General features: G+C 48.7%; 1 protein-coding gene across 1 annotated transcript; it reads right to left on the reverse strand.

Moving 5' to 3' along the window:
* Positions 1 to 15,192: 15,192 nt before the first annotated feature.
* On the reverse strand, positions 15,193 to 204,791 carry LOC115082045 (the record flags this gene model as incomplete). Its single annotated transcript, XM_029586310.1, has 7 exons — positions 202,373 to 204,791; positions 78,346 to 78,407; positions 46,910 to 46,924; positions 46,212 to 46,301; positions 35,433 to 35,468; positions 16,327 to 16,404; positions 15,193 to 15,285 (listed from the first exon to the last, which is right to left on the reverse strand). Coding segments are annotated over exons 1-7 (2,394 nt in total), but the record flags the coding sequence as incomplete, so codon positions are not given.
* Between the last annotated feature and the right edge of the window lie 34,295 nt (positions 204,792 to 239,086).

Genomic DNA, 239,086 nt, shown 5'->3' on the forward strand with positions numbered 1-239,086 from the left:
CTGTGGGCCTGCGACGATACACCGGGTGGGTGATATCATTCCTGTGACCTGTGGGATGCGAGATACCACCGGGCTGGGTGATATCAGTCCTGTAGACCTGTGGGAGTGCGGGATACCGGCTGGGTGATACATTCCTGCAGACCTGTGGGCCTGCGACGATACACCGGGCTAGGTGATATCATTCCTGTAGACATGTGGAAGTGCGAGGATACACCGGGCTGGGTGATATCATTCTGCAGACCTGTGGGACTGCAAGGATACACCGGGCTGGGTGATATCATTCCTGCAGACCTGTGGGAGTGCAAAGATACACGGGCTGGGTGATCTCTTCTGCAGACTTGTGGGAGTATAGGATACCGGGCTAGGTGATATCATTCCTGTAGACCTGTGGGGCGAGAGATACACCGGGCTGGGTGATATCATTCCTGCAGACCTGTGGGATTGCAAGATACACCGGGCTTGGGTGATATCATTCCTGCAGACCTGTGGGAGTGCAAGATAACGGGCTGGGTGATATCTCTTCTGCAGACTTGTGGGAGTATGAGGATACACCGGGCTGGTGATGTCATTCTGCAGACCTGTGATTGCAAGGATACACCGGGCTGGGTGATATCATTCCTGTAGACCTGTGGGAGTGCGAGGAATCACCGGGCTGGGTGATATCTTCTGCAGTCCTGTGAGTGCGAAGATACACGGGTTGGGGGATATCTCTTCTGCAGATTTGTGGGAGTGTGAGATACACCGGGCTGGGTGATATCATTCTTGCAGACATGTGAGTGCGAGGATACACCGGGTTGGGTGATTTCTCTCGCAGACCTGTGAGTGTTCAAGGATACACAGGTCTGGGAGATATTTCTGCAGACATGTGGGATGCGAGATAACACGGGCTGGGTGATATCATTCCTGCAGACGTGGGAGTGCAAGATACACCGGGCTGGGTGATATCTCTTCTGTAGACCTGTGGGAGTGCGAGGATACACCGGGTTGGGTGATTTCCTTCTGCAGACCTGTGATGCAAGGATACACAGGTCTGGGAGATTTCTGCAGACATGTGGGAATGTGAGGATACACAGGGCTGGGTGATATCATTTCTGTGACAGGTGGGAATGCGAGGATACACAGGGCTGGGTGATATTTTCTGTAGACAGGTGGGAATGCGAGGATACACAGGGGGTGATATTTCTGCAGATGTGGGAATGCAAGGATACACAGGGCTGGGTTGATATTTCTGCAGACATGGGAGTGTGAGGATACACAGGGGGGTGATATTTCTGCAGACATGTGGGAATGCGAGGATACACAGGGCTGGGTGATATCATTTCTGTAGACAGGTGGGAATGCGGAGGATACACAGGGCTGGGTGATATCATTTCTGTAGACAGGTTGGAATGCGAGGTACACAGGGCTGGGTGATATCATTTCTATAGACAGGTGGGAATGCGAGGATACACAGGGCTGGGTGATATCATTTCTGTAGACAGGTTGGAATGCGAGGACACAGGGCTGGGTGATATCATTTTATAGCAGGTGGGATGCGAGGATACACGGGCTGGGTGATATCATTTCTGAGACAGGTTGGAATGCGAGGTTACACAGGGCTGGGTGATATCATTTCTGTAGACAGGTGGGAATGCGAGGATACACCGGGCTGGGGTGATATCTTTCTAGACAGGTGGGAATGCGAGGATACACCGGGCTGGGTGATATTTCTGCAGACATGTGGGAGTGCGAGGATACACCGGGCTGGGTGATATTTCTGCAGACATGTGGGAGTGCGAGGATACACAGGGCTCGGTGATATTTCTGCAGACATGCGAGAGCATGAGGATACACCGGGGTTGGGTGATATCATTTCTGCAGACATGGCGGTTATGAGGGTACACCAGGGATGGCTGTTACCACGTTTGTAGGCACAGTGGGATGTGAAACTGTCCATGAGTTGAGTCATATCCCTTCTGCAGACAGAGGAGGATGAGGATCTTCAATGGCTGTGTGTCACCACTTCTGCATACATAAGGGGGTGAGGATATATCTGGCCTGGATGATATCAGTTCTGCAGACACAGAGGGTGAGAATACACCAGGTGTGGGTGATATCTCCTGGTCAGAGATGGAGTGGGGGGCTGGGGGGGGGGGGGGAAGAATGCACTAGATTTAAGTGATACACTTATGTAGACAGAGTGCGAGAATATACAGGAGCAGGTTGATATCTCTTCTGCAGGCATGGATGGGCAGGTAGGGTGATACCATTCCTATACATGCAGGAGGCTGAGGAGATGCCAGAAACTAGTGATATCAATCCTGTAGACAAAGCGGGAGGGTAGCAGATGATATACTGTGGCTAGGTGATATCTCTTCAGTAAACATAGAGGGGCGAGAATACATCACAACATTGGTGTGTAAGGGCACATTAGAGCTGAGCAATATCACTTCTGCAGACGAAAGAAGAATGATTATACTGGGGATAGAGGGAGAGGGCCAACTTCAGTTGTTCTGAGTGTTTGGCGGGAGAGGGGTCCCTCAGTCTGTGCTAGTGTCAGGCAGGGAGAGAGGGGCTCCCTCAGTCTGTGCTAGTATCAGGCAGGGAGAGAGGGGCTCCCTCAGTCTGTGAGTATCAGGCAGGAGAGAGGGGCTCCCTCAGTCTGTGCAGTATCAGGCATGGAGAGAGGGGCTCCCTCAGTCTGTGCTAGTGTCAGGCAGGAGAGAGGGCTCCCTCAGTCTGTGCTAGTATCAGGCAGGGAGAGAGGGGCTCCCTCAGTCTGTGCTAGTATCAGGCAGGGAGAGAGGGGCTCCCTCAGTCTGTGCTAGTATCAGGCAGGGAGAGAGGGGCTCCCTCAGTCTGTGCTAGTATCAGGCAGGGAGAGAGGGGCTCCCTCAGTCTGTGCTAGTATCAGGCAGGGAGAGGGGCTCCCTCAGTCTGTGCTAGTATCAGGCAGGAGAGAGGGGCTCCCTCAGTCTGTGCTAGTATCAGGCATGGAGAGAGGGCTCCCTCAGTCGTGCTAGTATCAGGCATGGAGAGAGGGGCTCCCTCAGTCTGTAGTGTCAGGCAGGGAGAGAGGGGCTCCCTCAGTCTGTGCTAGTATCAGGCATGGAGAGAGGGCTCCCTCAGTCTGTGCTAGTATCAGGCAGGAGAGAGGGGCTCCCTCAGTCTGTGCTAGTATCAGGCATGGAGAGAGGGGCTCCCTCAGTCTGTGCTAGTATCAGGCAGGGAGAGAGGGGCTCCCTCAGTCTGTGCTAGTATCAGGCAGGAGAGAGGGGCTCCCTCAGTCTGTGCTAGTATCAGGCAGGGAGAGAGGGGCTCCCTCAGTCTGTGCTAGTATCAGGATGGAGAGAGGGGCTCCTCAGTCTGTGCTAGTCAGGCATGGAGAGAGGGGCTCCTCAGTGTGCTAGTATCAGGCATGGAGAGAGGGGCTCCCTCAGTCTGTGCTAGTATCAGGCATGGAGAGAGGGCTCCCTCAGTCTGTGCTAGTATCAGGCAGGGAGGAGGGGCTCCCTCAGTCTGCTAGTATCAGGCATGGAGAGAGGGGCTCCCTCAGTCTGTGCTAGTATCAGGCATGGAGAGAGGGGCTCCCTCAGTCTGTGCTAGTATCAGGCATGGAGAGAGGGGCTCCCTCAGTCTGTGCTAGTATCAGGCATGGAGAGAGGGTCCCTCAGTCTGTGCTAGTATCAGGCATGGAGAGAGGGGCTCCCTCAGTCTGTGCTAGTATCAGGCATGGAGAGAGGGCTTCCTCAGTCTGTGCTAGTATCAGGCAGGGAGAGAGGGGCTCCCTCAGTCTGTGCTAGTATCAGACAGGAGGAGAGGGGCTCCCTCAGTCTGTGCTAGTATCAGGCATGGAGAGAGGAGCTCCCTCAGTCTGTGCTAGTGTCAGGCATGGAGAGAGGGGCTCCCTCAGTCTGTGCTAGTATCAGGCAGGGAGAGAGGGGCTCCCTCAGTCTGTGCTAGTGTCAGGCATGGAGAGAGGGGCTCCCTCAGTCTGTGCTAGTATCAGGCATGGAGAGAGGGGCTCCCTCAGTCTGTGCTAGTATCAGACATGAGAGAGGAGCTCCCTCAGCCTGTGCTAGTATCAGGCAGGAGAGAGGGGCTCCCTCAGTCTGTGCTAGTATCAGACATGGAGAGAGGGGCTCCCTCAGTCTGTGCTAGTGTCAGGCATGGAGAGAGGGGCTCCTCAGTCTGTGCTAGTATCAGGCATGGAGAGAGGGGCTCCCTCAGTCTGTGCTAGTATCAGGCAGGGAGAGAGGGGCTCCCTCAGTCTGTGCTAGTATCAGGCAGGGAGGAGGGGCTCCCTCAGTCTGTGCTAGTATCAGGCATGGAGAGAGGGGCTCCCTCAGTCTGTGCTAGTATCAGACATGGAGAGAGGGGCTCCCTCAGTCTGTGCTAGTATCAGGCATGGGAGAGGGGCTCCCTCAGTCTGTGCTAGTATCAGGCAGGGAGAGAGGGGCTCCCTCAGTCTGTGCTAGTATCAGACATGGAGAGAGGGGCTCCCTCAGTCTGTGCTAGTTATCAGACATGGAGAGAGGGGCTCCCTCAGTCTGTGCTAGTATCAGGCAGGAAGAGAGGGGCTCCCTCAGTCTGTGCTAGTATCAGACATGGAGAGAGGGGCTCCCTCAGTCTGTGCCAGTAATCAGGCATGGAGAGGGGCTTCCTCAGTCTGTGCTAGTGTCAGGCATGGAGAGAGGGGCTCCCTCAGTCTGTGCTAGTGTCAGGCATGGAGAGAGGGGCTCCCTCAGTCTGTGCTAGTATCAGGCATGGAGAGAGGGGCTCCCTCAGTCTGTGCCAGTATCAGGCAGGGAGAGAGGGGCTCCCTCAGTCTGTGCTAGTATCAGGCATGGAGAGAGGGGCTCCCTCAGTCTGTGCCAGTATCAGGCAGGGAGAGAGGGGCTCCCTCAGTCTGTGCTAGTATCAGGCAGGGAGAGAGGGGCTCCCTCAGTCTGTGCTAGTATCAGGCATGGAGAGAGGGGCTCCCTCAGTCTGTGCTAGTATCAGGCATGGAGAGAGAGGGGCTCCCTCAGTCTGTGCTAGTATCAGGCATGGAGAGAGGGGCTCCCTCAGTCTGTGCTAGTATCAGGCATGGAGAGAGGGGCTCCCTCAGTCTGTGCTAGTATCAGGCATGGAGAGAGGGGCTCCCTCAGTCTGTGCTAGTGTCAGGCATGGAGAGAGGGGCTCCCTCAGTCTGTGCTAGTATCAGGCAGGGAGAGAGGGGGCTCCCTCAGTCTGTGCTAGTATCAGGCATGGAGAGAGGGGCTCCTCAGTCTGTGCTAGTATCAGGCATGGAGAGAGGGGCTCCCTCAGTCTGTGCTAGTATCAGACATGGAGAGAGGGGCTCCCTCAGTCTGTGCTAGTATCAGGCATGGAGAGAGGGGCTCCCTCAGTCTGTGCTAGTATCAGGCATGGAGAGAGGGGCTCCCTCAGTCTGTGCTAGTATCAGGCATGGAGAGAGGGGCTCCCTCAGTCTGTGCTAGTATCAGGCATGGAGAGAGGGGCTCCCTCAGTCCTGTGCTAGTGTCAGGCATGGAGAGAGGGGCTCCCTCAGTCTGTGCTAGTATCAGGCAGGGAGAGAGGGGCTCCCTCAGTCTGTGCTAGTATCAGGCATGGAGAGAGGGGCTCCCTCAGTCTGTGCTAGTATCAGGCATGGAGAGAGGGGCTCCCTCAGTCTGTGCTAGTATCAGGCAGGGAGAGAGGGGCTCCCTCAGTCTGTGCTAGTATCAGACAGGGAGAGAGGGGCTCCCTCAGTCTGTGCTAGTATCAGGCATGGAGAGAGGGGGCTCCCTCAGTCTGTGCTAGTATCAGGCATGGAGAGAGGGGCTCCCTCAGTCTGTGCTAGTATCAGGCATGGAGAGAGGTGCTCCCTCAGTCTGTGCTAGTATCAGGCATGGAGAGAGGGGCTCCCTCAGCCTGTGCTAGTATCAGGCATGGAGAGAGGGGCTCCCTCAGTCTGTGCTAGTATCAGACATGGAGAGAGGGGGCTCCCTCAGTCTGTGCTAGTATCAGGCAGGGAGAGAGGGGCTCCCTCAGTCTGTGCTAGTATCAGACATGGAGAGAGGGGCTCCCTCAGTCTGTGCTAGTATCAGGCATGGAGAGAGGGGCTCCCTCAGTCTGTGCTAGTATCAGGCAGGGAGAGAGGGGCTCCCTCAGTCTGTGCTAGTATCAGACATGGAGAGAGGGGCTCCCTCAGTCTGTGCTAGTATCAGGCAGGGAGAGAGGGGCTCCCTCAGTCTGTGCTAGTATCAGGCATGGAGAGAGGGGCTCCCTCGGTCTGTGCTAGTATCAGGCAGGGAGAGGGGCTCCCTCAGTCTGTGCTAGTATCAGGCAGGGAGAGAGGGGCTCCCTCAGTCTGTGCTAGTATCAGGCATGGAGAGAGGGGCTCCCTCAGTCTGTGCTAGTATCAGACATGGAGAGAGGGGCTCCCTCAGTCTGTGCTAGTATCAGGCATGGAGAGAGGGGCTCCCTCAGTCTGTGCTAGTATCAGACATGGAGAGAGGGGCTCCCTCAGTCTGTGCTAGTATCAGACATGGAGAGAGGGGCTCCCTCAGTCTGTGCTAGTATCAGGCAGGGAGAGAGGGGCTCCCTCAGTCTGTGCTAGTATCAGACATGGAGAGAGGGGCTCGCTCAGTCTGTGCTAGTATCAGGCAGGGAGAGAGGGGCTCCCTCAGTCTGTGCTAGTATCAGGCAGGGAGAGAGGGGCTCCCTCAGTCTGTGCTAGTATCAGGCATGGAGAGAGGGGCTCCCTCAGTCTGTGCTAGTATCAGGCAGGGAGGAGAGGGGCTCCCTCAGTCTGTGCTAGTATCAGGCAGGGAGAGAGGGGCTCCTCAGTCTGTGCTAGTATCAGGCATGGAGAGAGGGGCTCCCTCAGTCTGTGCCAGTATCAGGCAGGGAGAGAGGGGCTCCTCAGTCTGTGCTAGTATCAGGCATGGAGAGAGGGGCTCCCTCAGTCTGTGCTAGTATCAGGCAGGGAGAGAGGGGCTCCCTCAGTCTGTGCTAGTATCAGGCAGGGAGAGAGGGGCTCCCTCAGTCTGTGCTAGTATCAGGCAGGGAGAGAGGGGCTCCCTCAGTCTGTGCTAGTATCAGGCAGGGAGAGAGGGGCTCCCTCAGTCTGTGCTAGTATCAGGCAGGGAGAGAGGGGATCCCTCAGTCTGTGCTAGTATCAGGCATGGAGAGAGGGGCTCCCTCAGTCTGTGCCAGTATCAGGCATGGAGAGAGGGGCTCCCTCAGTCTGTGCTAGTATCAGGCATGGAGAGAGGAGCTTCCTCAGTCTGTGCTAGTATCAGGCATGGAGAGAGGGGCTCCCTCAGTCTGTGCTAGTGTCAGGCATGGAGAGAGGGGCTCCCTCAGTCTGTGCTAGTATCAGGCATGGAGAGAGGGGCTCCCTCAGTCTGTGCCAGTATCAGGCAGGGAGAGAGGGGCTCCCTCAGTCTGTGCTAGTATCAGGCATGGAGAGAGGGGCTCCCTCAGTCTGTGCTAGTATCAGGCATGGAGAGAGGGGCTCCCTCAGTCTGTGCTAGTGTCAGGCAGGGAGAGAGGGGCTCCCTCAGTCTGTGCTAGTATCAGGCAGGGAGAGAGGGGCTCCCTCAGTCTGTGCTAGTATCAGACATGGAGAGAGGGGCTCCCTCAGTCTGTGCTAGTGTCAGGCATGGAGAGAGGGGCTCCCTCAGTCTGTGCTAGTATCAGGCATGGAGAGAGGGGCTCCCTCAGTCTGTGCTAGTATCAGGCATGGAGAGAGGGGCTCCCTCAGTCTGTGCTAGTATCAGGCAGGGAGAGAGGGGCTCCCTCAGTCTGTGCTAGTATCAGGCATGGAGAGAGGGGCTCCCTCAGTCTGTGCTAGTATCAGGCATGGAGAGAGGGCTCCCTCAGTCTGTGCTAGTATCAGGCAGGGAGAGAGGGGCTCCCTCAGTCTGTGCTAGTGTCAGGCATGGAGAGAGGGACGCCCTCAGTCTGTGCTAGTATCAGGCATGGAGAGAGGGACGCCCTCAGTCTGTGCTAGTATCAGGCATGGAGAGAGGAGCTTCCTCAGTCTGTGCTAGTATCAGGCAGGGAGAGAGGGGCTCCCTCAGTCTGTGCTAGTATCAGACATGGAGAGAGGGGCTCCCTCAGTCTGTGCTAGTATCAGACATGGAGAGAGGAGCTCCCTCAGTCTGTGCTAGTATCAGGCAGGGAGAGAGGGGCTCCCTCAGTCTGTGCTAGTATCAGGCAGGGAGAGAGGGGCTCCCTCAGTCTGTGCTAGTGTCAGGCATGGAGAGAGGGGCTCCCTCAGTCTGTGCTAGTATCAGGCAGGGAGAGAGGGGCTCCCTCAGTCTGTGCTAGTGTCAGGCATGGAGAGAGGGGCTCCCTCAGTCTGTGCTAGTATCAGGCATGGAGAGAGGGGCTCCCTCAGTCTGTGCTAGTATCAGACATGGAGAGAGGAGCTCCCTCAGCCTGTGCTAGTATCAGGCAGGGAGAGAGGGGCTCCCTCAGTCTGTGCTAGTATCAGACATGGAGAGAGGGGCTCCCTCAGTCTGTGCTAGTGTCAGGCATGGAGAGAGGGGCTCCCTCAGTCTGTGCTAGTATCAGGCATGGAGAGAGGGGCTCCCTCAGTCTGTGCTAGTATCAGGCAGGGAGAGAGGGGCTCCCTCAGTCTGTGCTAGTATCAGGCAGGGAGAGAGGGGCTCCCTCAGTCTGTGCTAGTATCAGGCATGGAGAGAGGGGCTCCCTCAGTCTGTGCTAGTATCAGACATGGAGAGAGGGGCTCCCTCAGTCTGTGCTAGTATCAGGCATGGAGAGGGGCTCCCTCAGTCTGTGCTAGTATCAGGCAGGGAGAGAGGGGCTCCCTCAGTCTGTGCTAGTATCAGACATGGAGAGAGGGGCTCCCTCAGTCTGTGCTAGTATCAGACATGGAGAGAGGGGCTCCCTCAGTCTGTGCTAGTATCAGGCAGGGAGAGAGGGGCTCCCTCAGTCTGTGCTAGTATCAGACATGGAGAGAGGGGCTCCCTCAGTCTGTGCCAGTATCAGGCATGGAGAGGGGCTTCCTCAGTCTGTGCTAGTGTCAGGCATGGAGAGAGGGGCTCCCTCAGTCTGTGCTAGTGTCAGGCATGGAGAGAGGGGCTCCCTCAGTCTGTGCTAGTATCAGGCATGGAGAGAGGGGCTCCCTCAGTCTGTGCCAGTATCAGGCAGGGAGAGAGGGGCTCCCTCAGTCTGTGCCAGTATCAGGCATGGAGAGAGGGGCTCCCTCAGTCTGTGCCAGTATCAGGCAGGGAGAGAGGGGCTCCCTCAGTCTGTGCTAGTATCAGGCAGGGAGAGAGGGGCTCCCTCAGTCTGTGCTAGTATCAGGCAGGGAGAGAGGGGCTCCCTCAGTCTGTGCTAGTATCAGGCATGGAGAGAGGGGCTCCCTCAGTCTGTGCTAGTATCAGGCATGGAGAGAGGGGCTCCCTCAGTCTGTGCTAGTATCAGGCATGGAGAGAGGGGCTCCCTCAGTCTGTGCTAGTATCAGGCATGGAGAGAGGGGCTCCCTCAGTCTGTGCTAGTGTCAGGCATGGAGAGAGGGGCTCCCTCAGTCTGTGCTAGTATCAGGCAGGGAGAGAGGAGCTCCCTCAGTCTGTGCTAGTATCAGGCATGGAGAGAGGGGCTCCCTCAGTCTGTGCTAGTATCAGGCATGGAGAGAGGGGCTCCCTCAGTCTGTGCTAGTATCAGGCAGGGAGAGAGGGGCTCCCTCAGTCTGTGCTAGTATCAGACAGGAGAGAGGGGCTCCCTCAGTCTGTGCTAGTATCAGGCATGGAGAGAGGGGCTCCCTCAGTCTGTGCTAGTATCAGGCATGGAGAGAGGGGCTCCCTCAGTCTGTGCTAGTATCAGGCATGGAGAGAGGGGCTCCCTCAGTCTGTGCTAGTATCAGGCATGGAGAGAGGGGCTCCCTCAGTCTGTGCTAGTATCAGGCAGGGAGAGAGGGGGCTCCCTCAGTCTGTGCTAGTATCAGGCATGGAGAGAGGGGCTCCCTCAGTCTGTGCTAGTATCAGACATGGAGAGAGGGGCTCCCTCAGTCTGTGCTAGTATCAGGCAGGGAGAGAGGGGCTCCCTCAGTCTGTGCTAGTATCAGACATGGAGAGAGGGGCTCCCTCAGTCTGTGCTAGTATCAGGCATGGAGAGAGGGGCTCCCTCAGTCTGTGCTAGTATCAGACATGGAGAGAGGGGCTCCCTCAGTCTGTGCTAGTATCAGGCATGGAGAGAGGGGCTCCCTCAGTCTGTGCTAGTATCAGGCAGGGAGAGAGGGGCTCCCTCAGCCTGTGCTAGTATCAGGCATGGAGAGAGGGGCTCCCTCAGTCTGTGCTAGTATCAGACATGGAGAGAGGGGCTCCCTCAGTCTGTGCTAGTATCAGGCATGGAGAGAGGGGCTCCCTCAGTCTGTGCTAGTATCAGGCAGGGAGAGAGGGGCTCCCTCAGTCTGTGCTAGTATCAGACATGGAGAGAGGGGCTCCCTCAGTCTGTGCTAGTATCAAGCAGGGAGAGAGGGGCTCCCTCAGTCTGTGCTAGTATCAGGCATGGAGAGAGGGGCTCCCTCAGTCTGTGCTAGTATCAGGCATGGAGAGAGGGGCTCCCTCAGTCTGTGCTAGTATCAGGCAGGGAGAGAGGGGCTCCCTCAGTCTGTGCTAGTATCAGACATGGAGAGAGGGGCTCCCTCAGTCTGTGCTAGTATCAGGCAGGGAGAGAGGGGCTCCCTCAGTCTGTGCTAGTATCAGGCATGGAGAGAGGGGCTCCCTCGGTCTGTGCTAGTATCAGGCAGGGAGAGGGGCTCCCTCAGTCTGTGCTAGTATCAGGCAGGGAGAGAGGGGCTCCCTCAGTCTGTGCTAGTATCAGGCATGGAGAGAGGGGCTCCCTCAGTCTGTGCTAGTATCAGACATGGAGAGAGGGGCTCCCTCAGTCTGTGCTAGTATCAGGCAGGGAGAGAGGGGCTCCCTCAGTCTGTGCTAGTATCAGACATGGAGAGAGGGGCTCGCTCAGTCTGTGCTAGTATCAGGCAGGGAGAGAGGGGCTCCCTCAGTCTGTGCTAGTATCAGGCAGGGAGAGAGGGGCTCCCTCAGTCTGTGCTAGTATCAGGCATGGAGAGAGGGGCTCCCTCAGTCTGTGCTAGTATCAGGCAGGGGAGAGAGGGGCTCCCTCAGTCTGTGCTAGTATCAGGCAGGGAGAGAGGGGCTCCCTCATTCTGTGCTAGTATCAGGCATGGAGAGAGGGGCTCCCTCAGTCTGTGCCAGTATCAGGCAGGGAGAGAGGGGCTCCCTCAGTCTGTGCTAGTATCAGGCATGGAGAGAGGGGCTCCCTCAGTCTGTGCTAGTATCAGGCAGGGAGAGAGGGGCTCCCTCAGTCTGTGCTAGTATCAGGCATGGAGAGAGGGGCTCCCTCAGTCTGTGCTAGTATCAGGCAGGGAGAGAGGGGCTCCCTCAGTCTGTGCTAGTATCAGACATGGAGAGAGGGGCTCCCTCAGTCTGTGCTAGTATCAGGCAGGGAGAGAGGGGCTCCCTCAGTCTGTGCTAGTATCAGACATGGAGAGCGGGGCTCCCTCAGTCTGTGCTAGTATCAGGCAGGGAGAGAGGGGCTCCCTCAGTCTGTGCTAGTATCAGACATGGAGAGAGGGGCTCGCTCAGTCTGTGCTAGTATCAGGCATGGAGAGAGGGGCTCCCTCAGTCTGTGCTAGTATCAGGCAGGGAGAGAGGGGCTCCCTCAGTCTGTGCTAGTATCAGGCAGGGAGAGAGGGGCTCCCTCAGTCTGTGCTAGTATCAGGCAGGGAGAGAGGGGCTCCCTCAGTCTGTGCCAGTATCAGGCAGGGAGAGAGGGGCTCCCTCAGTCTGTGCTAGTATCAGGCAGGGAGAGAGGGGCTCCCTCAGTCTGTGCTAGTATCAGGCAGGGAGAGAGGGGCTCCCTCAGTCTGTGCTAGTATCAGACATGGAGAGAGGGGCTCCCTCAGTCTGTGCTAGTATCAGACATGGAGAGAGGGGCTCCCTCAGTCTGTGCTAGTATCAGGCAGGGAGAGAGGGGCTCCCTCAGTCTGTGCTAGTATCAGGCAGGGAGAGAGGGGCTCCCTCAGTCTGTGCTAGTATCAGGCATGGAGAGAGGGGCTCCCTCAGTCTGTGCCAGTATCAGGCATGGAGAGAGGGGCTCCCTCAGTCTGTGCTAGTATCAGGCATGGAGAGAGGGGCTCCCTCAGTCTGTGCTAGTATCAGACATGGAGAGAGGGGCTCCCTCAGTCTGTGCTAGTATCAGACATGGAGAGAGGGGCTCCCTCAGTCTGTGCTAGTATCAGGCATGGAGAGAGGGGCTCCCTCAGTCTGTGCTAGTATCAGACATGGAGAGAGGGGCTCCCTCAGTCTGTGCTAGTATCAGGCAGGGAGAGAGGGGCTCCCTCAGTCTGTGCTAGTATCAGCCATGGAGAGAGGGTCTCCCTCAGTCTGTGCTAGTATCAGGCAGGGAGAGAGGGGCTCCCTCAGTCTGTGCTAGTATCAGGCATGGAGAGAGGGGCTCGCTCAGTCTGTGCTAGTATCAGGCATGGAGAGAGGGGCTCCCTCAGTCTGTGCTAGTATCAGGCAGGGAGAGAGGGGCTCCCTCAGTCTGTGCTAGTATCAGGCAGGGAGAGAGGGGCTCCCTCGGTCTGTGCTAGTATCAGGCAGGGAGAGAGGGGCTCCCTCAGTCTGTGCTAGTATCAGGCAGGGAGAGAGGGGCTCCCTCAGTCTGTGCTAGTATCAGGCATGGAGAGAGGGGCTCCCTCAGTCTGTGCTAGTATCAGGCAGGGAGAGAGGGGCTCCCTCAGTCTGTGCTAGTATCAGGCAGGGAGAGAGGGGCTCCCTCAGTTAATATCAAGCACAGGGAGAGAGGGGCTCCCTCAGTCTGTGCTAGTATCAGGCAGGGAGAGAGGGACGCCCTCAGTTAATATCAAGCACAGGGAGAGAGGGACCCTCAGTCTCGGTTCGTGGCAGATACTATATCAGGGATATTCTGGCCAGAAAATCGATAGTTCCTTGCACTTGTAGTGTAAGGGTTTTTCTACCACTGTGACATTCTGAGAGGCAGACGGGCAGGGCGAGATTACAGAGTGATTCTAGCTGATGAGCTGAGGGGGAGGGAGGGACGGAGGTGCGCTCATCCCTAAACCCTAATACTTTATGGCCTTGTTGATTTTACTGAAGCCTCTTTATTTGTCTTGGCTGTATGTCTTGGTTAGACTGTAGACTGGAGGAGCAGACCTTCGTTTTTTATCTGTATCTGTACAGTGCGAGCGTCTCGTGCAGCGCTGTAGAACTGGTCACTGGTATCAGCAGGGCAATCCTCTAAAGCTCCTACAGGCCTGGAAACTTCCCCCCTTGTAGCTCACTGTGTCCTCCTGTCCTTGCCTCCTGGTCCCTCTCCCTCTCCAGATTCTGTCCCAGAGGGCTGGTAATCTCCTGGCATCAGGGGTGCAGCAGTTGCCTACTTGTAGAGGCAATAAAGGAGCTGGCATCTTCTCCCAGCCCCCCGGGGCTTTACTTCTTCTGAAGGAAATTCTATAGAGCGTGTCGGGAAGGGAGAGGGAGCAGCCACCATGAAGAAATCAAAGGCAGAGAGAGCCGGTGAGTCATCCTTTGTGGGACCACACCCTTCCTTCCTTCCTCCGCCTCCTCTTCATGCCAGGAAGAGCTGCAAGGTTGAGTCTTCCATGGATCGCACCCAATTCCTGGGCCGGTGTGTTAAAACTGTGCGCTGAACTTCAGGGCACACTTCTTTAATGCAGCTTATACAGATTTTAGCTCCCAACAAAATAAGCTAATGCATCGGGAGTTATAATGTGCGGATACGGAGTTAAAATGTGTGCGCAGAGCAGGCTGAATGCACATTTTAACCCGGGAGGAGGGGAGAACCGCGCAAAGTGCTTGGTTTCTCCCCTAACCCAAAGCCAGCTGCGGGCTCCCATTGAGGGAAAACGCCCCAGCTAGAGACAGGCAGGGGCCCTCATCCCAGCCATCCCTCTGCGCAGCTCTGGAAGCGATTCCTGCCACCCCACGTTCTCGGCCTGCAGAACAATTTCATTAACATAGCTCCATGCTTGCAGAGGGAGATACTGTGTGTGTTTGGATGCAGCAGAAGACATTTAGCTAGGTTTCCTGCACAAGGCTTATTAGATCCTTTAGGGGAGAGCTGAGACACTGAGCAGCCGCCGCTGGGGTCATCAGAAGTATTGGGGTGAAGCGAGCAGAAGGAAAGGCTCTGCCACTGCTGGATTCCTACCTCAGAAGTCTAAATAAGGCTCCTTGAAGGGCACGTTTATTGCACTTCTGATCGGTGCTGGAAACTTAACTCCACCTCTGACCTGGAAGTTTCCAGCATTAAGAAACATGGGGTTAGGCCAAGTGCACCTCTCTGCATCGGAGAGTACTGCTTACTGCCCTCATTTGCATGGGATTTCCATGTGAGGGCGCTAAGCAGATCTCACATTTTTAAACGCACATTTTGTAGCATAAAACTCCTTCCTGCATTGGCAAGAAGGTTTACACTGCCTTCAAGTGCAGGTAAAAACGGAGTTCAGCTGAACGCACCTTACTGCAGCGGCCTGCTCATGAGTTCTAATCCCAGCTTCTGCAACTCTTGAGCAAGCCATTTCAGCTCCATGTGCCCAGGATGACCACGTGGGTCCAGGTCAAAAGAAACAGTTTTAACTCAGTGCATGCAGGGAAATCAGGACTACATCCCACTGCACAATGTGGTAAAACTACAGCCTGTCCCTCTTGACCTGCAATGATACGGTCTGCATACTAGAGATGTGAATCGGAACCAGAATCGGTTCGGATTTCAGTTCCGATTCACATCTCTATAGATGTGAATCGGAACCAGAATCGGTTCGGATTTCAGTTCCGATTCACATCTCTATAGATGTGAATCGGAACCAGAATCGGTTCGGATTTCAGTTCCGATTCACATCTCTACTGCGTACTGGTGCTTCAGTTCCAATCGCAGTTCTGTAGCTGATTCTCCGTGTGTGACCACTTTATCTCCCCTCTAGGAGCGCTGGATGTGACAGATCTCCCAGCAGGAGTCACTGTCGGGAACGCTGCTGGAGTCCTGGGGGTGGGGAGCTCATTCCTGTAGTTTTAGAAGTAGTAGTATTGGAGAGCTAAGCTCGCTGTTTCCCCCTCCCACCTCCAGTCAAGTTTGGGGCTTGTGACCGACGCTCTTGCTGTGGAGATGATTTGAAAGGCTGCAACTGACCTGGAAGTGAAGGATGATGGTCCATATCAAGCCTAGGGTGAGCTTGGGGTTCCCATCTGCAATGTCGTCATTCCTGATGTTCACCAGCTTCACCTACAAAAGACAAAGCATGATTTGTCCAGGATGCCCCGCCATCTGAGCAGGAGATGGCTGGGAGGAAGGAATAGTGTGGACTACCTTTGACTCCAATACACACAAATCACCCTCTCCTCTTACAGCTTCCAGATGAGGCCCCGGAACAAAGCCTTGGATTGAAGGAAGCATTTTTAAGGTGTTTTTTATCATGGTCTGTAACTTGAGGGGAACATTCTCAAATCTGCCCTCACCCCAGGAAGTCTGATGATACGTAATCTTGAGGTACAACAGGAAGTGATGTCACTGCACCAAACACCTGCTGTTTCAAAGTTGCCGCAAATGGCTGCCTCCTTCCCCTACAGAAAAAATGTGTGCTTTCAAAGCATGCAGCACACAAATGGATTCCTGGAGTTGTGAAATCAGGGTGCAGACCCAACTCTGCTTATTTCAAATTATAGTAAACCACCCTCCTACTCTCAGAAAAAGAAGAATAGCAGGCTTGATGGTTTCTCAGTGATAGAACAGCACCAGGCCGGATCCTGATCCTCCGTGATAGGGACAAGTCCCAGATCCGAGCTTGTTCCCCGGTGACAGGGACAATGTCAAGTACAGACGTGCCAGGGACAGCGCCAGACCCCATATGGTCTCTCAGTGACAAGGACAGTACCAGGCCCGATCGTATCCCTCACTGACGGAGACCTATAATTCTAGAGGATTTCTCACGGGTGGAGTTTATCAGATTCCAGGAAATGAGGGGGGAAAGGCAAAGTTTCTTGCAATCCTGTGGTGATCCGATAAATCCCACCCAGGACACATCCTCAGATATCGGTGTGTGTGTGTGGGAGGGGGGGGGGGGGCAGTTTTTGGCCCATCTCTAGCTGTAGTGTAATGAGCTTCTGCGGTCTCTGAAGGCACCGGATTCAGGACTGCACTGGGCAGACGCTGTGGAAGAGGCCTGTTTTCAATCCGCACATGACTGGGCAGCACAGGAGGCGGCGATGGCCGGTGAAGGGGCAACACTCAGCTCCCTCCGCATCCTCGGGAGAAGGGGGCTCTCACCTGTCGGTGCTTCAGGTAGTCGAGGGCGATCTGTACGTTCTGGAGTTTATGGAAGCGCATGCGGCCTTTCTCCCGGGGCTGGAAAAAGCACAAGAAATGGGAAAGTTATCAGGAGTGCGCTGTAACGTTTTTAATCACAGGGTAAAGCCGTCGGATGGCGCGGCACACGGGGAAAATTACCACACACTGGGCTGTAAACAGGAATGTTATCGCACGGCGCCGTACGTGGGGAAAGTTATCACATGCTACGATCGCATCTCATCCCCGAGAGAGGGGGGCGGCCATGAAACCTGCACCTCCGTTAATACAAATGGAAGCAGCTCTCCTCACCCCCACGCGCACATACAAAACCAGCACACAGAGCACATGCAGAGGATCCCTACTCTCCGCTCCTCTCCCGAGGCCACGGCCCTCCCTTTCTGCCGCAGCACACCCAGCGGTGGGTTCACTTTGTCGTGGCACGCCCCATCCCCCTTTCCTCCCCCAATTCACCTCCTGGCATCATCGCCTTCCCTCCCGTCCATCCTCCTCCCCCCCCCCACCCCCTGCAATCCCCACTTTTCTGCCCTCCTACCCCCTTCAGAATCATGTCCGTCGGACGAGCGGTAACTCCACGCCTACCGCTGCCACCTCCTCCTCCTCTGGCTTTCTGTTGAGATTGGGAGCACGATCTGGCGGCGGGGGCGGCAGCGAACGGCAGGAGGTGCTGTTCACCAATTCCCTCTTACCGGTAGGAAGCCATTGTGCCCAGGATGCGGGGAGCAGGGAGGACGACGTTTGCGTCTTCTCTCCTCGGTGGGGGGGGGGGCGACAAAACATCACTGCATGCCCCCCCCCTCCCCCCCCCCCCCCGCAGAACAGCGCCCGACAGCCTCTGGCCCAGAATGCAAGCACCAAGGGCTTCCCTATGCTTCAGCGCGCTGGGCCCAGCCCTGTCCTTTCTATCCCTGCTCCTCTCCCCCCTCTCTCCCTGGCAATGTGCCGGGCGCTCTGTCTTACGTACAACGAAGAGACCAAACCAAGATGGAGCAAGAACAAACTCAACGTGGTCTGCGTCTCAAAGGTCCCCCCTGCTTCCCTACTTCAGGGGACCTGGCTTATTCCAGGTCTTACGGACGCCACCATTCAGACTCCAGGGCGATCCGAAGTCGTGGTAGGAGAAGCAAACAGCACTGCACAGCCTTCCAAGAGCCCTTGTACTTGGGTAAATCGGTATGACTGGTGAAAACTGCTCTCCCGGTGTCCACGCAGAAATGGTGGCGATGCCCTCATAACTAGGGCTCCTCTTCTAAGGTGCTGCTGGTACATTGGAAGTGCAGGTGCCCCTTTTCCAGTTCTTTCACAACACAAAGATTCAGAGCTCATCGGCGTCTCTGACGGTGCAGATACTTTTACCGGCTCCTCGGCTGCACGATTTGTGCAGCCGAGGAGCCGTCCGGGCAGAAAAGGCACGAAAGCAGAGCGCAGGATCCCAGGCCAGCCAGGAGGCCCTGCTGTTTCCCGGTGCTTCTCCAATCAACGCTTTTGTATTTGGGGGCCTTTCGTTGACGTTTATTGCTTAAAATCTAAAATCGGAAGCCCCGATTAAAACGCTAAATTAGAAGCCATCTTTAGGTTCATTTACAAAGTACACCTTAATACAACATTTTTATTAATCCAAATGAATAACACTTTGTAAATTCATATTATTCACAGAGACATGACAAAGGCATCCCTACCAAAACAAACAGAGCTGGATATTCAAAGCACCTTTAGCGCTAGACAGCCAGATAAGGAGGACTTAACCAAACACTGATATCTGGTTAAGGTCGGCCACAGCTAAATAGCCAGGTAAGTCACTTGTCCGGCTATCTAAATAGCTGGATAAGCTGTGGATGGGCAGTGGACAAAATCGGGGCATTGCTACTTATCCAGTTAAGTTAACCTTAGAGCAGATCTAACTTATCCGGCTAAGTAGCGATAAATACGCGGATATTCAGCGGCATTTAACTTATCCAGGCAGCTTTACATATTGAAGCTATAATACACTAATTCAGAAAATAATTAACTTCAAAGGAAAAATATGCCTGTGGGGTCATCATGCTTGCTGGGTTTAATCATTAAAATCTCAGGGGATCTTTGTAGGAGCAGCAGGGATTGTAAAGCTGAGCAGACTATTTTAATTGTCCGGTTTTCTGCTTTGTTAATTGTTATTTTTGTTTTATGTGCCTTGTCTCTTTGCATATCTTGTTGTAATCTGCGCAGAACATGCAAGATATAAATAGGCAGAAAGCTGGAAAAGAGCATACGGCCTATCATCTTTCTTTTGCAAGGGAGACCGGCCTGTAGGCCTGAAGGTTAATGGGAGTGGGGAGGGACGGGGGGGGGGGGGGGAAGGCTGAAGGCTCACCTAGGACGCCTAACAGCTTGCATGGATCCTGAGAAGGCACAGAGAGCCAGCCCCACTGCTCCCACCCACCACTCACTGACGCTTCAGCAACTTCGCCAGGGGTAGGGGGTTCTCAAAACACATTTTCGGTGGCTTCAGGAGCGCAGCCACAGTTTTACCTAAAATCCTCAGCTGATGCTAGCTGAATCGTTCATCTGCAGCGGCCGCATTTGAGAAATGTTACTAGAAACAGCTACTTATCTGCCTCTACTGTGTACATCATTCCTTACATTTTGATATTTTTTGGGTTAAAATATTTGTGTTCTTTACCATATCCCCCGATCATTCAAAATATACTTTCCTCAGTCCATCCTTCAGTTGTGTATGTTGTCAAGGTTTACCTGTATCAGTGTGACACCTGCATAAAGCTCTAATGAAGATCTCTTCAGCTGTCTGTGCTGTATTCATGCTTTACCTGTATCAGTGTAACACCTGCATAGAGCTCTAATGAAGATCTCTTCAGCTGTCTGTGCTGTATTCATGATTTACCTGTTTCAGTGTAACACCTGCATAGAGCTCTAATGAAGATCTCTTCAGCTGTCTGTGCTGTATTCATGCTTTATGTGTATCAGTGTAACACCTGCATAGAGCTCTAATGAAGATCTGCTCTTCAGCTGTCTGTGCTGTATTCATGCTTTATGTGTATCAGTGTAACACCTGCATAGAGCTCTAATGAAGATCTGCTCTTCAGCTGTCTGTGCTGTATTCATGCTTTACCTGTATCAGTGTAACACCTGCATGGGGATCTGATGAAGAACTGCTCTTCCGCTCTCCATGCTGTATTCATGCTTGACATGTATCAGTGTGCTGCCTGCATGGGGCACTGATGAAGATCTGCTCTTCAGTTGTCTGTGCTGTATTCATGCTTTATGTGTATCCGTGTGATGCCTGCATGGGCTCTGATGAAGATCTGCTCTTCAGCTGTCTGTGCTGTATTCATGCTTTATGTGTATCCGTGTGATGCCTGCATGGGCTCTGATGAAGATCTGCTCTTCAGCTGTCCGTGCTGTATTCATGCTTTATGTGTATCCGTGTGATGCCTGCATGGGGCACTGATGAAGATCTGCTCTTCAGCTGTCTGTGCTGTATTCATGCTTTATGTGTATCAGTGTGCTGCCTGCATGGGGCACTGATGAAGATCTGCTCTTCAGTTTTCTGTGCTGCATTCATGCTTTTCATTTGTCATTTGTATCAGTCTGAAATCAGCATGGGACTCCAATGAAGATCCGCTCCTCTCACCATGCTGGGCATATGTCCCGATTACAAGGAACAGTGCCCCTAACACTCTGCTGTGGGGTTGGAGACGGAGCGGGACAGAACCTCCATAACACCATGCTGTGGTACTGGGAAATGGAAGAAGAGGACAGAACCCTTCTTATTTGTCCTCTGCTTCTCATTCATCAGTTCTGAAAGGTCTGCGAGATTTCCTTAGCGTTATTGCCTTGATGTACAATAAATGAGCTCTTGTTTCTGAAAGGAGCCGACGCATGTCCTGCAGGCTTGGAAAAAAACCATCAGCCCACCCCTACCCTCCACACACCAGAGCCTGCAAACAGGAAGCCAAGGCATCTAAGCCCAACGAGCCCTAATGGGTTCAGGATGTCTGCTGGAAATCCTCTCATTAGAAACGAGTGGTGGTCCCGGAGAAGGAGGGGGATGAAAGTGATGCCAAAAGTAAACCTCAGCCGGGGCAGCCCCCACGCTCTGCAGGCTCATGGGCTACACAGAGCCTTCTGCCTGCAAGGCTCAGCCCAGTGCACCATCTTCCAGGCTGAACACAAGGGCCAAGCATCATTGGGAACCTGACCACTCTACTGTTATTGGTTTGTAATGTACAGAGTAAGACTGAGGGGCTGTGACTGGCACAGGGGCATATATGGCTCCGCCCACAAGTTTTAGTCTGTCTCCATCTACTGGTGCGGAGTCACAACCCAGGTGTCCTGGACTGATCCTGGTACGTACAGGGAACTTTCATTTTAGACATTCTGTACATTATTTTGGCCATCGTGTAAAATAGTCGGACCGGTAAAGTTATCGGAATCATCCCTTGCCCCCTACTATAGCAGATTAAAGCCCAGGAAGACTTGTACAACCCCGCCCTGTGCCAGGAAGAGGAGAGGAAGCCCAATTATTTGTCACGTCACGGGGGGAGGGGCGGTGACCCAGGTCCCATGTCAGGGTGGGCGTGGGCAAGGGATCGCCTTAGAATAGAGATTTTCCTCTTATTTTGGGAAAAAAAACCCAAAGTTATCCCTTTTATAACTTTTAAAGCTGCCAGAGGGCAAGGCATTTCACTGGGCGATCAGGACATCCCCTGCTCCTCTCTCCAGAAGGCTGGCCCTAAATGATATCCATCCCTGCACCGTACACACAAGACACAAAGTCCTCAGCTGGCTTAGATGAGAGGGGGGCGATCAAGCAATGGCAGAGAGTTTGCTTTAACACCCAAGGAGGCTTTCAGTTGTTCACAGTGAAGGGGAAGAAACATAGAAACGACGGCAGAAGAAGACCGAACGGCCCATCCGGTCTGCCCAGCAAGCTACGCACTTTATGCATTTTTTTTTTATTTCCCTTTTTCTCTCTCCCACCTGTTACTATTGGCTTCCAGTACCCTCCAGCCCTAATTCCCCTCCACCCCACCACAATTCCCCTCCACCCCACCACCAATGCAGAGAGCAGCGCCGTATCTGCATCCAAGTGAACATCCAGCTCAATTGGGGGTGGCAACAGCTGCAGACAAGCAGGCCACACCCCCTTGCCCCATACTCTTACCCACCCCTGGTTTGTTTGTTTTCTTGTTTGATTTTTTGTTGTTGCTTTTTTGAGATGGCAGGTACCAAGAGATGGTACCAAGAGTGAGCCAGAGTCTTCACAGAAGCTAACACCCGCCCCCCCCCACAGCTAACAAACCCGAGCGCAGCGCTGGAGCCACCCACGCTGCTGCCTCCCCCTCTCCCCGGCCCATTCCTGGAATCCCAAGCTCCTTGTACCATTTTGGCGAGGCAACGGCAGCTGGCCGACACGGCTTCATTGCATACCATGAGTTTTACTGCTCTTCTAATGATGTTATGAAAACCAGCTGCTACTGCGGGGGCCTGAGAACAGGGGACGAGTCTGTGCACCCAGCTGCAGAGGAGCTCATGTACACCCTGGCACGCCAGGATGGAGATTTCCAGGCTGTGCCCCCCCTATCCCCCGGTGCACAAACATATCTGCAGGGGAGAAGAAACATATCGACAGGGGAGAAGAAAAAAGGGGAGAAGGGGGGGAGAAGGGGAGAAGAAAAAAGGGTTCGCACTCACAAAGCGGGGAGTAGCTGGCTTGTTACGGCGGTTACTACCCCAAACCAAATGTGTCTGATACTTCACTTTCGATGCATATCCAGCATAGCTCTCTGCTTCAACGGCAGGGGAGAAGAAAAACTGATACTTCACGCATTTCCAGCATAGCTCTCTGCTTCAACGGCAGGGGAGAAGAAAAACTGATACTTCACGCATTTCCAGCATAGCTCTCTGCTTCAACGGCAGGGGAGAAGAAAAACTGATACTTCACGCATATCCAGCATAGCTCTCTGCTTCAACGGCAGGGGAGAAGAAAAACTGATACTTCACGCATTTCCAGCATAGCTCTCTGCTTCAACGGCAGGGGAGAAGAAAAACTGATACTTCACGCATTTCCAGCATAGCTCTCTGCTTCAACGGCAGGGGAGAAGAAAAACTGATACTTCACGCATTTCCAGCATAGCTCTCTGCTTCAACGGCAGGGGAGAAGAAAAACTGATACTTCACGCATTTCCAGCATAGCTCTATGCTTCAACGGCAGGGGAGAAGAAAAACAACCAATAAGGACTGTATAACATAGTCTGGGTAAAACAAATAAGCATGGGTGCAGCTTGCTTATTGCAGTGGTTACTACCCATACTACCCCTAACTAATCAAGCTAGATATTTCACTTGGATGCAGCTCCATCACTGCTCTCTACATTAATGGTGGGGGTGGAAGGGAAATAGAACCAAGAGCTAAGAGAAACAGATAAGTATGAGAGAAAAAATGTGTGAAGCTTGCTGGGCAGACTGGATGGGCCATTTGGTCTTCTTCTGCCGTCATTTCTATGTTTCTATGCAGCAGCAGCAGACAAGAAGGAGGTGCAGCAGAGGCCGTGCACCTTTCTCCATGAGCCGAGCAATAAGAGATGAGCGTGGGGGGCTCCCTAAAGCCAGCCAAGCGCAGAGAAGTCCAACATGCAGGTGGCATCACAACCTGAAAGGCTAGACAGGGCCTTTCAAGGGGGCGGAGCTAGCATTTCTCAGAAACCTAGGAAAACAGCACCGGCTCAGACATGGCCACCGGTACAGCTACAAGATGCTCCCCCTTCAAAGAGATCAGAGACTCAGAGTGAGAGCTGCCACCCTAGCCAAAAGGAAAAGAGAGAGATCGAGAGAGAGATCCCTTCTCAGCAAAGAGAGGGCGAGTACGGATTTACTTATATAAAATCCGGAGTGTAAATAAACACAAAGATGAGCCGGTTGTTACAGTGTATTTGGATTTTCAGAAGGGCATCTGATAAAGTCCTCCATGACAGATTCCTCAGGAAATTACAAAGTGATGGAATGGGGGGGGGGGCGCAGAATCCTATTGTGGACTGATAAGTGGTTACGAGGCTGGAAACAGAGGGTAGGACTTAACTGGCCAGTTTCCCCAATTGGAGAAAGGTAAACGGTGGAGTGCCCCCAGGGACCTGTGCTGTTTAACATATTCATAAATAATCTGGAAAAGGGAAGGACAAACGAGGCGATCAGATTTGCAGATGACACAAAATTATTCAAAGTTGCTAAAAAAAAAAAAAAAAAAGCAGTGGATTGTGAAACTAGGAAAGCGAGTGAGCAAGCAACTGAATGGCAGATGAAATTTAATGTAGGAAAGTGCAAAGTGATGCACAAAGGGAAAAAATCCCAACTACAGATAACCAATGCTGGGTTCTGTATTGGGAGTCACCACCAAAGGCGAAAGACCTTGGAGTCTTTGTGGACAATACATTGAAGACTTTGGCTCAGTGTGTGCTGCGGCAATCAAAAAAAAAGCAAAGAGAAGGTTAGGAATGATCTGAAAAGGAATGGAGAATAAAATGGAAAATACCATAAAGCAGAGTTGCTTACCTGTAACAGGTGTTCTCCCAGGACAGCAGGATGTTAGAACTCACACATGGGTGACATCATCAGATGGAGCCCGGCACGGAAAACTTCTGTCAAAGTTTCTAGAACTTTGGCTGGCACACTGAGCATGCCCAGCAGGCCACCAATCCCGTGGCCACACGGGGTCCCCCTTTCAGTTTCGTTTCATAGCAGAAAAGTACAGCGAAAATTAAAACAACGAAATGTAGGTGAACCCACCCGCCACCGTGGGGTGGCGGGTGGGTTTCGTGAGGACTAACATCCTGCTGTCCTGGGAGAACACCTGTTACAGGTAAGCAACTCTGCTTTCTCCCAGTACAAGCAGGATGGTAGTCCTCACATGTGGGTGAATAGCAAGCTGCAGGCTGCTCCCAGAACACCCTGGGCCAACAGACACCCAATAACGTGCAAGAAGCACAACAACGGGGGGCAGCCTGAACCTCATACTGGGTCCTAGGTAGGAAGAGTTGGGTTCTTACACTGGGAACAGATTACGGAGGACAGACTGGCCAAAGACGCTGTCCTGTCGACCGTCCTTATCCAGACAGTAATGACTGCGAAGGTGTGGAGGGAGCTCCACGCCACGGCCTTGCAGATTTCGGCAATAGGGACTGGCCAGAAGTGTGCTACTGACATTGCCATGGCCCTTACTGAGTGCATTTTCACTCGGCATCCGAGTGGAAGGCCTGCTTGCTGATAACAGAAAGCAATACAGTCCGCCCTCCGATCAGACAGGGTCTGCTTGCCCACCGCAACTCCAAGTCTATTTTTGTCAAAGGAGACAAAAACAGGTGGACTGCCTGTGGGCTGCTGTGCGCGCTCAATAAAAGGCGAGAGCACGCTTGCAGTCCAAGGTATGCAGAGCCCACTCACCTGAATGAGAGTGTGGTCTTGGTAAAAATGTGGGCAACCCGATGGACTGATTCAGGTGGAAGTCAGTCACTACCTTACAGGCCGATTCAGTAAAAGTCCGTGGGAGAGCGGGCAAACGCCCGCTCTCCCGGCGTGCGATTCTGTATTTAAATGAGGCCCGGCGGTAAAAACGCCTCCTTTTGGCCCGGAGCGGCGGATGTCAGCGGGTTTGACAGCCGACGCTCAATTTTGCCGGCGTCAGTTCTCGAGCCCGCTGACAGCCACTGGCTCGGAAACCAGACGCCGGCAAAATTGAGCGTCCGGTTTTCGACCCCACAGCCACCGGCCAACTTCAAATTTGTTTTTTTACTTTTTTTTACCCTTCGGGACCTCCGACTTAATGTTGCCATGATATTAAGTCGGAGGGTGCACAGAAAAGCAGTTTTTACTGCTTTTCTGTGCACTTTCCCGGTGCCCGAAGAAATTAGCGCCTACCTTTGGGTAGGCGCTACTTTCTGAAAGCAAAATGTGCGGCTTGGCTGCACATTTTACTTACTGAATTGCGCGGGAATACCTAATAGGGTCATCAACGTGCATTTGCATGTTGAGGGCGCTATTAGGTGCCGCGGGTTGGATGCGTGTTTTCCGCCCCTTACTGAATAAGGGGTAAGGGAAAACGCGCGTCCAATGGAGGGTTAACAGTTGGAGCGCACTGTACTGTATCGGCCTGTCAGGCAGGAAATCAGGGTGAGTGCGCAGCACCTCTCTGTCGTGGAAGAACCTTGTGTAAGGCAGATAGGTCACTAGGGCCTACAGCTCACTGACTCTGCGAGCAGAAGTAATCGCTACAAGGAAGATGACCTTCCAGGTGAGGTGTTTGAACTCGCAGGGGTGCAGGGACTCAAATGGAGGCCGCATGAGCCATGCCAGCACTATGTTGAGATCCCAGGCCACAACAGGAGGGCGTAGTGGAGGCTTCAGTTGAAGTAAGCCTCTCATGAAGCGCCCTACTATGGGCTGCACCGAGACTGGGGTGTCGCCCACTCCGCGGTGGTAGGTGCTGATGGCACTCAGATGGATCCGGATTGAGGTACTCTGAAGACCAGACTGAGAGGCACCAGAGGTAGTCCAAAAGCCTAGGAGAGGGAAAAGATAAAGGGTCAAGACCCTCCTCCATTTTGCTTGGTATGACTTCCGTGTGGAAGGCTTACGCGAAGCTACCAGGACTTGCGAGACATTATCAGAAAGGTCAAGGGATTGTAGTATTAGTCTTTCAGCATCCAGGCCGTTAGGGATAGCGACCGGAGGTTCAGGTGGTGTAGCCTGCCCAGATCCTGCGTAATGAGATCGGGCAATGTGCCAAGGAGAATGGGTTCCTGGATAGACAGGTCGTGGAGAACGGGGAACCAGACCTGACACGGCCAATGCGGTGCTATGAGGATCATGGAGCCTCAGTCCTGCTGTAGCTTCACGAGAGTCTTGCCTATTAGTGGAATCAGAGGGTACACATACAGGAGACCCTCACTCCAGGAGTGGGCAAAGACATCCATGACTGGTCCCTTTCGTTCCCTGTGCAGGGAGCAGAATCGGTCCACCTTGTGGCTCTATTACAACGCAAAGAGACCCACGTCTGACTGACCCCATCGGCAGAAGACCCTATCTGCTACATAGGGGTTCAGGGACCACTTGTGGGGCTGGAATGTCCGGCTGAGGCAGTCCACTACCACATTCTCGGTCCCTGCCAGGTAGATGGCCTGCAGGAGCATGGAATGTGACAGGGCCCAGGCCCAAATCTGCACTGCCTCTTGGTAGAGGAAATAAGAGCCTGTGCCCCCCGTTTGTTCACGTACCACAAGGCCACTTGGTTGTCCGTCTGGATCAAGATGACCTTGTTGGACAGGCAGTCCTGGAATGCGTAGAGTGCATACCACATCGCCAGGAGTTCCAGGAAGTTTATCTGGCATCTCGCCTCGGCTTTCGACCACAGTCCTTACGTGTGGAGGCCGTTAACATAGGCCCCCCTCCTAGGTTGGAGGCATCTGTGGTCAAGATCACCTGAGCAGCTGGGGACTGAAAGGGAAGTCCCTTGCTTAAGTTGGATTCTCGCACCCACCAGGCAAGGGAGAGCTGGAGTGGTTTGGTTATCTGGATCAGTGCAGAGCGTTTGAGTGGCTTGGTGCCACTGAGACCACAGGGTTCATTGTGTGACCCTTATGGCTAGGCGGGCCATTGGGGTGATGTGCACAGATGATGCCATGTGACCCAGCAACTTCAGGAGCAGGTGGGCAGAGGCCATCCGCTGGCGATGGATAGATCTGGCCAGCCCAGCCAGGGTGGCTATGCGATCGCTGGAAAGGAATGTCTTGGCCATCATGGTTGTCCAGGTCTGCCCCAATGAAGTTCAGTCGCTGGAACGGAGTCAGCTGGGATTTTGGGTAGTTCACGAGGAAACCTAGTGACTGGAGGAGGCTCAACATCATGTTCGGGGACTGAAGAGCTCCCTCTTTCGAAGAACTCTTGATAAGCCAATCGTCCAGATATGGGAACACATGCATCCCATTCTGGCATATGTGCTCCCACCACTGCCAGGCACTTTGTGAAGACCCGGGGTGCAGAAGCTAGCCCAAAGGGGAGAACCCTGTATTGGAAGTGCCGGTGGCCTACTACGAAGTGCAGATATTTTTGATGAGGTGGGAAAATGGTCATGTGCGTGTAGGCGTCCTCTAGATCCAGAGAGCAGAGCCATTCCCCTTGATGCAGAAGCGGAAGTAGGGTACCCAAGGATACCATTCTGAACCGTTCTCTGTGGAAGAACCTGTTTAAGGCCCAGAGATCGAGGATGGGACGGAGGCCACCTGTTCTCTTTGGGATGAAAAAATACTGGGAGTAGAACCCCCTTACCTGCTGAGCCCAGGGAACCAATTCCATGGCTCTGGACCATAGCAGGAGCGAGAGTTCCAACTCGAGGGATGATGCATGTTCTACGAGGCTCCACACCGGGGAGGGTGGGGAGTCTGGAGGAACAGTGAGGAGATTCAGGCGGTAACCTTGTGCTACAATGGATAATACCCATTGATCGGTGGTAACTGGGAACCAGTTGCTGACGAACTGGCAGAGATGAGCCCCCCACAGGTGGGTTGGATGGTGCAGGCAAAGGGGATAGGCTTCTGCTCTCTGTATGCTAGTCAAAAGCCAGTTGCAGGGCTAGGCTGGGGGGCTGGCTGAGCCAGAGGTGCTTTCTGTTGGCGAGGGTGGCTTCTTTGAGAGGACTGAGCTGTAAGAGCAAGAGAGGATGGAGGGTAATATCTCTGTTGCTTGTAAAACTGCCTCCTAGTATCCCTACGTGGCCCTCTACGGGTCGAAGAGGGATCAGAGATGGTAGTTGATAACCGATGTAGTGTCTCATGGTGGTCCTTGAGTTAGGCCACTGTGTCCTGGATTTTGTCCCCAAACAGGTTTTCTCCTGTACAGGGGAGGTCGGCCAGTTTTTCTTGAACCTCTGGTCGAAAGTCGGAGGCTTTTAGCCAGGCCCAGCATCTGGCACTAATGCCTGCCGCTGAGACTCTTGATGCTGTCTCAAAAATGTCAAAGGCCGCTCTCACCTCGTGTTTCCCGGCTTCCAGTCCTTTCTGAAGGATGGATTCTAGGCCCTCCTGAAATTTTTGTGCTAGGGCCTCAGTGAACTCCTGGACCTGTTTCCGCTATGTAAGCAATAAGACTGGATCCCTGGAAAACCCTTCAACCCTGGGCATCTAAGCCTCTATGGTCCTTTCCTGGAGGGGTGGAGGAGTGAGGGCAGGTCCTTTTGGCCTTTTTCTGGGCTGATTCAACTACCACCGACTGGTGTGGCAACTGGTTCTCTGAAAGCCTAGGGCCTGTTGTACTAAATAGGTGGCATCAGTCTTAGTATTGACCAGAGCCACAGAACCTGAGTGTTCCCAGAGCCGATGAAGGAGGTCCAGAAGAACCTCATGCACTGGGACTGCCATCACCTCCCTTAGGAGCATCCACAAATTGGAGGACCTCCAACATCTTGTGGTGGGCATCCTCTTCGGTTAAAAGTTGGAAGGGAATGGTCTCCGCCATCACCCGGACAAAACTCGCGAAGGAGAGATCCTCCGGAGTTGAGCGCCGTCTCTCTTCTGGCGGGGAAGGCTCCGACAGAAGGTACTTGGAGGCTTCCGAGGAATGTTCAGAGGAGACGTCTTCCCATGGGTCATAAGGGGCTTTCTCCTCACCAGCAAACTGCCTGGGTCAAGGAGGGAGGCTTAAATCCAGAGTATGGGGGTGGCTTAAATCCAGAGTATGGGGCACTGGCACCGATGGTCAGTGAGGTGAAACTGACTGCGATTGTGCCGGCATCAAGGGCACTGGGACCTGCGATGGACGTAGGGGCACTGGGAGGCCCGTTAACCCGGGGACGGGATCCGGCATTGGCGGTACAGTCCGTGGAGATGGGCGAGGAACCGCATCTTCCTCCTCCAAGGATCCCAGAATCGGGATCGAGATGGGGGGAGGCACAGGCTGCATCGGTAAGGCACAGAGCAGCACGTCCAAATCTTTCCAGCAGAGGCACCAAAATGGAGGGCGCCGGTTCTGATGCCAATATGGGGGTCGGCGTCGGTGGCAGCTGGAGACCCTGAAGGGCATTTAGCACTGCCTGTTGAACCATGCGGTCCAACTCCTCTCTGAACGAGGGTGCAGACAAGACCGACCCTGGAGTAGGAGGCAGGCTGGGCATCACCGGAGTGTCCACAGGGGTCCGCGGAGCCTCAGTGCTCGGCACCAATATCGGTGGAGAACACCCTGGGCTCCTGGGTCCAGAGGAGGATGGGGCCTCCTCTCCCAGGGGCCTCTTCGCAGGAGGTTCGGCCAAGGCCGATGCTGCTCCGGTGTTGGTGCCGGCACTGGATGGTGACGATCGTTGCTGCTGATGTTGAAACTTCCCACGGTGCTCAGCCCGGGCCTTCTCTGGTGCCGAGGAAGATGATACAGAAGTCTTCGAGTGTCCTGATGCCGGTGAGGGGTGATCTCCTGCTCCTTGTTCCTCTAGGCTGGGCATTGAAGGCGAGGGTCCTGAGTCAGAATGATCCCCACGACTCGATGTACCCGGTACCGGAGTCGATGGAGCAGATTGCTTGGAACCAAATAAGTGCTCCATCTTGTCCAGGCGGGCACGCCAGCCTTTGGGGGTCATCTGAGCACAGCTGGGACACCGACAGACGTTGTGGGAAGGCCCAAGACACAGGACACAGATTTTGTGTGGGTCCGTTATGGACATAGTCCGCGGACACTCAGGGCACTTCCGAAAACTGGTCGCCATGACAAATAAGAGCGGTGTGCAGTGGATGGCCGATGGCCACCGGGAGGTAGAAGCTCGGGAACCAACTGCAAAAAACACGAAAACAGACTTACCGAACGCCAGAGGAATTGGTTTGCGATGGGGGACCCCTGAGCGGGGAAAAACCTGAAGAAAAACTTTGAATTGTTCCATGAGGAAATTGTGAGGAAAAAGTTCTCACAGAACTCCATTAACCGTGAGGCAACAGCTCCGCGGAAAAAAAGGAGACTGAAGGGAGACCCCGTGTGACCACGGGGTTGGTGGCATTCTGGGCATGCTCAGTGTGCCAGTCAAAGTTCTAGAAACCTTGACAAAAATGTTCCGTGACAGGGCTCCATCTGATGATGTCACCCGCCTGTGAGGACTACTATCCTGCTTGTCCTGGGAGAACACCTCTGCATCGAGCCGTGGTGCGACCGCACTTTGAAGATTGCATGACGTTCTGGTTGCCCCCATCTCAAGAAAGACAGAGCAGAACTAGAAAAGGTGCAGAGGAGGGTGACAAAAATGAACAAGGGACTGGAGCATCTCTCCTGTGATGAGAGGCTACGCAGGCTCAGGCTCTTCAGCTTGGATAAGAGACGGCACGATAGAAGTTTATAAAGTTATGAGTCGGGAGGAGCAGATAAATAAATGACAGTATTTACACTTTCAAATAATACTAAAACAAGGGGACACACCATGAAACTGATAACAGCTCTATCAAATCAGAGAAAGAACTTTTCACACACACACACAATCAAATTGTGGAATCTGTTGCAAGAGGATGTGGTCAAGGCAACTAGAATAGTGGGGTTTAAAGAGGTTTGAACAAGTTGCTAAAAGAAAAGTCCAAAACACATTATTAGAGAAAGCTACTGCTTTCCCTAGGAGTGAGTAACAAGAAATATAAACTCGTTTGGGATCTGCCGGGATGCCGGACTCCATGCACTCAGCATGGCATTTCTTATGTTAGACCTGATCTTCGTTAACGCTGCAATCAAGTCAGTTTCTACACCTAATTGCACAAAGGTCCCGTGGTCAGATCACTATCTCATAACTACTTCATTCTCTATAAAAGATACCAACCCGGCTTGCATTCCTTTGCCCTCCTTCAAATACAGGAAAACTTGCTCCCCTGAAGACCTTAATAATCACCTATCTCCACTACTCCACCAACTGGACCTACTGATCCGAACGCAGCACTTCGATCATGGAACACAATTACCGAAACGATAGCCAACAAGCTATGCCCGCTTATTACAAAAAAACCACACCAGAATTCCTCCAAAAGACAGCCATGGTTCTCAGCAGAATTAAGAAAGCTCAAACTCCAACTAAGACAAAATGAGGCTAAATGGCGCAAAAACCCAGGAACCATCACCCTTTCAATCTACAAATCATCCCTGCATCAATACAAATCAAGCACCCTAAGATCCAAGAGGGACTACTACGCCTCGAAGATACACGACCTTATTTTCGATGCCAAAGCCCTCTTCAGCTATGTAGCCAACCTCACACAAGTAAACCAACCTGAGATTACACATGACCAAGCTCAATCAAAAGCAGAAGAACTAGCTCTTTTCTTCAACAACAAAATCAACACTCTCCTATCGCAGCTCCCCAAGAACCCCACTGTTCCATTAACTACTCCTCAACCCTCAATCAACTACACTCGGTTAGAAGAACTTGACACAACTTCATCCGCTGAGATCCAAAGAATTCTTAGGAAAATGAAACCATCCTCTCATCCCTCGGATCACATCCCAACCAAACTACTACTAGCAATTCCAGAATCTATCTCCAAATCCCTGGCAGACATCATAAATTGCTCCCTCACACAAGGACTCTACCCGGACAACCTCAAACTTGCCTCACTCAAACCCCTTCTCAAAAAACCAAATCTAGACCCAAACGATCCTAACAATTTCAGACCGATAGCCAACCTCCCATTCATAGCCAAGATAATGGAAAAATTGGTAAACTCTCAACTTTCAAACCACATTGAAGACAACAACTTTCTATTTCCATCACAATACGGATTCCGTAAAACCTTAAGCACGGAAGCCCTCCTCATCTCTATGACTGACCACATCATCCTAGGATTAGACAAAGGACAAGCCTTCCTTCTGATACTACTCGACCTCTCGTCTGCATTTGATACGGTCAATCACTCCCTTCTCATCAACCAATTATCAGCCATAGGTATTTCAGGCACTGCCCTATCATGGTTCAAAACCTTCCTCAGCAACAGAGGTTATAAGGTCAAGATTCATAATAAAGAATCCTCTCTACACCCCGCAGCCGTAGGAGTCCCTCAGGGCTCATCCCTGTCTCCTACCCTGTTTAACATTTATCTGTTACCCTTATGTAAACTTCTCACTGACCTCAATCTCAAACATTTTCTCTACGCTGACGATATTCAGGTCCTGATCCCCATCGAAGAATCGCTCGCAAAAACAATGTCGCACTGGGAATCCTGCCTCCAAAACATCAAACAACTTCTTACAAGCCTCAACCTGATACTAAACTCATCAAAAACGGAACTTCTACTCATCACTCCAGAAAACAGCTCCATCACATACACTCATCCTACCGTACTAAGCACTACACAAGTGAGAGATCTAGGAGTTCAAATTGACAATCACCTAAATATGAAAGCTAACATCAACAAAACCACCAGAGACTGCTTTTACAAGCTCCAAGTGCTGAAAAGAATACGACCTCTCTTCCACACACATGACTTCAGAACGATCCTACAATCAATCATTTTCGCAAAGCTGGACTATTGCAATACCATCATGCTTGGTCTCCCTTCATCACACACCAAACCATTACAAATGGTACAAAATGCCTCCGCCCGTATACTCACCAACACCAGGAGAAGAGAACACATAACACCGATCTTGATGGACCTCCATTGGCTGCCCATCCACTTCAGAATAATCTACAAGGCCATTCTCACCATTTTCAAAAATATCCATCAATTAGCCCCAATCGATCTCCATATTCCCCTCCGATTACACCATTCCATAAGACCGACAAGAGATGCTTACAAAGGATCACTTCAAGTACCTCCAGCCAAGACTACCAGACACATCACGCTTAGAGATCGGGCATTCTCCACAGCCGGTCCAACATTATGGAACTCCATTCCCCCGGATCTTAGAATGGAACCCAACATCTCAACATTCAAGATAAGACTCAAAACGTGGCTGTTCACGCAGGCCTTTCCTAACTCCAACCCCATCTAATCTCCCTTCACGCAACAAGCTCCGCTAGTATTAGCGTTAATAGCCACCTTTCAAAATGTTATTTATACTTATATTTCAATATCTAATCTTCTTTTCCCTTCTCATTCCAAGTTATTGTTGTCCTTGTTATATGTAACTGCTTTTTGCACTTTTGTTAAATGGTAAAGTTTCACCCCTGTTTCTTGTGAACCAGCATGATGGGACCACTGTCTTGAATGTTGGTATATAAAAAAACTTAAATAAATAAATAAAAAATAAAAATATAAACTCGTTTGGGATCTGCCGGGATGCCGGACTCCATGCACTCAGCATGGCATTTCTTATGTTCTTATGAGTAAACCTCTTTACCAGAGACAGAAAGAAAGAGAGACCCCTCCTACAGCAAAGAGAGAGAGAGAGAGAGAGAGAGAGAGACACCCCCTCCCTCAGCAGACAGAGAGAGAAAGCAAGACATAGTAACATAGGAGAATGCAGATAAAGACCAAATGGTCCATCCAGTCTGCCCAGCAAGTTTCTTATGGTAATAACTGCCGCTCCATGCAGGTTACCCCCAAGCCTTAGTAATATTAAAAATCAAAACCAAGCAACTGTCAAACCCATAACAAAATTACTGCTGGCAACATTTTTCCAGGCTGAGCAGCCTTCCTGATAATTCAGACAGCGCTGCTGCTGCAGCTTGAACGTGCTTTGCTTTTGGACTCGGCAGTAGAAGCCGTCCTGCGCTTTTCCCCTAATGTCAGCATCTCAGTACCACGGACCCTAAAAGGCAGGGCCCAGCGTTGGTTGTCATCTGAATCCAATCCCCCCTCCCCAAAGCAGAGAGCGATGCTGCAGTTGCATCAAAATCCTGAAAGCTTATTGGTTAAGGGGACGTAATCCCCACGCTTTCTGTCAGAGGCAGCAGCTGCCGTTGCCCCATGCACCTCCAGCCTTTAGTGATCCACAGTGTTTCCCCCATGCCTTTTTGTATTTGTTTACTGTTTCCATCCTCACCACCTCCTCCGGAAGGGCATTCTCCAGGCATCCACCACCCTCGCCGTGAAGAAAGATTTCCCGATGTTGGGTCTGAGTCGTCCCCCCCTGAAGTTTCATTTCATGACTCCTAGTTCTACTGTTTGCTTTCCTCCAGAAAAGGTTCAAGGTTCATGCATCATTAAAAGCATTCAGGTATCTGAAAGTCTGTATCATCTCCCCTGCTTCTTCTCCTCCTCAGCATAGAGAAAGAGAGACCTCTCCTCAGCGGAGAAAGGAAGAAGCACTTTCCTCAGCAAAGAGAGAAAGCAAGGCCCTTTCACAAATGAGGGAGCATCGCCTCCTAAGTCCCTTCCTTGGTGCAGAGAGACAGAGAGAATCCCTACTTTATACATGGACCACTTTCTTCTTCTACATTGTTTCGAGTACACGAGCTTCCATACCCTCAGTTAAACATGGCCACTCCATTAGCAATCCGTACACTGATGAGGGAGGGAGGCCGTGGATCCTCCTGGGCAGGGGAAGAGGATGTAGTGTATGCTTACAGGATCAGTCATATAGGAGAACACTTCAAGGGTTTGATTTGACCCCTCTCTACCAGCTTCATTTCTACTCTGACCCCCATGACCTGTAAGATGGGATGTCCTGCCCCTTGCAGAAATACCACATGTGCCTTGTGTAATGGTCAAAGCTTAGGGACACCGTCGATTTCCAAAGTGAACCCACGCCAACGTGTGCCCTGGCAGGCATGAGCAGCCCTACGTCGGTTATCAGACGCCCACTCCCCTCCACTCCCTGGGAAGCCATCATGCACCATTCTTCCAATCCTCACGCACTCTTTCTTCAGACCATGGTTAGCAAAGGATTTAGCAAAGCTCTCTGATTGGCTGCCTTTAATGTGATGTCACTTCTACACATTACCTTCATATTGTTTCACCCCCGTTAACGAATCATGGAAATATTTAGCCGCTGGAATCCTTGGGCCCACTGATTTCCACTACATGCATATGGTCTCCAAGAGCGAAGTGACATCACGGCTTGGAGCCGCCAATAGCAGAACATGCCGATGGCAAGGACATGCTGGTCGCAAACATGAGCAGGCCCACTCACCAACCGTAAGTTCCTGATAACGTCTCGTTCCCTCGGCTACCCAGCAAGAGCAGTGCAAGAAGGGAAGCAAAGGCCAAAGGGCAGAGGTCAGGGCAGAGTTCAGCAAAGAGAAGAAATCAAAGAATACTAAAAGGGCAAGAGAATTAATCAAAGCCAAAGTAATGTTAATGTGTTAAAAACGTCACATAGCAAAAAGGCAACAGAACGAGTAATATCTGCTGAGAGGAGGGAGAGGGTTATGAGGGCTGGTGTGAGACCAAAGCAGTGTGGGTAAAAATCAAAAGCCTCCATCCAAACTCAGACAACTGGCATGTCTGATAGCTATTGCCCACCTGCCCTCTACCCAAAGTGCTAGGCACTGCCAACATAACCATTTTCATACCCAGAAAGAGCATCCCTCAACCCAGGACGTGTGCCAGTGCAGGCATATCGCTTCTTCAAGGTACAACGCTTTGGCGACTCCCTTTACCCTTAATATTGTGAAGGGGCATCTGGTGGACATGCTAGGTAGCTTGGCCACTGACACTGTAGCTCCATTCCAACTCTAGTTATTTCTAGAACCAAGGGGCCCATGGGGCAGATCCTGTAAGGTTTGCATTCTGCTGCTAGCTTTTCAAGACCCAGAGCTGAAGGTATGAAGGGCCTGGCGTCCCAGGAGAAGTCAGAAGGGGGGGCGGGGGAAGAGATGAACAAGTGAAGGAGATGCTTTGTACATGACATTGGTTGATGCTTGCTTGGCCATGGAAGCAGAATCAGAGTGTTACAAAAATTCTCCGTGGATCTATGCAATATCTTAGTTATTGCCATGAGTACTTTGTACTGCACGTCTGGACAAACACACTGGTAAGTAGCACAATGCATTTCAACCACCAGTCTTCTGAGGCTGCTAGAAGGCTCCTTGTGATAGAAAAAGCAATTTTGCTTACTGTAAACAGGATTTTCCATAGACAGCCAATGAATTAGCTATAATACATGGGTGACGTCATCTGATGGCACCAAATGGACCCTTTTCTCATAACTCATAGAGCTTTTGCTCTACTGAGCATGCACAGAAATTCTCACGAGGGCACTGCCTTGTGAGCCCCTCAGTTGATTGTAGAGTTTAGCTTTAGCATGGTAGTCGACTCTCGAGAAAAATAGGGTGGTATTAAGCATGGCTAATTTATCCTGCAGTTATGGAGAACTCCATTTATGGTAAGCAAACTTGCTTTCTCCAGTGATAAGCAGTGCTGAATTAGCCATGACACATGGGGAATCCTAAGCTGAGGGCAGCAGTGGAGCACTTGCTGAAAACCATTTGCTGAGGTCCTGTCACTAACCAATTGTCCAGGTATGAGAACACACAAATCCTCTGGTGATAAAGCTGAGCTGCTGCTACTACTAGATATTTGGTGAAAATCCTTAGAGTCACCAAGAGCTTGAAAGGGCGGACCTTGTATTGATAGTGAGAGGAATCCCCTACAAAACTAGGGAATTGCCAACGGGAGTGATATATGGGTATGTGAGTATAGATGTCTTTCAGATCCAGAGCACACATCCAGTTCCTTGGTTGAATGAAGGGTGGGATGGTTTGGGGGGGGGTTCATTTTGAACATCTACCATGAAGGCTCTTGTTCAGATTTTGAAAATCTAGGAGGGGGAGAAGGAAATAGCAGGAGTAGAACCCTCTGCCATGTTGAACTGGGGGGGCGGGGAGGAGAGAGAACTGCTGAGAAGCAACTGCACCTTGAGACAGAGTTGGGTTGAGTGAGACTGATCCAGATTGAAGGCTGTACAATGGTGTAGCACTGGAGGATAAGAGAAGTGCAAATGGTAGCCAGACTCCAGAATTTTGAGGACCCAATGGTCCTTGGTGATCTTTTGCTACTCTTACAGGTTAAAAGTGAATCCCCCCTAATGGAGGGGGTCGAGGCTTAGGGGTAGAGTCCAGTCAATAACTAGGCCCACGCTTAGGCTGGGCTTGCTGTGGCATTTTCGGTTGACATCTTTCTCGTTGATGTCCGTAAGCTGGAAGCTGAAGTTATGGAAGCTCAGGTGGTGCACAATAAGGGGTGCTCTGGAAGCAGAAGCAATTAAAAGTGAAATAAGGATAACTGGAAGAAGACATCTTCTCAGATCCCGTCTCAAGAGATTGGATGGTAACATGCTGCTCCTTTTGCTGATTGTTTCTCTGAGTTTGTATCCAAAGATTTTTCCCCAGAACAGGGTACATCTGCCAACTTATCAGGCATGCCCTCCCACAGACTGCTGGCTCTCAGCCAAGCCATTCAGCATGCTCCAATGGCCGAGTCCAAGGGTCTGACTGTGGTATCTAATGACCCCTATACGGAGCAGAGATGACACTCGCACGCCTACAATCAGAAGAGGGGACTCGAACAAGGTTTTAAATTTCTCATGCAATCATATTATTGCACCATGTAAAACTGGTGTGCTGCGATGCAGGCATTGAGTATTGAGCTCTGAAGGACCATTTCCCTGAAGCTATCCAACAACCTAGGGTCCTTGCCCAGTGGAATGTTGGAGAAAATATTAATCATCACCTGTTTCAGTATCACTAACTGGCCAAAATCTGCTGAACTCTCTATTAAAGATCCTGGCCAATGGAAGGCAGAATGATAAATTCTCCCACCCTTGTCTGCAAATCCCAGGACTGCCGTGGGCTTGGACAGGGTTTCCAAGATCCAGAGAAAACAGAAGACTTTTTTTTGTAAACTTTTTCTGGTTTTTTTTTTTGTTTTGCAGTGAGGCAACTCAAAGTTGAGTTTGAGAAGAAAAACTCGAAATACCAAACAGTTAGAAGAGAGAAAGGGTAGACGCCCGTGCAGGAACTCAGACGAAAAAAAGACTGAGGGACTCACAAGACAGGTTCTGCGCATGCTCAGTAGAGAAAAGTTCTAACAGCTATGAAAAAAGGGTAAATTGGGCACCACTGGATAACATCAGCCACTTGTCATGGCTACTTCAGGCCTGCTTGTCGACAGAAAAAGTTATTTTTCTGATGGATTGGAAGGAGAGAGTATTAAAGAATATTATAATGTGGTCTTTGCATTCTCTGCCTCAGCTCTTCCTGACCTCCTGAAGTGGAACTTTCCTGAATGGTTTTGAAATGTGATGACACTAACCCCCATGAGAGAAGATAATCCACAAGGAGTTACCCATGAAGAGAGTATAGCCTGAGATCTTATCCATCTCTTCATCCTGTTGCCCCACTTACCCAAAAGCACTGCAGTAGACAAGTTAGCGGCATCAATCATTTAACCTCTTGCCTGAGAAGCTGGGGGCAGGGAGGTTCCTGGTTGGAAGGAAGAACGGGCATACTTGACCCCCCCTTTACTTCTGGAGTCCAACGTGCCTCCCCCTCCAAGGTCACCCGGCATGCAGTGGACGTTTGAAGACCTTGCACAGGGAGCTGACCTACAGCAGACTGCATTGCCTCAGTGAGGCCCATTATGCTGAACCTCTAGTACCAATTAAAATCCATCATCTATTCTGCTTACATACCATCACAGTTTCACCACCATTGCTGCAAGTAATGAATGAAATGTTCAATTAAGTCTAGTTATTCAAAAAAGAGATACATCAGTTCCTGCAGGGAAAGCAGAGCTCAGGTGGTGCTCTCACACCATTAGACAGCAGGTTGGGGAGCGTTTAATGTCAGCTCAGAGATGAACACAGCCTTGGCTTCTTCCTCTATTTCCACAATGCAGTAACAGGAAAAAAAACAACTGGTTTCATCTTGTAAACTAAACAGATACAGCTATAAGACCAGATAGTAAAACATGGAAGGGAACCTAAAATACTCTCATCCCTAGGAAAAATCTTTATTTAAGATACATTGTTTTCTCCCATTGTTGAAACGTTACTCTAGGAGCAGAAAACCCTATCTACCCCTGCTCTTCCAGGCCACTTTTACTTCAGAGCTTGACGGTACCGTGTCTGCACCGGGATTGTTGCCCAAATGTGCTCCCAGACCTCACATTTCGGAAAGCCTCCTGTGAATATCACATGGCATCTCTGAAACAAGAGACTGATTTTCCCCAAACTGAAGAAGTGTTCTTGGAATTTCATGCCAATTTGCTTTAATAAATAATAATTTCAAATGAGAACTTAATGTAAAAAAATTGGCAATTATTTAAGAAGCCTTGTGGGAGGGACCGGGGATTTTTTTTCTGGGATGGGGTAGACTTGGAAGAGCTGCCACTGATTCATCCAGATTAGGGCATCCTGTGAGCTCAACGAGCAAAAGGAATAAGCAAGATTAGTGAAACCAGAAAGAGAGAGAGAGAAAAAAGAAGAAAGAGGAAAGCAAAGTTGCTTACTTGTAACGAGTGTTCTCCGATGGAGCCCAGCACAGAAGAACTGAGTCACGGTTTCTAGAACTGTGACTGAGCCTCACCGGGCATGACCAGGGCAAGCTATTTTATGCCACACGTCCCCTTCAGTCTTATATTTAGCAAAAGAAACGAAGAACGGAGATCCAACTCCATGGGCAAGTGGGTGGGTTTTGTGAGGACAGGCATCCTGATGATCTTGGAGAACACCTGTTACAGGTAAGCAACTCTGCTTTCTCCCAGGACAAGCAGGACGGCAGTCCTCGGCTGCCCCCAAGGAAAAAAGGGGTAAGGAACCAGTGCCAATGGGCACACAACAATGGTTTTTGTTGACAACAAAGCCTTTTTTTAAGCCCTAGGTGTCACAGATGTGAGCCGTTGGACTGGGGCATGATTGACCTAATAGGCCCACGCCAACGACTGGTGGACTCACTCTTGCTAGGACTGGAGCCGGGGCTTCACCTATACCAGCCCCGTTGCCTGCAGGTTGAGCCTTTGGGTACCAGGTGCTGGCAAGACCTGGGTAAGAGTCCTCCAAGTAGCCATCAAACAGAGACGAGACGGGAGCAGCAGTCAGGGCTGACGGCAAGCAATCGGTATCTGGGGTCCAGGCCGAAGTCGGGGAAAGCAGCGAGCAATAAAATGTGCAGGTCTGGGGCAAGGTCTGGCAGGGGGCAAGAAGGCAGGTCGAAAACCCAAGCTGGGGTCAGGGCAAGCAGCAGCAGCCCAGAAGACTGGTCAGTATCCACAGCAGAGGTCAGAACCAGGAGTCAGGCAGAGACAGAGACGACAAGACAAGGCACCGGGAGCCACGAGACAGGCAGGCGGACAGGGCACGGTAACAGGGAGGCAGGGCAAGGCAGAGAGACGACGAGGCCAGGCAGGAATGAGATGAGGCAAGGCAGGACAACAAGGAGAAAGGCACAGAGAAGCAGCAACACGCACTGCAATGCAGGAGGACCTGTCACTGAAGCAGTGCCTGGGCGTGGCAGCCGGGGTTTAAATCCCCGCCCTGCATCTCTGCCAGCTTCCTGCTGTGGAGCCTATGTGATGTTGGGATGTCATGTGCGCCTTAGGGATCAGTGTGGCATGGCTAGGAGAGCCAGCAACGGCGGTGTTCCTGTCGCAAAGAGGTCCAGGCAGGGTCTGGGAGGGTCAGCGGCGGTCAGGATAAGTGTGGCCAGTGGCGGGCTGTCCGGCGACTGGCCAAACGTTGCACTAGGTGAGAAAGAGTTAGGTTCTAAACTTCAAGCAAGTTCCGAAGGACAAGCTGGCCAAACCTGGTATCGCATCAGTCATCCATATCCAAACAGTAATTAGATGTGAATGAGTGGAGAGAACGCCGTGTCGCAGCCTTGTAGATCTCCTCTATGGGGACTGATCACAGGTGAAGCCACTAACACTGCCATGGCTTGGACAGAATGGGCCTTGACATGGCCTACTAGACTCAACCCTGCCTGGGCATAAAGGAAGGAGATGCAATCTGCTAGCCAATTAGAACCCAGCTTGTTAGCACCAAAAGAAACAAAATGTTGGGTGGACTTCCTATGGCATTTAGTCCACTCCAGATAGAAGGCCAAGGCTCTCTTGCCGTGCTTGTTTACTCCTGGGTGAATTCTGCACTACTGAGCAGCTCAGAATTCCCATACTCTGTGCATAATTTAGATAGCAGCCAGCAACACCCAGCGTGCTACGAGCAGATCCCATCCCGCTCGCAGCCAAGGAGCATAGGAGACTTGGCAGGCCGAGAGCAGAGGCCAATTCTCTCATGGCCAGGAAGCAGGAGACACAGTGGGCTGCAAGCTGAGCCCATTTCACTTATAGTCAAGAAGTACTGAAGACAAGAGAGGTCCCTAGAGAGCCACAGGAGGAGCCTATCCCGCTTGCAGCTGAAGACGATGGTGAGGCCCAGAAGCACAAGAGAGGTGTGTGTGTGTGTGTGTGAGAGAGAGACTGTATGTGTGATGATGTGGGTTTGTCTGTGAGAGAGAGAGAGAGAGAGGGAGCCCATGTGCAGGCGTGTGTGAGTGTGCAAGAGAGAGGAGGAGCATGTGTGAGGGTGAGTGTGTGAGAGAGAGATGGAGCCTGTGAGAGGGTATGTGGGTGTATGTGTGCGAGAGAGAGAGAGAGGGGGGGGGACGACCTTGTGTGAGTGTCTGTAAGTGAGCAAAAGAGAGAGAGGGACTCTCTCTCTGTGTGAGAGGATGTATGTATGTGAGAGAGAGAGGGAGCCTGTGTGAAGGTGTGTGTATGAGGGAAGGATACAGGGAGCCCGTGTGATGGGGTGTGTATGTGCGAGAGACAGAGGGACTCTGTATGAAAGGGTGTGAATGTGCAAGAGAGAGAGTGAGCCTCTGTGAGCATGTGTGCGAATGAAAGAGGGACAGAGGGAGCCTGTGTGAGAGTGTGTGTATGTGCGAGAGAGAGAGGGAGCCTATGTGAGGGGGTATGCGTGAGAGTGGGACAAAGGGAGCCTGTGTATGTGCAAGAGAGAGGGAGCCTGTGTGAGTGGATATGTGTGAGTGTGGGACAGAGAGAGCCTGTGTGCCTGTGTGAGAGTGGGACAGATGGAGCCTGTATGAGGGGCTTTATGAGACAGGGGTCAAATTCTGGGAGTGGAGGGCTGGGAGATAGAGATAGTGAAAGGAGTTGAGCCTGGAAAGGGATGGGAGAGGTTGGTGGCAGCTGAGGAGTTACAGCCTGAGAGGACAGAGTGAAAGGGGTCTGGCCAGGAGAACAGGGAGAGAGGAGGGAAGGAAAACCTCTACAGTGCATTACTAGGGGAATTCTACATAAAAACTCTGCATCTTTGAGTAATAACTCTTCTGTATTACATTTTAAATTAATTACTCAAACCAGTGATGTTTATTGTGTTATTTTGACCAATATAAAGTAAATTGTGTGTGAAAAATGTGTACAGAATTCTCCCAGGAATAAACGTTGGAAGGACAACGGACTAGTTAAGATGGAACTGACACCATGTTAAACAAGAACAGAATGGAAGTGCAAACCATCCTATCATGGAAAAACTTGGTTTAAGGTGGCTAAGTTACTCGATTCTGAAGCTCACTGACCCTGCACGCTGAAGTGACAGCTTTAATCTGTGCCACTCTGATGTCTGCCGACTCATCTGGATCTCTTCCGCCACAGCCATCACAGTGGTGGTCCTCTGTTATGAAAGACAGGGTTCTGGCAGAGCTCCATTAAACTCCAGCTGAGGTGGGACTTGGGTTAGTTAATGATAGACCCTAGTAACTTCAATATCTGGATGGTCGGGCGCATCAGTTCCTCGGCTCCTGCCTGAGATGTGCTCTTGACCAGCCCATCGTCCAGAAAAGAAAACATGTGCACCTCCAGTTTGCATTAAGTGCTCCACCACCATGGCTGAGCAGTTTGTAAAAACACATGGGGCAGACACAAGCCAAATGGCAGAATGTAATTCTGGATGAGGTGGTTTCCTGAGTTATTTCCTGTGACTGTGAAAAATCCCTGAGAGTGTAAGTATTCTTTAGACTGAGAACTCAGAGTCAGTCCCCTCACTGAAGAGGATTAAGGTGTCCAGGGAAACCATCTTGAATTGTTTTCTCTCATAAATTTGTTCAAGGCCCTTAGGCCTAGAATGGGAAGAAGTCTCCCTGGTTTCTTTGGAATCAGGAAATTCTTGGAGCAAAAATTCCTTCCCTCTTTGCCTTGATGGAACAGGCTTGACCGCTTTGGCTATCAAGAGGAAGGAGAGCTCCATTTAAACCACTTCCTGATTCAGTGACTGACACCAAGATGGGTGAGGGAGCTGATTTGGTGAAAGACCCCAACAGATTTAATTTGTATCCTCTGCTGATGATGCTGAAGATCCACACATCTGAGGTTATACTGGGTCACTGGCTTACATACAACCGCAGTCTGCACCTGTCTGGAAGGTCCTCTGGCATGGGGCCTGGGATCCTGGCAATGCTCTTTGTGGTTCAGTCAAAACCCCATCCTAGGTGTTGACTGGGATGCAGTCTGAGGCTTAAGGGCCCTCTGCTGCCTCCTTGGGTGGAAGAAGTGTTTCCTCTGCCCTGACCCTGGGAACCTCCAGGAAGAGAAGGCCAGGTCTAGAATAGCCGTGCAAAACTGCTGGAGCATCGCACAATGATCATTATCTGTGCCGTCACATCCTTGATGCTGTCTTCAAAGAGATTCTTCTCCAGTGCACAACAGGTCAGCAAGCCTTTCCTGCACTTCCAGATGGAGATCGGAGGCCTGCATGCCCTAATCCAAACAGCAGAGGCTCTCGATGCTGCTTCAATCACATCCTAGGTCAAATGGACCCTTTATCCACTAATGACTGGAAGGTGTCCTGCTGCTTTTGAGGAAGCTGCTCTGCCACTCCCTGTACTTGCTTCAGGATGTTCCACATGAACTGGCTCTTAAAGAGCTGGTAGGAGCTATGCGGGCAATCAGCATAACGCGCTGAAAAACTTTCGTCCCAGTTGAATCCCTTCCCAGGGGCACCAAGAGTGGGTTCTACATCTCTTAGCCTTTTTAAGAGCAGATTCAACAACCATAGACTGATATGGCAGTCAATGATTGTCGATTTGGCAGCCTTTTGTATAAGATAAACCATGTTTGCCTTACTGACGGGAGCAACTGAGAGGGAGGGTTCCCACCATCCTCATCAGTACCTCCCAAAGGATCTTGTGAACTCAGATTGCCACGATCTCCTTAGGAGGCTCTTTATACTGAAGGATGTACAGCATCTTTATCTCTGTCTGCAATGTAAATGGAATGGTTTCAGCTAGTTCCCTGATAAAGCCTTCGAAAGAGAAGTCCTCATGAGAGGACTTCCTTCTATCCAACGGAGAAGGGCTCAAAGGGAGACCCGTGAACATCTCTTCTTCAGAGACCTCTGCGAAGCCATAGCAATACCCTCAGGAATATTGAGAACCAGACTCACTGCACTCAGCAGGGGCTCTTCTCTGTCCTCAGCCAGTGGGTTATAAATCAGTGCAACTGGCTGTGGGAGCCTGGACCCCAAGGATCCTCGACGTCTTGGGGAAGCTTCCTTCCCCAAGGAGATAGAAATCAGCAACGGGCCAGCAGACACCAACCCTGATGCCCTTTGGGCATCAGTGATACGCCAGGTATCAAAGCCAGTCTCTGGGTCAATGCAGCAGTGGCAGGCACTTGAAGGGAGTCTAGCAGTAGCTTAAGGAATGTCTGTGACCGTCTCATGCCCTTGATGCCTTGGTACCAAGACTTTTCAGTGCCTATTCCACAGCCTACAGGATCCATTTCTCCAGTTCCTCTTCAAAAATTGCCAATGCCAACACTGACTGGGAGGTAGGAGGTGTGACCGCATCCTCTTTGGAACCAAGAGGAGGCTCGATGGCGGACACCAAAACAGGTGTTGACTGTTGGGGTACCCAGCATTCTTAGAGAATGAGCTGTCCTCATTGCAAGACTGCTTAGGGGGTTCTTAGCAGGTGCTAGGCCGTCCCTGCTTCCAGCATCGTGCATCAATGAGGACCGATGCTGATACTTCTTCAGCTTCCCTCGATGTTCAGCATGGGTCTTCCTTGATGCCGAGGGCAAAGAGGTGGAACCTGATGACTTCTTTGAACAGGAGGAGTTGAACAAAGGTCTGTCTCCAGGTTTCCTATTGGTCACTGATGGCTCCCCCAATGCTGATGGCCCTCCTATCAGTGCAGCTCTGAGGTCTTTTGACGTCAATGACTCTGATGCCAATGGATTGGTCTTCTGGTGTCTGAACAGACATTCCATGAGATCCAACCAGGATTGTCATCCTTTTGGTATCATTTTACCATATTTGTGGCACCCCCAGACATCATGTGATGCCCCCAAGCATAGGCCACATCTATCATGGGGGTCCGTAGTAGACATGATCCTGCCACATTGGGGGCACTGTTGGAACTTGCTAGACATGTCGGAGTGAAATAAAAGGGACACAAAATCAAACTTGGTGGTGGAGAATTGATGGCCGGCAGGCACCTACAGCTCCACCATCTTGGGGAACAGCAGCGATTGGAAACTTAGAAAAACGCCAAAAAAAACCCTTATCTATAGAACTACAGAGGAAGAGACAATGGCAGCCAAAAGCCAAAAAATTGCACTAAAACTTCAGAAAACGAGAGAGAGACTCAAACTGTGACCCACAGGCTCTGCAGAAAAGAAGAGACTGAAGGGATCCCACATGGACATGTGACATAATAGCGTGCTGTGGGCATGCCCAGTGAGGCTCAGTCAAAGTTCTAGAAACTCTGGAGTAGTTTTTCTGTGCCAGGCTCCATTGGATGATATGACTTATGAGTGAGGGCTGCCATCCTCATTGTCCTCGGAGAAAAAAAATTGAAACATAAAAAGAAGAAATAAAATGAATGAGAGAAAGGAGACAGAGAGACAGACAAAGAAACTCTGCTGCGTCTGGGACTCCATGAGCCCCACTTACCAGGCTATCTCCCGAGAGAACCTCCAACAGAGAGATGAGATTGTGTCCATCCCGCAGATCTTCATAGAGATCACTGACATGACGCTGGGCCTGTGGGGAAACAGACGAAGGGAATGAAAAAGCAGCCAGCGGTCCAGGAGAAAAGTAAGGTCACAAGCGGAGATGCAGGGGAGGATTTTCAGGGGGACAGTGGGGGGGCGGGATAGGAAATCCACAATTGTAGATTTGAGCACACACACAGATAGATGCTCTCCATAAACAGCTCCAGCTCATGCCCCTTCTTGTCTCGTGCCAAGGACTTCCCGCCTTACAGAGGATAAACCCGTGACGCCATCCCCTCCAGCTACCCCCAACCCCCACCCTCAATCGCTTCCTCCTCCTGATGCTGGAAGAGTTGATATTCCCCTTTATCACCACAGTTATTTAGAGTACATAAGTGCTAACAATTCTTAAATACAAAACCAGAAGAAAATAAATTTAAAAAAAACTCCGAGCTTTGATGAGCCCAGCACACAGCTGTGCAGAGCGTGTTAGCAGCACAACAGTACCACACAGTGACTGGGGGATCCGGAAAAGGGAGCGGGGAGAGGCCAGGAAAAGCAGCAGGTGAGCTGAGCAGACATGCAGTGAAGAGCTCCTTGTGCGGACGGGTCAGGCAACACGTGCAGAGGGATGAACCACCACAGTGCAAAACATACCTCTGCCCTCCAGTGCTGCGAGGGAGCCAGAGAGGAATCACGAGAAGGAAAGGGGAGAAAGTGGGAGAAAATGTAAACAGAGAGAGGGGGGGATAGAAAAAAGGGAGGGCAAACGAATGAGAGCAGGGAGAGGGGGAAAGAGTACCATAAAAAAACAGAGCAGAAGCAAACCAAGGAAAAGGAACAGAAAAAGGAGAGAAAAGTGGGACAGGAAACAGTAAGATGAATCAACAAAAACCAGAGCGGGTAGGGGGAAAAGGAGTCAAGATGAACAGACGATGAGAAAAGAAATGAAGAGAAAGAGGAGACAAAAAGAGAAGAAAGATTAATAACAGGGAAAGAAACAAGCTAATAGAGAACGCTAATCATGGCCTTCAGAATTTGTCCCCAAAGAGCAGGTTTCTGGACAGCGGGTCTTCCACGGTCCTACTGCAGTAATGCCGCACCGTTAACAAGGACCCGAAGGCTCGTCAGTCCAGGAACCCCTGTATAACGCTGTCTGCAAGATCGGGGGGCCCAGGAGATACGACGGAGCTTGGGCAAATGCTATAATCCTAGTCAGGATGCTCCTGGACCGCGACTGCAGTAGGACTGACCCACAAGGGTTCAGGGACCTGCGGCACAATAAACCTCCGGGACTTCATACATAATCGTCATTCGAACAATGGGCTGAGATCACTTCCTGGGTGTCTAAATCTTTGTGACCAGGAGGCACAGAGTACCGGCTCTGCATTATGTTACACGCCACAGGAGACATCCCTCTCAGCTCCTATTAGCTTCAATTAAACACCATTAAAGCATTACTCATGACATCTATTAACTCCTAATGGAGCAGACATCCCTGGCAGAACCTCCTAAAGAGATACTTCATGCAGAAGTGCTCCCTTTCAGCAGATGACTGCCATTTCAGAAATGGTTGTTGGCCCGTCAAGTCCTGCACAACAATCTTCTGCAGTTAACCTTAAGGCTCTACTTGTAATAATGAGAATAATGGCAAATAAAAGCCTCCAGGGCTCATCTTTGTCTGCTCATTTTTCATTCTTACTGCAGTACTGCCGGTCCTACTGGATCTTTGCTTTATTCTTGCTTCCCCTACAGCTTGGGTGCAGGGCCAGGACACACAAAGCCAACTGAAAGAAGCTTAAGAAACTCAAAAGGGGTAGATAATCCATTTAGACGGTTAACTCACAAATTATCTGTCTAAATAGGTTATACAGAATATTGAGCCTCCTGACCAGCTAAATTACAGACCTCGGAAGCAAGTTATCTGGTCTCGTGTGGCCGCATAACGTTAGGCTTAATTGGATATGTTCAAGAGAGAATATATCTGGTTAAATGACGTTCCCTGAAAAAAATCAGACAAGCATTGTGGCCTGTCCCCACCAGTTGCACAGGCCCTACAAGGCTAGTGCAGTGTCTACCAACTTGGTTGGTTATTTACTTCCGATTGTGTAAAACCACCTTCCCTGGAAGGCTGTTCCAGCATCCACTACCCTTTCTGTGAAGAAATATTTCCTTAAGTTATTCTGGAGTCTACCTCCTTTCAAGTCCACGCTAATAGTCCTTGTTGTACAGCTTCTTACTGGAAACAAAACAGAGATTCACAGCTTATTTTAGAAGATTTTATTGGGCAGTGCCCAACTGCCCAATAATAAGTTCAAAAAAAAAAAAGCTGCAAACTCCTAATAATTTGGTAAAAAAGGTGTCCTTCTACCTGAAGGGCTTCTTTAAGCGATATTACACTCTAAAACAAACGTGGCAGTTCTTGTTAACAAGTTCTGGAGGGAGGAAAGTCTTATCTAAACAGCAGTCACTACGCTCAGCACTCACACAAAGGATATTTCATATCTTCAGCTCTCCAAAACTGCCTGCACCAAGTGGTTCTCTCTTGCCAGTGTAATTCTTCCTCCCATTTCCTACCTGCATGGTGCAATTCACTAATCCCTGGTATGCCTAATATCAGCAGAAGGTGGCTCTCACAGATACTGAGGCCATGGAGGAGGGCGCAGGTGATAAAAACACCACTCAGCCATGTTCATTTATCCCACAGCATCATGACTTCTCAATCTGTTTGAGCTGCGGACTGTCCATCTGAGTGTCTTCTCGTGGGTCACATCCCTCCCCACCTGAAGATCACCACAGCTCAGGACTGGATTTATGGACAGGCAACATTGGGCAGTTGCCTACAGTTCCACATTTTGAGGCTAGATATTTATTTATTATTTATTTATTTCGACCTGGGCCGAAGAGGACCGTGTACGTTGCGATTTCAAAGGGGCTGCTGCCATGGCCCCTCTGGGACCCTCCCAGCTCTCTCCGATCCAGCCTAGAGGCACCAAAATCTTAAATCTAGTCCTGGGAGAGACTGGCCCTGAGAATTATCTGGATGTTAATAACAGACCAAAAGCTTCAAACCTCAACTACAAAACATGCAGGAACAGCAATGAAACACCTTTGGAATGTGATCCTGGCAGCAAACATGTCAGATGAAGCTTAAGATAAAGAGATTTGAAGCCTCTCCCTAGAGAATGCAAGCAGAGCACTGGATGTGAAAGCTGCCTAGGAGAGGGTGTGGCTGCCTGCCAGAAGAAGCAGCGGAGCAGCTCAGCTCAAGGATCCACACTGGGCAATATAAGGCTGTCTGGGACTTGGCCATGTTTGGGGTGATGCAATAAAATGCAGAGCGGAGATGCAACCGAAGAGTTTCCAAATGGATCTTACTATCCTGGATAATAAAGAAGGCTTTTTAAAATCTTTGATATAATCTGCTAATTAAGTCAGTTTCTAGCACGTGCTAGCATTGCTGGTGACATCATCAACATAGGCTAGAAGGATTGTGTACGTTATTTCTTTGCTTCTCTTCTTCCATGGCCTATGACTCTAGGCTTATTTGGCAAATTCAGGGAAACTGCATAAACCAATTGTTTAACAATGATGGCTTAAGAGCAAGGTTAACCTATGCTGCCATGTGATGGAGAGATCCACCATGGAAGTAATCTGAAGTTGTGCCAAGGAACAGGTAATCCATTGGGGTTGGTGCTGGAACCAGTTGGTAGAAAAATGCAACAAGAGAAGGCAGATGGCATAAGTGTTGAGAGCAAGCCTTTCCCATTGGCTGAGCAGTATGTCTTTCATTGGCGTCCCCTTAGAGTGAAGTGATGTCCTGGCTTTCCTCCTTCCCTGTTACTGCTCACCCAGTGCCACATGTGGTTGGGAAATTCTGCTAGGGCTTACTGCAAATTACGGGATTAGGTACGAATGTTGTTTCCCATAGGGAACATTCGTCCATGTCCTAAACAAACACTACACATGAAAGCTAACAGCATCAGACTTCCAAGATGGCTAAGGTAACTGAAGCACACCTAATTCACTCCACCGCTGGCAGTGATTTACACGTCCTATCACCGCTATATTAAGTCAAAAATTACTTTAAACACAATTTCATGCAATGTTTTTAACTCACCAGCAATCTCTGGCTCTGGTATACTTTAAAAGTTTGAAAAATCTTTAACATGTTTGTGAAAAAAAAAAAAATTATTTTTAGGACAATATGTTTTTTTTTGCTACCACGAGAGGTATGAATGTTAGAGATAAAGTAGTACACTCACAATTGGAACATCGCATTCAACCAGTGGAAGTTTTTGGCCACTCAGTGTTGTGGGCATTGTAATTGGTGTCAATATTCCATTGTTGGGAAAGAGTGGATTGAACCAGTAACAGGTTATAGAGTTTGGAGGAAGGCAAACACGGATTGTAATTCTATGAATGTGATTTATGCAATAATATGTCCATGCCCTAACGTTTATGTAGGGCCTACCACATGACCAGTGAGAGTCGGGTTGGGGGAACATAAATCACGCTTTAATACAGCAAGAATGCCTGCACCGATGGTACAACAGTTAATGGAAGCGTGACATGATTTTGCTCACATGAAGTAGACAATAATAGAACAATTTAATATTGCAATCTGTGGTGGTGATCTTAACGTGAAACTTATTTACAATGAAGCCTTCTGGATTTATACCTTAAAGACCTCTTATCCAAATGGGATGAACGAGGAACTTAATCTCGCTATGTTAATTTAAATTTGGAGGAGGTGTGGCAAACAGTGATAGTAAACGGAGAGTTACTGATTGGTTGGATGGTAATGGTGTGATCGCGGATAGGTTAGTGGAGAAGCTTTGGCGATGTATAAAAAACTCTTTACGCTAGGGATCAGCTGATTTTGAATGGCGTCTTTTTTGAAGATCAAAAGGCGCGACCCAGAGAAGACGTTTTGAATAAACAAGCAGCATGGAGAGAACCCGTTACACAGTTATGCAGATTAACATCCCCTGAAGAAGGACGGTTTGTTTGAAACATGTACATGTTGGGACTATTCGGGACTTGTAGCAGGGTTCATATTTTATATTCGAATGTGTTATACAAAAAAAGAGAAAAATATATTTAAAAAAGTGGATGTCATTTGTTTTGAAAGAATTCGGGACTTTAGCATATTAAGAAAATTAAGAAAAAGACGGAGGTGGTTGGAAGTTAATGATTATACATGCATTACAGTGCTGGGGCACTTTTAAATATATGAAACCTCCAATCCTTCCTAAAAAAACTCTCTCACAAATATGTTAAAGATTTCTCAGACTTTAAAGTATACCAGAGCCAGAGATTGCTGGTGAGTTAAAAACACTGCATGACTTAATATAGCAGTGATAGGACGTTAGGGTTCTATTAGATTGATTGTAAGGTAACTGAAGGCCATGGTTATAGTCCTAACAGCAGCAGTACAGTGACATTAGGCTTTCAGGATGGCTGAGGAAACCTCCACACATCCATCATGGTTACAACCCTAACATCAATGAAAGTTCTTGGGACAGATATAGAAGGCAATAGGGGGAACAGGGCTGAAAGACTGGGAATTTATAGCTCATCTAGCCAAACTGGTACAGAACCAGAGCGGAAGAATCTAGATTGGGCAGACTTATTGTCTGTCATTTATTAATTTACTAGGGAGGTTATCAGTGAGTTAAGAAAGAAAACGAGGGAAATAAAAAATAATGATGCTTTTCAACCGATCGTACAGACTTCCAACATTTTCTAAACATGACAGGTGTAAGAGAAGGTTAGACACGTGTGTGCTTGGGATGTTTTGGGTAAAGTCCAATCCTTTGATGCTCCTACAGTGGTAGCTGACTCGTCATGTTCCTGATCCAAAGACACACTTTATGATTCAATCAGAGAGAGAAGAGCTTAGCTGGAAATCCTCAGGGATTTACACACCCCCTTCAGAAGACCAAAAAAATCTGTCCTCTGGCACTCGAGGACCTAAGACTCTCTATGCATGAGATCTGGTCTCTGCTTATTTCTCACTGCCCCTTTGCACGTGAGAAAAAAAAAATCTACCTAGTCAGGGACATGACAGCATCAGTCCCAGCAGAAGCCATAAGCACTGGATTCTTTCCCAACAGACACAAGTAGTATCCAAAGATGGTATAGATGAGCTTCTGCAAATATGGCCAAGCTACGACACCAGTGAGCTCCTGGAAGCTCATGCACCACTTTAGCTCTGGGTAATTCTTACAATAATTCAACAAAAGATATCCCCGCCCTGAGCCCAGACTTTTCCAGGCTTGAAATGGCTGCAGATACTAAAGGGTTACCGGCTGTTCCGGAGAGCAGAAGGCACCAGTCCAAGCAGAGGACTGAGGCTTGCATTCAGCAGAAGTTCAGAGGCCTCTAGGCTGGAGGAAGCAAGGAAGATGGGGATGGGCAGTGCACAATGCTGCTGTGGAGAGCCACTGGGGCTGCCGGCAGAGTGCCAGCCTTTCACCAGCAGGCTGGCGCAGCACACAGAGCCACAATTATTAAGTCCCAAAACGGAAGGCAGACCTTTTGGGTAGACAAAATGCCTAAACTTAAAGAGTAGACTTCATGACGAGTGATGAAAGAAACGATAATGATTAGCTCTTGGGCTGAACGGCACAGTGATAAGACAACAAACATTTGTAATTCTTTTTATTGCTTTATAAAAACGTGCATTACCATGCGAGCTGCATCTTTCAAGGACATCTAATGAAAGCTGGTCATTCACAGAGTTCCAATGAGGCAGATTTAGACTTGAACATATGTCCAGTTTAGAGGACGGCAATCGCCTAGTCTCTTTTTACTGTTCTGGGACCGCGATCTTAAGAACATAAGAATATGCCATACTGGGTCAGACCAAGGGTCCATCAAGCCCAGCATCCTGTTTCCAACAGAGACCAATCCAGGCCATAAGAACCTGGCAAGTACCCAAAAACTAAGTCTATTCCATGTTACCATTGCTAATGGCAGTGGCTATTCTCTAGGTGAACTTAATAGCAGGTAATGGACTTCTCCTCCAAGAACTTATCCAATCCTTTTTTAAAAACACAGCTATACTAACTGCACTAACCACATCCTCTGGCAACAAATTCCAGAGTTTAATTGTGCGTTGAGTGAAAAAGAACTTTCTCTGATTAGTTTTAAATGTGCCCCATGCTAACTTCATGGAGTGCCCCCTAGTCTTTCTACTATCCGAAAGAGTAAATAACCGATTCACATCTACTCGTTCAAGACCTCTCATGATTTTAAACACCTCTATCATATCCCCCCTCAGCCGTCTCTTCTCCAAGCTGAAAAGTTCTAACCTCTTTAGTCTTTCCTCATAGGGGAGCTGTTCCATTCCCCTTATTTTGGTCGCCCTTCTCTGTACCTTCTCCATCGCAATTATATCTTTTTTGAAATGCAGTGACCAGAATTGTACACAGTATTCAAGGTGCGGTCTCACCATGGAGTGATACAGAGGCATTATGACATTTTCCGTTTTATTCACCATTCCCTTTCTAATAATTCCCAACATTCTGTTTGCTTTTTTGACAGCCGCAGCACACTGAACCGACGATTTCAATGTGTTATCCACTATGACGCCTAGATCTCTTTCTTGGGTTATAGCACCTAATATGGAACCCAACATTGTGTAATTATAGCATGGGTTATTTTTCCCTATATGCATCACCTTGCACTTATCCACATTAAATTTCATCTGCCATTTAGATGCCCAATTTTCCAGTCTCACAAGGTCTTCCTGCAATTTATCACAATCTGCTTGTGATTTAACTACTCTGAATAATTTTGTGTCATCTGCAAATTTGATTATCTCACTCGTCGTATTTCTTTCCAGATCATTTATAAATATATTGAAAAGTAAGGGTCCCAATACAGATCCCTGAGGCACTCCACTGTCCACTCCCTTCCACTGAGAAAATTGCCCATTTAATCCTACTCTCTGTTTCCTGTCTTTTAGCCAGTTTGCAATCCACGAAAGGACATCGCCTCCTATCCCATGACTTTTTACTTTCCTAGAAGCCTCTCATGAGGGACTTTGTCAAACGCCTTCTGAAAATCCAAGTATACTCACCTGCTGATGGAGTAACTTGCCTAGTAGGCCTGCCATAATTCTGTATTCAAACCATTATGTTTTGCTCAATTTAAATTTGCCAAGCACGCCCCTTTTTCTTAGCTAAGATGGCCAGAAGGCAATACAAGCTTAATTTTTTTACAAGACTGGACCATTCTAACAGTTTGTTTTTAGGTCTCTCAGATAAATATTTTGCAAGTATTGTTCCAAGGACAAAATATGGGGAAACGTACAACGTCTTTTTAAAAGTCTGCACCGGCTTCCATTCCCTTACGGGGCTCATTTTAAAAGTTCTGGGTTTGGTTTTTAAGAGTTCACAAGGGCAGGGAGCAGGCTACCTGAGAAATCGAATTGTGCTCTATGAACCCAATCGTACCTTGAGGTCTTCCCAAAGCTTCTATGTGTCAATTGTATGGCTAAAGGACGCATGCTTTGTGATCCCGAGAGATCAGGGCCGGATTTAAGATTCTGGCCCCCACAGGCAGAGTCCTAGGCAGTTGCCTCTACATAAATCTGAGCCTGCAAGGGAAGGGGGCTTTTAGGATCATTGGCACTAGACTTCCCAGAGAAATTTTCAGTATACAGCCTTATTTAAAGTTTCGTAAGAAACTGGGCTTTTATAGCTGCGTTTAATTAATAGTGATTATTTTTATCCTGGCCTGTGTCTCTAACATGACTGATTCTTTTATAGAAATATAGAAATGTGATGGCAGAGAGAGACTGTCTCATTTATGGAGCTCTTACAATCCCCAGCGCTCCCTCAGAGATCCCCTGCATCTATCCCAAGCTCCCTTGAATTCAGAGACTGCTTTTGTCTCCACCAGCTGCACTGGGAGGCCGTTCCATGCATCCATCAATCACCACCCTTCTCTGGAAAGAAATATTTCCTAAGATTAATAGAAATATACAAGGGTAGGATTTGAACACAAAGGATTGGTAGTCCACCATCTTTACCGCTCAGCCACCGCATCCTATTCTATTCTTCTCACGCAGAACAACTGAGCATCCAAAAAGTGTAATGGAGAAAAAGCAAAAAAAGTGACCATCCCCTAGCAGGATGTTTGAACCCAGAGCCTCTCTGCTTTCTGATCACCTTATTTTGATGTTGTTCACAGTCCCCTACTATGGCTAAGGGGGGTGGGAACATCTATTTTTCGTTTCAGAACTGCCCGAGGGTCAGGGGTTTCATTTAATCCCACTGGTTTCTAACCTGGGCTGTAAATGTCACATTCTGCCATGCACTCGTGGGTAGACGGTGCCTCTTTCGGCTTTCATTTCTTAGTTAGTGCCATCCTAATGCTGTGTAGACCCATTGCTAGACTGGTAATGTTAGATCTTAGTAGGAACGGTTCTGGGGTTAGGTCCAGTTCTAAACCTACAATTCTGGTTCTCTTGGTTCATATTTTCCCCAGGAAGCTTGGCTCCCACCACATATGGAAGAAACCCCTCTCACTCTGCACTCTCGCCCACACTGGGGGAGTTGACTTTGTGAAGGTAGTGCTTCTTAACAAGAGTTATGTATGCTCTTGTACTGTGATAAATAGGAACCTTAACCCTTTCAAAAACATTCAGATAGGCCAGGATGGCTCAGGGACGGGCACAAGGATACAGAGCCTGTCACCTCTAGGACCGGAGGGCTCAGGGGATGGACACAGGGATTCAGAACCTCTCACTGGCTGAAAATCATTCATTCCATTATTTGCATTTATAGATCACTACTCCAGAGCCAGCTCACAGCAATTTACAACATGAAGTCAATAAAATACATACCATATTAAATCCGTAACACAATCCACATAGCACAGAGGACGCTTGGCCAAGGTAGCATGAGAGATAAAGCCTGGGATAAGCACAGAGGATCCTTAGCTGTGAGGGAGTGAGAGATAAAGCCTGGGATAAGCACAGAGGATCCTTAGCTGTGGGGGAGTGAGAGATAAAGCCTGGGATAAGCACAGAGGATCCTTAGCTGTGAGGGAGTGAGAGATAAAGCCTGGGATAAGCACAGAGGATCCTTAGCTGTGAGGGAGTGAGGGGTAAAGCCTGGGATAAGCACAGAGGATCCTTAGCTGTGGGGGAGTGAGGGGTAAAGCCTGGGATAAGCACAGAGGATCCTTAGATGTGGGGGAGTGAGAGGTAAAGCCTGGGATAAGCACAGAGGATCCTTAGCTGTGGGGGAGTGAGAGATAAAGCCTGGGATAAGCACAGAGGATCCTTAGCTGTGAGGGGTAAAGCCTGGGATAAGCACAGAGGATCCTTAGCTGTGAGGGAGTGAGAGATAAAGCCTGGGATAAGCACAGAGGATCCTTAGCTGTGGGGGAGTGAGGGGTAAAGCCTGGGATAAGCACAGAGGATCCTTAGCTGTGGGGGAGTGAGGGGTAAAGCCTGGGATAAGCACAGAGGATCCTTAGCTGTGGGGGAGTGAGGGGTAAAGCCTGGGATAAGCACAGAGGATCCTTAGCTGTGGCGGGAGTGAGGGGTAAAGCCTGGGATAAGCACAGAGGATCCTTAGCTGTGGGGGAGTGAGGGGTAAAGCCTGGGATAAGCACAGAGGATCCTTAGCTGTGGGGGAGTGAGGGGTAAAGCCTGGGATAAGCACAGAGGATCCTTAGCTCTGAGAGAGTGAGGGGTAAAGCCTGGGATAAGCACAGAGGATCCTTAGCTGTGGGGGAGTGAGGGGTAAAGCCTGGGATAAGCACAGAGGATCCTTAGCTGTGGGGGGAGTGAGGGGTAAAGCCTGGGATAAGCACAGAGGATCCTTAGCTCTGAGAGAGTGAGGGGTAAAGCCTGGGATAAGCACAGAAGATCCTTAGCTGTGGGGGGAGTGAGGGGTAAAGCCTGGGATAAGCACAGAGGATCCTTAGCTGTGGGGGAGTGAGGGGTAAAGCCTGGGATAAGCACAGAGGATCCTTAGCTGTGGGGGAGTGAGGGGTAAAGCCTGGGATAAGCACAGAGGATCCTTAGCTGTGGGGGAGTGAGGGGTAAAGCCTGGGATAAGCACAGAGGATCCTTAGCTGTGGGGGAGTGAGAGGTAAAGCCTGGGATAAGCACAGGATCCTTAGCTGTGGGGGGAGTGAGAGGTAAAGCCTGGGATAAGCACAGAGGATCCTTAGCTGTGGGGGGAGTGAGAGGTAAAGCCTGGGATAAGCACAGAGGATCCTTAGCTGTGGGGGAGTGAGAGGTAAAGCCTGGGATAAGCACAGAGGATCCTTAGCTGTGGGGGAGTGAGAGGTAAAGCCTGGGATAAGCACAGAGGATCCTTAGCTGTGGGGGAGTGAGAGGTAAAGCCTGGGATAAGCACAGAGGATCCTTAGCTGTGGGAAGTGACGGGTAAAGCCTGGGATAAGCACAGAGGATCCTTAGCTGTGGGGGAGTGAGGGGTAAAGCCTGGGATAAGCACAGAGGATCCTTAGCTGTGGGGGAGTGAGGGGTAAAGCCAGGGATAAGCACAGAGGATCCTTAGCTGTGGGGAAGTGAGGGGTAAAGCCTGGGATAAGCACAGAGGATCCTTAGCTGTGGGGGAGTGAGGGGTAAAGCCTGGGATAAGCACAGAGGATCCATAGCTGTGGGGGGAGTGAGGGGTAAAGCCTGGGATAAGCACAGAGGATCCTTAGCTGTGGGGGAGTGAGGGGTAAAGCCTGGGATAAGCACAGAGGATCCTTAGCTGTGGGGGAGTGAGAGGTAAAGCCTGGGATAAGCACAGAGGATCCTTAGCTGTGGGGGGAGTGAGGGGTAAAGCCTGGGATAAGCACAGAGGATCCTTAGCTGTGGGGGAGTGAGAGGTAAAGCCTGGGATAAGCACAGAGGATCCTTAGCTGTGGGGGGAGTGAGGGGTAAAGCCCGGGATAAGCACAGAGGATCCTTAGCTGTGGGGGAGTGAGAGGTAAAGCCTGGGATAAGCACAGAGGATCCTTAGCTGTGGGGGGAGTGAGGGGTAAAGCCTGGGATAAGCACAGAGGATCCTTAGCTGTGGGGGAGTGAGGGGTAAAGCCTGGGATAAGCACAGAGGATCCTTAGCTGTGGGGGGAGTGAGGGGTAAAGCCTGGGATAAGCACAGAGGATCCTTAGCTGTGGGGGAGTGAGGGGTAAAGCCTGGGATAAGCACAGAGCATCCTTAGCTGTGGGGGAGTGAGGGGTAAAGCCTGGGATAAGCACAGAGCATCCTTAGCTGTGGGGTGAGTGAGGGGTAAAGCCTGGGATAAGCACAGAGGATCCTTAGCTGTGGGGGAGTGAGGGGTAAAGCCTGGGATAAGCACAGAGGATCCTTAGCTGTGGGGGAGTGAGGGGTAAAGCCTGGGATAAGCACAGAGGATCTATAGTTGCAAAGAAAAAAGGAGAAAGCTAAAGATCAACTGGGGTCCATGATATTACACCAGGAATTAATTTGGACAGATTAGATGGGCCTCATTGTCCTTATCTGCCATTATATTCTCTGTTTCTTGCCTTTGTGGATATGACAAAGTTTAAACAGGAGTGTTTAAGTCCAAGCTTAAGTTCTCTCATCCACATGAGAAGTGCAGAAAACCCCATCCCTGCTCTGACAAACGAGACCACAAGAGAAGAGTTTCCCTTTCCCGTTCTATTTGCAGAACACAAAGATAGGATTCATTTCTAGCCACGCTTATTTGAAACCGGATTGCAAGCCTTTAAGTTACAAGCTTCCTGGCCTCTCTCTCTCTCTCTGTTACAAGGTCCATGCTGTCTCTCTCTCTCTCTCTCTCTCTGTTACAAGGCCCATGCTGTCTCTCTCTCTCTCTCTCTCTGTTACAAGGTCCATGCTGTCTCTCTCTCTGTTACAAGGCCCATGCTGTCTCTCTCTCTCTCTGTTACACTGTCCATGCTGTCTCTCTCTCTCTCTGTTACAAGGTCCATGCTGTCTCTCTCTCTCTCTCTGTTACAAGGCCCATGCTGTCTCTCTCTTTGCGTCTATCATAAGCCTCACATTGTGTGCGTCTCTCTCCCTTTTGTGTGTCACCAGTTCGGTGCTGCTTCTCTCTAACTTCACACGTCACAAGCAGCTGCCACTTAGGGATTATAAATGTGGGTGCGCTGTCTCTTTCACTCTTTCTGTATGGGTAGAAGTCTGCATATCTGTGCTTGTAAGGCGTGAGATATCCAGAACTATGGTAACATTTTCCACAGAAAACCCTGATGAATAATCAGGAAAGAGGAACGTGTACAATTAGAGATGAAAGCCGCCTTCCAAAGAGTGGCCTGAAAGTCCCTTTATAAAAAGGCTGGGGGGGAGTGGGCAACCACTGGAGCAGGAAACCCTCTCACATTCATGCCGTGGAGGAGGGTTTCCATCTTATGCAACAGAGACAGAGTGACTAATGTGTGGTACAGAGAAGGCGTAGGTAGTATTCATGTCGCACAAAAATGGATCCAGCAGTGTAATGTGACTGTAACTAAGCAACATGGCCCCTGTGGTATAATCATATTGTAACTAAACAACATGGCCGCTGCAATGTAATGAGACTGTAACTAAGCAACATGGCCGCTGCAATGTAATGAGACTGTAACTAAGCAACATGGCCGCTGCGGAGTAATGAGACTGTAACTAAGCAACATGACCGCTGCGGTGTAATCAGACTGTAACTAAGCAACATGGCCGCTGCCGTGTAATGAGACTGTAACTAAGTAACATGGCCGCTGCAATGTAATGAGACTGTAACTAAGCAACATGGCCACTGCGGTGTAATGAGACTGTAACTAAGCAACATGGCCGCTGCGGTGTAATCACATTGAAACTAAGCAGCACAGCCCAACAGTGTATTGACACTGTAACTAACAACATGGTAATTACACTCGGGCTGATACAGTACAGTACGCTCCCATGGAGCGCACTGTTAACCTGTCATTGGATGCGCGTTTTCCCTTACCCCTTATTCAGTAAGGGGCCGAAAACGCGCGTCCAACCCGCCGAACCTAATAGCGCCCTCAACATGCAAATGCATGTTGACGGCCCTATTAGGTATTCCCGCGCGATTCAGAAAACAAAATGTGCAGCCAAGCCGCACATTTTGCTTTCAGAAATTAACGCCTATCCAAAAGGTAGGCGTTAATTTCTTCGGGCACCGGGAAAGTGCACAGAAAAGCAGTAAAAACAGCTTTTCTGTGCACCCTCCAACTTAATATCATGGCGATATTAAGTTGAGGTCCCGAAGGGTAAAAAAAGAAAAAAAAATTAAAAAAAAAAATTTGAAGCCGGCCCACGGCTGTCAGGTCGAAAACCGGACGCTCAATTTTGCCAGCGTCCGGTTTCTGAGTCTGTGGCTGTCAGCGGGCTCGAGAACCGACGCCGGCAAAATTGAGCATTGGCTGTCAAACCCGCTGACAGCCGCCGCTCCGGGCCAAAAGGAGGCGCTAGGGATGCGCTAGTGTCCCTAGCGCCTCCTTTTGCCTGTTTCTACCGCCGGGCCTCATTTAAATACTGAATCGTGTGCACAGGCGAGTGGTCTGTTCGCCCGCTCTCCCGCGGACTTTACTGAATCGGCCCGACTATAACTAAGAAATACAGCCTCTGTGGCATAATCACATTGTAACTGAGCAACACGACAGCTGCGGTGTAATGACGCTGTAACTGAGCAACACGGTCCAGCAGTGTAATGATACCGTATCTAAGCAACACGACCACTGCCGTGTAATGAGCTGTAACTGAGCAACACGGTCCAGCAGTGTAATGATACCGTATCTAAGCAACACGACCACTGCCGTGTAATGACGCTGTAACTGAGCAACACGGTCCAGCAGTGTAATGATACCGTATCTAAGCAACACGACCACTGCCGTGTAATGAGCTGTAACTGAGCAACACGGTCCAGCAGTGTAATGATACCGTATCTAAGCAACACGACCACTGCCGTGTAATGACGCTGTAACTGAGCAACACGGTCCAGCAGTGTAATGATACCGTATCTAAGCAACACGACCACTGCCGTGTAATGACGCTGTAACTGAGCAACACGGTCCAGCAGTGTAATGATGCCGTATCTAAGCAACACGACCACTGCCGTGTAATGACGCTGTAACTGAGCAACACGGTCCAGCAGTGTAATGATGCCGTATCTAAGCAACACGACCACTGCGGTGTAATGACGCTGTAACTGAGCAACACGGTCCAGCAGTGTAATGATACCGTATCTAAGCAACATGACCACTGCGGTGTAATGACACTGTAACTGAGCAACACGGTCCAGCAGTGTAATGATGCCGTATCTAAGGAACACGACCACTGCGGTGTAATGACACTGTAACTGAGCAACACGGTCCAGCAGTGTAATGATACCGTATCTAAGCAACACGACCACTGCGGTGTAATGACACTAACTGAGCAACATGATCCAGCAGTGTAATGATACCGTATCTAAGGAACACGACCACTGCCGTGTAATGACACTAACTGAGCAACACGGTCCAGCAGTGTAATGATACCGTATCTAAGCAACACGACCACTGCGGTGTAATGACGCTGTAACTGAGCAACATGGTCCAGCAGTGTAACGATACCGTATCTAAGCAACACGACCACTGCGGTGTAATGACGCTGTAACTGAGCAACATGGTCCAGCAGTGTAACGATACCGTATCTAAGCAACACGACCACTGCGGTGTAATGACGCTGTAACTGAGCAACATGGTCCAGCAGTGTAACGATACCGTATCTAAGCAACACGACCACTGCGGTGTAATGACGCTGTAACTGAGCAACATGGTCCAGCAGTGTAACGATACCGTATCTAAGCAACACGACCACTGCGGTGTAATGACACTGTAACTGAGCAACATTGTCCAGCAGTGTAACGATACCGTATCTAAGCAACACGACCACTGCGGTGTAATGACACTGTAACTAAGCAACACGATCACTACAGTGTAATTACACTGTAACTATGCGACACTGCCCAGCAGTGTAATGATACTGTATTTAAGCAACACGACTGCCACATTGTAACCATACTGTAAATGAGCAACACTTCTGCTGTGGTATGACAACACCATGACTGAGCAGCACAGTTCAACAATGGAATGTAACTAAGCAACATTTACTGCTGCAATGTAATGACACTGTGACTAAGCAATACGGCCACTGTGGTGTAGTTACACTGTAACTAAGCAACATGGTCTAGCAGTGTAATTAAACTGTTAAATTAACTAATTAACTTAAATTTACTAAGTAGCGCAACCCAGAAGTTTACTTACAGTGAGGCTACGCAACGCGGCCTCTGCATTGTATTTACACTGTAGCTAAGCAGCACAGCCCAGCAATATAATGACATTATAACAAGGAAACACAGCCCATGCTGTACTTTCAGTGTAGTTAAATCAACACGGCCTCTGCAGTGTGATTGTACTATAATTAAGGAACAGAGTACTATATTATAACTAAATTAGTGATTAGTCATGATAGTACTGTGTTACAATACATTTTCATTAGTACACATAGTACTGCGTTACACTAATTAGCAATCAATGCATGGCGATGCTGTATTAAACTGTAATTAATTAGTGATGAATGCACAACAGTGCTGTAACACACTGATCAGTGCAAGGCAGTGTATTTAACAGATGCCTGAAGCAGAGACTTGTATTTTGCTTCTGCAGGTGGCATTTTCAGGTGTGAACTGGAGAATTCTCTTTTCTCTCAGAATACAGTGAAACAGTTGAGATCCAGATGTGACAGGACTTCTCCTTAACCCATTAACTTCCACCATTTCCTCCAAAATAAAACATAAGCAAAGTTTACAGTAAAGGTTTATTCCAGATGTAAGCACGAGGAATCTGTGGAAGAGGTGAAAGAGACTTGAGAGACGGCTGAGGGACGTGAAAAGGTGCCAGCACATGTGATCAAAACTTGACGGGAGGGCTGGTCTCTTTCACCCAGACTGGGAGGAGGGCAGGTCTCTTCACACTGTTCACATGATCACAGCCTAAACAAGAGAGCAGGTCTCCTTCACATGACGCACAGATTACAGCCTGATGGGAGGGCAAGACTCCTCTACACCACACGCATCGCAGCTTGATGGGAAAGGTGTCCTTCACACATACATGTAATCGCCGCCTTACTGGGCAGGTTTCCTTTACCAGGCGTTGTGTGAATTCAGACAGAGAAAAATGTTTACTGATAGCCGAACTGGAGTGAGGAATTCAGCACTCATTAATAATTTCCATCTGATTTAGAAAAAAATTGGGGAAAAAAAAAAACCAAACTGACTTAAGAACGCTGTTCACACTTCAAGTCAGAGACAACACCAGCCGTGGAAGGTGTGTCCCTGTCGTAGGACAACGCCACCCTGCTGCTGCCAGTGCAAGGAGCTTCGACCTCCTTCCTGACGGCATGACATGTCCGGTCGCACCTTATCACTGGGTGCCATACCGAATTCGGGCACCTCAGATTCCATGCCATTCGCCTTCCACAGCAAGGTGTGTGCTCTTAAGGTAGAGAAACGCCAACGCTTGAGCTTTGATTGGTAAGAATTTCAAGTCCTCAGCGATAATGGGGTATATAGAAAAGGACAAGAAACCGGCATTCCTCTGGTTTCACTACACTGGGAGCCGATGCATGTGACAGGGTCCACATGACTGAATCCATGTGAGGAGCTGAAGATACCAGAGGAGACTTCAGCAGAATGCAGAGGGCAGGGGCCAAAAATATCAGGGGAAAATCCAGCGAAATGCAGAGTGGACAGGGGCCAAAAATATCAGGGGAAAATCCAGCGAAATGCAGAGTGGACAGGGGCCAAAAATACCAGGGGGAGACTCCAGTCAAATGCAGAGAGCGCAGGGGCTGAAAATACTGGAGGACTGAGATGATGCAGCACAGAGAGTGTGTTCAATGTTGCTGGCCTTGTCAATCCTGTTTCTGTGTCACTAGAAGGAAAGGTTGGGTGGGAGTGGAAGATAGCTTAACCCTTTCAGATCCGGTTCAGAGGCTGCACGCCCGCTTTCGCTGGGAGGATCCTTACTGTTCAGACGTTGTGTTTTTTACATTGTCAGACGCTCTTCAGTCACGGAGCTCACACAGCCGGAGCGCCAGTGGATGCACTCTTGAATGAGTGCTCTTGGGTTTAAGTGCTAGTCTTTCCTTCAAGGCGAGTTCGAATTCAGATGCAGTAGCTAGGTCCCTGCCTCAGAGGGCTTACAAGCTGAGTAAGCCTGGAGCAAGAGAGGATGAATTGCCCTGCCTAACGTCACAGGCAGTGTCAGTGGGAGAAGCAGGATTTTGAGCCCTGGCTTCCCTCGCTCTCATCGTAATGTTCTAACCACTGGGCTCTGCCAACTTTAGACACTCTTCCACTCCACGTTTGGACCTCATCCTCGATACTGCTAAAGCTAATGCCTTGGTCATTAAGCCATTTTAGGTGGAAGCTGCTGCTGCTGCTACTTTGAAAAATGAGTCTGTGGCAGATTTCTTTGATTCTTCCTATTCAGCTTTACAGAAGTTGAAGGATTAGTTCCCTTGAGAGCTGGAAGAGTTTACATTGAATACATAACAGCACAATGAGAATAATTACTGTGCCAGGGTGTTATTCACATTCCTTGTTTGTTTGTTTTTTTAAAGTTGGTAATAAGCGAGTTACTTTCCATGCCTCTTCAGACTGTGCTTCGAACAGCGATCAAGAGAGATCAGTTCTTTCAATGGTACCTACCGTAGTTATTTTAGGTGCAGACAGGCTCATCGCTCTACGAGGAATTGGCACAAAGGTAATATAGGAGAGTCCCCGAAACCTCTGAACTAATAATGCCATCGACGCCATCACAGTCGTCTCTGCTGGGGACAGCTTTATCATTTATACCTATCCTTGAATCGTGATACTTTTCCATTCAGAGTGCTTTTGTATCTGTTCATTCAAGCTTTATAGAATGGAAGCGGTCCAAAAGGTAACCAGAATGATGTGGGGTCTGCATCAAAAGCCGTATGAGATGAGACTGAAGGATCCTGGGAGGTGTGATACAGACATTTAAATGAGGCATGGGAACCGAGCCTTTCCCAACGGAAGGAAAGCTGTAAAACCAGGGGTCATAATATGAAGCTCTGAGGAGGTGAAGTCAGGAACAACCTCAGGAAAGATTTCTTCCCAGAAAGGCGGGTGGAATGCCTCCTGGTAGAGGAGGTGAAGACGAGAACTGTAACGAAATTCAGAAAGGATAAAAACAGAGAATCCCTGGTGGCTAAAGGATGGAAAGGGAGATAAGGGGTGACCTGTACGCAGCAGCAGTTACTATATTAAGAATAAACAAAGAAAGCTTGTTGGGCAGACTGGATGGATCACGTGGATCTTTTTCTACCATCATTTACCACGTTACATGAAGGCACATCAGTCTTTGGGGGTGGCTGACTTAAATGAATGTCTTAAGATTGGCTTTTTGATCACAAGCTGAAACTGAACCTGGACAAATCTGAGATGCTACGGCAGAGCTCCTATTGTTTCACGGGTAGAGTTACGAGGGCCATACTCAGTCACTGCCCAGATACAGCTAACTTTGGAGGTATGTTCAATAGTTCCAACGCACTACTGAATACAGCCAGCTGTCTTAAAGTTGGCCAAATAACTTTATCCAGCTAACTTTAGGGCAGCTCTCTGGTGCGACCAGACCTAGCCGGATAATTCTGAATATCAGAGTTAGCTGACTACGTAACTCTCCCCAAAACGCCCCTAAGCTATCCGGCTACATTTTAGCCAGAGAGGTGCCCAAATATTCATTTAGCCGGATAACTTCTGAAGATGGACCTGAAAGTGCAGAGTTTGGGGGTCTTCCTAGATCCTTCACTATCTATGCCCTTGTATCTTTCATCTCTCCGAGCCTCCACAACATTGTCTGAATCTGTTGATGAAGCAGTTTCTCCTTACACTATACTCTCTTCAGCCTCAGACACTCTTGCCCCTCCTGGAAGGTGCACTAAACCCCAGCCTTGGCTCACCCCTACGATTTGCTCCCTATGCTGCTGGCCTGCTCTGCAGAACGTCTCTTGCTAAAATTCCATGCCGACTTCACACGTTTCAAATTCATGCTGCTCACCTTCCGGTCTGCTATTGCATTTGCCAAACAGGACTACTACGTCCATCTGACAAACTCTTACATCCAACCCTTGCCGTTTCTTTGCCATACTCAATTCCCTCACGTCTCCTGCACGCTCTGCCCAGACTATGGCTATCTACTTCCATGACATGGTTCACAAAATTAGGCTCCACTTCTCCAGCAGGTCACCTTTACCTGCCTCTCCCCACTTCTTTCCTCTACCCTTCCCCTCTGTCACTTTCTCCTCCTTTCCTGAGGTCACGGTGGAGAAAACTGCTCTTCCCTCTTCCCCCCCAAACTCACTTGTTCCTCGGAACCCTTCCCCACCCAGTTCCTCAGCTCCATCTCCACTGCAGTCGTCCCCTTCCATCTGGCACATCCTCAACCTATCACTCTCCACTGCTACTGTTCCTGCTGCCTTGAAACAAGATGTGATCAGACCGCGCCTTAAAACCCCCCTCACTGGATCCTGTCTGTCCTGCCAACTATCGTCCCATCTCCCTTCTGCCTCCAAACTACTTGAATGTGCTGTTCACTGCTGCTGTTTTGACTTTCTTACAGCTCAAGACATTCTTGACCTCCTCCAGTCTGGTTTTCACCCTCTACATTCAACTGAAACAGCCCTTACCAAAGTTTCCAATAACCTGTTTATGGCTAAAGCCTAAGGTGAAATTTCACTAGAAATCCAGTCCCAAATCTCACCCTGCTTGTCTGACATTTCTGCCTGGATGTCCCACCATCACCTTAAACTCAACATGGCCAAACAGAGCTCACCTTCCAACCCTCCCAAGCCTACCTCCCCTCTTCCTCCTTTCTCTATTTTTTTTTTTGGATAACACGGTCATCCTCCCGATAACCCTCGGCCCGTAACCTAGAAGTCATCTTCAACTCCTCTCGCTCCTTCTCTACGCATATCCAAAAAACTGCTAAAACTGTGCCGTTTCTTTCCTTTTAACACTGCCAAAATCTGTCCCCTTCCTTTCTAAACACACTACCAGAACCCTTATCCAATCTCTCATCACCTCCCACTTAGACTATTGCAACCTGCTCCTCACAGGTCTCCCAGCGAGCCATCTCTCTCCGCTGCAATCTGTCTTAAATTCACCTCACTACCTCTCCTCTCTTCTCTATACTCCTTCACGTGCACTCTGCTCATCAGACAAGTCACTCCTATCCGTGCACTTCTCCTCTACTGCCAATTCCAGACTCCATGCTTTCCACCTGCCTACACTATGTGCTTAGAATAGTCTTCCTGAATTGGTGCTTCATGCTCCTCTCTTGCTGTGTTTAAATCCCATCTAAAGACCCAACTTTTTGAGGCTGTTTTTTAAATCTTAGGCCTGATTGGCTACTTTTTCCATTTTATTAAAATGTATTGATCGCCTATCACAAAAAGGTCTAGGCGATTCACAATAAAAACATACACAATGTAATTAAATCATATACATTACGGACAATAAACATAAACAAATATACCATTAGTTTCATAGAAACAATATTGGACTAAAACTTTGTTCAAAAATAGCCCAAACACTGCTTAATAAAGCAAATCATATCCATCTTATAGGATAAGGAAGTCATCTTGTTCAAGACTGCTGGACTTTTTTAAAATACGCTGAAAGCACGGTGAAGCAGGAAATCTTTCAAGAGATGTTTAAATGTTTCAAATTATCTAATTTTAATCTGATTAACTGATTTTCTTTTCCTTTATATCCATTGTATTATTTTATGAAATGACTCACGTCTCTTGTCTTCTATGTTTGCCTTAATAGATTGTAAGCTCTACTGAGCCTGGACTGGTTTTTTTAATGCTTTTTTGTACAGCGCTGCGTATGCCTTGTAGCATTATAGAAATGTTAAGTAGCAGTAGTAGTAGTAGTAGTCTATGTGCAGATATCTCAGGTGGTACATGTGGCATCTTTGTCTTTGCAAATGATACATAAAATTATGTGATTTAAAACCTATCACTCAGGCTCTGGTCTTTAGTGGCATAGACCACTGCACTGAGTTTTATCAAGGAAGGTCGGGCGTTGCATTAAAGCAGCGGTCTTCACTAATTTTTAAGTGTGGACCACTTTGGAGCAAAAGGAGCGAGAAGAGAGCAGACAAATTTTTCTGCGCAGGGCTGTGGCCCAACAACACTAAGGACTGGCACTTGCCAATGACATCATGTCTCCACCATGTTCTCTCTTTCTCTTTCAATCCCCTCTATCTTGTGCCTCCATGCTCTCTCTCCAAACTCTGTCTGCGGTCTCTCAAACTCTCCCACCTATCCCCAGCAGTCTCCTCCTCTCTCACTCCCCATAATAGCCTCCTTCTTTCTCAAACCTGCCCCCAGCAGTTGCAGGCTCTCCTTCAACCTCCCCACAACAGCCTCCTTCTCAACTCCCTTCCTCCTCCTTCCCACAGCAGCCTCTCTTAAGCAGTAACTCTCCTAAAATGCTCCCCTTTTAAGAGGTAGCGTAATGCAGATGTGGTCCATCATAGGCTGACCACGGCAGAGGATCTCCAACAGAAGAGGCCACTGACTCCTCGGTTCCTACCTCCTTGCTGTTCTTCAGTTGGTGCAGGCCCATTGAGATGGGCTGTTCAGCTTGGAGAAGAGACGGCTGAGGGGGGATATGATAGAGGTCTTTAAGATCATGAGAGGTCTTGAACGAGTAGATGTGACTCGGTTATTTACTCTTTTGGATAGTAGAAAGACTAGGGGGCACTCCATGAAGTTAGCATGGGGCACATTTAAAACTAATCGGAGAAAGTTCTTTTTTACTCAACGCACAATTAAACTCTGGAATTTGTTGCCAGAGGATGTGGTTAGTGCAGTTAGTATAGCTGTGTTTAAAAAAGGATTGGATAAGTTCTTGGAGGAGAAGTCCATTACCTGCTATTAAGTTCACTTAGAGAATAGCCACTGCCATTAGCAATGGTAACATGGAATAGACTTAGTTTTTGGGTACTTGCCAGGTTCTTATGGCCTGGATTGGCCACTGTTGGAAACAGGATGCTGGGCTTGATGGACCCTTGGTCTGACCCAGTATGGCATGTTCTTATGTTCTTAAATCCCTCATGTTATTACTTAATTAAATAGTTGAGAAGAATCGAGCCTTGCTTGGTCGGATAACATCATGTGTCTTTGCGTCAGAACCCTGCGGCAGTGCAGTCATTACATCACATGGCACCAACCAATAGCAAGCCAGCACTAGCAATGCCGGAAGACATCACAAAGTGCGCCAGCGTCACTGGTATGGCTGAACATATGACAACACCAAAAAGGGGATCCACTTTATAAGGATAGCAACACGCTACAGAGTGCATCCTAGCAGAGTAAATGGCCCATCCAATCTGCCCATTAGTGACTGCTCCACTTAGGGCAGATATGCTTAGAAATGTACGCACGGGACCAGACACCCACTCGCCCTCTGGGTCTTTTAGGGTCGTAACTACCGCTCTGTGCAGGCTGCCCCATGCCCTCCAGGAAGCACCATGCCGTCATAGCGCTGCTATTTTAGGCTACATTTGCCACTCCATGCTGGTTACCAGAGTATTTTATTACTACTCTCTTGCCACCAGGAAACCTCTGTGCTACCAGGGATCCCATGCTTTTTTAGACTCAACCACCTCCACCAGAAGGGCATTCCAAGCATCCTCTACTCTCTCCGTGAAAAAATATTTCCTGAAATTGTTCCCGAGTCTACCCCCTTGCACCTTCACATCATGGAGTTCTACAGCTTCCTTTCCACTGAAAAGGGTTTGTTTTCAGGTGTTTAAATGTCTGTATTATATTCCCCCATCTCCGGTCTCTTCTAGGGCTTATATATTGAGATCCCGCAGCCTCAGATCACAGGCCTTCCTGTACAAACCCTGCACCATTTTGTGTTTCCCTTCTCTGGACCGTCTCCAGCCTGTCTCTATCCTTTCTGAGATAGCGGCCTCCAGAGCTGAACACAATATTCTAGGTGAGGCCTGTGAAGAGGAATCATCTTTTCTTTTTTTCTACTAATTCGTGCCTCTCCCCGTGTATCCAAGCAACCTCCTGGTTCTGGCCATGGCCTTATCACACTGTTCTGCTACCTTGAGATTATCAGACACCATCACCCCAAGGTCTCTCTCCCCAGGCTAATCAGTTTATTGGATGAGCCTCCCATGCAGGACAGTGTGAAAAGCCTTGCAGAAATCCAAGTAAACCACGTCCGTCCAGTGCAAGTTATTTATCTAATTCTCCAGCCACCCAACCAAAGAAATCAATGAGATTTGTCTGACGTGATCTGCTTGCGGAAAAACCATGCTATTTTGGATCCTGCAATCCACAAGACTGGAGCGAGCCCACCATCATGAATAATATGTATTTCGTTTCCCCAGCTCCATCGTTCGTGCCATGCAATTGGTACAAAATGTGGCTACTCGCATCTCTCCCATTTGGGTTAAACTTCACTGGCTTCCCATAATTTGGCGGATTAAATTTCAAACAATTACGCTGTGCTATAAAGGAGTTTGTGGTCTAGCACCTCCTACTTTAAATGCAGCTTTAAAGTTATAGAAGACCGTTAGGAGTTTGCGGTCCGAGTCTCGTTAGTTGCTCTGTGTTCCGTCATTTAAGGCAATTAGGCCGGATGAATTCAGAGAGCACCCATTTTATGGTCAAGGGCCAACGATCTGGTCTACTCTTCCGGATATTGTCAAAGCAGATCAGTCTTTATTGAACTTCAGAAAACTTGTCAGGTCATTCTTTTTTGAGCTCAGGTGATATTATGTATGCACCTTGGTTTCTGTAATATACAGTTGGACAGTCTTGTATTTATGATTTTAATGTTTTTAAGAGAATCAGGTTGAGGTTGAGGTTGGGACAGATTATGTAATTGATAAAAAAAAAATTTTTTAGCGACAGAATTAATTTTAAATAAATAAATTGGTATTTTCTGTAGAGGAGCAAGGGAAGACATTTGTATACTTGTCTAATGCTTTATTAATATCTGTGATTTTAAGATTTTGAACACTTGCATTCACCCCAGGTCACTGCCATCTTTCCTCGTGCCCGAGGCCGCCCCCTAGCGAGTGTGTGCACACCTCACACATCCTGTTAAGAAGGCTTCATGGAGGGAATCAGGAGAATGGCACCAAAGCAATCTCAGAAGCAGCCCATTTTGGATTCCAGATACATCAGGGGAAAACTGTATTAACTCATCTCCTGGAAGGGGTTCGGCCCTGGAGAGAATACCAGGGAGCCTAAGGCCAGAGGCCTGGGAAGGGGGCTTAGCAGGGAGGGTACTGTAATGTTCGGCCAGTTCTGGGTCAACCCCACAACCTAGACACACGCAACCCAGGATGCTACCATGCACCCTTCCACCCAAGGTCATCTCTAAGTGCATGTATGCACACCACACACAATGTGAAGAAGGTCTTGTGGCAGGAATGAGGGGAATGGCACCTTCTGAGGATGTGAGCACAGTGGCATATTTAAACCCTCACTGTGTTCTCAGCTGGTGCCTTCGCAAGAGGTTCTCCTGCCTGCTTCTGACCTGCAGTATCAGTTGCCATCTTGCCCAGCCTTGCCTTGTTTTGCCTTTCCTTCCTGCTTGCCTCCAAGTCCAGCTCCTCTCCTCCCTGCTCCTTTCCAATCCACATCTCATCTGTCCTTGTCCTTCTTGTCTCGGTGCTGTCTTGTCTGTGCTTGTGCTCGTCTTCCCTGTCTAGTCCCTCTCTGATCGATTCTTGGATTCTGACCCTGCTTGATCTCCGCCTGCCCAAACCTTGACCTCTTCCTTGACACTGCCTTGTCCATTCGCCTTGGCACCGTTGCCCAAGTCCTGCTGGCTCCCAGCAACCCAAGGGCTCAAAATGCAGGCAAAAGGGGTTGGTATAGGTGAGCCCGGCCCTCGTCCCTGAGCATGTCCTCCTGCTGTCAGCGTAGGCCGAGTGGGGTTAACCTGCTAGACTACATCAACCAATGCAGAGCATAAGGACACACACTCCATGACAGTATCGGGGTTTAAAAAAAGGTTTGGACAAGTTTCTGGAGGAAAAATGGAGAACTTGCTTACCTGATAATTTTGTTTTCCTTAGTGTAGACAGATGGAATCAGGACCAATGGGTTATGTGCTCCCCTGCCAGCAGATGGAGACAGAATCAGGTTTCAAAGCTGACATCACCTTAGATACACCCCTGCAGTGACCTCAGCTCTTCAGTAATCTCTTCAAAAGCCACTGTGGACATACTATTGAAAAACCTGAATAAATTTGAATACAACCTAATAGCTCAATTAAAAACTTGATTAAAAACTGGTAACCGTAATTGTACTCAACCAAACATAAGCGCTGAATCCCAGCAATATTATAGATGCTCTGATCTAGGGATAGGGCAGCGGCTTACCCATAACCTCTTGGAATCGAGATTCACCCCATGGACGATTTCTTGGTACCGTTCATGGGCAGCCGTGGGCGGGATGATGCTGAGTCCATCTGTTTACACTTAGGAAAACAAAATTATCAGGTAAGTAATTTCTCCAGTTCCTAGCGTGTAGCCAGATGGATTCAGGACCAATAGGATGTACAAAAGCTACTCCCATACGGGGCGGGAGGCTGCCCTCGGTCCAGTTAGCACCAACCTGGCAAAGGCTGTGTCCTCTCGGGCCTGCACATCCAGGCCTGAGAGAAGGTGTGCAAGGAAGACCACGTCGCTGCTCGGCAGAGGTCGACGGGAGACAGTAGTTTAGCTTCCGCCCAGGATACTGCCTCGGTGTAGTGGAATGGGCTTTAACCTGAAGGGGTAAAGGCTTCCCTGCTTCTACATAAGCTCCCATGATCACTTCCTTAATCCAGCGAGCTATGGTAGCTCGTGAAGCTGCTTCGCCTCGTCTCCTTCCGCCATGAAGAACAAACAAGTGGTCCGTCTTGCGCACCGGTTCTGAACGTTCCAGGACTGTACTAAAATCCTACTGACGTTTAAGTGGCGTAGAAGGCGGTAGTCCTATGTGTCCTTGCGTCTATCCAGGGACGGTAAGGAAATGGACTGGTTCAGGTGAAACTCCGAGATTACCTTTGGCAAGAAGGAAGGAATGTTGCGAAGCTGTAAAGTTCCTGGAGTCAACCGGAGGAACGGCTCCCGACATGACAGCACCTATAGTTCACAGATGCACCGAGCCGAGCATATCGCCACCAAGAATACAGTCTTCAGCACTAACAGGCGTAGAGATAGACTGCACAGTGGCCGAAGGAAAGGCCCTGCTAAAAAATCCAATATTAGGTTGAGGTTCCATAGGCAGACCAGCCACTTTAAGGGTGGTTGGAGGTGTTTAACCCCTTTTAGGAAACAGGCCAAGTCCAGATGCATCGACAGGTGGGCTCCGTTCATCTCGCCCCTGAAACAGGAGAGAGCCACCACCTGGATCGTCAAGGACTTGAGGGACAACCCTTTCTTCAGGCCATCCTGTAAAAATTCCAGAATCATGGGGATCTTGGTCGTCCGAGGGGGCACCCGCATTCTCGCACCAGGCCTCAAATATTCTCCAGATCCGCAAGTACGCCAAGGACATTGAGAACTTCTGCGCATGGAGCAAGGTGGCAATTACTGCTGCCGAATATCCATGCTTCATCAGGTGAGCCCTCTCAAGGCCAGACCATAAGACAAAACAGAGTTGGGTCCTCATCAAGGATCGGACATTGATGGAGAAGGTCCCTGTGCGGGGGGAGGCATATGGGCTCTCCACCTTCGCATATCTGCATACCACGGGCGCCTGGGCCAATCCTGGGTCACCAGAAGGACTAATCCTCTGTGGCATTCGATCTTGCGAATGACTTGCCCAGCAGAGGCCATGGGAGGAAGGTGTACAGCAAGTTCTCCTCTGGCCAGGTCTGGACAAGGGCATCGATCCCTTGGCAGCGCTGATCTCTTGTGTGACTGAAGAATCGGGGGACCTTCTCCTTGTGAGATGTGGCCAGTAGGTCAATGGAAGGGAGGCCCCAGCAATTTACTAGGAGCTGGAAGGCTCCAATTGACAACGCCTGTTCCCCTGGATCCAGACTCTCCCTGCTGAGAAAGTCTGCTCTGATGTTGTCTTTTCCTGTGATGTGGAAGGCCAAGATCCCTTGTAGATTTAACTTCGCCCATTCCATAAGGGGGTCTATTTCCAGAGATACTTGGTGGCTTTTGGTTCCTCCCTGGTGGTTGATGTAGGCTACTGTTGTTGCGTTGTCTGACATCACACAGACTGCATGGCCCTGAGTCTGTGGCTGAATTACAGACATGCTAATCTGCCAGTTCGGGCTTCCAGGTGGTTTATATTCCAGTGCACTTCTTCCTTGGTCCATCGCCCCTGGGTTGTCAATTCCTGACAGTGAGCTCCCCACCCTCGGAGGGTCACATCAGTCATGAGGACTAGCCCGTTTGGTGGGGACAAGCTTACACCCTTGCTTGGAGCCAAGAACATACTTCCATCGGTAAGTGGAGACAAATCGCGTAGTCTTGAGACAGTGGGTTCCAACGTGACAGCAGGAAGCATTGGAGAGCTGCATGTGTGCCCTCGCCCATGGTACTACCTCCAGGGTTGATGTCATCAGGCTGAAGACATGGAGATAGCTCCACACCCTGGGGCGCATTGTGTTTGTCAACTGCCGTACGTGGCACATCAGTTTCCTTATCCTCGAGGGAGGGAGGAAGACTTTGCCCTGCTTGGTGTCGAACCAGACTCCCAGGTACTCTAAGGACTGGGAGGGCATGAGACTGCACTTCTCCATGTTCATTACCCAACCAAGTTCCTGAAGCAGGGACCTGAGCCTGCTGGTCACTTGGAGGCTCTCTTCCAATGACTTTGCCCGGATCAGCTAGTCATTTAAGTAAGGGTGCACCAGGATCCCTTCTTTCCTCACTGCCTCCGCCACGACCACCATTAATTTGGAGAATGTTCTGGGGGCAGTTGCCAGGCCAAAGGGCAATACCCGGAACTGATAATGGCGGCCCACTACCGCAAAGCATAGGAAACTCTCCCGGTTGTACGGCCATTATGACAGAGCGAAGAGTTTCCATGCGGAAGTGAATTATCCGCAGAGGACGACCGACGCTCTCTGCGGGCTCCATCGCCTCTCTGGAATGTGCCCCTGAGCCATCTGCCTCTCTCAAGAGAAGCAGGCACAGGAAGCAATCTGAAGTGCTATTGATGTCACGTTGAAGGCTTACTTAAGGATGGACGCCAACCACCTATCATTACACATCCTTCAAGGCCGCTCCTCCCTCCATTGGGATGGTTTTCAATTCGAAACAGCACAGAGCAGGGCGTCCACTTTGGGAAAACGCAGGCATTCTCTGGCTGTCAGGTCCAGAGGGTACAGGGCCTCCAATGCCTGACCTCCTTTAAAGCTGGTTTCCGGGGCATCCCATTCCAGGTCAATCAATTCCTGGATGGCTTCCAGCATCGGAAAATAGCAAGAGGCTTTCTGTAGAGACATCAGGATGGGATTCTACTTTGGTTCTACCATAAGGTCCGAGCCGGGGACTCCCAGAGTTTTCAGGGTCTGGAAAATCAGGGCCAGCAATTCATCTCTGTGGAAAAAACCATAACATGGTCCAGTATGGCTTCAAGCCTGGAGGGATTTCCCCATCCTCCAACAAGTCTGCATCCCCTTCGTCGTCCGTGGTGTCCAGGCCCCTTATCAGGGATACACTTGGTGAAGCCTTCCCGGCTGGGGCTTGGTCTGGGCCCGGGCAGAAGCAGACTGTGCCTCCACAAAGGATTGAAGGCCTTGAAAAAAAACTCTAACCAAGAAAAGGCCACCGGGTCCATGCCTAAGCCCAGGGAGAACTGGGGCAGGCGCCACAGAATTGCCCTCTCCCAAGGCAGATGCAGCCTCGGGATTACTTAGATCCGGGGTGCCCCTGGATACGATTGTGGCTGACCCATCTTCCGAATGGGCGGGACCGGGCTTGGAGAAGTTCTGGTCCAGCCTTCCCTGGGCCTCTTCACAGTGCTGACGCAGGAAGGATTTCCAGGTCCGACTGGGTAGCCCTAATAGGGCAGGCAGCATAATAAACAGTAACTTGTGCGGTCAGCCGGCACTCGAATCGGGCGTACGCAGATCCAATGCACTGAAATGTAAGCGCCCTTAAGTGCGAGCGTACGCGTGCGCTTGTGTGTGAAGATATGCGTGCGCGGGTGAGCGAAGGTATGCGCACGTTAGGCTCGCGACAGGGCCGACCCGCACCGCACGTACCAACGGTCTATGGGGGGAAAATGGCGCCACGCAACACTGTGCACAAGATGGTGCCGCCGCGGTCTGCCACGTGGCGTGCCCACCGAGCCTGAAGCGGGGCCTGGCCCATCGGGGGGGGGGGCCGCTCAACCTGCTTGGAAACCCCCTTCCCTTGCCCTAATGGGATCTGGCCGTCACCGCTGTGCTCGGCTTCCTGCTCCCGCTGCCTTTCAGCTGCTTCAGCAAGCAAAGTCCACGCCGGGAACCGGCTGCCGGACGGATCAAGGCCCACCTCGGAGGGATCTCGGAAATCGCCTCAGGAATTCTCAGGCTGGGGGAGGGACCTTTTAGGTATCACCGCAGGAGAGCAGGGCTGGAGCTCTCTTCAATTTAAAGGGTGAATTTTCGTTCTTCTAATTAGTACCGCAATCCCGCTCAACCACCAGTGCTGGCGTGGGGACAGCACGGGCACATCGCGCAGGAGGCGGAGAGATACTGAAGGGCCGAGGTCACTGCAGGGGTGTATCTAAGGTGACGTCAGCTTTGAAACCTGACTCCGTCTCCATCCGCTGGCAGGGGAGCACGTAACCCATTGGTCCTGACTCCATGCTAGGAAATCCATAAACCTTTATTAAAGGTGGACTTGGGGAAATCCACTGATTATCCCTGGGATAAGGAGCATGGACTCTTATCAACCTTTTGGGATCCTGCCCGGTGCTTGTGACTCGGGTTGGCCACTGTTGGAAACAGGGTATTGGGCTTCATGGACCCTTGGTCTGACGCAGTATGGCAAGTGTTATCCTTTCCTTCAGTACAGTCTCCAATTTTACCGCCACTGAGGAAAGGCTAACTGGCCTGTTTCCAAGCTTTTCTCTTACCACTTCTATGAAGAGAGCCCACATCTGCCCTTCTCTCCAGTCCCACACCTGCGTGCAGAGATCCTACTGAACAAGTCTTGCGGAGCTCCCTCAGTATCCTAGGGTGCAGCCCATCCGGCCCTATGGCCATGTCCACTTTCAGTTTCTCTAACTGTACACAACCTCTCTTCTGTAAATGCTGCTGTATCTGTCCTGCTCTCAAATGTATCATCTGTGGACAACTAATAGTTGTTCTCCCATCCTCTTCTTTAGTGAAAAACAAACAGAAGTATTTATTTAAACACATCTCATCCCCACATATTGCTATTTGTTTCCTTTTGGGCTGTGTAATGCTAGCAAACGTGGCTAACAGTTAGGTCAAATGTGCTTCCTTATAGCCGCTGAAGGGAATCTGTGTCCATCCCGGGGGGTGTTTCCTTCTGCTCTGAAGGAAAACCAAAAAGCCTGTGGCCACCACTAGACCAGGAATATTGAAGAACTGGAAATATCTGTAATCAAACCCATCTGCTGACATTTCGGGCTTGTAGAAGAGACCCTCATATTGCAGACCTGATTAAGGTCCTCTGTCATGATTCAGTATTAGGTTTTGGATGTGCCTGGCCGTTCTTTAATCAGAGTAACTTCAGACTCCTTCATTAACCCTGCGATCCACTGTACTTGCATGGACACACTGTTAAATTTGTCCTTCAAATCTCACCGTCACCTCTCCTATATAACACCCCATTTGCTCCCCCCTCCCATTCCTGCTCGAATGATCTCTCCCCCCCCCCCCCCTCCCCGTGACATCCATTATACGTCTCCGGTATGCGCTATACAAATAATAGTAAAACATCTCCCAATCCTATTCCCTCCAGGGTCTCTCCCACTGCATCCTCCTCGCCCTCTTCAGTGACATCTCTCAACCCCCCCTCCCCTCAACTCTCCTCTCACCTTGATGAGGTGCTTATTGACCCATTTGGTGAAGGTTTTCTTCTGCACTCGGTCCCGTTCATCTGGAAGAGAAGAGAGAGGTCCAGTTTAGACTATTATCCTAGCATCACAGACACTCTAAGGCGTGGCCCTCTCGGGCAGCATTCCTATCTAATCCGTGGCACGTCATTTGTGGCTCTCAGGGGCCCAGGCATGTACAGTATCTAATCCGTGGCATGTCATTTGTGGCTCTCAGGGGCCCAGGCATGCACAGTATCTAATCTGTGGCACGTCATTTGTGGCTCTCAGGGGCCCAGGCATGCACAGTATCTAATCCGTGGCACGTCATTTGTGGCTCTCAGGGGCCCAGGCATGTACAGTATCTAATCCGTGGCATGTCATTTGTGGCTCTCAGGGGCCCAGGCATGCACAGTATCTAATCTGTGGCACGTCATTTGTGGCTCTCAGGGGCCCAGGCATGCACAGTATCTAATCTGTGGCACGTCATTTGTGGCTCTCAGGGGCCCAGGCATGTACAGTATCTAATCCGTAGCACTCAGGGGCCCAGGCACTGCTGAGAGTTTCCTCTGCCGTCCCTAACACTTTCCCCAAGAGTTTCTCAGTTGCTACTGCAAAACCAAAAGAGAAAACCAGAAGACAGACAAGAGCCCCAGGGCCCACGCTAAGCACCTTCTCCCTCCCCCACCCCTGCAGGCAGATGTCCAACCCGCCAACCACAGACTTCACAGTGGGACAGGAAAGCGGGAGCTGCCACATCTGGAGAGGAAGACTGACTCAGACGGCAGGGATAGTGGAGACGGCTCCTGTGAGTGATTCAGCTCTCAAGCACTCTACTGCACCTTCCACAGCAACCCAGGGTCTCCTCCCTCCTCTCCCTGCTTCTTCTGGCTTAATTGACCTATTGTGAGCATACGAGTTCTCTCTTTTACTAACCTGTCCATTCTCCATCTCTTCATCCCTCTCATCCATTCATTCACTGTCTCTCTCTGCCTACCGCACTCACTATCCCCTTTTGCTTACAAAACAATTTCTCTCTCTCTCTCATTCATTCTCCCTCTCTCCCTTCCCACATCCATAGTCTCACGGAAGAAATCTGCTGAGAATCATGAAAAAAAGTGGGCCGAGGCTTTTGGAAAGCAGACAGTGTCTATAATCCTGCGGGCTGCGGGGTTTGGCCGTTTGCAGCCCTGTTCATGTGCTGGCTCCCTTCATTCCCTCGCAGCCCCAACACCAGGAAGAGCTGGAGACCCCTCTGCACGTTTCCGAAAGCCGAAGGCTACCCTCTCCCACCACCCACCCATCTCCCAAAGGCTTCAAGACTAGTAAAGGGATTTCACACCAGATGCCGCAGCTGAGGCTGCTGGATACCAAGGCTGCTAGCCAAGTCCTCATGGAGAAATCAGAGCAAGGCTCGGGATGCAGTAGCCAGTGGTTGGAAATGGAAAGATATACAAGTTATTAGTACTGTGGAATGAGCTTCAGTCACATGGGGCGAACCGCAAATCGGATCCAGATGCCCAAGAATCGTAAATCGTGAACCTGGACAGACTTCACAGAGCTCCTTTATTCTTGATCACCTTCAGAAGCCACTTAACCTCCACGCGCGAACGTTAAGGCTCCGCTGGTTTACCGCACATTGCGCACTGAGTACGCAAACTGTTTTTTTTCACACGACTATCAGCTGCCCCCCTTCCCTCTACCAGTCTTACTCCTGGCTCTCCTGTCCTTTTTCCATCCCCAGCACACGGGCCGATGCAGTAAAGTGCGCTCAGGCTGAGCGAACTGTCAGCCCCCGTTTGGCCGCGCGTTTTCCACGCGCTATTTTTACCCCTTATACAGTAAGGGGTAATAGCGCGTGGAAAACACGCGGCGAACCCCCCCGGAAACTAATAGCGCATTCAGCATGCAAATGCACGTTGATGGCCCTATTAATTATTCCCACGCGATACAGAAAGTAAAATGTGCAGCCAAGGTGCACATTTTACTTTCAGAAATTTCGGCCAGCTCCAGGAAAGTGTACAGAAAAGCAGAAAAAACAACTGCTTTTCTGTACACCCTCCGACTTAATATCATAGCGATATTAAGTCGGAGGCCCCCAAAATTAAAAAGAATCAAAAAATAAACAACTAAATAAATAGAAATCTGCCCACGGGTTGGAAGACGGACCTTCAATTTTGCCGGCGTCCATTTTACGAACCCGTGGCTGTCAGCGGGTTCGAGAACAGACGCCGGTAAAATCGAGCGTCGGCTGTCAAACCCGCTGACAGCCGCCGCTCCCGTCAAAAAGGAGGCGCTAGGGACGCGCTAGTGTCCCTAGCGCCTCCTTTTACCGCGGGCCCTAATTTGCATACGGGCCGATACTGAATCGCGCGCCCAGGACACGGGCCTGTGCGAGCGTCGGGAGAGCTGGCGCTCGCCGGCTCTCCCGTGACTTTTTACCGTCTCGGCCCCGATAGTCCCACACCGTTTCTCCACTCTGCAGCCAGGGACTCAGCCTCACACATTGTTTCTCAGAATGCAGAGAGATACAGAGACCTTGACTCTGGTCTGCTATGCACCTTACTCACCTGGATAGGTAAGTGAGAAACCTAAGTAAGCCCTTGAATGCCTAGGCTCATCCGCTGACCACACCCTCTCCTCTGTGCCAAAGGTTAATGCATCACTTTATGGCATCCACCTCTGGCTCACATTCCAGGGATCCTTATCATTGCTGGGTGTGGGAAATCCAGAGCCTTGGGGGAGGGATCGCATGTGGAAGACAATCTCTCTCCTCTCCTCCACCAAAAAGGCACCTTACCCGCGCAGGACGCCAGAGTTTAAGGCCAGAGATGCACTTCTCCTTAAACTCTCTCTTGAAGGTTCTCTCCACGAAAATATCAACTACAAATTGTGAGCTCAATTCACGTGGGTTATCATGCGGGACTCTCACGGGTGCTTATGGTTCAAGGCTCTCCACAGATGCCTCGGTTCGTGCAAGCTGGGACATTGTACAGGAGCCTCAGTTCACGTGTGCTCTGAGCTGGGACACTCTAGAGAACCCCCCATCTCGTGCACGGTACGAACCAGGGCCGTGCATGGGAAATTCAGCTGTAATGTGGATACCCAGCTTCGGAAAAGCAAGGAATATTTCCCCTTTTGCCTAGAAGCTGTGAGCGTTCTCTCTGCAGCACTCTCACTTTTGACTGCCCTAACGAGCAGGATCTAGAGCTGGTAACGTTACCCGGGTTCCCCCACCTAATGCTGTAATTATCATTTATATGACATCTAAACCGGAGCACTTCGCAACAAATCATAAACAAGTACGATAAGTCCCTGTATCAGAGAACTTACAGTCAAACAGGCCGATGCAATACAGCGCGCTCAGCCGAGGGCACCGCTTTACACGCGTGTCCAAAACCCCTTATGCAGTAAAGGGGGTTAAGCACATCCAAATGCACGTCCGCATCAGCTCATCGCGTGTAAATTCATCTTGATGAGGCTAGTCGCTATTACCTACCTATGCAAAGAAAAAAAAAGTGCGCCTGACACGCTCATTTTTACTTTCAAAATTAACGCCTGCCCCGGAACACGCGTCAAGTCTCAAGGAGCTCCAAAATACTGCTTTTCTGTAGTTCTTCTGATTTAATATTGGAGGAACCGAAAAAAGGAGTAAAGTCGCTGGCGGTCAGGTTAGGAAAACGGATGATCTGTATGACATTCCTGGAGAGATATTAGTATTTAGAAGCAATATAGCATTCTCTTACTAAGTTACTTCCACCATTCCTAAGCCAAATAAAATGATGGCACTGCTGTGGTTATCAAGCCACTCCTATTCCCCTACAGGTATCGTAAAATATATGTAAAACAGGAATACAGCACAGAGAGGTGAAGAGCAGATCTTCATCAGAGCCCCACGCAGGTCTTGCACTGATGCAAATAAAGCATGAATACAGCACAGAGAGGTGAAGAGCAGATCTTCAGAGCCCCATCGAGACATCACACTGATACACATAAAGCATGAATACAGCCCCAACAGCTGAAGAGTGGATCTTCATCAGAGCCCTATGCAAACTTCACACACACACACACACACAGAGGCAAAGAGCAGATCTTCATTAGAGCCCCGCATAGGCCTTGCATTGATACATATAAAGCATGAATACAGCACAGACAGCTGAAGAGCAAATCTTCATTAGAGCCTCACGCAAGCTGATACATATAAAGCATGAATACAGCACAGACAGGTGAAGAGATCTTCATCAGAGCCCCTCACAGGCCTTACACTGATACACATACAGCATGAATACAGCACAGAGAGGTGAAGAGCAGATCTTTATCAGATCCCCATGCAGACATCACGATATACATAAAGCACGAATACAGCACCGACAGCTGAAGAGTGGATCTTCATCAGAGTCCCATGCAAGCTTCACACACACACACACACACATATATATATATATATAAAGCATGAATACAGCACAGAGAGGTGAAGAGCAGACCATCAGAGAGCCCCATCAAGGTGTCACACGGATACACATACAGCATGAATACAGCACAGAGAGGTGAAGAGCAGACCATCAGAGAGCCCCATCAAGGTGTCACACGGATACATATACAGCATGAATACAGCACAGGCAGCCGAAGAGTGGATCCTCATCAGAGCCCCATGCAGGCATCGCACTCATACACAAAGCAGGAACATGAACATGAACGAGTAAAGGGCAAATCTTCATCAGAACTCTGTGCAGGTTACACAAACCTGGAATACAGCACTGACAAGGAAGAGGAGTCTGGAAAGAGATATTTTAAAAACGGGGGAGTGGCATTAAAATAGGTGCACTGTAGCACATTAAGAAAGGAAGAGCAGTGCCTGGGAGAGAGAAGCCGCCAGCGTGCCCTGGCCGGGCCGCCCTACCTTTCTTGCCCTCGGTGGCCCGGAGCACTGCCAGGTAGAGGTTATCCTCCGAGTCGGTCCGCTGGCGGAAAGGCCCCAGGGCGCTGGGCACGGCCGCGTTGCTCCGGTAGCGCTGCTGAGCCATGGCTTCCTGCCTCGCTCTCTGGCGGAAAGTTTTGCTGAGGCGCGGCGGCGGCGGCGGCGGGCACGGCCCTTTCCCTCTGGCTCTGCGCGCGCCTCGCTGCAGTCCCGGGCTTGCCCCGGCTGCTTCCTGCACGCGGCGGCTGCTGCTCCTCCTCCTCGCTCCCGCGCGCGCGCGCGAGGTGTGTCCCCCACGCCCAGGGCTTCCCCGGGGCCGCGGCCCACCCCCTGCCCAGCGCCAGACAGGAAACCCCCGAGGCGCGAGGCACTCTGCACGCCCAGGAAAGGCCCCCTCCCGCATGGCAGAGCCGAGCCGGACTTCCTGGGGCAGTAAGCAGGGTGGCTGCTGCTCCTACTTTCCCTGGGGTCTGGCAGATTTCCTGTTCCCATGTGCCATTTCCCAAAGCCTGCAAAGGGAAGCACCATATGTCCATACCAGAAGCAAGAAAGAGAGGCACAGTGCACCGCCCTGCAGCACCCCCTGCTATTCCAGTTCTGAGACCCCCTCCCAGCTCTGCCAGTGCATCTCACTTCTGCCCTGCAGCACCCTCTGCTATTCCAGTACTGAGACCCCTCCCCCCAGCTCTGTCAGTGCACCTCACTCCTGCCCTGCAGCACCCTCTGCTATTCCAGTACTGAGACCCCTCCCAGCTCTGTCAGTGCACCTCACTCCTGCCCTGCAGCACCCTCTGCTATTCCAGTACTGAGACCCTCCACACACAGCTCTACCAATGCACCTCACTCCTGCCCTGCAGCACCCCCTGCTATTCCAGTACTGAGACCCTCCATGCACAGCTCTACCAATGCACCTCACTCCTGCCTGCAGGACCCCTGCTATTCCAGTACTGAGACCCTCCATGCACAGCTCTACCAATGCATCTCACTCCTGCCCTGCAGCACCCCCTGCTATTCCAGTACTGAGACCCTCCACACACAGCTCTACCAATGCATCTCACTCCTGCCCTGCAGCACCTCCTGCTATTCCAGTACTGAGACCCTCCATGCACAGCTCTACCAATGCATCTCACTCCTGCCCTGCAGCACCCCCTGCTATTCCAGTACTGAGACCCTCCACACACAGCTCTACCAATGCATCTCACTCCTGCCTGCAGGTCCCCCTGCTATTCCAGTAGTGAGACCCTCCATGTACAGCTCTACCAATGCATCTCACTCCTGCCCTGCAGCACCCCCTGCTATTCCAGTACTGAGACCCTCCACACACAGCTCTACCAATGCACCTCACTCCTGCCCTGCAGCACCCCCTGCTATTCCAGTACTGAGACCTCCACACACAGCTCTACCAATGCATCTCACTCCTGTCCTGCAGCACCTCCTGCTATTCCAGTACTGAGACCCTCCACACACAGCTCTACCAGTGCATCTCACTCCTGCCTGCAGGTCCCCCTGCTATTCCAGTAGTGAGACCCTCCATGCACAGCTCTACCAATGCACCTCACTCCTGCCCTGCAGCACCCCCTGCTATTCCAGTAGTGAGATCCCTGAACACAGCTCTACCAATGCACCTCAGTTCTGTTTAAAAACAAATCTTATGGGAGGGGGCAAAGTTGCTCTGGGTACTGTGAGTGTATATACGATCACAGTCCCATGCTCTTGCTGGCATTGAGAATTCACCAGACACCTTATCCAACATCTGTCATTTGCTGGGTGGAGACATGCAGAGGGGAAAAAGCATTTCCAGTTCCAGAACGTCCCTTGCAAGTGGCATTCTTGAGGGCTGTGTTCCATGCCATAAGCCGCACTTCCAGTGCCACATGCTTCTGGTTTCCGAGAAGCCTCGGTTTCCCCCCATATGCTACTGTACAGCGGGGCTACCATATCCATATCAGTGATGTCATCTGGGGCACACGTGGCATCATGGCTACTGCCAGAGAGAGCTGCAAGGCCCTGCTCCTACACCAAAAATTCAGGAAAGCCACCCCCCAGTATAGCTGCTGCTTCATCAGCCCAGCCTCAGACAGGCTGTCAACCCATTCCTCTCTCCATCAGGTGTTGCAAACTCCCCTCCTCCTTCACTGCTGTTCTCAACATTGATTAAGAGTCATCTGGGTCCTGTGACATCGCTGGAACCCAGCCGAGGTTTGTAGCTCACACTTCCCACTTAGAGGAACAGACTTCAGCCAGCAGCCTCAGCATGAGGGATGTGTACAGTGGGGCCCCCACATTCCTCTAACCTGCCCCGACAGAACCACCCCGTGCCTCCAGGCCATGCATTCCCGAAATTATTAACCCTCGCCGATTACAGGCCACCCCGTCTCTGCTTCTCCCTCCCTCTCGGGCAAGGCTGGGTGAGGGAGAAGGACCCTGGGCAGCTGGGAGCTGCTGAGAGCAGCGGGAAACTGTTGGGTCAAAAAGAAAAAAAAAAAAGTGACTTGCCCAGGATTACAGAGCAAAGATGAAGTTCTCTCTCTCTCTGTCTCTCCCAGGATTTCTCCCGGCCCGTAGACCTAGTCAGAAGGCAGCACATTGTCAGCTCCACCTGCCAAGGGGTAAATGAATGGAGCGGAGAGAAGCAATAGCACATGCCCCGGGAGGGGGGGATTCTGCCTCTGTCATGTGGCCGATTGACCCAGCCTAGTAGAGACAACTCTTCGCCCGCCCGAAGGGGCTGATTCATATCCCTGCACCCTGAATCACTTCCTGCTGGACAAACACACCCTGCTTCATCACCTGTTGCCTCACAGGAGAAGACAGTCCCTGCTACACACTGAACACACCCTGCCTCCTTAGCTGGACCTTGCCCCAGGGCAAGGGAAGGGCAGCTCCAGCTGCACATGGACATACCCTGCCCTCCTGTCCTGGACCACTGCAGGGGACAGAGACACTCCGCCTCGTCATCACCTGGGGAGCACCGATCCAGGAGAGAGCACTGGCAGGGGGCCAAGGGACAGCTGAAGGCCGCTTCTGCTGTTTGCTTTCTGGGTGTTAATCTCATTCCCCATTCAGTAAGAAGGGTCTGAGAGAGAGGCTGAGGTGTACACAGGCGGAAAAGACCCCTCCCTGTCTTCTGACAAACTAACCTACCTCCCTCTAGGGAGGAGGAGGAGGCCTGGAATCCGTGGTGGGAGTGAGAGGAGAGAGAGAGGCCTCTGGGAGGAGGGAGAGGCCTGTGCTGAGGGCAGGGTACTGGGCTAAGAGAGACTTGTGACCAGCACAAGGTGACAGCGGGAGAGAAGCTTGCACTGGTGCAGGTTGCTAGCAGGAGACAGGCCCGGGCTGAGTGCAGGGTGGTTAGTGGTGGAGAGGCCCGGGCTGAGTGCAGGGTGGTAGAGGATTAGAGGCCTGTGCTGAGTGTGAGGTCATGGCAGAGGGAAGCCCGTGCTGAGTGCAGGATTGGTTCTATATGTTATTAATCCAATTTAATACATTGATTGGTTCTATATGTTATTAATTCACCCTTAAATCCTCCCCTATCCTACACCTTCTTTTCTACTCGCAACTCCATCCAATCTTCCTTTCCTCCCCGTGTCCGCCCTCATACTCCCTTCCCAGTATTCCTTCTCAATCAAGACAATTATCCGCCTGATTTCGTTTTAACATTGATGGCTCTTTTACTTACATCTTGTACAAGAATGTTACCTAAGGTTTTTAAAATGTTCCTCGTTTTTTTATGTGATGCTCACAAGCACTCTTATTTGTTCTATGTTCTTTGTTCCATGTAATGCTCTTAGGCAAGTTGAATTGTTTCACTGTAAACTGGTTTGATTTGCATCCAATGCAAAAAGATCGGTATATAAAAAACCAAAAATAAATAAATAGGATGGTAGCAGAAGGCAGGTCCATCCTGTTACTCCCACTGTGCAATGCACGACTGTGTACTCCACGGACAGACATCCCCAAGGGTGTCAGCCACCCTTGCCCTCCAGACTGACATCACAACTTCTCGGGCATGGAAAGACTAATTCATGATGTGCCCCATCAACTCCCAGCTTACTCTTAAAAACAGAGGCTGGTGCAGCCTCCCACCCCTGAATTCTCCAGGGGGAGGGAGGAGGGTATAAACAGACTTAATGCATTCACTTCTGTGCAGCTCAGGGAGAGAGACCGGATTTCAGAGCCTAGCCTACTCTTAAAAGTCCACTCATTTCTAAACACTAATTAACATGATTAAAGGGCAGCCCTGCAATTGCCAGGAAAATCTGGTTAAGAACCTGGAGGGACTATGACCTGCCTCCCTCTCTCTGAAACAGGCTTCCAAACATTTATTAAACCTAGAAATTATCTCTCTGCTCGGGAGTTGTTTTATTACAGAATCACTTCCTCACAACTGCCATTCTGCTTACAGTGAACGCCAACAGCGTTAGCTAAAAATATAGTTTCAGACAATACAGAAGGCAGGAAAACAAAATCATTAACTCTGCTCTTTGTTTCTGATTTGATTTTTATTAAATTCCTATGGAAATGTCAGTCTGCAAAGCCTCCTCTCCATCTGAACTGCTCCAATGGTTATAAGCCTAAGTAAGTAAATCAGAGCACACGCAGGCGCCAAGCTGCATGAATACAGCACAGAGAGCCGAAGAGTGGAACTTCATCAGAACCCTTGCAGGCGCCACGCTGCATGAATACAACACAGAGAGCCAAAGAGTGGAACTTCATCAGAGCCCCCACGCAGGCGCCAAGCTGCATGAATACAGCACAGAGAGCCGAAGAGTGGAACTTCATCAGAACCACCATGCTGCATGAATACAACACAGAGAGCCAAAGAGTGGAACTTCATCAGAGCCCCCACGCAGGCGCCAAGCTGCATGAATACAGCACAGAGAGCCGAAGAGTGGAACTTCATCAGAACCCTTGCAGGCGCCACGCTGCATGAATACAGCACAGAGAGCCGAAGAGTGGAACTTCATCAGAACCCTTGCAGGCGCCACGCTGCATGAATACAGCACAGAGAGCCGAAGAGTGGAACTTCATCAGAACCCCACGCAAGTGTCACACTGATACATGTAAAGCATAACCATAGCACAGACAGCTGAACAGTGGATCTTCATCACATCCCCATGCAGATGTTGCAATGATACACATAAAGCAAGAAAACAGCATGGATAACTGAAGAATGGAACTTCATCAGAGCCCCATGCAGGCAGCACCCTGATACACATAAAACATGAATACAGCAGGGATAGCTTAAAAACAGTTCTTCACCAGAACTTCATGCAGGTGACACACTGATACAAGAAAAGCATGAATACAGCACAGACAGCTGAAGAACAGATCTTAATCTGAGAGCCATGCAGGTGTCACATTGATACATGTAAAGCATGAATGCAGCACAGAGAGCTGAAACGTAAATGTCCTCAGGGTCCTATTTCACTGATACATGTAAAGCATTCACAGGTGAAAGGCGAATCTCCACGCATGTTTGCATTCATTTATGTAAAGGAGGAATACAGCACAGAAAGATGTAAGTGGAATGCAGGTGTGGCATGAAATAGTTGCAGTGATTTATTTACAGAAAGGAGGATGGGCATTAGCAAACAGCATTAAAGTTTGTCTGAGGGAAGTCAAGGCGTTGCTGGCTGAAAACCTGAAGAAACTTGACAGAGATGGCAGGATTGCAAGAGTTGCCCTTGAAGAGCCCTTCCCCAAGGCAGGGCCAACTGGATATCCTCCTGAGTAAGCAGCGCCCTCCGCTGGGGACTGTGAAGAAGGGCATCCCTTCTCTTGGACCAGAATAACTCGGCTTTACCAGCACAGCCCGGTCCTACCCCGGATCAAACTTCTAATCCTAGAGCACTCTGCTCCTCCTTATCCCCCTATCCCCCCCCCCCCCCCCCATTAAGATTCAGAACTGTAGAAGCAGGGGCTGCCCGATGGTGCTTTTAAGATTGTGTGGAGGCTGCAATAGGTGGTCAGATCTGCAGATCTGAGCTGCCTCTGACAGCACACCCTCCGCTCCCCCTGCACAGGGACAACAGAACTGCGCACCCACCATGCGAACTATGAGATCAGATGCCGAGGGCTTCCTCCACAGGGGCCCCCACAAGGCCGTCCTGAACCCCCACACCACCTACAAAATCTCCCTGCATGGGAGCACAGCAGCGCTGCTCACCTCACTTCTTCCCATGCCCCAGACAAGCACCTACAGCTCCCTCAGCACGGATACAGCGGACGCTGCTCCCCATGAGCACAGGATATATCTGTGGAAAGCATCTCTTCTTAGTCTGCCTCGCCTAGCTCTCATCAGGGAGTCGTCATGCATGGACTTTGTATTCCCCCCCCCCCCCCCCCATTCTCATCTGGCGCACATCAGGCAGCAATCACACCTGGGTTGCATTACATTTTCCCCCGCTTTCTCCTACAAGCTTACATACAGACAAAATAAATACCGCACAGGCTCGCCATCGCTGACCGATAGGCCTGTTTTCCCCGTGTAACACCCAGCCTGATCTCAGAGTTGTAGCTCTGCCCACTTTCCATCAGGGAGTGCTGACACCATTTCACCCTCTGAATAAAGATCAAGCAGCCTGATAAAAAAAAAAAGCTATGCATTCATGTACTTGGGCCTGCTATGATCACTGCCATCATTACAAAGTAGCTGCCGAGATAAAGGCAATTTGTCTAGAAGGAGGATCTCCCCAAAAACTGCATACATATTAACAATGAGCATTTTAAATGTTGTCTGCAGAGACCTTCGCCATATGCCATCTGGCTGTCTCCAAAAACACCATCACAGACTCTGAGCATTATGAGCCGTCTTTTCTAGCTGCCCTGAGGGTATACAGAATAACCATCTCCTGTCATTGTCCCAAGGGCATACAGAGGTACAGGCTGTCTCCTGTCACTGTCCTGAGGACAGAGTTACAGGCTGTCTCCTGTCACTGTCCCAAGCACATACAGATTTTCAAACCATCTCCTGTCACTATCCTGAGCACACAGGTACAGATTGTCTCTTGACACTGTCCCAAGGGCATAGAGAGGTACAGACTGTCTCCTATCACTGTCCCGAGCATGTACAGAGTTACAGGCCATCTCCTGTCACTATCCTAAGGACAGAGTTACAGGCTGTCTCCTGTCACTGTCCCAAGCACATACAGATTTTCAAACCATCTCCTGTCACTATCCTGAGGACAGAGTTACAGGCTGTCTCCTGTCACTGTCCCAAGCACATACAGATTTTCAAACCATCTCCTGTCACTATCCTGAGGACAGAGTTACAGGCTGTCTCCTGTCACTGTCCCAAGCACATACAGATTTTCAAACCATCTCCTGTCACTATCCTGAGGACAGAGTTACAGGCTGTCTCCTGTCACTGTCCCAAGCACATACAGATTTTCAAACCATCTCCTGTCACTATCCTGAGGACAGAGTGTCTCTTGACACTGTCCCAAGGGCATAGAGGGATACAGACTGTCTCTTATCACTGTCCCAAGAGCATACAGGCCGATACAGTACAGTGCACTTCGGCAGAGCGCACTTTTAACCCACGTTTGGGCGCGCATTTTCGACACGCTATTACCCCTTACTGAATAAGGGGTAAAGCTAGCGCGTCCAAACCCCCCCCCCCCCCCGAAACTAATAGCGCCCGCAACATGCAAATGCATGTTGCGGGCGCTATTAGGTATTCCCGTGCGATTCAGAAAGTAAAATGTGCAGCCAAGCCGCACATTTTACTTTCAGAAATTAGCACCCACCCAAAGGTAGGTGTTAATTTCTGCCAGCACCAGGAAAGTGTACAGAAAAGCAGTAAAAACTGCTTTTCTGTACACCCTCCGACTTAATATCATGGCGATATTAAGTCGGAGGTCCCAAAGTAAAAAATAATTACAGATAAAAAAAAAAAATTTAAAATCGGCCCGCGGCTGGAAAACCGCACACTCAATTTTGCCGGCGTCCGGTTTCCGAGCCCGTGGCTGTCAGCGGGCTCGAGAACAGACGCCGGCAAAATTGAGTGTCGGCTGTCAAACCCGCTGACAGCCGCCGCTCCTGTCAAAAAAGAGGCACTAGGGACGCGCTAGTGTCCCTAGCGCCTCTTTTTACCACAGGCCCTCATTTAAATAGTGAATCGCGCGCACAGGAGAGTGGCCTGAGCGCTCTCCCAAGGCTTTTACTGAATCGGCCTGATAGCGAGGTACAAACTAGCCTGCCTCCTATCACTGTCCCAAGTGTGTTCAGAGTTACAGGCCATCTCCTGTCTTTTGACCTGAGCACAGAGTTACAGGCTGTCTCCTGTCACTGTCCCAAGGGCATAGAGAGTTACAGAGACCATCTCCCTTCTCTGTTCCCAGGGCATACAGAGGTACAGACCATCTCCCATCCTATCAATGTCTCACCTATAGACAGAATTGCACACCAGCTCCTGTCACTTCCTGAGCACAGGAGGTACAGACCGTCACCTTTCTCTGCTCCAAGGGCATACTCAGTTACAGACAGACAATCTCCTGTCCCTATCCCGGTCCTGTATTGCTTTATTTGTTATCATAAGGGCTGACTCTAAGCTCTGAAGAGGCATTAACCCAGTGATGGACAAACTATAACCCATGGGTCAAACCTGACCCTTAAAAGGATTTTAGTCCAGCCTGCCTCTCACTGGGATACTCTCTATTATGTGTGGCCCGCCGATGCTCTAACGCCTCTCACTGGGATACTCTCTATTATGTGTGGCCCGCCGATGCTCTAACGCCTCTCACTGGGATACTCTCTATTATGTGTGGCCCGCCGATGCTCTAACGCCTCTCACTGGGATACTCTCTATTATGTGTGGCCCGCCGATGCTCTAACGCCTCTCACTGGGATACTCTCTATTATGTGTGGCCCGCCGATGCTCTAACGCCTCTCACTGGGATACTCTCTATTATGTGTGGCCCGCCGATGCTCTAACGCCTCTCACTGGGATACTCTCTATTATGTGAGGCCCGCCGATGCTCTAACGCCTCTCACTGGGATACTCTCTATTATGTGAGGCCCGCCGATGCTCTAACGCCTCTCACTGGGATACTCTCTATTATGTGTGGCCCGCCGATGCTCTAACGCCTCTCACTGGGATACTCTCTATTATGTGAGGCCCGCCGATGCTCTAACACCTCTCACTGGGATACTCTCTATTATGTGAGGCCCGCCGATGCTCTAACGCCTCTCACTGGGATACTCTCTATTATGTGAGGCCTGCCGATGCTCTAACGCCTCTCACTGGGATACTCTCTATTATGTGAGGCCCGCCGATGCTCTAACGCCTCTCACTGGGATACTCTCTATTATGTGTGGCCCGCCGATGCTCTAACCTGCCTGCCCAAGTGTCCCAGGTCATAATCAAAAGCCAAGTTATTGTCCTCCATGAGGCTGGAGCAGGCCGGTGGAAGCACTGGCGCATTTTAATGCTGTGCTGGTGGGGTTTCCACCCCCTGCCAGCAAGGGTTGAGGGGGAGGGGGAGTGACTGAAGGTGAGTGAGAGGGAGGAAGTGTGTGAATGTGTATATATGAGTGAGAAAGGAGGAAGCGTGCCTGTTCCCTCTTCTCCTTCCCCCTGCTAATCCTATAGATTAATGTCAGGGTGACTGGATATGAAAAGTTTCCAGGGATGGAGAGGGTGGAATTTGCTTTTCTCCTTATTAGTTTGAATTATTGGGTGTTTGATGTGTCTGTTTTGAAATATTTGATTGATTTGGGGAAAACGTTACAAGTTTTTTTTTGTCCTTCTTCTTTATTATTGGATGATGTTTTATTTGTCATCTGCTTTCCTCACTGTGATTGATTTTGTTTTAGGAGGACCGGGGATATTTCTGTTTTTGATTTACTGCATTGCACATGAGTCCGGCTTTTACTAGTTTACCGTGGACTCCGGATTTACCTGGATAACTTTAGCTAGATATTCAGTGACACGAATCTCCCGCTGAAGATACTCGGATAACGTTCTTTAAAAGATTTTACCTGGATAACGTTTGCTGGGCCACAGAATATACACTAAGTTTTCCCGGATAACTTTAAACTTAACTGGTTATATTCAACATGGATCTAAGTAAGTAAAAGAAACTTAATAAACCTTTCAGGCCCTATCTCCCTCCTCCCAACCTCACCCCCTGAAAATAATTCCAAAAAATGTTGGTGCCTACCATCCAGACTCCCACCCCCATGATAATTAAAACAAAAACAATACCTAAAAACGTTTATGAACAATTAGATCCACCAAAGGTATAGGATTATACTTAAGTGTGACCAAAAAGGTGGAGGGTCTTCATCGAATGACTTATGAGGAGAGATTGAAGAATCTAAATATGTACACCCTGGAGGAAAGGAGGAGCAGAGGTGACATGATACAGACTTTCAGATACTTGAAGGGTTTTAATGATCCAAAGACAACGACAAACCTTTTCCGTCGGAAAAAAAAATCAGCAGAACCAGGGGTCACAATTTAAAACTCCAGGGAGGAAGACTCAGAACCAATGCCAGGAAGTATTTCTTCACGGAGAGGGTGGTGGATGCCTGGAATGCCCTTCCGGAGGAAGAGGTGAAGACCAGAACTGTAAAGGACTTCAAAGGGGCGTGGGATAAACTCTGTGGATCCATAAAATCTAGAGGACGTGAATGAAGAGTGGGTGGCTCATGGGAATGACGGCTACTACCTGGAGATAATACCCTTATTCAATAAACATACACACGGTTAATGCAACTCCAACATTGCTCTAAGCTTCAACGGCAATGAGGAAATGTGGAAAAAAGGATTCGCACTCACAAAGACGGGAGTAGCTTGCTTGTTACGGCGGTTACTACCCCAAACCAAATAAGCCTGATACTTCACTTTCAAGCCTGATACTTCACTTTCAACGGCAGGGGAGAAAGTTTGACACTTCACGCATATCCAGCATAGCCCTCTGCTTCAACAGCAGGGGAGCAAGACTGATACTTCACTTTCAATGCATAGCCAGCATGGCTCTCTGCTTCAACGGCAGGGGGGGATGAAGAAAGGTGGATCTATATTCAGGCAACAATCAACAAGGACCGAATTACATAGTCTGGATAAACAGGTAAGCATGGGTGTAGCTTGCTTATTGCAGTGGTTAATACCCCTAACTAATTAAGCTATTTCACTTAGATGCAATTCCATCACTGCTCTCTACATTAATGGCGGGGGTGGAAGCGAAATAGAATAAAAAAGGTTACTAAGAGCCAAGAGAAACAGATACATATGTGAGAGGAAAAAAAAGTGTGAAACTTGCTGGGCAGTCTGGATGGGCCGTTTGGTCTTCTTCTGCCGTCATTTCTATGTTTTTATGTTTCTAAGTGGCAAATAAGCCTATATAGTGGCGATTACCACATTATATGATTCCTGAGACCTCCATCTAGGCAAGTGAAGCCCTTTCTTAACTCTTTTTCAGAACAAACTTTAGTAAGATAGTCCACTCTCCAGGAAGGCGGGCAGGTATTAAGTATGGCTGATTTACCCAGCTGACTATGAAGAACCCTGCTCACAGGTAAGCAAACTTGGTTTCTGCATTGACAAGCAGGCAAAAATCAGCCATAAAGTACAGGGAGTCCAAAGCTGAGGAGAGTGGATTATTGGCTGAACAAACTGCACAGCGTTGCTTGTCCAACGTTATTGTCTTTCCACGGGTAACTAAGCTTTCAGGAGTGGGACATAAAGCTTTGCATATGTCTTCAGTGGAAGTGGCCTTCAGATGAGTCACCAAAGTCATCATGGCTCTCGCTTGATGAGCCTTGACGGAGACTGTAATCTGAAAGCTAGCCAGAGCGTAACATAGTCCACTAGTCAATTAGACAGGTTTTTTTTTAGCAACTGCCCTTTCCAATCTATTGCAATTAAAGGAAACAAACAGTTGAGAAACTTGACAGTTAAGGATGAGTCCTCTTCAAGTAATATTCTAGGGTTCTTGTCCAGTGCAAGGAGTGAAGAGGTCATTACCCTTGTGGCACATGAGGTCCTGAAAGGACCATTGGTAGCACAGTAGATTGGTTAATGTGGAGTGCAGATATCACTTTCAGAAGGAATTTAGGGTAAGTTCTTAGAATGATCCTATTGTGAAAGAACTGTAAATATGGCGAATAAGAAACCAGAGCTTGCAATTTACTTACTTTTTATGCTAAAATTATGGTAGCAAGAAACAACACTTTCCAAGTGAAAAATGTCCCATCCACCAACTCAAGAAGTACAGGGGAAGGTGTCATGAGTTGAGCCAGGACCACAATGAGGACCCGAGGCACTGGAGGTTTAATGGCTGGAGGCTTGGATGTCACAGTCTCTTCATGACCTTCCATACTCAATGGTGCAGAGAGATTGGAACTCCATCCACCTGCTGATGGTACGCTGCAATGGCATTGAAACATATTTTAACCAAAGATGCTCTGAGATCTGAGGAAGACAGGAAAAAGAGATACTGAAGCAAGTCCCTCAGCCCACAGGAGACAGGATCCACACCATGAAGAGGGGACCTCTTCCACTTGAAACTGTAGGATTTTCTGGTTAAAATCAGTATGTCCTCAAATTCCCCAGGGAGGAGCAAGGAGGAGACTATGTGCAAAAGTGGCATGGTGAGACTCAAAAGGTGAAGGGGAGGAATATGTAGAGGCTGATGAGGAAAAAGCAAAATTGCTTAACAAATATTTCTGTTTGGTGTTCACTGTGAAAGGGCCTGGAGCAGGACCACATAAAACAAACACAAATAAGACTGGGAGTGAGGTAAACCTCAATGGATTTTCAGAACAGTGTGTTCGCGAGGAGCTAACTAAACAAAGTAGATAAGGCGATGGAGCTGGATGGGATACATTCGAGAGATATCCCGGCAGCTCTGCTGGCTGATCTTTTCAATGCGTCTTTAAAGTGTGGAGTAGTTCCGGATGACTGGTAAAGAGTGGATGTGGCTCCTCTTCATAAAAGAGGAAGCAAGGAGGAGGCTGGGAACTATAGGTCGGTTAGTCTGATCTCTGTGGTGAGTAAACTTATGGAATCGCTGCTAAAACAGATGCTAGAACTGAGGCAGCATGGTTTTAACCAGAGGTAAATCTTGTCAGATGAATCTGATCAATTTCTTTGATTGGTTGACCAGAGTGTTGGATCAAGGGAACAGATTGCGAAGGGGGTCTCGACGCAGAAAAACCCCAGAAAATTCAGCAAAAACGCTTTCAAGGGTTTGGAGCTCCACAACCACGAGGCTACTGCACTGTGGAAAAGAAGAGACTGAAGGGGGACTCGCGTGGGCATGCTCAGTCTGCCAGTAAAAGTTTCCCGTGCCAGCGCTATCTGATGATGTCACCCACATGTGAGGACTACCATCCTGCTTGTCCCAGGAGAATAATACATCTACGATGCTAAAAGCCAAAGGAAAGGAACAGTATTGGAGGTAAAACTTCTAACCACAAAGGAAGAGTGGGAGCTGGGGGTGATTGCATCTGATGATTTTAAAGTGGATAAAGTGACAGTAAAAGCCAGAAAAATGCTTGGCTGCATAGGGAGAAGAATGGTCAGGTAATAAAGCAAGATGATATTGCCCCTGTATAGGTCCCTGGTGAGACCTCTCTTGGAATACTGAGTACAATTCTGGTGACCGCACCTTCAAAAGGATATAAACAGGATGGAGTCGGTCCAGAGGGAGGCTACTAAAATGGTCAGTGGTCTTTATTTTACAGCATATGGGGATGGACTTAAAGATCTAAACATATATACCCTAGAAGAAAGGCAAAATAGGGGAGATTTGATAGAGACATTCAAATATCTCAAAGATTTCCATGCACAGTAAATGAGTCTTTTTCAAAGGAAAAGAGACTCTAGAATGAGGGGTCATGAGAGGAGATTGAAAGAGGGTAGACTCAGGAGTAATCTTAGGAAATATTTCCTTACAGAGAAAGGTGTTGAATGTGTGAAACAGCCTCCCAGTGGAAGTGGTGGAGACAAAAACAGTATCTGAATTCAAGAAAGCATTGGACAAATACAGGGGATCTCTAAGGAAGGGATGAGATTTATAATGCTAAATTAATTGGATGGATGGGTAGACTGGATAGGCTATATGGTCTTTTTCTGTTGTCATGTTGCTCCAGATGTTGATCCCTGGACTGAGGGGGAGTTGGCGCTATCTGCGGGGAGGAGCCCCACAGGAGGCCCAACTGGAGCTGTGCCAATACCAGTGCATGTTCCCCTTAGGTGAGCCCTCGGGTGCTAGGGCTGGCTGGTCTTAGGTACAGGCCTCTGAGGTGGTGGAGATCAGTGAAGGAGGAATGCATTGCAGGCCAGCAAGATAAAGAAGCAGCGAGAGGACAGGCCAGGTTCAGACTGTGGTCAGGGCAGGCAGAGAATAATCAAAGGTTGATGTCCAGGCAGTAGTCAAAGGCAGGCGGAAAGCAGGCAGGAGGTTTCCAGGCAGTAGTCGGAGGCAGGTGGAGAAGAAGCAGAGTCAGAGTTCAAGCCGAGATCTGTCTGAGGGGAAACGAGGAGTGGAAAGGAGGCAGGAAGACACAGGCAAGAACAGAGGACACTGAAACACTGAAGACTGACCATGAAGAAGACGAAGACAAAATTCAGGAGCACAAACGGGAACACAGGAATCGGAAAACCGCAGTAGCAACTCTCTCTACCAGGAGGTATAGACCTATTGCCAGGCACTGGAAGGGCATCTAAGAAGGCCTTACGTAGGGAGGAGGCTTTGAGGTATCAGGAGGCGCCTCTGGAGGATTCCTGCCACTGGCTTTTTAAGTAGCATGAGGTTGGCATGCGTGCGCCCTAAGAAGCAGGAAGTCCAGCGAGCAGCAGCCTCTGGAGGAGTCTGTGCTTGGCAGCCCACCGCACGGCAGGAAGAACATCTGGGCCAGCGTCACAGAGGAGCGAGGAGCAGAGTCGGGCTTCCCTGGGGGTGGGCCCCGGTCTGGCCAGGAGGTGAGTGCGGTGGCTTACAGAGGGCTGCGAGCCGCCAAGGGCAACACATGTTTCTAAATATGCAACATCATAAGAACATAAGATATGCCATACTGGGTCAGACCAAAAGTCCATCAAGCCCAGCATCCCATCTCCAACAGTGGCCAATCCAATTCAAACTAACTTGGCAAGTACTCAAACTTTAAATAAATCCCAAGCTACCAATGCCAGCAACAAGCAGTGGCTATTTCCTATTGATTAATAACAGTTAATAGACTTCTCTTTCAGGAACTAACTTATGCAACCTTTTTTAAACCCAGCTACATTAACTGCACTAACCACATCCTCTGGCAACAAATTCCAGAGCTTAATTGTGCATTGAGTGAAAAAGAATTTTCTCCAGGTTTAAATGTGCTACTTGCTAACTTCATGCAGTGCCCCCTAGTCCTTCTATTATCCAAAAGAGTAAATAACCGATTCACATCTACCCGTTCTAGACCTCTCATGATCTTATAGAAACATAGAAACATAGAAATGACGGCAGAAGAAGACCAAATGGCCCATCCAGTCTGCCCAGCAAGCGTCCCTCATTTCTTCTCTCATACTTATCTTAAAGACCTCTATCATATCCCCCCTCAGCCGTCTCTTCTCCAAGCTGAACAGCCCTAACCTCTTCAGCCTTTCCTCATAGGGGAGCTGTTCCATCCCCTTTATCATTTTGGTTGCTCTTCTCTGTACCTTCTCCATCCCAATTATATCTTTTTTGAGATGCGGCGACCAGAATTGCACACAGTATTCAAGATGTAGTTTAACCACTGAGCGATACAGAGGCTTCACTGTACATTTTACTTACTGAATCGTGCGAGAATACCTAATAGGGCCATCAACATGCATTTGCATGTTGCGGGCGCTATTAGTTTAGGGGGAGGGGGGGTTGGCCGCGCGTTTTCCACGCGCTATTACCCCTTACTGTATAAGGAAAACGCGCGGCCAAATGGGGGCTAAAGGTGAGCTCGGCCGAGCACCCCATACTGAATCGTCCCGTATGTTACTATTTATATTTCACTATGAATGTCTGGAGGAAGAGAGGGAAGGGGAGTGAGAATGTGTGGAGGGAGGAGGGGGCCATCATTGACAATTTGTGCTCAGAGAGCCATTTACCGTAGAGCTGGCCCTGATGGCAAGTACCTTAAGGATGCAAGGAGGCATTTACGTTATTTATCAATTCAAATTTTATATTTCAACTATCCTAGGCAAATTACAACATAACATAAAATAATAATATTAAACATACAATAAAACAAGCAGCAACACATAACCACTACATTTAGTTCTTGGTAGGAGATGTGGAAGAACAGTTGCCTAAACTAAAAGAAATAGCCAACGAGAGGGGAAGGCCATCAAAGACTCTTATCTACAACGTCCAGTTTTCTATTATATAAGTAAGCAGAAAGGTTCAAAATGTAGGCATCAAGCCAAATAGTTTATATCAACAAATCAAATGGTCCCTCCGACATGGGCCACCTTTTGAAAAGACTGCGTCAGAAGGGAGCTCATAAATTATAAATAACTCGGGTCAAAATTAAAGGTTGTAGTCAGAAAGCATCAAATAACCAAAAAGGGTCAAGATAAATCAACAAATTTATAGATAACTACTTGGTTCAGAAAATCTTTAAAAAGTAGTTTCATAAGGGGATGGTACAAGTCGCCTAGTATCGTCTGATGACATCACCCATTGAGCACGGCTAATTCAGACTGCTTATCACCGGAAAAACTGAACTTACTCTGATGAGAGAGAGAAAGGTGCCTCAGGGATCAGTTTTGGGGCCGGTTCTGTTCAATGTCTATGTAGGTGATATTGCAGAGAGCTTAGAAGGAATCTCTTGCCATTTTGCAAAGATCTACAACAGAGGGAGTAGAGAGAGCAAGAAAATTAAGATTGAATGCTTAGCAATTAAGGTTCAATACACAGAGGTGCAGAGACCTGCTTTGCGGTCAGAAATCTGAGGAAGCTGTATTCATGCTGGGATGAGAGACTGAGGAGCACTGGCCATAAGAGAGAACTCAGGGTGATGATAGTGTTTTGGTGATCTCAAGACAATGAAGCAGGCAGTAGCCTGAACCCGAGCAATACCGGCACACATAGGGAGAGGAATAACCAGTAGAAGAAAAGAAGATGATACGGCCTCTGTACAGATCATTCATTGCCTTCAGTTCTAGAGGTCGTCCCTACAAAAGGGCAGAGATGATCTAGAGGTGGTCTGGAGAAAACCAACCAAAATGGTGTGGGCTTTACGACAAACGTCATATGAGATGAGACTGAAGGACCTAACTATGTATACCTTAAAGGAGAAATGAGACAGGGGGCATTTGAAAGAGATATTTAAACGCAAAGGAAACTGTAGAACTCTGTCATGATATAACGCTCCAAGGGGGGCAGACTGGGGAATGTCAGGAAATAGGTTTTCATGGAAATGGTGCTAGATGCCTGCATTGCCCTACGGGAGGAGGTAGTGGAGCCAAAAACAGTAATGGAATTTTTAAAAGCATGGGATAAACACAGAGGAAACCTGGAGACAAGAGGATGGTCATGAAGCACTGGTGGTAACCTGCCCAGAATAGAGAGTGTAGGAGCCTAAAATCCGATTGCACTGAGCCTCCAAGAAAGCACTGGATAACCTGAAGCTACAACCCTATCAGCACACCCTGCATGTGCTTTCAAGCTTGCCCGGGGTAACCTGCACAGAGTGGTGGCTACAGCCCTAAACAGCATCAGGCTTCCAAGAAAGCACCGGGATGACCTTTATGGAGGCCATGGTTAAAATCTGAACGTCAACGATCATGAGGAGTCTGGATTTCTTTTACAACAGCCTCGCTAACCTTGGTGGCTGTGGGGGATCGTGATAAACCTTGGTAATAAGACTGAGAAGGGAACCTGGATGCTGGCCTGAGTACTGGGTTTTTGCAAGAAGCAAAACTGAAAGAGGCAAGGTCTGGAACGGCCTACTAGGAGAGAGGGTGCTGGCGAGAAGGACGTTGAGGTCAGGTAAAAAACATGGGGGAGGAAGGACTGGTGTTGGATTGCATATGGAAACATATATTCACATCTACCAATGGTGGATGAATCTCAGCTGGGCATATAATGTTACCAGAAAGAAACCAGAAGCAGATAAGAACCTGCTGGTTATGCTGTGTCCACTCTTCTCAACTTTTAGCCAGTTTGCCAAACTATGGAGGCCGGTGTGTGTTTAAATAAGAGGGCTGTAGAATCCGAGCGCAGCAGCTGTGGTTTATGAGCGTGCCCAGAGGCTGCGACCTATGCTAGGCCTACCTGGTTGCTATAGTAATGGCTGCTTGGCCTCTATACATCTCCAAGCGTGACCCTGAAACCATGAAGGTTTCAGGGTCACGCTTGGAGATGTATAGAGGAAGACCTTCTCTGAGATCAAGGGGCATCCCGTTACCTTCCACCCAGAGACCGGGATTTTACTCTCCATCTTTCTTTTGGTAGGGGAATAAGGGCAGATGAAGCCCTCCACCTCTATTCAGTAAGTGCCCTTCCTTGCTTTGCTTCACCAGTGGATATCAGCTTGGATGAAGCCCACCACCCTCACCCACCAATACAGAAACCATGTTCAGAGAGTCCTAACTCTTTCATCCCCCTGACATGGAGAACCCTCCACCTCACTAATGTTTCACAAACTCCTCCTTTGAAGAACCTTAATTCTCCAGCAGCAAAAAGAGTTTATTTAGATAGGGTTCACGCCTCCCCCTAGACCGCTCCGAGCAGGCTGATCCAGCCCTGATTGTGCATCATCCCATGCAAGGAGTTGTAGTTCTGATTTTCCCCATTCATTTCTCTAAGAAATCAGAACTACAACTCCCTGCATGCATTGGGGCAAAACCAGGACTGGATCAGCCTGTTTGCTTGACCTGTGGTAAGAGAGCAACCCTAGATCCAGACTTGGGCCTTCCCCTAACACGGCCTGGCTTCCCATACTAGAAGGACCATTACTCTCTCTCACCTTGATCTACCTATCGCCCTTACTAAGCTCTTGCTCTCTCACACCCAGTAGATAGACAGATGGACGCCTCTCACCTTTCAGTTAATAAGTGCATAGAGATCTGTCTCCATGGGAACAACCACCAAACTTGGCAAGCTTGAGATGTCCCTTTCTCACAGTCCTTTCCCGGAGCTCAGCAATGAGTCCCAGCACATGGCCAGTGCAGGTAAGAGGCCAATGGCCCCTCCATGATCAGAAGCAGGAACCCCGGAAACATGACTTTCCAATGCCCTCCAGAGAAGAGAGAGGCGACACGGCAAGACCTTAGCAGGAAAACATCTCCCATCCCTACAGCACGAAGGGTGAGACTTTTTCTCCGACTCAGTTGGGTAACACGCACAACTTACACAAACCAGTGACCGAATAAATTTACCAGTGCATCCCCCACGCCAGTACACCCGAGCCTTCTCCAGCCAGGTGCACTCCCTTTTCTTCATGCGTGTTGCATGCATCGCTTGGCTTGCTCAGAGCATGAGACCCTGGATCCAGTCACACTCCCGTAACTCCCAGTGTGACCTTCTATGAGGCACTCGACCTCTTCCATGGGATGGAATCTTGTTACCATGTGGCATCTCCTGCGGCGTGCATACAGGCACAGCTCTACAAATAATATCATCTTAATACTCTGACGCGCGTCTCTTAGGAAGTTAAGTAAGCATCCACTGGTCAATAGAAGATTGTTAGTAAAACAATAAATGCAACACACACATCTGAATCTCAGAGGCCCTGCTCTATTCACAGGGGGCAGCCATCTTTACTGCGGTGCACCCCTAACTTCAAAAATAACCTGCAGGAACTCGAATCCAAGAGGGAGTGGGGAGGATACGGGCACAGCACAAATTATTTCAGCACAATGCTAGGACTGCGTCCGGAGTGCTACTGAAGGATGCTGTTTGGTCACTTTGCCTTCTAGGGAACAGCGGGAACTCTGGGAGCAGGGCTATGACCATTTCCTGTCCTATTACGAGGTGCCCCCTCGGTTCTCCTGCCTCGTTGCTCCAAAATAAGGTTACCGGGATCCCGGAGTCACCGAGACCAATACTGGAAGTTAAGCAGGTGAGAGGGGGGAAAAAGGCCTCCTCCACATGCTGGAATGCACGAGCCTGGGAGAACCCTCTCCTTGGACACAGCAAGCGTCTTGTGTCCCACTCCCATCTCCAGAGCCAGGACATTTGCAATCATACACAGCAGGCTCCCCTCCTCCTCCTCCACTTGCCCCCAGCAGGGTTTCCAGAGTACGTACTCGATGCCACCCTGCACCTCTGGCACACCTCACTTTACAGATGCCCAACCTGCACAGACGTCCCCTTCTTGTGCAAAACCCAGGCCGTCAGTCCAGCACCCGCACCGATGCATGCACACCGGCAGCTACAGGCACACTCGCAGACTTCTGGCCAGCCCTGAAACCGAAAGTTCGTACCCACCTACACAGCAGAGCTTCTGGTAGAGATAGCCTTTCCTCTCCTGCTCCGACAAACCGTTCAGCCAATCTGACCCCTCCAGGAGCATCTCCCGCTTAAACATGTAATACCAAGTCATGGAAGCAGGGCCGCTGCGGGACCCTGCCATCTCTCCACCCCCCCAGCAGGGAAAACTGGGAGCAGGGAGAAGAGAGACTGCTCCCACACTGCTTGCCCTGAATTAAAAAAAAAAAACAAAAACATAAACTGAATCGAGATCCAGTTACATGGCAAAGGGCTTTCCTTCTCCCCGCCTTACTCTGCTAACCACATCTCCCCTCCCATCGAGAGCTGAGAGACACCCCGCCCAGAGCAGAGGAGCCGAGCTGATTACAGCCCAGCCCAGGCCCTTCCTCCTGGGAGCAGACCTATAGCAGCCAGGCGAGGAGCGCTACCTAGCACTACCCAGCACCTGGGCAGGACGCGGGGAGCCCCGAGACATCCAGTCAGGCTCTGGCGCACCCAAGGGAGGGATCCTGGTGGGATCCAGAGTGCCCGAGGATCGGACGGGATCTTTAAACATCCGAATGGGGTTTTGTTTGTTTTTTTTTTTATCTCAGTTGCCTCTCACGCGAGTCCGTTTTCAGCTTCTTCTCCCATTAGAAAAGGCCACAGCTTCTGTACTCCCTTAAATAGCCCAGAAGCACAAGGGGGTCCTGCTACATCTCGGAGGTTCCCATCTCTGAAAGCAGCCCTGGGGAGCCAGAAAGCGGATCAGAGAATGAGAAAGGGGCTTAAATTTTAACAGGAAAGCCATGAGTGCAATGAAGGGTGGAGCAGGCTGTAACGCCCCCCCTCCTGCAAGCTCCAGATCCAAGGGCTGCCCCAGCACTTCCTGAAACATCTGGATCTGAGCCCACTGGATGAGCCCCTCCTCCCCAGCAAGCCAATGACAACCCTCACCACACTCACAGTGCAGCATCTGGAAGCCCGACAGCCTCCTCTGCCCCGTCCTGCAACATCTGGGTCTGAGCGCAAGGCTTCTACCCCTAGCGCTCCATGCAACAACTGGATCATAAGAACCTGCCATACTGAGCCGGACCAAGGGGCCATACTGAGCCAGGCCAAGGGTCCATACTGAGCCAGGCCAAGGGTCCATACTGAGCCAGGCCAAGGGGCCATACTGAGCCAGGCCAAGGGGCCATACTGAGCCAGGCCAAGGGGCCATACTGAGCCAGACCAAGGGTCCATCAAGCCCAGGATCCTGTCTCCAACAGTGGCCAAGCCAGGCCACAAGAACCTGGATCCAAATCCAATGATCAGCACTCCGCTGTGCACAACATCTGGATCTGAGCAGGATTTGAGTCTGTGCCTTTGGAAAATATGGGACAGCCAGGAATTTTGCAAACAGGCCAGCCTCCCCCTCCTCTCTCGCACGCATACACACACACACACACACACACACACACACACACACACACACACGGCTCAGCTTTCACAAGCTCACTCAGTGTCCGTTTCTTGCTCTTTAGGCTTTTTCCCTCCTCCACACCAATGCTCCTCGGGTCGTTATGGCCCCCATCGTGCTCTTTACAAGCCGCGGGTGGGCACAGCCCTGGATTGTCAATGGGTCTAGGGCAGCAGGCATTTAGGGGCAGCCAACTGATTAAGATTTGCCACCTTCTAGCTCTGCTGAATCACAATCGGATGATTGTAAACCGTTATGATGGCTTTCCGAATAACGGTATAGAAAACTCTTTAAATAACTAACTAACTAATTAACAGCCTTCTGCTACCCTGTAACATCAAAAGTGCCTAAGGGCAGCAAAATCCTAAATCTGTCCCTGGGTGGGTGGTGCTGATGCTGGCTCCTGTGCCAGCACCACAGTGTCTCAGGCCAGTAAGGAGGGGACACAAATAGGGATCTTCTGCACTTCAGCAGGTCTAGGATTTTCCAGAAACTCCTAGGCCTGTCCTTACAGGACTGTCCTCTGCTACCTTTCCCTCAGTGCACTGGATATTGATTTCAAACTGGGTTTCAATGCAGATGTTTCACACATGCCTGAATACAGCACAGAGAGCTGAAGGGCGGAACTTCAGAGCCCCATTCAGGACTCATAATGATTGTTATAATGTAAACCGAGGTGATTTGTAACTTGTTACAAGAATATCGGTCTATAAGAGTCATAAATAAATAAATGTAAAGCATGAATACAGCACGGACAGCTGAAGAGCAGATCTTCCTCAGAGCCCCATGCGGACATCACACTTATACATGTAAAGCACGAGTACAGCACGGACAGCTGAAGAGCAGATCTTCCTCAGAGCCCCATGCGGGCATCACACTTATACATGTAAAGCACGAGTACAGCACGGACAGCTGAAGAGCAGATCTTCCTCAGAGCCCCATGCGGGCATCACACTTATACATGTAAAGCACGAGTACAGCACGGACAGCTGAAGAGCAGATCTTCCTCAGAGCCCCATGCGGACATCACTCTTATACATGTAAAGCACGAGTACAGCACGGACAGCTGAAGAGCAGATCTTCCTCAGAGCCCCATGCGGACATCACTCTTATACATGTAAAGCACGAGTACAGCACGGACAGCTGAAGAGCAGATCTTCCTCAGAGCCCCATGCGGACATCACTCTTATACATGTAAAGCACGAGTACAGCATGGACAGCTGAAGAGCAGATCTTCCTCAGAGCCCCATGCGGGCATCACACTTATACATGTAAAGCACGAGTACAGCACGGACAGCTGAAGAGCAGATCTTCCTCAGAGCCCCATGCGGGCATCACTCTTATACATGTAAAGCACGAGTACAGCACGGACAGCTGAAGAGCAGATCTTCATCAGAGCCCCATGCCAGCATCATACTGATGCACATAAAGTACGTGGCTGGGGGGAAGAGAGAAATAAACAACTGGCAGCTGTGAAAATAGGCCCGGGACAACTCAGCTCTGGACTTCCCCCTCCTCCTCCTTGTCAGCAGGCTTGGGGCAGTTTTGGCGGGGAGCAGTAAGAGAATAGGCCTGCCTCAGGCATCCCTCATGGACTTGGTGCCCTGGGAGCCCTGTCCCTCTGCTCCCAGCCCTTGCTAGCAGAAGGGAATGTAAATCAGAGCTCGGTTATATTGCACTTTGAGTTGCTAGATCTCCACATCAGACCCCTGAGGTGTTACCTGGCCAGGGTCCCGGGTGGGTCTGCTGGGGTATCCAAGGTGGGAGAGATGGAGAAGGCTGGGGGCAGGGAGCTGGGTGATTCCAGCACCAGCCCAGCATTTCTTTTCGCTGACAGAAGGGTTCCTGTGCCAGTGCCAGTGCCGCTGCAGCTCTCAGCGGTGTTGGGGGATTCAAGCTTCCCTTTCCTGTGAGTCACCAGAAAAGCATCCTGCAGTGGGCTCTTCATGACTAATAAACCCCAGAGCGGAAAAGTCCTTACAGCCAGACCCTTGGGCTCTGCTTTCATCCCCTTTCTTTTGGATCCAGCAGCTTGCTCCTTCTCTTTTGTACTTCCAGAACTTGCTTCGAGTGACCGTGCCCGGCTAACAGGGACCCTAACAGCAAAGAATGGGGGGTCCCTCATCCCAGGCTCCGTGAGTGCTGCCTCTGCAGCATCCCCAGCCCCAGCAGAAGGCGAGTCTCGCATGCCAGCACCGGGCCGGCTCTCTCCCGCTCACATGCCTGCCCCTCTTCCCCCTCCCCGTCACCATCTTTCCCTTTCCTTCACTTCTCTTCCCCCAAACACCTTCCCCCCTCAATGCGCCTTCCCCCTTTCCTCCCTCACACTCCTTCCCTCCCTCTAAGCACCTTCCCTCTTTCCTCTCTCACACGCCCTTCCCTCCCCACACATTCGCCTTCCCTCTCTCAATGCGCCTTCCCTCTTTCCTTCTCTCACACGCCCTTCCCACTCACACCTTCCCTCTCTCACTGCGCCTTCCCTCCCTCAATGCGCATTCCCCCTTCCCTCCCTGAATGCGCCTTCCCTCTTTCCTCTCTCACACGCCTTCCCTCCCACACACGCCTTCCCTCCCTGAATGCGCCTTCCCTCTTTCCTCTCTCACACGCCTTCCCACTCACACCTTCCCTCCCTCACATGCCTTCCCACTCACATGCCTTCCCCTCCCTCAATGCGCATTCCCCCTTCCCTCCCTCACACGACTTCCCTCCCACACACGCCTTCCCTCCCTCAATGCGCCTTCCCTCTTTCCTCTCTCACACGCCTTCCCACTCACACCTTCCCTCTCTCACTGCGCCTTCCCTCCCTCACATGCCTTCCCACTCACACGCCTTCCCCTCCCTCAATGCGCATTCCCCCTTCCCTCCCTCAATGCGCCTTCCCCCTTTCCTCCCTCACACGACTTCCCTCCCACACACGCCTTCCCTCCCTGAATGCGCCTTCCCTCTTTCCTCTCTCACACGCCTTCCCTCCCACACACGCCTTCCCTCCCCTCAATGCGCCTTCCCTCTTTCCTCTCTCACACGCCTTCCCACTCACACCTTCCCTCCCTCACATGCCTTCCCACTCACACGCCTTCCCCTCCCTCAATGCGCATTCCCCCTTCCCTCCCTGAATGCGCCTTCCCTCTTTCCTCTCTCACTGCACCTTCCCACCCTCAATGCGCCTTCCCCCCTCACACGTCTCCCCCCCCCCCCCCCAGTTTCTGGAAGCATTCAGTGTGGCAAAGCTCTCTTTTCACTGAAGCGCGGTGCCTGGCTCCCACTACCAGCTGAGTGTGGTACAAGACAGCACCCTTCTCCTCTACTGGGATGCGTTTTGTGGCTGATCAAGGGAGGGGGGAGGGTTTCTGAGGTGCTAGTCAGAAGCACCAAATAATCTTTAAGGAAGTACTTACAGATTTTGTTAAGTAGAGATCTGTGGGGGGTTCAACACAATACTAAGAAGAAACTCCTCTCTGTAACACGAACATGTGAGCTTCCTCCCAGCAGTGCCCTGTCAGTACTGACTCTAACCCGAACAATGTGAGCTTCCACAGAGCAGTGCCCGGTCAGTACTGACTCTAACCCTAACAATGTGAGCTTCCTCACAGCAGTGCCCTGTCAGCGCTGGCTCTGTTACAACAATGTGAGCTTCCTCACAGCAGTGCCCTGTGAGTGCAGGCTCTGTCTCAACAATGTGGGCTTCCTCACAGCAGTGCCCTGTCAGTGCTGACTCTGTTACAACAATGTGGGCTTCCTCGCAGCAGTGCCCTGTCAGCGCTGGCTCTGTTACAACAATGTGAGCTTCCTCGCAGCAGTGCCCTGTCAGCGCTGGCTCTGTTACAACAATGTGAGCTTCCTCGCAGCAGTGCCCTGTCAGCGCTGGCTCTGTTACAACAATGTGAGCTTCCTCGCAGCAGTGCCCTGTTAGCGCTGGCCCTGTTCAATAATGTGAGCTTCCTCACAGGAGTGTCCTGCCAGTACTAACCCTGCAAGCTTCTCCGCAGCAGTGCCTTGTCAGCACCCAGTTTGTTTATCTTTATCTCCTACCAACTGAAACCATGGTGACAGCCACAACCCGGGCCTGGCGATCAGGTTTCCGCTTTGCTTTGCTTCAGTGCAGGAGACAGGCAAATAACGTGACGGGGGTTTTATCACAAAGATCGTCAGCACTGCCAGAGTGGGCAGGTGCCAGTTTCAGGAGATGTCATCCCCTTCTTCCCCGTCCCTACACACGACCAGCAATAGGCAAACCATGAACCGAGACTATGAAGCGTCATCCCTGATCCTGCTACAGCCACCTGAGGGCCCGATGCAATCAGCTGCACTCAGCAGAGAAGACACATTCGCCCGAAATTGTGTACATGCTTTTTTTGTGCACAAACCTTAACTCCTGATGCAGCAGGAATGTGCATAGAAGTTAGTGCCTTTCCATACAAATCCCATGCAAATGAAGGTGGTAGCTATTACCTCCCAGTGCAGAGAGGTGTGCTGGATTATCTCCTGTTATTTTAGCACTGGAAACTTAATTCCTAGTCTGAGGCGGAGGAACGTTTCCCAGGCTAGTGCTATTCTATGGCAGAAGCTGGAGGTCCAGTTCCGGGACCTGTAGTTGGGATTTTATGCACTGAAAGCACTTTTTGTGCACATAAATCACATTTTATATGCAGAGAATATGGTTTATTTATTTAAAAGATTTATATACTGTCGTTCCATATCAGGATCACAGCAGTTTACAAAACATTCATAATATTAGAAAACAAATTTGCCATATATCAGATGCAATATTCTATTACAAATCAAGAGCACTTATTAAGATATGATGTACGTGTTACTGACTTTTATTAGATTCCCAATACTTAATACTAGGAGCACCAATGCCTGCCTGGATGCCTCCCTCCCCTCCATCTTTTACCAGACCTCTCAACCCTGTTCCTAGTACTGAACGAGAGGGTGATATTATTCTGATGTATTTTTTGTAATTTCCTAATTGTGATGAGCTACTTTATTGTATGAATATGAACACAGGTGGCCAGCTCCGGTCTCAAGAGCCAAAAACAGGTCTGGTTTTCAGCATATCCGCAACAAATACGCATGAGAGAGGTTCGCATGCACTGCCTGCATCTCATGCATGCTCACTGTGGATATCCTGAAGCCTGACCGGAGTTGGCAACCCCATAGAGCACCCACAAATTATCTTTGCAGCTGCTTTATAATGTCTGTTCTTTTATTTTCATCTTAAAAAGGGCTTTGGAAAAAGGTTTCCTATTGCCCTTAAACTTGCTTTTTTTTTTTTTAATCTAGTGTGCACAGAAAGAACACATCCTCAGCTTCCAACTGCACTTACTCACTGCAGTACCCACACACACTCACAAAGTAATTTTAACTGGTTAACTGGAAAGATTTCCACTGGGGCGCACTAGGGCATCACCAGGCAAAATCATTTGACCTGTCACCCAGACGTGGCCCACTCCCAGTGTCCACACGATGAGAAAACCTGCTCTGAAATATTTCAGAGCAGGTTTCTGTCACAGAAACCTTACTTCTGTCACGGTCTGATTCAGTGTGGAGGGCAAGATTTTTTTTTAGTCCTGCTGGATGTAACAGCAGCATTTGACACCACCGATGACAGGATTCTACAGTTAGAAGAATTAGGGGACTCAGGAAATGTATTAAAATGGTTTGAGTCATACCTAGATAACAGACTTCAACAGATTTGTACTAGGGAAGATGCGTCAGAATGGAATCAAATCTTAACAGGGGGTGCCACAGGGGTCCGCAATGCTGTTTAATGTCTAATTTGATCCAAATTTTCTCCATAGCGGGTCCCAAGCTGTGGAGCTCTCTCCCACAGTCACTATGCCAGATAACAGAAAGAAAGGGTTTTAAACCAGAACTGAAAACATGGCTCTTCTGAAATGCGTACGACCTAACGTAAAATACCAATAACGTCACTGTCAGAACCTACGATGATGGTAGTAGTTTGAGCAATTAGTATTGACCGATTGTAAAGTTTAACAAAACAACTTACTGAGTATAACATGAAGGATCACGTATTGAAAAGTATAGGTTTCAATCCATCAAGGCACCCCCAGTTGACCTATACTCGATATTAATGTGTCGACCTACAGCATGTATTTGATATTGTGATGAACTAGATAGATTACGTAAAAATATGCCCTCGGATATGTACCTGCCGTTGTACTGACCCAGAATCCGAATGATGACCCATTATGGGAATGCTGACCCTGAATCCGAACACTGATTTTGTAAACCGTTGTGATATAAAACACATAAATAAATCCTGCTCTACAGATTACTTGTGGGTCTGGCTTCAATTTCTTTATTTATGCAGAGGACATTCGGCTCCTCATCCCCATTAAAGATTCCATTTCTGAAAATATATCTAGGTGCCATAAATAGGTGGATGATGCACAATCATGTATCTGTGAACATTACCAATACTGAAAGCCTCATGTTATCAGAGACTAAGGAAGTACCAGACAAGCTTGGTGTGCATTTTAATGGCCATACTACTGGAATCTCTGCACCTTCTGAGTTCTTCTGGACTCCCATTTATCTGTCTTCAAACATTCAAGAAACACCTCAAAACTTGGCTCTTCAGACAAGCCTTCCCGGAGGCTCGAGAGCATTCAGACACCGGCCAATAGATATAACAGGACATTAGGGTAGTTACTGGTTAAATCGCCAACTGACTTAACCGAAACGCAATGGTCTTAACTGAAACTCAGACAGACTTAAACCTCTCTAGCATCCCACGACTTGATTCCATGCCTCTCATCCCTCCCTCTTCCTCACATGCCAGCCGGTTCCACTAAACCCACCTTCCAGCCCGAGATTCACAAACCTCCCCCTCCTCATGTCTTCCCGACTCCCCTGGGCCCACCACGCCACGCCCTCTCATAACAACATATATTAGACGTCTTAATTTATGTATCGCTGTTCATCACTGCTTATACTGCTTCATCATACCAGTCAATTGTCATTTGCTTCTAGACGACATCATTCTTGTCAACTGTTAATGGTCTATAGACATGTTTATTTTATTATTTATGATTTTTAATTTTAAAAAACTGTTAGCTATAACAGTTACAGTGATGTACTTGAATCACTTACTTATAATTACTTACTGATAATTTATCTACTTCCACCTGTTATCTAATGTTTTTTTTAAATGTTTTAAGGTTTTTATGTTTTTGACGACTTGTTCTATGTAACGCCACAACTGCGATTGTTATGTTCATTGTAAACCGATATGATTTGATATTTTATCAAGAATGCCGGTATATAAAAATTATAAATAAATAAATAAATCTCTAAAATCGCATGCAGAAGGTCAGATGAGATCTGGGTACATGAAATTATGGATGCGTAAGGTGACTTTAGGTCTGACCTCCAGCCCCTAATTTTCTCTGCATCCCAATTACTGTAAATCCCTTCGGCTTGGAGTTCCTAATTCTACAATCCGTCCCCTACCACTGTTACAAAATGCAGCAGCAAGAAATAGGAGCGCATCAGCCCTGTATTTTCCTCCGTACATCGGCTACCAGTCTGGTCTGGAATAAAATACAAAGCCACTACGCTGATAGCTCGGTGCCGCCCTTAGAGTTTCCAGCCCTTTGGGATCACTTTGTCCCCAAAATAAGGGGTTTAGATTCTCCTTCGCTAGAGCGGGCGGACATTGGTGAAGTCAGAGAACGCACTTTCATTTCTGAGGCCAAAACCTTCACAGGAGCCCTAAAACCCTGGCTATTCACATTGGGATTTGGCATGTGACTCAGCAGTCTGGGGGTTCGGCAGCCTTCTTTTCTCACATGATGATGATGTTATGCGCTTGTTGTACTAGCAAACCTTGTATGTTTTAGTCTGTATTATGTTTTATTCTAAACCGCTGCGACCTTCCTTGTAGAAAGAGGTATAAAGGTATTTTGTAAAACAAACAAACAAACGTCCTGACGTGCTCGGAGCTGCACACGCAGGCAGATGTAATAACCCTCTGAATCCCACGGGGCACCCCAACAAGAGAGAGAGAGGCGCCAGCCGAAGCGTCTGACCTTGCGGATCGATGCCAATGCCCTCCCGTTGGCAGTAAGTCCAAGAAGAGAAGGCGGGTGACGATGGCAATCTCTGAGGACAAACGCAGAACTCAGGAACAAAGCTTAGGGCAGAGCAGCAGCCACAGCCGCCTTATCTCGGGCACACAGCGCAGTCTGCCAGATGGCAGGGAGCAGTGCCCGAGCTTCCTGTAAACAGCTACCGGGCCCAGAGCCTGAACTACTCCCCATCCCTACATCTCTCCTCCCTCTGCATGCTCTGCTTCCCCTCCCGACCCCCTTTCCCTGAATTACTGCAGCAGATACATAACCTGCATGATCTGCTGACCTCCAAACCGATTCCTGCATCCCTCCTCCTTCTGTCTGCTTAGCTCCCATCCCCTTCCTGCATCCCTCCTGAGGGTCCAGAAACATCCCTTTACCCTTCCCATGCACCTCCCTGGGGTCTGAACCCCACTACTCCTCGTCTCTGAAAGCCCAGCTCCCTATTCCCCACCCCCACCCTCCATTAGTACAATCAGATGTAACCCCTGCCACCAAACTCCTGGCTGTCCCTCATTCTGCATTTCTAATGCCCTCACCCTGCATCTGAGCAAAGCCAGCAACTACACTGGGAGAGAAGGCATAATGCTGGCCTAGATACACAGTTGCCAATGCCCCTCACTCCTGCCCTGCAGGACCCCCTGCTATTCCAGTACTGAGACCCTCCACACACAGCTCTGTCAGTGCATCTCACTCCTGCCCTGTAGCATCCCATACTATGGCAGGACTAATTCTGGTTAATCATATAAATTATTCCTTCATGTCAGGTACTGTGGGTATTCCAAGTACTCAGAGCCTTATACAATGACACGAGCAATACATGTGCAGAACCTCAGTGCACATCTTTACCTACTCACTATAAAAAAAAGAGTTAAATCCCTGTGCAGTAAGCTAATGGTATGCTAATGCATGAAGAATTAAAAAAAAACCAAACACCTAGAAACATAGAAATCTGGCAGCAGGAAAAGACCAGATCTAGTCTGTCCATCCACAACTTTCAGTTCTTTAATCCCTACTAAAAAAAGCACACTACCCAAAGACGTGCCCTCAAAGACATGCTTAGCACACGTAACACATGATGTATGCACAGAGCATGACCTCGCTACATAAATCACATTTTATGGGCATAAATCTCGCGTACAGAACCTAGGAACATGAATTCCAGGCTCGGCCTCACTGGACTTTCACTAGCTCCAGAAACCTTACTCCACCTCTGAATAGGATTAGAGAAGAGCGGCTGGGGAAGCAGAGAGGAGCCTGGAGACTACAGGCTGCTTAGCCTTACCTGGGTGGTGGGAAGGAATAGAGAAGCTACAATTCAGCAGGCACCTGATGTGATTTGCCTGGATTTCAGCAAGGCTTTTGATACCATCTCACCCAGGAGGCTCATAAATAAGATGAGCAGCCTTGGAGTGGATCCCAAGGTGGTGGATTGGATTACAAGTTCCTTGACCGACAGACGTCGGCGGGGTAAGTGATACACAGAACTCACTCTGAGGCCAGAAAGGTGCTTAGTGGAGTGCCTCAAGCATCGGTTCTGTTCAATATCTTTGCGAGAGAGAGAGAGAATATGGAGTAATGAGAAGGAAATGTTTGCCTTTTTGTGGATGACATTAAGATCTGCAACGCAGATGCCACACCCGAAGGAGAAGAGGAAATGAGAAGTGATTAAGAAAGCCTGAAGAGCGGACAAAATTGTGGGCAGCTGGGATTCAATGCAAAAAAAAAAGAAGTGCAGAGTCATTCATTCAGGGTGCAGATGAGAGACTGATGAGGAAGACCTCAGGGTGATAGTGTCTGATGATCTGAAGGCGGAGAAACTGACCAGGGCCAGAGGAATAACCAGCAAGAAAAAGGAGGTGATAATCCCCCTGCACAGGTCCTCGCCTGGAGTACTGCGCTCGGTACTGGCCACCGAAAAAAAAGATAAGAGCCAGGACGGAGGCGCTCCAGGGAAAGGCACCCAAAATGGTGCGGGGGTCTGCATCCGACTACAGGACCTGAATACGTAAACCCCGGAGGAGAAGAGAGACGGGGGAGATAGGATACAGACATTAATGTGGAAGATTCCAACCTTTTCCAATGGAGAGAAAGCTGTAAAACTAGGGGCCATAATGTGAAGCTCCACGGGGTTAGAGGCAGGAAAAAAACGTCAGAAAAGATTTCTTTTCACACAAATGGTAGTGAATCCTTGAAAAGGCCTCCTAGAAATGTTGAAGACAAGAATGGTAATGGAATTCAAGGGAGCATGGGAAAGGCACAGAGGATCCCCTAATGGCTTAAGGATGAAACAGAAGAGCTGGCATAACCCAGCCTAACTTTTCGTGTACTTGGAGAGGATCCAGTGTATTGTAAGGGTTTATAATCAGGTCTCTATGAATAAAAATTGTTGAAGAATTGTATAAAGAGTTCTAATTGTTTATTATTAGTGCTTAGAATGGAATTGATATATTTTACATTCATTATTCATATAACTTTTAGTGTAACATTTCGGCATGGGGATAACCTGCACAGCGAGGCAGTTACTACCCTTAACATAAGGCATGGGGGTAACCTGCACAGCGAGGCAGTTACTACCCTTAACAGAAGGCATGGGGGTAACCTGCATGGAGCAGCAGTTACTACCCTTAACAGAAGGCATAGGGGGTAACCTGCACGGAGCGGCAGTTACTACCCTTAACAGAAGGCATGGGGGTAACCTGCATGGAGCAGCAGTTACTGCCCTTAACAGAAGGCATGGGGGTAACCTGCATGGAGCGGCAGTTACTGCCCTTAACAGAAGGCATCGGGGGTAACCTGCATGGAGCGGCAGTTACTGCCCTTAACAGAAGGCATGGGGGTAACCTGCATGGAGCGGCAGTTACTACCCTTAACAGAAGGCATGAGGGTAACCTGCACGGAGCAGCAGTTACTGCCCTTAACAGAAGGCATGGGGGTAACCTGCATAGAGCAGCAGTTACTGCCCTTAACAGAAGGCATGGGGGTAACCTGCACGGAGCAGCAGTTACTACCCTTAACATAAGGCATGGGGGTAACCTGCATAGAGCAGCAGTTACTGCCCTTAACAGAAGGCATGGGGGTAACCTGCATGGAGCGGCAGTTACTACCCTTAACAGAAGACATGGGGGTAACCTGCATGGAGCGGCAGTTACTACCCTTAACAGAAGACATGGGGGTAACCTGCATAGAGCGGCAGTTACTGCCCTTAACAGAAGGCATGGGGGTAACCTGCACGGAGCGGCAGTTACTACCCTTAACAGAAGGAATGGGGGTAACCTGCATGGAGCGGCAGTTACTACCCTTAACAGAAGGAATGGGGGTAACCTGTATGGAGCGGCGGTTAATGCCCTTAACAGAAGGAATGGGGGTAACCTGCATGAAGGGACAGTTACTTGCCTGAACAGAAGGCATGGGGGTAACCTGCATAGAGCGGCAGTTACTGCCCTTAACAGAAGGCATGGGGGTAACCTGCACGGAGCGGCAGTTACTACCCTTAACAGAAGGAATGGGGGTAACCTGCATGGAGCGGCAGTTACTACCCTTAACAGAAGGAATGGGGGTAACCTGCATGGAGCGGCAGTTACTGCCCTTAACAGAAGGAATGGGGGTAACCTGCATGGAGCGGCAGTTACTACCCTTAACAGAAGGCATGGGGTAATCTGCATGGAGCAGCAGTTACTACTCTAAATACCTTGCTGGGCAGATTGGATGGCCCATTTTAATCTTCAGCTGCCATCAATTACTATGTTATTTATTTCTTTATAGGCATTTGATATTCCACCTTTTTCCAATTAAGTCTCAAGGCAGATTACAACAAATTTAAATCAAGGCATTCACAACTTATAGTTAGAGCAGCATTAGGAACCAACAATGGCTACCAATTTGAGTCTAGTTTAAAGTCCGTAACTGGGAGTTCAGATTGTTAGGTAGTGAGATTGGGAAGAGCAGGCTGAATAGTCATGCCTTGGCTTATTTTCGTGAATGTAAGGTAGCATGGCTCAAGGCCTAGGGTTAGTAGTATTTTATTATAAAGTTTTGCCATATTGTCCCACACAGGCTCAAAAACCTGTGTGGGACAATCTGGCAGAGGCTGGGGGTAGGGATTTGGGAGGAGCAGAGATACCATGTATGCACCTCTCTGCATTGGAGAGTAATGCACTGACTAACGTGGATTTGCAGAGAGGACTTTGTACACACATTTTTTTGTGCACTAACCTTCTTGTTAAATTGGAAAGAAAACTGTGTCCTGTCCAGCATACCTTATTACTGCTTTCTAATAAACCACAATCCTTGTGCCCCACATCTGCATCCCTCTCCTCTCTCTGAGCTGTGCTGAAGCCCCGCGTGGGTCCTGCTTTCAGGATCCCTTCCCTCAATAATGCTCAGAAAAAAAAATGGAGACTGGTCAAGGAAGCCTGTGCGAATCCTCCTCCAGCGTGTACTCCTGCGGCAGCAGGGTGTGGCATTTTCCCCTCAAATACAGACTTCAGCTCTAGAAGATCTTATTTAGGAGGGATGGGGCAGGGTCCACCCTTTAATGCCTGAGGCCAGGCCTAGTTTCCGGCACAGGATGGGCACTCGTTAATGAGAGCGGGCTCAGCAAGTCTCTTAACTCCTTCCTCTCTTTGCCCTTCCAGCTGACGACTGAGACCTGCTGCAGGATGCTTGGACAGGCTTTCCACGAAGCCAAACACCTGCCTTCCCTCCCTGAGACGAGAAGGAAGCAAAGCATGCAGGCTGATGTTTGTTTACTGTTCAGGGACGGACCAGCTCCCTAACCGGTCAGGTGGCTCTTGTGTCACACGTAGAAGCAGATAGCAATCACCTGTAGAAAGGCACCAAAGGCCTGAGGGAGGACAGACACCCTCCCCCAGCAAGCAGCACAGCCACTCGGATCCCGAGGGTCACACTCACACCGGCCTCACCTGCCTTTTATTAGGGAGGAATCACCCACAGCCTCTCTCCTCATTCCCTCCCATTCAGCTCACGCAGTCATCACACACAGCTTCTCCCTGTACTCATCTGGCTCTTAACAGGGAACCATCCTACACCATCCTTTAGGCCTCCTTTTCCAGCTTTCATGAAGGAAAGCATCTCCTCTTGTGCCTCTTCTGGATCACATCAGGGAGCCATCCTTCACAGCCTTCTCTTACCAGGGAAACATCACCTACTCCTTTTCATCTGCTTCTCATCAGGAAGCCACCATGCACGGCATTCTCTAAATAGTTTTAGATTAACAAAAGGGACTACAGTTCCCAGGAGATCATGGGAGGAGATTAAGGGATGGTGGATCCAGGCTGACGTGGTGGTACTGCTATTTCTGATCCGCTTTCACTTCACAAGTGACCGCCCAAATCACCTGGAGCCGAGCATAGAACACGGGCCTTGAATTTTTTACGGCCTGGGGTGCTGATACGCGGGCATAAAGGGAAAAAAAGCACGGGACAGCTTCTAAGGTCAAGTCCATAGGCACAGCGCGTCAAGCAGCACTGTCTGAACTTTCAAGAAAAATATTACTAGCAGTACATTTTTTATGGGTTATCATAAGACTTGGGGGATAACCGCACGGAGCGGCCGCTGCCACCCTTAAGAGAAACATGGAAAGGCACCATTCTGTCCTTCCTGAAGTTACTGGGTGCTAGGAAAACAAATTCAAGATCCCTCCGCATTCCCATTCCAGCTTCCCATTTCTACTTCTTTTTAGAGGTTAACGTGTATTCGGCAGCTAGAACTCGACACCAGCAAGTGCAGAGTCGAGCATTTGGGACGCAAAAAATCCAAAGGAAGGGGGAGCGAGAGGCTGATGCGCACGGACCAGGAGCGCCAGATGATGTGAAGGTAGCAAAGCGATGTGACAAGGTCATGGCTAAGGCCAGAAGGATGCTGAGCTGCAAAGGGAGAAGCCTAGCAGGAAAGAGAAGACGATAATGCCCCGGCACGGATCATGGGTTAGGTCTCAACTGGAGCGCCGGGTTCAGTTGCGGAGATTGCAAATCAAACAGGACAGAAGTGGTCCAGAAAAAAGGCAACCAAAGCTGTATGGCAGGGGTGGCAAGTCCAGTCCTCAAGAGCCACCAGTAGGCCTGGTTTTCGGGATATCCTAATGAATATGCATGAGATAGCTTTGCATACAATGGAGGCAGTGCAAGCAAATCTATCTATCCTGAGAACCAGACCTCTTTTGTGGCTCTCAAGGAGCAGAATTGGCCACCTCTCTTGTTTTGGGGGTCTGCATCAAAAGCCGTATGAGATGAGACTTGAGGACCTAAATATATAGATATACCCCCAGTACCCCTAGCCTCCCCAGAGCGTGCAGCCTCAGGAGAAAGCACAGGATGACAGCAGACCTGAAACTTCCCACCTCCCAATTCAATCTTTGGACCAACCCCTACAGGCTGAGGCTGCAGCAGAGGAAAGAAGAGGCACTCTGCCCCCTAACCCAGCCCCTTTCCTTCTGTTGTTTCCCCCTCCCCCTTTCTCCTGTCTGAAAGGAAACAAGAGGAGGAGGTGAAACGGGGGAGTGGAGAGAGGAGGACGTCAGGATGTTTAATCCCTCAGAGATGACCCTGACATAATTCCTAGACGGAGTGTGGTCCCAATGGAAGAATGTCACCTTTATATAAAGGTTCGGGCCAATGGAACACCATTTACAAATACCTGGGTCTGTTTTTTTGGATGTCTCACACGGGCAGAGAGGGCATTCATTTCAATTCATAGAATCCCTGATGGCTGGGCACTCCTGCTGACGCATTGGGCTTGTTACCATGTGCCCAGGACACGCACAGACCCCGTTCTGGGTAATAACAGCCTGATAAACAGCTGATGCTGAGGGCACTTTCAGCATACAGAAGCTCATATACTTGCAAAGACAATAAGGACTTTCATAAGAAAATATTCAAAGCATGGCTGCACTATTTCAGTTAAAAATACAAGTGACATTTCACAGTTAAAAGTTTGGATCTTAGGGGGTCGATTTACAAAGGGCTTTGGCTCATAACTTTGGGAGTTCGGTTCCTAAATTGACCCTTTTGAAAATGTACTAGGACTGAGGTCCTAAATTTAGGATCCTAAAATGAGGGTGGCTATAGGGGCAAAGTTAGGGCGGGGAAACAAAGTTAGGAGCTTAGCATTGATTTTTAGAACTAGGCATGTAAATTAGACACCTAAATCTAGCAAAATGAAGAGCAGGCTGAAATTTAGGTTACTAAATGTATGTGAAACTTATGTGCCTAAATTGAGCTAAAATAGGTGCTTAACTTGGGAGCTAAATTTATGAGCTCAGCTTTTTTCAAATATTGGCACCTAAGCGTCTTAACGTGATAAATTGTTGATTTTTGCATTTGGCACATTTGTTATTTGTATACAATTTAAACGTTGTATAAAAACAAATAATGCTCGCCATGATATTAAGTCAGAGGAATTACAGAAAAGCAGTATGTTCTGCTTTTCTATTAACTTTTGAGGTTCCTCAAGGCTTAATGCCAGCTCCAGTGCTGGCGTTAATTTTTGAGAGTAAAAATATGCGTGTCGGGCGCACGGTTATTTTTTACATAAGGGAGTGATAACTAATAGCCTCATCAACATGGCATTTACATGTGATGAGCGCTATTAGCTATGCACTGGTTTGGACACGCTGATCCCCTTATTGCATGAGGGGTTATGGATGCGTGTCTAAAACACGTGTCCAATCGCAGGTTAACCTGTGTGCTAACCTGGGCTCACGGTATTGCACTGGCCTGTTTGCTGGGCATAAGAACATAAAAAGTTACCATACTCAGTCAGACCGAGGGTCCATCAAGCCCAGCATCCTGTTTCCAACAGAGGCCAAACCAGGCCACAAGAACCTGGCAAGTACCCAAACACCAAGAAGATCCCATGCTACTGATGCAATTGGGCATCAAAATGGGCAATTGGGCATCCAAATGGCAGATGAAATTTAATGTGGATAAGTGCAAGGTGATGCATATAGGGAAAAATAACCCGTGCTATAATTACACAATGTTGGGTTCCTTATTAGGTGCTACAACACAAGAAAGAGATCTAGGTGTCATAGTGGATAACACATTGAAATCGTCGGTTCAGTGTGCTGCGGCAGTCAAAAAAGCAAACAGAATGTAGGGAATTATTAGGAAGGGAATGGTGAATAGAACGGAAAATGTCATAATCTGGCTCTTAACAGGGAACCATCTGCTTCTCATCAGAAGTTCGAGACTTAGGAGTGATAATAGACAACCGGCTAAACTTCAAGGCCCATATCAACAAAACAACCAAAGACTGCTTCTATAAACTCCAGGTTCTGAAGAGGATAAGACCTCTTTTCCATGCCCAAGACTTCAGAACGATCATCCAAGCAGTCATTTTTGCAAAATTAGACTACTGCAATTCCCTATTGCTAGGTCTGCCCTCTTCCTACTCCAAACCACTACAGATGGTTCAAAACTCAGCAGCTCGATTACTAACAGGCGCAAGAAAGAGAGACCACATATCCCCCATTCTGAAAGAGTTACATTGGCTTCCCGTCCACTTCCGTATCATGTACAAAGCCATTTGTGTCATCTTCAAAACTATTCATCAACGCATCTCCCTCGATCTACAAATCCCCCTCCAAGCATACAACTCGACAAGACCTACCAGAAATGTCTACAGAGGCGCCCTCAAAGTTCCCCCTGCGAAAATGACCAAACACATCACTCTAAGAGATCGTGCCACCTCCACTGCTGGCCCTTCTCTGTGGAATTCCATTCCCACAGATCTCAGACTGGAACCCTGCCTCTTAACTTTTAGGAAAGGACTTAAGACTTGGTTATTCAAGCAAGCTTTCCCAGACACAATCTAATATCACGTTATAGATACAAACCAAGGACTTCAAATATTCAGCCATTAATCATGCCATTTTTACATAGCATTTAATTTATTTGTATACCGTTTAACCGTTTATTCTCTCCTATCTCTTCCTTCTTATCCAAGTTCTGCTACCCTTGTTATTTGTAACTGCTCCTTCGATCACCACAGTTCTAGTTGTTGTATTTAATGCACTCCCGTTCCATGTAAACCAGCAAGATATGTGCTCATGATTGCCGGTATATAAAAACCTTAAATAAATAAATAAATAAAATAAATAAATAATGCCTCTGTATCACTCCATGGTGAGACCGCACCTTGAATACTGTGTACAATTCTGGTCGCCGTATCTCAAAAAAGATATAGTTGCGATGGAGAAGGTACAGAGAAGGGCAACCAAAATGATAAGGGGAATGGAACAGCTCCTCTATGAGGAAAGGCTGAAGAGGTTAGGGCTGTTCAACTTGGAGAAGAGACGGCTGAGGGGGGATATGATAGAGGTGTTTAAAATCATGAGAGGTCTAGAACGGGTAGATGTGAATCGGTTATTTACTCTTTCGGATAGTAGAAAGACTAGGGAGCACTCCATGAAGTTAGCATGGGGCACATTTAAAACTAATTGGAGAAAGTTCTTTTTTACTCAACGCACAATTAAACTCTGGAATTTGTTGCCAGAGGATGTGGTTAGTGCAGTTACCTGCGTAACTTTACTACTGGTCTCGATGAGGTGCAAGTCTGGAGATTTTGGGCCAGAGGGATCCTGAACACTGGTGGGGGGGGGGGGGGGGAGGAAGAGGGAGAGAGAGACAGTCTGACACTCTATATATCCCAGTGTAAGAGGGGCACTTTCAACTCAGGGTGGGTGGCAGCCTAGGGGCAAAGGTCACCTGTGTGAGTACATGCATGGTACGCGTGTAGTTGCAAGCACGATATAAAATTAAGTGTTATCTTTGCTCACGTGCCCAATGCAAGTGTTTATGGGCGCACACGCACCTGATAGATTTTACTGTGCATTTAGTCTCTTGTACGATCTTAATCCGTATCACTGAGATATCATTTGTACCCTGATACAGCACTGTCCCATTTGGTTTCCTCCTTCCACACAGGGGGATAACCAATGGGACAGTGCTATATCAGGGTACAAATTATATCGCAATGACAGGGAGGATCAACTTGGTAGGGGGTGTGGCACTTTATGTCCGGGAGGGCATAGAGACCAGCAGGATAAAGATCACACAAGAGACTAAATGCTCAGTAGAATCTATCAAGTACATTTTAAAAGGAGGCCGCGTGCACCCTTAAACGCTTGCATTGGGCACCCGAACAAAGATGCGCAGACTAGATGGACCTTTTTGGTCTTTATCAGCCAACATTACCCTCTTACTCTGAAGAGTTATTGTTATTTATTATTTATTATTATTATTTATAATAATAATTATTATTTATAATTATTTATTAGTATTTAAAAATTATGTATTTCATAATGTGTTATTTAATTATTCCCAAGTTCCTCATTTCCTGGTTCTCTGTAAGACACACGGGTTATGTCTTTTCAATGTTATATGTAAACCGAAGTGATTAGTAACATTGTTACCAGAACCTCGGTATATAAAAATGTTAAATAATAATAATAATAAGAGTTTGCATGCCTTCTCCTAAGTGACCCTTTCTTCTCGATGGGTGCTGCAGCTGTGTTTGTCATGAGAAACCCCATGCTGCTGACAGCCACCCCCGGGGGGGGCATGAACGCGGCTCACCGAGACAGGGACACAGCTGAGAGCGCTGCGAAGTGCCATGGGCGGAGCAGCCGCAGTACCGTTCCCGAGCTCCGCTGGACGGGGTGCGCTTTCTGTTTCCACAAAAAACAAACCGGTAGGATGGTAAACACTTTGCACAGAATGTCCCTCCGTCCTGGGCACGAGCACGTAAGCCAACGGAGGAAGACGGGAAGAGAAGACAGAGAGAAAAAACCAGGGACTGAAAGAGAAAGAGGAAACTAGACCAGAGAGAGAAAAGGAATGAAAGAGGAAGACTAAGGAGGACAAAGAGGAAAAGAAATTGAGACAAAGATAGGGAAAAGAACAAAAGAAGCAAGAGACAGAACGACACAAGAGAGCAACAGAGGGACAAAAAAAGAAGAAAAAAAAATAACCAGAGGAGGTAAAGGGATTCGACCAAAGAAAGTGAGCAGGAAGGAGGAGGAAGAGAATATTTCCTAGTATAGAAACTGTTTTGGTCTTCAGTTTTGTTTTGTTTTTTTTAACAGGAGTTGCACCTGTGAGATCTTCCTTTCTGAGTAAAAAAAAAAGGAAGGGAGGGAAGGATAACTATATAAGGAGGAGAGGAATTCTTCAGGGCTCTCAAAGCTTTCACAATAAACCTATAGTGTGTGCGCACCTGCACCACAGCCACATCTGAATGGTCCCCGCAAACCTTCTTTCCCACAAACTCCTTCTATTTGTTATTGCTCCTTTAAAAGGACGACGATGTTCTCCATGCCCAACCTGTGAGCACAATCAGAAATCACAGAGACATCCGCCCTGCCTCTTATCGCTGCCCTCATTTCACCATACCTGAGAAAAGCAGGGTCAATTCAGAGTGACTGCTCTGTTCATCATCAGAAAAAAGTGTTTACTTTCTCCCCGACAGCAAAACAGAGACCTCTGGGGAGGAGACAGCAGTATCCCTGAGATGCCCAAACTATAAATACAGCACAAATAGCTAAAGAGAGATCTTGGAGGCTGAGAGAACAGCATCCTGAGACACTGGAAAGTATGACTTCAGCCCAAGCGCTCCCCTGGTGACATTTTACACCCAGCTCTATTCCGGCCCAGCGCTGCGTACACCCACGACGCTTTGTAAATAACAACAATCACAGAGTCTGGGGTTTCCCGACGCAGCTGCGGCAGAGCTCCGCCAGGCTGCAGAGCAGCTCTGACTTTCTGAGTCGCAGCCAAACGAGGAGGAGCAAAGCACAAAGCAAACTCTCCAGAGCCGGCCGGCAGCGAGGGGGTTAATGCGCCTGCACGTGCGTGCGCGTGTGTGGGAGAGAGTGCGACTCCTTCCCCTCCCTCCTATGGGGGGCCCCTTACCTTCCACTTCCTCCTGTGCCCTCCGCCGCTTCCTCCAGTGCCACACCACTGCCAGCGTCACCACATGCCCCAGCACCACCAGGGAGGGGAAGAGGCTGCTGTCCGACGGGTTCATGGGGCCGGCAGACCGGCGGCTCCCTCACACACACACACACACACTCGGCGGCACCCTGCCTCCCTGGCCGGTGACAGGCGGCTCCCTCGCTCACACACAGCCGCCCCTGGCTGGGTGGCAGCTCCGGGGGCTGGATCTCTTCTGCATTGCAGCCGGAGCCTGCGGGATCAGCACACACACACACACACACACACACACACACACAGAGTGCTGGCAGCCTTCCCCGCACACTCACTCACTCGCTGGCTCCCTCCCCTCCCCCGCTTCCCGGCAGGGCCGGCTCGCTCCTCTCTCCCTCTGCTACCTTGCTGCTTTCTCTCGCCTCTTCTGGCAGGGCTCAGCCACCAGCGCAGGCTGACTGTGCCGCAGCCCTGCCCCTTTGCTAAAGTCATCTTTTTGTAAAGTCACTCTGCAGCAGAGCCTTTGGGGACTGGGAAAGCCAGGGTGCCTCTAACTCTTAGCAGGGTCCCTATCCCCCATGCTGAGCAGAGTTCCCAAGGTCACCCTCATCCTTGCCCCAGCTTCGGTCCAGGAACTCATCTTGCCCTTCACAGAGTCACCCTGGGAGAGTTTCCATTGTGCCGCCCGCTCCGCGCCCCCCACCCTCCCGAGACCATAATACAGAGCAGCTGTTACTGTTACTGCTCAGGGCACCCTGCCAGGACTCTCCTCTAACCCTGCAAAGGGGCCCTGTCACCGGCACACCCGCCCCAGCCTGCACCTGAGCCGTGCAAACAGTCGCACTCACACCCCAGCCTGCACCTGTAACCGTGCACACAGTCCTGGCACCTGCAGTCACACACACACCCCAGCCTCTACCTGTAACCGTGCACACAGTCCTGTCACCTGCAGTCACACACACACCCCAGCCTCTACCTGTAACTGTGCACACAGTCCTGTCACCTGCAGTCACACACACACCCCAGCCTCCACCTGTAACCGTGCACACGGTCCTGTCACCTGCAGTCACACGCACACCCCAGCCTCCGCCTGTAACTGTGCACACAGTCCTGTCACCTGCAGTCACACTCACACCCCAGCCTCTACCTGTAACTGTGCACACAGTCCTGGCACCTGCAGTCACACTCACACCCCAGCCTCTACCTGTAACTGTGCACACAGTCCTGTCACCTGCAGTCACACTCACACCCCAGCCTCTACCTGTAACCTTGCACACAGTCCTGTCACCTGCAGTCACACTCACACCCCAGCCTCTACCTGTAACCATGCACACAGTCCTGTCACCTGCAGTCACACACACACCCCAGCCTGCACCTGTAACCGTGCACACAGTCCTGTCACCTGCAGTCACACTCACACCCCAGCCTCCACCTGTAACCGTGCACACATTCCTGTCACCTGCAGTCACACTCACACCCCAGCCTGCACCTGTAACCGTGCACACAGTCACACACACACCCCAGCCTGCACCTGTAACTGTGCACACAGTCCTGTCACCTGCAGACACACAAACACACACCCCAGCCTCCACCTGTAACCGTGCACACAGTCCTGGCACCTGCAGTCACACTCACACCCCAGCCTCCACCTGTAACTGTGCACACAGTCCTGTCACCTGCAGTCACACACACACCCCAGCCTCCACCTGTAACCGTGCACACAGTCCTGGCACCTGTAACCGTGCACTCAGTCCTGTCACCTGACGTCACACACTCACACCCCAGCCTCTACCTGTAACCGTGCACTCAGTCCTGTCACCTGCAGTCACACACACACCCCAGCCTCTACCTGTAACCGTGCACACAGTCCTGTCACCTGCAGTCACACTCACACCCCAGCCTCTACCTGTAACCGTGCACACAGTCCTGGCACCTGCAGTCACACACACACCCCAGCCTCTACCTGTAACCGTGCACTCAGTCCTGTCACCTGCAGTCACACACACACACACCCCAGCCTCTACCTGTAACCGTGCACACAGTCCTGTCACCTGCAGTCACACACACACACACCCCAGCCTCTACCTGTAACCGTGCACACAGTCCTGGCACCTGCAGTCACACACACACACCCCAGCCTCTACCTGTAACCGTGCACACAGTCCTGGCACCTGCAGTCACACACACACCCCAGCCTCTACCTGTAACCGTGCACACAGTCCTGGCACCTGCAGTCACACTCACACCCCAGCCTCTACCTGTAACCGTGCACTCAGTCCTGTCACCTGCAGTCACACTCACACCCCAGCCTCTACCTGTAACCGTGCACTCAGTCCTGGCACCTGCAGTCACACACACACCCCAGCCTCTACCTGTAACTGTGCACTCAGTCCTGTCACCTGTAGTCACACACACACCCCAGCCTCTACCTGTAACTGTGCACTCAGTCCTGTCACCTGTAGTCACACACACACCCCAGCCTCTACCTGTAACCGTGCACTCAGTCCTGTCACCTGACGTCACACACACACCCCAGCCGCTACCTGTAACTGTGCACACAGTCCTGTCACCTGCAGTCACACTCACACCCCAGCCTCTATCTCTAACCCAGCAGAGAGAAGGATTTAGGATTTTGTTAGCCCTAGGCACTGTTGGTGCTTGCCCCCACCCCTTCCCCCATAATGGCAGACAACAAGGAGCAGAACGTCTAAGGCACAGCACAGCCTTGTAGTTTCTTTGTGGTCAGGAAAATGTCCACCTTTTATTTTACATTATTAAATTAAAAGTAGATTTCCAACTTTGCATGTCTAATTTATCTTCTTTTTATTGGGTGGGGAAAAGGGATCCCAAGAATTGGTAAAGGGAAGTTTTAGGGAAGAGGAGAGGGAGAGGGTGAGAGAACCAGGGATGGAAAGAGGACCAGGAATGGGGTAAGGATAAAGGAGAATGGGGAGGGAGTGAGGAAGGAGACGATTAGGAATCTGAGATAGAAGAAGAGGGAGGGATGTTCTGGGATTGAGAGAGAGGAGAAGGGAGTAGGAAATTAGGAGGGGTTGGAGGTAAGATTCCAGGATCTGGAGAGAAGGGGAAGGTAGGATGGAAGGGAGATTCCAGGATCTGTGGAAAAATCCAAAATCAAGGGAGAACGGATAGAGGGAGGGGGAGAAGGAGGAGAGGAGGAAGGCATCCCTGTTGTGCTCCAGGAATAATCCCTCTTGCATCCCTTTCTCTATCATCCCACCCAATCTGGTACATTCAGAAACACATACAACCCCCCCCCCCCCCCCCTATCTCTCTCTCATGCATAAACACAAACACCGACCCCTCCAAGTCTCTCTCCTCATCCCCTAATGATCCCCAGCTCATTCCCCCTCTACCCCCTCCCCTCCTGTTCCAGAATGAAAGGGGGGGGGGCTGGGCTTCCCAAACCTATGCTAGGGAGGCCACAGCCAGTGGAGTTTTCAGGATATCCACAATGAATATGCATGAGATAAATCTGCATCTCACAGAGACAGTGGGGTTCCCAGGACAGGTTTGGGAAGCCTTAGCTCAAGGATGGCCAACTCCAATCCTTGAGAGCCACAAACAGGCCACGTTTTCAGGATATCCACAATGAATATGTATGAGACGGATTTGCACATAATGGAGGCAGTACATGCAAATCGAACCCATGGATATCCTGAAAACCTGGCCTGTTTGTGGCTCGAGCCCTAGCTCTTCTTTGCTTTGCTAAGTCTGCTTCAGGCTCACCTTATCTCCTCTTGTTCTCTGCAGGCTGCTTGGGAGGTGAGGGATGAATTAGGGCAGAGCTTCCCAAATCTGCCTCTGGGATCCCACAGCCATTCACATTTTCAGAATATCCACAATGAATATGCATGAGATAAATTTGATCTTGTTCCGCTGTTATATGTAAGGGCTCTGCCCAAATGTTTTTGTTTTTTGTAAACCGATGCGATGTGTCAACGGATGTCGGTATAAAAGAGACCTTAAATAAATAAATAAATAAATAAATAAATAAATTATAAGAACATGCCATACTGGGTCAGACCAAGGGTCCATCAAGCCGATATCCTGTCCCCAATAGCAGCCAGTGTAAGTCACAAATACCTGGCAAGTACCCAACCATTAGATAGATCCTATGCTACTAATGCTGGCAACATTGATTACAGTTTATGGGACTTCTCCTCCAGGAATTTATCCAAATCTTTCTTAAACCCAGCTACACAAACTGCCTTAACCACATCCTCTGGTAATGAATTCCAGAGCTTAATTGTACGTTGAGTAAAAAAAAAAAATTGTCTCCGATTTGTTTTAAATGTGTCAGTTGCTAACTTCATGGTGTGCCCCCTAGTCCTTGTAATATCTAAAAGAGTAAATTACCAATTCACATTTATCCATTCAAGCATGGAGTGCCCCCTAGTTCTTGTATTATCTGAAAGAGTAAATTACCAATTCAAATTTATCCATTCAAGTCCTTTCATGATTTTGTAGTCCTCAGTCATCTCTTCTCCAAGCTGAACATCCCTAACCTCTTTAGCCTTTCCTCATAGGGGAGCTGTTCCATCCCCTTTATCATTTTGGTCTCCCTTCTCTGTACTTTCTCCATCGCAACTATATCTTTTTTGAGATGCGGTGACCAGAATTGTACACAGTATTCCAGGTGCGGTCTCACCAAGGAGCGATACAGAGGCATTATGACATTTTCCATTTTATTCACCATTCCCTTCCTAATAATTCCTAACATTCTGTTGCTTTTTTGACTGCTGCAGCACACTGAGCCGACAATTTTAAAGTATTATCCACTATGACGCCTAGATCTTTTTCCTGGGTGGTAGCTCCTAATATGGAACCCAACATTGTGTAACTACAGCAAGGGTTATTTTTCCCTATGTGCAACACCTTGCACTTGTCCACATTAAATTTCATCTGCCAATCAATCTTCCAATCTCACAAGGTTCTCCTACAATTTATCACAATCTGCTTTTGGCTTAACTACTCTGAATAATTTTGTGTCATCTGCAAATCTGATCACTTCAAGCGTCGTACCCCCCTTTACAGATAATTGTGGATATCCTGGGGTCCCCAGGACAGGTTTGCAAAGCCCTGGATTAAGAAGAAAGAGCTATTTTATTTTGAGTGAGATTCAGCACATTTGGAAGGCAGCAAATCTTCAACCAGCGTGTTGCCCCCAGAGTTTTGCTGCCCTAGGCACAGGCCTAGTGTTGCCTACTGACAGATCCAGGCCTGACCCTGCACACAGTCCTGTCACGTCACATCTGCCCAGAAAACAGTAGCCCTGTGAGCAGCCCTGTCACCATTACATTTGCCAAACCTCATCTCTAATCTTCGCCCTAGCCCCTCTAACCCAGTGAACAGCTCTATCCCCATCACACCTGCCCCAGCCTCTATGTCTAATCCTCAAACAGTGCCGTCACTGTCACCCCAGCCTCTTCTAATTAAACGATTCTGTCATATTTATTTATTTAAAGCTTTTTTTTAATACCGACTTTCATGATACAAATCAAATCAAAATCGGTTTACAAGGAACAAAAGCATTAACAAAACGATAACAAAACATATCACACTAACCCCATTCTCCAACTTCAAACCAGCAGTCTTGATATTCACACACTTCAAACTCTACCTTTAACTGTGCAAGCACTCCTGTTACTGTGTTACATAGAGGCAAGTCTCTATTTCTAACCCTACATGCCCCAACCTCTACCTCTAATCAAACCAACAGTGCTATCTGTACCTTTACAAATAGCCTTACAAATAGCCCTGACATATCATACCCAATCCAGCCTTTCCCTTCCATCAGTAGACTTGACCTGCAGGGAAGAAGATAGGACCCAGCATTCAAGATCTTGATATCCTAGCCCCACCCACAGATGCAGTGCAGACACGGAGCTCCTGGGTGTCAGAAGAGGAAGGCTAGAGATACAAGGGCAGGGCACTCTGTCTGGGGAAAGGGCGTGGGGGGGTCTTGATGAACTGCAGTCAGACCAGGGATGCTTCTCTGCCTGTGAAGTATCTGGCGGCTGCACCGGATCTTCTGTTACTGCAGGAGATGTTTCCTGATCTCGCTCTCTGCTCAGCAACACGAGCCACCACTCTCAGGTTCCTCACCTGTCATTCTTCTCATGCCATCCGTGAGCCCTTTCATTGCATCGATACACAAGATCCCATGCAGACAGCTCTGCCTGGATATAAAGGTCTATGCAAAGGTTTAGGCACCCTGCTCAAATTGTATGCCTCAATGTATTCTCTAAGTGAACAGAAGCTGATACAATCTCTACATGGTACAAAGTTAAAAACGACCTCTTTCTGCAATGTTTAATGCAAAATTACCATTTCTTTGCTCATTTTAACAGATTCGAATTAATAAAACACTGAATATGGCCTCTGCAAAAGTTTAAACACTCTCTCAGTTAATTCTTTGTAACACCTCTTTTGGCAGAAATGATAGCTTCTAAATGTTTCCTGTAGCCAGTTAAGCATCTTTTGATTCTTGCTTTTGCAATTTTTTTCCCTCTCTTCCTCGCCGAACTCTTCAAGCTCAGAAATATTCTTCCATCTCTTGCATGCGCTCCCCACAGATTTTCAGTAATATTCAAGTCTGAGACTATGAAGGCCATTCCAAAACCTTCATCTTTCTTTCCTGTCAGTACTTTATGATTAATTTTGAGGTATATTTTCGATCCTTTCCTTGCTGAAATATCCAGCATCCTTTCATCTTCAATTTCTTCACTTGACTGTGGAACATTAGTTTCTAGGATATGTTCCAAAAAGGTTTTGGGCAAAACAAGGTTTTGTTTTGTATTCTTTAGATGATGATTTTTTTTTAATGGACTTGTAGAAAAGGTTTTATTCTGACAACTCTCCCATGAAAAACATTGTGATGTGTTCATAACTCTGTACTATGCCCCTATGGACAACTATTCCAGTGTCAGCTAAACCTTTGCAGTGATCTGGGGGTTCTGTTTTGTAGATCTGAACAGCTTTGGTGCAGTTCTATCAGAGATTTTTCTTGATCCTCCAGATCTTGCCTTGACTTCAACAGTTCCATGTAACTTCCATTTCTTAACAATGTTTCTGATAGTTGAAAATTGCTAACTGGAAGAATCTGTAGATTTTTTATAGTCTTCCTTTGCTTTGTAAGAGTGAATTATCTTCATTTTCTAATGCTCAGACATCTTCTGCTTAGAAGTACTTGAAAGTATCTCAAAAAAGATATAGTAGCGATGGAGAAGGTACAGAGAAGGGTGACCAAAATGATAAAGGGGATGGAACAGGTCCCTTATGAGGAAAGACTAAAGAGCTTAGAGAAGAGACAGCTGAGGGGGGATATGATAGAGGTGTTTAAAATCATGAGAGGTCTAGAACGGGTAGATGTGAATCGGTTATTTACTCTTTCGGATAGTAGAAAGACTAGGGGGCACTCCATGAAGTTAGCATGGGGCACATTTAAAACTAATCAGAGAAAGTTCTTTTTCACTCAACGCACAATTAAACTCTGGAATTTGTAGCCGGAGATGTGGTTAGTGCAGTTGGGTTTAAAAAAAGTTTGGATAAGTTCTTGGAGGAGAAGTCCATTACCTGCTATTAATCAACGATCAATCAAGTTGACTTAGAAAATAGCCATTGCTAAAACTAGCATCAGTAGCATAGGATATACTTAGGGGTAGATTTTCAAAGCGGGCGTACATGTGCGCGCACTACCTGGCGCGCACACATGTTCACCCGATTTTATAACTTGTGCGCGCAAGTTATAAAATCAGGGGTCAGCAGGCAAAAGGGCGTGCACAATTGTGCACCTTGTGTGCACCGAGCCGCGCTGCCTTCCCCTCTTCCCTCCACCCTAACCTAACCTTCCCACCCCTTCCCCTAACCTTTTCCCCCCCCCCAGCCCTACTCTAACCCCCCCCCCTAAAATAATCTTACCTTTTGTGCCTGCCTGGAGACAGGCACAGGTTGTGCATGCCGGCAGCCTGCAGGCACACGATCCTCCGACACAGCAGCAATAGCCGCAGTGTCAGAGGACTCTGGCCCTGCCCCCGCCCCCGAACTGCCCCTTTTTGCAAGCCCCGGGACTTACACGAGCCCCGGGGCTTTACATGCGTCGCTGGGCCTTTTTAAAATAGGCCCGGTGCATGTAAATCCTCTGGATTTACGCGTGTAGGGCTTTTAAAATCCGGCCCTTAGTGTTTGGGTACTTGCCAAGTACTTTTAGGTTGGATTGGCCACTGTTGGAAACAGGATGCTGGGCTTGATGGACCCTTGCTTTGACCCAGCATGGCAATTTCTTATGTTCTTAAAGTAAACCAGAACAACAGTCACAACATGAGAGGTTAGACATGATTTTCTGTGGAACTGTCTGTACCTCACTAATTCAAGGCCTAAGGAGTATATCAACCTTTTGGGCCTTATTACTCCAGTTTGTTTGGTGTTTTTTTTTAAGGAGTAATGAATCACCTGAATGAGTGTCCCCATTTTTACACTTGCCATATTCACCATTTTATTATTTTCAACCTTTTAAAATCTGCAAATAAACAGTAATTTTGCATAAAAATAAACTGCAGAAAGCTGTCATTTTTAACTTTGTACCATGTAAAGGTTATGTCAGCTTCTGTTACTTAGAGATTCATTGAAACATAATTAGACCAGGGGTGCCTAAACGTTTACATACAACTATATGCCATACAAAAGGTTCAGTCTGATATTGAGCAAACCCAGTGCTTAAGAAAATAAGAACATAAGGACATGCCTATACTGGGTCAGACCAAAGGTCCATCAAGCCCAGCATCCTGTTTCCAACAGTGGCCTAACCAGGTCACAAGTACCCGGCAGGATCCCAGGGGGTAAAGAGATTCCAAGCTGCTTATCCCAAGAATAAGAAGGGATTTCTGCAACTCTACCTTAATGATGGTTAATGGCCTTTTCCTCCAGGAATTTATCCAAACCTTTTTTAAATGCAGCTACACTATTAGCTTTCACCACATCCTTTGGCAACAAATTCCAGAGCTTAATTATGCATTGAGTAAAAAAATATTTTCTCTTATTAGTTTTAAAAGTATTACCCAGTAATTTCATTGTGTGGCCCCGGGTCTTTCTACTTTTCAAAAGAGTAAACAATTGATTAACATTTACTCGTTCCATTCCACTCATTATTTTATAGACCTCTCTCATATCCCCCCTCAGCCATCTCTTCTCCAAGCTGAAGAGTCCTAAGCTCTTTAGCCTTTCCTCATAGGGGAACTGTTTAATCTTCTTTTATCATCTTGGTCGCCCTTCCCTGTTCCTTTTCTAATTCTGCTATATCTTTCTTGTGGTGTGGTGACCAGAACTGCACACAATACTCATGGTGAGTATTGGGGAGAAGGCAGTGGACAGTGGCAGGCGGAGGTCAAGCAGCATCAAGATCCATTCCGAGAGTCAAGCCAGAAGTCCAATCCATGTCAGAGTCAGAGCCATTCTGAGGTCAAATTCAGCAGACCAATCCAAGGAAACAGAATGAAGAGGAGGACTGAGGACCACAGGATAAGGAGGGACGCTGAAGATGGACAAGGGATGACTGACCATGAAGACAAGAACTCAAGGCGAACCGGCCTGCAAAAACAGAACCAGGAATGAGACACAGGAACTCAGGAACACACAGCAGGATCAGGAACCAGGAAAAAGAGTCAGGAACAGGAACGCAATGGCAAAGCACTTCTCAGACGAGACGACCTAATGCCGAGGCACTGGATGGGAGCCAGTCTCAGCCTTTTTTTTTATAGGGTTGGCTTGGTGATGTCATCAAGGGACGCCTCTGGAGGTTTCCCACTACTGGCCCTTTAAGGTTGAAAGCAGTCGGCGCGCGCCCTAGGAAGGGACCAGTCCTAGGGATCCGACGGTGTCCTTCCGCGCCGAGGAAGAACGGTTACTGCATGGCCCCTCACCGCGCTCAGGAGAGGACTCGATGCCGGAGAGTTGACGGAGAAGGGATGGCAGGCATGGTGGATGGCCACGCCTCACAGAAAGGCTGCAGCGTCAGGAAGTGTGCGGCACGTACGGTGCTGAGCTGGAGGTAAGGGAGGTGGGCCGCGGGCCATGCCCCCGGTCCGCAATGACAACAAGTGAATACCAAAAGCAAAAAATTCATTTAGTCTCTTAGGGATGACAAAGCCAAAGCAAAGTGCCCCTTTAACTCCTTGATCATTTAATGGTCCAACTAACTCCCTCTTAGGCTACTTACCTCAAAAGTACTTGAAAAAGTTGTTATTCTCAGGCCAATGCAATATAGCGCGCCCAGCTTTACATGTGCTTGGCTGCATGTTTTGGCCGTGCATCCAAAGCTCCTCGTGCAGTAAGGGGATTAGCGCATCCAAAAGGTTCATCCAAACCAGTGCATAGCTAATAGCGCTCATCACATGTAAATTCACGTCGATGAGGCCATTAGCTATTATCCCCCGATGCAAAAAAAAAAAAATGTACGCCTGACGCACACGTTTTTATTCTCAAAAATGAATGCCTTCCTCGGTCCAGGCATCAATTCTTGAGAAGCCCCAAAATTAAATAAAAAGGCAGAAAATACTGCTCTTCTGCAGTTCCTCCAACTTAATATCATGGCGATATTAAGTCGGAGGAATCGAAAAAAGGAGAAACTGGCATAAAAAAAAAAAAGTCACCGGCTGTCAGGTTAGGGAAACATCCATTTTCCAAACCTGTGCTGACAGTCCCCCCTCTCCCGGGTGCCCGATGCCGAGGAGGCACAATTTTCCCTGGTGCCTCCTTTTTTACCGCGGCAGCCCATTTAAATACTAATTCGGGTGTCCAGGAGAGGTAGATCGGCGCGTGTTCAGAGAGCGGGTGCTCAATCATGAGCGCCCGTTTTAACACGCAACAATATTTCATCGGCCTGTACGAGTTTTTGTTTCCGTGGCAAGTTTCTTTTCAAATTCTCTCTTTGCATTCCTCATCAATGCTTTGCATCTGGCTTGCCAGTGCTTATGCTGTTTCCTGTTTTCTCTATTTGGATCCCTTTTCCATTTCTTGAAAGATGTTCTTTTAGACGTTGTAGCCTCTCTCACCTCACCTTTTACCTATGCCAGTAGTCATTTAGCCTTCCTTCCGCCTTTTCCAATGCGTGGAGTACATCTGGTCTGGGCTTCCAAGATGGCGTTTTTAAACAGCAGCTATGCCTGAGCTAAACTCTTAACCTTTGCTGTTGCTCCTTTCAGTTTTTTCCAAAATGTTCTTCATTTTAATCATAGTCACCTTTTTGAAAAGTTAAATGCTGTCGCAGTAGATTTCTTTAGTACATTCCTTCCCGCTATTAAGTCAAATTTGATAATGTTTTGATCACTAATGCCAAGTGCCTCTGACACTGTTACCTCTTGCACCAAACCCTGTGTTCCACTAAGGCCCAGGTCTAAAATATTTTTCCTCTTGTTGGTTCTGGTACCAGCTGCTCTGTGAAGCAGACATGCATTTCATCTGGGAACTTTACCTTTCTAGAATGTCCCGATATAAAATTCACACAGTCACTACTGAGAAAATTGAACTCTCCCATTATTACTGTGCTGCTGATTTTTGTTAGCTCCTCTAATTTCTTTTAACATTTCATTGTCTGTCTGGAATTTCTATCCATAAAGATTCAACATTGCATTTTGTTTCCTGAAGAACTTTTCTCTTTAAAATATAGTGCCGCACCTCCACCAATTTGATCCGATCCTAACATTTCCATATAATTTGTACCCTGGTGTCACAATGTTCCACTGGTTTTTTTCCTCCTTTCACCAGATCTCTGAGATGCTAATTATATCTACAGCACTGATCGCTGGTTGCATAGACAGACCTCTACTAAACATTTTCTATGCTCATTCTTTCTGCTTCTATTTAAAAAATGTGAAGAAAAAACATAGTACCACATTAACATAGAATATGACAGCCGACAAGGACCAACTGGGCCCACCCACTCTGCCCAGCTAAGCCCTCAGTAAAATGAACCAAAGTTAGTTTAAACTGTAAGACTATGAACCTGCCTGGGACAGAGTGTATTCTGGTAGTTAATGCCCTGTATGATATGCTCCAGCTGCTCCATCAGTCTATGACTCTTTCAGATATGCATTAATTGCCAATAACTGCCCCTTTTAGACAGAATTATGATATGGAGGGCTATTGTCAAAAGCCATTTCTGCAGATAAAAGTGTCTTTTTCCCATGGAAATGGGCACTTTGAAAATTGTCCACTGTCTATGCAGGTAAAATTATGCCCGGTGTTCTGCAATGTGGGTAGTTTTACCTGCATCATTTGGTGGCATATCCCTGTGCCCATCTGCAAAGCACCCAGTCCTAGAGGTGACAGGCTCTGTATCCCTGTGCCCATCTGCAAAGCACCCATTCCTAGAGGTGACAGGCTCTATATCCCTGTGCCCATCTGCAAAGCACCCATTCCTAGAGGTGACAGGCTCTATATCCCTGTGCCCATCTGCAAAGCACCCAGTCCTAGAGGTGACAGGCTCTATATCCCTGTGCCCATCTGCAAAGCACCCAGTCCTAGAGGTGACAGGCTCTATATCCCTGTGCCCATCTGCAAAGCACCCATCTGCAAAGCACCCAGTCCTAGAGGTGACAGGCTCTATATCCCTGTGCCCATCTGCAAAGCACCCAGTCCTAGAAGTGACAGGCTCTATATCCCTGTGCCCATCTGCAAAGCACCCAGTCCTAGAAGTGACAGGCTCTATATCCCTGTGCCCATCTCCTGAGCCTTCCAGTCCTAAAAATACAGGGTGTGTGCCCCTGCGCCCGTATCCCTACTGGAGAGAAGACCGACTTCCGGCCTCTTTCTCTGCACTCATTAGGCAGGAGACCGGGAGCTGAGCTGACGCCGTCCTCTGGGAATTTCCTACGCTGACATGAATGCGAGAACCACAGAAATGATTCGGCGGGAAAAGCCCTATCTCTGAGTCAGTGATATATTGTGTATCAGTAATAGGAATAAATAAACACAGTTTCTTCCTGGCTCCTGATCCTCGCCAGCCTTTGTGCAGTTCCATGACAGACGCTCTTATATGGAAGGGCCGTGCATGTGTCCTTGTTTGATACTTTGCACGTCACTGACATAAGACCATTAGAGATGTTACACTGAATCAGCAAGCCGGTAACGTGTGTGTAACTCAGATGGAACAAAACACTTAGGGCCTGATTTTTAACTGGGAGAAGGTACAATGTTTTTCTTGGGGCCCCCCCTCTAACGTGTCTGCTTTTTTCTGGCTCACTTACATTTGAAAGCAGCCGTCCTGCTGACGCTCCTTACCACCCGTGGGGCAAGTCACCTCTCCCTCCATTGTGTTAGGTCAAAACTTAGAGCTAAATTTACCGAGGCTTTTCTCCCATTCTGTGTCTATGGGGAAAATGCAAACGAGGCCCTTAAGATTGTGAGCCCTCTGGGGACAGAGAAATACCTAAGGTACCTGAATATAATCTGCTTTGAAGTGTCACAGAATACGTGAGCAGCCACTCCAAGGGAGGGACTAATCCTGGTAATACCCCCAAGTTAGGTTAAAGGGAGACTCTGCGCCTTTCCTCAGCTGCTCTCCGGCAATGCACTGGGTCTGGTGGTGATCCGGGGAGAGACCCCCTGACCCGTCACCGCAGGTTCTGGCTCCCAGGGCAAGAACTGCTTTCAAAGCACAAAAAATGACATCTTCCTGGATCAGCTCCTAAAATCTCAGCAGATCCCACCCCCAACTTTCTGTCTCCTAAACATGTCCTTCAGAGAAACACCTAGACTCGTCCAGAAAAATTCAGGAATATATCCAACCTCCTTCAGAAACACACCTCTCCCCACCACTAAAAGCCTCCTCCAGAAACATCCCTACCCCACACCACTACAGAAATACATACAACCTTCCCAAAAATACATCCAGACTCTTCCAGCATCACATCCAAACTTCTCCAGAAACATCCCCACCCCCTCCAGCTTCCTTGGTAAACAAATCTGATCTCCTCCAGAAACACATCCAACCTCCTCCAAAAAGTCCCCCACTCCCATGTCTTACAGACACACGTATACAGCCTCTCAAGGCCTTCTCCAGAAACCCATCCTCTCCCCCCAACACACACACATCCCCATCAGCCTCCACCAGAAACACTGTGTTCCCTCTCCCTTCCCGTCCTTCAAGCTCTTTGCCAGAAACATCCCCACGCCACCCTGAACCTCTTCAGAAAAACATCCAGCTTCCTCCAAAAATATACACTTCAGAAACATCTCCCATCCACACCCCAAGAAATACCCTCATCCACACCTTCAGCTTCTTCCATAGATTCATCCAAAGTCTTCCAAAATTATACCCAGTCTCTTCCAGAATTACATCCAAACTCCTCCAGAAACATGAGCCTGGCCTCCTCCGGAAACACCCCACTTGCCCCTCCTCAAGCGATATTCCCATCCAGGCCTCTTCAGAAACACATCTAAACTCCTCAGAAATATCCCACCATCACCTCCACCTACTCTCCTTCACAAATATATCCAACCTCTTCCAGAAATACCCTGTCCCCTCCAGAAACACTCTCCTCCTCTCCTTCAGAAACATCCTCCACTGCCTCCCATCCTCCTTCATAAACAAATCTGGCCTCCTCCAAAAACATCCCCCACCCCAGGCCTTCTCCAAACACACATATACACCCTTCCCAAGGTCTACTCCAGAAATCTGCTTCTTCCTCAACGTACACATTTACCCCTCCAGATATATCGTCCCCTCGGCCTCCTTCATAATCATCCCCATCCTCGAGACGTCACACCTCTTTAGAAACAAATCTACCCTCCTCCAAAACCATACCCAGACTCTTCCAGGATCACATTCTGACTGGCACCCTGGCCTCCTTCTGAAACATTCCCCACCCACACCTCTAGGAACATGCTCATCCACGTCTTCAGAAACATCTCCCCTCCACTCCGGCTTCCTTCAAGACACATTCAATGATTTCCAAATATATATCCAGCCTATTCCAGAAACATATCCAACCTCCCCAGAAATGCCCATCCCGTACCTCCCAAAATATTTCCCCTTCCCTGAAGGCCTCCTCCAGGAAGATTCCCATCCCCATTCTCAACTCCTTCAGAAACCACCGGTCCCGTGCAGGTTACTCCCTTGCCTTCTGTTTAGGGTTGTAAATGCTGAGCCGCACAGATCACCCTAATGCAGAAATCTTACCACAGGTCACGTCAGTGCTTCAGGTCCATCCTCTTGTCCCTAGGGTTCCTCTGTGTTTATCAAATACCCTTTTGCATTGCATCATCATTTTTGTCTTTGCTACCTCCACTGGTGGTAAGGTGAGGTGTTCTAGGCATCCACCACCCTTTGTGTGAAGATGTATTTCCAGACATTCCTCCTGAGTCTACCCCCTTGGAGTTCCACAACTTCCTTTCCATTGGAAAATGTTTGTTTCTTGTGCCATGTTTAATACTTTTCAGGTATTTAAAAGTCTGTATAATATCCTCCCTGCCTCTCCTCCTCTAGAGTACAAATATTTAGCTCCTGAAGTCTCATCTCATATTATCATTGGTGGAGACCTTGCATATACCTGAAAAAATGTTGTTCAACTTCCTCCAGAAACATGACCCTGGCCTCCTCCAGCAATACCACTCTCTTCTCCCACCCACAGCCTCCTCCAGAAAACCCCCCATTCCCATCTTGGACTCTATCAGAAACACATCCAACAACCTCCTCCAAAATTATATCCAAATTTGTCCAGAAACACCCCCATCTCCTCAAGAAATATCCTTCCACCCAGACCTCCACACATACCCACTCCCCCTCCTTCAGAAACATCCCCTGCCCTGCTCCAGCTTCTTTCATAATCATAAAAACACCGGGACACTTCCAGAAACATCCTCCCCCCCCCCCCCCCCCGCCATGGCCTTCTCCATAAACACATCCCCTACACATCCCAAGGCCTCTTTCGCCTCTCCCCCCATAACCTCCTCCATTTGCCAGAAACCCCCCTAACCCTCTCCTCCTAAATATCCCCTCCCCTCTGGCATCCTCTAAAAAAAAAACCTCCATAAAGAATATTGTAGCATGCATAGAGTCTTTTTCTGTCCAGGACTGTTGTGACTTTATAACCAGGAGGGTGTTATAGTGAGGACTGACCGTGCATAGAGTCCACCTATCTATCCAGGGTGAATGTATCAAGAGGGATTGTTTCTTCAGTGATAAAACAGGCCACCCTCAACCTCAGAACTCCCAGGAATCCTTCTGTCCTGCAATGGGGACTTGGCCAAAAGCATTCGTCTCTCTAACCTTTACAGAATGTCCCCTGCTAGGCCAGAGCAGCTGAAAACAGGGCTAGGGCTGGGAGGAGTGGGGGGAGAAATGACACAGGGGGACATTGTAGAGAGAGAGAGAGAGACCTACAGCAGGAAGGGCACATAAACACAGACCCACGGTCTGCAGACTCCCCTCGCCCGTAAAGACCCAGCCGGCATCAGAATACACCAGCTATAAACAGAACAGCATTTCTTAATGCAGAATAGCACAGGCAGATAGTATATCCCTCCAAAAAAAGCAAAGGCAGGGGGAAAGGCTGAGAGACCGAATATAAACATGCACCAGGAGGAGCGTGCCGGCAGGATGAGAGTCACGCGTGACCTACCCGGTATGATCTTCATGGAAGAAGTGAATCTTTTCCCCCTGCCAGGGGGACCCGAAGCGAGGAGAGAAGAGGGGGACAGGGATTCGGGTGCTGCTGAGTGCTGTACGGCAGCTGCTGGAAGCTTTGAGGGGGCTGAGCAGCAGGGCTGCTGAAATGTCACGCCTTTCCCCTGTGTCCCAGCGTTGGCAGAAGGGGGCTGGCGGGGGAGGGGGGGGCTATTTAATGGGATAAAAATATCAAGCGAGAAGAGCAGTCATTCCTCCGCAGTTAGAACATTACTCCACAACAGAGGCAAGGGACACGGAGAACACCACAGTATCTTTCCCATATCCAGAGACACGTACAGCCCAGGGGAAGGGGCAGAGAGAGACAGAGAACATCACAGTATCCTTCCCATACCCAGAGACACGTACAGCCCAGGGGAGCGGAAGAGAGAGACAGAGAAAGCTCAGTTGCTTACCTGTAACAGGTGTTCTCCTAGGACATCAGGATGTTAGCCCTCACATGTAGGTGACATCATTGGATGGAGCCTGGCACGGAAAACATTTGTCAAAGTTTCTAGAAGCTTTGACCAGCACACTGAGCATACCCAGCATGCCACTATCCGCGCGTCCACGTGAGGTTCCCCTTCAGTCTCGTAATATAGAAAAATATGAGCGAAAAAAAAACAAAACAATTAACCGGAGGAGAACCCAACACTATGGGGAGGTGAGCGGGATTCCTGAGGACTAACATCCTGCTGTCCCAGGAGAACACCTGTTTTAGGTAAGCAACTGCACTTTCTCTTAGGACAAGCAGGATGGTAGTCCTCACATGTGGGTGAATACCAAGCTCCAGGCTGTCTGGAGGATCAGAGGAGAACAACAGCGATCGAACAAGGTGCCACAGGCACAACAACTGCAACGCTGGTAGGTCAGCTGAGGACTGTCTGCTTCCCACAGAAGCACGGACAGGAAGAGTTGGGTTCAAGTCTGGAACAGGATGCACAGGATGGATTGATTGAAAGCACTGTCTTGACTCTGCCTTTGTCTAAACAGTAATGAGCCACATACGTATGAAGGGAAGTCCAGGTTGAGGCTTAGCAAATTTCGACGATGGGGACTGCGCGCAAATAAGCCACTGACGTCACCCATAGCCCACACAGAGTGAGCCTTTACTCTGCCGGTGAGCGGAAGGCCTGCCTGCGCCAAGCAAAAAGCAATGCAATCCGCCAGCCAATTCAACAAGGTTTGTTTACCCAGCGCCACTCCCAGCAGGTTGGAATTAAAGGAAACGAAGAGCTGGGTGGACTGCCTGTGGCGGGCCGTGCAGTCTAGGTAGAAAGCCAAGGCCCTCTTGCAGTCCAAAGTATGCAGAGTCCGTTCCCCCGAATGGGAATGAGGCCTGGGAAAGAAGGTGGGTAGAACAATGGACTGATTGAGGTGGAAATCAGTTACAACCTTGGGCAGAAACTTAGGATGCGTACACAAGACCACACGATCGTGGAAGAACCTCGTGTAGGGCGGGTACGTCACCAGAGCCTGCAGCTCACTGACCCTGCGAGCCAAAGTAATTGCCACCAGAAACGTAACTTTCCAGGTGAGGAACTTCAGATCGCAGGACTGTGCATGAGCTGTGCCAGGACAACGTTGAGATCCCAGGACGCTACAGGAGGCCAAAGTGGGGGCTTCAGTTGGAGGAGACCCCATATGAAACAGCCTACCAAAGGTTGCATTGATATGGTGGTACATTCTGACGGCGCTATGGTGGACCCTGACTGAGCTGGTTTGAAGCCCAGTCTCAGAAAGGTGCCACAGGTAGTCCAGCAGCATGAGAGAGGATCCACGTCATGCCCCACACACCAGACGGAAAACAATTTCCACTTTAAACCGTAGGACTTCCTGGTGGAAGGCTTCCGAGACACCATCAGAACCTAAGAGACATAGTCCGAGAACGCCAGGGGCTGAAGGACTACGCGCTCAATATCCATGCTGTCAGTGCCAATGCCCAGAGGTTCAGTTGGCACAGGGTGCCCTGATTCTGGGAGATGAGATTGGACGCCGTCCCCAGCCAGATGGGTGGCCGCAGTGATAGGTCCTGCAGAAGCAGAAATCAGATCTGTCAGGGCCAAAAGGATGCCACTAGTATCATGATCCCTCTGTCCTGTTGAAGTTTCGTAACGTCTTCAAGAGGAGAGGCAGAGGAGGGTAGGCATATAGCAGACCCTTTCCCCAGTAAAGGGAGAAGACATCGCAGGCTGGCTGCCCGACCCCTGACCACAGAGAGCAGAACTTGCTCATCTTGTGATTGTGGGGTGAGGCAAACAGGTCCACATCCAGTGTGCCCTACCGGTGGAACAGTTTGGCTGCTACCTCCAGGTTGAGGGACCGCTCGTAAGGCTGGAAGGAACGGCTTAGGCAGTCTGCCAGCGCATTCAGGTGTCCTGGCAGGTATGTGGCTTGCAGGAACATCCCTTGTTACAAGGCCCAGGTCCACACATGTATCGCCTTCAAGCAGAGCAGGAACGAGCCCGTGCCGCCCTGCTTGTTGATGTACCACATCATGACTTGGGTATCTGTCTGAATCAGGACCACCTTGCGCGACAACTGGTCTCTGAAACGCCCATAAGGCGTAACGGATTGCCCGAAGCTCCAGGACGTTTATTTGACAGTGGGCTTCGGAGGCAGTCCAGAGACCCTGAGGGGAGGCATCGGTGGTGAGGATTCACTTGAGGCAGAGCAGCTTGGAAGGGAAGCCCTCCTTCCAAGTTGGAGAGATTTTCCCACCAGGATAGAGGCACTCGCAGAGGGTCCGTGATCGCCACATGAGTCTCAAGGTCCTGGGAGGCCTGTCACCATTGGGACTGCAGGGTCCGTTGAGCCCTCCGCATGTATAGGTGGGTGAGAGGGGTCACATGGACGGAAGCTGCCATGTGGCCTAGCAAGCAGAGGAGAAGATGGGTGGTCACCTGCCGGCTGATCTGTACAAGGGTGGCCAGCGAGGCAAAGGCACGAGCCCAATCCATGAACAGAAACATTCTTGCTTGTGTTGTATCCAATCTGGCTCCTATGAGGTCCAATTGGGGAGAAGGATAGAGATGAGACTTGGGGTAGTTGATAACAAACCCCAAAGTCTGTAGCATCTGCACTGTTAGGGCCAGAACACCCAAGGCCCCTGCACAGGAATCACTCTTGACCAACCAGTTGTCTAGGTATTGGAAGACATGTCCCGACCGACGCCTGAGAGAGGTGGCCATGCTGCTAGGCATTTGATGAATATGCGGGGGGCTGAGGCTAGCCTGAAGGGTAGCACCCTGAACTGGAAATGGTCCTTCCCCATCACAAAACGGAGGTACTTCTGGTGGCCGGGGAAGATCACTATGTGAGCGTAAGCCTCTTTGAGGTTGAGGGAGCAAAGCCAGTTTCCTCTTCGGAGGAGCAGGATCAGCATGCCCAGAGAGACCATCCTGAACTTTTCTCTTGCAAGAAATCTGTTTAACACCCTCAGGTCGAGGATGGGGCACAAGCCGCCATTCCTCTTTGGGATGAGGAAATACCTCGAATAGAACCCTTGGCCCTGCTGATGGCGAGGGACCAGTTCTACTGCGCCCGCTACAAGGAGGGTGGAAAGTTTCATCCGAAGTACAACCAGTTAGGCAGACGAACCCCACGATGGACATGAGGGAGAGGCCTCTGAAAACCAGCTGAAGTTTAGACTGTACTCCTGACGAATGACAGAAAGGACCCAGCAGTCCGAAGTGATCTCTTCCCAGCGATGGGCGAAGCTCAAGAGCCTGGCTCTGACTGGGGGATCCGATGTCAGGGGAACCGTTAACTGACTTCCGCTCCCTCGCCGCCAGACAAAGGCCCATGGCTGGGGCTTGCTGGGGCACCAGCTGGGGTCTAGGCACTCGCTGCTGGTGAGGGCGGCCCCTGGAGCTGGTGCGAGGCTGTGAGCCCTGGAGGCTGGAGGATAATACTTCCTCTGCCTGTAAAAGGGCTTCCGGGATCCTGGCCTAGAGGACTTCCTGGCCAAGGACGGGGCATCAGAAGCACTAGTGGAAAGTTGTTGAAGGGTGTCTTGATGGTCCTTCAATTGCGCTACCGCATCTCGGACTTTATCCTCGAAGAGGTTTTCACCTGTGCTGGGGAGATCGGCTAACCTGTCTTGGACTTCCAGCCAGAGGTCAGAGGCTCTGAGCCATGCCATTCTCCTGGCGACGATGCCAAGCACAGCTATGCTGGCCGCCCTCTCGAAAACATCATACGTGGAACATGCTTCCCAGCCTCGAGACCCAGCAAAACAACGGCTAAGAGGGCTTCCTGTTGTTGTTGAGATAGGCCCTCTGCGAAGTCCTGGACCCGTTTCCAGAGACTGCGGTTATACTGGGTCATATAAAGTTAGTAGGAGGCGATGTGGGCCACCAGCATGGTGCCTTCGAAGACTTTCCTGCCCAAGGCATCTAGCTCCCTGTGCTCTTGTCCCAGAGGGGCGGAGGCATGGGCCTTTTTCAGGGCAGCCTCCATGACCACCGACTGGTGGGGGAGATGCCGCTTCTCAAACCCCATGGCCTGCTGCACCAAGTAGGTCACATCAGCCTTTCTATTGACGGAGGAGATAGAAATGGGGTGCTCCCACATGAGGAGGAGGATGGCCTTGACAATGTCATGGATAGGAACCGCCACAATCTCCTTAGGGGTGTCGATGATCTGGAGAAAGTCCAGCATCTTATGTCACACGTCCTCCTCGGTGAGCAGTTGAAAGGGATGGCCTCAGCCATGGCCCTGACAAATCCTGCAAAGGAGGGGAGGGCTCTGAGAAGGGGTTGTCCGAATAAGACGACTCCATGAAGTCATCTCCCCAAGGGTCATAAGGCCCTTCCTCCTTACTGGGATCAGCGAGGACCTGGGCTCCAATGGTTTCTGAGGCCTTGAGGGCACTGCAGGAATCGGCGGTTCCCCTGGCATCGAGGGGACAGGAGGCCGCAGGAGGCTGGAAGGACCCGGCAGGGGCTCGGGGAACCATGGCCTAGGGAACACGGTACCGGCCTCATCTTCCTCCTCGGAGGACCCGAGAACTGGGATCGCTCTGGGTCGGAAGGGCGCCCGGGAGGACGTCCAGACACTCTAGCAGGGGTGTAAGCATTGATGGCGGAGGCTTGAGCACTGGTATGGAGAGCCTTAAGCACCGCGAACTGCACCCTTAGGTCCAACTCCTCCTGAAAGTCTGGAATGGCCAGGACTGAGGGAGGGGGATGAGTTTGTCACGGCTCTTCCTTGGGTCTCTGAGGTGGGTCAGTGTCCGGCACCGGCGTCAGTGGGGAACACTTAGGACTACCGGGTGCAGTGGAGAATGGGGCCTTCGATGGCTGGTGTCACTTCAGTGGCGGCCTAGCGGCTGCCGGTGCTGCCCCAGAACTGGAGCCATGCGTCGATAGCGACCGGTGGCAATGCTTGCAGGATCTCCCTAGGTGCTTGGCCCGGTCTTTCCCCGGCGCTGAGGAAACAGAAGATTCTGATGCCCGGGAGAGCGGTGAAATCATCGAGGATCTATCACCATCCCCATGATCCTTGGAGGTACTGGCGAGAGGAACAGCCAGGGGAAGCGTGTCAAGGGGGTCCTCATGATCTCTTGGCATTGATGGAGCTGAAGCAGGAGTAGAAGAAGCAGACTTCGGGGCCCAAAAAGTTTCTTCATCTTATCGAGGTGCGCCCGACGCCCCTAGGTGGGGGGGGTCATCTGATCACGCAGATGGCATCCACGGAGGTTATGCGAGGCCTCCAGACAGAGGATGCAAACCTCATGCGAATCTGTGAAGGACATGTTCTGCTGGCACTGGGGGCACCGACGAAAACTGGTCGAAGGTGATGAAAAACACCCAGGTATCGACTGCAAAATTGTAAAAAGGCAAGAAAATAGCCTACCACACCGAGGAGGCACCAACCGTGAAGGTGGGCCCGATGAGGAAATCGGGAAAAATTTGAAAGATATCGAGGAAAAACAAGAAAATTGAGAGCTCCATGAACTATGAGGCAACTGCACCACGGAAAAGAAGAGAATGAAGGAGGACATCATGTGGACATGCGGATGGCTGCAGGCTGGGCATGCTCAGTGTGCTGGTCAAAGCTTCTAGAAACTTTCTTAAAACGTTTTCCATGACGGGCTTTATCCAATAATGTCACCCACGTCAGGACTACTATCCTGCTTGTCCTAGGAGAACATCACAGTACCCTCCTCCTACCCAAAGACACGTACAGCCCAGGGGAGGGGGGCAGAGAGAGACAGAGAACATCACAGTATCCTCCTACCCAGAGACACGTACAGCCCAGGGGAAGGGGCAGAGAGAGACCGAGAACATCACCATATCCTTTCCATACCCAGAGACACGTACAGCCCAGGGGAAGGGGCAGAGAGAGACCGAGAACATTATAGTATCCTCCTACTCAGAGACACGTACAGCCCAGGGGAAGGTGCAGAGAGAGACCGAGAACATCACCGTATCCTTTCCATACCCAGAGACACGTACAGCCCAGGGGAAGGGGCAGAGAGAGACCGAGAACATCACCGTATCCTTTCCATACCCAGAGACACGTACAGCCCAGGGGAAGGGGCAGAGAGAGACCGAGAACATCACAGTATCCTTCCCATACCCAGAGACACGTACAGCCCAGGGGAAGGGGCAGAGAGAGACCGAGAACATCACCGTATCCTTTCCATACCCAGAGACACGTACAGCCCAGGGGAAGGGGCAGAGAGAGACCGAGAACATCACCGTATCCTTTCCATACCCAGAGACACGTACAGCCCAGGGGAAGGGGCAGAGAGAGACAGAGAACATCACAGTATGCTTCCCATACCCAGAGACACGTACAGCCCAGGGGAAGGGGCAGAGAGAGACCGAGAACATCACCGTATCCTTTCCATACCCAGAGACACGTACAGCCCAGGGGAAGGGGCAGAGAGAGACAGAGAACATCACAGTATCTTCCTTCTACCCAGAGACACGTACAGCCGAGGGGAAGGGGCAGAGAGAGACCGAGAACATCACCGTATCCTTTCCATACCCAGAGACACGTACAGCCCAGGGGAAGGGGCAGAGAGAGACCGAGAACATCACCGTATCCTTTCCATACCCAGAGACACGTACAGCCCAGGGGAAGGGGCAGAGAGAGACAGAGAACATCACAGTATGCTTCCCATACCCAGAGACACGTACAGCCCAGGGGAAGGGGCAGAGAGAGACCGAGAACATCACCGTATCCTTTCCATACCCAGAGACACGTACAGCCCAGGGGAAGGGGCAGAGAGAGACAGAGAACATCACAGTATCTTCCTTCTACCCAGAGACACGTACAGCCGAGGGGAAGGGGCAGAGAGAGACCGAGAACATCACCGTATCCTTTCCATACCCAGAGACACGTACAGCCCAGGGGAAGGGGCAGAGAGAGACAGAGAACATCACAGTATCTTCCTTCTACCCAGAGACACGTACAGCCCAGGGGAAGGGGCAGAGAGAGACCGAGAACATCACCGTATCCTTTCCATACCCAGAGACACGTACAGCCCAGGGGAAGGGGCAGAGAGAGACCGAGAACATCACAGTATCCTTCCCATACCCAGAGACACGTACAGCCCAGGGGAAGGGGCAGAGAGAGACCGAGAACATCACCGTATCCTTTCCATACCCAGAGACACGTACAGCCCAGGGGAAGGGGCAGAGAGAGACAGAGAACATCACAGTATCCTCCTCCTACCCAGAGACATATGCAGCCTAGACCAGGGGATACAGTGTGACAGAAACCACCACAGTACACGTCTCATACCCAGTAACATTTACAGCCCAGAGGGAGGAGGGATAGAAGGAGACAAATACCACCATACCATCTTCATACCCAAAGATATGTTCAGCCAAGGCTGGGGTGTTCAGAGGAGAAACAACTTGTCACCGAGAAGTATAGTATAAAGGATCCCAAAAGAGGAACACAGGGAAGAATACCTGGTGAAACTGAGGGAGATGAAGAAAGTAATCAGGAAAGCAAACAGTCAGGCGGAAGAAAGGATTGCCAAAGAGGTAAAGCGAGGTGACAAAATATTTTTAAGAATTTTAAAAAAGATTTAAAATCATGTCTCAGTAAACTGGTTTTGAGGTTACCTAAACATATGGAGTACAATACAGAGAAGGCGTTATCCATAAAATAAGAATACTTTGTAATCCTTTTGCCTAAGTCAAATGATTTGAAGCAGAGCTTTCCTTGGAGAACAAGTATATATGTTATTTACTTTGTTTTACTGTTTTAAATACCTATGTATTTTATTTTTACTATGTATGTTTATTCTATAAACTGCCATGATTATGAATTAGAATGATGGTATATAGATGGACAATTAAATAAATAACATTTTCAGATATATCGGATAAAGAAGGAAGGCCCAATGTAGTATAGTGAAATTGAAAGTTGTAGGAGGAGCATTGTGTAGAGGTAGAGGAAAAAATGCAGAAATATTAAACAAATACTTCAGTTTGGTGTTCACTAAAGAAGACGCTGGAGAAAGATCGTTGTTGGTGACAAAACTTTTGATGGGAATAGGTAGACGCAACTCCTTTTACAGAAGAGAATGTATGGGAAGAGCTAGGAAAACTGAAAGTGGACAAAGCCATGGGGCCTGATGAGGTTCATCCCAGGATACTGAGGGAGCTCAGAGATGTGCTGGCGGGTCCGCTGTGTGACCTGTTCAATAGATCCCTAGAAACGGGAGTGGTGCCGAGTGATTGGAGAAGAGCAATGGTGGTCCTGCTTCACAAGAGTGGTATAAGAGAGGTGGTTGGAAACTACAGGCCGGTTTGCTTGGTAACTTGCCTGGCTGGTGCAAAGGTAGTGGATCTCACATGTCACATAAAAAGGATTTTAAATTGTGCTGGGCAGGAGCCAGTTGTAGTAGTACATGTTGGTAGCAATAACATAGGAACGTACAAGAGGGAGATTCTGGAAGTCAAATGTAAGCTTTAGATAGGAAACTAAAATCCTAAACCAAATTCTCCCCTTTCCATGTGCAGGACCCCAGAGGCAGGCTGAGCTCTGAGGACTCCACGTATGAAGGAGACGATAGTGCAGAGAAGGCGGCTTTAGATTTATTAGGAACCGGGGAACATTTTGGTGAACCAGGAGCCTGGGCTTCACTTTAACCAGAGTGGAACCAGTCTGCTGGCACCAACATGGAGCTTCTTTTAAGCTAGATCATGGGGCAAAGCTGACAGCTACTCAGAAGCACATGGTCGGGAGTGAAGTTATCTTTTGAGGATACCGGCAAAAATGGGAAGATAGAATATCCCAATAAAGAGGTTGTGGTAAAGACTGAAGTAGCCCAAGGAGATGTAAATAAAGAGCAGACACATATGAATGATACCAAACTGTCTGTATCAACTGCTAATAAGCAGGCTGTGAATACAAATATAAAACGTACTTTAAACTATCTGTATGGGAATGCTAGAAGTCTAAAAGCTAAGACTGGAGAGTTAGAAGTTTTAAAAATAACAGACATCTCGGAGAACTGATGGAAAGACACTGTGACACCATGGCACAAATTATATCAAAATGTCAGGGCAGATCTAATTGGTGGAGGAGTGACATTATAAGTTAAGCATGGCACAGAGTCAAACATGATAAAAGTCCTACAGAAAACAAAATGGATAGAAATTTCTCTGCGATAGGAAGAGTATAGCAGTGGGGTTATATTACCATCCACCTTGTCAGGATAAAAAAAACAGAAGGTGAAGTGCTAACAAAAATTAGAAAGACAAATACAATTGGTAAAACAATAAAAATAGGGTAATTTTATTTAAAATCTGAAAAGCGATTCCTAAATGTTATCAAGTAAATAAAGTGGGTAAATGTCTCATCGGGACATGCGAGGGAGGTACAGTATCTAGATGCCATAAATGATTGCGTCATGCAGCAGCTGCTCCTGGACCTGATGAGAGGGGGGAACTAGTTTAAAGCTAGTTTTCACTGGAACACAGGACCTGGTGCAAGCGTCACTTGGCAACAGTGTCATAACACAATTAAATATTCAGCGCCCTTTGACCAGCTAAATTTGGACTTACTACACAGGGAGGACACCTCACCTCATTGCAGAGAGAGCCTCTTTCTCCCTCCCTGCCCTGGACAGCTCAGCAATGCCCTTGTCCAGGAGGGGTCTGCAAGCAAAGGAGGCAGTGAATGTGTGGGGGAAGGGGGATGCTAAAGAGGTGTGAATGCTGGGGATTGACAAGGAGGGGATTATGAGAAGGTAGTAAATGCTGGGTGGCAGTGATGAGTAAGCGTTGTCTTCTGAGGGGTGAAAGCTAGAAAGGGTGATGAGACAAGTCATAGGTGAAAGCTAGGATGAAGAGGGAATGAATGCTGTGGGAGTGGGGGGGTGAAGAGGGGATGAATATTGGTGGGGGTGAGGTTAGAAGAATGAGCAAGCAGCGGGGCTTTTCCTCTCAAAGTTGACAACCCTATTCACACATACAGGCCGATGCAATACCTTGCGCTGCGGCCAGCACACAGCTTAACACACGATTGGACACGTGTCCGTAGGCCCTTATGCAATATGGGGATTAGCACTTCCAAAATGCACCTCCAATCGAGCACATAGCCGATGGCGCTCATCACATGTAAATTCCATGTACATGAGGCTGTTAGCCTATCCTCACAATTCAAAACATTTCCCATGCGGCCAATGCGCCCATCGCAATGCGGCAACATCGGCCTGTTAGAGCTCCTGCTACAATAACACCCCTCTCTCCTTCTACAACTATACATTTCAGGAAACCCTGCAACTCAGAAGTCCTCAGCAACTCACTGGTCAAAGAACTCCCTACCCTTGACCTATCCACCCCCAACTCAGCCCTACTCTCTTGGCAAAACATCACGGAAGCAATAGCCAACAACTTATGCCCCTGCACAACAAAGAACGTTAACCCAGCTCAGAATAATAGACAACCGTGGTTCTCAGAGGAGCTCCACGCACTAAAACAAGACCTCAGACAGAAAGAAAAGAAATGGCGGAAGACCCCGAACCCCCACTCGCTAGCTATATATAAATCTGCCCTCCACAATTACAGAATTGCTACACTACGAACAAAAAAAGATTTTTACGCTCTCAGAATCCATGATCTGATATTCGACGCGAAGGCCCTCTTCTCTTATGTTTCGGAACTCACCAAAACCACCTCCTCTCCCATCCCGGATGACCAAGCCCAATCAAAAGCCAATGACCTGGCACTTTTCTTTCAGAATAAAATATCCAACACGCTAACAAGACTGCCACCCAGCCCTAACACGCCAACCATCTCCTCATCCCCCATCCTAAACACAAAAGCTACCTTGGAGTCTTTCGAACCCACTTATGCTACAGAGATTGAAACCATCCTAAAGAGAATGAAACCCTCCACACACCCACACGACAAAATTCCTTCCAAACTACTACTACTAGTGCCGGAGTCGATCTCCAAATTTCTGGCAGATATTATTAACTGTTCACTTTCACAAGGAATATACCTGGACGCTCTCAAACTGGCTTCTCTCAAACCTATACTCAAGAAACCGAATCTGGACCCTGACGACCCTAACAATTTCCGCCCAATTTCTAACCTGCCGTTTGTAGCAAAGATCATGGAAAAAGTGGTTAACAATCAACTATCAAACTATCTGGAAGATAACAAAATCCTTCATCACTCACAATACGGATTCCGTAAATTACATAGTACGGAAACCCTCCTCATCTCCCTTACAGACCACATTAGTATGGGCCTCGACAAAGGACATTCCTTCCTGTTAGCGCTCCTTGACATTTCCGCAGCATTCGATACAGTAAACCACGCCATTTTATTAAATCGATTAGCAGACATAGGAATCACGGGTTCAGTGCTCAGGTGGTTTGACTCATTCCTCAGCAACAGAGGATATAAAGTTAAAATCAATAATAAGGAATCACCACGTACCAATTCCCCACTTGGAGTCCCCAAAGGCTCCTCCCTATCCCCTACCCTGTTCAATATCTACCTCCTCCCTCTCTGCCATCTACTCACGACTCTAAAACTGAAATTTTATATATATGCAGATGACGTACACATTTTGTTCCCCGTAGTGGATTCTTTGGCAAAATCCCTTAAGCAATGGGACTCCTACCTGCAATTGATCAAGCTTCACCTTACAAGCCTTAACTTGGTACTAAATACAGCCAAGACAGAACTCCTTCTCATCACACCAGAAGACAGTGACCATCAACAGCAGCTGCATGCTAACACTCAAATCACCCAAGCTAGAGACTTGGGAGTCATAATCGATAGACACCTGAGTTTCAAGAAGTTCATAAACCTTACCACCCAGGATTGCTTCTACAAACTACAGGTACTCAAAAGACTCAAGCCCCTGCTATACCATCACGACTTCAGAACTGTCCTACAGGCTATTTTGTTTTCCAGGGTAGATTACTGTAATTCAATTCTCCTAGGTCTCCCAGCATCCACCATAAAACCCCTCCAGATGCTCCAAAATGCGGCAGAGGGAATCCTGATGAACACTAAAAGGAGAGATCACATCACTCCCATACTCAAGGACCTGCATTGGCTCCCAGTGAATTTCAGAATCCTTCCCATATCACTCACAATTATTCACAAAAGCATTCACCATCAGGTCCCTCTTGACCTGCAATTCCCTCTCAAACTACACATCACAGCTAGACCTATTAGGGAAGCCTATAAGGGATCTCTACACGCCCCACCAAATAAAGCTGTTCACCGATCAACTATCAGAGAACGGGCATTTTCGACAGCTGGTCCTTCTATCTGGAATTTTTCCCCCCCGGACCAACGACAGGAATCCTGTCTTCTGACTTTTAAAAAAAAACTTAAGACATGGTTGTTCGGTCAAGCTTTCTCATGAGCCTGTACTTTCACTACTATGGCATAGCCATGACGCAGACTAAATGTAGACCCGCCGAGATTCTACCATTTGTATAATTGTATTTAGTTATCTAACTTCCTCCCTGTTTTTCCAGTGCCCAGTTGCATTCCCTTGTTTTATTGTAACCTTTCTTCTCCTTCTAGTTAATGTTTATTATGGATGGTTAATGTTATTGTTAAGATCTTTGTTCCATGTAAACTGATTTGATTTGATTTGTATCACGAAAGTTGGTATAAAAAAGCTTTAAATAAATAAAATAGAGTTCCTGAGAGAAAATGGTAACATGGTAACTGATGGCTGAAAAAGAGTCCAGTCTGCCCAGGAACCCTGTCCACACTGCTAAGGATATATCCCAGCTACCAGCCACAGAGATTTCTCCTTATTCAGGACAGTCTTTTGTCTTCCTCCTTTGTACTCCACCATCTTTAGTTGAAGAACATAGAAGATATGTACATGGACCCGTGCTTTTCAATATATTTATAAATGATCTGGAAAGGAATATGACGAGTGAGGTAATCAAATTTGCAGATGATACAAAATTATTCAGAGTCGTTAAATCACAAGCAGATTGTGATAAATTGCAGGAAGACCTTGTAAGGCTGGAAAATTGGGCATCCAAATGGCAGATGAAATTTAATGTGGATAAGTGCAAGGTGATGCATATAGGGAAATATAACCCATGCTATAGTTACACAATGTTAGGTTCCATATTAGGTGCTACAACCCAGGTAAGAGATCTAGGCGTCATAGTGGATAACACATTGAAATCGTCAGCTCAGTGAGCTGCGGCAGTCAAAAAAGCAAACAGAATGTTAGGAATTATTAGGAAGGGAATGGTGAATAAAATGGAAAACGTCATAATACCTTTGTATCGCTCCATGGTGAGACTGCACCTTGAATACTGTGTACAATTCTGGTCGCTGCATCTCAAAAAAGATATAGTTGTGATGGAGAAAGTACAGAGAAGGGCGACCAAAATGATAAAGGGGATGAAACAGCTCCCCTATGAGGAAAGACTAAAGAGGTTAGGACTGTTCAGCTTGGAGAAGAGACGGCTGAGGGGGGATATGATAGAAGTCTTTAAAATCATGAGAGATCTAGAACGGGTAAATGTGAATTGGATATTTACTCGTTCAGATAATAGAAGGACTAGGGAGCACTCCATGAAGTTAGCAAGTAGCACATTTAAAACAAATCAGAGAAAATTCTTTTTCACTCAATCCACAATTAAGCTCTGAAATTTGTTGCCAGGGGATGTGGTTAGTGCAGTTAGTATAGCTGGGTTTAAAAAAGCTTTGGATAAGTTCTTGGAGGAGAAGCCCATTAACTGCTATTAATCAAGTTGACTTAGAGAATAGACATTGCTATTACTTGCATCAGTAGCATAGGATCTACGTACTGTTTGGCTACTTGCCAGTTACTTGTAGCCTGGATTGGCCACTGTTGGAAACAGGATGCTTAGGTTCTTAAGATCCTCACTTACAAAGTCATACTTTATTCTGCGATGTGCCAGTATCACATGCAGTACCAGCCTCATCACAGCGGTATTAGGGGAAGGGGAAGAGTGTGGGTGGGGTTTGGGCGGAGTTATCCCCTGGCAGCGCTGCGTGTGCTAATACTTTTCACATTATCGTCAGCAGAACCAGGGGAAATAACTACACATTTTCCCCTGGCACTTGGGGAGCGATAGGTAGAGGCGCAGCCACACTGCAGCAGGCGAAACCACACCACTGTGATGCGGCCGCCTGCCCAGTATCACCACCCCACCCCTTTTTTGTTCACGCTTCATCATTCTGCTATAAATATAGTTCCTTCTAGTATTCTCCTTTCCCATGCTTAACCATAAACTCAGTAATAATCTAAACAGCAAGAATACTAATGTGGCCATTGCTTGAATATCCAGCCTCTTAGATCCTCTGCACAGCCTGCCAAACAGACCCAGCTACATGAGCACCTGTGTCTCCACTAGGACTTCTAGTTATTACAGAACCTGCAGCTTGTGCCAGACAGAGCCGGCTATGTGAGCGCCTGCGTTTCCTCTAGCACTTCTAGTTATTACAGAACCTGCAGCCTGCCAGACAGAGCCGGCTATATGAGTGCCTGCGTTCCCACTAGGACTTCTAGTTATTACAGAGCCTGCAGCCTGCCACACAGACCCAGCTATATGAGTGCCTGCATTCTCACTAGGACTTCTAGTTATTACAGAACCTGCAGCTTGTGCCAGACAGACCTGGCTATGTGAGCGCCTACGTTTCCTCTAGCACTTCTAGTTATTACAGGACCTGCAGCCTGCCAGACAGACCCAGCTATGTGAGTGCCTGCGTTTCCACTAGGACTTCTAGTTATTACAGAACATGCAGCTTGTGCCAGACAGACCTGGCTATGTGAGTGCCTGCGTTTCCTCTAGCACTTCTAGGTATTACAAAACCTGCAGCCTGCCAGACAGACCCAGCTATATGAGTGCCTGCGTTTCCACTAGGACGTCTAGTTATTACAGACCCTGCAGCCTGCCAGACAGACCCGGCTACGTGAGCGCCTGCGTTCCCACTAGGACTTCTAGTTATTACAGAACCTGCAGCCAGCCAGACAGACCCAGCTATATGAGTGCCTGCGTTTCCACTAGGACTTCTAGTTATTACAGAACCTGCAGCCTGCCAGACAGACCCGACTACGTGAGCGCCTGCGTTCCCACTAGGACTTCTAGTTATTACAGAACCTGCAGCCTGCCAGACAGAGCCGGCTATATGAGTGCCTGCGTTCCCACTAGGACTTCTAGTTATTACAGAACCTGCAGCCTGCCAGACAGAGCCGGCTATATGAGTGCCTGCGTTCCCACTAGGACTTCTAGTTATTACAGAACCTGCAGCCTGCCAGACAGAGCCGGCTATATGAGTGCCTGCGTTCCCACTAGGACTTCTAGTTATTACAGAACCTGCAGCCTGCCAGACAGACCCGGCTACGTGAGCGCCTGCGTTCCCACTAGGACTTCTAGTTATTACAGAACCTGCAGCCTGCCAGACAGAGCCGGCTATATGAGTGCCTGCGTTCCCACTAGGACTTCTAGTTATTACAGAGCCTGCAGCCTGCCAGACAGAGCCGGCTATATGAGTGCCTGCGTTCCCACTAGGACTTCTAGTTATTACAGAACCTGCAGCCTGCCAGACAGAGCCGGCTATATGAGTGCCTGCGTTCCCACTAGGACTTCTAGTTATTACAGAACCTGCAGCCTGCCAGACAGAGCCGGCTATATGAGTGCCTGCGTTCCCACTAGGACTTCTAGTTATTACAGAACCTGCAGCCTGCCAGACAGACCCAGCTATATGAGTGCCTGCGTTCCCACTAGGACTTCTAGTTATTACAGAGCCTGCAGCCTGCCAGACAGAGCTGGCTATATGAGTGCCTGCGTTCCCACTAGGACTTCTAGTTATTACAGAACCTGCAGCCTGCCAGACAGAGCCGGCTATATGAGTGCCTGCGTTCCCACTAGGACTTCTAGTTATTACAGAACCTGCAGCCTGCCAGACAGAGCCGGCTATATGAGTGCCTGCGTTCCCTCTAGGACTTCTAGTTATTACAGAACCTGCAGCCTGCCAGACAGAGCCGGCTATATGAGTGCCTGCGTTCCCACTAGGACTTCTAGTTATTACAGAACCTGCAGCCTGCCAGACAGACCCAGCTATATGAGTGCCTGCGTTCCCACTAGGACTTCTAGTTATTACAGAGCCTGCAGCCTGCCAGACAGAGCTGGCTATATGAGTGCCTGCGTTCCCACTAGGACTTCTAGTTATTACAGAACCTGCAGCCTGCCAGACAGAGCCGGCTATATGAGTGCCTGCGTTCCCACTAGGACTTCTAGTTATTACAGAACCTGCAGCCTGCCAGACAGAGCCGGCTATATGAGTGCCTGCGTTCCCTCTAGGACTTCTAGTTATTACAGAACCTGCAGCCTGCCAGACAGACCCGGCTACGTGAGCGCCTGCGTTCCCACTAGGACTTCTAGTTATTACAGAACCTGCAGCCTGCCAGACAGAGCCGGCTATATGAGTGCCTGCGTTCCCACTAGGACTTCTAGTTATTACAGAACCTGCAGCCTGCCAGACAAACCCAGCTATATGAGTGCCTGTGTCTCCACTAGGACTTCTAGTTATTACAGAACCTGCAGCCTGCCAGACAGAGCCGGCTATATGAGTGCCTGCGTTCCCACTAGGACTTCTAGTTATTACAGAACCTGCAGCCTGCCAGACAGAAACATAGAAACATAGAAACATAGAAATGACGGCAGAAGAAGACCGAATGGCCCATCCAGTCTGCCCAGCAAGCCTCACACATTTTTTCTCTCATTCTTATCTGTTACTCTTAGCTCCTTGTTCTATTCCCCTTCCACCCCCACCATTAATGTAGAGAGCAGTGATGGAGCTGCATGCAAGTGAAATATCTAGCTTGATTAGTTAGGGGTAGTAGGGGCAGTAACCGCCGCGATAAGCAAGCTACACCCATGCTTATTTGTTTTACCTAGACTATGTTGTACAGCTCTTGTTGGTTTTTTTTTTTTCTTCTCCCCTGCTGTAGAAGCAGAGAGCCATGCTGGATATGCATTGAAAGTGAAGTATCAGGCACATTTGGTTTGGGGTAGTAACCGCCGTAACAAGCCAGCTACTCCTCGCTTTGTGATTGCGAATCCTTTTTTTCTTCACCCCTGTCGTTGAAGCTATGCAGGATATGCGTGAAGCATCAGTTTTTTGTTTTTGGTTTTTTTTTTCCCCCTGCCGTTGTTTGTTGTTTGTTTATTTTTTTTTTTTTTTCCCCTGCCGTTGAAGCAGAGAGCTATGCTGGAAATGCGTGATGTATCAGTCTTTCTCCCATGCCGATGCAGCAGAGAATGTATGGAAAGTGAAGTATCAGGCACATTTGGTTTGGGGTAGTATCCGCCGTAACAAGCCAGCTACTCCCCGCGTTTTGAGTGCGAACCCTTTTTCTTCTCCCTTGCCGTTGTAGTAGAGAGCTCTGCTGGATGTGTGAAGTATCAGTTATTCTTCTCCCCTGTCATTGAAGCAGAGAGCTATGCTGTATATGCATTGAAAGTGAAGTATCAGGCATATTTGGTTTGGGGTAGTAACCGCCGTAACAAGCCAGCTACTCCCCTCTTTGTGAGTGCAAATCCTTTTTTCCATTACCTCTTGCTGTTGAAGCTTAGAGCGATGTAGGAGTCACAGTAAGCATGTGTATGTTTATTTAATAAGGGTATTGTGTCAATAGCCATCATTCTGGTGAGTCACCCACTCTTCATTGGCGGCCTCTTGACTTTATGGATCCGCAGTGTTTATCCCACGCCCCTTTGAAGTCTTTCACAGTTCTGGTCTTCACCACTTCCTCCGGAAGGGCATTCCAGGCATCCACCACCCTCTCCGTGAAGAAATACTTCCTGACATTGGTTCTGAATCTTCCTCCCTGGAGCCTCAAATCGTGACCCCTGGTTCTGCTGATTATTTTCTTACGGAAGAGGTTTGTTGTTGTTTTTGGATCATTAAAACCTTTCAAGTATCTGAAAGTCTGTATCATATCACCTCTGCTCCTCCTCTCCTCCAGGGTGAGGAGAGGAGGAGCAGAGCCGGCTATATGAGTGCCTGCGTTCCCACTAGGACTTCTAGTTATTACAGAACCTGCAGCCTGCCAGACAGACCCAGCTATATGAGTGCCTGTGTCTCCACTAGGACTTCTAGTTATTACAGAACCTGCAGCCTGCCAGACAGAGCCGGCTATATGAGTGCCTGCGTTTCCACTAGGACTTCTAGTTATTACAGAACCTGCAGCCTGCCAGACAGACCCAGCTATATGAGTGCCTGTGTCTCCACTAGGACTTCTAGTTATTACAGAACTTCCAGCCTGTGCCAGACAGACCCGGCTATATGAGTGCCTGCGTTCCCACCAGGACTTCTAGTTATTACAGTACCTGCAGCTTGTGCCAGACAGACCCGGTTATATGAGTACCTGCATTCCCACCAGGACTTCCAGTTATTACAGAACCTGCAGCCTGCCAGACAGACCCGGCTATATGAGTGCCTGCGTTCCCACTAGGACTTCTAGTTATTACAGAACCTGCAGCCTGCCAGACAGACCCGGCTATATGAGTGCCTGCGTTCCCACTAGGACTTCTAGTTATTACAGTACCTGCAGCTTGCCAGACAGACCCAGCTATATGAGCGCCTGCGTTCCCTCTAGGACTTCTAGTTATTACAGAGCCTGCAGCCTGCCAGACAGACCCAGCTATGTGAGCGCCTGCGTTCCCACTAGGACTTCTAGTTATTACAGAACTTCCAGCCTGTGCCAGACAGACCCGGCTGCTTGTTTGATTCTAGGACAGTATACCTGGTATAGCTACCATTAATAGGGAGCCATAAATATCCCCTCCCCGCTTTATAGGGCTTCTGATATAACATCCTCAAAGAGCTCCTGTTGTAACAACATTCAGAACTCACTAGGCTCCTGATATAACAACCCCCCCCCCCACCACCACCACAGAGCTCCTGATATTACAATATCCCTTCCACCAACCTCCTGATATAAAACGTCTTCCCTCAGAGAGCTCCTCATATAATATGATCCAGCAACATCCCCTTTACACAGCTCCTGTTTGAGGCATAGGCATATGTGAGGGAGTCGGTTGGATCGTTAGATGACCGAGGGGGTTAAAGGGCTCTTAGGGAAGATAAAGCCATTGCAGAAAGACTAAATTAATTCTTTGCTTCCGTGTTTACTAATGAGGATGTTGGGGAGATACCAGTTCCAGAGATGGTTTTCAGGGGTAATGAGTCAGACGAACTGAATGAAATCACAAACTAAAGAGTAGCAAATCACCTGGACCGGATGGTATGCATCCTAGGGTACTGAAGGAACTAAAAAATGAAGTTTCTGATCTATTAGTTAAAATTTGAACCCTATCATTAAAATCATCCATTGTACCTGAAGACTGGAGGGTGGCCAATGTAACCCCAATATTTAAAAAAGGCTCCAGGGGTGATCTGGGTAACTATAGACCAGTGAGCCTAACTTCAGTGCTGGGAAAAATAGTGGAAACTATTCTCAAGTTCAAAATCACAGAGCATATAGAAAGACATGGTTTAATGGGACACAGTCAACATGGATTTACTGCAGTGAAGTCTTGTCTCACAAATCTGCTTCATTTTTTGAAGGAGTTAATAAACATGTGGATAAAGGTGAACAAGTAGATGTAGTGTATTTGGATTTTCAGAAGGCATTTGACAAAGTCCCTCATGAGAGGCTTTTAAGAAAACTAAAAAGTCATGGGATAGGAGGCGATGTCCTTTCGTGGATTACAAGCTGGTTAAAAGACAGGAAACAGAGAGTAGGATTAAATGGTCAATTTTCTCAGTGGAAAAGGGTAAACAGTGGAGTGCCTCAGGGATCTGTACTTGGACCGGTGCTTTTCAATATATTTATAAATGATCTGGAAAGGAATGCAACAAGTGAGGTTATGAAATTTGCAGATGATACAAAACTATTCAGCGTAGTTAAATCACAAGCGGATTGTGATACATTAGAGCAGGACCTTGCGAGACTGGAAGATTGGGCATCCAAATGGCAGATGAAATTTAATGTGGACAAGTGCAAGGTGTTGCACATAGGGATACATAATCCATGCTATAGTTACACGATGTTAGGTTCCATATTAGGAGCTACCACCCAGGAAAAAGATCTAGGCATCATAGTGGATAATACTTTAAAATCGTCGGCTCAGTGTGTTGCAGCAGTCAAAAAAGTAAATAGAATGTTAAGAATTATTAGGAAGGGAATGGTTAATAGAACGGAAAATGTCATAATGCCTCTGTATCGCTCCATGGTGAGACCACACCTTGAATACTGTGTACAATTCTGGTCGCCGCATCTCAAAAAAGATATAATTAAGATGGAGAAGGTACAGAGAAGGGCAACCAAAATGATAAAGGGGATGGAACAGCTCCCCTGTGAGGAAAGGCTGAAGAGGTTAGGACTTTTCAGCTTGGAGAAGAGATGACTGAGGGGGGATATGATAGAGGTCTTTCAAATCATGAGAGCTATTGAACGAGTAGATATGAATCGGTTATTTACACTGTCAGATAATAGAAGGACTAGGGGACACTCCATCGGAGAAAATTCTTTTTCACTCAACGCACAATTACGCTCTGGAATTTGTTGCCAGAGGATGTGGTTAGTGCAGTTAGTGTAACTGGGTTTAAAAAAGGTTTGGATAAGTTCTTGGAGGAGAAGTCCATTAACTGCTATTAATCAAGTTGACTTAGGGAATGGCCTCTGCTATTACTGGCATCAGTTGAATGGGATCTTCTTAGTGTTTGGGTACTTGCCAGGTTCTTGTGGCCTGGTTTGACCCCTATTGGAAACAGGATGCTGGTCTTGATGGACCCTTGGTCTGACCCAGCATGGCAATTTCTTATGTTCTGTAGGTGCTCCTAACCCAAATTCCCACTCATTATACTGCCTTTTCTTGGTTACATCCTACTGAAACTGCATAGAGAAGATAGACTGGGTAGGGTAAGGATCTGTTTTTCTTGTAGAAGCCTTTATCATCCTGATTTGCAGTCTGCTGAGCTCACCAGTAAAGAAACAGAGCTTGGGCTTCAGAATCCAGTGTCTGGAACTGACTGGAAAATGGTACTCTTACTGTGAAGCGTAAAGCTGGCCTTCTGGACCTGGAATGGACAACCCCAGTTCTTCATCACAGTGACAGACTGACTGACCCCTTTCCCCTGATCTCCTGTAATGTGACACGTCACTGCTCTTTTCCCAACTACTGACAAGACGATTATAGCATGTGCTAACAAATTACAGGACAGAAAAAGTGCTATTATACCACTCAGTAATTATCCGGCGAGCACTGTTGACCTGAGTAGGAAATGAACACTGTTTTTAACACTAATGACATCACAGGAGAGACTCAAAACATACACGGGCATACCTAAACACATAAGAACATAAGAAATTGCCATGCTGGGTCAGACCAAGGGTCCATCAAGCCGAGCATCCTGTTTCCAACAGAGGCCAAACCCGGCCATAAGAACCTGGCAATTACCCAAACACTAAGAAGATCCCATGCTACTGATGCAATTAATAGCAGTGGCTATTCCCTAAGTAAACTTGATTAATAGCCGTTAATGGATTTCTCCTCCAATAACTTATCCAAACCTTTTTTGAACCCAGCTACACTAACTGATTATATAGAATTTTAGTGTTATTGTTTTTAAGTTTTAAATTAATCTATTTTTAGATGTTTTTAGTAATATTTTATGTTTTAAGATGTACTATATGTGTATTAAATAGACTTAGAAATGTCTTTTAGAGAGATTATAAATGTATGATTTATTTTATTATTGATGTTAATTGACTAAAATGTGCGTCTTTATGATCGTATAGATCTGTATTGACGTTTTACTCTGTTAACCGTCTTGATTTCTTTTTGAGGAAAGTCGGTATACAAAAATTTGTAAAATAAAATAAAATAACTGCACTAACCACATCCTCTGGCAACAAATTCCGGAGCTTTATTGTGCGTTGAGTGAAAAATAATTTTCTCCGATTAGTCTTAAATGTGCTACTTGCTAACTTCATGGAATGCCCCCTAGTCCTTCTATTATCTGAAAGTGTAAATAACTGATTCACATCTACTGGTTCAAGACCTCTCATGATCTTAAAGACCTCTATCATATCCCCCCTCAGCCGTCTCTTCTCCAAGCTGAACAGCCCTAACCTCTTCAGCCTTTCCTCATAGGGGAGCTGTTCCATCCCCTTTATCATTTTGGTTGCCCTTCTCTATACCTTCTCCATCGCAACTATATCTTTTTTGAGATGCGGCGACCAGAATTGTACACAGTATTCCAGGTGCGGTCTCACCATGGAGCGATACAGAGGCATTATGACATTTTCCGTTTTATTAACCATTCTCTTAATAATTCCTAATATTCTGTTTGCTTTTTTGACTGCTGCAGCACACTGAGCCGATGATTTGAATGTGTTATTTTTATTTATTTATTTATTTGAAGCTTTTATATACCGAGGTTTAGCGCATGCCTTAACCCCGGTTTACATTTAAACGAAACAATGATACATAGAACAAGTAGTGAAACAAAAGTATATATAACAGGTCATGGAGCAGGTTGTAACAGGAAATAACTAAAATAGTTTAAGCCAAATAACGAAAATGAATATAGAAACGAAAAACGAGGAAGGTATATACAATAGAGGGGGAGGCAGTGGGAGGAGGAAGGGGTAAATATCTGCGGAAAAGAGAAGAGGGGAGAAGTAGGTGGAGGCTTAAGGCATCATAATTGTAATTTGTATAAGTCATCATTGAAAGTCTGGCTGAAGATCCAGGTTTTCAGTTCTTTTTTGAATGCTTTATTATCGATGATATTGGTTAGGTAGTATGGTAGGGCATTCCAGAGTTTTGGCCCAGCTATGGAGAGAGCTCTATTTCTGGTGTTCGTAAGCTTTGCCATGGGATATGTGGGTATTTCGAGAAGTCGTTTGTCAGAAGTTCTGGTGTTCCGTTGAGGTTTGTGGGGGTGGAACATTTTACTGACTGCAGAGTTATCTGTATTGTGTACTGCGTTATGGATGATCGTCAGGGTTTTGTATCCACTATGATGCCTAGATCTTTTTCCTGGGTGGTAGCACCTAATATGGAACCTAACATCGTGTAACTACAGCATGGATTATGTATCCCTATGTGCAACACCTTGCACTTGTCCACATTAAATTTCGTTTGCCCTGCTATCCAAGAAATGGTGAAGCTTCAAAAAAGTATTTTCAGCCCATGTGGTCTCTGCATTTTACTGAGGTCTCTTCCAATATTTTCAGCCCCTGCCTTCTCTACATATTACTGAAGTCTCCTCTGATATTTTTAGCCCCTGTGTTTTCTGCATATCCTGGAGACTCTCTTTCAGTGTTTTAAGCCCTTGCGGTCTTTGCATATTTCTGGATTCTCCTAAGGCATTTTCAGCCTCCGTGTTATCTGCATATCCTGGAGTCTCTCCCTGGTATTTTCAGCCCCTGCATTCCCTGCATTTTACTGGAATCTCCTCCGGTATTTTCAGCCCCAGTGTACTCTGCATGTCCTGGAGTCTCCTCCAGTGTTTTCAGCCCCTGCTTTCTCTGCATATTTCTGGAGTCTCCTCCAGTGTTTTCAGCCCCTGCTTTCTCTGCATATTTCTGGAGTCTCCTCCAGTGTTTTCAGCCCCTGCATTCCCTGCATATTTCTGGAGTCTCCTCCAGTGTTTTCAGCCCCTGCTTTCTCTGCATATTTCTGGAGTCTCCTCCAGTGTTTTCAGCCCCTGCTTTCTCTGCATATTTCTGGAGTCTCCTCCAGTGTTTTCAGCCCCTGCTTTCTCTGCATATTTCTGGAGTCTCCTCCAGTGTTTTCAGCCCCTGCTTTCTCTGCATATTTCTGGAGTCTCCTCCAGTGTTTTCAGCCCTGCTTTCTCTGCATATTTCTGGAGTCTCCTCCAGTGTTTTCAGCCCCTGCATTCCCTGCATATTTCTGGAGTCTCCTCCAGTGTTTTCAGCCCCTGCATTCCCTGCATATTTCTGGAGTCTCCTCCAGTGTTTTCAGCCCCTGCTTTCTCTGCATATTTCTGGAGTCTCCTCCAGTGTTTTCAGCCCCTGCTTTCTCTGCATATTATTAGTCTTCATTGAAAATTTCCAGGCCCTCTGTTCTCTGCATATCCTGGAACCTCTTCTGGTATTTTTAGCCCTTATGTTCTTGGCATATTTCTACAGTTTCCTCCAGTATTTTCAGCCCTGGTGTTCTCTGCATATTACTGGAGTCTCTTTTGATATTTTCATCTCTTGCAATCCCTGCTTAGTTCCGGAGTATCCTCAGGTATTTTCAGCCCCTGTGCTTTCTGCATTTTGCTGGCATCTCCTCCAGCATATTCAGTCCCTGCTGTCCCTGCAGTTTACTGGAGTCTCATCTGATATTTCCAGGCTCCACGCTCGCTGCATTTTAGGGATGCCTACGCTGGTATTTTCAGTTTTTCAGTTCAGTTCAGTTTGGGTTTTCGGGCCAGGGAGGAATTATACAGAATTTACGGTTGATTTAAATTCAGAAGCATATCCTTAAAGGCCTACAGGTCAGTAATGTGGGAACAGCCAGAAGCAGCTCACTGAGGGGCCAGTGCAATAAAGTGCACTCGGCCTAGCGTACAGGTTAACACGTGGTCGGGTGCGCTTTTGGGACACCCGATCCAAAAAGGGGATTAGCCCGTCCAAAATGCGTGTCCAAACAAACGTGTGGCTAATAGCGCTCATCGCCTGTGAATGCCAGGTAGTCGAGGCTATATTAGCTATCACCCCCGATGCAGAAAAATGCCGGTCACCCAATGCACCCCTTTTCAACGCTGCAAATTTAAAGCTAAGCCCCGGAGTTGGCGTTAAGTCATACCGCGAGCCAAGGGCGCATAAAAGAAACAAAAATACTGCTCTCTTTGGTTCCTCTTAGTTAGTATCATTGCCATATCAAGATCTATTGCTTGCAGAAATGAAAATTAAAAGAAAAACGTAACGGGCTGATAGCCCAAGAAAAACTTCTGGGCGCACTATGCACACACACACTATACACGCTCCAGGGCGATGCTATCGTGTGTGCGAATGAACCGCGGGGAGAGAAAGCGGATGCGCGTATTGAGCGCCCAGGTTCCTGATGTGTGCACAGGTCCTGGGCGCCCCAAGGCTTTTGAGCGCTAGGGGTGCACGGTTTTTACCCAGCACATCCTTTTTAACGTGGCTCTCATCTACACATAGCAGCGGGCGCCCAGGAGAGGTGGTGGTGGGCACTCGGTATGACACTGCGCACGATATTGCATTGGCCTGTGAGTGCTATTCCGTGTCACTATTGGGCATCACCAGAAAATAAATGTACTTTAGGACTATGAGCCCACAGCTCATGGCAAATTTAATAGCAGAAAGCTACACGAACGCACTTCAACCAGTCCGCTTCTCATCAGCATTAAGCAAAGTTTCTCGGAGTGGGCTCTACATCTGTACATTCGGCTTAGGAAAAGCTAGGCTACTTGGCGAGGGGAGTTAAAGGCCATCTTGTCCTACGGGAGGTCATGCTGTGGGTCCTCGGCACCCCATCCTCCCCTTCCAAGCTGTGCTTGCAGAAGAGATGTGGAGGCTGAGGGTCAGGGAAACGGATGTACCCCTTCGGAAAGTGTGAGCTAGTGTGAAAACCAAGTTGGTGTCAGAGGGATAGAATACAACCCTGGAGCTTAAGACTCACGTGAAACATGTGAACTAAAGGAAGGGGCTGGACCTGGACATTTTGGAACAACTGGCGCTGGCTTTCTGTGTCCTTTGGAATAGGGTCTGGGTGTAGGGCTTGGCAGGCTCCAGGATCTGGAATCTGCTGTGGCAGTCCCCTTAGCAGGGTCCAGTCCTGACATGCCCAGAGCATGCAGAGAGGACCCCCCCCCCCCCCCTCGGTCTCTTCCCAAGGTCACCTTGGGAATCACACTGATCTGGAGCCCAGAAACGATGCCTGGGAACAATGCCCCGGTCCCTCATTAGAGCCTGGGAACCGCACAAGGCCAGAGCTGGGAATCTTCCCGGGGCACACCCAGAGCCTGGGAGGCTGGGAATAATTACAGGCAGAGAGCTGCTCTGCCTCCCATGTCTTCTAATTAAAGGACAGCCTGTGACAAAGGAAGCAGTACCACCACATCCTGTTCTGTACCAAACTGTCCATCCGTCTAGTGCCTGGGACACCTTGACGCTATCTCAAAGTTTAAAAAACAGCCCTTCACAGCCTCGGTAAATATTTCAGAGATCCAGTAGAACAAGTTGCACTGCTACAATTACCTCCGTGCTAGCAGAATCACTCGCCTGGGTCACACATGCAGAATACAATCAGACCCTCATCAAATCAGTCTAGGAATAGAAAGATGCAGGCAATAAATAAACCGGAGGCCCCAAGAAGCCCGGAACACTGGAGGTATAGAAAATGAAATACATTTCCCCCCCTATTACGTGCAAAATAGAAAGATACCAGAGATGCACATTTCCCAGAGCTGACAGAAAAAAAGAAGGAACAGGAAAAACTCTGTATATTCCAGGATGAAAGAGGAGAGACAGCAGCTAGAGCAGCAAAGTATGTAGTGCCTGCCACCAGGCCTCAGATAATATGGATTGATCAGCACCAGGGGCTGAGGACCATTCTTGTTACTGTCCTGTCTCTATTCTGTAGTTCTCAGCCTTTCAGTGACAGAGAAATACTTTCACTCTGGGGGCCAGATAGGTGGTTCCAGTAAAAAAGCAGACAGACTGCTCTGTCAAAGTGAGACCCATGGTGATCCCATCCCTTTTACATCGGCTCAACCAATGCAGAGTCGATCTAGCTGAGGGACAGATGATGGGTCCTATCCCTTCCCAAGTGCTGAACAAATAACCAGGGCTTCCCAAACGGGTCCAGAGGATCCCACAGCCAGTCGGGTTTTCAGGCTTTCCGCAATGAATATGCACGAAATAAATCTGCACGTCTTGGAGACTCGGTGTATGCAAATGTATCTCTTGCATGTTCATTGTGGCTATCCTAAAAACCCGACTGGCCGTGGGGTCCCCAGGACAGGTGTGGGAACCCATTTCCCTCTGTACGAGAAGATGGGCAGGAGGAGAACACAAATCGGTTTTCCTCTCTCAGACCAGCCCTAACAAGGTCATAGAGACAGGATGGAGGCAGTCCAGAGAAGAGCGACCGCAAGGATGTGGGGTTCGTACTGAAGACTTATGAGGACCTCAATATGTACACCCTGGTGGAGAGGAGAAGCAGGGGAGACAGGATACCGACCTTCGGATACCTGAAAGGGTTTAATGATGTATGATCTTCAAAGAAATCAGTAGAACTAGGGGTCACGAAATGAAGCTCCAGGGAGGATGACTCAGAACCAATGTCAGGAAATATTTCTTCATAGAGAGGGTGGTGGATGCCTGGAGAATGCCCTCCCGGAGGAGGTGATGAGGATGGAAACAGTAAACAAATTAAAAAAAAGGCATGGGATAAAGACTGTGGATCCCTAAAGGCTGGAGGTGGAGATGAAGAAAAGGGTGCATGGGGGTAACCGGCATGGAGCGGCAGCTGCTGCCTCTAACAGAAAGCGTGGGGATTACGCCCCTTAACCAATAAGCTTTCATGATTTTGAAACAATTGCAACATCATTCTGCTTCGATGGTGGTGGTGGTGGGACAGGGAATTGGATTCTGACGACAACCAACGCTGGGCCCTGCCTTTTACGGTCCGGGGTACTGAGATGCTGACATTAGGGGAAAAGCGCAGGACGGCTTCTACTGCAGAGTCCAAAAGCAAAGCAGGTTCAAGCAGCAGCAGCAGCGCTGTCTGAATTATCAGGAAGGCTGCTCAGCCTGGAAAAATGTTCTGAGCAGTAATTTTGTTATGGGTATGACAGGTGCTTTGTTTTGATTGTTAATATTACTAAGGCTTGAGGGTAACCTTCACAGAGCGGCAGATGCTACCATAAGAAACTTGCTGGGCAGTCTGGATGGACCATTTGGTCTTTTTCTGCCATCATTACTAGGTTATCCTGTTCCTTATAAACTGTACAGACATATACTGTCAACAGAATACTGAGGTCTCGCTTATTTAATTTCATTTATATTCCACATTTCCAATAAATTACATGAGGTGGGTAGATAACAACATAAAACTGCAACCAGTAATTAAAGTGTAGTGGGGAAGTAAATCTCTGTGTATTAGATGAACCAAAAAAGATGCAAGACACACATCCCATCCAAAGGGCTCAAGCTTTCTCTTAAACACACAGGAAGAATAACTCACAAACAGCATCAAAGATCCAAGAAGGGTACGTTACTACCCTACCACATAATATTCACTAATAAAGTGGCAGGAGTTCTGAATCAGAGAAACACTTTCTCCAGTCCAACACCCTTCATCGGGGATTGGCCCCTGGGGTTAGAAGTGTGGTGACAGTGTCCCATGGTGGCTGCAGTGGGACTGCCCCCCTGGGTATAGAGGTAAGGTGAGTTCCCCATGGTGGCTGCAGTGGGATTGGAGGAGTGGTGATAGTGTCCCTTGGTGGCTGCAGTGGGACTGCCCCCTGGGGTTGGAGGAGTGGTGACAGTGTCCCTTGGTGGCTGCAGTGGGACTGCCCCCCTGGGGTAGGAGGAGTGCTGACAGTGTCCCATGGTGGCTGCAGTGGGACTGCCCCCTGGGGTAGGAGGAGTGCTGACAGTGTCCCATGGTGGCTGCAGTGGGACTGCCCCCTGGGGTTGGAGGAGTGGTGACAGTGTCCCATGGTGGCTGCAGTGGGACTGCCCCCTGGGGTAGGAGGAGTGGTGACAGTGTCCCATGGTGGCTGCAGTGGGACTGCCCCCTGGGGTAGAAGGAGTGCTGACAGTGTCCCTTGGTGGCTGCAGTGGGACTGCCCCCTGGGGTAGGAGGAGTGCTGACAGTGTCCCATGGTGGCTGCAGTGGGACTGCCCCCTGGGGTTGGAGGAGTGGTGACAGTGTCCCATGGTGGCTGCAGTGGGACTGCCCCCTGGGGTAGGAGGAGTGGTGACAGTGTCCCATGGTGGCTGCAGTGGGACTGCCCCCTGGGGTAGGAGGAGTGGTGACAGTGTCCCATAGTGGCTGCAGTGGGACTGCCCCCTGGGGTTGGAGGAGTGGTGACAGTGTCCCATGGTGGCTGCAGTGGGTTGCCCCCTGGGGTAGGAGGAGTGCTGACAGTGTCCCATGGTGGCTGCAGTGGGATTGGAGGAGTGGTGACAGTGTCCCATGGTGGCTGCAGTGGGACTGCCCCCTGGGGTAGGAGGAGTGGTGACAGTGTCCCATGGTGGCTGCAGTGGGACTGCCCCCTGGGGTTGGAGGAGTGGTGACAGTGTCCCATGGTGGCTGCAGTGGGACTGCCCCCTGGGGTTGGAGGAGTGGTGACAGTGTCCCATGGTGGCTGCAGTGGGCTTGCCCCCTGGGTTTGGAGGAGTGGTGACAGTGTCCCATGGTGGCTGCAGTGGGATTGGAGGAGTGGTGACAGTGTCCCATGGTGGCTGCAGTGGGACTGCCCCCTGGGGTAGGAGGAGTGGTGACAGTGTCCCATGGTGGCTGCAGTGGGACTGCCCCCTGGGGTAGGAGGAGTGGTGACAGTGTCCCATGGTGGCTGCAGTGGGACTGCCCCCCTGGATATAGAGGTATGGTGAGTTCCCCATGGTGGCTGCAGTGGGATTGGAGGAGTGGTGACAGTGTCCCATGGTGGCTGCAGTGGGATTGGAGGAGTGGTGACAGTGTCCCTTGGTGGCTGCAGTGGGATTGGAGGAGTGGTGACAGTGTCCCATGGTGGCTGCAGTGGGACTGCCCCCTGGGGTTGGAGGAGTGGTGACAGTGTCCCATGGTGGCTGCAGTGGGACTGCCCCCTGGGGTTGGAGGAGTGGTGACAGTGTCCCTTGGTGGCTGCAGTGGGACTGCCCCCCTGGGTATAGAGGTATGGTGAGTTCCCCATGGTGGCTGCAGTGGGACTGCCCCCTGGGGTAGGAGGAGTGGTGACAGTGTCCCATGGTGGCTGCAGTGGGACTGCCCCCTGGGGTAGGAGGAGTGCTGACAGTGTCCCATGGTGGCTGCAGTGGGACTGCCCCCTGGGGTAGGAGGAGTGGTGACAGTGTCCCATAGTGGCTGCAGTGGGACTGCCCCCTGGGGTTGGAGGAGTGGTGACAGTGTCCCATGGTGGCTGCAGTGGGACTGCCCCCTGGGGTTGGAGGAGTGGTGACAGTGTCCCATGGTGGCTGCAGTGGGCTTGCCCCCTGGGTTTGGAGGAGTGGTGACAGTGTCCCATGGTGGCTGCAGTGGGACTGCCCCCTGGGGTAGGAGAAGTGGTGACAGTGTCCCATGGTGGCTGCAGTGGGACTGCCCCCTGGGGTAGGAGGAGTGGTGACAGTGTCCCATGGTGGCTGCAGTGGGACTGCCCCCCTGGATATAGAGGTAAGGTGAGTTCCCCATGGTGGCTGCAGTGGGATTGGAGGAGTGGTGACAGTGTCCCATGGTGGCTGCAGTGGGACTGCCCCCTGGGGTAGGAGGAGTGGTGACAGTGTCCCATGGTGGCTGCAGTGGGACTGCCCCCCTGGATATAGAGGTAAGGTGAGTTCCCCATGGTGGCTGCAGTGGGATTGGAGGAGTGGTGACAGTGTCCCATGGTGGCTGCAGTGGGATTGGAGGAGTGGTGACAGTGTCCCTTGGTGGCTGCAGTGGGATTGGTGGAGTGGTGACAGTGTCCCTTGGTGGCTGCAGTGGGATTGGAGGAGTGGTGACAGTGTCCCTTGGTGGCTGCAGTGGGGTAGGAGGAGTGGTGACAGTGTCCCTTGGTGGCTGCAGTGGGGTAGGAGGAGTGGTGACAGTGTCCCATGGTGGCTGCAGTGGGACTGCCCCCCTGGATATAGAGGTAAGGTGAGTTCCCCATGGTGGCTGCAGTGGGATTGGAGGAGTGGTGACAGTGTCCCTTGGTGGCTGCAGTGGGATTGGTGGAGTGGTGACAGTGTCCCTTGGTGGCTGCAGTGGGGTAGGAGGAGTGGTGACAGTGTCCCTTGGTGGCTGCAGTGGGGTAGGAGGAGTGGTGACAGTGTCCCTTGGTGGCTGCAGTGGGACTGCCCCCTGGGGTAGGAGGAGTGCTGACAGTGTCCCATGGTGGCTGCAGTGGGACTGCCCCCTGGGGTAGGAGGAGTGCTGACAGTGTCCCATGGTGGCTGCAGTGGGACTGCCCCCTGGGGTAGGAGGAGTGGTGACAGTGTCCCATGGTGGCTGCAGTGGGACTGCCCTCCTGGGGTAGGAGGAGTGCTGACAGTGTCCCATGGTGGCTGCAGTGGGACTGCCCCCTGGGGTAGGAGGAGTGCTGACAGTGTCCCATGGTGGCTGCAGTGGGACTGCCCCCTGGGGTAGGAGGAGTGCTGACAGTGTCCCATGGTGGCTGCAGTGGGATTGGAGGAGTGGTGACAGTGTCCCATGGTGGCTGCAGTGGGACTGCCCCCTGGGGTAGGAGGAGTGCTGACAGTGTCCCATGGTGGCTGCAGTGGGATTGGAGGAGTGGTGACAGTGTCCCATGGTGGCTGCAGTCGGACTGCCCCCTGGGGTAGGAGGAGTGGTGACAGTGTCCCATGGTGGCTGCAGTGGGATTGGAGGAGTGGTGACAGTGTCCCTTGGTGGCTGCAGTGTGTTGCCCCCTGGGACTGGAGGCGAGGCAGCTCTCCCTGCAGATGAAGCTGGAATGTAACCCCCAGTTCTGGCTGCCTTTGAAAGCTTCGGCTCAGGCAGCCCTGCAGGTAAATTCAAACCCTGGCAGCTACGCAAGAAATACTTTCAGGATGGAAAAGAAAACAAGGCTTTTATTTTTAGACAGGACCTCTGCCCAGCCAAGCAGGGAGGGAGACAAAGAACAACCAAATGAGTTGAAAGAGACGCATCCCAGTAGCTGGGCAGGACTTGTGCCTTTGAATGTGAGATTGCAGGACCCTAGAGGTCCCTTCCTCAGGCCAGGCCTCCACAGAAAGGCCTTCGCTCACCCACAAGCACCTGGTTGGCTTTCTCTAACGCAGCCCAATTTGGCGAGTTAACCCGTTCCCTCCCTCCCCCTCAGAGAGAAGGGAGAGAAAGAGAGGCAGCGACTGCTGAATGCAGCTGCGCACACAGAGAGAGGGAGAGTGACACAGAGCTGCGGCCACAGGCACGGGAGGGCAGGAGCGGATTTTCCCCTTCACATTTTTCTGCAACCCTTGAAAGAGCACAGGTTATGCACGGGGTATCTGCCCTACTCCCGCCTCTGCCCTCTCCCTTCGCACTCCTCTTTACCGATGCACCATCTCTCCCCTGCACACCCGCACCCCCCCCCCCCCCTCCCATCACAGCTCAGACAGCGGCTGCAGGAGAGGTCAGAAGGTGAGGGAGGGGTCCGCAGGTCCTTCCCTACCTTGTCCTTGCTGGATTAGGTCTTCCATGTAGTACCTGCCGTCGTCCTGCAGGTCCATGTTGGGCAGGAGCCGTGGCGCGGGCAGGACGTCTCACCTGGGCCAGTTACTGCAGTGCACAGCCCGGGCACAGCCACGCGCTCCCGTTTCTTCCCCAGCAAAACTCAGCCTATGACACACACACACACACACACACACACACAGACACCTTCCTGTTCCCTGCTGCAGTATCCACCCGGCCCCCTCCTGCCTGTCAGCCAGGCCCACAAGACAAGTCAGAGCAGGGAGCGCAGGAGCTGCAGCCCAGTGCTGCCTCGCCGCAGGGCAAGCGCAGGGTTAATAACCAAACCAGCACACCCCCCCCTACCCCTCCTACCCACTCCCTGCACAACTGGAAAAAAAAAAAAGCTTCCCAAAATAGCCAAATCTTTCTTCAGTTAGCAGTCCAAGCCCTAAAACCCTGCAAGACAGCCCCCACCTCGCCTCCACCAAATTCACTCCATGTGTGCCGCCCGCAGCCCGAAAGGAACGTCAGAAAACGTCTCCCGAGGTGAAAGTCTACACAAGAGGACGAGCAAGGCTCTCGCTTGCCCCCCTCAGCTGAGAAAAATCCCCCTGCCTGCTGTCTGGGAAGTCCCCCAGAAGAGAGCAGATGCCATCCTGGTACTGTTACCGTACAAATCAGGTTCACAGGATGCAAAGTGTAGGAGGCACATTGCCTGAGGAGCTTACACGGATTGTCCACTGCAGGACAGCAGAGTTACTTACCTGTAGCAGGTGTTCTCCAAGGACAGCAGGATAGCAGTCCTCACCAGTGAGCGACGTCGTCCGATGCAGCCCGGCACGGAACGTTCAGACAAAGTCTGTCTGGGCCTCCCTGGGAATGCCCAGCCTGCCAACATACCCTGCCGTCCAATGCAGGGGCCCCTTCAGCCTGGGTTCTCAGCAATAAGAAGAGGCCAACCTCAAGGGGAGGCGGGCGCGGTTTCCGTGAGGGCTGCCATCCTGCTGTCCTAGGAGAACACCTGTTACAGGTAAGCAACTCTGCTTCCTCCCGGGACAAGCAGGACGGCCGTCCTCACGTGTGGAGAAGTCCTAGCTACAGGCTGCCAGCAACAAAAGAAGGGGAAACAGAGGGGGCAGCTTAAAACAAAAAACAGGAAACAGGAGGGGGTGGAGTTGGGTTCTACACCTGAACGAGATTCCTTGTCCAAAGAGTAATGCAGTGTTAGTGTCGTGGAGAGAACGCCACGTTACAGCTCTGCAGATCTCCTCCATGGGGGGCCTGATCGGAGGTGAGCCTCCCACGCTGCCATAGCTCTGACACATTGAGTCTTGAGGTGAGCCACCAGATTCAGGCGAGCCTGGGCATAACAGGAGATGCAATCTGCTAGCCGACTGAATAAAGTCGCTTTGTTGGTATCAGGAGAAACAAAAGGTTGGGTGGACTTTCTATAGGCTTCAGTCCACTCCAGGTAGAAGGCCAAGGCTCTCTTGCAGTCCAAACTGTGCAGTGCTTGTTCACCTTGGTGGACATGTGGCCTGGGAAGGACTGATTGACTGGTTCAGATGAAATTCAGACACCAGCTTAGGCAGGGGTGCCCTATCGTGATGAAACCTGGTATAAGGTTGATGAGTTAATAGAGCCTGGATCTCACTGACCCCACACGCTGAAGTGACCACCAACAAAAACATGACCTTCCAGACCAGGTACTTCAGGTCCTAGGAGCGAAATGGCTCCAAGGATCTTTCAGAACCAGACTGAGGTGCCAAGACACAGTGGGAGGCTTCAAATGAAGCAGGCCCAGCATAAATTGGACAACCAAAGAGATAGGTCTACCTTCTACATATTGGTGATAGGCGCCAGTTGCACTGAAGTGAACCCTTACTGAGTTCATCTTAAGACCCGACTCGGATGAACATAGAAGGTAATCAAGCAGTTTTTGTGTGGAGCAGGAGAAAGCCTTTTGCTCGCACCACAGGGCAAACCTCCTCCATTTCAGTGCATAGGACCTCCTACTGGAATCCTTTCTTGAAGCTAAAAGAACCTGAGATACATCCTCTGAGAGGACGAAAGGTTGCAGAGTTACTTTCTCAACATCCAGGAAGTGAGAGCCAAAGGGCCTGACACTGGAATGGAGCAATCTGCCCTCATCCTGAGTGACGAGATGTGGGAAATTCCCAGTCTGATGGGTTCCCTGATGGACTTCTCTCTTAGGAGTGGGAATCAAAAAAGGGCTATGAGAATCACGGTCCCCTAACCTTCCCTTAGCTTTGCAAGATGTGAGAGGCAAAGTAACGACAATAAACCAAGCAAAACAACAGAGAGACACGTATAAAAAACAAATAACTAAGCAATAAACAGAAGGGCACGCTAAATACTAAATTAAAAGCTACAAAATAAAAAACTTTAAAAATACCAGCCAGATCTTTATTGAATATTAAACATTGTCCATTAAACGTATTACAACCTGACACGATCATGTTTCGGCATATTGCCTGCCTCAGGGGTATATACATTCATTTCATAAAAAGATACTGATCCATTGTGAATGTGCCTGGTATAAATCATCACATTCATAAAACAGAAGCAACAGAACACCCAAAATAATTTTCTGTAAAAAAAACCAAAAACAAATATAGCAGATTTAAGAAGAGCCATATATTAAACAGATGAAGAGGAGGAGGAATATTTTAATTTTGAGTAAACGATACTGAATGTATATTACTGAATGAAAGGCGATTCCACCTCAAGGCAGAGCTGAATTGAGTGAGATAGATCTGGACTGAAGGCTGAACAATGAGGTAGCACTGGAAGGAGTGCAAATAGCAACTAATGGTCCTTTGATATCTTCTGCCACTCCTCCAGGTAAAGATGGATCCTCTTCCCATGGGAGGGGGTCAATGCTTGAGAGTAGAGGCTTGTGAAAAACGAGACCCAGGCTTCGTCTCCGGCTGCCCTCTCTCACACTCGGGCCGATACACTACAGTGCGCTCCAGCGGCGCGCACTGTTAGCCCGCGTTTGGACGCACTAGCGTTACCCGTTATTCAGTAAGGGGTTGAAAACGCATGTCCAACCCCCCGAACCTAATAGCGCCCGCAACATGCAAATGCATGTTGATGGCCCTATTAGTTATTCCCGCGCGATTCAGTAAGTAAAATGTGCAGCCAAGCCGCACATTTTACTTTCAGAAATTAACGCCTACCCTTTCTCGGAAAGTGCACAGAAAAGCAGTAAAAACTGTTTTTCTGTACACCCTCTGACTTAATATCATAGCAATATTAAGTCGGAGGCCCCAAAAGTAAAAAATAATTTAAAAAAACAAAAATTTTTAAATCGGCCCTCGGGTTGAAAACCGGACGCTAAATTTTGCCGGCGTTCAGTTTCCGAACCCGTGGCTGTCAGCGGGTTTGAGAACCGACGCCGGCAAAATTGAGCGTCGTCTGTCAAACCCGCCGACAGCTGCCGCTCCTGTCCGAAAAGAGGAGCTAGGGACATGCTAGTGTCCCTAGCTCCTCTTTTTACCGTTGGCCCTCAATTAAATACTGAATCGCGTGCACAGGAGAGTGGCCTGTGCGCTCGCCCGTTCTCCCGCGACTTTTACTGAATCGGCCTGATTGAGATACCACTGGAATTGGCGACAAGGGCGTGGTTAGAAGCAAATAAAGGACGTCATGAAGACGTAGGTTAGTCAGAACTCTTTGAGAAAGACTGGATGACATGCTGCTCCTTCATTTAGGTGGTTATGGTTTCTTTATTTATAACCTGCTTAAAAACCTTAAGTGGCTCATTTAAAGGGCATCCACAATAAAACACTGCTAAAATAAACTAGTAAAAACATGACAAGATCCCTTAACAACTAATGAACACTTAAATACGTTCAAGAAACTTTCAAATTCTAAAAGAAGAAATCTGTAATACAAAACAATCAAATAATAAAACAGCAGACAGCAAAGCTGAGTTTGGAACATTTTTTAAAACGTGATAAACTGTAAGGCCTCAGGTAACTTATTCCAAAAATTAGGTGCAGCCACTGAAAAAACACAACTCTTGAGTAACCTTCAGATGGGCCTGACGGACGCTTGGAACCTCCAACAGTGCCTTCTGGGAAGAACGTAGAGCTGTCAGGATCATATCTTTTAATCAGCGCATTACATCTAGCAGGGAGGTTCTGAGAAAGCTATTTGTGGACTGGTGTAGCAACTTGTTATTCAATTCTTGCATGTAAGGGAGCCAATGCAGGTCCAACTAGCACAGGGGAAATACGCTCCTGCATTGACAGGCCTGAAATCACTCGAGCGGCAGCAATCTGCAACAGCTGCACAACTGCACGGCGTTAATTACAACACTGGGCAAACCTAGGGAAAGTGGTGGTGTTGCAACAGTTGAGAACAGGTAAGATCGACAATTGTACAACGCCCCTGAAGTCACTGTAGTATAGAAGTGGTTTAATATCACGGAGAAGCCTCAGCTTCTAAAAACTGATTTTGATCACAGCTTTTTCTTGATGGGTAATGGAAAGCTTTGAATCCAGGATCTCAGAGAGACTTTTTGCGTGGAAAGCTATCTGGCCGCCAAAAAGCATCTTTAAGGGCAAAGGAACAGATTCACAATATTTTAATATCAACAGTTCTGTCTTAGCATGATTCAACACTAACCTGCTCTCAGAGAGCCATCTCCTAATAGCAATCATACAATTGTTAACAGAGGATGTTGTTTCTGCCCAGGATTTTTCCATTGACATATAAAACTGGATATCATCTGCATACAACTCTGAAGCCCTCGTGGAGGCTGGACAATAGATTGCACAGATGGATCAAATAGATGCTGAAAAGCAAGGCAGACAATGCTGAACCTTGAGGGACTCCCGAGTGCATGGGAAACCAGTCGGAACATAATTCATGGATATGTGTTCGTGGCTGCCTATTCGAGACATAGGACTTAAACCAGCTCAATATGCAGCCAGCAATAGCAATTTCTTGAATCCAAATGCAACAAGATTTTATGGTCCACCATATCAAATGCTGCAGTGATATCGAGCATAACAAAGATTATAATAGTGTCCATTGTCCAATCCCTTCCTAAGAGCATCGGTCAAAGAAGTTAGCAACAGCTCAATATTCTTTGAGTTGTTTTAAAGCATCCGATTCAAGAATCTTGGTCAACAAAGGAAGATTGGAAATTGGTTGATAATTTGAAAAATCACATTGGTCAAGCCTAGATTTTTTTTAAAAAGAGAGAGATAGCTGCTCTTTTCAGGGCATCAGGAATATGGCACTCTGCTACAGATAAACTAACCAAATGAACAATAAAAGAGGTAATGCTCTTAGTGGCAAATTTCATATTGTTTCAAGCATGGACCCCTAGGCTGAGGTGAAGCTGACGCAAACTGCAGGGCGGTGCGGTGCAGGTCCTCACCATCAGCAGGAGGAGCTGGCTGGAGCAGAGGCCCAACAGGAACTTCGCCGATACCAGCCCTCGTTCCCCTTAGGTTGAGCCCTCGAGTGCTGGGGTCTCTGTGGAGGTGAAGATCCATCGCACGGAGAATGTTGCAGGCCAGAACCCAAGAGGAAAGCTAAGTCAGGATAAGCAGTCGAAAGCAGGAGGAATTCAGTCATTGTGTCATGGTTCAGGTAGTGGTCCAGGCAGGCGGAGTTAAATCAGAAATGAAGAGAAGGCAGTGGTCAGTGGCAAGCGGAGGTCAAGCAGCTTAGAGGTCTAATCCGAGGGTCAAGCCAGAAGTCCAATCCAAGTCAGAGCCAGAAGGCCGATCCAAGGTCAAAGCCAGAAGGCCAATCCAAGGTCAAAGCCAGAAGGCCGATCCAGGAGGACGAAGGAGCACAGGAGCAGGAGGGGACGTTTAAGACAGATGAGGAAACCATGAAAACAAGAGCTCAAGACAAAGCAGACTGCCAACAGAACCAGGAATGAGACTCGGAACTCAGGAACATGCAGCGGAAATTTGGAACCAGAAACAAGAACGCAGAGGCAATGCACTTCTCAACTGAGATGACCTATTGCCAAGGAACTGGAGAGGCATTCCAGGCAGCCTTTTATAGTGAAGGGTTGATAATGTCATCAAAAGGCATCTCTAAGAGAAGGGGGCATAATGCTGTGGCATGGCTTGCTGCCACGTTAGAGGGCCAGTGTTGGGATTTGCAGGGGGAAGAGAGGCCCGCAGGACATGGCAGTCAGCCGTGCCTACCTCTGGGGTTTCCTCTGGTGTCTGGCGACGACAGAGCCTGGTTGGGGCTGGAGGTGAGTGCAGCAGCTTGCAGGAGGAACCTGCAAGCTGCCAAGCACAACACATATTGAAAACTTTGCAACAATCTAAAAGACTTCAGGGCGTATTCACAGCCGTAATAATATTAGATACCTCCAGACTAGAAGTAGAGTCAAATGAAATCCATTTTTCCGAGGCATCAATTGCAGTGGTGTTATAGGAAACAGGAGAATTAGCAAAGGAAGCAGTGATTTTTGCCAATTTAACAGCACCATATTGCAGTAAAGCATTGCCATCAATTACCTTGGAATCAGATGCAACCAGGGTGGTAGTGACAAGGGTAATTAATTGCTTAACAAGATTTTAGGATTGCTACCAGCTGACTGGATGAGAGATAAATAATAGCACTTCTTTATTTCTTCAGTTTTCTGACATTATTCATCTAGCATCATGTCATATTCATCATTATTACCTGCAGGCTAATTCTGGTGCCATTTCTTTTCACATCATCACAGTTGTTGCCTCAAGGTCCTTATCTTAGTGTTGAGTTCAGAGGTCCGCAGGCTAACCCCGCAAACTGCCGCCCTAACCTCTCAGGCCGGGACCCAGACTCCACTGGCACTCTTCGCGGCAAGATGCTGCTCCTCTTCGCGGCGACATGCCACTAGCTTACCTCGTGGCAGGATGCCGCTGACTCCTTTCCACCATGCTCCTCCTTATGTCCCACAGCGGGAAAAGCCCTGCGGCCTTGTCCAGATGACCTCACGGAGCCATGCCTATAAAAGGCCCTCTTGGCCTCTACTTCATTGCCTCAGCAACAGATCCCATTGCTCTGAGTACAGCTTATTGCTTCCAGTATCTTCAGTTCCAGTGTCCTTGTCTTCAGTTCTTCTGCTTCTTCCTCATTGCCGGCCTATTATTCTCCTCGTCTTCCTGCCCTATCTATCTGTCCCTCCTTTCCCTTCGGATGGATACCTGGTTTGAGTTCAGCTTGACCTAGGATACACTTGACAGCTGCATACCATCGACCACTGCCTGCCACCAGATACGCTTGACCACTGCCTGCCACTGACCACTGCCTGCCTCTGCATATGCCTATCCTCCATCTACTTCGACCCAACTATCCTATGATTAACCTCTCCAACATCGGCAGAGGCCCCCAACTAAGACCTGCCGGCCCCGGAACCCAAAGGCTAAACCCGAAGAGAACAAGGGCTGATATAGGCTTTTGCTTCATCTGAGTCTGTCAACAGTGGGAACCTTCAGGACTACTTCCTGCAGGCAGCACCTGTTAGGATCGTGGACCCTTGGGCCGGTTGCAACTGCAGGTGTTGCGCTGTGGAGACTCACAGTGAGCGTCGCAGCCAGGAGGCGGCGCTGAAGAGAGGCTCCGATGAAGGCTTCACCACTGGAAGTCCGAGGTCCCCCCAGGAGGAGCTTGTAGGCACCCGGACCTCTTGGACTTAGGCGGGATCCTATGCGACCAAGGATCCAGGAAGCGGCCGAAGAGATGGAAGATGAGGACGGCAGGGCCCAGGAGGCTAGAAGAGTCTTCACTCTCGGAAGCCCGCGGCTCCCCCGGGAGGAGCCCGTGAGAGCCCGAGCCACTGGGACTTAGAAGAATCCTCCAGGCCAATAAGAACTGAATACCTGTGGACGAAGGGGAAGCTGAAGTCGGAGTCGAAGAATGAGCCTGGGTCAGAAACCTGAAGTCAGAAGTCCGAAGCCAAAACCAGGGGCGGAAGCTGGAGTCAGAGTCAGTGGACGAAGCCGGGTCAGAAGCCAGCATCCTGTTTCCAACAGTGGTCAATCCAGGCTACAAGTACCTGGCAAGTAACCAAAACCTAAGTATATCCCATGCTACTGATGGTAGCAATAGCAGTGGCTATTTTCTAAGTCAACTTGATTAATAGCAGTTAATGGACTTCTTCTCCAAGAACTTATCCAAACCTTTTTTAAACCCACTTCACTAACTGCACTAATCACATCCCCTGGCAACAAATTCCAGAGTTTAACTATGCGTTGAGCATGAAGTTTAACTATGCGTGCCCCCTAGTCCTATTATCCAAAAGTGTAAATAACTAATTCACATTTACCCGTTCTAGACCTCTCATAATTTTAAAGACCTCTTATCATATCCCCCCTCAGCCATCTCTTCTCCAAGCTGAACAGCCCTAACCTCTTCAGCCTTTCCTCATAGGGGAGCTGTTCCATCCCCTTTATCATTTTGGTTGCCTTTCTCTGTACCTTCTCCATCGCAACTATATCTTTCTTGAGATGCGGCGACCAGAATTGTACACAGTATTCAAGGTGCGGTCTCACCATGAAGCAATACAGAGGCATTATGACATTTTCCGTTTTATTCACCATTCCCTTCCTAATAATTCCTACCATTTATTTATTTATTTATTTAGAGTTTTTTCATATACCGACATTCTTGAAAAAAATATCAAATCATATCGGTTTCCATTGAAACAGAACAATCGCGGTTAGTTACATTAAAACAAGTCGTCAAATAACAAATATAGATAACAAGTATAAATAGAACGGCAAGTAAAAATAACAAATATAAATAACAATATAAAAACAAATATAGATAACAAGTATAAATGGAACAGCAAACAGTGGTAATAGGTAGCAAGTCGACAAATATATCTAATATAAATAGAACCGCAAAATAGTGGTGATAGGCGTTACATGAAATAAGGCGTCAAAAAGGGTATCACTATGAACCTGAGAATTAAATAGGGCGTAAGCGAGGGCCCTAAAGGATAGCGGGTAGCAGTGAGGAGAGAGGGATAAGAGGAGCGGGCTGAAGAACGGAGGGAGGGAGGAGGAAGAAGAGGGAAGGAAAGGGTGGCATTAAGTCATGCTAAGGGGAACATGCTGAGAAGGTAGGGGACAATCATGAGTCCCCCTAAGCAAACATCCCCCCCCCCCCCAAGCAAACATCCTGTTTGCTTTTTTGACTGCCGCAGCACATTGAGCCGACAATTTCAAAGTATTATCCACTCAGCCTGCATGTGATCTCCAAGGCCATCCACTCCACTACCTTGGGATTTCCGTGGCTCCAACAGCATCGCCCACACTTTAACTGGACCACCCTACAACTCACCCAGTGGGACCGTGAGTGTATGGATTCCTGCCTGGAGCCTGAAGTACCTCCTCACCCTAGGACTGTGGCCATCTTATTTCCTGGCCTTCCCCCAAATTTAAAGATGTCTTTTCGAAGAAAAAGGCTGGGATCTTACCACCTCACCGCACGTATGACTGCGGTATTGAGCGGGCTAACTTACGCGCATAGTTTTAAAAATCAAAAGATATGTACGTGAGTCACAACTCCACCCCCCAGGACGCCTCTCCTCAATGCACATTAACGTACATGCAAAGCCAGTCTGCACGTTTACGTGCACCAAGTCTGGCTCCATTTTATAACACATTTCATGCACGAAAATAGCTTTGAAAATGACAGCACTGAGTACTCCTGGTGTAGGCTATACAAATGGGCATTAACACTAATCCCCTCAGCCTCTGCTAACCTCTCGCAAATGATTCCCCTTCGCTCACTTCTTTTCTCTGCTAGGTCTGCCCCAGCCTCACTCCTGCTCACTGCACTGCACAAGGGGGGAGAGGAGGGGCTGGATTAGGCAGCAGAGCAGTTTTAGTTTGCACTGCTCTCTCTGCTCCAGCATCAAAACCTGAGTCATGTCCCCGATTCAATACTTTCTTTAACCTGGACCTTTACTTGACGTATTACCATTTTGTAATTTTCCCCCTTTTTTCCTACCCTTTTATTTTAATCATTCTGTATATTATTTTGGCAACGCATGTAAAGTTGTCATGTCAATAAAGTTATTTCACTCCCCTCACCCCTCCTGTTCTCCCTGCCTGCTGCCTTACGGGCCGATACAGTAAAGTCCGCGGGAGAGTTCGTGCACGCGATTCTGTATGCAAATTAGGCCCGGTGGTAAAAACAGGTAAAAGGAGGCGATAGGGACACTAGTGCGTCCCTAGCGCCTCCGGCGTCCAGTTTCCGAGCCCTTGGCTGTCAGCAGGCTCGAGAACCGACACTGGCAAAATTGAGCGTCGGCTGTCAAACCCGCTGACAGCCGCCGCTGTCAAACCCGCTGACAGCGGCGGCTGTCAGCGGGTTTGACAGCCGACGCTCAATTTTGCCAGTGTCGGTTCTCGAGCCTGCTGACAGCCAAGGGCTCGGAAACTGGACGCCGGCAAAACTGAGCGTCCGGTTTTCGACCCGCGGGCCGACTTCAAATTTTTTTTTTTTTAAACTTTTGGAAACTTTTGGGACCTCCGACTTAATATCGCCATGATATTAAGTCGGAGGGTGCACAGAAAAGCAGTTTTTACTGCTTTTCTGTGCACTTTCCCGGTGCCTGAAGAAATTAGCGCCTACCTTTGGGTAGGCGCTAATTTCTGAAAGTAAAATGTGAGGCTTGGCTGCACATTTTCCTTTCTGAATCGCGCGGGAATACCTAATAGGGCCATCAACATGCATTTGCATGTTGTGGGCGCTATTAGATTCGGGGGATTGGACGCGCGTTTTCGGCCCCTTACTGAATAAGGGGTAACGCTAGCGCGTCGAAAACGCGGGTCCAATCGCGGGTTAACAGTGCGCTCCGACGGAGCGCACTGTACTGTATCGGCCCGTTAGAGAGGAGAGACTGGAGCAGGAAGCAGAGGGCTAGGATTCTGCTCAGCAGGGTGCTATCAAATTTTCAACTAGCCTGAGGCCCCCAGATTTTTACCACCTTAGCCACGGGCCTATTTAATTTATCCCCTATATTATTCGACTTCCCTGGCTTCATGCTCAGAGACAAACCTGAGAGGCTGATCATCCTGCAATTGGTCACAAGGGGGCACAGTCAGGTAGGGCTGGATCTCTTCCAGATATGAGGGAGCATCCAGAAGGAAGGAATTCTGCAGGGTAGCGTCAAATTAAGCAGCAGTTATTCCCTGCATCTTACTATGTGGCAAAGGCTGATGAAATGTTAATAGAAATTAGGAAAGCTAACAAAATTAGCAACGCAGTAATGATCGGTGATTTCAATTATCCCAGTATTTATTTATTTATTTAAAATTTTTGTATGCAGACGTTCGTTTAGCAAACATCACATCGGTTTCCATGTAACATAAAACTGGCCAACAGGGCTTTACAATGAAACTGATAAGAGAACTGGGGGGTGGTAAGGGGGGGAGGAAACATGATGGGAATTACTGTACAAGAGAAATATAAGCGAAGTAATATGATTGACCAACTAGATGTCCAGTATTGACCAACTAGATGTCGCATCAGGGCATGCTAAGTGTTAGGACTGTGGCCCCTTGCACTAGGGTGAGGTTGGCTCAAACTACAGGGAAGGCCCTGCAGATCCGCACTGCCAATTAGCGGAGCAAATCAGTGCAGAGACTGGGCAGGACCTTCGCCTATACCATACCCTTTCCCCTCGGGTTGAGCTTTTGGGTTCTGAGGGCCGACAGGTCTTAGGTGGCAGTCTCTGGGGCATAGGCAGAAAAGTAGATCCGGGACCAGGCTGAGGTCAGAGGCAGGCGGCTGAAAGGCGTAACGGAGTCCAGGCTAAGGTCAGTGACAGGCGGCAGGCAAGTAAAGACAGTCCAGGCTAAGGTCGGTACCAATGGTCAGTCCGAGAGGAGAGAATACAGGCAGGCTGGTTGAAGAGGATGAGACAGGCTGGACTGGAAAGATGACGTAGGGCAGGCTTGGAGAGATGAGGCAGAAACAGACTGGAATGATGAGGCAGGCTCAGGACTGTAGCAACTCACACTTCAGGAACTGAAGTCAACCCGTTGCTGAGGCACTGATCTGTTGCATGGCTGGGGTTTAAACACCCAGCCATATGGCCTTATCTGCCGGCGCTGGTCAAGAGGATTCCCGCCGTGGGGCCCTTAAAGCTATGTGTGCACCCAGGGAAGCAGTGGCATTCCTGCTGTGAAACACGATTTGTCGTCAGAGGCATTGGGTGAATGAGTCAGCTCGTGGGGACAGCCATCGAACTGGCACACTGTAACACTAAGGAGGTAACGTTTCTAGGTGAAATAAACAACTGCGTCATGGAGCAGCTGGTACAAGAATCGACATAAGGGGTGCTATTTTAGACCTAATCCATAGTGACATGATTTGGTGCAAGAGGTATAGTGTTGGGGCTACTTGGCAATAGTGATCATAACATAATCAAATGTGACCTGATAACTGGAAGGAGGACACTAAGGAAAGCAGAGTTGCTTACCTGTAACGGGTATTCTCCAAGGGCAGCAAGATGATAGTCCTCATATATGAGTGACATCATCAGATGGAGCCTAATGTGGAAAACTTATGTTAGAGTTTCTAGAAACTTTGTCTAGGCACAATGAGCAGGCTCAACATACTCTATACCAAGCGTTCACGCGGGTCCCTCTTCAGAATGAAGATGAATAGTAAAAATAGGAGAAATCCAACTCTGCGGGGTGGCGGGTGGGTTTCATGAGAACTAGCATCCTGCTGTCCTTGGAGAACACCTGTTACAGGTAAGCAACTCTGCTTTCTCCCAGGACAAGCAGGATGGCAGTCCTCACACATGGGTGAATCCCTAGCTACAGGCTGCTTCTCAACACAAAAAGGGACCAACAGACATCAACCAGGTGCCAACGAGCACAACAACCACAGTGCTGTTGGTAACAGAGGGGGAGACAGCCTGAACCCAAACAATGGGCCCTAGGATGGGAGAGTTGGGTTCTACACCTCAAACAGGTTCCTGAGGACCAACTGGCCAAACCTACTGTCGCGTCGGTCATACCTATCCAGACAGTAATGGGATGTGAAAGTGTGGGGAGATCTCCACGTCGCAGCCTTGCAGATCTCCTCCATAGGAACTGCTCGCAGTGGGCCACCGAGGCTACCATGGCTCTGACAGAATGAATCTTGGCATGACCCTCAAGATGTAGTCCCGCCTGGGCATAACAGAAGAAGATGCAGTCTGGTAGTCAATTAGATGGTGTCTGTTTGGCAATGGCAACGACCAACCTATTATTATCAAAAGAAACAAAAATTTGATGGGCTTCTGTCTGCTCCAGACAGAAGGCTATGGCTCGCTTATAGCCCAAACTGTGCAGTGCTCGTTCGCTTTGGGACAGGATATCCGCAATGAATATGAATGAGTAAAAATGTGCCTGCTGTGGAGGGTAGTGCATGCAAATGTATCTCATGCATATTCATTGTAGATAACCTGAAAACCTAACTGGCTAGGAGTCCTCCAGGACAGTTTTGGAAACCTCTGCCTTAGAGAATTGGCATGATGGGGAGATATGATAGAAATATTAAAATGCCTCCAAGGTTTCCATTCACCTTTTCTGCGCCTTTTTCAATGGAAGTGAGACTCTGAAACAAGGTATCATGGGGTAAGGGTGAAAGGGGGTAGACTGAGGAGTAATATATGGAAGTATTTATTTTCAGAAAGGGCATTAAATGCATGGAATAGCTTCCCAATGGAGGTGGTGGAGACAAGGACATTGCAACATTATGGCAGAAAAAGACTGAAATGGCCCATCCAGTCTGACTAGTAACATAGTAATGACAGCAGAAAAAGACCATGTGGCCCATCCAGTCTGCCCAGCAACCTTCTTATGGTAGTATCAATCAAATTCAGAATCTTATACAAAGTTCTAACAATCATTCATAAATCCATTCACAACATCACCCCACTAGATCTCAAGATCCCACTGCAACTTCACTCATCCTCCAGGCCGGTGAGAGCAGCTTACAGAGACTCCCTACAGGCCCACCCCATAAAAACCTCATTAACGAAGAGAGCCCTCTCCACGGCTGGACCAACGCAATGGAACTCACTCCCACCAGATCTTCGGCTTGAAAAATGCCCAACCACCTTTAAAAAAAAGATTCAAGACTTGGTTGTTCGGCCAAGCCTTCGCCTAACTCTGAGGGCCCAAGGAACTTCCTACGGTTTCGTTAGTAGACCTTCTTCACTAACAAGCCGCGCACTTCACAGACGAGTTAATAATGTTCCTCCTCAATTTCTCCTTCCAGTGTCTCCTCTTAGACAACTGGCCACACTCCTATGTTAGCTCCCGGCACGCCGGTTACATTTTCCCCCACTTGCCTTTATGTTAAACCCTTGATGCAATTTGGATCCACCCCTGTTCAATGTAATGCACTATTATGCAACGGTTTTGTTATAATGTAAACCAAGGTGATTTGTAACCTGTTACATGAACTCCGGTATATAAAAATGCTAAATAAATAAAATAAATATCTGGCACTCCATGTAGGTATCAGATACCCCTGTATTTCTCTCAAGGGTAGTAACTGCCGCTCTGTGTAGTTACCCCCAAGTCTTATGATAAGGGTAGCAATATTTACAATCAATCAAACTCATAAATTCCTGTTAGCAGCATTTTTAATGGGTGAGGAGCCTTCTTGATAATTCAGACAATGTTGCATGATGTTCTTTGCTTTGGGACTTGGCCATAGAAGCCTTTCTGTGTTTTTTCCTTTATGTCTGCATGTCAACACCCCAGACCATAAAAGTCAGGGTCCATGTTAGTTGTTGTCTGTATCCAATTCCCCTCCCCCCTCCCACTCAAAGCAGGGAGCGATGTTTCAGTTGCATCAAAAGCATCAAGGCTATTAATTCAGGGTAGTAATCCCCGAGCCTTCTGTTACATGAGAGGTCTAGAACGGGTAGATGTGAATCGGTTATTTACTCTTTCGGATAATAGAAGGACTAGGGGGCATTCCATGAAGTTAGCAAGTAGCACATTTAAAACTAATCGGAGAAAGTTCTTTTTCACTCAACGCACAATAAAGCTCTGGAATTTGTTGCCAGAGGATGTGGTTAGTGCAGTTAGTGTAGCTGGGTTCAAAAAAGGTTTGGATAAGTTCTTGGAGGAGAAGTCCATTCATGGCTATTAATTAAGTTTACTTAGGGAATAGCCACTGCTATTAATTGTATCAGTAGCATGGGATCTTCTTAGTGTTTGGGTAATTGCCAGGTTCTTATGGCCTGGATTGGCCACTGTTGGAAACAGGATGCTGGGCTTGATGGACCCTTGGTCTGACCCTGCATGGCAATTTCCGATGTTCTTATGTAACTGCCGCTCCATGCAGATTACCCCCATGCCTTCTGATTAGAGTTATAGAGAATGGTGTGTTCCTTCCCCACTCCCTAACTCAAGGCTTCCCAAACTGTGGGTCAGGACCCCAAATCCTTCAGAGCTGGGGTCACAAGTGCTTCAAACGGCTGCACTCTTCAGGTGGCGGTGGCAGCAGAATTAGTAGAGGAAGTCAGCATGAGGCCTAGGTATGCAATCATAGGCCCTGCAGTGCTCCTACCCTTGCGTGAGTTTCTGTGGTAACAGGACACACTACATGAAGAGGGATCGGGGCCGCTGCAGGCTCATAAGCCCCATGCTTATGGCTTCATTATTGTTGCTGCTTGCAGATCACCATCAAACTATGGCCAGCCCTGAGCAGAGAAGTTGGGATGAGACTGCATGGGCCAGTGGCCCTCACTCCTCAACCACTACTGCAGTGGTTCTCAACCCAGTCCTCGAGGCGCACCTAGCGTAAGATAGGTGCGTCCCGAGGACTGGGTTAAGATCCACTGCGCTACTGAACCTGCCCCTCTCTTCCACCAGCCTTCATCCACCTTTGGCCCGGGGGAAATGTTGCTGCTGACCCTGGCTAGCAGATATTTGGAGGAGGGGCTGTTTGAAAGACGGGATAAGATGCAGGAGGGGTTGAAGGATTGAACGTGGTAGAAATGAATTCGTTGTGGAAAGTGAGAGAGGGTGAATGATAGAAGGTTGACTGGAGGATGTAATAGAGGCATTTGGGGGGTAGAGGAGACTCAGCTGGGGTATGTGAAAAAAGGGTTGGAAGGGAGGAGGTGAGAGAGCGGTTGGGTATGACTGAGGAGGTAATAGGGTATGGATTGAGAGGGTGAGAACGATAAAGGATCAATTGGGAGTTGTAAGGGCTTAGGAGTGAAAGAGGATCAGCTGGGAGATGCAAAAAGGGGCTGGAGAGGTGAGAGGAGCTAGGGGATGGAAGAGAGGAGCAGAGGAATGGATGCTGGAGAGGAGGAGGAGGTTAAGAGAGTAGATCTACGAAGGGGATGGGAGTTGATACAAAAGGATCGGATGGAGAATGTGGAGCCAAAAGAAGGAAATCAGCTGGAGCGCGTGGAGGGTGAGCGTGGACAGGACCCCTGCTGGTTTGTTTTGGTCGTCATCTGGGTCATGTGAATCTCCAAGTACTGAAACGGGGGTCACGCTGATGTTTGGGAAGCCCTCCTCTAACCTAGAGCTTGAGCGAGGGACGTCAAGTGGCGACATCCATTTATCACCGGGCCACTGTTTGAGCGAGATGCACTTTGGCTCTACAAAACCGTTTACACTACACATAGCTGGTTAGATTTCAAAAAGTAGAAACCAAACGACAAAGGAGGCGAAACCAGACAGAGATAAATGAAAGAGCAAGAGAGTGGTGGCCAATGAAGGGAAGAGGAGTACTGTCGCACAAGTGCTGCAATCTTGGGCTCCTGGGAGCAGCAAGTCCTTCAGTGGCCATGCTCCTCCCCCTTTACAGACTGAAAAAAACACTTAAGGACCAGGGGCAGAGGCGGCAGCATCAGGGCTCGCGGAAGGATGGGGGCCTCGCTGCATTCAATGCGAGTCGGTGCTGCTCATTATCCCAAGCCGCACGTGGCTCATAGACAGCCTGGCAAACTCATGCAGCACCGCAGGGCTCCACCGGCAAAGAGCTGAACGGAGGAGATAACGGTGAGATCCTGCGCGGCCCGTCCAGCACAAGACCTGGGAATACTTCCACTGGCAGCTAAAGGTGAACAGCACTGCTGCTCCTCAGTGCACGCTAAGGAAGCCATAAGCAAGCCACGTGTGACTAAATTCAAAAAGCATGGGATAAAGGCAGAGGAGCTCCGAGGGAGTGGTCAGGATCCTAGCGAACAGCAGTTGGTGTGGCTGGGCAGGCTAGACAGAAACATGATGGAAGAAAAAGACCATATGGCATGGTGTTCTGCCTTGCCTTGTGGCCTCTTTTGGTCTCTTACCTCACTTTGCAGCCTCTCAAGGCCTTTCACCTTGCTCTGTGGCCTTTCTTGGATTCTTGTCCTGCTATGGGGCCTTTTAGGATCTTCGACCTTGCCTTGTGTTCTCTGTCCTTGTTCTGTCTTGTACTGCCCAGTCCACTTCCTTGTCCGTTTCCCTGGCTTTTGCCCTTGTCCTCCAGCCCCCAGCTGGTGCCTGGATCCAGCCCTCAGGCGATACCTGGTTCCAACTCCCAGCTGGTGCCTGCACCCTGTTCCCATTTTGTGTCTAACCCCGGCTTCCAGCCTGTGCATGACCCCTAACTCCCAGCCCGCGGACAGCTCCCACTCTGCCCCGGCACAACGATGTTCAAGCCGGGGAACAGGTCCCACCGGCCCCCAGAACCCAAGGGCTCAACCTGCGGGCAGGAGGCTGGCCGGGCAGAAAGACCAGCTCCAGTCCTGCCCTGCAGTCCTGTACTGATTTCTTCAGGGGGTGCTCCCTGACTCCAGCTTGCTGTCCCCCACGACCATTTAGGTCTTTTAAGTCTAATCAAATAGGGGGGCACTGACACAGAAGCCCAAGGGGGAATTAGGGAGAGAGTAGTAAGGAGGCAGGAACCGGAGGACTGGAGGGAGGTTTCACGTCTACGCAGGCCCAGCCTCTATTAGTAACCTTACTATTATTTACTTTCTCATTTTTTCCTTTCATTTAATCTGAATCTGAAATCCTCACCATGCAGCAGCCGGAAACATGTGCTTTAATCATTATGCCATCCATGTGATGTGCGTGCACAGGATTAGGTGTGCAATGATTCGAGCTGTATTTGTTTTGGGTGGAGTTTTTCCAGCAGTACCCAGGTGGCAGACCCAGCATTTCGGAGAAGGGAACGTGTTTTCTGGGTGGCTCTGAGCAAAGATAAGCAGAAAAGGCAAAGATACCGCAGAAAGTTGTGGTCCCCATTCTCCCAGCTGCACCCCCAGGCCCTGCCCTTGGCCTATTTTCAGTGTTTCCTACTGGAAACTTTGATGCCAGTCTAGAATGAGTCACAGCCTGAGCCCAGTGCAGGGAGAGGAAGGGCTGAACCCCCAGGCTTCTCTCTCTGCAGGACCCACCTTTCATTGTCAACAGAAATTAAACTAAAATCCACACTCCTGCAGGCACAGAACAAGCTACTTAGCTAGTCCTCAATGCACATGTCACAATACTATACATATGATAATGTGACAAAAATATATGAATATCCACACACTTACACATGCACATTACACACAGAACAACGAGCCTTCAGGCACACTTCTTCCTGCAGAAGCACCCAGAGACTTCCTAATCACTGCTCCCACAGCTAAGGATCCTCTGTGCTTATCCCAGGCTTTACCTCTCACTCCCCCACAGCTAAGGATCCTCTGTGCTTATCCCAGGCTTTACCCCTCACTCCCTCACAGCTAAGGATCCTCTGTGCTTATCCCAGGCTTTATTTCTCACTCCCTCACAGCTAAGGATCCTCTGTGCTTATCCCAGGCTTTACCCCTCACTCCCCCCACAGCTAAGGACCCTCTGTGCTTATCCCAGGCTTTACCCCTCACTCCCTCACAGCTAAGGATCCTCTGTGCTTATCCCAGGCTTTACCCCTCACTCCCTCACAGCTAAGGATCCTCTGAGCTTATCCCAGGCTTTACCCCTCACTCCCCCACAGCTAAGGATCCTCTGTGCTTATCCCAGGCTTTACCCCTCACTCCCTCACAGCTAAGGATCCTCTGTGCTTATCCCAGGCTTTACCCCTCACTCCCCCACAGCTAAGGATCCTCTGTGCTTATCCCAGGCTTTACCCCTCACTCCCCCCACAGCTAAGGACCCTCTGTGCTTATCCCAGGCTTTACCCCTCACTCCCCCACAGCTAAGGATCCTCTGTGCTTATCCCAGGCTTTACCCCTCACTCCCCCCACAGCTAAGGACCCTCTGTGCTTATCCCAGGCTTTACCCCTCACTCCCCACAGCTAAGGATCCCTTGCAGTCACACTCCCTAATGTCCTGTCTTCAGGTTACTTAACTGATACATCACCTTAAATGGAACAGACACTGTGAAACATTTAATTACATAAATGGAAAAAGCCAAAATTCAGGATTGCACCATAAAAGGATTACAACAGGGAAATGGCAAAAAAACGCCTCAGGTTCTTTACCCTGTGTAACTGTTATGTTTCTCTCATGTTTTTAAACAAATGCAGGAGAACACACATCCTGGGATGCTGCATGACGGGAGTGAGTTGCATTGGCAAAGTTGTAGGGGGAATTCAGTACTTTCATAGCAGGAAGTGCTGCAGGATGGGATTAAGGTACATTACCAGAGTTGAATGTGTGATGCTCTCAGTACTGGAATAGCAGGAGGTGCTGCAGGGCAGGAGTGAGATGCATTGGTAGAGCTGTGTATGAGGGTCTCAGTACTGGAATAGCAGGGGGTGCTGCAGGGCAGGAGTGAGATGCACTGGTAGAGCTGTGTGTGGAGGGTCTCAGTACTGGAATAGCAGGGAGTGCTGCAAGGCAGGAGTGAGATGCATTGGTAGAGCTGTGTGTGAGGGTCGCAGTACTGGAATAGCAGGGGGTGCTGCAGGGCAGGAGTGAGATGCATTGGTAGAGCTGTGTGTGGAGGGTCTCAGTACTGGAATAGTAGGAGGTGTTGCAGGGTAGAAGTGAGGTGCATTGGTAGAGCTGTGCGTGGAGGGTCTCAGTACTGGAATAGCAGGGGGTGCTGCAGGGCAGGAGTGAGATGCATTGGTAGAGCTGTGTGTGGAGGGTCTCAGTACTGGAATAGCAGGGGGTGCTGCAAGGCAGGAGTGAGATGCATTGGCAGAGCTGTGTGTGAGGGTCTCAGTACTGGAATAGCAGGGGGTGCTGCAGGGCAGGAGTGAGGTGCATTGGTAGAGCTGTGCGTGGAGGGTCTCAGTACTGGAATAGCAGGGGGTGCTGCAGGGCAGGAGTGAGATGCATTGGCAGAGCTGTGTGTGAGGTCTCAGTACTGGAATAGCAGGGGGTGCTGCAGGGCAGGAGTGAGGTGCACTGACAGAGCTGTGTGTGGAGGGTCTCAGTACTGGAATAGCAGGGGGTGCTGCAGGGCAGGAGTGAGGTGCATTGGCAGAGCTGTGTGTGGAGGGTCTCAGTACTGGAATAGCAGGGGGTGCTGCAGGGCAGGAGTGAGATGCATTGGCAGAGCTGTGTGTGGAGGGTCTCAGTACTGGAATAGCAGGGGGTGCTGCAGGGCAGGAGTGAGGTGCATTGGTAGAGCTGTGTGTGGAGGGTCTCAGTACTGGAATAGCAGGGGGTGCTGCAGTCAGGAGTGAGAAGCATTGGCAGAGCTATGTGTAAGGGTCTCGGTACTGGAATAGCAGGGGGTGCTGCAGAGCAGGAGTGAGATGCACTGGTAGAGCTGTGTGTGGAGGGTCTCAGTACTGGAATAGCAGGGGTCCTGCAGGCAGGAGGTGCATTGACAGAGCTGTGTGTGGAGAGTCTCAGTACAGGAATAGCAGGGGGTGCTGCAGGGCAGGAGTGAGGTGCATTGGCAGAGCTATGTATGTGGGTCTCAGTACGGGAATAGCAGGGAGTGTTGCAGACAGGGGAAACATGCAAGGCTTATTTAAAACACTGGAACACAGGAGACTGAAGTTGCATCGAAGCTCCCTCCAGCACAGACACAGATACACTCACAGTCAGGACAGAGTGCAGATTTACTGTTCCTTAGATCCAAAGAACCATTGAAAGTTATACATTTTCAGATCTGGTAACTAGTTACTATCTTTATCTAAAACTTGAAGTGGAAGAGAGGAATCATAGCATCAAAGAGTGTAGAGACCCACTGACCGGAGCCAGCATGGGACAGAGAGTGCAGATCCTAACAGGAGTCAGCATGGGGTCAGACAGCACAGAGAGATCCTGACAAGACCCAGTATGAGATAAAAAAATCCAGACATCCTGTCAGGACCCAGCATAGGGTCAAAGAGCTCAATGACATCCTGTCAGGGCCCAGCATAGGGTCACAGAGCTCATTGACATCCTGTCAGGGCACAGCACAGGGTCACAGTATAAGAGCCATAGTGTAGCAGTACGTATGTATATCTGAAGTGTTGGTGTGTCTGTGGGCTGAGGTCCTGCATAGCCTCCCAGAAGGCCCTGGGCAGAAACAACATGGGAATCCAATGGTCTCTAGTCATGTGGTCTTGCTGACCAGTAATTATCAATACTTTACAGCTCAATGGGAGGGACAAAATAATATACTGTAGCTTCCCAATGTTTAGCTAAAACCTATCCATAGCACAGTCCACAACAAAGCACTAAGCCAGGCAGGAGACCTCCCCCCTCTCCCCCCTTTTATTTTAAGCACTTCATGTATTACTTCCCTTAATAGAAAGAAGGGGAGGAGGGAGAGGAAGGGATAGGGGTGTTATATTGCACAGAGCGACAGTTCGTATCCTTAACAGAAGGCATGGGGGTAATCTGCATGGACCGGCAGTTACTACCCTTAACAGAAGGCATGGGGGTAACCTGCATGGAGCGGCAGTTACTACCCTTAACAGAAGGCATGGGGGTAACCTGCATGGAGCGGCAGTTACTATCCTTAACAGAAAGCATGGGGGTAACCTGCATGGAGCGGCAGTTACTACCCTTAACAGAAGGCATGGGGGTAACCTGCATGGACCGGCAGTTACTACCCTTAACAGAAGGCATGGGGGTAACCTGCATGGAGCGGCAGTTACTACCCTTAACAGAAGGCATGGGGGTAACCTGCATGGAGCGGCAGTTACTATCCTTAACAGAAAGCATGGGGGTAACCTGCATGGAGCGGCAGTTACTACCCTTAACAGAAGGCATGGGGGTAACCTGCATGGAGCAGCAGTTATTACCCTTCACAGAAGGCATGGGGGTAACCTGCATGGAGCGGCAGTTATTACCCTTCACAGAAGGCATGGGGGTAACCTGCATGGAGCGGCAGTTACTACCCTTAACAGAAGGCATGGGGGTAACCTGCACGGAGCGGCAGTTACTACCCTTAACAGAAGGCATGGGGGTAACCTGCACGGAGCAGCAGTTACTACCCTTAACAGAAGGCATGGGGGTAACCTGCACAGAGCAGCAGTTACTACCCTTAACAGAAGGCTTGAGGGTAACCTGCATGGAGCGGCAGTTACTACCCTTAACAGAAGGCATGGGGGTAACCTGCATGGAGCGGCAGTTACTACCCTTAACAGAAGGCATGGGGGTAACCTGCATGGAGCGGCAGTTACTACCCTTAACAGAAGGCATGGGGGTAACCTGCACGGAGCAGCAGTTACTACCCTTAGCATAAGGCATGGGGGTAAACTGCACGGAGCAGCAGTTACTACCCTTAACATAAGGCATGGGGGTAACCTGCATGGAGAGGCAGTTACTACCCTTAACATAAGGCATGGGGGTAAACTGCATGGAGCGGCAGTTACTACCCTTAACATAAGGCATGGGGGTAACCTGCATGGAGAGGCAGTTACTACCCTTAACATAAGGCATGGGGGTAAACTGCATGGAGCGGCAGTTACTACCCTTAACATAAGGCATGGGGGTAAACTGCATGGAGCGGCAGTTACTACCCTTAACATAAGGCATAGGGGTAAACTGCATGGAGCGGCAGTTACTGCCCTTAACATAAGGCATGGGGGTAACCTGCATGGAGCGGCAGTTAGTGCCCTTAACATAAGGCATGGGGGTAACCTGCATGGAGCGGCAGTTACTACCCTTAACATAAGGCATGGGGGTAAACTGCATGGAGCGGCAGTTACTACCCTTAACAGAAGGCATGGGGGTAAACTGCATGGAGCGGCAGTTACTACCCTTAACAGAAGGCATGGGGGTAAACTGTATGGAGCGGCAGTTACTACCCTTAACATAAGGCATGGGGGTAAACTGCATGGAGCGGCAGTTACTACCCTTAACAGAAGGCATGGGGGTAAACTGCATGGAGCGGCAGTTACTACCCTTAACATAAGGCATGGGGGTAAACTGCATGGAGCGGCAGTTACTACCCTTAACATAAGGCACGGGGGTAACCTGCATGGAGCGGCAGTTACTACCCTTAACATAAGGCACAGGGGTAAACTGCATGGAGCGGCAGTTACTTCCCTTAACATAAGGCATGGGGGTAAACTGCATGGAGCGGCAGTTACTTCCCTTAACATAAGGCATGGGGGTAACCTGCATGGAGCGGCAGTTACTACCCTTAACATAAGGCATGGGGGTAGCCTGCTTGGAGCGGCAGTTACTACCCTTAACATAAGGCTTGGGGTAACCTGCATGGAGCGGCAGTTACTACCCTTAACATAAGGCACGGGGGTAACCTGCATGGAGCGGCAGTTACTTCCCTTAACATAAGGCATGGGGGTAAACTGCATGGAGCGGCAGTTACTTCCCTTAACATAAGGCATGGGGGTAACCTGCATGGAGCGGCAGTTACTACCCTTAACATAAGGCATGGGGGTAACCTGCTTGGAGCGGCAGTTACTGCCCTTAACATAAGGCATGGGGGTAACCTGCATGGAGCGGCAGTTACTGCCCTTAACATAAGGCATGGGGGTAACCTGCATGGAGCGGCAGTTACTACCCTTAACATAAGGCATGGGGGTAACCTGCACGGAGCGGCAGTTACTACCCTAAACATAAGGCATGGGGGTAACCTGCACGGAGCGGCAGTTACTACCCTAAACATAAGGCCTGGGGGTAACCTGCACTGAGCGGCAGTTACTACCCTTAACAGAAGGCATGGGGGTAACCTGCACGGAGCGGCAGTTACTACCCTAAACATAAGGCCTGGGGGTAACCTGCACTGAGCGGCAGTTACTACCCTTAACAGAAGGCATGGGGGTAACCTGCACGGAGCGGCAGTTACTACCCTTAACAGAAGGCATGGGGGTAACCTGCACGGAGCGGCAGTTACTACCCTTAACATAAGGCATGGGGGTAACCTGCATGAAGTGGCTGCTCTTACTCTAAAAAGAAAAAAAAAACTTGCAGGGCAGTCTGGATGGACCACTGGATTTTCTTCTGCCCATTGTTTACTAGGTTACTATATGACTTTGACAACACATGTAAACATTTTATCAATAAAATGAGCTGAATCTGGTAGAAGGATGAGTGGTAATAAAGGTAGCATAACATAAGTTAGGAGCATGAGATTTACGCTCCTAAAAGTTAGGTGGACAACATGAGTTAGAAGCAGAAAATGCTCTTAACTTAGGTTTTGAGCACATAACTTTTAGGAATGCTTTTGTGCTCATGTTTTGTGTGCAGAATTTTAGGTGCAACTGGAGAAGGTACAGAGAAGGGCAACCAAAATGATAAAGGGGATGGAACAGCTCCCCTATGAGGAAAGACTAAAGAGGTTGGGGCTTGTCAGCTTGGAGAAGAGACGGCTGAGGCGGGATATGATAGAGGTATTTAAAATCATGAGAGGTCTAGAACGGGTAAAAGTGAATTGGTTATTTACACTTTCAGATAATAGAAGGACTAAGGAGCACTCCATGAAGTTAGCAAGTAGCACATTTAAAACTAATCGGAGAAAATTCTTTTTCACTCAACGCACACAAAAACTCTGGAATTTGTTGCCAGAGGATGTGGTTAGTGCAGTTAGTGTAGCTGGGTTCAAAAAAGGTTTGGATAAGTTCTTGCAGGAGAAGTCCATTACCTGCTATTAATCAAGCTGACTTAGGGAATGGCCTCTGCTATTACTGGCATCAGTAGCATGGGATAGACTTAGTTTTTGGGTACTTGCCAGGTACTTGTAGCCTGGATTGTCCACTTTTGGAAACAGGATGCTGGGCTTGATGGACCCTTGGTCTGACCCAGTATGGCATGTTCTTATGATTTGAGCACAACTTGTGCTTTTTCCATTTAAATGCAGAGTACAGAAATCACACACTATAAACTCCAGGTTTAGCCCCACAGACTAATACTAGTCGAAAAAAATTTACTCCACACCTCTGACCAGAAGTAAATTTCCAGCGTTAGGAAAATATTACTAATGCGTACGCGCCTCTTTCCATTGAGGAGTAATGGCGAATGCCTTGGTTAACATGGGATTTGCATGGAAGTGCGTGAATGCGTGCATACTTTTACGTGTGTTTGTGCACATATATTCTGTGCCCTGAACACCTTGGTAAATCAGTGTACCTTATGACATCAGGCCCCTCTGTTAGCTTGTAATGCCAGCAACAAACTACCCTAGAAAGTGTACAAGAAAACCTAAACCTGCCTAGAGACCTACAGCAAATCATGGACCCTGTAAGTGAACCTGGAAGAGACAAAATCAATGCTTTCCCAGGAAAGGCCAAAAAATCTCCATCACAAATTCTTCCTAGATAAACAAGAAGTTGAGTTTATACTATGCATACTTTATAAATACACTAGACATACTTTGTCTTGAGACTAAATTGCTATAAAGACACTATACGAAGAGCCCTGTATGCAACAAAGAAACCTCTGGAGAAAAAAACTTCCCTGTAAAACTGCTATTAAAAATATTTGGTAGCATTCGACCAATCCCTTTTATATGGGAGTGAGGTCTGGGGGTCTACCGTTAACCCAAAATTATCAAGAACCTGAATAGAAATTCTGCACTTGCAGTTCTGCAAACCGACACTGTGTCCAGAGAAACACCCCTTAATAATGAGTGCAGAGCAGAATTAGGGCACTTCTCTCCTTAATATTCAGCATGCAAAAAAAGAATATGCAGATTCTGGCGCCACCAGCTCCCTCCGCTACCAGGCTCTCCGTGAAACAGTGAAAAACCTTAGGAATAACACTCGGCACCTGTGTAGCAAACCTGCCCTTCCAAATCCAGCACTAACTCCCGGAACTCAAACAGCTACAAGTCCACTTATGAGAAAGCAGCACTGAAAATATAAGTTCAGTGCACCCTCTATTGGGAGGTGCTGACTGGAAGACAGAACAAGCTGCACTGCTATAGATCCCTACACAGAGAGTGCACGCTAAGAGACTGCTTCATCTTGGATGGAGAGACAGATTCTCACCTGATACAGGATAAGTGATCACAGACCAGCTATACACAATACATGTAAAACTGTCATGCCAATGAAGTTATCTGAATAAGAAACAGAAATATGCAGGCAAAAACTAAACTGGAAACCCCCCAAAGCCAGCCTCTGTATGCAATGCATTTCCTCATGTGCTGTGCAAAATATAAAGAGATCAAAGACACAGTCCCGAGAGAGAGAGAGAGAGAGAGAATCAGAGACTTCCTACAAAAGAAGCAGCAGGGAAACCCTGCCTAATGCTGGGTGGAAGAGGAGAAACAGCACAGGAAAACCTCTGGGGTCCTGCCCCCAGGCCAGAAATGTCAAGTGACCAGCAGCAGAACCTAAGTCCAGGCCCCGCTGCTGTACTTTCCATAATCTGGAGCTGTTCTTCCCTTATTATCGTTCTGTGCATGTTTTAACTATTCTGCATAGGACTTTGGCAACCCAAATAAACTTATCATCCAGTAAAGTCCTCTGAATCTGACTGGTAACAAAGGGATCAGAGGCGCAGGAGAGATCTGGTAATAAAGAGAGAGAGCGAGAGAGTGGGGGAGGACTAGTAATAGAGGAGTTATCTGTGGAGGGCTGAATGGAGGGAGGAGGAAAGAGGAGGGATGAGAGAGAGAAGAGAAAGTGCTTCCTGTGAACAGGCACCTGTCTCCTCACTGCCTCGAGCTCACCTTTCTCTCCAGTCTCACCCCCCCTTTGCCATCTGTCTGTTTCTCCACCCCCACTGTCTGACGCTCCGCTGACTCCCTCCCTCCCCCTTCTCGGGTCAACAGAAAGAACTTTAAAAACAAAATGAGTTATTACTGCCATTACAATGTCAGATCCTCAAAGAAGCAAAAAGAGGAGGTAAAACTGTTCCTCTCCCAGACCTCCTTAGCTCCTCCCTCAGTCTCTCATGTTCTGAGTCAGATTCAGGAAGCTTAAGCTGCACAAAGTCGTCCACGTGGTGCCAAAAGGCTACATGGAAAGAGTGACATTCTCTCTGGGTCCCACGGGTTTGCTGTCACAAGTTGGCTCAACAGAGGTGAGGTCTTCCCTACAATTCTCTCTCTCTCTCTCTTGTTCCCTGTCCCCCTTGTTTCTTCTCCCTTTCTGCCGCTATTCCACCTCCTCCCAGCTTTGACGTGCATGTCAGTCTGATTAACACTGCCAGCAACCAGAAATACAGAGCAACCCGAGAGACAAATAAAAGTGGTTACACGCCATGCTCCCTCCATCCCCCCACCACCACTAGAGGAAACACCCAAGGACTCAGCCCGGCCAGAGGAATCAGATTACATTTGATTGGTTGGCGTGCTAACCTTCTGCAGGAGTGGGATCTTCCATCTCGGACTCTCCCACTGAGGATATCTTCTCAACACCCGTCTCTGCCACCTCCTGTGTCCTCACGAGACCCCGCGCTTCCATCTCAGACGCTGCCACCGCAGGTACCAGCTCCGTGCCAGTCTCTACCACCTCTTCTGTCCTCAGTACCCCTTGCTGTTCTTGCTTTGACCCCTGGTTCTCAGCCTCTGTCAAGCTCAAGTGCTGTGGAGAGAGCTTGGACATTCCCACTGCAGGTGCCATCTCCATATTAATCTCCGCCACGCTCTCTTCTTGCTTCGCCCCTTGGTTGTTGCCCTTTGTTGGATGCTCTGGAGCTAGTGTGGACATTCCCACTGTGGATGGTGTCTCACTGGGCATCTGTGTTACTTCCTCTTTCCTCTGGTGTTTGGACATATGGATCTTGTCCCCTGTTGGAATCTCTGAAATGAGTTTGGGCACTCCTAATGCAGACATCGCTTCCACTTTCTCATTCTTCTGGTGGTCCTCATGCTCTTGCTTGGAGCTCTGGCTTGTTTGGTGCTCTGGAGCTGGCATGGCCACTCCCATTGCAGAGTGTGTCTCCATGCAGATTTCAATTGCCTCCACTGTTCCTGTAGCCTCCTGGTGCCCTTCTTTAGACTGCTGGCTCCCATCCCTCGTCAGGTGTTCGGAAGTTGGTTTGGTCATTCCCACTATGGATACCGTCTCCATGGGGATTTCTTCCACCTTCATCTTCCTCTGGCACTCCTGGAGCTCTCTGTTGGACTCCTGGGTCTTGCTACTTATAAAGAACTCTGGAGTCACCATAGACATTTCTGTAGTGGAAAGAATCTCCTTATGGCTTTCTGCCACCTTCTCTTTCATTTTGTACTCCAGGCCTTCTTGCTTGGACCCTTGGTTCTCACTCCTTGATGGGCACGCTACAGCTCGCTTGACAACTTCCAGAGTACATAGCTTCTCCTTATGGATTTCTGGAACCTTCTCTATCCCCTGTTCTTGCTTATACCTCTGGTTCCTATCCCTTGTTGGGTTCTCTGGTACTGGCTTGACTATGTTCACATTGGATAGCGTTTTGTTACAGCTCTCTGCCACCTCCTCCTTTCCAAACCTCTGCTGTTCTTCCTTGGAACCCTTCTTCTCATTCTTTAGACAATCTAGAGCTGGATTAAACACTTCCTCAGTGGATGTCTCCTTCTGGCTCTCTACCACATCCTCTTTCCTCTGGAAAGCCTTATGCTCCTCCTTGGACCCTTGGTTCTTGCTACTTGTTGAGCGCTGTGGAGTTGGCTTGGACACTCCCACACTAGACAATATCTCCTTACATCTTTCTGCCATTGCCTCTTTCCTCTGGAATCCCTGGCGCTCTTCCTTGGACTCTTGGTTCTCACTCCTTGTTGGGAACTCTGGAGTTGGCTTGGACACACTCATTGACGCCAGCATTTCCTTATGGCTCTTTGTCACCTCCTCTTTGGACCTTTGGTTCTTTCCCCTTGTAGAGTACTCTGGAGCTGCTTTGGACATGCTTGTTGAGAAAAGCATTTCTTTACGACTCTCTTCCACCACCTCTTTCCTCCGATACTGCTGCCGTTCCTGGTTGGACCCCCAACTCTCCTCCTTTATAGATGGCTTGGGTGCATAGGTAGTTAGACCTGGCACAGTCTGAACACGAGGCCCTGTAGCCCGTCGAGCAGGGACCACCATGGCCACTGGACGTCGCACTCTCTGCAAGGACCCTGGCACAATCTCGGCCGGCAGGTGCAGGTACTGGCGGAGATACACAATTCCCTCGTTGTTCAGGTACCAGTAGAAGTGGTGCCAGACAAAGGTCTCCCGCACATATCCCCGTGACTTCAGGGAGCCCATGGCCCGGATCACCTGCAGGTTGGAGACTCCCTGGATTTCAGGGTGCAGGCTCTGTGGTCGCTTGTCCTTCTTGGCAATCATCACCCCTTCTCGGAAGAGAAGCTCATAAATCGCCCTGAGCTGGTCAAGTGGCATCAGCATACCTGCCACCATCTTGCAAGCCTACTTGTTGAGGCCAAAAAGGAACGAAGGAGCAGGAATGTGAAGAGAATGGCCTTGGAAAGTTAAGCTCCCAGGAGCAAAAGACTGGCAGATCCGGCTGCCAGAGATTGTCAGAGCCAGTTTGCTAACAGCCTGCCGGGTTCTCCAGGAATACGGTTATGTATAAAAGGTTGCAGCTGGCTGCAGGCTTTCTTCTGCCTCTCAGCAGCGCCTAAAATAAGCAGAGAATAAAGGCAGAGTCTCTTTCTTTCCTTCCCTCTCTTGAGCGTTCACAGCTCTGGAGAATGTGGTGGCTCCACCTACGCCAGGCGAGACGGAGGGCACAGAACAGAGCCGGCTAAGTGAGCCGGCAGCACCAGGAGGAAGGGGAGCAGCGCAGAGAAGACATCCAGCCCCTGAGAGACACACACACACACGCTTACACAGCCACACCAGAAAGACACATGCGCGGTGAGACTCGGGACTCAGTCACTGACTCAACAATTCAAGAGTAGCCCCTCCCTGACATCCATTCATTCCAGGATATAACCAGGCCAGAGAATAGTATCTGCTCCTGTCAGTCTCTCTCTTGCAGGCATTCTCCTTCCAGCAGCTCTCCTGAACATTTTTGGAAAGTTATGCCTAGCAAGCAAAAGAAAGAAAGAAAGAGTGAGAAAAGGAAAGAGACGGAAATCCCTCCTCAGTTCCACCCTCCACTCCAAATAAAATTATTATTACAATGTATTTGCTATCGCATTCCACCAATCCTCTTACCTTGTGGTGAGATCTGGGATTTATAATTAACCAGAAACTATACAGAATGGGACACAACCCCAAGAGAAATCCTACACCTTCAGTTCTGCAAACGGACACTCTGTGTCCACAGAAACTCCCCCTAATAATGGGTACAGGGCAGAATTAGGAAACTTCCCCTCAGGGGGTGGACTGACAGTGATCTGTGCCCCGGGCAATAAGGGTCATTGGCTGGGAGAGAGTAGGGGGCCTGTGGGCCCCCTACTGCTGTGAGCTCTTGGTCACTTCTCCTATTGCCCAGCCGGTCAGTATGCCCCTGCTTCCCCTTACTACTCACCACAATGAAAAGAAAATTCAAATTCTGGTGTCATCTCAGTGACAGAAGATAAGCTCCCTCTACTACTATGCACTCTGTGATGCAGCACAAAACTCTGCAAAAAAAAAACTGTATAGGGAGCAAATCTGATGTACAGAAAGAGCACTAACAGCAACAGCTCTACCTGTGAAAAGGCAGCACTGCAAATATTACACCCAGCCTTAGGAGAGGGGTTCGCCTTCTTTGGGGAAGTAGAGACTGGAAAACAGAACAGGCAGGACTGCTACAGTTCCCTACACAGAACACTACTTGCTGTTCAGACTATCAAAACCCAGTCAAGAATGTACTAAGTCAGTCCAGTAAAAAGGGTCTCACCTCATCTAGTGTTTTGTTTGCTTGTTAACTTTTCCTCCTGTCCGTGCTAGCAGAATCCCCTCATCTCAGCCACACATGCAGAGCACAGCTGACCCTCACCACATACGGAATAAGGGACCACACATTGATTAGAATCAGAAATACATTTCTTCCTATAGGGCTCGTAATGCAAAGACATAAGATTCACATTTCACAAAGCTAACAGAGAAAAATCATAGACTTTCCACGAAAGAGTGAGCAGGGAAAACCTCTGCATAATATCGGTACAAAAGAGGAGAAACAGCCACTATAGCAAACAACATATGTGGCATCCTGCCATCAGGCCAGAAATGTAATAGGAACCAGCCACCCCCCCTCCCCCTCCCCCTGCCGAATCTGGTAACCATCTTTGCAAATGTCTTCCTCTCTGTACCCTGCAATTCTTTGCTTTTATTATTTTAGGGATTACTTTGGCAACACAGGGACCAATTGTCAGTCCGAGTTTCTTGTAGGACAGAGGGAGGGGAGTGGAAAAAAAAAAAAGTTCTTCTGCAGTAGGAAGGCGCGGCAGAGAAGAATGATTTCTCAGGAGAGGGAAGAAACAGTTTCTGCTTTTCTAGGACACGAGGAGGAGGGGGGCCCAGGCATCCTGTTTCTGCTTCCTGCTCCACCGCCTCTCTCCCCTGATCATTTCAGAAAGGAAAGCCGGGCCTGCTTTTTCTGCAGCCCGGACCAGAAAGCAAAGCCCAGCGCTTTGTGTGTGTGCGTGTGGATTATAGGGAAGGCGCGCACTTTCCAAAATACCAAGGAGTTTCCGTAGGCTTGCAGTCGGAAATAAGAGCGAATGAACGCGTGCCACTGCTTTTATCAGAATCGAAAACATTTTCAAGCTGACAAGGCTCAGCGAGTCGATATGCCTGGTTTTTTTTTTTTGACATCTCTCCTTCCTGTTCCTCGTGTCCCCAGCCCTCTTTTCTTTTTAACCCTTCCACTACTTTCAGGGGTGCAACTCTCAGGCTGAGCAGAGGGAGGGGAGAGGAGGACACGAGTGACTGCTGGCACGGCACAGCTTTCCCGGCAATTGCCACCTCTGTCTCAAATCGCCCAGGGGCAGAAAGTTGTTAAAACAATGCCCGAGTCCCTCACCCGGGAAGGGAGGGAAAGGCACAGTAACCTTGTTAAACTAGAAAGGTAAAAGGGAGGGAGGGAGCTGACTGTGGCTGGCGGCAGACACAGCAAGAGAGGCCACAACACAGGCGGAACGGGGATGCACAGGGTCAGGCAACAGCAGCGAAGGGTGAAAACCCGAGGAGTGCAAAATGACCCCAAATCCGCCGCCTTCCGGCTCCAGCACTACCCGCGCATGTGAGAGTCGCCAGACCTCCTCCCCTGCACGGATCGACCTGCAGATGCAGAGAGCTTTACTGGCAGGACACGTGTGCACGCAAGAATCATTCACATAAAAGAAACGAAAACATGGCTGAATAATAATGCAAGTAAAGTTACGGATTAGGGAAGGGCCTTTCGCTCTGATCTGAGCCCTCTCCCCCCTCTTTGCTCTGAATATACTGCCAGCGCCGGCTGCTATGAGTCAGCCTGCAAATGAAACCTCTGTTTCCTGGAATTCGGGCGCCGGGGAGACCACAGCCCGTCTGCAGCTGGCACTGCCCACCTTACTAACTAACGGCTGACAGCCTCATCGTGCTGGCACACACCAGGAGGAAAGGTCAGGGGGCACAGTCAGTGGGATTCCTGGGGGAGAGAGAGAGAGTGACGTCACAGGGAAGTGCTTTTCACTACCGCCACCAGGGGGCGCTCGCACCCAGTGACTACTGAGGGGGGTGCTAGTACAGTCACTACTGAATAGAGCCGCCAGGGGGTGCTCTGGAGCCAATCCAAAAAGGAGAGAGGGAGAATGGCAGCACCTGGCACTGGACTACGGAAACGATGGGTCAGAGCCAGCGGAAAAGATGGGTCAGAGCCAGCGGAAAAGAACGGTAAAACAGATAAATGCAGAATCTGTAAAAGATTACTGGAAATGGTAGCACATCTTGTCGCTGAGCGTGAGGCATCTGAAGGTGGCACGGCTCATCCACTGGAAGCTGTAAACATGTTAGCATCACGGTACCAGAAAAGCAGCACGATCACGACTCGGAGAGAATGGTAGAGAAGGAAGAAGTTGTGATCACCCGGGACATTTCTACTCCAACTGATCAAACGCTTGACGCAAGAAAATCAGAGATTGTTACTAAACGAGAAAAACACAAGAACCACAAGTACCAAAAGATGCAATCAGTGATGAAGAAAATGTGGCAGAAAAATGTAGAAAGCGTCTCAATAGTATTGGTGCTACAAGCACACTTAAATTGATATATTGCCTCTACATATTACATGGTATGAACACCAGACGATGGCTGTCTTTGGCACAATGCAGGTATTACGAGACGCAATAGCAGTAAATTTGAAAGACAGAGATCAGCTCCAGCAATCCCCTGCTTAGAGTGAGATTCACTCCTGTCATGCTGTACACAAAATAAACCAGTTTGGAGACATTACCCCAGGAAACTAGTCACTGTGGAGGAGAGTCACCAAGGAGTGCACCATCACAGTCAGTGACCATGGTCACGTGGAGGGGACTGGGAATTCTAAGAGTCACTACTGACCAAAGACACGGGCGGGGGGCACTATCACAATCACTACTGACGAGGGTCACCAGAGGTTGCAGGGATACCAGGAATGCACTACCATAGTCACTACTGAGCAAAGACACCGGCGGGGTGCACTATCACAATCACTACTGACGAGGGTCACCAGAGGTTGCAGGGATACCAGGAATGCACTACCATAGTCACTACTGAGCAAAGACACGGGTGGGGGGCACTATCACAATCACTACTGATGAGGGTCACCAGAGGTTCCGGGGATACCAGGAATGCACTATCATGGTCATTACTGAGCAAAGACATGGGCAGGGGGGCACTATCACAATCACTACTGACGAGGGTCACCAGAGGTTGCAGGGATACCAGGAATGCACTACCATAGTCACTACTGAGCAAAGACACGGGTGGGGGGGCACTATCACAATCACTACTGATGAGGGTCACCAGAGGTTCCGGGGATACCAGGAATGCACTACCATAGTCATTACTGAGCAAAGACATGGGCGGGGGGGCACTATCACAATCACTACTGACGAGGGTCACCAGAGATTGCAGGGATACCAGGAATGCACTACCATAGTCACTACTGAGCAAAGACATGGGCAGGGGGGCACTATCACAATCACTACTGACGAGGGTCACCAGAGGTTGCAGGGATACCAGGAATGCACTACCATAGTCATTACTGAGCAAAGACATAGGCGGGGGGGGGCACTATCACAATCACTACTGACGAGGGTCACCAGAGATTGCAGGGATACCAGGAATGCACTACCATAGTCACTACTGACCAAAGACACCGGCGGGGGCACTATCACAATCACTACTGACGAGGGTCACCAGAGGTTGCAGGGATACCAGGAATGCACTACCATAGTCACTACTGAGCAAAGACATGGGTTGGGAGCACTATCACAATCACTACTGACGAGGGTCACCAGAGGTTGCAGGGATACCAGGAATGCACTACCATAGTCACTACTGAGCAAAGACACGGGCGGGAGGCACTATCACAAACACTACTGACGAGGGTCACCAGAGGTTGCAGGGATACCAGGAATGCACTACCATAGTCACTACTGAGCAAAGACACGGGCGGGAGGCACTATCACAATCACTACTGACGAGGGTCACCAGAGGTTGCAGGGATACCAGGAATGCACTACCATAGTCACTACTGAGCAAAGACACGGGCGGGAGGCACTATCACAATCACTACTGACGAGGGTCACCAGAGGTTGCAGGGATACCAGGAATGCACTACCATAGTCACTACTGACCAAAGACACGGGCGGGAGGCATTATCACAATCACTACTGATGAGGGACACCAGAGGTTCCGGGGATACCAGGAATGCACTACCATAGTCACTACTGAGCAAAGACATGGGTGGGGGGCACTATCACAATCACTACTGATGAGGGGCACCAGAGGTTCCGGGGATACCAGGAATGCACTACCATAGTCACTACTGAGCAAAGACATGGGTGGGGAGCACTATCACAATCACTACTGACGAGGGTCAACAGAGGTTCCGGGGATACCAGGAATGCACTACCATAGTCACTACTGACCAAAGACACGGGCGGGAGGCACTATCACAATCACTACTGATGAGGGACACCAGAGGTTCCGGGGATACCAGGAATACACTATCATAGTCACTACTGAGCAAAGACATGGGTGGGGGGCACTATCACAATCACTACTGATGAAGGTCACCAGAGATTGCAGGGATACCAGGAATGCACTACCATAGTCACTACTGAGCAAAGACACGGGCGGGAGGCACTATCACAATCACTACTGACGAGGGTCACCAGAGGTTCCAGGGATACCAGGAATGCACTACCATAGTCACTACTGACCAAAGACACGGTCGGGAGGCACTATCACAATCACTACTGATGAGAGACACCAGAGGTTCCGGGGATACCAGGAATGCACTACCATAGTCACTACTGAGCAAAGACATGGGTGGGGGGCACTATCACAATCACTACTGACGAGGATCACCAGAGGCTGCAGGGATACCAGAAATGCACTACCATGTCACTACTAGCAAAGACACGGGCAGGGGGCACTATCACAATCACTACTGATGAAGGTCACCAGAGATTGCAGGGATACTAGGAATGCACTACCATAGTCACTACTGAGCAAAGACACTGGTGGGGGGCACTATCACAATCACTACTGATGAGGGTCACCAGAGATTGCAGGGATACCAGGAATGCACTACCATAGTCACTACTGAGCAAAGACACTGGCGGGGGGCACTATCACAATCACTACTGACGAGGGTCACCAGAGATTGCAGGGATACCAGGAATGCACTACCATAGTCACTACTGAGCAAAGACACCGGCGGGGGGCACTATCACAATCACTACTGACGAGGGTCACCAGAGATTGCAGGGATACCAGGAATGCACTACCATAGTCACTACTGAGCAAAGACACCGGCGGGGGGCACTATCACAATCACTACTGACGAGGATCACCAGAGGCTGCAGGGTGAAGAATATGTCTGATTAAGATAACCAAGAATTCCCAGATGCCTTTGCTGTATCGTGGCCTGTCAGAGGTGAATGAACTTTGAGAGACTTTCTGACTATCACAGATTCAAAGGATGCAGAAGAGTTGGGAAACTGGTAAATCCTGCAAAGCTTATAATTACAGGCCAGGAAGGCATCAATGACTTGCAGAGAATCTCTGAGACAGATTTGCTGGCAACAAAAGGAGAGAGGCCTATTTTAATGGCCACATTTACTTCACAATGAAGGGATACTCGTTCTGCAGGAAAATAGGATGCAAGCCTTTATCTTGCAGATATTGGTTTCAATGACCTGAAACCAATTTGAATGAATCCTGGTGCCAAGCTCTATTCAAGACCCAGACTGGGAGGTGTTTACAATAAACAAAGAAGAACAACAGAAGACAAGAAGAGAATACTTGCATCAAAGCCAGTATGATACAGGAACTTGTTTACATTGGGAGGAGTAACAGGGTTAGAAGAATTCTTAGTTGAGGGAGGTCCTCACAAGCATTTCCTATACAGGATAGATTGTCATGACAAACAGTATCATGTGTTTGTGGGCGGTTACACTTTTCTGGAAGCTTCGAGAATGTTGGATTTTAATTATATAAGTCAGAGCAGGGCAGAAATTCATGGAGATGCTACTTATTACAGAAAGAGGGCAGATTGCATCTCACAAGAACACTTGTCTCTGCATGTCTTTTGAAAAAGCCAAAATAAACTAAATTTTAAAACCTCTTGCTGAATTGCAGTGTTCTTGTGCCCTAAGCTATGAGTCTCAAAATTAGACATTTTGGCACCCCAGATGGGACTCTAATAACTGTTGTTATTGTTAATTATTAATTATTAATAAGCTGTAGTGTTATGGTTGGTGGACAACCTAATACTAGGTTCTTGAAGGGTAAAAAAATTTGGCTTGCCGTTCAAAGATTGAGTTACCCAGGTAGCCTGGAGGTTTATCCCGGAGAATTATGAGTTCAGAGCAGATGTGGAATGAAGTTGGATCTATTTTGTGAGTATGTAACAAGAAAAAAAAAAAAAAAAAAAAAAAAGGACAAATCTGTAAGTAGCAATGTTTTTATTTTATTTGTTGTACAGTGTATATAGCTTGTGTGTTATATCAGGTTTAGAATATTAATGTTCTTTAATATATGTTAGGGAGACAGGACATGAGTTGATGATTTGATTAAAATCAGATTGAACAATTGAACAAACAGAGGGATAGCCAGCACTAGTCAGTCTGGGGTCTTTTGTTCTTAGACCGCATGGCATGCGCTCAAGCAGTTTCACTTTCACTTTACACCTGGTGAACGGCTGAGTAGAGCGGCTGTTGTAAGTGTGTAGATTCAGAAGGAGAAAGAGGGAATAAGATACAATTGGTAAGTTGAAAGTTTTATAATTAGTATGATAAGGTGTTTTTCGTTAGTGGATTTTTACCAAAGTTTAGTTGTTAAACAAAAACAAATGCGGTGCTTTTAAAACTAGAAACTGCATGGCTGGATATTATAGTTTATAGCTGTCTGTGATTAGAGGTACATAAATGTCTCCAGTTTATTTTAGTCTATGAGATTTATTGTTATCAGTTCATATTTAAGTTTGCTTTGGAGTTAATGCGTGATTGCTGTTAGGGTATCATTAACCAGAGAAATGAAGTTTTTCAGTTTTTTGGTGTTTTGCTTCTCCCCTCTCCCCCTCAAGGTACAGAGCTGACTAATGTAGCCATGGCTGGCCACAAGGACTCTTATGTTCACTGTAAACGTAGAAAAAGAATAACCAGCCCAGTAAGCTTTTTAGTTTTTGGTTTTATTTCCTACCATTAATGCAGAGATGCTCATATTTGCATCTAAGTTTTTAGAATTGTGTGATTACCGAGAGTTTATTGTGCATTGTGTTTCATTTCATTTGGTAAGAACGAAAAGCATGAACTTGTGTTTATTTAAAGTCATTCATAATTAGATTTGATTTATCATTGGAGAGGGATGTATGGTTTTGTTCTTTGGTCAGGGGTATAGGCAGAGAGATAGAAAGGAAAACAATCTATAGATATACTACAAGAGAGCAACTTTATTTTAATGAAATGATTTGTTTAAGGGTTTTATCACTTAACAAACCTATGCATTGAGGGTAACAGTTGTTTAGCGGGAAAGGAGTTGAACCCCCCCTTAGGAATGTGGTTGAGAAGAAAGGAAAAAAAAAAAACACCTGGGAGTGAGTCACTTTTAAAATGGATTTTACAGTTCTGCTGAGAGGTTTGAGGTTTAAGTATGTTATAGGACAAAGTGCAAAGGTGATAGAAGAGGGACTAATGAATTGATTTGTTTAATGTGAAAACAGAAATTTGTGTTGAAAGTATGGGGAAAGTGAATATTAGGGATGAGAGATGAAGTAATGTTGAAGAGGGAAGAGATTTAGGAATATGTAGAAGGCTATGTGCTGAGCAATATATGTGCAGATAGGATTTATTTTAACTTAAACACAGGTTAGAAATAAACGGACGGCATGCAGCAGTAAGGATGATAAATATTTCTCAGTTTTGATTATACTTCAGTAGCTGCTACCTTTTAGAAGAAAGGAAATGAATTAGGTTGTTTATTTTGATGGGAGTTCAGGTAGTACATGTTTGTATTGTGGACTGGTTAGATGATATGTAAAGGAGTAAGATTGTGAGACGGTGAACAACAGAGAAATAAGCAGCAATGCATATTATCTATTTATGTGCCAGTAAGAAAAACTTTTGGTTAATGTATATTAGTATGTGCCATCCTTTTATTTTGCATACTTCCAGACTTTTAGCTGATATGTCTGTGCTTTTGGAAATGATTCGTATTTCTATTTAGGGTATTTGCAGGATTTGGTAGTAAGAACTTTGTGGAACATATGCATATTGGATGGAAATAGAATGACTTCTAATTAAGTGAAAACAAAAAGAGATTTTAGATTTGTAAAAGGAAGTAGCTCTTATCACAGGGGACAGCGCCTCCTAGGGGTGGATTATCAGAGAAAGGAAAGTAGTTTTATGACTGTTTTTTGCTGAATTAAGGTATAACAGTAGTTTGACTTTTAAAGAACCTGTAATGTCATTTTTAATTTTCATTTTAAACATTATATTAACTGTCATATATTAGATTTCTTTCCAGGGTACCAAAGCACAAAGCGCATCTGTCTCTGTTCTATGGGAGATGAAGATCAGTTTTTTCCAGTTTGATTCCTTTTCAATTTTTTGAATAGATCTATTTTAATTTTCATTCTGAGTTTTTGTTTTCTTTTGTGGATCGATCCAATTCTTTTATATTTTTTAAAATACTTTTTTCTTTTTTGAGCTCAAACGTTTGTCATGTGGTCTGTTCTATGTTACATGTGTACAAGGAGGAATGAATGAATGAATGTATTATGTGGTCAGTGCTGTGACATATATGTTTTAATGTACAGTTTGCGTATTTATGTTTGTGGTTTGGACCATTGCATGATGTTTTGAAATAATGTGGGGATTATTTGGCAACTTAAATATAGGGAGTACGTGACATAAAAGTATTTTCTTACTACTTAATCGGATTTGTTGCACTTTTATTCAGATTTGACTTCATACACATGCATCTAACCTAAGGAGCTAAGAGATTCTGCCTTGACATCATCACTGAATCCTACTAAACGAACTATATACGCCCTGAATGCAGAAATTATGGTCACAGACTTTCTTACATATTATATGGACTGCAAGGCTTACAATTTATACCTGATATTTGCTTTTTCTATGTTTTGTGGGAATGACTTTATGCAGAATTTGGGTTCTTTCATTCTCTGTCAGCACTTAGGTGTTCAAGTTAATAATATTATTTGAAGTGATGCTGTTTTTATTAGTTTGTATGTTCCTAGTTAAGTAGTATTTTCCAGTCTTAGACTTTATAATACTTATATGTTGAATCAGTTAAATGCATATGTACTAGGTTTTCCTATCTTTATCTATGGAAGCTGCTTTGATCACATAGAGGGTGATGTGTTTCATTGTGATTCAAATATGATAATTCAGGGTTCAAGAGGGAGATCTCTTTATATTTCTCTTTCACACCAGCCTAAGTTATAAGCTATTTCTATTCTTTGGTTTTGCAGCTTGCACTTAGGATAATCACTTTGTTGATCTTTAATATCTCAATATTCTATCTCTTATTCTAATGTTTTTGCTGAACCCTTCTTTGAATATCTTTTCTTATGACACTATTTACTAGATTTTACCTAATGACTGTTTCACTCTCTTTCACAAAGATTACTGTTCTCCTTGAAACAAATACATACCTTACACTTGAGGAGCTCTGCTATAGGGATTTGTAATATTCTATTACTATATTTTTGGGTTTATTAATTGCTCATGGTTCTTTTCTTTTTATTTTGGTCCTTTCATTATAAACTCTATCTGTGACTTATAAGCTAGTGGGTTTCTATTTAGGATTCCAAAGGGGAAGATATAATTTTCCTTATTTCTGTCTTTTATTTATATGACATTCTTTCCTTTCCTGTGTATAATCTTACACTGATGGTTTATCAATTCTGTAAAGTAGTTCACATAATATGTTAAAGACTTTCTCACAGAGTTAGCTTTCATTTATTGTTATGATTATCCCCAATATATTTAGACTTACCATCATTTGAGAAGGGTATGAGCCCCATTTCCCCTAGAAGTATCTGAAGACGAAGCAGTATTACTAGCCATCATCTACCTTAAAAAAATTAATACTTGCCCTACACAGTTGTATTATCTCTTAGACATATGACTGTCACAAGTGAATGAGGACTGTCCATACAGTGAGTGCTTTCACTGCTACAGGTTGTTGTCCTAATACTGGATAGCACTATAAATACCCTACAGAATTAGTATGATGTTTCAGACTTTTGCTATGCCTTTGCCTATCATGCATACGCCTTTGTATTTGATCTTCCATCACTACAGCATATGACTAGAATATGTCTTATGCTTTGCAACACTTTTACATCATGTATGCACAACACAGTATGAGTTTTTCTATAGATTCTTGGTTTTCTTCTATGTTATTGGTTTCTTTACTTTTCTGGTAAGGTGCATTGATTATATCCCTGTTTGCCATTTTTAATGAATATTATCCTGGGTAGTTGTTCACAACAACAGTATTCATTGAAAAGATTTGCCCAGTATACCTAGTATTATATGAGAAACACAGTACTTTCATACTAGTCTCTCTGTGTACTTATCTTTACATGTTATACCACTATTATGTACTTACTTGATTCTGAAAGATAACATATGTGATCATGTTATTATGAAGTAGGTCCTTTTTATAATGCAGGTATCTGTATAGCTCCATTATAGAGCTAATAGCTACCTAGTGAAAATTAGTTTTGATGTTATTTTTTGATTAACTAGTGAATGCTTGTGGGAGCATCCTTCATATTAATTAGGAATCTAGAGGGACACACACCTATGCACTACACCTGATAAATACCAAGGTTAGGGGTTAGGCTACACTTTTAAGTTCCTCTGTCATGGCTTAGCATCGAAGACTGATTGATGTGACACCTATCCATTTTAAGGTGTCCCATAGAGGGAAATGAAGAATATGTCTGATTAAGATAACCAAGAATTCCCAGATGCCTTTGCTGTATCGTGGCCTGTCAGAGGTGAATGAACTTTGAGAGACTTTCTGACTATCACAGATTCAAAGGATGCAGAAGAGTTGGGAAACTGGTAAATCCTGCAAAGCTTATAATTACAGGCCAGGAAGGCATCAATGACTTGCAGAGAATCTCTGAGACAGATTTGCTGGCAACAAAAGGAGAGAGGCCTATTTTAATGGCCACATTTACTTCACAATGAAGGGATACTCGTTCTGCAGGAAAATAGGATGCAAGCCTTTATCTTGCAGATATTGGTTTCAATGACCTGAAACCAATTTGAATGAATCCTGGTGCCAAGCTCTATTCAAGACCCAGACTGGGAGGTGTTTACAATAAACAAAGAAGAACAACAGAAGACAAGAAGAGAATACTTGCATCAAAGCCAGTATGATACAGGAACTTGTTTACATTGGGAGGAGTAACAGGGTTAGAAGAATTCTTAGTTGAGGGAGGTCCTCACAAGCATTTCCTATACAGGATAGATTGTCATGACAAACAGTATCATGTGTTTGTGGGCGGTTACACTTTTCTGGAAGCTTCGAGAATGTTGGATTTTAATTATATAAGTCAGAGCAGGGCAGAAATTCATGGAGATGCTACTTATTACAGAAAGAGGGCAGATTGCATCTCACAAGAACACTTGTCTCTGCATGTCTTTTGAAAAAGCCAAAATAAACTAAATTTTAAAACCTCTTGCTGAATTGCAGTGTTCTTGTGCCCTAAGCTATGAGTCTCAAAATTAGACAAGGGATACCAGGAATGCACTACCATAGTCACTACTGAGCAAAGACACCGGCGGGGGGCACTATCACAATCACTACTGACGAGGATCACCAGAGGCTGCAGGGATACCAGGAATGCACTACCATAGTCACTACTGAGCAAAGACACGGGCGGGAGGCACTATCACAATCACTACTGACGAGGGTCACCAGAGGCTGCAGGAATACCAGGAATGCACTACCATAGTCACTACTGAGCAAAGACACGGGCGGGAGGCACTATCACAATCACTACTGACGAGGGTCACCAGAGGCTGCAGGAATACCAGGAATGCACTACCATAGTCACTACTGAGCAAAGACACCGGCGGGGGGCACTATCACAATCACTACTGACGAGGATCACCAGAGGCTGCAGGGATACCAGGAATGCACTACCATAGTCACTACTGAGCAAAGACACGGGCGGGAGGCACTATCACAATCACTGCTGACGAGGGTCACCAGAGGTTCCAGGGATACCAGGAATGCACTACCATAGTCACTACTGAGCAAAGACACGGGCGGGAGGCACTATCACAATCACTACTGATGAGGGTCACCAGAGGCTGCAGGAATACCAGGAATGCACTACCATAGTCACTACTGAGCAAAGACACGGGCGGGAGGCACTATCACAATCACTACTGATGAGGGTCACCAGAGGCTGCAGGAATACCAGGAATGCACTACCATAGTCACTACTGAGCAAAGACACCGGCGGGGGGCACTATCACAATCACTACTGACGAGGGTCACCAGAGGCTGCAGGGATACCAGGAATGCACTACCATAGTCACTACTGAACAAAGACACGGGCGGGAGGCACTATCACAATCACTACTGACGAGGGTCACCAGAGGCTGCAGGGATACCAGGAATGCACTACCATAGTCACTACTGAGCAAAGACACCGGCGGGGGGCACTATCACAATCACTACTGACGAGGATCACCAGAGGCTGCAGGGATACCAGGAATGCACTACCATAGTCACTACTGAGCAAAGACACGGGCGGGAGGCACTATCACAATCACTGCTGACGAGGGTCACCAGAGGTTCCAGGGATACCAGGAATGCACTACCATAGTCACTACTGAACAAAGACACAGGCGGAGGGGCACTATCACAATCACTACTGATGAGGGTCACCAGAGGTTCCAGGGATATCATGAATGCATTACCATGGTCATTACTGAACAAAGTCATGAGGGGGTGTACTGTCACCATCACTACTGAACAGAAAGATCAGAGGATACATCATCAAAGTGCCTGCTGAGCAGGAACATCGGGATTGCACTATCAATCACTACAGGACATGGAAATACAGCTTGGGGGAGGGGGACCACTGAAAAAGTCACTACTGAGCAAACGCAGCGTGGGCGCATCTCAAAAGAAAAATTTTGAATCCAACTGGCTCATTGAAATCACGGACCAAAAAACCTGTTCCACTGACTCCGGTCACCAAAAATAGCCTGACTCTAACCAAAATCACAAAATCCATCCCATCAGCTCCAGTTTTCTGATTCTCCGATACCTCTGCCTGTATATATTAAGTATGTAACTGCTCCTCAGGGATAATTCATGTATTTACCAAATCTGCAACCTAGAATCGCCTATTGACCCGCCCTGTGCAAGCGCCCCCTCTCCCCCCTCCCTCAGATATAAAGGCTTCATTTAATCTTGCTTGGACCTACCTACCCTCCGCTACTATTTTATGACTCTCGCTGTAATCCAACCCCAAGTAGCTCTGTGAACCAATTCTGGACCATGCTTGAATGTCTATGCTAATACCCTATATTTGTTGTGACAATGTAATTCTAGTTCTGTTGTAACACATGTGACATAAATAAATGATGATGAATCAATATTATTTTTTATCTAAATTTAGCTCATGCCTTTTCCTGGGTTGCTGAAGGTGAGTTATATTGAGGTATAGGTGGTAGATCCCTGCCCTAGAGGGCTCAAAATCTAAGGACCCTATTTACTAAGCACAGACAAAAAAATGGGAGAAAACCTTTCGTAAAAAGCCCCTAAGTCTGTACCTGAGGCAAAGAAGAGGGAAGGGACTAGAGAGAATCCGTGGGATTTAAACCCTCACCGCTCTGGTTTTCGACACCCGGAGGCACACTGTCAGAGTCGGCACTGAGCACGGCTCCCAGCCAGCCCAGGGACACCATCACAATTACCACAGTCATTACTGAACACAGACATGGGGGGGATGAGCAATCTAACAGTCATTACAGAGCAGGGACCGTAATCCAACACAGGAGGCAGCCATCACCCCAACCACAGACATGAAGTACAAGGGCGGGGAGAGATGGTTAGACTCAGTAAAACCACTCAGTGAGACAAAATGTTCCATGGTCACCAAGAAGACAGCACAATTACTGCTCAGCCCAGACTGCTCACTATAGTGCTTGAACTGCTCACAGTATAGTATCAATACTGCTCATCAATGCATGCATTGATCACCACAAATAGAGAATATATATTGATTTAGCCCCACATTTAACAAGCATCCTCACAGGGCCCTCACTAGACACCAAGGTTGTGCACAGGCAACAGACGGGACGCACTAGTATACGGTTCCCAAACTTGTTCTGGGGGACTCCCAGCCAGTCGGATATTCAGGATACCCACCATGAATATGCATGAGACAAAAATGCATGCACTGCCTCAACTGCATGCAATTTATCTCATGCATATTCATGGTGGGCATCCTGCAAACCCAACTGGTAGGGGTCCCCTAGGACAGATTTGGGAACTGATGACTGAAATAATAATTACCGGTATATCAAATAGACAAGTGGAGAACATGTGGCAACACACTCCAAAATGTGTCCAAGAACAAACAGTAGAAAGATCACCAAATCTCATCTGCAATGTCTGGTCAATTGCACTTACACCCCCCCCCCCCCCCCCCCCCAAAGGCCTCCAACGCTGCAAACAGGGGTGAGATGCCCCCATACCACTCTGCCCCTGGGTTTCCCTAAGTGCACGCACGTGCAGTGCACCTACATTTAAAGGTCCCATGGTGAGGAAACAGACTCCCAGCGCTTACTGAGGATGTCACACGGCTGGGTATTTAAACCCAGCCGTGCCACCAACACACACTGCCTCAGCACCAGCTCTCCTGCCTAGCTGCAGTGCATGTTGCTATTCTTTGGGTTTTGCCTTCCAGCCTTGTCTTGCTCTGCCTTGCCTTGTCTTGCCTTGTGCCCTCTGCCCTGCTCCTTCCTCAGCCCTGCTCCAGTCTGCTCTTGTCCAGGTCCTCTCCGTTCATCTTGTCTTGTACCTCCTGCTTGCCTGCTGGTCCTGCTTTTGCTATGGACCAGGACCACTCTCTTGCCGGCTGCGTGGTATTGACCTCTGCTACGTTCCCAGGCTACGCTCTTTCCTGCTGCATTGTATTGACCCTTGGCCTGGACCCAGATACCACCTACTCACTGCCTGCCCTGACCATTGCCTGGACTCTCTCAGACCAATCTTTAAAGGACATAGGCAGCCCCTAGATCCCAAAGGCTCAACCCATGGGGAACAAGGCTGGTATAGATGAAACTCCAGTGACAGCTGTTGTAAGAGTATGTCCACCAGCTGTCAGCGTGGGCCTAGTGGGCTTGCCTGCTAGGCTGTGTCAACCACGCCACAGCCTAAGCCAGGCTCACAATCATGACAACATGCTTTGTTTATCCAAGGAAAATTTACTGGATTGTTCAAATGAAAAATGAGTTACATCCACAGTTAGTCCCCTGACACGGTATCATATTTTGCCTAGGGCTGCATGGGAAGGGACAAACCGATCATCAGTGGTCTCATAAAATCTACAGAAAAAAGGTAGAATGCATCAAGTTTATATCTAGGTTGATTATCAGACAAAAAAACAGCTAAAAATATTTAAAAAGTGACATAATGCCAGAGAGAGTTTGACAAGACAAGCAAAAGTGAACAAACCTTCACTCACAAAACAACTTAGTGCACTGCAAAATAGCTTCTGTAAAGGAGACATGGAGAAATGGCAGCCTCTGCCACCTCATCTGCTAGGCCATTCTAGGCATTGTCATAGCCCTTTTTGGTTCTTACAAGTCCCAAACTTAATCCAATATCCAGAGCCTTCCCATGTCTTACCACCAAGGTTTGTAATATTCCAAATAACCATCAAAATGAACTAGGCAGTTGTTCAAACATCTGTCCCACTCCATGCTCGTTGATATTAGGGTTATAACCATGGCAGCTCTGTGCACATTACGCCATCCTTCTTGGACGTCTGATACATCTGTACCATCACTCTGTGAACTTAGGCTTATATTTTCCCCCTCTTTGGTCCGCTAAAGTTTCATAGGACTGAGCAAATATTCAAATCCCCTCCTTCATTTTTTTAAAGCCCTCATCCCTACCCGCCCTTGCTGCTGCGCTCTGTCAGGCCGACGCAATACCGTGTGCTCGGGCTAGCGCACAAGTTAACCCGTGGTTGGACGCCCGTTTTGGATGTGCGTCCATAACCCCTTCTCCAAGAAGGGGATCAAACCAGCATGAAGCTAATAGTGCACAGCACATGTAAATGCCACGTTGATGAGGCTATTAGATGGTACCTCTTATGTAAAAAAATTAATGTGCCTCCGACACGCATATTTTAACCCTCAAAATTAATGCCAGCCCCGGAGCTAGCGTTGTCTTGAGAAGCTCCAGAAGTTTAACAGAAAAGCAGAAAATACTGCATTTCTGTGGTTCCTCCGAATTAATATTGTGGCAACGTGAAAAAAAGAAATGTCTTGCCGGTCGGGTTCAAAAAACGGATGCTCAATGTAGAAGTGTCCATTTTCCTAACCCATGGCTCTGAAGCCTTGAGAAGAAGGTAGGACGAGCAATGACTTGATTTATGTGAAAAGCTGGCACCATTTTGGGAAGGAACTTGGGATGAATGTGAAGGAGCAGTCTACTGTGGAAGAACTGGAGAGAAGGTGGGTAGTGACCCATCAAGCAGTCACTAGAAACACCACCTCTTACATGAAAAACTTTAGAGGAGCCAACTCCAAAGGCTCAAATGGAGACGTCATAAGCTTGGTCAAAACAATGTTAAGAATCACGGCACCAAAGGCTTAGAGACAGGAGGCTTAAGAATGCTACAGTCCTTTCATAAATTTGGATACCAAAGGATGAGTAGAAATTGGAGCACCTTCTACTCGTTGACTGTATGCTGCAATGGCACTAGGTGTACTTTCACTGAGGCCGTGATGAGTTCTGATAAAGAAAGGAAAAATAAGTACTGGAGCAGGTTCCTTGGACTATGCCTACAAACAAATGGGTCCACGTAGTCAGATTGGCGCCAGGCCAAAAATATCTTCCATTTGAATCTGTAAGACTTCCTGATTGTAGGATTCCTGGCTGAGATAAAAAAAAACAATCTTCCAGGAAGGAGCAGGAAAGAAACTACTGCGTGTTCAACATCCATGCGGAAGACAAAGATTGCCATCCTCCTAAGTGATGAGGGACAGTGACATGCCAGTGAAATCAGAGGTTGTTTAGACAACAGCAGCGGCTAGAACCACACTTGCCTTGACCATGCTAGAGCACTGAAAGTCATTCTCACATGATCCGGAAAGCACTTTCTGGACTATCCCTTTGATTAACGGGATCAAAGGACAGGCACATAGAAGATCTGCATCCCAGCATAGCAAAAAGCTTCAGCTGCTGAGCTGAATCTGCTTGGAAGCATGGAGCAAAAATTTGACTTTTCTGTTGCTATCTGTAGCAAATAAGTCGACTGTTGGTTGATCCCAATGACTGAACAAACTGTCTGCAACCTGATGAGCCAGTGACCACTCATGAGGATGTAGAACTTGACTGAGGCAATCCACCAGAGTGATTAAGGATCCTGGAAGGAATGCTGCTTGCAAATGAACTTCATTGTGGGTAGCTCATGTACAAATCCTGTGAGCTTCTTGACAAAGAGAAAAGGAGATTCATCCCCCTTGCTTGTTCACATAGAACATGGCAATCTGTCTGTCTGAATCAAGATTCTTTTTCCCACTAGAAGGTGAGAGAAAGATTTGCATGCATTGGTGGTCGCTAATAATCAAAGCCCCTATTTCCACAGGTAAAACGCTGTTGATGTTGTTCGCTTATTTTGCCAACGAGAACAAAACCAGGATAGGAAGGCAAGGTGGGAAGGACAGAAGGTGATATGGAAGCACAGGAGAGGGAGATTAGATTGGTGGATCATCTGCAAAGCAGCAAGGGTAAACAGAGACGAGCGAGCGGAGGACCCAGAACAGTGAGAAGTCAGGTGAGGAAGCTGAAGAACCAGTTCGGCAGGCCGGAAGAAGGCAGTCCAAGGCTAGAGCTGAAACCCCAGGAGAGAAGATGAAGAAGAAGAAGCAGCTAGATGAGATTTCAGGAGACGGACACAATCAGACTAAGGGATAAGCATGGGAAGTGGGGAGATGCGACTATCTCAGAGCCTGCTCATGGACATCAGATACAAAAAAAGACCTAACAAGGACTCAGCACAGCACAGCAGAGGTTACCCACCAGGCTACGCAACACACAGCACAGCACAGGCTGCCTAACACAGTCTGAGTATAAAACTCTGCTAGAGCTCCTCTACCTCTGATGTACAGGAAGAGATTCTCAGAGGAGGTGGGGGAGCAGTACTTTCTTGTTCTTTCTCCCCTTCCCCTCTTTCCCTCCTCATCTCTCCCCCCTTCTCCCTCCGAAGAGCAGCTGTTGGATCTTTTCTTATCCCTTTTCCGTTTTTCATAACCAGGGCTGAGATTACAGGGATGAGCTCACCATCCACATATCAGCTTACAGCTAAGAAAAGCGGTCTGGTTACCCGGACTCGTGCACATTAGTTATTCCACACAGAAAAAGGTTTCCTTCTAGGATCTGGAGGGATGCAGATCCCGAGATAGGACACTTAAATATTCCCTAAAAAAAAACATGTTGGGATGCTGGAAAATGGACAGCAGAGCACCCTTAACAGATTGCTGGGAAGTTAAGCATTTCCCAGTTATGAAGAGCAGTACAGAGCCTTTAACCCCTGCTGAGGATCCAAGGTCACTGGACTATACCTAACCAAACACAAGGAGACAATTCCCAAACTGACCGAGCCAAGTGTAACCCAATAAAGAAGACACATCTCAAGGTGATTGAGCCACACCCACCCTTGTTTATTTATTTCTTTTATTTTATTCATTTTTATATACCAACATTCATGTTGACTTCATGTCGGTTTACGCGATAAATAAAAAAAAACAAAGTCACTGGAAAATACAGTTTACAATTTAAAAAAAAAAACGTGAACTAAGATAAAAAATTCAAACAACTTTAAATAAAATAAATTCTTAATAACAGTTCCTCTAAAAGAAAAAAAAACCTAAAAGAACTGCCCTTAGAATTAGAGTAAAAATAAAATAAAATAAAACAATGAGACAATTCTAAATATTAACAATAAAATAATTCAAAACAGTAACTCAATAAGTAACGCAACAAAATAAAAGGGCATTAGGATAAAATAGGAGAATGGTTAGGGGATCGTCCCGACCTACTGTCTCGGACTGAGAGGCTCCGTGCTGCCTGCCGGCTCTCTCCTCAGCCTTCCTCATTCACTCCCCTGCCTCCTGTTACTCCTTATGTTCTCATGTTAATTAGGATATGAACGTCCTCCATAGGGCATCCTATACTGCCCCTCTAATATCCTATCATATCCTAGGTGGGAGCTGCACTCTAACTGGTCTATTGGAGTGGGGGTCTGGGATCCTCCCTGTCAGAGTCCACAGCAGACACTGCCGTGACCTCCATCGCCAGGGTGGGGGGGGGGCTGTGACCTCCCTCTACAGCAGGTCGCTACCTGACCCTTCTCTAACCCTGGAATTATTTATGCAATTCAAAATGACTGAAATTCTTCACCTCCCACTATGGTAATGATTAGCAGGCGCCGACCCCTGCGGCCCTGCTGCCTCACTTCCTGCCTGCACCGCGGAAGTCTGAGAGGCCCTAACACAAGGAGACATGTCCCAAGGTCACAATCACGTCTACCAAATCACAAAGACATAGAGACCAAGATGACAGTCATACCTCTACCATGACACAAGAAAACAGAGCCCAAGATGTCAAGTCACACTGAACCCAGCACAAGGAGACAGATCCCCAGGTTAAAACAAGGATATACGGTAGATCCCAAGACGACTGAGCTACACCTAATTCTACATCTGCACTTAAGTTAAAACTGCATTGATGTTTTATGTGGTTAATCAAGAGTTGAATAAACTAAACAAACAAAAAAATTCCTGTGCTGTGGGCCTGCAGCCACTGGAACCAACATCTGCAAAAGGTGTACTACAGCTTTTAACTTTTCGTTTCTTCTTAATGACCACACGAGGAATTTCAGAGCTTTAGATTTGCTTTTTAGCAACAGAGATCTATGAGGTTTGGTAACTGTATCCTTTTTTCTATTTATTATCAGTTATACTGATGTACTTATTTATTGGTTTTTAAATTTTATATATATATTTTTTTCATTTTATTTTAAACGAATTTTATTAGTTTCAAGGCAATCACAATACATCAATAAACGTCGGTCTTGGAGAGCTGTGACTCTGAGCTCTCTCCAGACAACAGATATCAATAGTGCCAACATCAGTATGAGAACCCAAACCCCCTCCCTCCCTACCCTCCTGCTGCCCAGGATTGGTGCTAAGAGTAGCGTGTGGTATTGCACAGACAAGTGTTGGAGCCTCTCTTTAATGGAATGTAAGCCAACACTTCGAGGATGAGATCAATCATTCAGTATCAAGCTTCTGGAGCGATGCGGTAGAGCCTGTAGATAAGGATCCCAAATCATCCAAAATGTCCTGCGAAGCCGAGGAGACGTTCGGGACCCCAAGTCATCCATTCGCATCATGTGATGAAGATGGTTGCGCCAAGTCCAAAAGGAGGGACCCTCATGGGACCTCCACTGTATTAAAATCACTTTCTTACCAACCAAGCATGCCTTCAGAAGGAAAAGTCGTGGACCTCGCTTAAGCTGCAAGCGAGGGCCAGCACCAAAAAGAAAAAGTAAGGGGATAATGGGAATAGAAATCTCCAATAATGTCATAAGATAAGAAGCTACACGACCCTAGAATCTACGAATCACTGGGCACGCCCAAAAAGAGTGAGACAAAGTACCAGGAACCTTATGACATTTGCCACATAGGGCTGATGTAGACAAGCCAGATCAATAAGCAATTTGTGGAGATATATAGACGTGTCGTAAAAACTTGAATTGCATTTCACGATAGTACATATTCATCATGAGTTGGGATAGATGCCGAAAGCATGCTCGAATGATTGGTATTGTAATTACAAACACCCCCATCTCCATTCCAACCGTCTACCAGTGCGGCATATTTATTTATTTATTTATTTATTTTAATATACCGGTGTTCGATTTTACATATCACATCGGTTTACATTTAAACATATGGCTTTCGCCGAGCTAAGCCCCTAAGTTGCTTTTAGTAGTAGGACAGCGAGGGAGACTCTTGATTATTAAATCGAAAAATTTTGTCTAGAGAAAGAAAAATTTCAGAAGAGCAGGACTCCTTGGGCAAGGACTGGACATAATGTCGGATCTGTAAATAGCAGAATATCTGTCCCAGTCCCAGTCGGTCTATCGCCTGCAACTCTGAAAATGGGAGAAGCCACCCATCGTCGCCCAGTAAGTGACCCAAATGGGTAATACCTAAAGCCTTCCATTGGCGAAAGCCTGCCACCTGGGAGCCAGGACTAAAATCCACATTTCCTTGAATAGGCAATAGGTAGGCGCACTGTCGAGGTATCCTCAATTTTTTAATTACTGCCAACCAGGCAAGGCGCAAAGGCCTTATGGAGGGAGAGTATATTAAAAAGGTGGGAAGAGTTTCAGATGGAGCCTGTATAACATACGTTAACTTCAGAGGGGATACCAACGCTCGCTTGGTTAGGACTTGTACATAATGGGGTTTCCCCACCATCCAATCCCGAATAATGCGGAGATTCCCGGCTAGGTTGTATAAACCCAAGTCCGGTACACTTAATCCACCCTCTCCCCAGCGCTCCCGAAGCTCCACCAAAGAAATTCTGGATTTCCCACCCCACCAGAGGAATCTCCTCAATTCTTTATCTAAGGTTAGTAAATCGGTATGTCGGAGTGAAAGCGGCAGATTCTGTATTAAGGTAGGAGTAACATCTTAAAAAGATTGACTCTACCCCCCATGGAAAGGGGCAGACTCCTCCAGATATGGAGGGTCTCAACAGAGCGCTGAAGTAGTGGGAGCACATTTAAACGATATAACTGGCTGGGTAAGTTTGAAAGAATGACCCCCAAATATTGAAAGGAGCCCTCTGCCCATTGTAAAGGAAAGAGGCCGGGCCAATGTTCCCAAACAATGTCCGGGTAGGCTAAAGCTTCTGATTTGTTAAGATTGAGACGAAGGCCTGCAAAGTGACCAAACTCTGATAATAGGGCCATGAGAGGAGGCAATGATTGGTAGGGTTTGGTCAAGAAAACCAAAATGTCGTCGGCAAAAGCCGCATATTTAAATATCTCAGTTTGCATTTTAATGCCTCGCACGGAGGGGGTAGCTAATAAGGACAACAGAAGGGGTTCAAGCTGTAGGAGAAACAGCAACGGCGACAGCGGACATCCCTGACATGTGCCGCGTGAAATTGAAAACACCTCAGACAGTGAATTATTGGCTGCGACTATCGCAGTGGGGTTGTTGTACAAAAGTTGAATAACATCATAAAACATACCATCATTTCCCTACCGGTGGTCCCTCTCGGGATCTTCCCCCGGGGGCGTGGTCATCTGCCACCGGCCCAAGGACCCACCCACAACTCTCCTAAATAATAACACTGGCATCCTCCAACTGTGAAAATTCATGAGTACTGAGAAACAAGTAGTCCAAGCGGGACCACGTATCATGTGCTCGAGATAAGTGGGTGAATTCACGCTCAGTAGAATGGAGTACTCTCCAGGCATCCACGAGATGTAAAGAACCTTCCAATTTTTGGAGTCCCTGGCTCGCCCCCGCGTCCCTGGTGGTGGCTTTAGATTTATCTAATTCTAAATCTCGGATAGCATTAAAGTCACCACCCAAAAACAATGAAATCTTCCAAATAAGGAAGGAGCATCCATTGGAGAACCCGGGAGAATTGAGGGTTAAAAGTATTAGGGGCATACACATTACAGAGCACTACTCTGCGGTTCTAGATCTGAGTGACTAAGAGGAGAAAACGTCCCTGGGGATGCTTAATCTCGGACACAACCTGAAAAGGCAGCTGTTTGCTAAACAGAATCGCCACACCCGCTGCTTTTGAGGAGCCTGAAGCATAGTAGACATCCCCCACCCATCCTCTCCACAATTTAAGGTGCTCTCCATCTGCGAGATGAGTCTCTTGTAGAAGGGCTATATCAACCCATTTCTTTTTTAAATGGCTCAGTATTTTAGACATTTTAATAGGGGAATTTAGCCCACAGACGTTCCAGGAGAGGACTCTAGTACCTATACTAGGAGTCTGTGATGAAAGCAGTACGTTTCATGCACATGAAAATCATGCTGAGAACATGAAAGCCTTCCCAGCCGAAGCTTCCACGATAGCAGCAGGTATAGTATGTAATCTGCAATTTGGTCTGCCCACACAGCACGAAAGAAAAGCAACTCATTAGCAAAAATCCCAGCACCCCTCCCATCACCCCACCCATCACCCCTCCAACCCTGCATCCCTGTTCCATCCTCACCCTCCCCGCCCACTCACACTTAGTAATTCCATGAGAGTCATCACCATGCATACAGACGCCCACCCCCCCCCCCCCCCCCCGTTTCCCTCCAATCCAGCCACATCCACACCAATATAGGTAACACAGAAAAAAAAACCAACAGTGAAAGCACAACTGCCCTCAGTAAACATGACAGTAACTGGAAACCTTCAAAACAAAAAGAGCATATAATCATTGCTCTACGGCAGGGCAACCCCTCGAACAGTTCCAGCACCACGAGTATTAACATCTAGTTTGCAGGATCTGGTAAAGGGCAATAAGAAAACAAAATGCCCCCCTCTGCATTGACGTAGAAACGCCTGCCTTTAAAAACTCCATGTACCGGCTGTGACCCAGCAAATAGTATGTCCCGCTCCAAGGGACAAGGGCACGCCTGATCTGGATTTGCACTGTACTGGCAAATTAAGTCGGGTTGTCCGGTGTCGAAGGAGAACTCCGCGGCGCAGAGGGGTGAAATGGTGCGCATGAAAAAGTCTGAACTGCTTCCACCTCTGTGAACCAGCGAGTGCCCTCCCTGTTCAAGACTCGAAGTCTAGCAGGGTATACACCAAGGGCAGCCCGGTAGCCAGACTCAATCAACTTAGTGCAAAGCGGAGCCGTGGTGCGACGTTTAGCTGCCAGAGCAACAGAGAAGTCCCGGAAAACAAGAATTTTTTTTAATTTTCATATCGTAATGCTGTGCCCTGCACGAGCGAGACGTAAAAATCTCACTTTTGTGAGCAAAGTTAAAAACGTTTGCTGTAACTACGCGAAGCCGGGAATCAGAGTCACGTTTTGGGCCCAGGCGGCGAGCTCTTTCAATGCGGAGAGGGGCCATGCGCCATTGAGAGATTCAGCTCCTTCTGTAACCAACCTTCCAAAAAGGCAGGTAATTCCCGAGCTGTTAGAGTCTCCGGAAGGCCCAGGAATCGGAGCTTAGACCTCCTTGATGGGTTCTCCAGGTCCTCCCAAGCGCTCCATGTGCTTTTCGAGCGTGGCTTTGATCGCCAGGATATCCTCTTGGGAGGACCGGCAGCCATCTTGTAGGTCAGATACACGCTGTTCGAGCTCCGAGAATCTGTTTTCAAAGCCGACAACCGCCGTGTCAAGGTCAGTGGAGTTTGGCCGAGATCGGTTTCAATTCGGGCCCCGGCAATTCCGATATCGCCGTTTTCACGTCCGCGATCGCCACCGTAACCTGACTTGGTCAGGGAATCCGGCGCCATATTGGAGGCTGCATCGGGGGCCCGCGGCCGTTCCTGCTTTTTGTCTCTCTTTGCCAGCCGGGAAGCCATCAAGTTTTAGCGGCGATCTCCGGCACTAGGACAAGCTCTGCAAGGGTTTCCAATGCGAAGTTTGTGCTAAGGGGTGAGTGGATGCAGCTGGATCAGCGAGGGTCGGCGCTGCGGAGGAGAATCACGTCTTCTCCCCACAGTGCATCACGTGACTCCCCTTATTATTTTTTTATATCTTTCATATTTCTCAGTGTTCTATATTTATCATGGTAAAGATTGCTACTTTTTGTTTTAATTTTCTACTGTTTAGTTCTTGTTTGAGGTCCACCCCCACTTAATAATAATGTATTGCTATTTTTAATTTTATTTTCAGTTTTGTTTTTGCTTTTCATTTTTGTTCATTGTATTTTTTTTTGTTTCTCATTTTTTTTCTTTCTTCGTTTACTTTTTTCCTCATGTAATCTTAAGACATACATCACTATTTTTCCTTTTACAATAAATGTCCTTGTCCTTAAGCAGCTCGGAGTTATATTCAGACCATTTGATAACACGACATGATCTTTATTTGGTCCATGTTCAGTCACTGTCTGGATACAGTAATTTGGCTAACTTTGCAGGTATATCCAGTAGTGCAGCTGCGTTATTCAATGTAGCTGGCAAGCTTAAAATTAGCTGTCTTAATTTTATCCGGCTAATTTCAGTGCAGCTTTTTTGGCCCAAGCAGCCTTGGCCAGCTACCTAATTCTGAATATCGGAGTTAGACGGATAACTTAGCTGGTTGACTCAGCTCCTCCTAGCTATGCAACTACCTGCCCCTAAGTTAGGCCTAGAAGCATTATGTCAAGATGTTTTATCACATGAGGGGGTCCCCACTATCATGGGGGAGTTGTTGCTATGATAGTGGGGGGCTCTCCCCTGAAAAAGTACGTTGTGTCTTGTGGGCAAACATCGCGGGACAAAAGAACAGGGAACACGGCCCTTTAACCTGATGGCAGCCCCAAACTCACAGGGACCACCATCACCTTAAAGGGTAACGAGGCCGAAAAAAGAGGTTGCAGCAAACAGGGAGGCAGAGCGAGGATCAGTGCTTGCCCCCTTCTCAACCTGAGGCTGTCGGCCGAAGCAGCCCTGACTCTCCCCCAAAATGCCAAGTGGCCAAGATCTGACCCCCCCCCCCCCCCCCCCCGGACCTTACCCCAGTCCTATGGCTGGGGCAAGGTCAAGTCGGCACATTTTGGAAAATGACGCCGACCGGGTCGGCATGAGAGCGCCCCCAGCCACTACCAGGGATTCATCTGAAGGATTGGGGGGGGGGGGGGGGTTGGGTTGAGGGTCTACATCCTAATTTTTGTATTTTCTGGCTTCCGGAGGGCTGGGTATGGGCGGGTGGGACTGGGAAACTCTCTTTCACTTGGGGGTCCGGGACAGTCTTGGACACATGGGAGGTGGGGAGACCTGCATCTCTTTTGTTTTATTTTTTTAGGGGTGGGGAACTTGATGGTTTGACTTGGGGGGGTGGGGGGAAATGGGAAGTGGAGGGGGGGGCGGAGCCTCAACTTTATTTAATGGACTGGGGGAGCCGACACTGTGCACCCACATAAATTCTGATTTTTACTTTGGGGGGGGGAGTTGGGGGCCGCCTCAACTGACATTCCCCGGGATGAGACGGGGGTCAGCCTCCCCATTAGCCACTATTTTGTTTGCCACCGCTTAAAATATAAGGCGGGAGGCTCGGGACCCACGTTAGGATCCTGGGCCTCCTGCCTCCTATTTACTGCCTTCCCAAAAGGTGTAGGGCATTGTATTGTGGCTGAGCACCTTCCCAGCCGGCTGCGATAAAATATCTGTACAGGATTGCCTATGCATTGAGACCCCCGACCTAAACACCACCTCCTTGGCCTGGGAATGCCTCTTTTTAATTGGCTAAAACTACGCACCTCGTGGAAACCCATGGATACTTCTAGCTACTCTGAGAGAGACATTTGCTTTATTCATGCAGGCAAAGAAAGTCTTTTTTTAAAGTTATTGCTGCCGTGGGCTCAGCACGCTGACACTTTAGGTAGTGAAGGGGGAGGTCTGGAGAGGGGAGGATCTAGACAGGGCAAAGTGGGTCCTTAGCTCTCTTCCCTCTCCCCCCTATTTCCCCTTCCCCCCCCCTCCCCCATCCTGCATCCCTCTCCCCCCCCCATCGCTTCCTATGAGTCGGAAATGTAAATCCAGCCTTGTCAGCCTCCCAAGGCAGCCTTTAGTTGTGAATCAGGCCATGAGGAGGGAGCGAGGGAGGGAGGAAGAGGGAATCAGCCCCTCACCTCACAGCCTTAATGAACATCTCCCCTTCAGAAATTGCTAAATATATGTTACACATACAATTATCGTTCACTCTCCAAGCAGCCATTATACAATAACTCCAACTACATTCATTGATCTAAATGTTTCCACTACTTTTATTTTTGTAAAGACTATTTCTGATCCATGGATCTATCCTAAAATACAGACTCCCAAGTTATATACATCTCCTCTTATATATTACCCAAATTATTTGTAATTGTATCGTTATATACCCTTCACCTGTTAAGTACGTCTCCATTGTATTATATGATTTTAATTTGTTTACTGGTTTTAATTTATATCTGTTATGTTCCTTTCTAAATTCATCTGATTGTAAAGCTTGTTGCTGAATTATTGTTCATTGTAAACCGAGGTGATGTTTCTTAACGTGCCGCGGTATATATATATAAAAAAATCCTTAAATAAATAAATAGTTTTACAGATTGGGCTGCAGGGAAGGAAAGATGAATTTCCCCTCATTATACAGTCTTATTTATATATATATCAGGCTAGAATGGAAAAAGGGGGCACATTTTGAACAGCTGGGTTTCGACAAATATTCAGATGAAAACCCAGCTGATCATGATCAGCTGAATATTCGCCTAAAGGTAAGCAGCTAAAATGATCCAGTTCCCTGAGCTGCTCAGCAGATCTTTCATTATCTACCCCTAGGTATGTGTGAAGTAACCAATCAGTGTAATTAAGGATACTACTCGTGTGTCACAAGAGCAGGTACTGGTACCTTGTTCCTTGTGTAGGTTGGCGGCTCTGTTAATATCACTGGCAGGGAACTTGGGGCTCCTTGTGGGTCTCAGGATGGGGGGTAAGGGGGCAATCCTTATGATAAACGGTCTCTGATTCCTTGCAAGCATCAGGAGAGGGCAAGGGGGGGATCTGCAGGTTTCTGGTCCCTTGCTGGCACTGGGAACCTTTTACATTCACTGGTTCTTTTGTGGCATTGGGGAAAAAAGGGGGGGTCCTGTACACTCACTAGGTCATCGGGGGGAGGGAATTCTGTACCATCACTGACCCCCTGGGGTGCAGGGGGCATTCTGAACTGCCAGTGGGCATTTAGGTGTCATAGTGGATAACACATTGAAATCGTCGGTTCAGTGAGCTGCGGCAGTCAAAAAAGCAAACAGAATGTTGGGAATTATTAGGAAGGGAATGGTGAATACAACGGAAAATGTCATAATGCCTCTGTATCGCTCCATGGTGAGACCCCACCTTGAATACTGTGTACAATTCTGGTCGCCGCATCTCAAATAAAGATATAATTGCGATGGAGAAGGTACAGAGAAGGGCTACCAAAATGATAAAGGGGATGGAACAGCTCCCCTATGAGGAAAGGCTGAAGAGGTTAGGGCTGTTCAGCTTGGAGAAGAGACGACTGAGGGGGGATATGATAGAGGTGTTTAAAATCATGAGAGGTCTAGAACGGGTAGATGTGAATCGGTTATTTACTCTTTCGGATAGTAGAAAGACTAGGGGGCACTCCATGAAGTTAGCATGGGGCACATTTAAAACTAATCGGAGAAAGTTCTTTTTTTACTCAACGCACAATTAAACTCTGGAATTTGTTGCCAGAGGATGTGGTTAGTGCAGTTAGTGTAGCTGTGTTTAAAAAAGGATTGGATAAGTTCTTGGAGGAGAAGTCCATTACCTGCTATTAAGTTCACTTAGAGAATAGCCACTGCCATTAGCAATGGTTACATGGAATAGACTTAGTTTTTGGGTACTTGCCAGGTTCTTATGGGCTGGATTGGCCACTGTTGGAAACAGGATGCTGGGCTTGATGGACCCTTGGTCTGACCCAGTATGGCATTTTCTTATGTTCTTATGTTCTTATGAGGAGGGGAGGAGCTTTGTGCCCAGGCATAGGAAAGTTGGCAGTGTCAGGTATTGCAGGGACTTCCCTTCAAAGAAGAAGAAGGACAGTGTCCAGAAGGGACCCAGGCATCTTGGTAAGCAGCAGCTCAGAAAATAAGCTTCACCGCTCACAGCCACGGCCGTTGCCCACAGGCTGGGCCCCAGGCGCAGACAGTTTGAGGCTTCGGACCGGTGCCTGGATCAGGAATCGGGGAGCAGTCATTCGGTGTTTCCACAAGGCAAGGCCTCAGAAGACCTTCTGGGCCAGCAAGAATGTGTTAAGCAGGTAGACCAGGTAATTACTAGAAAGGTTTCCAAGAACAGCAGGTCCTGCGGCTAATCTGAGGGTCCGCGCCCCGAGCTCCCGAGCTATTACTCACACTAAGTGAAAACCTTGTATGCGCTTATGCCTAAGATGATGCAGGACAGAGGAGGGAAACAAAACGATTGTCCTGGATAAGGAGAAATGTTGTAGATGTTGGGATGTATCCTCAACAGTAGGAGCAGAATACTAGGTAGACCGGATGGGCCATTTGGTCTTTTTCTGACATCATTTACTGTTATGACTGGAGAAACATACAGGAGTCGTGTGGCACCTTATAGACTAATTGATTTATTAAAGCATGGGTTTTCGAGGAAAGAGTCCACTTTGTCAGCTGCTGGTTCTTTTGGGGCATGGGGATGGGGGATCCTGTACTCGTTCCTCCTGGACATTAAGGGGATGACAGCTTTAGGAGGTCATCTCTTGTCCGTGGGATCCTCATGGGCATCAGCATGGCTGAGGGGAGAACATGTATGGTCATTGTTGGGGAGGGGCCTGTAGGAGTGGGAGGTCCCTCACTCTCACTGGCTTTTCGTGGTACTTCATGGGAATCAGTGGGGCTCTATATTGTCACTGGGGGGTCCTGTCTCACGCTTGTCTGCAGTGCTCTTCCAGGATTTTCGGCACCAGGGGTGCCCCTGCTGCAACTCGGTGATGAAGGGAATCCCAGCAGCAGGCACTATTCCTGCCCCACCCATTCTGCAGCACAGAAACATGAAAAGTAAACAAGCCTGGTTATCAAAACGTGTGCACAAAGCTCAAGCTCTCTCTCTCTCTCTCCGCAGACGAGGTTGCCAGAAAAATCTTAAGAGCTCAACGCCCCCGGTTTGGGGTCAATGGGGCTTCAGTGGTTCCAAGACAAGTAAGAAGCGCGTGCAGAGAGCCCCCTGAGCGCCTTCTGCAGATAGGAAATTCCTTCCCAACGCCCAGCTGATGATCGGAGGATCAAAGCAAATTCCTGGATCAGTCGGACCTGATTGCACAGTAACATTCTCAAGAACTGGAAATTCCCAGCATGCACACTTCAAACCGTTCACTCGAGTGGCCACTAAAAGACCCGGCACCACTGCCGCCAGCAAGGGAGAGAAAAAAAAAACAGTCAGGTCTCAAGTGCCCTGAGGCTCAGACGGACTCTCATGGCTTGCGGCTGGCTTGCAGCAGCCCTCACGGTTGGTTTGCCATTAGTTGGGCCTCTGCCAGTGAGCAGATGGAAAGAATGATGTATGGCTGCCTAACTCGGCTGGGTATTGATTGCCCAGCTACTGGAAGGATGCAGGTCGCGGGAGTCATGAGCCCTGCTCTCGCCCGCCATCATGGCGAGAGGTGGCGGGGGTCACAGCTCCTGGGAAGGATGCTCTAATGGAACGAGAAGCGGTGCTGTTCCCCCCCCCTCCCCCGATGTCTGGGGACATCCTATACTTGTGAGTGCCCCTTTTATCCTGTCTGCTCCCCCCAGCCCAGCTTCTCAGGCACTGGGACCTTCCATCATGCGGGAGAGATAGGCCTGTGAAATGCTGACAGGCAGACAGAGGGCCTGTGACGGGGCTGCCTGGTGCGGAGATATCTTTGATATTGCAGGGATGAGGAAAAAGGGAGAATGAGGGAATTCCAGATGCCACGCCAATAAAGTTATCTGAATCTTCTGCAGGGAGGGAGAGAAAGGGAGAGAGAACGAATGCCTCAGACACTACAGGGAGGAGGAGGAGGAGAAGAAAGATGAGCGGATAGCTCAGGGTGGGCAGTTCCGGTCCTCGAGGGCCCCAAACCAGTCTGGTTTTCAGGATATCCCTAATGAATATGCATGAGAGAGATTTGCATGCACTCTGCCTCAGTTGTATGCAAATCTATGTCATGCATATTCATTAGGATATCCTAAAACCTCGACAGGTTTGCGGCCCTCGAGGACTGGAATTGCCCACCCCTGGGATAGCTGATATGCACAGCATGGAAGACAGGAGCAGGACAAGAAGAAAGTGAGCGTGAGAGCTAATCCCCATAGATACTGCAGAGCTGTTCTTCTGATTAAAGTTCAGATTTAAATTCAACTTTCATCACTAGTTAGCCACTTCAAACTGGATTACATTCAGATACCTTGGCTATCTTCCTTGTCCCCAGAGGGCTTACAATCCATCTGGCCGAGGCAATAATCTGTGCATTAAGAAACCGCGAGCTGGATTTCAGATTAAAAAACTGTGTAAATCTCCCCATGCATCCGGAGTTAGAAAGTGCGTAGACGGAGTTAAAATGTGCGATCAGCAAAGGCCGAGCACACATTTTAACTCGGGGGGGGGGGGGGAACTGGGGAAGAAAGAGACCCTACTGGAGAGTGAAAAAAAAGAAAAGATAGCCAGATAGATCTGGACGAGGCTAACCACTGTCTCTTAGCCGGATAAGTCAGTACTTCTCTGGCTATCACATTTTGTGAGCGTAAAACTCCTCGAGGATTAAGCTGTGCATTTGGCTAAACGCACACCTTTCCGCACTGGCCTGTAAGTTATTATCTGAGGCAATGGAGGGTGAAGTAACTCATTCAAGGTCACAAGGGGGGTCACGACAGGATTTGAATGCTAGCTTTGCTGGCTTTTGAGCCTGTTGCTCTAACCACTTAGTTAGTGCTCCACTCCAATGGCCTGGGATATGTGAGAAAGCCCCCTGCACTGGCCGGGGCGTTCCCCCTACTCTCGTGGTTGGCCCAATGAAAGTGAGCCCTGTTTTACGGCTTTCTCTCCCACGCTCCCCAGAAACTCTACTCGTAAATCTTCACAGAGCCTGGCTCTGGGACAGGTACACTCTGTCCCTGCCAGCCTTCTTCAGCCTGCCTCCCAATACTGATAAGCAGGCTGGAAGAAGAGAACATCCCCAAATTCAGGGGAGGGGGACAGTGCCACATCTCTTTCCGTTAGAACAGCACAAGCCTGGTCTCCGGCCACCGTTTTCCCCATCTCTCACCCAGGAGAGCCTTAGAATGAGGTTCCGTGATAAGGAATCAGAGCGCGGCTCAGTGACCCATTGCTCCCATACTCTGTGTCCTTATAGTCGCTGGGCAATAAACAGACGCGTTCAAACCCCAGCTCAGGCAGGCAGTAAGAACATAAGAAGTTGCCAATCTGGATCAGACCGAGGGTCTATCAAGCCCAGCATCCTGTTTCCAACAGTGGCCAATCCAAGTTACAATCATTGGCACGTACCCAAACATTGAGTAGATCCCATGCTACTGATAATGCCAGTAATAGCAGCGGCTATTCCCTAAGTCAGCTTCATTATTAGCAGTTTAAGGACTTCTCTGCCAGGAACTTAACCAAACCTTTTTTAAACCCAGCTACTCTAACTGCACTAACCACATCCTCTGGCAACAAATTCCAGAGCTTTATTGTGCGTTGAGTGAAAATGAATTTTCTCCAATTTGTTTTAAATGTGCTACTTGCTAACTTCATGGAGTGCCCCCTAGTCCTTCTATTATCTGAAAGAGTAACTAGCCGATTCACATTTACCCATTCTAGTTCTCTCATGATTTTATAGACCTCTATCCATCCCCTTTATCATTTTGGTCATCCTTCTCTATAACCTCTCTAGTGCAGCTATCTTTTTTGAGATGCAGCGACCAGAGTTGCAGTGATACATGGTTCTTTCCAACTAATGGCAAACCACAAAAGCTGCTCCAAGCAAGAGAGCCACTTTGGGCTGGCCACAAACTGCAGGAGCCCCTCCCCCCCCCCAAAACAAAACTGGCCCCAGGCTGCAAGAGCCCCTCCAAGCTGCAAGGGTTGCTCTGAATCATCCCCATGTTGAGAAGGCTGTTCCAAGTCAGTAGGGATGATTTCAGCCTCCCTTGTTCTTAATTCCCCACTCTGGGCATCGCCTACACTGACAACAGCAGAACTTCAAATCCTAGCAGCTCATGAGTGAAGGAAAACTGCAAAGTAGGCTGAGGATCCAGTTTTGCAAGTTATTTACATATTTCCTGAACCTGCGTTCTATCCAGAAGCCCCAGCGTGAGAGAGAATTCAGCACGGGAAGTCTCCTGGAGCCCCAAAGAGACAGCAGAGTCTGATTAATAACCCCGAGGGCAGTACAGAGCAGGGACTGCTGTGCCAAGAGCTGGGCAGCACACAAAAGTCATCTCAACAAGAAACTCCAC

Source organism: Rhinatrema bivittatum, unplaced genomic scaffold (genome assembly GCF_901001135.1).
Source record: "Rhinatrema bivittatum unplaced genomic scaffold, aRhiBiv1.1, whole genome shotgun sequence".
Taxonomy (NCBI): Eukaryota; Metazoa; Chordata; class Amphibia; order Gymnophiona; family Rhinatrematidae; genus Rhinatrema; species Rhinatrema bivittatum.